This window comes from Periophthalmus magnuspinnatus, chromosome 23, assembly GCF_009829125.3.
Source record: "Periophthalmus magnuspinnatus isolate fPerMag1 chromosome 23, fPerMag1.2.pri, whole genome shotgun sequence".
Lineage (NCBI taxonomy): Eukaryota > Metazoa > Chordata > Actinopteri > Gobiiformes > Gobiidae > Periophthalmus > Periophthalmus magnuspinnatus.
The window spans coordinates 14,617,070-14,871,038 of NC_047148.1; the positions used below are offsets into that span (position 1 = coordinate 14,617,070).

General features: G+C 39.2%; 7 protein-coding genes across 8 annotated transcripts in view; 1 reads left to right on the forward strand and 6 right to left on the reverse strand.

The window, feature by feature from the left end:
• Positions 1 to 4,378: 4,378 nt before the first annotated feature.
• On the reverse strand, positions 4,379 to 135,987 carry LOC117392231 (thyrotropin-releasing hormone-degrading ectoenzyme-like). The gene is made up of 20 exons (XM_033990263.2): positions 135,416 to 135,987; positions 131,784 to 132,028; positions 122,446 to 122,722; positions 95,301 to 95,427; positions 59,569 to 59,723; positions 42,220 to 42,333; positions 37,615 to 37,752; positions 37,436 to 37,501; positions 35,181 to 35,246; positions 34,500 to 34,678; positions 29,418 to 29,506; positions 28,454 to 28,587; positions 27,863 to 27,918; positions 23,408 to 23,555; positions 21,931 to 22,034; positions 21,356 to 21,463; positions 12,713 to 12,880; positions 9,625 to 9,765; positions 9,465 to 9,546; positions 4,379 to 8,142 (listed from the first exon to the last, which is right to left on the reverse strand). The coding sequence occupies exons 1-20, from the start codon at positions 135,893 to 135,895 to the stop codon at positions 7,984 to 7,986; spliced, it is 3,036 nt and encodes a 1,011-aa protein (XP_033846154.1). The 5' UTR covers positions 135,896 to 135,987; the 3' UTR covers positions 4,379 to 7,983.
• A 62,583-nt stretch (positions 135,988 to 198,570) lies between these two features.
• LOC117391839 (leukocyte antigen CD37-like) lies at positions 198,571 to 202,863 on the reverse strand. The gene is made up of 9 exons (XM_033989765.2): positions 202,698 to 202,863; positions 201,423 to 201,479; positions 200,916 to 201,035; positions 200,763 to 200,837; positions 200,590 to 200,685; positions 200,405 to 200,518; positions 199,977 to 200,009; positions 199,789 to 199,872; positions 198,571 to 199,422 (listed from the first exon to the last, which is right to left on the reverse strand). Exons 1-9 carry the CDS (start codon positions 202,755 to 202,757, stop codon positions 199,333 to 199,335), a joined length of 729 nt encoding a protein of 242 aa, XP_033845656.1. The 5' UTR covers positions 202,758 to 202,863; the 3' UTR covers positions 198,571 to 199,332.
• Positions 202,864 to 209,484: 6,621 nt separating this feature from the next.
• LOC117392138 (23 kDa integral membrane protein-like) lies at positions 209,485 to 215,275 on the reverse strand. Its single transcript, XM_033990128.2, has 9 exons — positions 215,028 to 215,275; positions 213,937 to 214,002; positions 213,292 to 213,417; positions 213,145 to 213,219; positions 212,620 to 212,715; positions 212,444 to 212,541; positions 212,028 to 212,121; positions 210,747 to 210,830; positions 209,485 to 209,968 (listed from the first exon to the last, which is right to left on the reverse strand). Exons 1-9 carry the CDS (start codon positions 215,085 to 215,087, stop codon positions 209,831 to 209,833), a joined length of 837 nt encoding a protein of 278 aa, XP_033846019.1. The 5' UTR covers positions 215,088 to 215,275; the 3' UTR covers positions 209,485 to 209,830.
• Positions 215,276 to 216,626: 1,351 nt separating this feature from the next.
• tspan9b (tetraspanin 9b) lies at positions 216,627 to 221,455 on the reverse strand. The gene is made up of 8 exons (XM_033989905.2): positions 221,306 to 221,455; positions 218,569 to 218,631; positions 218,313 to 218,432; positions 217,946 to 218,020; positions 217,767 to 217,862; positions 217,529 to 217,651; positions 217,368 to 217,451; positions 216,627 to 217,263 (listed from the first exon to the last, which is right to left on the reverse strand). The coding sequence occupies exons 1-8, from the start codon at positions 221,360 to 221,362 to the stop codon at positions 217,192 to 217,194; spliced, it is 690 nt and encodes a 229-aa protein (XP_033845796.1). The 5' UTR covers positions 221,363 to 221,455; the 3' UTR covers positions 216,627 to 217,191.
• Positions 221,456 to 221,550: 95 nt separating this feature from the next.
• Positions 221,551 to 225,903, reverse strand: LOC117391514 (F-box only protein 15). Its single transcript, XM_055231697.1, has 10 exons — positions 225,712 to 225,903; positions 225,543 to 225,626; positions 225,345 to 225,449; positions 224,438 to 224,659; positions 223,739 to 223,930; positions 223,546 to 223,666; positions 223,378 to 223,460; positions 222,629 to 222,774; positions 222,384 to 222,502; positions 221,551 to 222,255 (listed from the first exon to the last, which is right to left on the reverse strand). The coding sequence occupies exons 1-10, from the start codon at positions 225,855 to 225,857 to the stop codon at positions 221,989 to 221,991; spliced, it is 1,485 nt and encodes a 494-aa protein (XP_055087672.1). The 5' UTR covers positions 225,858 to 225,903; the 3' UTR covers positions 221,551 to 221,988.
• A 4,157-nt stretch (positions 225,904 to 230,060) lies between these two features.
• dyrk2 (dual-specificity tyrosine-(Y)-phosphorylation regulated kinase 2) lies at positions 230,061 to 239,358 on the forward strand. Of its 2 annotated transcripts, XM_033989556.2 has the most exons (7): positions 230,061 to 230,118; positions 232,772 to 232,875; positions 233,668 to 233,998; positions 234,134 to 234,297; positions 234,381 to 234,770; positions 234,845 to 234,935; positions 235,943 to 239,358. In XM_033989556.2, exons 1-7 carry the CDS (start codon positions 230,079 to 230,081, stop codon positions 236,578 to 236,580), a joined length of 1,758 nt encoding a protein of 585 aa, XP_033845447.1. In that variant the 5' UTR covers positions 230,061 to 230,078; the 3' UTR covers positions 236,581 to 239,358. The 2 variants fall into 2 exon arrangements, with proteins under 2 accessions (XP_033845447.1, XP_033845448.1); XM_033989557.2 differs by lacking the exon at positions 232,772 to 232,875 and having other exon boundaries at positions 230,067 to 230,118.
• A 12,144-nt stretch (positions 239,359 to 251,502) lies between these two features.
• LOC117391974 (uncharacterized) overlaps positions 251,503 to 253,969 on the reverse strand; it is a 7,093-nt gene continuing 4,626 nt past the window's right edge. Inside the window, exons 7-9 of the mRNA XM_033989931.2 lie at positions 253,706 to 253,774; positions 252,752 to 253,000; positions 251,503 to 252,028 (exon numbers count right to left, since the gene is read on the reverse strand). Of these exons, the coding sequence (XP_033845822.2) occupies positions 251,879 to 252,028; positions 252,752 to 253,000; positions 253,706 to 253,774 (468 nt within the window). The 3' untranslated portion in view covers positions 251,503 to 251,878. The remainder of the gene's footprint in view (positions 252,029 to 252,751; positions 253,001 to 253,705; positions 253,775 to 253,969) is intronic.

Here is a 253,969-nt window from a genome sequence, read left to right on the forward strand (position 1 = left end):
GAAGTGAAGCGCTCAGTATACATTGGATGTCCATAGTGTTGTTGTTTTTTTTCTGTACAGCTCCTGACATGTGCATCATTTTGGTTCCTTAAAATCCAATATACCTTTTTATTATGTATAACACATGCTCTTAAACGTTGGACAAGCCCAAATTAATATTTAGTAGAGAGTGTCTCACCTGGAGGGTGATCAGCTCAAGTTTCATTCAAATTGAAATGAACCAGTGGAAGGTTCAAAAAGTGGATTAAAAAACAAAAGCGAATCTGACAAACAGGTTTAGGACAGTCTGTCTTCAAGGCTGCTTTCCAAAATAATAAATAAGGGATTATAATATTATTCTGTTTGGTTCATTCATGTGGACCTCAAACAGGCTCCAAGTAGTTGTTTAGTCCTAATGGCTTGGCATATGACCAAAAGTTGTAATTACAACTTTAAAAACTCTCTCAACTTGAAACAACAACAAAATAGAAAATAGAAATCACAAATGATATGAACCTAATGTTGTGTAGTGTAGGGAGTTCATTTCCTGTAGCTACACTATGAATAATACATCAGTACACACACAGTTTAGTATTTGATATTTATCTTATTGTATTCATGACAGGATCTTGATTATTGTCAAATTAATTTTTATTTTGAAAGTTTCATTTGGTAATCTCATAGATTACTTTATATGTTATGAGTCTGTAGCCTATTGTGCACTGAACACTGTCATGGCAAATCAGGAAACAATTTTGTTTTAATTCACCTCAGGAAAATAAACCAGGTCAGACATTTTCCTATTCATGCTTAAGAAGAACATTAAAAACACAAGTACTGAAAAATTATGTTACTTATTTTATTTAAAGTTAATGCAAAAATGACTCACCCTAAGTACAGATGTATTTTATTTTTCTGTATGCACATTGCACATTATTAGCATCTACTGTGGGTTCTTATATATGTGCTGAGATGACCCTTGACTTCCTTATCCAGTCACACATTGTACATGCAGCCTTACTGAAAAAAGTGAAGCTGCTACTACAGTAAGCCTGGATTATACTTGTTATCAGAAAATTAACGGCCAGTTTTCACTCTCAATGTCGTCCATTAAACTGTAGTGAGTGTGTGTTATCTAAAATGAGATTCTCAGACCGGTGCGAGAATAACTGCTCTGTCCTCCCACTCCTCCTTTAGCCACTCTGCGTTCCCTGAATCTGTCATTTAAGTCTTTTTCCACCACTATTTTAGTACTTAACATTTTCTCATTTTTATACCATGTCAAGTAACACTCGGGTGTACCAGTGTAGCAGGCGTGCAAGTATAGCCTGCAGAACGTACAGCACTAGATAAAGAATGAGAACTTTTTCTGGCTCACTTCTTGAGAAAAACAATTATTTGAAGTACTAACGTTGTGGTTGGATGAACTGGAACAAGTTGCTCTCCTCATGCTGGGTGTTCCCTTCCTTAGCTCACTTTTGACACTGTGGCCATGGGACACGAACTGCTGTTAAATCATTACAATTTTGCTCGTTTTTCTAACTTTCATATTTGCAGCTGCCTTCACTATATTCTTATCAAGACTGCAAAAATTACAATGTTTTTTTTTTTCTTCTTTTTTCCTTTGGCCTTCTTACTTTTAAGTTGTTTGAATGTCTTGTGTGTTGTGTGAGCTGCATCGATGGGGCCAGTCACTAAAATGTCTTAAAGCTGAGCTGGAGGTAATGTTTGAAATAGGCTGTTTAACAATCAAACTAGACATTTCAATCTGTTTTATGGTTTGCATCTATATCACTACTGTCTCGACCTACATCCACGTAAAAAACTAGCACAAAGTCTTGCGTATTCTCTGTAAAAACAAGCAAAAGCAAAAGCATTTTTTCACAATAGCTTCAGAGTGGTGCCATTATTCATCCCTAAAGTTGAAAGGACTTCAAGCCATTGTTGCGATTTTAGTTAGGACCCCAAAGCAGCACACAACTAGTAAGTAAGTAAGTTTGAAGGTTTATTGTCTTGGCTAGTAATCAGGTAAATGTTGTAAGTATCAGGCTGGCGGGGGGACAGGCAGACCGGTAGCGGACAGGCAGGCAGCTTCCAAAAATAACGACAAAGGCACCTGGACACAGAACAAAGCAATTGTCGCGCAAAAAAGTGGAAAAAGTTAACTTGTCTTGTGGAGCCAAACACATCTCCTAACTGGAGTAGTATCAACGGCAAACAGGTGAGGAGCAGAGGAAAAACCAGGCGTCTTTTACTGCAGGTAATGAGGGAAACTGGATCCAGGTGTACCAGCTGCCAGATCACGTAAGCCAACGCCCAGGTGGGAGGAGAGACAGACGACGCAGAAGGGAGGGGGGAGACAACAGGGAAAACAGCAGAATCGAGGATCAGCCATATGATTAGTATTAATAATATGACAAGTTTATGCAGCCTGTCTCTAACAAATAACGATCGGAGGTTGTGGATTATAAAACTGGGCATTTATTTCATCTTTGCATCCTCTTTGGTGGCATTCTTTCCAACACAGATGACTCCTGCATTCACTTGACCTCCAACGCTCACACCTCTGTTGGTTATTCACTAGTAATCGTTTTTTCTCAAATATGAATTTTCGTATTTATTGTGTTATCGGTTTTCCCCAGAGTGCACCTTCTTTTCTTTGGCGAGAACAGATTTAATTTAGTTGTGGGGTAAACTGCCCAGCCTACTCCCCATTCATAAAAACACTCCTCCATCTTCCCACTCTCTGTGTTCAGTTTGGCTCATTTTTCTCTCTGTCACATACTTCCCCAGCTCCATTTATCTCGGGCAAAAGTACACACACGCGCACACACACGCACGCACAAACACAAGTGAGGGAGAAGCGTGGCGTGTGCCGTGATTTCCCATGATACCCCGGGACACACGGTGGAGTTATTCATCACAGGAATGATGTCACACCTGACAGTGACACCAGCTGCAGGTTTATGGAGGGAATCTTTTGTTTCTATGGAGACCGGGCATCATCACTGGCCCCAAGATCGCAGAGGGCAAAAACTATAATGCAGGGGTGGTCAGAAAACATGACGGACAAAATATACAAATTATGTGACATCTTGGGTCGATAGACAGAATAGAGACCTTATGATGACTTAGTATCATTGAAAATTCTCACGACATAATACCCAAAAGTCACTGACTCTTCTAAATCTTCATTAGCTCATGTAATTCTTAAGTTATACTCGCCAAATTTTAGCAGCAGGTAAACTGATCCTTCAGAGATTTTTGGCAATACATACGGTTATAATTGTTCACTTACACTTGAACTTATCACTACTTAAACTAAGGGAAGTAAAAATAACCTAATTGTGTGTCCACCATTTTCGGTTTCGCACTGAATAGCCCGATCCAACACACTTTGCGTAACATTTGAAAGCATTTCCGGGCTTATGGCTCTTATTTGATCCTCGATATTATGTTTTAAGTTGTTTATTGTCTGAGGTTTATTCACAAACGCCTTTTCCTTAAGATCGCCCCACTGGAAGTCATTGTCTCGGGAGATCACGTACTGCCCCTTGTTTTTGAAAACGACTTATTATTCCTTTAATGGCATTTACGCTCAGGGCATCTCTGGTATTAAAATGTTGATGATAACACCGCTGGGTTTCTGAATTTGACCCATGTGACTCAAAGTACCACTGTATATTTGCTCATACTAATGTCAGAAGGGTCATGCTCTGAAAAAATAAAAGATAAAATATTTAGAAACGAAAGGGTTATCAATTTTTTTCAACTGTCATCAAAGTATCAAAGGGTGTGCAGATACTTCCAACAGTACTGATATAGAAATGATTTTTGATATAATGATTTGATGAGTTATTATGTTATTACGTATGGAAAATAACTGTACACTTGTGTTTTGTGTCGTCAAACTATTTTAACTTCACTGCACACAATGCCGGAACAAGTGGAAATCTGATAAAATACCCTCATAATGAACGAGGCTGGAATTCCATTAAGAAAAGTTATTACATAATCATTTACACTGTCGCATTATCTTTATCAGATAACAATTCAGTGACTAGCTTGCTGTAATTTCACTATTTATGAAAAAAGGCTTCTGAAAGGCTTAAAATCGCTTGATGGCAATTATTTGATAAAGTAACATTTTGGTTTCAGCTCAAGTTAAATTTACAGAAATCACTGAATAAGTAATGTAAATTGCCTGGAGCCTTTGATTGATCATTTGGGATGGTTTTGTTGGTAAATATTTAATTTGAACAAATACATTTCCCCTCAGTAAAGTCAAATCTATGTAATTACCACAAATGGGCGTCTATAAAAAACTCTCTTATGTTTAATTTCCTTTGAGTTAGTCGCATCATATTACGGCAGCTATGTAACAAAATGAATGGCACACAAGGTTAACCATTTTAATATCATCTGAAAACACAAGAGATAATCCACAGCAGTGCAGACAGTAAACACCAGGTCATCTGCATTCACATTTGGTCCCACAATTACTTCATCAAGTCACAACCTTTTATGAATAAGCACTTTACCCATAAAATAAAACAATCGCTGACCTTTTGAGAACATTTTTGATTAACATGTTTTGAAAGATGTGTGTTGTGCAGTTTAGAAGCCAAATCCTCCCCCTGGAAGAACTATTCGTATTCATTATCATCACATAATAATATTAATTTGCAGTTTTTTCACATCATTTACAATTACATTTACAACTCGGCCACCGTCATCAAGGCTCATTATAACAATGATTATAATTATCCTCATTCAATCGTTATAACTGGCTTCACTGCTGCTTTCACACACACGTGCACAACACACACACGCGTACGCACACACTCTCTCTTTCACGCACACACGGCACAGGACACACAGTGAAGAGAGAAGCAGGCAGGCCCATTACTTCATATATGGCTCAATTATCAACATCAAAGCCAGAAAAAAACAGAGGAAGAATACCAGAATAAAAAGTCTTTGCGCAATTGGACCGAGATTTGACACAAGGTCTGACTCACAGCACTCACTTAAGAATTATTTTGATTCACGTCCATTTGTAGTTTATTTTGCAAAGTCTCTCTCCATAGAAGTTACAGGGAGCTTTTGTTTTCTGGACCATTATAATATTCCAGTCTGTGTAATTTACATTTTCATCGCTAAAGGGGAAAGCAGACGCCTACACTTTTCCGATCCATCTTCTTTGCAAGACTCTATTTCGTGTCCAGTTCACATTTTTTACGCTGTGTTCTGCCCTCAGTTTATAATTGTATATGGCTGCTATAATGTACATTTGCTGTGTCCACAAATCCAGTGAAGAAGACAGTATGCCAAGCTCTAGGACAATCCCCGCTGAATTATGAATCCATCACTTTTTTCACTCCGCTGCCCGGAAATTTGCCGCTTTGCCGACTTGCAGGTTTTCCATCGCACTGTGGACTTTCATCATGCTAGAAAGAGGGCTGGAGATAGTTTGGAAAAAAAAAAAAAAACTAGTTTCTTCAACCGATCAAGTTCTCCACTCAAGACCCTAATATATAGCCACATCAGTTATGAACGTTTTAAAAGCTCCGTCTCCGTGTTTAATGACACTCACTCACATTTTTCCAACCGCCATAAAACCCATTCTTGTGCCGTCGCCTGGGAACAAACGGCAGGCCACAAATGTCATAGTTAATGTGCTTTTTCTCCCTTCAGTGTGCTTTTACATTAATAGATGGTTTGATAAATCAGGGGTATTTTTTATACAAGAACTTTGATATCCCATATTTCTGCCTAGTAAAAAATAAGATTTACTTTACCTGTAAGATGTATGTAGTGCTGAATCTATGTCTGCGGTTGTGTTGTCAGCTTTAATTTATGTTTGTTGTTGTTTGCCTTTAAATGTTTACTGCGGATGAAAAGTACCTCCCAGCTAAATCTGTACTGGACATGTAAACTGTTCCCTTCAAATCAACAAACTTAAGCCCGCCACACACTACAGGACGTGTTTTTGCTTTTCCCCGGGGAGGCGTGACCTGATTTTGTGTTTTCGTATGCGATTTTGAAGCCACTGAGCTCCTCGTGTGTGGTGTCAGTGTGACTCTGAGCTGCTCTGTCATATCTACAAAACATCACCACCAAAAACAGAGCGTCAGGGGCAGATGGAGTGAAGGACACAGAGGCGCAAGATACACACTCAGGAAATGGTCAAAATGAATAAGCGACTTTCTTATTTACCTCTTGTAAAGATGTAAAGATAAACTGTGTGTGTCTTTTGCAAATAATGACGCCCAGTCCAGCACGGATCTGGGTGAAGCTGCTGTAGATTAGTAAGAGTGAAGTGACTTTCTGTGTATGGATCAGACTGAGGGATTACACAGACGACTTCCTGTGTAATTTATTGCCAACCTTCTGTGCATTAAAAGCATTTATCTGAACTATTACACCACATTTCACAAATAATAACACAGTTTTGACTCGCATCTAAACTAGAAGTGCAAAGTTCTCATCTTTTGAACACTTTAGAGTCTCAAAGTGAGTATTTTAGACAGGAAACAGCTGACGTGAGGTTCAGTACTTTTGTTAACTCGTTGTTTTAGTGTGTGGCGTGAGGTCTCTTCGTTGCAGTCTTTGTGCACGCGGATTTTACATCTCATCCGATTCTCCGATCTACACTTTTTGTTGCATGAAAAATCCTGTAGTGTGTGGCTTAAGTATCAACAGAATATATCTCTACATTGTAAGGAATAAAAAGATTAAATTAAATTAAGTTTATCCAATCTATTACATATCTGTCCCTTAAGTTCAAGGTCTCATTCATGACCTAAATGCACTTCTTGTCCAATTACAATTCAAAGAGCGCACCAATAATCGTGGCTCACAGCTGCGTTCCAGCTCTTCAGCTGTTCTGGAGACAAACAGAAAAATGTGATTCAAACAAAACAAACTGCTCTGGGCTACAACAACTGTTCTGAATATTTCTACTTTTGTCATTTTGGCCAGAGCCGCACAGCATAATTGCCTAAGCCATTTTCCAAAGTTTTGGGGAAAAAAGAAAATAATAACTGGCTCTGTTAATAAGATAACTGTGGAAATTTGTGATTTTTGGATGTAAAAATATTTCTGATTGGCCAAGGACAGAACCAATGACACCAACAGATGCAGCAGGGTCTTTAGAGTAGAATAAGAAAAAGACTAAATATGGCTAAAAAATGACTTAGGCAGTTGTGACATGAGGCCAGCAATATGTTTAATACGTATTATATCACTAAGAGGTGAATTCAACCCATAAAATACTGTATGTAATGTGCTGTTTGTTTGAGACATACTCTTTGTGAGGTTGTCCCTGATTTTCCTGTACATCGTCTATTGGCTCATTACCAACTCATACACAATCAACTCAAGGCCACTTTCACTAAATGGACTTTACATTTCGTGTCTTTTTGTGTGGAGAACTTGCATAAGATTTAGCTCCACATATTACACAGCGTTAAAGCAATAAATGCTGAAAAACTGCCAAAGAGTGTCAACATTTTCAATTATAATATGATAAAATGTGATAAAATGTGTCGTCAGTAACTATCCAAATAATTGCATTTTGTTGGGAGGTAAGTGCTAGTTGTGATTAGGGTCATAAATAATAATTGGCCATGATGTAATCAGTTAATTTAGCCTCTGTACACCATTGTAAATATAATAATGTAATATTTCGACCTTTGTACTCTTTGTTAACTTTTCTATTATACAAACTGGCTGCTGAATTATGCAAGCCAATCTAAAAGACTTCAAACCCTCCAAAAAAGCTTAATATGTAAACTTGCCGCAGTTTGGTTCAGTTCATGTCCATTCATTCAAAACATTTTCAAAACTATAACAAATTCTATAACAAATTCAATTGAACAGATATCTGAAAAAATAGAGTGAAACCGCGTCCTTTGCTCCTCCTCCGCCTTTCGTCTGTATGGCTGCGTCTATTTCACGTCACGTCATTAGATAGCAGTCACGTTTTTTTCCTTGTCTTTGTTATCCGTTAAAGCCGTTAGAGTTTTGAGGTTTTCGAAGCCACTGGTAGAACTGTCGCCGGTGGAGACGATGCCAGCGGACATTTCCCTCAACGATCTCCAGCGCCCGGGGCAACGCTGGTCCTGCCCCAACGCCGCTGTTCTGAATGAACTCTTTTAACTAGGAAAACAAGAGAGGTTTCAATTAATGAGATCTTTTGGACATGAAGCTTAAGACAAATAGTTCAATTAAAGGTGCACTTTGTAAATTGTCTGGTGGTCTGCTTTTATACATAGATACGTTACTGCATTGCCTACAAGTTTTTGTTCAGTTGACAGATTAGACTTTTTCTTTTACTATGGATCATACCTGGAAGACTGAGGGATTACACGACTTCCAAAGTATAACAGATGTATCTGACAGCTCTGACCTGTAAACTGACCTGCAAGTGTCACCTACTTGTCTTTTTGAAGATAGTTAAGTTTAATACCATGCTGTCAAACACTCCAGACAAAGCAATAACATTTCCGTGGAGACGAGCACATGCCCAGGAAACTTGCATCGTGCACCTTTAAGTAAAACTGTATTTAAAAAAAAGTGACTTGAAGTAATGATAGCACATTTTAGGGCTAATATGAAAATGACTACTTGTTTCTACCTATTATCCTGCGATTGCATAACACACAAAATTGACCCCTATTGGCCACTGCTATAATTACAACCCATTTAACCCAAGTCATCCATCTTTGTTAATTTTCCATTGTCCATTTTACACCCCTGTTTTTACACCTTAAGAGAAATGGAGCTATTGAAGTTACATAACAGCACCTTTCTTTTGCAAATAATTCATTGTGAATACTGCCATGTACCTACAGTGGATCACAAGACTCAACATCAATCCTAAAGTTTCCGAGTTTATGTCTGTAAGTTATTAAAGCCAACTTTGTCTTAAATGGCGTCTTTACAGCTGCAGCCGTGTGAGGTGAGGCATTAAAAGAAACTTTGTCGGGCTGGATAAACTTTGTTGGGGAGAATTATGAGGAAACTTCAGCTCCAAGTTTGTCAGCTTCAGTGGAGCGCAAGAGAAAATCCATCTCTTCAACTCACTTTCATACTCTTCATATTGTTATAACTTCACTTTTCTGCAGCCTCGTCGCACTTCCAGTCTCATTCTTTCTGTATAACCATCATATTCATAAAGTAGTTTTGTTTCCATGAAAAATGAACTGAAAATAAGGCTTTTTTTTAATACAGGTCAACAATAAAATTAACCGTAAGCCTGGAAAATAAGGGAATAATGTGTTGGCATCGTTATGAATTTTGTTGTTGTTGTTTCCAACTTTGTCTGAGCCAATAACTGTGATTGCGCAGAATTTAAATGAAATAAAATGTGATGGAACAGTACAGAGAACTGACAAAAAGCAAAATCACTTGGCAAGGAATGAATAAATTTAGCAAATAAGAAAAGTGAAAAACATAATTTGTATTAACCAATTCTTTACCTCATTTAATTCTTTTTCCGTGTTGAGAAACTCTGTGACTCCACCAATCAGCTTTGAGTTCATGAACAATGCTTCTCCGTATCTAAACAAACAGGGTCATAACATTACAATCTTGAGGTGCATTTGACTGACATGTAGTTACAGTAAAGACATGTCTGACCGTGCGTTGAGGATGTCCCACTTTTCCCTGAAGTACTTCCAGGCGAGGTCACGTCCCTGAGGGTTTCTGCCCACGTGGATGATCACATCAATCACATCCTGCTCGGGGACCAGGTCAGAGCTCAGGGACAGGTTCAGTAACCTAGGCAACGGGCAAACTACAGTCACATTTGTGCTGCAGTAATGACTATGTTTACATGCACACCAAAAATCTGATCATTTTCTAGAGTTATTGCATTATTGAAATATCATGTAAACAGTTTCCTCGGATGTGATTTGTTTCTGATTGTTCACACCTGTGCAGAAGGAAATTATACAAAAGGGCAAACAAATGTGGCAAATACAAAAATGAAAGAGAAAGTCCATTACACTTTGTCTTCATTGATAAACTGATACTCATCACCAGGTGTTTATGTAAAGTCACGTAAAAAAGGACATCTATCTTTGAGGTAATCTGATTATTCTAGTTGTCAGATTTAGAAGAGTTAGTATTTTTCCCCTTTCTTTTACTTATTTTATTAATTATTATTATTATTATTATTATTATTATTTATTTTCCCATAATTTACATTCTCTATATCTTCTTTTTCTCACTAACGAATTACGAGTAGCATTCTCCTCTGCTGTCCACACCTTACCCCCTCCAGAATCACACATACACAAATACCACACATATACACACACATGCCACACACAACACAAACTTGTCACATATAACTGTAAATAGCTGTTACAGTTACAAACTGTGTTATACCTTGTGATGTCTTGGTATATCTCAGTGTATGTCTTGGAATGTCTTATTACCACTGTATATAACTGTCTAAATAAATAAATGTATTATTAATATTAATATTAATATTATTATGATTATTATTATTATTAATAATAATAATAATATAGTGGGGCAGGCCTGATAATGCGTAAAATATAAAACTGTTGAATGATTTTTAAGATGTCAGCAAAATAGAAAAACACTTGTAAATTATAAGGAACAGGAACATTCATCCATTTGTGCGCCCTTCTGCTGTGTGCAAAACTGTGCTGTTTGTTGCCCCTGTCTTTTCATTAGACCCCCAAATCAATTTTCTCTCTTTTCCCACAATCCCTCTGTGCTGAAACCATTTCCTGTGTGACCAATCAGTGTTTTGCGGCGTGCTCTTTGATTTGTGTGTGCGTACGTGTGGGTATGCGATAACAGCTATCTGAACATACAGCAGCCCTCACATAGCAGGACAGTTTACTGGGGTTGCAAAATCGATAGCATCTTGCTCTTTTTAGCCGAGGTGCACAGATCAGTCTCACTGTTTGAGCGCAGCAGACATCTATCCCCCACTTTTTGCTCAATAAGAGATAGCGAGCACTTAGCTGGTGATAAAATAGACCCCGATCAAAGCGCATCCTCACCTCACCTGCACCTTAAAGGGCAACAGTGACCAGGTTAATAGATGTTCATATGGATATATCGGGAGACAGTTGCTATGGAGTGTGAAAATGACAGTCCATTTTATGAGGCATATATCTTGTGCATAAATCTGTTGCCTGGTAACACTTTAAAATAACATTTTTATTAGCATGAACAAAACGTCATCCCGTAGACTGTACATATAAATGGACATAGCTAACCTGCTAACTGCCACGTTCCAAATAGGTAGTGATTATGGGTGCACTTCCAGCACTATCGACTCTAGATCCAATTTGCTTTACATTAGAAAACTGTAGCCCCTCGCTCTGTAACTGCTGCTGTCAGGTTTGTCATTAAGTGCTCGTATCGACGCGCTCTACATGATCCTGGTATTCTTATTTCACTACTGTGTCTGTAACTAAAGATATGAACATTAATAACAGGTGCTCTCTTTCCTTGAGGTCGTTCCCACTAGCGTTAGCAACAGATTTGATTGACAGCGTTGCTACGGGGCGTTAACTTCAACAGCTTCGCTCCAGATTGGTTCTTGATTTACTTTGATACTCGCGGTCGGAACTCCAAATTCACCTCTATAACTGCTAGCCTCAATGAGCTTTATTTGACTGGAGCCGAACGCTATGGGAGACGTCCACTTCTTTATACAGTCTATGCTCAATCCTTATGAACAAAAAGTTGATCAAGAATGATTCAGACTTAATAGCTGGATTTCGTCATTGATATTCTAACTCCTAGTCCCTTAATTAAGTCATTACTAAGCCTGAATTTGCTTCTTATGAATAAACTCTTTGTTCATGCTTTATAAAGCTATTAGAAAAGCGGTAGCCTATTGCCCTTCATTCACAGATGCTTGATTGTAGCTTGGGTACACCTAAAAATGACCAGTCAATGTGGATTCTTGTCCTAATTATGTAAGAGTTTAAGTGCTCATTCCACAGTACACACTTGGGGCTGCGGTGATGCCAATGTACAGCCTGGGGCAACATTTTCACTGCAGCTATACTTTAATTTGCAACGAGTTTCAGAGTTAGTGCAGCGCATTTATTATACACACCTGTCACTCATCGACCTACCATTCAAAATTTATATAGTGTTCATCATAGCTATAAGGTTAAAATGAGGATAAGACTTGGAACAAGCCTGACATTATCTGTAGGTATAATGTGGGTATAATGGGGATAATTACAGCATTTTCTAACTATCAAGAACATTAAATTGTGAGGTTATAGTTTTGTAGCAGAAATGTAGATGTAGAAATGGACCAATTTGCCCATATATGGTACATGAAACTGTAGAACGCTTGCTTATAACACAATTATTTTGTATTGTATTAATCCCATTAGGAGTGTCTGTCACAGCTGGAAGAAGCTTTTAAGCTTATCAAAGGTAGACAACAACATCGACTCACCCTCATTTCATTTACAAATATTTAACAATAACTGCGTTTCCATCACTTTCATTTTAATGCACATTTTGAAGTACTGCATAAGTGACAGGGCGTGTAAACACCAAATATCACATTTAGAACACTTCATTTGCATAAAGGTTTATATGCTTGCTTGTCTGTCTTAAATCTTACTAGCTGTAAGAATGTTGTTTTGTCATCTAGAACACACAACACAACACACACTGCAGCCACAACATCTTGCATTAAGCCCATGTTTTGTACCTGTTGAGGAGGAAAGTGTTGTCTGAGCAGGTCAGAGCCTCCAGGAGGATCTTCTTCTCGGACACGGCTCCAGACGAGTGAAACTTCATCCAGATAAACTCCCAAACGTCCTCGTCCATCAGGCTGACCCCTGTACAGTACACTATGTCTCTGATGTTCGGAGGGATCCTGCAAGACAACAAAGAATGCATCAAAACCCCCATATCCCCGCCATGGGAACTATAACTATTATAATTGGCTCTTACAAAGAACAGCATGAACAGTGATTGAGAGTTCGTAAAACAGTCAAGGTAATAAATGTTAAAAGGACACGCTTGGGATTAAAAATCACTCTCTCAATAGTCAGGCCTGTTCGTCTTATAAAGAATACAGTTGTAGCCTGAGGTATCTGATTAGGATGATTTCCATTGTTTGATTAAATTGAGAGGTGAGAACCAAAAGGACACGGGTGACATTTTTTGGCAAAATTTTATGTGTGAAATGGGAGCTTTTGATTACCGCTTCTAACAACTCACGACCTATAGGACCACTTTATTTGTAATAGTTTCACATCCAGCAGCAATCAGACAAGACTTAAACAGCGCCAAAAGAGCATTAAGGGTGGTGTTGTCCCAATCTGAAAATGTCAGACTTGATTTCAATACTAAGCAAAAGGCTCGATACAGATTTCAGTGCTACATTTATAACAAAAAACACAAATAGTTTCATCAATATCATCACGTGGTCTTATAGTAGTTCATATATAGATGAAGCCAACTGTAAACTATTCAGAAAACGCCAAAATGTGTTGTAATTTGTGATTTTTTAAGCGTATCAATATCAATACATTTTTTTTGACAGCCCTAATATTCAGTGATTTCTGTGTTACTAATGCAAACCTTGATAAATAACAGACTTTTAACCTAGCTACAGAAATTATTCCTTAAACTTCAAACAGCAGGATGTGCAAACCACCTGAAACATGCTTCTTGACCCTGAGAACAGCAGCGCAGCACCAGAGAGGCTGCTGCACAGTTTCTCATTGTTAGAATTTCCTCCTCACACTGATTCAACATGTGCTGCCCCAGCTGGTCACTGGCCTGGATCAACAGCAAAGAGAGAGTAAAGCCTTTTTTTTTAAAATTCAGACCTGTGCAGGCGATGGAGGACACATTAACTAACGAATGTCCTTAAAATACACCACATATCTGATCACAATCCGACACTCTCATCCGGAGAAGACATAAACTGAGTAGAAATCGTGTGCGTGTTTGTGTTGAGGGTGAATGAGGCGACGGCCATTACGTCACTTAACAACCTGGGAAATCATTTTAGAGATGCTCCACTTAAGACTGAGCAGTAGCACACATGTAGCACACATGTACAGGCGCTAATGTTGATTCAAGCAGAAACGGCCTTCTTAGAACATCTGGCAAGTGAACTGCGTGTGGATCTGTCGGGCACTTTGTTGTCCAGAGATGAAAACTGAATCTCTTCTGTCAGGGATGATAACAGTGCACGTGGACTGCTCCGGCTGACCCTTTTATTGTGCAGATACATCAATCATAAAATAAATGAATAGTTATGTCATGATAATAAAATTGCAACACACAATTTTGATATTAAAGAAAAGGCTTGACACTCTATACAATACAATGACAATCTGCAAAATGTCATTTTCAACACAGAGAGAGAGAAAAGCTTTCACGTGGCTCATGGTATGCTGTTTGGTGTGAATGACGCCTGATGTACTCTATGTGAACAAGGTCTTTCTTTCTTTCTTCTTTATTTGTAAGGAACCGTGTACAAATCCATTAATATACAAAAGAAGAGATGATTTGTATCAGATTTAGCTACTGCTACTTTCCATCTGCAGTCCTTGGGCAGGTGAACACACATTAAAATACACATTACAAAACGATTACATTATAAGACTAGCAGTTCATCATTTCACAGTGTGCTTCCTTCAGTCCAAACCAATTTATCAATCAATTAACAATCAATTATGTGCAGGTTTTTACAGTGAGACAGAACGATATAAATTAACTAGACTGGAGTGGAGACGACTGATTATCTAAAATGTACTTTTTCAATTTTTTCGACCCAAATGTAAAGCAAACAGGACTAAATCTAACAACATAAAACTGTCCAGAACTAAAACTGGAAAATTACAATAATGCACGGTGTTACTTATTTCAATTCAAACTATTTCAACAAATGTAACTGAAGTATGGTTAAGTAGGGTTAGTGGTATTGCTGCGTCTCTGCTGTCACTCACAAACATGTTGGAGAAGAGTGAATCTATATCTTACCACAACGTAATAGATTCTGGATCGGTTATCATGGGCCCTGAGGACGTCTGAGGACTTATGCATTGAGTGAGCCAAACGTGGTGAAAGAGCATTAACTATTCATGCACAAAAATGTAGCAGTTCAGCCTGAACCACAGTGACCTCAGAAAATACTATATTCTATGGACAGTTTTCCAAGTCCAAGGATTCATTGCATATTGTGCAGCATCTAATTGACCATCATTTACAGATAATAGTAGATCTAAAAATATAGATCTACTAAATCGTCTTATTTCGATTAAGGCCAGAGACTGTAACAACAACTATTGGCCACTGATGACTCATGCTTTATTATGGCCAATACTTGTAATTTCTAAAAACAACCCGAAACTTTGCAATATCCAATATATAAAACTTGCTCAATAGACATAAAACTGATGAAACTGCCTTGCCGTACTGCACTGAAAATCATACTGCTCCTCTCAGCTCTCAGAGATATAGATTAAATTGTTATGACAGACAAAGACAAAATTCCCCGTTTTCCTCTGCAGGTGGCAGTAACCCGCTCCTCACACTTTCCATCTGTGTGTTATCTTTGACTGGACAAAAATAGTTTAAAGAATTGCAGAGTTACATGCTTGCAATTTCTGGCAGCGAGTGTCTTCTCTCCTCTCTCTCCTTCCAATTAGACGCTAGCACCAAAAAGACTGTGAATTTTACCTGTAGAGCTCTTTGTTCAAAATGTAACTGTAGAATCTTATTTGCAGAAGACCCATAATTGCTACATTATTATGTTGTTTCCATTCATAAAATTAATACATAATGACAGCATAAAAACAGATTCGTGTATACACTAGTCCAGATGGCTCTATTTTCATGGAAAGCTTGTATATGCGTTTTTAAGTGTATAATTCACATCATGATGCTTTATTTTCTTTGTAAATTTACTCTCCCTCTCCTCTATCTCCAACAGTAAGCACGTTTTGCTACCATCTGCGTTCTGTCTGGGAGCTGTATAAATGCCACTCATAAAATGTTGTTGTCTCACTGATAAACCACTAAAACCATTTTCACACACAAAATGCCACATGACTCTTCTCCAGACATTATCCTGATGTCCTGTTTGTGTGAATGCTCGGACATCGTACGGTTTAACCTCAGTGTGCACCAGGTGCGTTAATCAGCTCAATGGGCGTGTCAGCACAAGGCGCACATAAGAGAGTCACAGACAACCAAGATGACTCCTGACCAACAAGGGGCCAGATTACAGCCCTGGAGTTTATGGTGCGATACAGAGATCCAGTGAACAGTGCTTAATGCTGTGAATAACCAGGTATTTGAGAGAATGCATGATTCACTTTATTTATTTATTGGTAGACCAGGTACATTTGAGAATATTTAGCCTGTGTAATACGCTACTTCTCAAAACGATTGAAAACATTTTTTTAACCATCCTATCCAGTACTGACTGTGAATGTGTAGGCCCTAGGTATAGCCTATATATAGGTGCACCTCCTCCAGTAATCCATGTGGAGCCCTCGGTCTGTGCTGTCAGGATTTTTAAGGACGTGAGACTGACACGTGGAAGCCCAGTTTGATGGACATTTGCTGCTGTGAAACACTCTGGTTGTGTGAAATATGAGAGTCAGGTCTGCAGGTAAAGTGTGTTTTTACCATCAGTGCTTTGGAAACAATGCATTATTTTATTTGTTTAAACAAGCTCTTATAGGCTAATGAATTTTATATCATGATCAAATGCCATATGTACAAAAAGCAGCCTGTCCCGCACCCAGAGTTTACACCTGTATCTCCAGCGCAGGCCTACTAATTTAACCTATACATTTGCAGGCATTCTCCTTATCATGATAATTAAGAGCGTCATCATTTTCTCTGCCTCATATTCAGTCATTATGGCAAAAATGCGACCGACACCGTTCCTGCCCACGAAATAGGCCTAGAAGAATCCCTTCTTTTTACACAGAATCCTGCGTGTGCGGCGTGTAACAAAATCCTATTCTCTTCTGCTGTCTTCACTGATAGGTTTTTAAGGTTCAGTTTGCGCAATGAATGGCACATCAAACCTCATCCATCCTATGCCTGTATCTATTTTGTATCTGAGGGAGCCGCTTTTGCAGTGCAGAGCTTTTTGCTTACATTTTTGCCTCCACCTCACATGGCTTATTTACTCAGGTGTGTGAATCTGTAAACGCCCAACAGCATGCTATGACGTGTGTGAATGAAAATGTCCGCACATGATCCTGCTAGTTAAGATTCACCATATCTTGTCCAGTGAAGGTGTGTGAAAATGGCTCATGTTTGTCATCAGCTACTTTACCATAATACACCCTTTGTTCAATTTGGCAAAGACCACATCAACATTCTGTAGTGGTGAGTGTGCTCTGTGTGTCTGAATGGTTTGTACACAATGAGAGTAGGACAAGACAATGTAGGTTATGTCCCTATGGGAGCAACAGAGTGTTTACCTGGGATCCAGAATGCACACTTCTTCAATATTTTACAAAGCTGAATCCCCCCTTTTTAACATGGCCATGACTGAAAGGTGGATGAGGCAATCAGGAACAAGCAAGATTTGTTTGTGTTAAAAAAAAAAATAAAGGAAAAAAAAATGTCACAGGGGGCTGGAAAATGTTGTTGATTTTTGCAAATTCAATGAGCGAATAATGAAATCTGAGGTGATTTGATTTGTAAATGAATAATGACACATGAGAGCCTTCATTTCATATGCGTCACTGGAAAAACATATCTTACTGCACAAACATGTTTGACCTTGCATGAGACGCAATGGAAGACCAGGGACCAGACTCAATCGGTATAGACAATACAGAGAGATATTATTCAGGATTTGACAGGCAAATGGAGTGTACCTTCACCTTAAAATTTGAATCTTCTTATTTTCTAATATATTGTAGCGTTCTGGTGTAAGGAAACTTCTTCTGGTTGTTTATTTTCTGAGCACAAGGGCTACTGTAGGCCATAACCCACGCCAAAACAAGAACAAAACAACAGCAGTCTCAACTCCTCCAGCCAGTCTCCAAAACAGACCATTAACTGACAAACAGAATCTTCCCATCATTGTCGGCATAGCAAAGTGTCACATACAAAAGCATTTACATTAAACAAAAACGCAGTTACAAGAACAACAAAAGGTGTCAACTCTGAACTAAACACAAAATATCAGGACATTACAATATAAAAATATAGGGTTGTAATATTCAAAAACTATCGACTAAAACTATGAATTAATGCTCTAAAAATGAGGTGCTGGCAAAAGCTATCCAAACTGGATCTAGTGCAAAAACTATGTACACTATGTACATACTGTAGTACATAGGAGGTATAATAAATCAAATAGGATATTCAGTCATTCCCAAAACACCTGTGTTTACCTTGCTGTGGTTGTTCATTTACAGTAAATCCTTTTAACTTAATAAAATAATTAGTTGACTAATAAAATGTTTGGTCAACTAATTACTAATAATTAATAACTTAATTAAAACACCATCAACTAATTAACAGGCAAAACAACTAAAGGAAATGAATGATTTATTAATTGAAAATCAATATTGCTGTACGTTGTTCCATGAGATTCCAACATTAAGTCAAATGTGTTGACTGGTGACTATAACAAGACTAATGGACAATAGAGGGAAAAATATAAAACTAAAACTATACTATAATATAACTAAAGAAATCATAGCATCATAAATCACCACATGTAAGACTAAAGCTCTCACTGAGATAACTCTCATTTACAGACACAAAAAGTGAACACATTTAGTATTTTGAGCACTTTTTTCAACAACTTAAAAGTTGTAGCTTCAGTTTTGAGTGACTTTGACTTAGAACTAGACTCAATCACAAAGGACTTGAACTGAAAAACTAGAGACTTGACAACAAAGCATCTGGTGCCATATGTTCATTTTCAGTTTCAAAGCTATGAAACAAACACACACTCATCCCTACTCCTTAAGCCTTAGAATTATACAAACAATAGAAATGAAAAGGTCACATATCAAAGAATTTCTATAAGCCATGTGCTAACTGTTTTTAATAATCACTGATAATTACAAAGCCCCATTTTCTGATTGCTCTGGGAAAAAGGAACAAAAGCCATAATTAGCCAAATGTCAGAGTTCTTTTCAGAACCTGGGTTTAGTGGCACCAAGTCTAGGTGTCTGCTTCCACACGTTCTGATTAAAAGGAGATTTTTATTGGACACAAAGCTGCTCAAGTGGGTCCAGTGGGAGAGGGGTCTTTTGTTGCTCAAACCCCCCACTAAGATAATCACAGCTGACCACAATTGTTGAAAAAACAAATCAAAAAGTAATCTTTTGATCCATTCACACATACCACAATGAAATCACAGTTTTATTGTTAAAATGAGCAAATTGCTATGGTGATTATCACAGTCTGCTGAAAGGGAATTTGACCTTCTGTACACTAGGAGGTCTAATACTTTGTCATAGACTCAACCATAGCTCAACCATGAACTGTATTTCACTGCCTGGCCAGAAAAAAAAAGTTCCCACCAAAAAAAAAGAAAGATCACACACTCTAATATTTCGTTGGACTGCATTTACGTTTAGATTTATTTCCATCCAGTTTTGCATTCATTTTTCACTAAGATGTTGCATTGATGATGGTAGAGACTGACCGCTGCACAGAGCCTTCTCCAGCACATCCCAAAGTTTCTCAATGGGTTTAAGGTCTGGACTCTGAAAATTATGCCAGTGTATTTAAGTATGCTCAACTAAAACAACTAAACTGCTAATAATGTTGGAATTTCAGAAATGCATTATCACGCTGTCATGCAAAACTCTAAATGTACCGGACTCAAACGTCACAAAAACAAAGTACCATTTAAATGTCCACAGTTACGTAAGCCCTGCAGCCCCCTCAACATCTGATAATTATTGTAACTGTAGTGAATGCTATACATGAGCGGGGCAGATGGGATTAAATGACTGAATGGAGCATGAAATATTGAAGTGTCACCCCTGGAGACGTCAACTCTGCATGAATGTTAACGTGAGCGCCATTCCCCACAGCAGAAAATGGGACAATTTCAAAGTGCTTCTTACACTTTAAAGGCCTACGTTAGGATGTGAAAGATTGAGAGGGAAACTTGTGCCATATGGTTCTTATGTGAACTGCTCCCATGATGCTTTCTACAAACAACACTCACACTTTGCATGAAAAACAAAGTCAAGAAGAGAATTCGGGGAAGGATATAAAAGTTATTTATGTTCTACTACAAAGCCGCTACTATCATTTGCCATTTGGGTTACGTCCTATGCCAAAAAATGAACCCCAGTTTATAATAGGGTGCAGAATAGGGTGGATTCAAACTTGTCTTGGTTTTGTCTTGATTGGGATCCAGTTTAAAGGCCCTGTACCCTATTTTTCCCATGCGTTTGAGCAAAATGTGTCTTGCACCAGCACAGATATATTGTAAAAGCAGTTCTTGAGGTCAAAATAAGTCTGTTGTGTACTGTCTGCATCTTTTTATTGAGTCTTTTATTGTATGATAATCAGGAACTGCCCATTAGAGTGCTGAAAAGTGCTCGTAAACTAACCAAGGTGACACATTATGAAGTTTTAAATGCATAAGGCCAGTGAGGATTGACTTTGGACCGCTGCGAACAGTTTAAAATGAACTAGCTAAATCAAGTACAGCGCCTTTAAAACATAATGTAGATTTGGTTTGGTCCTAATTTAGTCAAGGTTTAATCCCAGTTTAGTCCAAATTTTGATGTGGGGACAAAACTGTTTGTGAATGCAGCCATAGACTTATGGTAGTGTCAAGCTCATATGCACAAGACGACAGCATGGAGAGCATTTAATGTAAAAACTTGTGACAAAACTCTTCAATACATATAGAATTTCATGAGAAATTGTACCACTGTGATCATACTAATTTAGCTACTATAGTGAACAAACATTTCTATAATAGCTACAATAGTGACAGGCCTACATCTGTCATCACTCCACAATTAATATCTTTTGTTTATTTTTAGAGCTAGTCTTTTTATCTTCTCCCCACTGTCTGATGCAGCATCTGCTTCTATTTAAATTGCTGTTTGAAATCTAATTTAGCAGATCTCATAAAGGACCTCGAGAGGGTGAATGAGCGAGCCCACAGCAGTGCATAAAAGGACCAGTGCTCAACAAAGGGAAAGACAAATCAAACAATGCACCATCTTGATACGTTGAAATGTCTGAGAAGTATGTATTATTAACACTGTATCCAGGCAGCTGCCGAAGTTTCTGAAGTCAGATGTGTAAACTGGTCAGTTTAATAATAAAAAGTGGAATGCGTTTCCTAATAATAAATGCATGTGTATTTTGGCACCTGTTCTTGTTGCTGGAAATCCAGTCGGAGATGTAAGCCACAGCCTGGCGGTGACACTGCTTGTTCCCGAAGCTGCATGCTAACATGATGAGCTCCCTCTGTAGCTCCCTGCAGGTGTTCAAGGGCAACAAGTTAAACAGCAATCAATAAAGCCCATAGAGTGAAGTCAAATAAGGTGACAAAATGAATTCTGGGAAAGAAAAGTGCGGGCAAGGTCTTCACAGCTACATTGATAAATGCATACACTCTACGCTTCACTACACAGGCTTAGACTAATGAATTCATTATTCATAATATTTTGATGAACAAAAACAACAATATTTTGTACATTCAGAACAAGTTGAAATTTGTTATTTCACATTTTTTCTATCAACACATAAAAACAATAACTGTTTTACAGTGTCTAAAATGTTATTTATATTTTAACCATTTAAAAATAGATGTAAAACCACCAAGTATGATAAATATTAGAGAAAAAGTATATTGAAAATAAGTAGATTGTTTAGATAAATGTGTTAAATTGTATCCCACTATCGCATTTGTTTTCTGACTTAGGTGATGTTGAGGATGCATACTCAGTCTGGTATGATGCCTGCAGGATGTTGCCCTCGTTGCCAGGTCCAGGGCTGGGCCACCCCATCTGATGATAGCGGGATGCCACCTGCTTCAGCACATAGTCCTGCATACACACAGCCACCATCACAGAGTGTCAATGTAATGACTTACAAAAGGACAATAACATGGACAAAGTGTGACTAAACCAAACATGGACAATAACATGGACAGTAACATGGACAATAAGATGGGCGATAATGAAGTGTCCCTATTGTCCCTACAGTAGATTGACCAAAACAAAATATCAGCCTATGCTGGAGGTTTAAGGCCGATAGCCGATACACTATATATCAGCCTATCTCCACCTGGAGCTGTCAATGAAATTAAGATTGATAGAGACTTGTTCTGCAAGCAGAGACAATCTCAACTTTTCTTAACCAGGACTCTGCAAAAAGAGCTAAAAGAGTTGTTTCTCCAAGAAAGAAACAACAACTCTTTCAGAAAAGAAATAAACCAATTGACTGAAATTGCCATGACCAAGATACAAATAAAAGACACTAATCTCACAAATCACTTTCTCCATAGAAAAAAAAGAAATGATGTAAATATAGTTCATGCTGTGAATATTGTCAATATTGTTTGTATAAATGATTTGTAAATATCATGTGGATATTTTTATTTGTGGAAAATTGGGTTAATGGTTCATTATGAACACATGAGTGGAAATTCACAGACCTTTCCTCTAAAACACCCATTCAACCCCTAAGTCAGCACTCATGACTTCAGCTCATTGGTTTAGCCTTCCTGCACAAACTTAAGTGGACGGTGGGAGGCTTTCTCAACAGTGGAAGAGAACCTCCGAGCTTGGACTTCTAGACCCTGACCTGCCTCTACCCCATGCAGCTTGACCTCCAGCATCGACCTTCTGAAGGCGTCAGCACACCATGGACCTATTTCAGCTAGAAACATCCTGCTCCTGTTGTATGCGCACACATCACAGACCGACTTAATTGATCCATTTAGACTCAACAAATGACCTTACAAAACTCCTGGGCAGTTTATCTAATCTTTAATCTTTAGGCCCCAGTCTACAGATTCATTCACTGCATATTTCATATTCAAATGCTGTCTGTTTAATGTGCTCAATACATATTCATAAACCATAATTTGCTTTGGTGAAATGTGATGTGTGATAAAATGTGATATGGTGCAATAATTTACACACCTTCACAGCATTGTTAAATTAATTATTAAATAATTAATTCATTTAGATAATTGATTATACTGGATTGATAATGTTTCTCAACTTTTGTTATCAAGTGCCTCAAAACACTCACAAAGGCCACATGAGTCCAGCTTTAACTTAGAACAAAACTAAATCAGATTTATTATATCAATTACCCCTTTTAATATCTCATTCAACAATAACATGGACAATAACATGGACAATAACATAGACAATAACGTGGGCACGACAGTGAGTGTGGTCTCATTTACACTGAACAGGCTGTACTCGTCGGTGCGGTCCAGAAGTTTGTCCAGCTGGTACAGCACTCGGCTGGCAGCGTGCCATGGCAAGAAGGAAGACTCCTCCGGCAGGTAGCCGATGAGCTGCAGTGGAATGTTCTGGGGGATGTACCCTGCCCTGCAAGTCAGAACACAAACACTAGTCGTTATTATAATGTGCGTATTATTATTATAGATATTTCAACAACCAATCCTAATGTACTGTGGAGTTACGTCCATGATGGTCAAACAGACACAAAGATTAAACTGGGACTACAGTTAAATTGAGTCTGGGGCAGACCACTTGGCCTGCAATAAAAAGCAAGTCAATTAATTAAATCCTAAAAGAGTTTGAGAAATACGTGAATATGCAGTACTACAACACTATCACAAAAATAACAATGTTGACAAAAATAGTAAACACAATGGCCACTACAATTTCACTGAAATATATCCAAAAGTCTGAAAATGAATACTGTAAAATGCTTATTGTTCAATGATAACAACACCTAGTAATAAAGAACAATTGCTAAGATGGGACTTTTAGCTGTTAAAATACCAATTACGATAAATAAATATTATAACAATATTTACTGAATAAAATCCCTAGTCTTTCTATGTCTAGACAGTTTAACAGTGTCAATCTGAGCATGAGCCTGCAGAAAGTTAAAAGTGGCCTCTAAATAGCAGCACAGCACCCACAGCTGAGGTGAGACCCACCTGCTCATGAATAATAACCTCTCCTTTGTGCATTCGTTGATATTCATGATGTTTTGGCGGAGCACTATGTTGCTTCCTCATATGACCTTCAGCTCCGCCCACCCATCATGAATATTAAAGGGGTGGGCAGCTGAGGCCGCACTGTCGCTCACACAAAAGTATTCTCAGTTTTTATTAGGTGTCATTATTGTTGAGGTGCAGTTGGGAGTTATGTGATGAAAAGATGATATGACATGATCAGTGCCACAGTGACACACTCTGTGACCTCTTTAGCAGCTGTCCGTCAAACTCTGGAGCTCCCTGACATGAAGAAACTGCCTTATCTCATATTTGGAAACCAACAAGTGAGGGTTGCAGGAGGTCTTAATTAGTATTTTGTTATTTTATTTTCACAGACTAAAGAGCTAAAGTAAAAGCTAAGCCTACTTCTGAAAACTGCTGTGTTTCAGATAAGTCTTTTCGCGGCTGAGGAACCCTGGATTTCCATAATCTGCCTCATGCACAGCTCAACCAACCTCCACACATTCATCTCTATTCCCATCATGCACCTGGCCTATGAGAAATTACCATAATCCATCCAGCCTGCAGAGACTTCCTGTTTACAGCGCTCTGAACTGAGCTCCAAACAGTGTGATCCTGGGACAGTGTTGCTGTAGCAACCTGATCCATTTGTGTCCATCTCTGTTTTCCACTTGTCCACTCCTCATCTATCCTGCGTCTGCTGCTGCAGATGTGGACTGTCACATCACTATTCTCACGTCAGTCTTTGTCATGGAGCCCGCAGTCACAATAAAGAAAAAGCTTTAGGCTGTCAGTCCAAATCTGACAACTTTCTACAAGCCTACTGCAGTTTTCTTCTGTTCTCTTCACAGAGGCGTCACAGTGACTGTGTAGTGAAGGGCGGGCTCTGGAGGACACTGGACAAAGTGTGTGTGAACTCAGCATGTTCCCTATAAAGGCGATTATAGATTATTTCATTTCCTCCACTCTCTGTGGCAGTGTCTCTGTGTCCCTGCCTGAGCCGCCGCCTTAACAAGCTCATTAACTCTTTAACATTGTTAAGGCTCTGTTAATTGTTTGTCCATTAGCCATTAGCAGGGCTCACTAGAGAGCTAATGAGTGACTGCAGCGGCCATAGAGGGGCTTCATCTATCACTGTTTCAGTGCGTACGCGCTTAGATGCACTCATTTATTTACACTAAACTAGCCTCACACTGTGGCACATACACAGAGGACTGTGCTGTCACCAATCAGCATTTACTGCAAAGAGGATTGCTCACGTTTAACTCAATCGAACTGTGCGACTACAAGGGCCCAGGAGATTAGCTGAGATTAAAGATCACTACCATTGTTTTCAATTTAATTAGAGGAATTAGGAAAGTAGAGTAGGTGAGAAATAAGATGGTTAACTGTATTTACAACAAAGTAAAAAAGCAAAGACAGCAACTTCCCCTCCACTGCTAAGCAACTAAGCACATAGCGTTTTCCATCTCACCTTGAATTTACCACAGAAAAACATTAAAAGTAAGCATTTATAAAAAATTTACCAGAGCCCGCAACCAGACAATCATCTGTTAGCATTGTGGCAATGCAGTTAGCACTGCCACAATGCTAACGGCTTTTGCAATGTTGATTTGCTTTACAAGTAAATCAAACATGCAGCCTTTTGCTAGTCGAACTCCACGTCTCATGTTGTTACCATCTGAAGAGCTCACTCCATGGAAGTAATGAGCACACACTGCAACTTTAAGTTCTATACCTGTATGTCAGGACCAACCAATTCTCATTTTATTTTATCGGTGCATAATGGTTTCACTTCACGTCATCAGTGGTATTAATTAAACAATCTAGCAGGTTCGCTGAATCACTGAATGAAACACCTGCTGCTTCAGCTCAAATTTAGCACCTTTATAGATGAATGAACTCATAACTGGCACACATTAATCCACATTAGTGCTGGCTCTAATTAGCAGAATAAATCTACTCCCCTGTGTGAGTGAACAAAACAAACCCAAAAAAGTTTAGCGCGAGTTGCCATGACGACAGATGTAGGGCTGAAGTGCGCACATCTGCCCTCACTACCGATAATGACGAATGTGTAGTTACGTTTCTTTGTTGTGCGAATGGAAGTCTCCTGCTGAGCTTTTAACTGAAACGCACACACACACACTTACTGACAACACATTTGTCTCATTAGACATGACGGAGGACAGATGGCTGCAGAAGAGATGCACAGGCCTCTTCTCTGGGTTGAGTTATCGTGTCCATGTCACAGTAGATTTTGGTTACAGAGCTGAAAAAACCTTGGGGCAGTAAACATCACATATGAGGAATGAGGTGCGCCCGGACCTCTTTGCTTTCTCTGCGGCGGCACACTCACTTAGAGCTCATTCATCAGCCTGTGTTCGCACGTAGAGAGACTGGAGCCATGGGGATGTGAGTATTAAAAACCCGATCCACAGACTTTTAACAGCTAAAGTCTAAAATCTTAATTCTTATTCAAAGCCCTGAATGCTGAAAGGAAAGACAGGGAGAATTTATCAAAAAAAATTTTTTTCCATCTTTAAGACAAATACAATAGTTCTTGTTACTTTGTGGAATTTAAAGATATGACCAACACAACACAGAAAAACTGAACGCAGAACTCAAGACCATTTAGAGCAGGGGCCTCCAAACTCTCCACCCCCTTCCAAGGGATTTCTGAATTATAGGTATTGTGCTGAATAACTCAAATTTAATTAAATGCCCATTACCACTGTAAACGTATCATATTGATGCCTAACTTTGCACGTGAATAAATGGATAATGTTTTAGGTTTTATAGGCATCTAACTGTACCATGTCCAAGAGTATATATCCTCAATTCTTGCAGGTGCTAAAATAAGCTCTCTGGTATATCTGTTTTGTCGGAGGAGACCCCTGATTTAGAGAGAGGCTCAAACCAGAGGCGATTGACCAGATATGAATGTTTGCTCCGTGTGACTGTATCTTTGTTGCAAATACAAGGGTAGAAGTGAAAAAAAAGAAGCAATAAAAAGAAAACAAGTATTAAATCAAAATCTCTAAAGACTCCTGTTTCAATTCACAATCTAATAAAACATGTCCTTTTTTCACTCGCAAGGGCCATTTATTTAAGCGTCATTTCCTAATTAATTTGAGGGCAGAAAAGTGCAAATACCATTTAGTCTAGTAATCAGCCATGAATGCAGCATACCAGAAAGCAATCAGAGGGTACAGCGCAACACCAAACAAACAGGGGCAAATGGATAACAGACAAACTTCAAGTTCAAATGAGATGATTGTAAAAGCTTCAAAATTGTCAATACTAACATCTGTCTGACTGTTTGACAATAACACTTTATTGTCAAAAGAATTTGTCATCTAGGAGAGACCAACATAAAAAAAATTCGAAACCCAAAAAATCACACATTTCTTACTTGTGACAATATCACAGTATAATACTTCTAATTGCAAAGTTTCTTATTTTTGTAGACTTGATAACCTTCCCTGAACTGACAAAAATGACACGAGACAGGCTTCAAAAACAGACAGACCTTATTGGAAATCAATAATGAAGAGAGAAGAGCAGACAGAAACAGTGGGCTGGCCTGGGTAAACAGGCTGTTTTACAAGCTGAAGTATAGACAGAGGAGCTGACAGGATCGCCTGTATAAACATCAAATAAATGAGACGCTAAAGAAGATGTTAGGGCAATGTTAGCACTCACCTGGCCAGATTGAAGGCATCATCGATCAGACCTGCTCGGTTTCCAATGGAGATGATCTGAGAGACAGGACGTGGATGTAAGTTTGACATGTAAATATACACAGGTTACCATCATTAAAAACAAACAAACTAGGTCTCTAGGCCTTCAGTCTTTTAGTTAATTCATCCATCAAAGGTGCATGATTTGTATTGGTCGACAAATCAATGTATTTAGATGGTAAGGGTTTATAATAATAATAATAATAATAATGGCTAACACTTGTAATGCGCTTTTTCAAAGCCTCTCAAAGCGCTACACTATAGTCATTATTCATTCATTTCCACACTTGGTGATGGTAAGCTACTATTGTAGCCACAGCTGCCCTGGGGCAGACTGACGGATTTATATGAGACAACAGCAGAAAGGAGAAAAGAGAGAGTGAGTTAGCTGAAGATTTGATATTTTTTGTATTTATATGTAAAAAGACAGCTTAAACTCGTGATTCACAAGTTTAATCTGCTTTTACATAAATACATTGTTTTCTAATACTTTTACCAGCATAAATAGTTTTTGCCATAATAAAAACACATGTAGACAGAAGTAGTCGCTCACCTGTGGATTGGAGTGTAGCTGCTGAATGAGGAGTTTCCAGTTCTGGAGGTCATAGTTGACTCTGAAATAACCCGTCTGATTGATGTTACCGAGTAACCACGTGTTCTCGTGAACCTCACCTATTCTGTGCATTTCTGCAAACATTAAGCAGACAAATGGCATTGCCATTTTACTTTAAACAGCCTTTATTTGTTTAATTACAATTAATACAATGGGTTTTAATCAGAGAATAAGGAAGCTAACTTGGCATTTTTGTTTGTTTAATTACTTACTTATCCAGCCAACAAACAAGACTTTGGCACAGACTTGGCTGCTCTGTGTGCCCGCAGGGTCAGACAATATCATTGTTATCGAAGTTTATTTATTTTAACCATAAATACAAACCAAAGTTCTTTACTTGGTAATATCACAACTTCAGTAGATCTTCATGTTTTTCTTTGGAGGTTTAGCATAAAGCTACATATAGAGGTAAATTTAGGCCACTCCAATAGAGATAATGGAAGACATTAGCTGAGTGTATCGAACAAGTGAAAGTGGACCCTGTTCTGGCCAACTGAACACAATCACACAGTCTGAAAGGAGCTGAGAGGAGTTTCTGTAAATGAGTATATGTGATGTACCCTACTTTAACACCTGCCGTGTTTTGTTCACTAGTCTAACATCACTTTCCTGCAAAGAAAAGCGCCTTTCTCTTGAGAAAATGAGGTTGTGAGCTTTAGCGGAGCAGCGAGTACAGTTGGTCGCTGCAGAACAACCAACAGAAAAAAAACAAGGAAAATAGCTGTTGACCTGAGATTCGACCTAGTTCCTAAACTTTCTCCCTATTGTTGGAATTAAACTGTGTTCACCTGATGTGGGCTTTTTTGCTCACAAATCGTATGTGTTTCTCTCTATAGTCTTGGACAATATAAAATAAAATACTGTTACGTATTACACACACAGGTGAGTTGTATATGAACTGTACCTGTTTTGTTATTGATCCAGATGAGCTTCTCTGTACTGATCATAGATGCATTTCCCACGGCGACTGTCAACGGCACTTGCCACTGTAAACTAGACAGAAGAGGAAGATGTTGTAAATGGACAGGGAAACTGCACAGACTTTTAGAGCAAATACATTAGCACAAGAAAAGGTGGCCACTGGAGATGTTTAAACTCTAATGTGTGGATGTGAAGAGCTGTTATAGAGACAGACGCAAAGGGAGCGAAGGGCAAATGGAAGTGCAACCACAGCTCTCACAGTCAAAGGGATTTTATTTAAGTAGTAAAAATGTTCTTTGCTAAATTAGGCGTAGCAACTTTTCAAGACAACAGTTGGATAAATAGGCCTACTTTTGTTACGCTATGCTGGTGTTTTTAAATTGTTCAAAGACACATACAGAGTCAATTCTTCAGCTTAACAAAAAAATACCTTTCCTTTATTTTTTTAATTATGTTTCTATTTATATCTGAACCTCTGGAGATGTTTTAAACAACAATACAATCCATTTAATTGGCTTGATGTGTGAATCCAACCCGTGCGAGTCTCAAAGTGATTCTACGCTTAGTTTTAATTCTAACAGTTTCCTATTCCTTGTTTCTGAAGGTGTACTGCAGGTTTTTTGACAGTCAAGAATTATATTTGAGTAAATGCATGTCTTCACTTGAACAATATGTTTCATCGGTGCAAGTAACAAACGACTTTAAAAAGTTAACTCTAAAACAGAGGCCTTTGATGTGTAGTGTTTGGAGCCACAGAGACCCATGACCCACTTTTACAACACAGTACATTATTTATTTGCTTAAACTGTAATAACTAATTATGTTTACAAAGTAACTTCATAGTAGCGATGCAATATTTCTCATTTACCCTGTATCTAAAATGCACAAATAAAGTTTAACACAATCTTGCCGTGTGCTGATTAGATACTTGTAATTAGTGTACAGTGGAATTAATATCTTTCACTCTTTTTTAAAGTTTCTACAGTGTATGAAGCAGTGGACGGAATTACAGTAACATGAGTCCAAAATGAAGGATGAAGGCTGTCATGGGAATACACATTCTATAATTGCTTCCTCTAAAAGCACCATGTTGGCTTTATTTCTCATTAGTTTTTTAATTAAAAGGGGTTTTAATTACAGATAACAAACTTGGAGTAAGTGTTTAAGACTGTGATCAATTTATCCATTTGTGAAGTGCGGAATGAGTGGAAAAATCGGCTTGGGTCAGGTGATACAACCGTCCAAACAAAGTAACATTTAATAATTCAACACCGCTATCTGTCACCGGGGGCAACGGAAAATCAATAAGGCTGCCTGGCAACTGTAATTATTCTGATATTCATGTGTGATTGACACAAAAGGTCAGCACAATCAGCATTGAAATGTTTGAAACGGAGAGGATGTTTGGTGAGAAAATGCCTAAAGAAGTAATGTGTCTAATAGCACGTTTCCAGCTTTAACTGCCCTGGGACATGTTGATGAGACAACAGCTGCCAATCTGTGGCTTGTCTGACGATCACAGTTGCTACCAAAACAATTCTTTTCTGAAAATGTATGAAAATGTATTGCGCTTGCACTCATTACACAAATCTTTTGGTTAGCCTTTTTTTGCATCACCTACAGAAAAATGAGCGCAGATTTGTAGAAGAAATGGCTCCTTTTAATTAAGGCACACTAATAAATCAGCACCTCCTTTCTCATTTTGTTCAAAGACGCTACTGCTCATTTCATGCTGCTTTTTAATTATTTATCTTTGACATTAACTAACTTTACTTCAGAATAAGAGATATAAATAACACCATTTTCCAGAACTAATAATAATGAACGTGGCCTCTAGTAGAAGTATGTTAAATCCGAGTGTTTATCTGTTGCTGTGGCTTCAGTCACAGAGGCTGACTGTGACACAAATCCAGTTTGATTTGTTCTTGTGTCATTACCCCGACCTCGGCGTCCTCGGGTTTGTCCTTGTCTGTGTTCTTGTCAGCTCAGTTCTTTAAAGAGCTTTTATTTCCTTTAGTGTCACGCCTGTTTGATGGGAGAGGGGTGAAGGGGGAGAGGCGGTGTGGTAAGGAATAAAATAGAAAAACAGTGGTCTCTGTAATGTCACCTTAACACTCAAAGAGCAACAATTCTTTAGTTTTTTACCTAAACTGCAAGTTCAGATAGCACCTCTGCAGTCCCATGGGAAAAAGATGTTCAAGTCTACTTAACAAAGGTTACTACACAATGACCAAACAACAGAAAAAAGAATAGCTGTATTATTTCACAGCTTATAAAATATATCAACGGAATATGTGGCAAACTCCAGAGGTTGGCAATAATATCTAGTCTACAAAATATATATTAGATGTGATACTGCAAGATCCTCATTAACTAAAGTTCTATCTTTGTTTACAGCTTACTTTACACTTGAATCACAGTGCCTCCAGTATGTTGTACTTGTACATGGCCTGACCACCTACAATTACTGAGAAAGCTACGACAAACAGAAGAAAAACACGCTTAATTGGTAGTTTTCAGATTCTTGAATGTGATAATGTCATGCAAACAGATGGATAGAAAGAGCCAGTTTTTCTTATGGATTACACTGCACTTTGCCACGCTTATGCCAGGAAAATGCATGAATGCTGAACCTGGTATTTTCAACCATTGACTACACCCAAGAACTCGCTGTATTCCAACATAATTTTACATTTTAACAATATTAATTTAGCTCCCCCCATGTGTATGAATTAATATTGGCCTATAGAATGTTGCGACGTCATCTGAAACCCAGCAATCGGCTTATCTTTCAGCTAAGTATATCAGGAACTTGACTGAAAGAGGAAATGAATGAGTGTCAGCGTGTAAATGAATGCTCTGTATGTATGTAACCACTCTGCCGGTCCAGTGACATTATGCCAAGATTCGTTTGATGCTCTAAAAGTTCACATAGCGATTCTTGATCTGAAACGTACTGTGATACTGTTATACTCCCTATGCCATCTTGTTCTACCTGCCTGCCTATGCTATTCTTTTGTCACACCAGTATCCACAGAGCCCTGATTGTCTGACTAGTGTCCCAACATGTGTCCAGCAGATACGAGAAAGTCTAAATCTAGTAAACAGCATGTAGCACTGCAGGACCACTGTGCTCTTGAATACAGCATTACAGGGTCCACAAGTCCCTTCTGATTTCCCTCAGTGCAACTACAGTGATGAATGCTGAGCTAAAAATCACAGCCGCACATTTTGTTTTTATGAGCACCCCTGAGTGTGTGTCTGAGTGCCTGCTCTACAGATTCAACACAAAGAATAGAGCGCAGTGATAACAATAAACTCAGTTCATCAGATCACCGATACCAGGGGCTGAAGTGTAAGAGGGAAAATACTTCAGATGAGAACGGAAAAAAGTAACGGTGAACTCGGGCATCGCGAAAGAGATAAGAGAGGAAGATATTGTACAAAAATATACAAAAATAAACACAAATTCAACAATTACAAAAATTGTCCGGTGAAAACGAGGAAGGCATGTAATGAACTATTGATGTTGAAAGAGCGGGTCGATAAAGCAGCAAGAGAATAAACTCCAGAGGTTGTGAAAGATGTGAATAAAACATCTCTAAAATCAAATATAAATGAAATATAAATGATGTAAAGGTGGTAAGGAATGTGCAGAAGCGGATTTTTTTCAGAAGAGGCTGCGGTGTGATCAGTGAGAACAAACTAAGCGCTTACTGAGGTGTGAAAGGGTGAAACCAGAGGGGAGGCATGGTTACTCCTGCAGATGGGTAATGTGAAGAAGAGAGTGGAAAAACAGTGACGCAAGGGTTGGAGCTGGCCAGAGAGCTCAGTGAAAGGAAACACTGGGACTATGTGTTTATGGTCAAAACCTCACGTATTTTTATCACTTTGTTTCTTTTTTGAGCCCTTAAAAAAGTTAAAGAAAGCCTACTGTGCTTGTGTCTGCTATATAGCTATAATCTATGACACCCGTGGATCATCATGCTATAATTTTTTAACCTGAATATTAATCTAAAATGACTTAATAAAAGAAACAAGCCAGACTACTTCCGTGTTAGAAAACTCACAACACAACAGTCGGCACCTTTGAGAGAAGCAGGTGCAGATAACACTAGCGAGGAGTGGATTTTTTTTCATTTGTACCAAAATTACTACACTGCGCTGCCTAATCCTACGCGTATCACCGATTAAGAAAATAAAATTGGAGAATGAAGTAAGCAGACAGCATCGGGCGTATGTTGGTGGTGGTGAAAACAGGGATTGATCAGCAATAAGGCTGAAAAAAAGCGATTAAAGATGCTCCGACATGCACAAATCACTCCAGATATAACTTCGGGTGAGTAAACGGTGAGGGAAAACATCTGTAACATGATTAAAAGCTCTAACAATTGATTCTGCATAATAGGCCTAAGTCTCTAGTTACAGCTCTAATTCAATTCTGACAAAATAACAAATTAGTTGATGTAAAGATTGTATATACATGACCTTCTTAAAATGGATGAAGTCTGTGTGTAGAACTAAAAGAAGTGATTTGTGATAAAAAATAATAATAATAAATGAATGAATAAATAAATAAATAAACAAGCAGCAAAAAAAAAAAAAGTCATCATCATCAAAAATCATAAGGACAAAAAAATGTATCCACTATGAGATCAGTTACTTCTAAAGATCTTATCTCTGTGAAATACCAGTAATTTTGATAAAAATGTGATTAGCTAATGAGTCATTAGAAACATTCTAGACCCCTCCAAGGTATTATAAAGTTTAAAGTCATAAAGAACACTTTATAGACAATAAGGTTGCATTTTTCCCAACTCCTTATGAGCATGTGAAACACTGCCATCTACACACTTAAAGTGCAAAATGGAAATAAATCTCAAAACTATCTCCTCTGTTGGTGCAAAGAAGGACTAAACAGTGGTTCTATGCACAGTTCATTACCAAGTTGCTCCTTAATCAGCCCTTAAACTTTATGTAGATTATCCCCAGCATAATCAGGGACAATATAATGTACAAAGAAAAATTAATGTGGCGAAATCTATGGACGGTGTGGGACTCTAACCTGTTATTACTCCTGGGATCCTGTCCGTACAGAAAATGCTCCTGGCTCACTATGATGTAATGCGTCGGGAGCTGCTCTGATTGGTTCTTGCTGATGGTTACGACGGGATATCCCATCTGCAGAGTCCACCTGTCCATCATCTCTCCAATGTCGATGTCCCGCCCCTCGGATCTCATCGCCTGATTGGAAAACACAACATGACATACAGTTCATTTAAATGAGTGACACGTTTAACCCTTTTGGGCGGTGGCTGGGACAAACTTAACAAGAGTTGACTGGCTATAGATAATTAGAGATATGATTGGTTGCCGGATAATCAGCGAGGTGGGTCTCATTATGGTAGAAGTTCATCCCTTGTGTAATCGGCATGGCAACAGAGATGACTGTAATTAGTGCAGTGCTTTTGTGTGTGTGACAAACAACACTGCAACTCTCATCTCCACATGTCAGTCAGGAACACGGGCCTGTTTAATCTCCCACTCATTACATGTCCCTCATTAGAAACACTTGTATTGTCATTAACATCTGCAGGCGTCTGAGGTTTCTGTGTCCCAGCAGAGCGTGGGCAGGTCACAAGTTTGAGTCCTCGCTAATGAGCAAGGCACTGTCACTACTATACACTATAAAAGACAGGTGTTGTGTTTTCATCCAGAGGTAATGAGGAGAGACATACTGTGTTACCTGGGACAGTTTGTTCCATAGATCGTCCCGGGCGGCGTTGCTGTACATATGACTAAGGAGGTAATCCTAAAGACAGACAGAGGGACAGAAAAGCATGTCAACTTTATGTACAGCTACACAACAAAGGTAGTGTGTGTACAGTGTGTTACAAAACTGAAAACTGTTCTGAAAACTTAAAATACTTTCACATTATGTTGGCTTTTTTAATTTGTTTTTTTGCACCTTTTTAAGCATTTATTTATCACAAACTGGAGAAGGGAAAATCGCGCATGCACCACACAAGAGGTATTTTCCTTTTGTGTTGCTAATACCTTGCAGTTTGAAGCCTACATTGTGTGACCAAGTAGCACAATGTACTCCTTTCATTTTAGGAAAATAACTACCACCAAATGAAACAGTAACTATACCGGAATTATTATCCTGAATCCGTATTCTCGGTACAAGTAATTGTACGTCTGAACACAGCATATCAGCCAACAATGTACAATTCACGTACGTGATTATAAAGCTCAGTAAAACTACTTCAATTTTTGGTGGTGTCAGAAGGAAAAGGGTGAAATTGTAAGACCAGTCGAGTGAATAAAGTCTGACTCACACAAGGCTTGTTGAAAAGCACAAAGGTCTTGAGATGTGCAATTATTTTCTGTCAGTTTTAAGCTATAATAGGATTAGCTTAGTTTAAACACTGTTCAGTTTCCTTTGGCTGCTTCCTGTTTAAAATGTGTACATTTGAAACAGCAGCAGATAGGTATGAACTGACAGATGCTGCAGAAATGTATGAAAACCTCCAGCTGTTTTCTGATATGCAGCATCATTTCTGAGGCTGAAAACTAAAAATCCTGCAAAAACTGATTTAAAGAAAACAGAATGGTGGAATTGCAGCCCATTTGTCTTGTAAAATAGGCAATCTGTCATAGAATGGCAACTAGTCATTTGTCCAACAAGTACAACCTCGTCTGTTTTGTGGGGCCAAACTCATTTCCTCTGAAGGGAATTGGGATGTGTTGAAGGACCTTAAGAAGTTGCTTGGCTTTACGATAAAATAATATGAAATATAAAAGGGAAGTAAGAAAGTAGCAGCAAAGTTTGTATAAAAAAATTCAAATTGCCTAAACAGGTTCTATGGTCAGGTTAAACATGTGACACATTTGTTTTAGTGCATGGTGCTAAGTTTCTTGAGAAAGTCAATGCAACGTGGTTCTTCACAACTTGACTGTGCCCATCTGTCATCTTCAATAAACTACTCAAAAAGTAAACTTATTTTCATTTTGTTCCTTCATGGACTTGGAAGAGACAAGGTCATTGGTTAATTAAGAGCAAAATGGTATTACCAGCCGCCATGCTGTAAACTTACGTATTAAATCCTTCGTACATACACAAATTACTCGAAAGGAGAGACTTCTATTGAAAATAATTGTTGTTTTCCAGTTTCGTGGTTGAACTTCCACCTCGCTCTTTTATAAAACTGGGCTCCTCCAGGCAGCTGCAGACTGCAGTTCATTTTAAAGCACAGTTTTCTCTAGGATTAAAGCATTTCAATAAACACAATAAAAACAAAATATTACACAGTTATTTTTCTAAAAGGAATGGAGACTTTGTGAAGCCTTATTATGTAGTGACTTTTACCTGCAAACCCTTGTGTTTTGACTGATAAACACTGCAGGGTGGATGTAAAACAGAATATCTTCTTTTGCAACTGTTCTACACATACAACCAACTTTTTATATTCCTCAGGGTAAATATTGAACCAATGTCAAGACTATAGGCGCACAATAACAGAGTTTTCCAAAATGCCCTTATGATTTAATCATATTATTCATTGCTGTAAATGCTCAGTGCTTACTGCTCACAGAAGAGGTGCATTGTGGGAGAGTGCTGCTGTTTCAGCAGTGTTTTAAATAGAGTCTCAGTGAGTTTCAGGTCAGTGACAGTCTCTGCATAAGAATCAGGGCATGTAATGTGTGGGCGGCTAGCCGTGGGAAATGCTCATCAATACATTTACATGATTATAAAAATCAATATTAAGTGCACATCTACATCAGTAAGAAGAATATTAACGCACTACAGTTATGGAGTACAGCAGCAGCATGTTTAAATAGCTGTAGTGTCGGGCTTAAACCTCCTTCCACAGCCAAAGCCTCACTATAAGCTCTGCATAAAACCTGAGGAAACGTCTTTCTGGAGGAAAATGATTTGAGCAGAATTCCACCGGCCTGGCCACGTCCAGATAAGTCAACTTACACTACACTACTTACATTGAGTCCTTTCTGGAACAGCGGCTGACCCATCACATTGGCCAGCATCCGGATTAAGGCAGCCCCCTGCAAGCACAGTCCGAGTTTACACTAAAGCTTAAAATAAAATCATAATTGACAATCCAGGAGTCAGGAGTTGTGTTAGGAATTTAACATTCTCTATAAAAAGAAACATTTACTTTTTTGTAGGCAATCCAGTCAAAAACTCTGTCAATGTCTGTGGCCTGCTGTACTTCCTGTGAGATGGGATGGGAGGAGCTTAAGCCGTCCAATAGCATTACTTCATGGAGAACATCTGTCAAGAAGCGCTGCTTTTCCTAAAAAACAAAGATGTGAATCATCATTATTGGCTTGTTCCTGGTTGTTTACACAGTGTAATGTAATGTAATCAATAGTGGAATACTTGTTGAGACTTTTTGTTTCATTTATTTGCATTGTTCAACAATAAATGATTGTAAGAGTTATCAATAGATGCTTTTTTGGTTGAGCAGCTGGTTTGATGAAAAATGGATTGGGGACTGTATTCTTACAAGAGCAATTTTTATCTGACTGTTTCAGTGAGCATTTTCATTTGGACTTGTTCCACTGTACTGTATAACTCCACCCATCCATTTTACCAGTTATCTGCAAACATGTTGAGATTCATCAAACTCTCTCTGAATTGCCAGAGGATATGAGAGCTCTGTCGTGTGCGGTGCGGTCTAATTCACGGATTACAGTGTTTACTGAGGAGATTTCGTTTTAATGATGCTCCATCTTGTTAAGCAATATGTTGTCAGCTTATTAAGTTCCAGCCATTAATAAAGAGCATTGATAGTGAGTTCCTTTGAAATGTACACTATCTGCAGGGACCAGGCTAAATGAAGGCGCAATGGATTTTAGAGATTAGTGTGTAGTTTTAATGGCTTAGGATCTTAACAATGTGTTTCTGAGGCACTTCTTTTCATGGATAGTCATCAAATTGAAATTAAAACAGGTGAACAAAATAAGTAGAAGGTCCTGGAGCATAGATGAGGTCCCATCCACACCAAAATGTGAAAGTACTGAAATTTCCAGCGAAGATCAAAAGTTAAGAGAGTGTTAACTGAAATAACCTTTCTACAAATGTACTGTCTAACTTGGGCTTTCACTGCAGAGTAACATGTAGACGGACTGAGTCTGGAGACCACGATAAATGATGCCATTAGTAAACGAGCTAAGTGGCACTGTGGATAGAAGTACGGCGCATTGGTGAGGAGCAGAGCAGAGACTAAATGAGACATCCCCTTTAATTAGCCGACCCTTTAATTCACCTGAAGTTCACACAGACACATATGGCAGCTGTGAACCAGATGGACTCACATGTGGACGAGCAGCTAATATGCAAACAAACACTCAAATACACGCACACATTCACACACGCACACAAATGCACCAATACACAGACTGAAGGACAGCAGCTACTACAAGCCCAGTGCCATTACAGCCATCATTTTCACTTCAACCTTTACAAGTGACACACAAGTGGCTTTGAGTACTACCGTCTCTTTTAATTAGTTTCTGTATTGTGATTTAAGACCATCATTCATTTATTGCATTTGGCTTAAACTCTTTCCATAAACTAACAATTCCAAAGTGCCCTAGACTTAAGTGAACTGAATTGTACTCATCATTGGAGGATGAACAGTCTGAACCCATGCATATTTGAACACACACATTTCAGTCAGCTTTCTTGCACAATATGTTTCCGACAGATTTCTGCTGAGATGTTAGCTGAAGGCAGACTATCCTTTGTTTGATTTTATTTATTTATTACAATTTCTGGCATGAATTTTTATCGTACTTAGTTACTTTTATAACATTATGTATGGGGGCCACGAGTGTCTGAGCCTGTACCAGATTTTTACTGTCCTAAAAACGTGAAAGACTGAACTACTTAATTTTAAATAATTTGCCGTGAGCATTCCAATTATTCACTGTGATGAGTTATAAGTGCATTTCACAACTTTCAGAGGCCGAAGCAGAGTTGTGCAGTCACAGAAATTATAACAACAACTATGCTAAGCGCACCCTTGCTTATTCTCGGACAAAACAACTGTTAGTTTTAGATGCAGAATACATAGAGGACTATTTTAACCTCAAAAGCTGCTTAAACAATATACACTGCCTGGCCAAAAAAAAAAAAAGTCGCCACCAAATAAAAAGGTCATACACTCTAATATTTCGTTGGACCGCCTTTAGCTTTGATTACGGCACTCATTCGCTCTGGCATTGTTTCGATTTCGCTTCTGCAATGTCACAAGATTTATTTCCATCCAGTGTTGCATTAATTTTTCCCCAAGATGTTGCATTGATGATGGTCGAGTCTGACGCTGCACAAAGCCTTCTCTAGCACATCCCAAAGATTCTCAATGGGGTTAAGGTCTGGACTCTGTGGTGAACAATCCATGTGTGAAAATGATGTCTCATGCTCCCTGAACCACTCTTTCACAATTTGAGCCCGATGAATCCTGGCATTGTCATCTCGGAATACGCCCGTGCCATCAGGGAAGAAAAAAATCCATTGAGAGAATAATCTGGTCATTCAGTATATTCAGGTTGTCAGCTGACGTCATTCTTTGAGCACAGACTGTTGCTGAACCTAGACCTGACTCGTACCTATAAGCTCGTACCTATTAGCTTAATTAAATACAGCTCTGTTGTATGAAATGTACTAACACTTATACTATCGATGTTGATTGATTGATCTAATGACAGCTCGTTATTACTTTTAACAATGACAAACCAAATTGTATTGCCTTGTGTGGCTTGAAGGTGGCGCTCTTTTATTGTGCCTGTCGGGGTCTGGCCAGGTATAAAGGTGCGTCTTCTAAAGTTGAAGTCAGGTGTGCGACCCAGTAAGGGCCAATGGTTTTTTATTGCAAAATGTCAATGGAGTTTTGTTTATTTGCCTTCATTAATCCTTGAATATAGTTACCTTTTATGTACATACAAGACATCTTATAGACACAATCGCCATCCTAAGGTCGTTAGCAGAGCACAGCAGCCAGCGCTTGGACACATCTCAGTGGTAGAGGTTCAGTTTACCCACTACACTTGAAATATTTCTAGTGCACTATAAAGAAAAAGTATGAACCTGGGTGCTGGCGCTTTAAAAGCCTTAAGCATATATATTTAATAAACAGTGGAATGAAAACCTGCCTTTTCGTTCACTGCAGTCTTTCTTGTATTGATATTGCAGACTATACTGTATTCCATGCTGCACAGCGACTATGCTGACAGAAACTGCATTTTAAATAAACCTTATATACCTTATTGTAAATTAATAGCTTCATCAGGAATGGACTGCTTTATCATTGTTGTCCTTGCTATTGCAGAACCACTTTGTTTCTATTAACGCACCCAGCCAAGCAGAACAACGGTAACAAGTATTTAAATATGCCATAGTTCACAGACGTGTAGCATGTATGTTCAAGATAAGTGCTGGGGTTAAGCAGGAAGTACACAATCCCTTATGTAAGTGGCATGAGAGAGGAAGGAAGGGTGTATTCTTACAGTAGCAATGCACAGACACGGTGCTAGTGATCATATAAAAATTAAGTGTTTTTAAATCAAAGTTGAAAAAATATGTCATCTTTTGGGCATAGGCATTTGGAACGGCAGGGACAGAGTGCTGGCAAAGAAATGGGAACAAACCAATCTATGTGAGAGTTTAGGGTCATGAGTCAGGGCATCATTCTCCTCCTCTGTAACTGCAACTTTTTAGACAGAGAAAGCAACTTTAGAAATACAACTGAAACATAGTGGACAGTGTGTTTTGTCCATATATATTTATAAAAAAAACAAAACATGCATATTGATTTTGTGGAGTGGAGTTTTCTGTACAGACTTTGATATTTATTTCATTTGATTCATGTGGTAGTCCGTGTAAACCCAAAGGAAACAAACTAAAAAATGCCATTGAACAGTTTGCTGATTCAAAGCAGATGAAGGTCTCTTGGTGCAGATCACTAATTTCTTCCTGGGCAAAGTACACTGTAATGCACTGATAAACTGGTAAAACAAAAAAATTGAATTTAAACCAAGAACAAACCTCTTTTTAATAGTGCTACTGACAAATATTTATTCCCAAAACACCATGTGCTGTTGACTGTGGAGAGATGTTTTAATATGGTGTGATGAACTGTTAAGTGCTGTTTTCAAACAGTTTTTCACTAAACTTTGCAGCAAAACTAGAATTACATAAAAAAAAAAAAAAACATCACAATGTCCTGTCACACAATGAGAGTTGAACAGTGTTTTGTTGGTGCTGAAAACAGCTACTGGACATGTCCCAAAATCACTGACAGCAGTCACAACATTTTTAGATGGGATTTTGGTAGAGCCCACCACCAGTCACATCACATTTGGCATAATAGCATTTTTTTTGTATCTGTTAGTTGTGCATTGTTTTGTTTTTGCAGCCATTGTTGTAAGACTGATGAACTTCCAAACTAGGGTTAGAATCACATGCATTTCAGAAAATGTCTGTCTAAACTACAGGTTAGCAGGTACTTACATTACATAACATAATTGCGACTCAGTCAAATTGCAGTTTAGATTTGATTGCAGTAGCCTATATCTTGCAGCCCTACTTCAAGATGTGCAAATTATCTGACTTTAGGACCTTTAATCTGCACTTTCAGTGCGTTTCAGTATGAGTATTAAGACCTTTGCTGGGGTGAAAATATCCCTGAAGCAAAAGCATTCAGACATGTTTAATTCAAATTGAAGGGTCAAAAACAGAGTGGTAAACTTTGACTCACCATGTTCCATTTTGGGAAGAGAAAATCGGTGCCAACATACTCGAAGAAATGTGCGAATCCTTCCTTGAGCCACACATCCTCCCACCACACTGGGGTCACCAGGTCACCGAACCACTGCGGGCACAACAACATATCAAACTTTACCACAGCAACAAACACTGCAAAACTAATTGGGACTGAAAGGCTAAAAGCTATACTTTTTTGACAGTTGTGTTATTATTGCCATGACATGAGTAGGTGGGTCTAAGGTAAAAAAAACAATGAATAAAACATGCAATAGACAGTGATAGAATATCTTATTTTATCTCTTTATTTAAAGGTGTGCTATGGAATTTTTCTGATGGAGGGTCTGCCACCTGCTTGTTTCCATAGAGACATCTACATCATCTAAAATGTGACTTGGTGTGGTTTTGTGTGGATGCTTCTGTATGAAATTAAGCGTTTATATGATCTGTTTTATACATGTTCTTGTTCATTTGTGATTATCATAAGAAACCATACTATATAATATAACTAGCTATCAAAAGCAGTGTTACAGAGATTAGCGTTGCCACGGGCACAGCCATTACATATAGCCCTCCTCTTGGTTGTGTTATTGTGCATAAAGCTGCCGTTCTCCACAGCAAATGAGTTCTATACGGACTACAAAGCCGTTTACAAGCCAGCCACAGAATGATTGCACTGTTGACTTGTTGGTGCACATAAACACTGAGTATTTTACACAAATCAACCTACTTTAATATTTTAGCTGCAAGACTTTTCTCTACTTCTACAATGAAATGAATAGTATCCCCACTTAACCAGATGAGTCAGTGTGAACAGAAGTAAAATAATAGTGTCAGTAGCAGTAATGGTGGCAAAAGTGGGTGGGGCGGAATAAGTGGAAACCAGGTCTAAAATAGGACTTCACCATGACTAAAGCACCTCTTAACGAGAATTAAAGTGACTCTAAATTAAACAAACAATAGACACAGAATGGAACTCATACCACAGGTCGAGTACACTGTCCTACAGTTTTAAAGCATAATAAAATCAATTTCCAGTAACAGATTTTTTCTCACCCACCCCCCAATACCCTATGTGCTCCATCAAGTTTTAACCAACAACTTCCCACTGACCCTGAGCGTTGGAACACCTCTGCTCTAACTAACACAGACTGATAGCCTGTGATTGGATACCGCCGTGTCCCGGGTTGATCCTTCAGTTAACAAAGCACCGGTGAAGTTGGGAAAGGTGGGGCACATATAGCGCGAGTAGACCTGACTGTGCTGATAATGGCTGCAAGAGTAATGAGTTTGGACCAGAGCTGTTTCCTGGCAACCCAGTGTGAATTACACAGAACAAGCTTTGGGAATAAAACCGTGTCTCTGCCAGGTTTGTTTTAGAGAGAGAGTTTTCCCTGTAAATTTGAGCTGGAGTCTCTAAGCCGAGTGGTATTAAAAGAATAGAAATCCTTTAAATTCACTTGAAACCTTCATTAAAGCTCCTGTCCCTGGAAGTGCAGATGCAGCATGTTTTTTATAAGTGACTCAGAAAAGTGTATGTGTCATTCATTTTATAGACACTGTTGGCTTTGCTCCAGTAGATTGTTTTCACCTTAAATAGTATCCACAATTACAGACCTGCCTTCCATCCATTCCGGCCGACCTTGTTTACCCTTGTTTCATTTGAGATTCTGAAGCTGATCACTGCAGACTGGGAACACCCCTTAAGATCGAAGCAGCTCTGAGCCAATCCAGTTATTACAATTTGGCCTTTGTCAAAGTCACCTGATGGCAAGTACAAACCGCCTTTATTTATCTAGCGCACATTTAGCACAAGATTAGCCCAAAGCGACTTACACTGTGTTATTACTCGTTCACTCAATGGTGACAGGTGTTTTTGTATCCACAGCTGCCATGGGCCTGACTGGCGGAAACATGGCTGCTAATCTGTGACAACTGCCTCTTTAACCCCCAAAATGTTTGATTCATAAACCACATTTACACTGGCAAAGCGGGTAGACTGTGTTGCGCAAGTATACGACAATAGTTTGAACTGCAATGACACTCAAAACTTCACATTTCCAGTTAAAAGATGACCACATGCTCATTTAATACAGAATTTAATGTATTTTATCATAACGAAGGGATAAATCATAAAAAACTATATCACTTTTCTGATACAGGGTCTGCTTGTCTTCATCTAGTCTGTTATTGCTTTGCTTGCTCAAGCCCAAGATACTGGTCAGATCTGTGGAGAGGCTTATTTGGCTTTGACAAAACAAAAACAAATGGATCTGGTTTCCTAGATTTCAGAGGGTGTGATTGACAGGCGGATTAACCAATAGCAGAGACGCATGTTCCGTTCGGGTCAAAACAAACACGGCAGTTTACAAAGAACACAAATTTCTGCTGAATCAACAATCAACTGCCCAAACTCAGATTTATCTCATGAAAGAAGTTATATACTTTGTTTTGAATGATAGGAGCATTTTTGAGAGATGTCTTCCGCATTTGAGAGACACGTGCTACATAGTTAGGATGTAGGATTTTTGCGCGTAAGGTCTTATTCCCGACCCGTCTGGATTCGAACATAATGTAGAAGACACTAGCTGGTCAGGCAATGGAAAGGCAACATGTCTTCACTGTAAGAAAGCGTGTTTTTCAAGGTTTTAATTTACCCGTGACCTGACATTTTAAAGATTCTATACAATAATCTGTCCATAAACACAAACAGATGGCTCTCAATAAAGTTACACACTGCATTTTTATTATTATGAATATTGTGAGCTAAATTGCAATCGAAATTCCTTCCAAAAAATCAAATTAACTTGCCGTGCAGCTAACAGGAGGAGATCTGAGACAGACACATACTCACATGCATACTAACAGTTTCTTGGTAAAGTCTGGTTTGAGCTTGGGCTTAGATTCAAACTGACCACCCTATGGGAGCTGGCAGACTGCTCAGCTGCTGTCTGGCTCAACAAGCACTGGTTCTATTCCCTCTGGCAAGGCTGGAGGGACTGGGAAAAAACGAGCGAAATTCAGATGAAGTTTTGTTCCCCTGTGATCATGAAAATCATCAAAGTTCCTCTATATTTAACATCTGTGATAAAAAATAAGATTAAATTAAAAAAAAAACTTGACAAATATTTCAACTTCAGCTAGATTTACAGATGAACTGCTGACATTACATTTCAAAACAGAGGTCAAAACTACAGGATCTGCAGTTTTACTTTCCCCGTGAACACATATTTTGTTGCTTGCAGGGGATATTTAAAAGCTAAATAGCTGTACCTCTTGTGATTTTATAATTGTGGCATTTGAAATTGCAATTTTGGCTTGATTGCAATAAATAATACAGCCCTAAACTAAACACCTCCACCTAACGAGCGTTTTGAGTCTGGGTTTTTTACAAACTGTGCTGCGCAATTGTTATTTTCATCACAGTTCATTTAAAAGCAGTAAAAATGTTTGTTAAAGATTACAGGAAAATCTTCATACTTCAAGCTGAATAATTCTCATTTATTTTAAACCATTTCACTAAAACAAATCAGCCCCCAAACCCAAAACCTCTTACTTTTAAATCTCTCCTTTTTGTTTCTGGAGCTTTGAAAATGTCTTCTGCTGCTAGGCAAAGTGGGTCTTATTTCCATCCAATTACTTTATGAGATATGTGCGTCATGCTGATACAGTGTACACATGGGAGACTTTTTCAACTATAAAAATGTAATCTCTCTTAGGCGCATGTACCACTAAGTCAATTGAAAGTTTTGGCAATATTTATTTGCTTTTATAATGCAGACTAGTGTAACAACAACGTTTTTTCAGCGCTAAGGGAAAGCCTCAATACTCAGTAGCAGTGGTGGAAGGTAATGCAGTACAAGTAGAATTTTTATGTACTTGTACTTTACTTAAGTACATTTTACACTGAGTACTTTTTCTTTTAAATTCACTACATCTGTACTTTTTCTACTTTTTGAACTGGACTGAAAAATAAAACTTTTCAAATGATAAGAGGAGTTATTTTTTACCATGTTCGTGACTAAAGTTTTTCAAGTTCAAGCTGTGTCTTTGAGCAAACAAATATAAATACGCAAAGTTCATGAGAAAAACTAAGATACTGATTCCTGTTGTTACTGGCGACCAAAATATGTATCATTTTTAATCAATATCACTATATTTAACACTTTAACAATTTAACAACACTTTTACTTTTTACTCTTAAAGTACATTTATAAACAGGTACTTAAATACTTTTACTTAAGTAGATTTTTTCATGTGGTAATTTTACTTTACTTTTTACCTCTGTAACTGTACTTTTGCTTAAGTAACAGGAATGAGTACTTCATCCAACCTCTGCTCTGTTGACATTTTGAAACTACAATGATAATTTGGGCAATAGACTACACAACATACAACACAAAGTAATAGTACTTTATAAAATGACCATTTGATTTTGTGTTAGTTTTGATGTACCTAAAATAATTTATATTCAGGAATGATCACTTTTTTCTATTTGTTTCCTGCATCGATTTTGGGTACTACTTATTACTACTTATTATGCTACTTTGACAACCTCATGCACAATTCATTTTTATAATCTTAAATCAACTTGGATGTGTTTGAGAGAGAAATGTGCCATAACTGTGGTTCTAAAGCTGCAGAGAAGAATCCTGGAGAGCTGAGAGAGGGAAGTTAGATGTGATGAGGAGTGGAGAGTGAGACGGGCCACACAGACAGACGGAGATTTTTAGTAAGCTGCTGTAAAGCCACCAGAATACTGGGATAGAAAACACTCAGAAAAACAGGTCTGCTCACTGACCCCAAGTGAAAACTGAATTCAGATATTTATTCAGAAAAAAGGTAAACTGAGAAGCAATAAAACTGTGTTCTTTTATGGTTTCATTTCTGTGGCTTTCTCCACTTTCACTTCACTGAAGGAGTAACATTAGCAGCAGTACAGGCAGGAATGTATTTTATTAAAACAATTCAATTCAAGTGCAACAAATACGCTCCACCAGAAAAGTTCCATCGTGCACCTTAAAATGCAGATCAAATGCATAGAAATAGTTTGCTGATCACCAGTGTGGAAACTGCTTTGTCAAAACACAATAATGGCATTTTTAGAAGCTACAGCAGACATTAAAGTTATTATTTGTTTTTGAAGCAGTCGGTAAGTCCAAAATAAAACCTAGTCCTTGTTTCTTTGTTGGTTTGGGCCCATGCAGCCCTATAGTCTCTCTTACTCTGTTGTGTTTCCATTCATTTGTCTGTTAGTCCCTAGAACAAAGCCATCTCTGCCTTTGATCATCTTCTTTTCCTCCCTCCCTTTGTCTGACCCTCTCTAATAAATATTCATCCTCTGGTACACACGACTGAATCTGATTTCTAACATGGTTTGAATGGCCGATATGGACTTGGTCTTTGTTCTTATTTGGGCCATAGAATTTTCTATATATTGCAAAAATAAAAATGTCTTTCATGAATTAGGAAATAGAAGATAATAGCAACAGTGGACACAAACTCTCAGACCTCCTGCTTAATTAATTGTGGTGTTTCTGCAGTAGAGGAGGGAGAGAGGGAAATTCACCATGGCCACCAGCCAACTGCTCCAATAGTTTGCAACTTAATTTCGAATACAGAGCAAGGCCTTCTGAATTACACTTATAGGAAGGTTAGGAGAGGATGTACTATGGGACCTGCTTCAGCAAAGGTTTACAGACTGTGGACAAGAAGCAGTCTTAAACTCTGAGTAAATATAAACTGCACTGATAGATGGACAGCAAAACATATCCTGTGGTTTATGGTTACTCTTAGGGCAAGGTTTAGACTTTTGGTGCCAGTATTATAGAGGGAGAAGTGATTGTTAATCTGGGAAATATCAGCTTAGTAACACATGTGCTCACATTTGAACGTTCACCATATTAAAATCAGGACTTAACTAGGACTGAAAATCTGAAACTGAACCTGGATTAAACAGAACTCTCATGACTACAACACCACAAAGTCCACATCAAACTGGGCTCAAATTTGGATCACATAAACTGGCAAGAACGAGTCTTGGAAATCCAAATAATTTTTTAATTAATTTTTAATAGTTTTAGTTTTTTAGCAACTATTTCACATTTATTGACCGAAAATTACATTGTATTTTCTGTCAAACCAAAACAATCTAACTGAAAATTACGCCGTATACGAATGTTAGCATTATTTTGTGGTGTTTAAATTGTACAACAAAGTATGAGACATGAAAAACCGCCTCTTACAGCTGAAAACCTTTGATTTATGCCAGCACAGCTCAGTGTGCACACTTTGAAGCTTTCTGTCAATTAAAAGAAACAAAGGCACCACAATGAGAGAACAGCAGCCCACAGGCTCAGTGGACTGACTGAGACTGAGCAGATACCATAGGTGTTTCCTCTATAATTATGTTACAATAATGTTCTTTAAGATCAAATAACATTTTAAACTCCCAAGTACACATACATTATACACAGAGGTGGGTAGAGTTAGAGTTTTGCCAAAAAAAATGTACTCAAGTAACAGTAACATCACTTCAGTAGTCATTTCTTGGAGGAAACTACTAATCAGGTAAGTGCAATTATAAGAGTAACTGAATGCAACAACTAGTTAATGATTTCAAGTTTCTTATGTAAAGATAAAACCTTAAATAATAAACACACAAGAGAAAAAGTAAAATAAGCAAACCCTACCTGAAAGAGCAGCGGGAGAAGCCTCCATGTTTAAATCATCGTCAACATAAAGATTTGTCAAATATAGACTTGCTCACAGTGGGACGAGTAACCAAACATACTCCTACTTCAAACTAAATATTACTCAAGTAGGAGTAAACGTATGTATCCAAGAAGTACATGTGAGTATTTCCCACATCTGATTATAAGTAACTTGCATAAAAGATGGCAAAAGTGCATTAGACAGACTGCTGTGTACTATGTGTATGATAAATGACATTGTTCAAGTTAAAATGCTGAATATCATGAGTTTCCACAATATGAAACTCTATGCAGCACTGTGATCTCTTCTAACTACAATATATGCGTAAAGATATGAGCTGATTGTATGTCCAGTCTGTGTATTTCTTTAGACAGTTTAAAGTCAGTTATTCAGTACATTTAGAAATACTGATTATAGTCGTTTAAGTGCAAAAGTGAACAAGGTTATGAGAGGAGCGCAGATTACCAAAGCAGGTGTCTCCAGTCTAACTTTGTGCACTAATAAATGGATAATAGTTTATGTTTTGTAGGCATTATACTGTGTCCTTACTATTACATTTGTGCTTTTCGAAGTCTAACGCAATCATTTAAATGCACAGCTCCCCATGATGTTGAAATTAATTTGGTTTTTCGAATAGTACTGGCGATTTGACTCCTACTATACCATGCTGCACGCACGCCCACATGGATTTCTCCTAATTATTTACTATGCTTAGCGAAGGCCAGTTTTCTGTGCGTTTTCATAAATAATGCCAAATGAGTGGTTTTTCATAAATATGGATTCCTGTGCACATTTCACTTATAGGAGAGTTAAACTGCGACATACGGACACAGCGTCACAGTGCCTCCCTTATAGGATTTACATGGTCACTCCTCACTTGATGCTGTTACACCGGAGGAGACACGCAGTAGCTGTTTGTTTATGGCCTTTTAATTAGCCTCAGACACGTACACAGCCAGGCACGCAGCTATTTTAAACTGTATTCTACTCACTCATTCATATCGACCACTCCTCCGTGTCCTTCAGCAGTGCAGCAGAGGAGGAGGAGGAGGAGGAGGAGGAGGCAGCAGGTACAAGCTAACACAAATTTTTCCTCATTTACTTTTTATTAGCGAGTTTAAGAGCTGCGTTTTTCAACTTCCTCTCGCCTCGCGTTTCAGACAGTAAGACTAATAGCAGACATTTGAGCAGACTTTTGAGAGTTCAAATGTCAACGGCAACTGGAAAAAAAGGCTAAATATGAGAAAAATAACTTGAGGCTGTTGGTGGGAGAAAACAGCAGTGCGAGATGTATAAACTACATAAAAGGTGTGGGGGAAAGATGTGCGAAACAGGTGGAGGGAGCCAACAATGAGATGATTAATGATGCCTTGTATTCAAATGAACTCTATGCAAACACTGGCTGCGGTAATAAATTATCCACTTTGAACCAAAAAAGACAGCCCCGCCTCACCCCAGCGTACACACACTGTATATAGGGAGCCTGTCATATATGCATTACTTTATATAAGGCACTAATGGGGTTATTTAGGTAAAAGACACATGAGGGGATTATGTTTCCAAGACTATTGGGTTTTAACATAAGGAATAACTTGAAGAATGGTAGATGTTTTGCAGGCTAGAGCTTGTTGGAACAGTAGTGAATGAAAAATGTTTTACTAGGGTCCCACAGCTGCCTTAGCTCATTAGCTTGTTAGTGGGTAGGTATTTATCACATCGTAGGGACTAAAATCTGTATGCACATTCACATCATCGTGTCTGACATCCTTTATGGAAGTCAGGGTTAAGTTTAGGGTTTAGGGTAAGTTTTACGCAAGTATGGTAAAGGTCAGGATCAAAAAGTTGTGTGTTTCGACAATGCTTTTTCTTTCAGTTTTTGATCGGATTATTCTGTCTCAAATATTGAATCCATTGGACGTATTTCTCAATAAGTGAATGTGGCTTTAATCTCTTTTCTATGTAATAACGCAGTAATTAATTTGATTTTGGGTGCCCTTCCTGATGTATCGCTTTCCAATTTCCCAGGCTTGTAAGTACCTGTGCAAGGATAAAGCTAAATTTACTTCAGAGCTTGAAATGTGGAATTATTTTGAACGTTTGCCCTTTCTGCTCTTATAGGTAAACATGGTCAAAACAAATACTACTTACTTACAAAAACACCAAATTTGTGCACTAATAAATGGATAATGGTTTATGTTTTATAGTCATCTCACTGCACCTCATCTAAGACTTGGCTCTTACTCAGTTTCTTGCGACCGAAGGAAAAAAGGTTGGAGACCCCTGTACTAAACCCCATAGGCATTACCATTTGTGCTCGATGAAGTCTAATGCAATCACTTGAATGCACAACTCCCCATGATGTTGAATTGAATTTGGCTTGAATACTAACCCTTCATACTGTCCACTTGACTCCTACTCTGAGATGCTGCTTGCACAATATCACACATATCCAATTAGAAAAACAGAATGAGCATGAGCACTTGATTGAAAGTACTCTCTGATCTGAATTGTCACTACCTACACCGCGCTCCAAATTATTATGCAAAGTGCCACAAAGGTACATTGTTTTGTTTTCCAGTGAAACTCATGGATGGGATTGTGTCTCAGGGCTCTTTGGGTCAGTGAAATCAATCTCAGACACTTAGTAAGTCCAATTAAAGAAAGACGTTCCACATTAAGCAGACCATCATTTTCGAACAATATGGGAAAGAAAAAGGATCTCTCTAATGTTGAAAACCGTGAAATAGTTGAAGGCATGAAAATCTTAGATATTTCACGAAAACGTACGCGTGATCATCGTACTATTAAGAGATTTGTAGCTGATTCAGAGTACCCATAGATTCGTGCAGATAAAGGCACAATGAGGAAGGTTTCTGCCAGGGAAATATTTCGGATTAAGAGAGCAGCTGCTAAATTGCCTTTCCAAAGCAGCAAACAGGTATTTGAAGCTGCTGGTGTCTCTGGAGCTCCACAAACATCAAGGTGTAGGATCCTCCAGAGTTATGCATAAAACCTCTACTCAGCCACCCTTAACCAATGTTCACAAGCAGAAATGGCTCAAATGGGCCCAGAAATACATAAAGACTAATTTTCAAACAGTCTTGTTGATGAGTGCCATGCAACTCTGGATGCTCCATAGTGGTGGATGGTTGGTGGACGGCCATCATGTCCCAACAAGGCTGCGATGTCAGCAAGGAGGTGGTGGAGTCATGTTTTGGGCCAGAGTCATAGGGAGGGAGATGGTCAGTTAATTTAGGGTCTCTGAGGTGTGAAAATGACCTCTGACCACATTCTTCCATGGTACAAATAGAAGAACCGTGCTTTCCGTAGCAAAATCATCTTCATGCATGACAATCCACCATCTCATGCTGCAAGGAATACCTCTGCATCATTGGCTGTTATGGGCATAAAAGAAGAGTAACTCATGGTGTGGCCCCCATCCTCCCCTGACCTCAACCCTATTGAGAACCTTTGGAGCATCCTCAAGTGAAAGATTTATGAGGACGAGAGGCAGTTCACATCCAAACAGCAGCACTGGGAGACATCCTGCACAGAAATTTAAGCAGAAACTCTCCACAAACTCACAAGTTCAATGGATGCAAGAATTGTGAAGCTCCTATTAAATAAAGGGTCCTATGTTAAAATGTAACTTGACCTGTTTTAATTGAAATAGCTTTTGATTTCAGTAATATGCTAATGCTTAGAATTGAAAAATAAACAAATGCCCATTTTCAGTTCTTTGCAACAGTAACATGGTTTGAAACTCTGCTGTGCATAATAATTTGGAACAGCACATTTTAAGTTTTTATTTTTGAAAAAATACTATTATCATTGGGAGGTTTGTTCAATAACATTCAAATTTTATTCTAAAAGTTGATGACTTGAAAATTATGATGACTGTCATTAAAATCAGAGAAAAATATCATTTGCATAAAAATGTGGAAGTGGAAGTTTGGATTTGAGTGTAAACCCCAGTACTGGGGCAGCCAATCATTAATCAGTGCTAATGCAGCCTCTGCAGCTCAGTGAGTGAATTCTGGGGGTCCTGAGCATTGCAGCATGGCCTGTCCACATACTGAGAAAAACTTTTATGCATGTTCTATATGTAGGTTTATGTAGTGTTCCTTTAAAACAGTAAGAGCACAGGCTACATATATATCCATGTAAGACTAGACCAGTGTATCACTGTAGCATGTGTTGGTGTCACGGTGGCATTACAGCAATAGAGAATAAATGGTGATTATAGACTTTGCAGAGCTGCTGGAGGTAATAAGCAGCTCAGTGTATTCTTGTGAACATATGTGTGCCGGAAGGCCGTGCTCTGGTGCAGCCCTCAGCACACATCACCAACGTCCTCGTGCATATGGTCGAATTAACGTGAACGAGAGAGATCAGCAGACGAACAGCGCAAATCTGCTTGGCTTGAATCTCATCCCAATGTTTTCTTTGTCTCTTTTAATTAACCGACAGCTGATAGGAACAAACTAAAAGCCTTTCCTGGCAGATACGCTCCTCTCCCCCCAGTGTCTGTATGCGTGCAAAGCTAATTTGGGGGGATTTCAGGAGAACAAGATGTACCGCAGCATCAGATTGGGTGAGGTGTATTTTGAATCTAGTTGACCTGCTGACAGGAGGACAGCCGTCATTTCGTTTCACTATAATGGTTTAGGGCTCACAGTGAGAGGTAGTGAGAGGCAGTGAGAGGCAGCGGGGAGACAGTGTACAGATTCAGATTCTGCACATACTCCTCCCACAAAACAAGAGACGCATTCGGAGGACAGAGGGTTAATTGGTAGCTTACTAAATTGCCTCTAGGTGTGAAGGGAGTGCTGTCATCAACTTCCAGCCCGCCGTGCACTCCGCAACCCTGAACAGCAACATGGCCAGACCAATTACCTCTAGCCTTGCCAATTTGGAATATAAAAATGTGAATTAAGTTTAAATAATGCACCATAAGCCAGAAAGAGACTTCAAAAGACAAAACTATACACTTTCTTTTCGAAGAATATTTAGAAAAATCTACTGCAGGGGTTGAAGTGGAAATTGGAAAGTGCAGAACAGATGTAATTTACAGCAGTCTGGAATAGTTTTGATCAACATATATTTCATCAGCTATAAACAGTGAAAATGTGAACAAGTTCTATGCATTATATGTGCATTGTATATTTTTATTTTTCTCTGAGATTGCAAATAGGTCATTGTATTTTCTGTTTTTCCCCTCTAATCTCAACTCTAGTTCTCTGCATCTCCTACAAATAAACATTTACGTGTGCGCTCCCCCCTCGGTGCTGCTCGTCGGTTGCTTGAAGACATGTCTATATCATATTTATTTTTTTTTTTATTTTGTACTCAAAGTGCCAGAAAGCAGTAGTAGACCATTCTGACCCACTTTCTTCTTGGATGTTTAGTCGTGTATTCATCATTGCGACAAACGGTGTATCCAACTAATACAAGTATCTGATTGATAATTTAGCTGGATTCTTGCAAATTCAGCTAAGTAGGTGTGTGAAGTAGTCTGTGGCCTCTCTTGAAACTGCTCTGTTCTGTGCTTGTTGTGAATGGCTGTTGTGCTGAACATCTGTGTTTGTGTCGGCTGATGGGAACACATCAGGTTGTCTGCTGCTGTTTGAGTCCACATGCTCCATCTGTTCCCCGGAGAACAACAACAGCAGCCCAAACCTGCTTATATAACATCGACACGCACATCATGTTTCACTCTTCAAAACTTGTTCAATCACACTTTTGGCAGTGCTGTTTAATGCATAGTTTAATTACAGGAGGAGGAGGTGCTTATTACTTGTCCTAGCTTTGTATGTTATTATGTTGTCTGGGTAATTCACGTTTGCGTTTTACACGTAAACTACTTAATATTAAAATCAATTATATATTGAATTTACTGTGGGCAGTAACCTACTTTAAATTCAAAATGGCAGTGTTTCCTTCCCGTGGGTTTAATCATTGTCACAACATCAGTAAGTAAAATAAGTCAAAATTTGCATTATAGATTTATGTAAAAATAAAGCAATCAATTTAATATGGCAAAAACAAAACACCCATCCATATTTGTTTTCAAACCTGTGACAGAAATGCATGCTTTCAGTACGGCTAAAGGTTGAAATCTTGATTTCACTTGATTTTGTTACAAAGGAAAAAAGTTCAAGTTCGAAAAGCAACTATTGGAGTGTGTCTGTGACAGGTAAATAGCTTTGGGGTGTAATTGAGTGCAAAGTTAAACAAAAAACCTTACTTCATCAATTTCCTTTCTTCTTGGAGCTAAAGAAAAAGAGAGATAAAGCCAAAGAAAATGTGTAGAGACCCAAAACAAGGCAAAAACTTGTATTATTTGTCTTGGCTGGGCAATCTCACTATGAAGCTTGTTATTCAGTGGCTCTTGGCTGTAGAGCTGCTTTGGCCTGAAGACAGCTTAGATCCACAGAGGAGTAAGTGTCTGAGGCCACGTCCTGAAGGAGATGAAACAGAGACGCTGCGCTGTTGCCAATAGCACAAAGATATTTACAATGAACATCCTCTGTTTCATTGGTAATGATCCCAACCAGAGGCATGCATTTCTCACAGCAGCAACAGCTCATTTGCCAAGTTAACGCTGTAGACCGCCTCTCATTATGTAGATAGTGTTGACATACCAACCTCTGAAATGCCAGTGTGCAGATCTGGTGCCTCCAAAGCACACTGTTCCACACTGTACTGATAATCAAGGGCCTACTCATGTTTCTGTAGATATGTTCATGAATGTTTGCTGCTTGCACAATCTTTGGGCGCATTTCTTTTCTTTCGGATTCTGTTTGGAAATATTGGGAAATTTCATTTTGTCTTCCATTATTAAAGGGGATTTGGCCGGGTACATCCTGAACAATTGTAAATCTTCAGATTCATTTCCTCAAGGCAGAAATATCTATAAGCGCCATGTTTTTGGATGGTAGGAGGAAGAACAATCCCAGAGTATTTAGCGGTGCATCATGATCACGCAGTACTTTAATTTACATGTATGACTTTAATTATTATGGTATTTATTTGAGCCATGTTTTACAAATACTTTTACTTTTCAGGCAAAACGTAGTGTAGTAGAAAGTATATGTAACTGTAGTGAAGTGTTTTTCAAGGTATTCTTCAACAGTAAAAACAAATGTAAATACTTATAATTGAACAAATGCATGATAGGTAAGTATAACGGCATACTGTTGAACATTCTGGGAAGAGCGATAACATCTCCATGGTGATGCAGTGTCGGATCCCCACCAAAAAAGCTTTATATAGTTCACCTTTAATCTGAAAGCTAAGCAGGTTTCACCAAATATAATGTGCATATAGGCACATTGTGACTAGTGGTGGAAGGTAATGAAGTAAAGGTTGTAAAGTACTGTACTTAAGCAGAATTTTTAGGTATCTGTGCTTTACTTAAGTACATTTTACAGTTGGTTCTTTTTACTTTGCTTCGCTTCATTTGAGAGCAGTATCTGTACTTTCTCCTCCAGTCCATTTTTGAACTGGACTGAAAGTAAAAACATCTTTTCATATGATTTGAAGGGCTATTTTTAACAGGTCCGTGGTAAAATCCTGACTAAGGTTTTCGAGTTCAAGCTTCGGCTTTGAGCAAACAAAAAACCCCACAAAATTCATAAGAAAAAAATTAAAATTGATTCATATTGGAGTAGTTTACATAAAGCTTGATTAAAATACTGTTTCATTGTACATCACTGTTACTGTGTGAGATGGAGGGTATGGAGGAGATGGAGAAGATAGATTTCCAAAGCCCACATCCCGTCCTAACCCCTTTGGTGAAGATGGATCATACAACAGCAAACTCCAATAACACTGCAGCCAGGGATATCTTGCCTGGTCAGGTGTGCTTTTCCATTTCGTACAAATAAGTAGGGGCACTGAGGGTTTAAAATTGCATCAAGTTCAAGTCACAATGGTTAAAATTGCAATATATTCCACACAATTCACCCCGCTGATAAATTGTTTAACTTGTAGGCACTACTTAACTTAAAGGAGGGTGAAGGAAAAGGAGCAAGAATCAAATTGACACTATCTAATAAAAGTGAAACAAGTTCAAATTGAATCTGGTTAAAATTGGTGCAATTTCAGCATTCTCACCTATTTATCCATTTCCACTCACTTTCCTTGTCAGCGTATCAATCCAAATGTATTTTCAGGCTGTTTTCTTATTCAGTGAACAGCTCCCTCTGCTCTGAATGCCCTTTGTGCTGGCGTAACCTCTAAACTGACTGAGTACTTTACATGTATTTGTGCTGCATTGTGTTTGTCGGCCTGTCACATGCTCAACATGCTATGGTGGGAACAGGATCACGTCTCGGCGTGTTTTCGCAGCTGAGCAGATCTGCGTCACACACACATACGCGGATCACAGACGTTTCCCTCGTAGCTGTTTTGACTGCTATCACATTCATTCAGGTTACAGGGGCAGAATCTGCATTGTTGTTTTTACAGTGTTTGGTCGACTGTCATGTAGCTGATTAAATAGCAAAACGCAGAGAAGTGACACTAAACGGACATTGTGCTTACTGGGTTTCTTGATTAAAGGTGCACTGTGTAACCTGCACTAAGCCACCTGCATATCTCTATGGACGTGTTATTGCTTTGCCTGGAATGTTTCACAGTAACACATTAAATATATGTGTCTATTTACAGGCAGTGGTGGATGAAGCACTCAGTTTTTATACTTAAGCAAAAGTACAGATACCAGGACAAAAAAATATTAAAGTAACCGTTTAAAAATGTGCTAAAGAGTAAAAAGTAAAAATATTCTGTAGAGATTTTGAGGCCTAATAAAGCTTCAAATGTCGTGATTTTAATTAAGATTTGTGCTGAATTTTGGTCAAAACAAACTATTGCTATAACTGTTTTTATTTGTATATTTTTGCTCAAATTCTGAACGTGTTAAAAATAAACCCATTTCAGCAGGTCTCAAACATTAATGAAAAGTAGAAAGTACATATACCTGCTCTCAGAGGTAGTGAAGTGGTATTTTTCAACAGTAAAAACGCACGTAAAGATCTGTAATTAAATAAATGGAAGATAAGTAAGTATAGCGGCATACTGCTGGACATTCTGGGAAAGGCATTAACATCTCCATGGAAACGCAGTAATGGACCCCCCGCTAGAAAACCTTTATACAATAGTTGACCTTCAATCTGAAAGATGGCATATTACAACAGTATATCTATGTATGTGACCAGTGGTGGAAGGTAATGAAGTAAAAGTAGTAAAGTACTTTTTAGGTATCTGTAGTTTACTTAAGTACATTTTACAGTGGATACTTTTTACTTTTACTTTACTACATTTCAGGTATCTGTACTTTCTACTCCACTACATTTTTTAACTGGACTGAAAAATAAAAAGTACTTTTCATATGACGTGAGGGGATATTTTTACCATGCCCGCGGTAACATCCTAACTAGTTTTCGACTTCAAACTTCACCTATAAGCAAAAAAACAACAAAAAAAAAAAAAAACGCAAAATGTATAAGAAAAATTCAGAAATTGAATCGTGTTGTTACTATCGACCAAAATATGTCTAATTTTTAATCAATATTTCTACATTTATCATTTTAATAAATTAACAACACTTGAGTGAAATACTTTTACTTTTTATTCTTAAAGTGCATTTTTAAACGAGTAATTTAATACTTTTACTTAAGTAGATTTTTTCATGTGATACTTTTACTTTTACTTGAGTAACATTTTACCTCTGTATCTGTACTTTTACTTAAGTAACAAAACTGAGATTTCATCAACCACTAATTGTGATTTAATGAACGTTCTTCTCTGTATCCCCAAAGATCTAATCAGGTTCTCAACATACTTTACTTACTTTGCAAAACTAATGATCTTTACTTCATTTTGACATGAATATGGTTTTGGAATTAAGTTGTTAAAACTCTGGAGGTCAATTATTTCCTGCAGTTCTGGGTTGTCACAGCGTGTCTTTTTCCTCAGTTAATTGGCTGATATTTGGCATTAGACCTTTTGATGGGATTATAAAAACAGTACATGAGGTCAGGTCATAACTGTTTTGTGAAATCTTGTGAAACAGCTTAACATCAGTTATCAAAGGAGACAAAAGGTTTAAAAGAAGAGCCCATAGTCAATTATCTGCAATGCTTCCCATGTCAAAAGTCAGAAACAAGAACAACTCCAACTAGAAGGCTTTTCTACTGTCTCATCTGATCGAATTTGGCTTGGATTGGATTGAACCACTACAAGTATTTCAAGTGCATTATTAAAATATACTGCAAAAATGTGCAAAATAACTAACAAAATTAATATATGCCTCAGATAAACCCAATAGCTGAATATAATGATAAGCGAGACATTAAACACAGATCCAAATTTCAGCTTTATCACAATTTATGTATACATGTTCTTGCTTTTAGATAGTAAATAATGTCATTTTCAAAACGTTCACACTCAACATGATTGGTTAAACCCAGCTGTCACTCATCCAGAGCATACGGCTGCTTTAAATAGAGAAATAGCGAATCACTATATGACTAAAATGGCAGATCGTTCCGGTAATGAGATTTCTATCACTGTATTGCCTAATCCTAGTCCATTCTTAACCTCTATTTCTCGTTGGTGTGTGTACCTGATGACAAATCTCATGGACCACCACCATGGTCAGCTCCATCTGATAAGACGACGAAGACACCTCCGCGTCCAGTAAGATCTTCTGCTCCACAAACACGTTCAGGCCCCAGTTCTCCATCGCCGCATAAGGATGTTTGGGCACAGCCAGCAAATCTGACAAGAAAAACAACAGAATTACATTGTAACTTTATAACTCATGTGTCTCATTAACACTCTCACTATGGGCCGTATCCAGCTGGAACTGTGCGTTTTAAATGAGGAGCGGGCAGGCAGACGGGATAGATGCTGGCAACTGAGCACATCCCATTTTGGGCTCAAATTAAACCCATGAGTCATCTTAACAACCTGCCAAAGGATCCTTTTATCCAACAACATGGAAATATGTTTCTGATGTAAATGACCACTGCTGTAGGAGGAGAGAGTGAGCAAAGAAAAACCAAAGGCCAAGTAAGTGCAAGTGTGCGTTACCTGAACATAAAGATCTATTAGAAAAGACAAGGGGTAATTAAAAGCCTGACTAAAGTAATGTCGCTTTGAAAATGGCAAGAAATTAAAGTAATCCATTATAGAAAGAACAATGGTTGTGCTTAAAGCAGTTTAGCGACACTGCAGCAAACTATTTACAGCAACTGGCAGCGAACAAGAAAGTCTGTGATTTGCCGTATTGCTGTAAGACAAACCATATAATATAAAAAATAAATAAATAAATAAAAATAAAAGTGCTAAAGACATTCAGAACTAACGCACTTTACAATGCCATTACAACTTTACATTTTATTTTATTTACTTTATTTGTTTAGTTAAAGGTACATATTCTCCACAAGGACACTTTTTATGCCATGTTGTGGACGACTAACAGCATTTCTTTAAGAGTAATTTTATTTGGGCATGTAAATTCGTTTTTCAGTGCAGTACAAACACGCTTTAACTTTTCTGAGACATATAGTCATCTATAGAATAAGTAGCCATGATTCTATAGGGGGTATAAGACCATATGGGGCGTTTTCCTTATTAAATTGACCGGTTCATGGGGAATGCGTTGAAAAATATATATACGCACAAACACAATAAGAACAGGGCAGTGCAGGTAATAGAGTTCATCAGAGAGAGGAGCTGTGCTGATTAGAGCAGAGGAGCAAATGAAAAGAAGCAGGTAAAGGTGAGAATGAAACCTGATTGTTTTATTGTGAAAAAAGAGCTATTTCCCAGAGTTAACGAGTTCAGAGCCTGATTTAAAATTGAAATTACCAAGTGGCATTTTGGAGACACACATTTTTATCACTGGTACAGCCTGACATAATAGATAATAATGCATTCACTTTTTAATCACCTTCATGGCACATGCTGTAAAAAAACAAAAACAAAAAACAACATAGAACCAAAGCGAGAAACCACAAACATGTAGTTGGAGTCTTTTCTGCTTCTTAAAACAAAGAGAACAAAACGCTGCAGGCACCACTTTAAACCTTTTGTTTCCCTGCAAACATAAAACACATACAAGCAGCTGCCAGTCTTACTTTTATACAGTGTTACAGTCAGACAGGTCCATGTTTGGAAAGTCTACTACAGGGTGAACAGTCTGTCATGCACTAAAACAGCACTGCAAATCAATAATTGGCATTGTCGATTGCATTTTAAATGAAAGGAAAAATACCTCTTTAAAAACCCAGTGACTGACGTTTAGTGGTAGGAGCCAAATGTCTGTATTAATCCAGGCTTTGTTTTGTAAGCACCAGGTCCAGGTCCCGTCATCAAACCAGCCTCCCTCTAAAACAGCTCCCTCCGGCACCTGTCAGTCACTCACGACCGTATGAACTTAATCAGCCTCAAGCAAATGTCAAGCTACGACTCCATTTGACCAGCGCTTAGCCTTTTATAACCGCAATGGGCTGTGCTATCACAAAGGCAGAAGCTGTGAGGATTTGTGCGGGTATTTTTAAGGTTATGTAGATATTTTTGTGCCAAATGGAAGTAGAAAGTGTCAATTATTGGCACAGCTGTTTGAAGTTGCACTTGAATTCAAGTTCACTACAGATGGGTTTCTGCGTTACCCTTATGTTCTTATCTGCACAGGTTAACTTTAACTTATCTTTCTCTTTGACAGCCCTGAGTTCACTAACACAAATCCACAGCTCAGTTGTATTATTGGTCTCTGTGATGTTTTTCTCCAGTCAAAAGCTGCATGTTCACATGGATACTGTGGTCTAGTTTAGATATCACATTATAACTCTTTTCCCAAATCACCTACAGCTTCAAATGGAGACCTGAAATAACTTTGGAGTACTCAAATTATAGTAATTTTAAAATCCAGTTTGCAACAGCCTCTGGCTCACTTGACATACCACTGTATTTGAGAGGTTCACATTTATTCCAGCTCTACTCATTTATTCTTAAGACAGAAACAGATGTTTATCTATGACACATTAGACAAGACAAGTTTATTTGTACAACACATTTCATACACAAAGTAATTCAAAGTGCTGTACAGAATAAGAAATACATTAAAATCACAATACAAACAAATCAAAACATAAAAAAATCATCATAAAATTAACATTAAAAGAGAAGAGTGCAGAATAAAAACCTTTCAGTCATGTGCACACTAAAGAGAACTGTTTTGAGCCTGGATTTAAACATTGACAAAGTAGAGGCCTGTCTCACATCTTCAGGAAGATTGTTCCAAGTTTTAGCTGCATAAAACTGAAACGCTGATTCTCCATGTTTAATCTTGATTGTAGGCAGCAGGAGGCCGGTCCCTGAAGTCCTCAGAGTGTGAGATGGTTCATATGGCACTAACAAATGGGAGATGTTCTTTGGTGCTGGTCCATGGAGAGACTTGTTCACATGCAGAGCTGCTTTAAAGTCTATTCTCTGAGCCACAGGAGCCAGAGACCTGAGTACAGGACTTATGTGCTCGTACTTCCTGGTTCTAGTCAGAACCCAAGCAGCAGTGTTCTGGATGTACTGCAGCTGTGTTAAGGCTCGTTTGGAGAGGCCAGTGAGCAGGCCGTTACAGTCGTCTAACCTACTGGAGACAAATGTATGGATAAGTCTCTCTAAGTCTCGTTTTGACGGTATTCCTTTGATTTTTGCAATGTTTTTAGATGGTAAAAAGCTGCAGATGTTATTGATTTGATGGGGCTGTTAAAGTTCAAGTCTAAGTCCATTATGACTCATAGATTCCTACCCTGATTTGAAGGTTTTAGAGACAGACTGGAGTTGACTAGTGACACTCACTGGAAAACGTTGTTTTGTATCCACACGCTGATCTGTTGGATACAGTGGCAGAGTGAATCCACTGGTCCATATTCTCCTGCTGCCAGTGAGACATAGATCTGAGTGTCATCTGCATAGTTGTGGTTGGACACATTATTGCTATGTATTAACTGGCCTAAAGGCAGCTGACTGACTCCTGTTGCAGCCCACAGGCAAGGGGTGTATGATCTGAGACACAGTTTCCAATTTCAACAAAGTACTTCCTGTCCTCTAGATGTGACTTGAACCAATTTTGGGCAGATGCCCACTCAGTCCTCTAGCCCCATGATCGAAGTGTCAAAAGCAGCACTCGAACCGGATCAAGACAGAGACTCAGTGTTCAGCCAGATGTTATTTGTCACCGTGATAAGAGCAGTCTCAGTGCTGTGGTGGAGTCTAAAACTGGAAAACATCAAAGGAGTTGTTCATTTGAGGGAAGTTAATAAGCTGCTGGTTAACTACTTTTTCAAGAACTTTGCCTAATAACAGCAGATTTGAGAATGGTCGGTAGTTGTTCAGTATTGTGGCATCAAGACTGCTCTGCTTTAAGAGAGGTTTGATAACTGCAGTTTTCAAAGCTCTTGGGAATGTTCTAGATTGAAGTGACATGTTAACGAGCGGTGATACCAAACTGTTGAGCACAGACTTTAGCAATTTAGTGGCAGCATGTAGATGAACTCAGACTGGTGACAATGTCTTAGACAGTTTTGTCAGTTACAGGTGAAAAGTGAGTCAGTTCTAAGTGTGTAGGTGGCTGGAGGGTTGATATTTGCGTTGTGGAATTGATGGTGTTTTTGTCAGCCTGAATCTTGTCATTAAAAAATCTAATTGCAGTTTTCAACATTCAAAACACTTCAAAACACTTAATGTCACAGAGTTCAACAAATCATCAGCATCAAAACATGAGGCATTTTCAAAGTGTATCATTTTCATGAACAGTGCACCTGTGTTATCATTTATGTGTCCCTTCGAACAACTGCAGGACCAGCCGCTGGTTTGGGAATAACAGAAAGGTCAAAGAGACACAAAAATGATCAGACAGACCAACACCCACCGCATTGATTTTTTATATAAATATGTACTCTTTTTGTAATGAGCAGGCCCAGAGTGTGTCCTCTGTGGTGGGTGGGCTCGCTGACATGAGTCACACCAAAGGTTTCAAGGACAGAACTGAGCTCTTTAGCGTTTCTGTCAAACACATTATCCACATGTACATTAAAATCACCTCTAATGACTAAACTCTCAAAGTCTGTGCATACGACTGAAAGCATCTCAGTAAAATCATCAATAAAACTCAGACAGTGCTGGGGAGGTTTGTATATGACTAAGTAGACTATGGAGGGTGATTGTTTTAGCTCAATTTTAAAGGAAACATACTCAAATGATGAAAACACCCCAAGTGACAACCTGTGAGTAACTAAATCATCTCTAAAACTGCACACACACCTCCACCCTTTTTGTTTGCTTGTATTTCAGATTAAAATTTTAAGTTAGATGACGTTCCAGTGCATCACCTGTGTTTTTGTCGAGCCATGTTTTGGTTAAAAATGATTCATAAAAATGATTTGTTACATAATGATCTGACATTGAGCAAAGCAAGTTTAGGTTAGTTTCAGTCGGACTGGATGCTATCTTCTTACAGTGAATGTGAACATGAACATTATGTAGACCTAATTACTCTCGCTTATTCATAATTCCAGATACCCCTTTTGTTATACTTTTGGGGTTTTGTCATTTAGCATTTATCTCATTTGCCCCTCTCTCTGCTTTGCCTTGAGCACTGAATGGCTCGAACACATTTAAAATATACGTAAAATGGTTAGCCACTCCCAGGAGGGGAACTGAATATGGAGGTTACTATGGAAACATAAGTCCAGATAGGAGACAAACACACAACGTCCATAACTGCTGTCCAATCACATCTTAGTGCCCGCTCCTAGGCAGACTGCTATTGGCTGACAGCTCATTCTTCACATGAGTGCAACCCAGACAGCAGAACTGATTGGTCGGCAGAAAGAGAATGCAAAAGCAATGAGTTTGACTTTAGGGGGAAATGCAAACGAAAGCCTTTGGTCTAAGGGAAAATGTAAATGAGACATTATACTCAATAGAAGCTGAAATGAAACAAATTATTTCACACTGCACCAAAGTGACCCTGGAGGTGATATTCCTGAACTGAAACTCGCACATACAAACACTAGATTCATGTAATGCCTAGACATTGCCTTCTCTTCTCTTCAACCAGTTGTATGCACACTTTTAAGTTGATCATTAATTCAGACCATAACACTTAAAGCCGCAGTTTGTAACTTATTAGCCAAAATACATAAAATCATGTTTTTCCATTTTAGTTGTGTTACTTACACTGAAAACATACTGAGCTTGCATCTCCACAAACCTGACTGATTTGGCCTGGGAGAGGGCCCCCTGCTGCTTGTTTCCATGGAAATATTGTTCTTTTGGCTATAATTGTCCATCATATAAAACATATCTGTGGAGAAGGATGGAGGATGTTCCAAAATGGTTTTAACTTTCTATTTCAATGGAATCGTGCAGGCAAGGTCCCACCTACACTGCCTGCACGATTGCATATTGAACCTTTGCATTGCATAAAACACCGTTCATTAAAGTGCAATTGTATTTATTTATGCTATAGCTTTTTCTGGAGTTTCCCACAGTAAGCCATTACAAATATTTATCTCCATGGAGACAGTTACTGGTCAGATCTGTTAAGAGGCAAACCAGCTCACACAGCCAAGCAAACATGTTTTTCAAGATTAACAAAATGTCCCCAGAATAGTAACATAGTACAGCTTTAAAGTATATTACATCTTAACCACTGTGTGCTTGATTTATGAAACACCCATATAGAAAGGATTTGTTCACATGAATACCAAAAGCAGAGATCCTTCCTTCTACCAAAAGATTATTTTATAGCAATAAATCAAACATAGCCATAAGCAATGACAAATATACATGCCCACATTCCCCTCCTGAGGCCAATTTATAGTTATTGATGCATTAAGATCAATATTAACATGTCTTTTATGGATGGAGTCGTGAACCACATAGCACACACATAATAAACATCGCTCTTAAAATGACTTAGAATACTGCACCGTGATAACTGCTGTGTTGTGAACCTTTACCCAATGCACGATAAACACAAAAAGTAGGTTATATTTGCATTTACATAGTAGCAAACATAAAACCACCAGATTGTATCTCTGAAGATGCAGGGAACCATATATTTAGATACATTTAATTCTGCTTTGCTAATTGCAGTAAAAAATATGGTTCAATTTGGTTTGACTTTGCTTTGGGGCTTGGCAAAACCCCAAAGACATAACCATAACCCCCCTCCCTCTCTCCCATAGAGCCCTAAACTTGTCCACCAATTATCTTATGCTTGTTCAGATAAGAGCTGCTCCATATGCAACAGTTACAAGTAGTGGGAAAGCTGAGAATAGCTTTGAATCTTAACATTTTCACGTTCGCTATACACTACAGTCACATAGAAACCAATTTAAAACAAAAAATAAACAGGAAAACAGTTCATTAAATCTCATAATGGAAGGTGCAGCTTAGAATATACAAGATGGCTGCCTGTTATTATTATCTGAGGTGACTGGACAACTGAGTATGTAAACTGGATGCAGTGGGTGGCATTGCAGGAGAGGTCTTTCTAATAGAAAGGGCTCATGAATGTAAATAGTGAATAATGATACGAGCCCCCCTTCAGATATGAAGTCGGGCTTTGAAAATAATGAGGCTATCAGTTTATATTCAGACAACCACACACATAAACACTGCAAAGATGTGCATTCGATACTGACTAAAGCTAATTGGGAAGAAATTCGTATTTTTATCAAGTGAGCGCAGCCAAGTGTGATTTTTACATTGTGTCTAGTTGAACGCGGCGAGGTTGGTACTATAAGCTGCCAAAGAGGTGAGCAGCAGTTATAATATGAAAAGAGGTGTAAAAATATTTAATAAGGACTGGGCAGAGGGAGTGATAGAGCGGGATTTAATGAGCACAAGTACAGACTCAGAAACAGTGTCAAGTGATGGGAAAATGAGGAAAATATCTGCCGGCAACTGAATGAAATGTGCTTCAATTATTTCAACCACTGCCAGCACAGATTGGGTCAGGGCCCATACTCAAGGTGGGTCACAGTGAATTGTAATTGAGCCTCATAATATGGGCAAAACAATCCAAAATAAATATAAAGTGATTCTGGGCCATTGTTTGGAAAGATTAAGGGTGGCTTTAGTAGTGTTGGTAATGGGTGTATATTTTGAGTCCAACATCTAATTGGGTCCTCGCTAAAGTGGATGAGTGACACTCTTATCCCACAGCAACACGGGCCCAAGTTTGACTGTGGGTTGCCACTCGGCGTTCCAGTTAATTTAACTTTCAAGATCTGGAGACAGGCCCCTATCCAGGGGTTTGTATTTTAGATTAGACCTTGCAAGTATATGCCATTTGTGCACCACAGTTAATCCAAATTTACTTCCATTACCACCTAGGAACATCATGTAAGTCCTCTAATTTACTCATATACTTGTGCCTTTTTATTTTTATTGTCTTTAAATGTTGATGCCGAGGATAAAATAGCCCATCGCTTTCTAATTAGATCTATCTTACTCACTTCATTATGTCTCATCTAAAGATAATCTTAATACAGCTCTTCCATAAGTGATCATTCTGTAATTGCTGTTCTGTCTCTATTACAGTGTATAACATTTACAACACTGTTGCACTGACCTTGAAGAGATATGCACAAGTGTATAAAAGAGGATAAAAGCCTACATGCAGTGTCTGTCATATTTACCGCTGGCTGTTCAATCAATGAACTGGATTTCTCAGTAGTTGTATAAACTGAATATAATAATTTTACAGTCGAGAGAGAGAGAGAGAGAGAGAGAGTAGCGTAACAGGAGAACTGCTCAATTAGGATCAGCGGCCTGAGGAGAAGAACAGTCCTCCAGATAAAAGTGTTCTTCCTTGTGTCATCTGCATCCTGCAACTTGGGGCATCACAGAATCCAGGGGGAGCCAGGTGAACAGGAAAGGGTCGAAGTTAAATCTGTCAACTGGACAAATCGTTGTAGGAGTGAAGACGTTTTGCTGCTCATCCAAGCCGCTTCTTCAGTTCTGGTCAGATTGCTGGTGAACACTGCCTTATATCTGTCTGAAGGGAGGAACTAACTACACTGAAAATGTAAACAGTTATTGTCTCCAGTTTCAGCCTTAATGGCCCAATTCAACCTTTAATGTCCCTACTACTCTTTTTTGTTTTTTTGCTCTGGTCTGAGGATGGAATTATAGATTTGTTAGAAATTATGTCTCAGGCCCCCATTCCAGTTTAAGGAAGGATTGTCCTAACAAAAATAGCCTCTTTAACTCCCCTCTCAAACCATTTCTTTTCTCTGGCTGTACCTCACTATCTTCAAAGGAGTGGTTAGTGGCTTTGGAGATGGAGATGTACGACTGACTGGGCTCCAGAGGGGCTCTTGCGACAGTATTGGTACATTCTCTTATGGAGTGGCCTTTTAGTGACATTAGAGAAACTAAACAGTCACTCCATAAGAGAATGTACTGCTATCATCCTACCTTAGTTTTGCTACCATTGTGTGGAGAGGCTATGAGGCTTATTCTGAATCTCCCCCCGCAAAACAAATCCTACTGGACCCACTGGCTTTTATGGTAAAAACACAATGCACAGGGTGTGTCTTTAGAGGCCACCTTGAGAGAGGTGGAAGATGTGCAGAATGGGGGCCAACCGTTTCAAGACTGTGATGGTAAAACTGGTACAGCAGTTGATGAGGGGATAACTGAAGAGGAAGTGTTTATGAGGATTGCACCTATGAATCCAAGATTACTGATCTTTCAAGAGCTCAATAATCTTGCCAGAGAAGCAAAGCAGTTCAGCCACCAGTCAAGACAGAACGAAACCTTCAGTCATGTCCAAACCGTCCTAAACAAGCAACTAAGTGGATCAAGTGAGGTAATGGCACCGGTATTGCCCTGAATCAAGAAGAACAAAGCAAAAGGCTTACTCAGTTAGAATCCATCCCCATTCAATAAATCCAGGAACCAGAAACACAAGCAAAAGAGCCTCAATAGCATGCCATCGTTGTGAGAGACCCGGCAGCTAGCAAGGTCCTGCAGGTCAATGCTGCCCGAAAGTGAGTCCCCATCAGCACTGAATCACATCCTGCTGTTATATCTGATAGTGGTGCTACTGCAGGAGACCAGCCTTTAAACTCCTTAAGCCTGTGGTGACTGTGGCAGTCACAGATATGCATCAAGTCACCCAACACTCACAAGAGCTAGAAACCCCACTTGTAGGACCCTTAAATAAGGGCCCAGTCGAAGTTAATGGCATGTCTGCAGTTCCACTATTAGTGGGTACCAATGTCATACATACCTCTAAATGCCATCTTGAAGCAATATAGGAAGCAGTTTCTGGTTGTGGTACAAGAAAAGCACTCCAAATGGCACACTGCTCTGACGGGGGTGGGTGGCACTGACCCTGCCAAAGAAGTTAATGTGATGTGACAAGTGAAAGGGGTGCCAAGAAAGAAAACTTATACTACTCTGGTTGAAAGTTAAGCCAATCCTTACTTGCCAAAGGGCCTAGCAGTGGGCAGAGTGCTTGCTTATGTGAAGAAGGGTGTCATTCTAGTCACAGTGATAAACACCTCTGCACAACCAGACCTAGTTAGACCACATACTTTTCTGGCAGAAGCTTTTTATTATCTCTAGTCAGCTCTAGTCTTGCTTGTCCTGTGGATCTCAGTGAAGCTGCTGTGGAAGATGAAGTGCAGAGGGAAATCCACAGGCAAATGGTGGTAAATGGTGGCAAGATGTCCGCAGGCTGTTAAAAGACACGGATGAGGCAGATTTCATCCACCCGAGCAAAAGTCCGTATGCCTCGGCCATTGTGATTGCGGTAAAGAAGGACGAGTTGTTGAGAATATATGTCGACTACAGAAAATTTAATTTCTGCAGTATTAGAGATCCATTTCCCCCTCCCCAGAATTTAGGATGCCCTCAAGGCACAGTACTTTTCAACTTTAGACATGACATAGGGGTATAAGCAGGAAGAGGTGTCAGAGCTTAAAAAACTGCTTTCACCACTCCGATGGGACTCCAAGAAGCAAGCCGAATGCCATTCAGCCTACAGAATGCCCCATCAACATTCCAAAGATTGATGGCCTGCTGTTTTGGAGACCTAAACTACTCTCACCTTCTGATTTATCTTGATGATCCCATCAGCTTTTCAAAAGACTTTAGCAAAAACTTGCAACGCCTGTGTGAGCATGGCCTCAAACTAAAGGAAGTCCAGTATTTGAGGCATCTGGTCTGTGCAAAGGGCCTCCACATAGCCCCTGAAAAGATAAGCAGGGTGAAAGATTGTTCACACCCAACTAACTGCAAAGCAGTCCTGCAGTTCTTGGGTTTTGCAGAGTATTATTGGAGGTTTTTGGAGAGTCGCACCCCTGTACCTTCTCACTTCTGGTGATCCCAGTAAGAAAAAAAGTGGAAAGAAAAGGCCCATTGTTCCAGACTCTCCCTTTTCTAGTCTGAAGAGTGTACTGAGGCATTTAAGACACTGAAAGATAAGCTCACATCAGCCCCATTGCTGAGGTACCCTGACTGCTCACTGCTGTTCGTGTTACAAACCAGTGCATCTGTAGAAGGTTTTCAGTGCTGTCCTAGCAGAAGTTCAGAATGGAGTGGAAATAGCTTATGCTATTAGGGGTCTGACCCCTCCTAAAACCCACTACCCAGCCCACAAGCTAGAGTTTTTAGCTCCTAAGTGAGCAGTGACAGACATGTTTCTTTACTGTATGGGCACATGTTTTCTATACTGACTGATAACCCCTTAAAATGTGTCACGTCCACTGCCAAAGTGGACGCCACTAGGCAGTGATGCATTTCGCAGCACCCAACAACTACACCCAACATGACTCGACTAGGGGCTACAGCCCCTATGATGTAATGCATGGCAGGCATTAGATTTTACAGATGAATTCGAATACAGTGATCATGTGCAAGACCTTCAAGACTGCCTTTGTCAGCCGAGAGTAGGCGTACTCCCGGCTAACAAAATCCACAGGCCATGCTGCACCAAAAGAAACACTATGACCACACAGTGAAGAAGAGTCTCACCTTTGAACCAGGAGACTGAATTTCAATAAAAGTCTGTGCTCTGGAAGGTCAACCGAAGTTGGGGGACGGATGGGAATCAAAGCCTTGTGTAGTACTGAAGAAACAGCCAGGAGTCTTAGAGTATGTCATGAGGTCTGAAGATGGGTAAAAGGAAAGAGTGGTCCACGGAAACTTTCTCATACAGTGCATGTTTTTCGTCATGAACCCTGAGCAGTCTGCAGATGAGGCCAGAGGATGGCAATGAGTCGCATAGAGAAGATTCAGAGAAGGGAAAGGAGGAAGGTGATCAGGAAAGGGATCAACTGGAGGACATGGGAAAAAAATCATAGCGATGGACAACAGGCAGAGCCTGAACTCCTGGAATTCATAATTGTGGAACAAGATCCTTCCCTTCACTTAAGGGATACATCACCTGTGGAACAGGATTTTATCAGAAGAAACCACTCCTTAGAAACAAACAACCACCAAAAATAATTTGTTTTCAGTTGAAAGCCATGTACTATCAATCAGTTCAGCAAAAGATTGATCGGGGCCCAAAGATTTGACAGAGAGCCAAGAAAAGACAGAATTTACTAAGCAGAGGCCAACAAACACATATCTCACATAAAGCCCCTCCCTAATTCATTCATAAGTTATTCATCACAACTTGGGTTTATGTTCATTTTTTGTGGTTAGTTGTGGTTGTTTTTATTATGAAGTGTTTATGATGTCTGAGAAACCATCAAAACAAAGGGGGAGGATTAGGGATGTCATTTCTCTGTTCTCTAGCAGGGGGTGCTTTTCTTTACTTTTGTGATGGCCCCAAGCCATATCAGCCCTCCGCAGCTTCTGTAAGCTGCAGTTGTTCTTTGTCTTTTATAAGATAAGGACTCCTGATTGTAACGCAAATGTTAAAAACATTAATAATGCACCAAGCAATTATTTTTGTCAATATTTTGAGAAGCACTTAACCAGATAAATGTGTTTGAAGCTATATTCAATGATCATATCAAGTTCAATCACAGTATTTTATTTTACGTGTAAATGCACTACTTTAAACAGTGCTGTGTGTTCAAAAACGTGAAAAATGTGAAAACTGGTGTGAACTGGTGAATGAAAAATGCATTATTATCATATTTTACATGAGTTATGGAACTTAAAGTAAGTGATAGAGTTGTTCCTTGTCTTTAAAAAAGCCATTAAAAGAGAGCAGTTTGTTCAGCCTTGACCATCATCAAGAGTCCTGTTTTCCCAGTCCGCACTGCTGGCTCCAGACCAGCACAAATCACACAACACAATGCAGAGACATTACTGGGGTCTTCGCCATCACAGAGACAGGGAAAATGTACAATAAAAGTAAAGTATTGAAGTGGGGTAAGATTAAACGCTATATAATCTGGATAATTGTATAAAGTTTTACAGTTTTCACTTGATTTTGCAATTCTGAAACTGATCTAAATCTTGGATAACCAATAATATTTACCATCCAAGCTGTCGTTCAGCCACTGACACCCATTAAGACATAGGCCGGGAGTGCATTTAGGGAACCCATGGCGTCACTTAGTGCTAACTGCTATCTTAAAGCAGAGCTTGGGGGTGGCGCAGATGTTTTGACACGCTTTATCACTGGTGGACAGCTGTCATATCATTTTCTGCTCTCACATTCACAGTAAAATTAACCACTCCATTATTTTCCCAGAGCAGTTACCATGGTCACGCTGTGCCGGAAATGTCATTGTCATCTCATTTACATCAGAACAGTGACAATACCAGCCCAGATGCACCACACTCTGAGTATATCCATCACTGAGGCAAAAATGCAGACAAATAATCCGATTTACATAGGACAATTAATCTATTAATTTTGCTGATTTTTTAATGATCAAAACCAATTGCATTGAGTTACATAATCTGTTGGTTTAGACCGTTATTCTCTTTGGTGCAACTCGACCCACTTCAGATTTCTATTCAAAAGTCTGTCCCTTTACCATTGATACATTCATAACATACTGTGTCCCAGTAAATTCATTTTAAGATAACTTTTGGCTTTTCATAAAGTTTAAATAGAATATTAACCTGCATCCTTGGAATGAAATTTGTCATAGTAATATCGTGCTTGAGTTTAGAGGTCATATTGTGCATTATTCAGATGTAATAATCGTTTTGGATGGAGCCTACTTTGGCCATGGCATTATAACTAACAAAAAAGCAATTTCTTTGAACTGGAAACAAGTAATATTTTTTCAAACACCAATGATCAGATCAGATTGTCTTGTAAATTTAATAATACAATACATTTATTTATTTATTTGATTGAGACAAGGCATGTCAATGAACAGACATGATTCAATATGAATGTAAACACACCAGATTATAGCAGAGGTCACAAAAGAGTCAAAATAAAAATTTCACACTACACTCATTGCACAGTTCCTATAATTGCATCATAGAAAATAATAAATAATAATAAATGAATAAAATGTCTACAATAGTAAGATTTAGCTGCGGTAAATGGACAAATGTAAACTAAATCTTTATGGTATATTGACAGTACCACTTTATAACAATCCGTTTAGACTCTCATTTGCAGGAGAAGTGACTTTACACAGCAGCGCATTTCTTTCATTTCTTTGCTGGAGCATGAAAAACACATCTGCCTTGCGTTGTTATAAGCTGCCCCCGATTGCACCCATTCGAGTTTGGATGGGAGCAGTCACCCAGGTGCGGGGCGTAATGTGGAGTCCACTTGTCTTATAGCGTACATTTTAATGGCCAGTGCAAACAGGGCTCTTGAGGAGATGGATGAGAAGACGTGAGTCCCATTAACCAGCAGATGGGGCATTTATATAACATCTTCATTTTGCTGCCTGTCTTGTTTTTTTCCATCTGCTGCCTTCGTGCGCTTGCTCTCTGTTCTCCGCTACCTGCCTTCTTCTTCTTTGCTTTCGTCTACGCCTCCGTATGTTCCAATCTCTTTACATTTTGTCACACAAACGCCTGCCTCTCTGACCATCTGTTTCTCCCTGTTCCCTTCACTGCGCCTGATGCTTCAGATGACCCAGCATCAGCGGTCGACTTGGTGGATTGTGGCTGTCTGATCATCGCAGTGGGGCATGTCACTGGCAAGGCAAAGCCAAAAGTGTTTTAGCAAGCATAGCCTCCTGTTTTGACTCTGTAAAATGTCTTCATAGCTGGGAAAGATGGTAATGAGGAAAAGGTTACACTAAGTTGCTCTTTAAAAACATCTAATGAACTCTCAAGTGAAGTCTAGCAAAGTTTGAACAAGTTCTGAAAGCTACAAGCATGTGTTTCTGATGTTATACAGCTGTCATTTTACACTAGCAGTTCAACCATGTGTGATGTTGCGAACCCTGGTGTTAACGGCATTTTTAATATGCTAAATAGACCAAGACACACAGAGCAAAGTGTTGCCATTGACGATCTGTGCCAGTAATGTGTTGTCTCATTGAAGAAAGGAGTGCATGGTTTGCGTGCTAATTTTGTTGTGAACCAAATTGGCCTTGATTAAATTAAACAGACACCATTATGGCTCAATCACAATAGCTGATAATTTGATGAGGAAAATTATACAAAATATTATAAATAAACAGCTTTTATTTTCTGTGAACTGACTTGGGCAGAGTGTTTTAAAAGACCTTTCCTAATATTAAAAACAGCTATTTAAGTTACTTAGTACAAAAACACTATGGACAGATTTATGCATAACATTCTCTTCCAGACAGTCACATTATGCACTTGACTTAAATAATTAGCTGGGGAAGCTTAATTAGAAAAAGAGAGGAAAATCCAGCATTAATAAAACAACCATAAAGGATTTATGTCTGGTTATATTCTAATGAAACATTCTCTGTAGTCATAAATGGAGTACTTCAAACACTAACACAGCACAGACAGGACATATATGGGAGATTAATTAGACTGGTTTATAGGATTAGAAACACACACATATACACTCAGTCAATTAATTATTATATGTATTTTTCCCCTCTATTGTTTTAAGGTTTAACAAAGCTGTTGCATTTAAGTAGAGTCAAACTGTGGCAAAAGAGACACCAGAGTATGTGACTATATGACATAGTGAACATAGTGTAAGCCATGTAAACTTAAGGGACAACAATATATAAAGATTTATAATTGCAATAACCTCTTTTCACTTTGAATGCATAAACACAATTATAGATGTAAGATGCAGCAGCCTGAAGGATATACTCGTGCTTTAATACTCAACCAAATCTCCACAACATAAAGCTCTCTACTCGTGACTCTTTAAACCAGAGCTGTCCTCACCGCTTTCCTCACATTTTATTCTGGCTGAAATTATGTTATCGCCATTGCCACGGTTAGTTTTTGAACCCAATACAACCTGCTTAAACGTGTGTCACATATTTGTCTTTGTTCCATGCAGCTTAAAGAAGACATATTGCATTTTTTCAGGTATTTAGAATTTAACTCTAGTACATGTAGATTGTAATTTTACATGTATTCATTGTAAACCGCAATATTGAACTAAAAAAGCCTAATAATAAAAACAGAACCATTGACTTATATTTAAAAACTGCCGAGCTAAGAAGCCTTGTGTCTTCATCGTGCCAGTTCACCGTTTCAAGCTGCAGAATTTGTACCCAAAACAGACAGCACAGGTAAATGCACCAGCTTAGGACGTCCTGATCAAGCTCAAGATCACGGAAATGGGGCCCCAGGTGTGACACTGTGGTGGCCACTGCTCCTGACAGATTGCCTGGGTGGCTATGAAGGATAGGTCAGATGTAGTGGACAAATTTCCCTATGAGGAGAATAAACCTTACTACAATTAACCTTACTCAAACATGCACATATCCGTCAAAATACATCTTTGAGGAGGCTAATGATGATTGGAAACATTTATAACCTGGTTAAAAGCTCATAAAAGTCAATTCTGCATAATATGCCCCTTTACCAGGCAAAAATGCTCCGTTCAAGTCTGTCATGACATGCCCTTATTCCCGAACACTGGGGATATTATAAATCTGCAGCACAAAAGTGTCATCTGTGACGTTTAATTCGGAGATTAAGTGTGATTTAATCCACTTATTAAGGTAATCCTCCATTGTGTGTCCATCCTCAGGGTTAATAATGTGGCTCATTATGAAGATGTCAGCGCAAGGATGAAGTGCTGTCCGGCTGTGTGCACGAGTGTAGCCATGGGCTGAACCAGTTCTGTCATTTTACCAACACACGTGTGAAGCTCAAATAATTCTGTACTATTCACCACTAGCAATGCCTCAATGCACACCTCAGGTCAACCCCCAAACACCTGACAAATATTATGTTAACTGTTATAGTCAATGGAGCTTCAGGAAATAGGCCGAAGTTTGAATACAATGGAAGAAATGGGATGTGAAAGTACAGCAGAAAATGTCCTGTACTGTATATAGTATGGCTCAATGTAATGGCCCTGTTTCACTTTTATCAAAACGTTTTAATGAGACAATTAAATTCCTCATTTGCTCTCACTCCGGTCTTACACTGAATCCACACACATTTCCAAGTCCGTGTCCCAATTTGGTCACATGTCCTAATTCATCCATTTAGCTACGAAATAGGAGTTAATGGGTGACCGCATGGGGCAGCAGCAAACAGGGAAATTGCCCACAATGCCTAATAAAGGGATGTAAGGATCATTTGTATTTGTATTGTACGACTGTAGAATGTGTGCTGTTAAATGGCAGGCCCTGTGCTGTGTTGTAAATGCTCTATCTATTGAGCTCTTATAAATGTGTGTAGATATTAGGTGCTCTATGTATATGGTGGAGGGTTTGTCACCTGCTTGTCTCCATGGAGACAGATAATTTAAATGCACTGATACTGATACTGGGATCGGATATTGGTGTTGATTGAGGAAAATGTGTTTGATCGGGTATGGGTTCATCCTGGTTTGGACTTAAATTTGAAGTAATGAGAATATTTACCGACAGATATAGGGCCTATGTCATAATATTTGAACTTGTATTCATACAAAGCTGTTGTGCAGTTACATGAAGGATAAAACACAGCTACAACACAACTGGATACATTTTGTAATAAGTTCACTGTGTTTTGAGGGGGAAAAAAGCCATTTTTAGTTAATATTGGATATCATCAGATATTTAGAGCCATAGTACCGATATTTACAGTGCATACTCATTTCAATTTCTGACACTTCCCTATTTATCTGTCCAATTACCAGCCATATCTAAAATCATCTATCATCCAGAGACTAACAAACCAACCAACTAAATCATAAATGCATGTAACTGAGCTAAAATATGACTAAATAATTGCATATATTGGTGTAAATCAACACGCCAACCCTGTATTTTTAATTATTTTTATTTATTAAAACAGAAACTGAGCTGAGCTATAAAATTGATACGCAAAGACTGGCAGTAATTAAAGAAGTGTTAACCAAAATGTTGTTTTATATAGTTAGTGGTCGTATATATATATGTATATATATATAAGCATTTGAAATGCCATCTCTGTGTAATGAGTCTCTTTGTGTCAAATTTAAGAAGAAACTACTGATTGCCAAAAGTTTTTCAGTGGCTGCTGTGAAAGAAGCTTAATTAGACCTTTCTGAAACATTTAACCACTTTTTCATCTCCTACACACATCATAATTAAGGATCAACAGCTATGAGAAGACAATTAACTCAAAGACAACTGGCTGCTAGAAGCATAAGATTGGTGCCAATAAAGACAATTTGAATTGAGGAGATGTGGGAGGAGATGCATGCGCGGAGTGAGTGGGATGTTGTTGCCGTGGTAACAGATGCTGGGTCAGTGAGTCGGGGATAGGCCATCGAACTCTAAACTGAATCTTGCGTGTAGGACGGTTCTATATAAGGATTTAGAGTTCTGCAGTATGGAGGAGAGGATCGAGGAGAATCATTTGTTAATCTTGGGAATATTTATGATTTATTCACTTTTAATTATGTAAAATACAATTAGAAGTAATACAAAAATATCTTGAAGGAATTATACCCACATTTTGTTGTGAAGCAATACTTCAACCCACCCTGTATATTATAAAAGCTTTCCTGGCAAGTCCAGAATGATACCTCTGTGTATTTTTACTACAAAGGGATGTCAGTCTGGTCCCCACTGATCCACCGCGTCTAGAGCCAGAATCAAACATGTTCATGCAATCAGAGTTGAAACGAAAGAGCTCACTGATCACCCATCTTTTAGAAACAAAACCAGATTTTTGCAGAAATGTTCTACAACGTTCAACAGTCCTCTGTGATGTTTTATATATATTCATAAGCAACCACATTGGTTTTGATATGAATGGACCATGTGTGTCCCTAACTGGCTAATCTACCTGTCAATCACACCCATCTGAACTGACAAAGATTCACTGGTGACCAGACTTTCACAAAATATTAGTGCATATTTTGGATCCCAGGCAATGTAAAAGCTGCTCACAGTGACTAAATCAGACTGCATCTAATTATAAAGCCATTTTAATGGCTGCAGTTCAACCTAGAGATGTGTTAAAAAGATATTGTACAGATGAAACTTCTGCAAAGGTGATGCGGAGGAGGAGGAGGGTTACGAAAACTGAACATCTGACGGAGTGAAGCGGAGGGCAGGGTTTAGAGCAATCTATGGTTCACAGTCACACTTGCCACCCAGCCACAGCTCAATGACATCATAAGTTGGTGCTGTTTGTTTATATGTTGCACCGAATTGCCTACGCTGTAGCGGAGAAACAAAAAAATAAAAACACTCTAATATAGTGAGGCAGATATGAGTCCTGCTGTGACCCGCACACTTTAAACAACAGCATGGAGCGAAGACAACAGGAGACAAAAGGCTTCAGCTTATTCAAGTTAAACGAGGATCTGCCATGTGTTTTGTAGCAGTGTTTATTCACTATTTTCTGTTACACTTATGAGTAACATCAGTGCACATGACAGAGTCAAAAAATATAAATCGTGTGTGCGAGTGGAACACTCAAGCGTGCCACAACTGGGAACAGATTGTATACACTCACACTGGACAAACCCCTAGCTCACAGCTTTCCACGATTGGGAATGATTCAATTGGCCTAGGATGAGCGCACCCTAAGACAGGTTGGCTGAGCGGCGATAGCCTCAGCAGCCTGTCTAGCTGTACAGGACGGCCTTAGTAGGTAGCTCCCCCAGGTGAGGCAGAAGAGAGATGTGGTCAAGTCTGAACCTTCACTATAGCTCCATGTCCAGATGTAGCACTGATCACTGAACTATCTGGACCATGAAACTCTGATATCCTCTCATATAAATTTGTATTTTCTGAATTGCTGAAGGTGCCAGACAAGCACAGAACTCCATATATAAACATGTTTATATATGGAGTTCTGTGCTTGCGATGCATGTTAGAGTCGACATACTGCCAAGCCACCAGCTGAGCCGCCCCACTCTCCCCTGCCCACAGGTATTAGTATGGTTACTATGACAACACATCTAAGGTCCTGAAGCTGTGATTCAGCCGCCAGTTCAACTCCAATGGACGGGATGAACATGAAGACCGCACAGTCCAGACCAGTGGCTGTGAATTTTAGAGGGTGACAGAAACATACATGCAAAAAAATGCCATGCTGGAGAAGATATGATAATCAAATAAAATGAGTTTGTTGTTTAGAGCAAATGATGAAGTTTAAATCTGTCAACTGGACAAATCGTTGTAGGAGTGAAGATGTTTCGCTGCTCATCCAAGCCGCTTCTTTGTTATTTAGAAGCAAAAAATACTCAGATTACAGTTTATTATTATAGTTTGGTTGTTATCTTTCATATTCTACCTTCTACCTTTGTGCGTAGTCACTTTGAAAATACATTTTTTGCCAGACACCTGCTATCACATTGGTTCCATTGTAACCAATTGTAATCTCCAAAGGAAACGTGCAGCTTTCAGTTCTTAGATTAAAGAAATGGAAAAGCCTTTTGATAGATCCAGTTTGGAGCCGACTGCCCCAATATGTGAGCTGTCAATTGACAAGAAACGATCTGGGATGTGCTAAACCAAAAACTGCCCTTACAACTCTTGACTTTTTACAAATAATTCAAATGTTTTATCAAAAATGTTATATCCTAACCACACTAAAATACCATAACACAAAACAAAAATAAAATAGTGAGGACAAAAACTCAAAAGAAAATATATAAACACAAAGAGCTCAAACCGTTGTGGACAATGTTTTAATGAATCATTCATTGAGCTTGTTTGAAAATATTTGAAATGATAAATAAAATGAAACACTCAAGCACATATCTTTCAGTAAATAAAACATAATATATAGCCCCGCTGGTTCAATAGCTGTTGGTGTGTGGAGGAGCCCCCGTCACAGCTGAAAAGACATCCATTAAAGTGTTTAAAAACTTTGAAACCCCATGCAGCCTCATTACAGCGCAAAGACGGAGGATCAGCCTAAGACCAGTCGATTTGAGCATCGATCCACGTCCTTCAGGTGAACCGTACCTCACTCACCTTGTGCATGCTACAGTACACCTGCCATACACTCTGACTCCCATCAACTGCGAGCTTTTAACCTCCTACGGTTTCTAGCAGGTGAATGCCACACGCACACGACGGGTTTCCAAAGTTACTAGTCCAATGCCTAACCTCCACCTACCTTAACTCATATCTGAAGTATAAACTATGTTCTTGATCTAATAATAAAGGATTTACGCAGGACTGGGCAATTAATTGAAAGATAGAGAGCTCGAGATTCAGTTATGTCTCATCATCAATTATATGAATGGGGTTTTGGAATAGAGCCAATCAGCCAGTCCTCCATCAGTAAAAGCATGTGGTTTGGAACAGACTGAAGACTTTGAAGACTTTATTATTTTTTGTATTAAACGACCCAGATTAAAAAGTTTGTGTTTGAGTTCGTGAATCAATACTAAAGACCATTTTTTATTTATTTATTTTATTATCACCCAGCCCTAGATTTAAATAATAAAAACCAGATTTTTAGTCCCCATAATGTGTCCGTGTGCACATATTTTAGTCCCCACTATGCTATAAATATCAGCTTGCATACACACGAACACTGCATAAATAAACTGCACAGACGCCCGTATATGACTTGCATAATGAGCTTGCTCCTCAACTGGAAGTGACATTAAAATAGCAGCCCCAGATTCACACGCTGTCTACTCTTTGTCTTTAAAAGCACCAATTAGAGACATTTAATCACTGCACTGTCTGTCTGTGTGAGCTATACTCTGTAACTGTGAAGCAGCACGAGATAGAAAGAGTCTGCCATTGCTCAGTTATCTCTGGTGAAATTTCCCTGATGCATAAATCTGAAAATTCTTTTAATAATCCGCAGTTAAACTCTGGTAATCACACACTATTGTCACATGTGGTTCTAGTCTCTGTCATTTTGAGAATAGGGAAAATGTATAACCCAGAGTAGCAATATGTTACATTCAACGAAGAGTACTGTTGCTTCACAATGATATGATATGATATGATTTCTATCTTGTATGAAAAGTACAAAGTAGTGGTCCAAGAAATGATTTAGGAAAGAGTAAAAAGACATATTTGAGGAAACTACTACTCAAGTAAGAGTAACTATAACATCTTATTTAGGTAATGTCATTGGAACAACAAAACAATGAATAATGCAAAGTCTGGTATTATCAAAGGATATACCGCAAAAACATCATCACAGGTATAATACTCCCTACAACTGAAGCATAGTCAGACGGGACTAGAATGGACTAATACTTTCACAATGAGGTTTCGTGTCTCCGGGTGCTGGGGCCTGTACTGATGGTAAATAAACTTATCTTGTGTTAGAACTCGAGCCTCGTGCCTCTTCTTCCTCTTGGGCTACTTCAGTTTATTCTACAACAAATAGAAAATAGTTATAGGTGCTAACTAAGGACACCTTTTTAACAGGCATAGCTGCTGGGGTGAATTTTAGATTTGATTGGAAGCTTCCACTGGGAAAAGTTTGCCTCTTGAAATATATGGGGGGTTCAGAATGAAACACATTACACTTGAATGATTCCCTTAATGTTATTAAGGACAGCAGTATGGGGGGACAGTGGCTGTGGGACGGGACAGTGACAGCTGGTGGTGTTAATGACCTGAATGTTTATGTGAGTTACCGTTCGCAGTGGGAACATTGAAGAGTAAAAAAGGCAGTAATTATGAATGGTCTTGTCTGTATGAGAACTCCTGTTGTTGGATAGGATGGCTGTGCTGGGAGCATTAACTGGAAAAATAGATTTTCTTGTCAAAGTAAAAGAACAAGGGGGCAGTTGGTCGCACCTGTATGAATCGTTTTCTCTACCACAAAACATACAACTGAACATTTTAACTATACAATTCACCTTAAAAATAACAAAATGAAAGGTAATGTTATATTAACATAAAAATGATAACTCACTTTCCCCTCAGGTTACATAAAAAAACACTATCACGAATATTTGGATCATAATATGTATTCTGCAGCAACACAACTAGCTGTAATGAATTCTATAGTAGTCACTTACTTTGTTTGCATTCAGAGAGGGCATAAGTGATTGAGGTGGATTAGATTTGAGTTCTGTCGCAGGAGACTGAACAGGGTAATGGAGATGTTCTCTGGTCAGTTGCCTCATGTGATCTGCTTCACTATCACTTGGCCATCAGAGACGCGGGCAGCGGTGTCACTGTCATCCTCCAGCTCTTTGGTAATAATCCCCTTAAACTCCCTCCTAGGTCTGTGTTGTGCCAGGCTCCTGCTTTAGTTGCAGCTGGATAGAAATTCCTCACCTCTGGCCATTTCCCAAAGAGCTTTGAAACACAGGCAGTGTCCTAAAGAGACCTGCTGCTCATCCATCCCGCCCTCCCAACCCTATTCTAGACCTCCAAATTACCTTCCACTGCGGAGGTCATGGAGCGAAATGGTAGCTAAAACACTTTCAGACTAGATAATAGTGATAAGATCTCCATTCATTTTTGTCTGTGGCTCTGGGGCTGGCGGCACAAAACTGGCCACTGGAACAGGAAGCTCACAGTTAAACAGCACAAAAAGACCAAGAGAAAGCGCTCCACTGAACATAAATGACAGCCAGTGAATGGAGGACCTCAGCTGGAAAACAACATTGATAAATGAATAGTAAAACACCAGCTTATGGGACAAAAGAACAAGACAATCATTTTATCGAAAGAACATTTCAAAGATAAGCTAATAAAGCCATTTCACGGAACATGAAAATACTTCATTTCTTCACAACATTACAGCTTATGGGAGTTTCATCTTGTATGTTTTCCAGTTATATTGCAGAGTGATAACTGCATAGAAGAAGGTAGAGGGCAGGTCATCTGGTTACTTAGGGGGGGTGGGGTAAAAGAAAAGTACTTTATTAAAGGCCATTGATCCTCAAAACAATTAAGCCAAACTGTTAAGATGATACATAAAATGAAATTGAAATACTGAGAAACAGACAGGATCAAGGTGGAAGCTCCGTATTTGTATAAACTAAACACAATAAAAATCTAAGATGTACCAGGTCCACTCTTTATAATGCAAAATTATACACTGTAAAGTTTTATTAAGCACTCAGCAACTCAGAATCTTGTTATATATTAATTTGCTACAACAATATAATGTTTAAAGGCCCTGTGCCCCATTGTCTTCCATGTATTTGAGCAAAATATGACTTCCCTGCTTATATAATGCATATAACCAGCTCTTGAGGTCAAAATAAGTCTGCTGTGTAATATCTGCATCTAATTATATATATATATTTTTTTCTAATAATCAGGAAGTGCACTGTTAGAATGCAAGCTCTCATGCTCTCATGCTCTCAAAATGATTTAGCTGTGGCCTCTGAAAGTGAGGCAAAGTGAGGAATAACTTTGAACCAGTGTCGCTTTTAACAGTGCTAAAACTATTTTGGTTCCAACTCAGTCGCTCATTTTCATCATCGCTTGCTTGTAACTAATTAACTTTAGTCTAGTTAAGATAATGGGAATCATATTATGAAGAATACATTACCAAGATGCTGAAAATAATTCTACAATTTTAAGTATTCTTACTTTTTAAAGTGGCATTACCAAAACCTTAACAACTTGCTCTTGTGCAGAATCAGTAAACAAAAACTGCTATTAAATAAGCGGCGAGCATGAGTATGACATGCTGTGGAGCGAGGCAGCAGCAGGCGGACAGCTGACTGGCCCGTAGCACTGTACGCGTGTCTGCGCCAGCGTGCTCCGACCAGAGGCTTTCACTTTAGTCCATCTGTTGTTATGTGTCGGCCTAAGGCAAGCACATGACAGACAGAGCTAGAGACAAAGAGGGAAAAGGAAAAAAAAGCATAAAAAGATATGCAAGAAGTTGTAGGTGCATGTGTCGTAAGTGTGTGTGTGTATGTGCGTGTGTGTGTGTGCTGGACCTGGGGCGCTGCTGCTGCCTGTGTGTCTCCATGGAGCCCAGATGGAGTCAAAACTGAACAGAACGCATTAGTCCACTTGGCGAGATCGCACACAGAAAAGTTCATACACACTCAGATATTCTGTCCAATTCTCCTGACACTGGCATCACCTGAGCCCCAGCAAGATTTCTGCTCCACTGCTGCAATCTCATTTGAATTCTACGGAAGCCCGAAGGAGGAAGAAGAGGGACGTTATCGTATCTTTAGTTACCGCAAAAATGAAAAAGAAGCTAAAAGATGAACAAGTCCCAAGCTGGGACACAGAAGCTGCTGAGAAGCTCCCAAGGAAGTTCCTATATCACAAAGTTTATCCAGGAAAAGAAGCAGGGGAGACACAGGAGTGAGGAGGACTTTGTATGCTCTGTCGCGTTTGTCATTTATTCTGCCGGAGAATTAAACTTTAGAGAGACAAGTTTAAATATAGCCCCCTGTGCTCCGTCCTCAGGGTCCTTCTCCCTCAAAGCAGAAGGTGTTCTCTTCAGTGCGGATACTTATCTTCTGGTTTAAGAAAATATATTGTATGGATAAATTGCTTCAACACAAAGTAATCTTCAATACACAGTTGATCATAGAAAAATTGCCCCAAAGTAGCACAAATGCTCATTAGTGTCAGTCTAGAACAGTGCCTCTCAAACTCATCACAGCAAGACCAATTAACACAAGATTTGTTTTTCTGAGTACCACAAAATCTCAACCAGGTGGGGCTAAACTAGGGCTAAACAAGGTCTCAAAATTGACTGCATCATTGCTACACTAGTTCTTACCAAGAAATTGCCCAAGGGAAGACCAAAAAGTGGATAAAATTGACTAAGCAAACATTAGAATTGCAGCAGACCTTGCGTGTCACACAAATTAACCACAGTGCTTTATTTAATGGCATTGTTGGTCAAGAACGTCAAATATAGAATAGATTACTTCGCGAGTGTTCAGAATATCAACTATACTCTAACAGGTCTCTTACAGTCTATGTCTCCATATACCTCCAGCCAACCAAACCCTGTAATCATAAACTTTTATAGCAGACATTTTATGAGTTATCTTTTAGCTATTACATTTTATTTGATCAACTGTGCAGTAGAGAATGAGATAGGTGCATATAAGCTTTTAACAAACTTGCTGGGGCCGCAAACCCAACCAGGGCAGCACCTGTGTAATATGGTCTCATAGGTGAGTAAAGGGTGGACATGGATTTTATATGTTTTAAAATGTTTTTGTTGTTAAGTTGATTAAATAAAACTCTAAAATACATCTCTTTGAAGACTTTGAAATACTCCATATTATAAGCAGTATATGACTGATGTATAACAAGTACATGGGGTGTATAATCTTCTTTTAAAGCAATAACCTGCTGTTTTGGGAGAAATGAGCCAGTAGTTATCTCTTAGAGCCCATAATATGCATCACAAAGAGGAAATGTGTTACATTACTATGAAATAAAACTAAGCAGCTCTACACAATGCCTGCTCATAATGTCAGGGATACAGTACGTCCTGCAGTTCAGAGAATCTATTAAGGAAGATGCTCTGCACGCCAAACTACAACACAGCAGAGAAACAGGTTCAGTCATCTTTGCTAACAGTAACACAGCTGATTACAAAGAGCAGCCCCAAACAAGCTGCGAATAAATCATGTTGTGTCTGCATCAAAATGTTATTAGCGCACAAGTTCTTACAATTGAAAAATCTGAGAAGTCACCACTTGATGAGCGTGTGATGAGAGCCAGTGCTTAAAATAGGAACTTAAGCTTACCTATAGCCTACAAACAACACAAACTCCAAACACAGCAATCTTAAACATGTCATCTAGATTTTTGTTTACCCCACATGAAACTGACCACAGTAGAGGTAGAACTTATCCCACTCACCCAAATCACCTCTTTCTTAATTAAAAGTGGAAATGACTTTAAAAACTCGAGGCTGTCTATATAGTGGAGCACACTATGAAAGGTGGATGCATGTGTAATATGACAGTGGAGGAAAATGAGGGGTCAAAGTAAGGCTGCGTTTAACCAAATTTTAAGTTCAAATCAATTTTTTTGGATCAATTTTTATTTTCTTCACTTTCTTGCATTGGAAATTGCATTGAACATACGGTCATCGCTGCATCCTGAGTGACGTTACATTAAATGTTGGAGCTGTATATTTAATGCAATAGTGTGTTTTATCTCATTCATAAAAGATTTCCCCAAAGACCAATAGGTTAAATGTGGTCATTCAATACAATCTTTTCACTTTGGACCATTTTCTGTAGTTTGCAGAACATTTTTAGTGGAGAGGGGAAAAAAATTGAAAATCAAATCGAAAATCTAATTTCTTGAGAAATTTTCAGGCAAAATTGCCCAGCCTTAGGTCAAAGTCATTACCTCTAAATCTGCTTCAGTTGTGTTCAAACTGTGTGCATTTATCTCATTGATGTGGAGGTATTAAGACTCTCAACAGACAAAGGGGAGTCTAAAGAACAGCCTCTGGTCAACTCACAATTCTATTATTCTGTAGTTATGAAGTGTGTGTGTGTGCGTGTGTGTGTGTGTGCATGTATGTGTGTGTGCGCAGCAGTTATAGCATTGTCCTTTAAAATGTGAATCTGCGTTCATCATTTCTCCCTGGGCCTCTCAGGGGAGCCTGATGCCCTGTATGACAACAGATGGAGCCCAGAGCCTGGAGGCTGCGGGACCACACATGCGCGCACACACTCACACACACCTACATATACATACACACACACACACACACACACACACCCCCACACACACCCACACAAACACCCCCACACACACATACAGGCACACACCTCCAGCGAGAGGCTAAAGACTGATGTCAACATCAGTACCACATGCGCACACTCAAATAGACTATCCCATGTTCATGTGGGTATACGCACATAAAAGACTCCAATACACACAGCACATTTATAATGGAAGAATGCATTCAGTCAGTGCGCACACTCGGGCTAGGACTGAGGAGATTTCAGACAAAGTCATAAGAAAATCCTTACTACATGTTCTATGGCTATGGAGTTTATATCATATCATCATTCTTTCATTTAATCACTACAAGTTAAACAGATTTGATGAGATAATAAAGGCAAAAAACCCTATTAAACAACTGCACTAAACTGAAAGGTGCAACACCCTCAGGAGGCTTATATCTCCAGCTTAGACTGTATAGTGGCAAAACAAGGTCATCTTTACACCGGGCTGTCAGACACACTCCACCATCATGACAATTCTAGTAACTGACCTGTTTTTCGTCACTAGATCTTGTGTAGTAGATGGTGAAACAAATGTTATTATTTAAATTTGCGTTAATGTGAGAACCCAAGAATGTATTTTGAAATAAATAAATAAATGTAATCTAAATATATACTGTATTCAGTTTGTGTTTTTGACTGTTTAAAGTGCTATTATCAGCATAACAAAGTTTGAAGTGAAAAGTTAAATCAGCCACTCCCAAAGAATAATAGGGTCTGAGTCCAGTGGACCATGCAGTTTTTCTCTCAGCTCTGTAGTCTATTGATCAGCCTGCCACATAGAGTAATACATAGCTTTTTAAACATTATCTGTTATGTCTGCTGTAAAGATATGGGTAAAATGCTAAGAATATGTAACTACATTTGAAAAGGTCACCTATACATTGGCAGGTTACATCCAATTATGGAGCAGGTGATGACAAGCTCAAATTCTTTTCATATGCACCTGTGTTGTGGTATTATTCCACTGAAAAGAATGAATGTTATCCAATCTATCTCCAATTACTCAAAATAGATGAAATTCTTTTTCTTGCAAGTTGCTGTTGTCAAAAACAGCAAGAGCAATTTCACTCACTAATTTGTTTGAGATGTTCTATAAACACAAAAAACATGTTATTTTACTTTCAAATAATGAGATTTGACAATTGAATTATCATGGGTCATAATAACATTATATATGATGAAAGATACTTGCTGCTGGCAAAAGTTAAAACAATTTTACAATTCAGCACAACAGTTGCGTGCAGTGACTTTTAAGGGCAGGCAGACTTGGGATGGACATTAATATTTAGTCAATAACACGTTTTTATACAAACTGCATTGCAAATTACTATATTTATTTTTACTGACATATTAAATGTATATATGCTGAGCTACTTTGGAGTCAAATTAGAAAGGCCTAGACCTACATAGTTTATTAATATTTCTATATATTGGACTGTGTTTAACACTATGTTTGTACAAAAAGGACTAGTCACATATTTGTGCCCTTCTTACTCCTCTTTCATGCTTCAGGCTTCAGTACGGTTGTTATCTGTTATTATTATGCATCTAGAAGCCATATGAGTGACATATGGCAGCTCTATACATATATAATGTACTAGAGAAAAAGTACATTCATGAAGCGATAAACACAACGACAGTGCACTGGTCAGACAGGTGCATGTAGGCTATAATAAGAGTGTCACAAACATCACCGTGAACACAGCCCTGCGTCAGAACAGCGTGCTCACGCTCACCTCTCACAGATGTAAACCATGTCTTTCTTGAAGAAACGTCCTGTATTTCCCTGAATCCGGGCCTGTCTAGAACAGCCACATGTTCCTCCACATGTGTAATAATCCTGTTATTCCACTAATGCTGTTGCTCCTTCATAAACACACAGGTCACACACCAGACGGGCCCCGCTACAACCGCTGTCACTCATTCAGATCCTCCATTTTACGCAAACTAGCCTTGAATCTATTCCAATATTGGACTGCCTGTGTTACTAACACCTAATCACTAGAAACATCAAGCTTAAATCAAGTTATTTTAGACATGAGTGTTGAAAGAGTCCAATTCCTCCGTGGGTTTATCATGGGATTTATTCAGCGCTGTTTGAGCCTGCTGTGGTCCTCAGTATGGATGAGCAAGCCTTTAAAACAACCTGCCCTGTTCTTCGTTTGTAAAGAGAGTGTGGCGTGGCACGGCCTCCGTAGAAGAAGGCAACAACACAAGTTAAGGACACATGAAGAACCGCGGTTAATGCAGGCTGCTAAGTGACCAGTAGGGTGTACTAAAGGACACCGTGATTTCATAGGCAGGAGTACAGGGAAAATGGGATTATTTGGATATAATTCAAAACAACTTAATTATACTTTTGACACACAATGATTTTAGATTTGGATTGCCCTGACTACAAACCACAGCAACACATATATGTATGAAGCACCTATGAGAATCATAATGTGATCTTGGCAACAGCACACTTGTACACTGATGTATGTAAATAATAAGCTCAAGATATATACTGGAAAAAGTGCATAACATTTGAAACACAATTGTACTTTCTGCCTGTAGCTAGCGTGTTCCAGAGATGTGGTGAGTCTACTGGTCATCTGAGCCCACCTCTGTCTGAGCACAGCCTGGGCCGTGAATGCAGTTAATATTGGTGTAAAGGTCAGTGAAGGTAAGTAAATGTCAGAGCTAATCTAAGATGATGGAACAAACAGGAAGCTGCAACTCAAAGAGAATTCCTAATGTGATGAATGGAGGAGGAAGTGGAGGAAGAGGTTGACAAATGAAATATAAGGAGCTGCACTGATCATATTAGCCCGTTTGGGGCATGAAGAGAGCCGGGCCAGTCCACTACTGTGACATGGGTAATTGATTGTACCAGGACAAATGTACAGCACAGCCAATTAGAACAGAAACAGCCACAGAGCAAAGAGAAGGTGAAGAGAGATGTGTCGTGTGGACTGGATTATGCTTGAGGGGGTTTATGTAATTCCTCTGGGACTGAGGTGGAGTACAGGACAAAAAACAAAAAAAGAAGTAAGTAGTCGAAGATAATTTAGGTATAGATGGGAGGTTGGTGAACACACCTGCAGTAAAAAAATTGAGCTTGCCTGTCCAGATGCATGTGTGATCAACCATTTTATATTGTCTAAACATAATTGTCTAGGATCTATAGAATACTAAAATAAATGGATGAATAAATAGTATTGATCTTGGAATACATATTACTGCCTGCACTAGCAATAAACTTTACTGTAAGCGGTTACAGCTCACATACAGGCTGACTACTGGTGCAGAGTATTTTGTGATTACGTACAAAGAGCTGAGGAACAGAGCGGCTGAAGGCTCTGGTGATGAGGTGGGCAGAGGGAACAGAGAGCTGGACAAAAGAGGTGGAGTGGGCGGGCGGGTGGGGCAACGTGGAGGAGCTCAGACAGGTATGGAGGTACGAGGTTGTGGAGGGCTTTGAATGTGAAGAGACGGGTTTTGTATTGAGTGTGGTGTGTGATGGGGGGCCAGTGGAGCTGTTGTAGGATGGATGTGATGTGGTTGATGGATGGAGCGTGGGTGATGATGCGGGCAGCTGAGTTTTGGACCAGTTTATGGAGAGTTTTTTTTGTGGGGGACCAGCAGTAATCTAGAAGGCAGGTGACAGGGCTGTGAACAAGGACGGCAGTGGACTATGGAGTAAGGGAAAGGCGGAGGCGGTGGATGTTGCAGAGGTGAAAGTGGGCGGAGCGAGTGATGTTGTTGCTATGAGGGGTGAAGGAGATGACACCCAGACTCTTTACCTGAGGGGAGGGAGACATGGAGGAGCCGTCAATGGGAATGGAGAAATGACTGATCTTGTTTAGGATGGATATGGTGTCCACAAGAAGTTTGGTTTTATTGTTGTTGAGTTTCAGGAAGTTTGAGGTGAACCAGTATTTGACTTTGTCAAGACAGTTGATAAGAGAGGAGGGAGGGAGTGTGGAATTTGGTTTGCTGGAGAAGTAGAGCTGGGTGTCATCCGCGTAGCAGTGGAAGTGGATATGGTGTCTGTGTAATCCCTCATTCATCCAGGTATGATTCATAGTAAAAGAAAAAAATATATATAAAATCTGTCAACTGGACAAAAAATTGTAGGATTGAAGACGTTTCGCTGCTCATCCAAACTACTTCTTCAGTTCTGGTCAGATTACTGGGGGACACTGCCTTAAATATATCTAAAGGGAGGAGCTATCTGCACTGGGGGAAAAAAAAGCTATTGTTTTAAGTTTCTGGTTGTAGGCCAGGTCTATTGAGCTACACTAAGTGTGCACTGTGCCTGAGTCATACTCAGCATAATCATTCAAGCCCCTAATGAGTGATTTCATACCTATTAGCATCCTGGCTAGCCCTATAACTCCATCCTACTGAAGATGGACTTATAGATAGGAGATAGATGCTGTCTAAGGCTCCCATTTTTGTTCAAGGAGGGATTGTCTTGCCTAACAAAAAATGTTTATTTAACTCCCCTATCAAGCATTTCTTTTCTTTGGCTAAAATCTGTACCTCACTATCTTCAAAGGAGGGGTTAGTAGCTTTGAAATGGAGATGTACGGCAAACTGGGGTCCAGAGTGACCAAGGGGACCAAGGACAGAACCTTAGGAAACACTGGAGATGATGGAGACTGAAATATTTGAGTTGAATGAATTGGGTGTGGTCGGAGAGATAGATGTGAAAGCAGGAGAGGGCCATGCCAGTGTTGCCAATAGAAGAAGTTGGTCAAGAAGGATGGAGTGAGGGATGGTGTCGATGGCCGCACTTAGGTCAAGCAGGGTGAGGGGGGATAGTTAAACCAGAGTCTGCAGAGAAGGCCTGTTTCAGCGCTATGGAGTGGATGGAAGTCAGATTGGAAATGTTCATACAGATTATGGGAAGACAGATAAGAATGGAGTTGAGCAGAAACTGTTTTTTCAAGGATTTTGGAGATGAATGGAAGGTTAGAGATGGGGCGGAAGTTATTGAGGTGAGTGGAGTCTGAACCAGATTTCTTGAGAATGAGAGTGACAGCAGCAGTTTTAGAAGTGACAGGAGATGTAGAGGCCGATGGAGTAAGAGCAGAGGAGAGGGTTAGCTGCTGGTGAATAAGATGGATTTTTGGTGTTGAAAAATGAGACCATGTTGTTGCAGAAATCAGAAGAATAGAAATGAGAGTCAGGAGGTTTAGTGATGTTAGTGATGAGAGAGAAGAGAAGAGGGCTTTTCGATGAGGGAAATTCCTTCATTTGAGCTGATTAAACTGGAGGAGTAAGTGAATTTGGCTTTGGACATGTTGTCTTTGTCGTGGAGAGTGTGATTTGTGTACATTTCTTTATGAATAGGGAGTCTTTCAGTGGCCTTTTGCTTTTAACTGCCTGAGCATGGGAGTGAACCAGGGTGTGATGTGAGTAAAAACACAACAACATAACAAATTTTAAGGCACATACAGTATGACAAATTATCGCTACAGAGAAATAAATGATTATACTGAAGCTACATTATGCCACTAAGTAAGATTTAAATAATGCAAGATAATCCCAGTAAACCATTTTTAAATAGACTGTTTTATTTAAAGACTTGAGCTGCAACAAATAAACAGCAGAATGTACCAATAATAAGCTGTAAAAAGGACAAATTCAACCCTCTACAGCTCAAATCTTATCATATTACACACATTACGATATTAATATGACAGGTCTATAAGGTTTTGAGTGGAGCAAGAGTGTTGAGAATGTTTTGGAGATGGGTGTTGTAATGAGAGACCAGGTGATCTGGGTAGGCTTCCGACGTAAAGTACCAAGTCAATGTCCTTCATTTTATGGAACATTATGGTACGAGAAAGGTTGGACTTGGAATGAGATAGACTAACATTAAAAGGTAAATGGTAAGAATAGATTGAGAGATATGAAATACATTGGCCTCAAACGACTGATGGACAGGCCGATTCACGGGTGCTGCTCTGCAATTCTTGAGGTACATTACCATGAGCCGCCCCGTTGGCCATTGACATGAGGAGATGTCAACGGAGAGGTAAAGAAACCTAAAGAAATGGAGGAGTAGCATCGTTGAGGGGAGCGTAGTCGTTTTGCTGCTGCCACGTCTCCATCAAAGACAAAATGTCCAACTTACAGTTCGCTAGAAGATCCTGGACAAGATCGCCTTTGTTTGTCAGAGAGTGGATGTTGAGGAGACTGAAGTTGACTGTACTGTGGCTGATGGCCATGTTAGCTGACCTCGGGTTGGGGGTCAGGACATGGTGAGCAGCACGACGACTGGTGTTTCTCTATTGGTGGCGAGCAGTGGACCAGAATGATTTGATGGAACTGGAGCTGCCGTACTGGAAGTTCCAATGTGAGCCCCGGTGAATGGGCGGAGAATGTCCGGGAGTTAAACCAGAGCAGGCACTGACGTATTGTGTGGATGTATAGAGCTTAAACTCAGAGGCAGAGTACTGGAACAGAGCTACCGATGGATGGTGGATAAACGACAGGACAAACCAGAGAACCTGTGTATAAAAGGTGGTGACAGCTAGCCTAGGCTGTTGCTCGGAGATGAACAACACGTAAGATAATGAAGTTCAAACACATGTACAGACACGATAACAGTTAGAATATCATGGTGGGATGATTATCGTGGTTTATGATTCCCATATAGACCACAATTGCAGCACCACAAGCAGTAAAAATGCACGGGGGAGCAGCGGCAGCCAAAAATGTGCCAGCATGTACCCAAAGAGGAATTGGGTCCGAGTCCGGCTTGGACAGACTCAATGTGAGAATATTTGAAATGCAAGTCATGGATCAGTAATCATTAAATGCAACTAAAATGCATTTCTTTTTGTCTTCTTACTTGCATCTATATATTGTAATTTGCCTTTTTATATGTCTTAAAATGGACATTATTCTGATACATAATGTTGTGTTTCAATTGACAAACTAGATAATGACTTATTTCATTGTGCCTTTTCTCCATAGCTTTATTTTAGGACATATTATGGCATTTGATTCTAAATTAACTTTTAGCTGCTCAGTTTTCTTGAGCTGCAGAAATACAATTGTAAAGGGTGTCCAGAAGTTGGCACAATAATAAATCAAGTTGTAAAACAAAGTTAAAGTGACATTTTGGTTCTTTGAGTTTCTGTGTGACTCTTCAAAGCAGTTTCACTTCACAGACACTTCAGCTCAAACTCAGCTCCAGCTCCTTGAACCACTCCCTTTAATGGGCAACTCATTTTAACTCCCCCTGATTGTTTTCTCTTTCCTATTGTGCATAAAACACAATTATAGCTCCCTCAGCGACACTCCATACACTGTATTATTTATATATTTTCTACTATTTAAATTCAAGATCAAGTATAAATAAGATGATTTTATTCATAGCAACGTGTGAGAAAGATCCATCAAAAATGCCCCATCTGTGTATACAACAAGTATAATCCAATATAATAAAATCCACGCTCTTTTTATATTAAAATCACTCTATGAATATGGTGGAAACAAGGCAGACAACAGCAAAGACCAGGGGCTCTTTGGGGTTTTTCCCTGTGTATAAAAAGGAACTTACTTTTCCTATTTACAAAGACTGCCGTTTAAACTAAATATCTGCTCACTGTCTGAAATATATTTTGAAATGCAGTACAATTTCGGTTCCACTTTATTTTAACTACTTTGGTTTGCCTTAATTGGCTTAGTAAGTACTTAATTAAGAAGTTAGGATTAGGAGTTAAGGTGTTAATTAAGTAGTTACTAAGCCTTCATCCCTACTAAACTATTTTTTGTTCTGAAATATATCTAGTTTTTGCTTTATTCAGAGCTAAGATAGTGTAGTTAATATAAAGTGTTCCCCAGTTTTCCAACTACAACACTCTCCTCTGCCTGCCTGCCAGATTAATGAAGCAGATAGTAAATGTTTGGTAGGGGAGTCTTGGCTCTCCTCCCTAAAGTGGTCAGAGAAAAAGTTGTTTTGGGTACAGTGGGCACAAAGTTAATATTTTTGGAATTTTGAGGAAAAATAAAACATCCACCATTTTCTCAATATTACAAACAAAACTTCAACAAACTGCAAAACAGAAAAAGCAGCCAGCTAAGACAGAGGTGAAAGGTCTTACCGAGCTTGGGCAGGGAGTACTGGACCTGGAAGTAGTCCTGGTAGAATCCCAGGAGCCTCTTGGTGATGTGGAGAGCATAGTCCCCCGCTCCACTGGAGATGGCATCGGGCCGGGCGTACAGACGGATCTGCAGGCACACACATTCACAGGACTTTCAATGGGAATAGATCTGACGAGAGGCCAGATTGACTAAGCAAAGAGAAGTGTACAGCCCAATGAATATGAGAATATGGCAGAAACATGCATTTATTTTAGCAATCTGATGCAGTGAGTAGATTATTATTTAAAAGGAGTAGATAAACACCACTACAAGCATTGTAATAGAGATTATTAACCTTCAACAAAGATGTTAATCTGGTAATGAGTGAAGTATATGAAATGAAGTGTTAAAGTGGGTGTAATTTACTAGTAATGAACTGACGACAAATAAAAAAATTTCTGCTTTTTTTATAGGACTATATTTTCAAATGTTATGCCTAAGGAAATGAAATTCGATATCATTCAGAAGAATAACTTTTTTCAACCATGAAAATTTAAAAGCTATATTTTATTACAAGTTGGCTAATTAATCATGAGAGTAATGGACGCTCAGTGCCTTCAGAGAGGCTAAGGAATAATTCAGGGTTGAAAGAAATATTAAGACAAAAGTGAAGACAAAGAGAAATGAAACAAGACCAGAAAGGGCAGGTCAAGTCCACCGAGAGTATCAAAAAGACTTGAGACTGTGTTTCAGTTGAGCACATCAAACAGTGAACTCTTGGCCTGAGATTTCACAGCTGCGGTACTACAGTGGAGTGAATATACAGGTGCAGTCAGTAATGCAATGTCTGTATATACTAAGCGAATCAAAGGAGATAACGGTTTGACCTCGGGCGCTCTATTATTTGTTGCACAATAATCACAACAGTTGGTCTTGTTCTTGCTTTATATAAGAAATAAACATGGTTGTGAAACTAGTGATATGAAGATGGGAAATAGTTATGGATGCACCGATATAACAAGCATGAATACTTAATTTTGACTACTGGCTGATACCCAGTACTGACACTGATACAATTTTTTTCACATTTTTATATAATTTAATTATATGACATATACCCTACTTTCATTGGAATGCTGTTTCCAATTTGTACTAAACTCACTGTACTTATATATATATATATATATATATATATATATATATATATAAATACACAATAATAACAATTATTAATCATAATAAATTAATTATTAATCAATAATAATAATAATTGACAACAAATACATAAAAAGATTAGGGTTAGCAAGGAATGGGCGCGTTGCTAGGGGGTACTGCCCCTTGAGTGCGGGCTCACCAAAACCTTGCCTCTTTTAATGCATTGTACAGGACACGCATGCACACACATTTTACATTTAAATCTAAATAACCAATAGGACCACAAAACTAACATAGAGCAATATTGACCAACACTGAGTATGACAGCAATAATAAAACCTGTTATCATTATCTTTACTTTTATTATTAATATTATTAGTATACACTCATACACCCCCCCCCCCCCCCCCCCACACACACACACACGCATACTTACAAAGAAAACCAACCAAGACAGAATAATGCAGGTACCGTACTGTACTCCCCCCCCCCCCCCCCCCCCCCCCCTAACACTTTTACACATCAACACAACTTTCTCTGTAAATAGTAAGCTGTAAATATTGTATGTGTTTCTATGTCACTGGGTGTTCTTCAAAATAAAATAAAAAAAATAAAAAATAAAAATCACTGTACTTAGGTATAATTCCAATGTAATTTAGAGAAGTACCTTTAATATTTACTATTCAGTCGTTGCAGACTGCGCTCTGCGCTAACTGCTAAGGAGACGCTTTTACCATATCAGTGAGTGTTCTCTCACAAGCACTGTGCTAATATCCTTTGTGAAATATAAAATCTAAATATAAAGTCATAAATATTTTCATAGTTTATGTGACAGTCACATATGATTAAAGCTGAGCTTAATGTGCAGAGCAGTTAATGTGCCTCTTTATGGTCAACTCCACTCGGCTCAGAGTCTTATGGCTCAGAGCCTCACGGCTCGAAGCCTCACTGCTTTGAGTCTCACTGCTCTGAGTCTCACTGCTCTGTGGTGAGCTGTGAGCATCAGATAAGATGCAGCACAGTTACAGTGTTATTGGCTCTTGGTATTGGCAGTACAGTATTGGCGAGTACGAGTATTGGCAGCTGGTATCAGTATTGTTGCATCTCTAGAAATTGTAGAATTAGAATTAAAATTTAGGTTTCAGTAAAAAATTATTAATGCTTTATGGCAGAGTACAAATACTTGGTGTGTGGCCTAGTTTTAAAAGTGGCTGTTACGTGGGTCAGAAATGATATTATGAGCCCAGTATTTGGCAGTTTTACATGTAAAAAGTTGGACTCGGACCAAATTTTGATGGAGGTGACTGGGTCAGAGAAAAGTGTTGTTATTGGTCTGCAGTGGTCAGTCTGCTCAGTTACATTTTACATAACCTTACACAGTGTTGAACTAAATTATTGACCGAGAATTGAGTGGGAAATAGTAGCCACTAGACTGCATACAAAATCTACCAAAGCTGAAGTGCCAGACAACACAAAATAGCACAGATGCTACCCTGTAAAACTCCCCAGGCTTTACCCAATTCTCAACAAATAAACATGACACAAAATAAATACAGAACTATTTGTCTCTTATAGTTTGTAGAAAAAAAACCTCATTCCTAATAATGGCCTTCCTTGACAAATGTACCATCAGTGATGTAATGTAAATGCTATTAGTTCAGTCTTGCTGGAAGATAAACAAACCAACAAAAGTGTAATTGTAGGAGATTGTGGCTCTGCGTATTTCACACTGTTGTATCACATTAACAGCTCTGTTACACCTCGGGTCGCATGTGAACGTGCCACACTGCAGACAGATGTGTGACTTCAGTAGACAGCTGTGCATCAGAGCCGTGTATGATCAATACTCAGTAACATGGGGCTAGCCTGCACTGACCTCCACTCTGACCTCATCGATGAGGGACCGGACGCCACAGAGCCAGCGTGACAGTTCAGTCTTTTATAATGACTGCAGGACACATAACACATGGACCTTACTACTATGGAGATGCGGAGCACAGCCATGTGGGGTCCATTATAGTCTGCTTTATCAAAACCCTACAGTGAATGTTGAGGTTCAGTACAGTCTAGATCAGGAGATTCTGTATTTTTAGATTTAGATACTATAGCATTTGTTAATTCCAAATCTACTTTTATTATATTAATTACACTTCTATAGAGTATTAATTGTTAACACATATCATATTTACATCCTATTTTACCTTTTAATATTTTGAAATTGATATATTCACCAAAAAACAATGTATTAAAATGTGTAACCATTTTCACTTTTTTTTTTTTTTTTTTTTTTTTTTTTTTTTTTTTTTTTTAAACAAAATTTTTGACGAGCCAGCAACATGTCCGCGGGAAGAAACAAAAGGAATTCTTTCTGCGAACGCTGTCGGAACTATCAACAACAAATTATTGAGCTACAAGCACGGATATTTGTTTTAGAATCTGAAAAAGGACTTCACCAAACGCTTCCTGTGACCTCCAGTGGTAAGCAACCCACAGTTACTTTCAGAGAAGAGAGTGAAAAATCTGCTACTTTCAACTTAAACCTGAGTGATACGGTGTCTTTTCCAAAACTTTGTAAAGACAAGAATTTCAAGCCAACGCGACAAGTGATAAGAGACAATGCTAATATAGTTACATCACCCAAAATACAACTTACAAACAGATTTTTACCACTGTCACAGACTGATGTTGATGTTAATATACAAACAGAAAATGGATTTTTGTCGCAAAACAAGAGCAATGAAGTTGGCAAAAGAGCGGCGGCAGACAGGCGGTCTGTGCCAAACGTCAAGGTCAGAGATACGCTGCTGCTAGGTGACGGTGCTATCAGAGATGTGACTCACAGAGGAATCCAAACTTGCTCGTACCCCAGTCACACTGTCTCTGAGATTACAAAACTCCTCCCAAAAGTTTTGTCAACACACCAAGGAGCTAAACAGCTGATTGTGCACGTGGGTGCAGTTGACACCAGAATGAATGAAACTGAAATCTTGAAAAAGCATTTCATTGAATTATTTGAGGAGCTTGATAAAGTGGAGGTTAAGACTTTCATCAGTGGACCTCTTCCTACCATAGACAGAAGGAAGATGAACAAATTTACCCGGCTGCTTCAGCTGAACACATGGCTGTTCAACGAATGTGCAGCCAGAGGACTGCACTACATTGAGAACTTTGATCTTCTCTGGAAACGAGAGGACCTGTTCAAGGGAAATGGCCCGCACCTGAGCAGAGGTGGAGTAAGAGTGTTGACGGATAACCTCCTCCACGCTCTGAGAAACCGGCCTGGACAGGGTCCTGGGCCAGTGAGAGAAAAGAGGAATGAGAGAAGCATTCCTGCTGCACCAACCACAGACCAAGCCAATGTGTCAGCACCACCAGCAGCACCACAACTACAACCACCACCTCCCCCAGCGAAGGAGTCACCACCAGCAGCACAACCATCTCCCCCAGCGAAGGATTCAGCTGCACCACCACCTCCCCAAGAGAACAAGTCACCCCTGCCCACAGACCAACCCTGGGTCCCCTTTGCTACATCCACTCCCTCTAGGGACTCCTCACTCTCCTTTTCCTCCCCACCTTCACCTATGGCCCTTCCCGACCATCTAGAAAGTCTCATCAGATCAGGAATTAAGATGGCTCCTCTCACACCTAATATAGAGCGATCAAGAGTTCTGGCATCAACTATGCTGAACTCTTCCCCGTACCCACCTATCCCCCCTCGTCTTTCACGCAAACTCCCCCCTGCTCCGCCTCCTCGGCCCTCACCTGGTCCCTCACCCAAACTCCCCCCTGCTCATTCACCTGGTCCCTCACCCAAACTCCCCCCTCCTCGCCCTTCCCCCAGAGCTGTTATCAACAAGAGCTAGGACACACAGGGCCTCTGCTGTCTCAGGACATACAGTCATGATAAAGATAATATCATGCTGAGGCCCTGTGATGGAGCTATATCTACAGTTACACCGCGTAGACTGATTAACAGAAGGACAGTTAGACTGTCCAATCAGAGATATTTAGTTCACATTCCCTGTAAGAAGATAACATCCAGTCCTACTGAAACTAATCTGAAACTTGCTGTGCTCAATGTCAGATCTTTATGTAACAAGTCCTTTTTAATTAATGATTTTATTTCTTCTTTTAGTCTTGACTTTATGTTTTTAACTGAAACATGGCTCGACAAAAACACAGGTAATGCAATTCTAGTGGAATCAACTCCACCCAACTTCAAATTTGAATCTGAAACACGAGTAAACAAAAAAGGTGGAGGTGTGTGCGCATTTTTTAGAGATAGTTTAGTTACTCACAGATTGTCATTTGGAGTGTTTTCATCTTTTGAGTATGTTTCATTCAAAATGGAGCTAAAACAATCCCCCTCCATACTCTACTTAGTCATATACAAACCTCCCCAGCACTGTCTGAGTTTTATTGATGATTTTACTGAGATGCTTTCAGTCATATGCACAGACTTTGATGGTTTAGTCATTACAGGTGATTTTAATGTACATGTGGATAATGTGTTTGACAGGAACGCTAAAGAGCTCAGTTCTGTCCTTGAAACCTTTGGCCTGACTCAGCATGTCAGCGAGCCCACCCACAACAGAGGACACACCTTGGACCTGCTCATTACAAAAGGAGTAAATATTTCAAATGTCAATGTGGTGGATGTTGCTCTGTCTGATCATTTCTGTGTCTTCTTTGACCTGTCTGTTATTCCCAAACCAGCGGCTGGTCCTGCAGTTGTTCGAAGGAGACACATAAATGATAACACAGGTGCACTGTTCATGGAAATGATACACTTTGAAAATGCCTCATGTTCTGATGTTGATGATTTGTTGAACTCTGTAACTTCGAGTGTTTTGAATGTTCTGGACACCATTGCCCCGATGAAGGTTAAAATGGTTAAAGATAAGCAGAAAGCGCCATGGAGGAATGATGACTCAGTCAGGGCACAGAAAAGGGAGTGCCGGAGGGCCGAGCGGGAATGGCGCAAGTCAAAGCTCCAGGTTCATTATGAAATTTACAGAGAAAAGATGCACATGTACAACCACAGTTTATGTAGAACAAGGCAAAGGTATTTTTCTGACATTATTGGAAGTTGTAGTAACAACTCTCGTATCCTGTTTGCAACGGTAAACAGATTAACAAACCCCCCAGCTCCACTGCCGTTAGAACTAATTTCCACATCTAAGTGCAATGAGTTTGCAGTATTCTTTAATGACAAGGTTCAGGGTATTAAAAATGCCATAAATTCCACAACACAAATAACAACCCAGCACCCACCTAGACACTTAGAGCTGACTCACTTTACACCTGTAACTGATAAAACTGTCCAAGAGATTGTCACCAGTCTGAGTTCATCTACATGCTGCCTCGATGTGCTACCCACTAAATTTTTAAAGTCTGTGCTCAACAGTTTGCTGTCACCACTCACTCACATAGTTAATATGTCACTTCAATCTGGAACATTCCCAAGTGCTTTGAAAACTGCGGTTATCAAGCCTCTCCTAAAGAAGAGCAGTCTTGATGCCACAATATTGAACAATTATCGACCAATCTCAAATCTGCCATTTTTAGGCAAAGTCCTTGAAAAAGTTGTTTACCAACAGCTTATTAACTTCCTTGAAATGAACAACTCCTTTGATGTTTTCCAATCAGGTTTTAGACCCCACCACAGCACTGAGACTGCTCTTATCAAGGTGACAAATGACATCCGCCTGAACACTGATGCAGGCAAAGTCTCAGTCTTGATCCTGTTAGATCTGAGTGCTGCTTTTGACACTGTTGATCATGGGATCCTCTTACAGAGACTGGAGGACTGGGTGGGCATCTCTGGTACGGCACTAAACTGGTTCAAGTCCTATTTAGAAAACAGGGAGTACTTTGTTGAAATTGGAAAATGTATATCAGATAAAATGTCCCTGACCTGTGGGGTGCCCCAGGGTTCAATCCTGGGACCCCTGCTGTTCAATCTCTACATGCTGCCATTAGGCCAGTTAATACGCAGCAATAATGTGTCTTACCACAACTATGCAGATGACACTCAGATCTATGTCTCACTAGCAGCAGGTGAATATGGACCAGTGGATTCACTCTGCCACTGCATCCAACAGATCAGTGTGTGGATGCAAAACAACTTTCTCCAGCTAAACTCAGACAAGACTGAAGTTATCATCTTTGGCCCACAGAAACATAGAGAAAGTGTCAGCAGTCACCTCCAGTCTCTCTCTCTAAAACCTTCAAATCAGGCTAGAAATCTAGGGGTAATAATGGACTCAGACTTGAACTTTAACAGCCACATCAAATCAATAACATCTGCAGCTTTTTACCACCTAAAAAACATTGCAAAAATCAAAGGTATACTGTCAAAGCCAGACTTAGAGAGACTTATCCATGCATTTGTCTCCAGTAGGTTAGACTACTGTAACGGCCTGCTCACTGGCCTCTCCAAACGAGCCTTAACACAGCTGCAGTACATCCAGAATGCTGCTGCTCGGGTCCTGACTAGAACCAGGAAGTATGAGCACATAAGTCCTGTGCTCAGGTCTCTGCACTGGCTTCCTGTAGCTCAAAGAATAGACTTTAAAGCAGCTCTGCTTGTGTATAAGTCTCTCCATGGCCTAAGTCCAAAGTATATCTCCGACATGTTAGTGCCATATGAACCATCTCGCAATTTGAGGACTTCAGGGATCGGCCTCCTGCTGGTGCCCAGAGTCAGGACTAAACATGGGGAATCAGCGTTTAAATTTTATGCAGCTAAAACTTGGAACAGTCTTCCTGAAGATGTGAGACAGGCCTCTACTTTGACAATGTTTAAATCCAGACTCAAAACAGTTCTGTTTAGCTGTGCATATGACTGACAGGTTTTTATTCTGCACTCTTCTCTTTTAATGTTGATTTTATGATGATTATTTGTGATTATTTATGTTTGATTTGTGTGATTTTAATATCTTTCTTATTCTGTAAAGCACTTTGAATTACCTTGTGTACGAATTGTGCTATACAAATAAACTTGCCTTGCCTTGCCTTGCCTAATTACTTTCAGTTTCATTTTTGACAGTATGCGTCCCCCCATTCCTTTCTCCCCGTCACTTCTCCTTCAGAGCAATGTCATAACACAATCAGCGTGCATTCTGCTAATAAAATAACTACATATTATATCATGTTTGTGAAGTTGTACTATATTGTTTTGTATTCTGCTTTTGTATATTTAGGAGAAATGGCCGTGTGGGTGCATGGTTTACATAGGCCTTGTGTAAGAAACACAAGTCTGCAACTATTTAAAAGACCAAGTTAAATGTTCCTGTTTGTAGGATCCTGTTCAAGAATCAACTATAGATTTATTTTGTGCGACAATATATGTATACTTTTTTATCACAGCAGCCTGTGTTAGGAAAGAGAAACAGCGCGGCACACACAATTTACTCTCATTGATTAACTATTCAAATTTCATGAGCAGACAAATATTTCCTTGTCACTTAATACAGCTGTCTGCACAGATCACTGCAACACTGCTCCAGTTTAGCACAGACACAGTAAGAGCAGTAAAATTAAGTAACTAGAATTCAGCAGAACATTCTAGACCAGAGAAACCAGGTAAATGCAGCGCTTCTGGCCGTCTCCTGTGATTTTGCACTTCTGTCAAAACTGATCCACTTCACTGACTCCCAACTGATTCATTAAAGCCAAGTGATGCTTTCAGGGCCTGCTGAAAGACAGACAAAAAGTCAGCTGTCTGAAAATGACACTTTCCCAGATAAAAAGCAATTTGGTAAGTTTGAAAGAGAAAATGAGCTGCTGCTGTAGGCTGATTCAAGCCTCGGCCCGCGATCGATGTCACTACAGTGCACGTTAAGGGGTTCTTGGTAGTTATTGGCTTGTACTTTGGGGTATTTTTGTAGTGAAAGAGGAGTACTTGTAGTAGTAGAAAGGTGGTCCTTTTGTGTTCAGAGCTGTCAATATCATGCACAGGGCAAAGATTCAGATCAGCGTCAGGGAAGTAGTAATATTCAATAGATTGTATTTGTGATTCTGTTACTGTTTTGTGTTTTTTGGGGGGGGTTTTTTACGTGAAATGTGCTTTATACAGTTTTCTTCCTCATGTTGGTCTTTGTTTCAGCTTGTTTACACTGCACTAAACTACACAAAATACAAAACTAACTAACAAAAGCAAAAATCTGTTCTGTTCTGTTCCATTTAGTGCATGTGCAAAAGCAGGTCTAGAAAGTTCAAGACGTTTAGACAGTATTGCTCCAATTAATCACAGGCACACCTAACTTTTTCTAACACCCTTCAAGTCAATAACTCCATTTCTTTTCCCTTACAAAACTGGTAGACAGATCACCTTGCTGAGAGCAGCCTTCTTTATTAGGCCAGAGCTGTCATAAATAGTGGGCCTGTCTGAAAGTGTGTGATGTGCTGAGTGACAGAGTCCTTGTGTGAGGAGGTCAGGATGGATCGAGCAAACAGCAGTACACAGCAGACAGATGCTTGTGTATTGGCTCTCCATCTCCTCAGACATGTCACAACAGTCCGCCATGTTTCCTCCACTCGCTCATGACAAATAGAGACGTTCATCTGTCTCGCTCTGACAGTAATTACACCCAAACAAGACACACGTAATGCAGTGTGTTTACCATGGCGACAAAGAGAGTGACATCACAGATCCAACAAACAACCTAAACACTTTTTAAAAACCCATTATAAACAAGCTACTTTGAAAGCAAGACGTTTTACTGTTTATATCCCACTTCTATACAGTCAACTTGTATCATAGCTTTGACTGGAAGGCTGCATAGTATGGCATTAAACTTCTACATCGATTTGCAGTTATTAATTCACAGGTATTTTTATTGCTAAAAACGTACCTTGAAAAGACACAGTGGAGCAAGGTCCTCTGTCTACAGATCTGATTTGTAACTTGGCCTGATGGTCACAACTGTTTGTCTCATAGAGGTAAGTGTAATGCCATACTTTGGAATATTCTAGGCAAAGCAATGGCATATCCATATTGCACAGGATAGGTACATTGCAGTGTGAACCTGGCACTGCTGTTAAAAATGTAAATAAATAAATAAATGTACTCTGCTCTATAGTCAAAAGAGTAGATGTAGGTATGTGTTATGTCATGAAAGAAGACTTTCATTTAGTTTGAAAAACTTTCTAATAAAATGTTGCATCCAGAAAAAAGGTTTTCAAGACACAAAGACAAACAACTGTCTGTCATGTGAAGGACGACTGAGACGGAGCCATCAAAGTCAATGCAGCTTCACTGAAGCCTTATAAAGACATAAAGACTACGGCAGGTTCACACATACACGCATGCACACACACACACACACACAAATACAAGTGTACACACAGACACACACACCCCCACACACGGGCACACACACACACACACACCCACACACACAGTATTCTGATGTAAGGCTGCTGTATCACAACAATCACAAAACTCACTTCATTGTCCCAGAAATGTCACTCTCAAAGTCCACCAATAAATCCACTTTTCATAATATTGGTAACAACACCATCGCCATTGAGTGTCGGCTCATGCAAATGATCTCAAACTGAACAAAAGATGATTACATTAAAATGGTCTTTTTTTCTATTACACCTGCATTTCATCAGCAAATATGACCTGAAAAGGACTTTAAATAACCACCTCTCTTCCCTAATGAGTCAGCTCTGCCAACAATATATGAACTGAGTCTGAACTATATACAAGTGAGTGTTTGACAGTTTGATATTATTTCAAGTGAAAGAAATGGTGATGAGACACTGATGGACAGAGAAAGCAATGCATTTTTCCTACTGCAGTAACAAAATGATTCTTGAAATACAGCAGTTAGCCAAGTTTTACATCACTGGGCTCGCCAGACACAAATCTTTATCCACGCTTGGGAGCGGTACAGCATCTACTTTGGATTGTAACTGCTGTGTGCCACGGCTCTGTCCATTGGTGCACTTAAATCCTACATGCAGAAATGTAAGATGGTGGCCTACTGCAAAATTGAAAAATATTCGAATCAAATACAGTTATACATCTAAGTTCTTCTAAAATGGCAGTGTCTGTAAAAGAGAATATATTATATGCATGTACAGTTTGGTTACTGATTTGGAAAATGTTTTATAACAGATGCTCTTCCCTTTACAACCCTGTATCATTCCAGGCAAACAATCAAAACAGTAAATTGATTCTCTTGTGGCCAAAAATACAACAGCAAATGAGACTAACATACTAATATCATGTAATGTACTTATTGATCCTGAGTATTGGTGCCGATACAAGGTTTATTTAACAGAAGCAGCTCCATCATTTAAATTGATATATGATAACAGCTGCTCCCATATTATTACAGTGTCCTATTGTAAAAGGAATCAATGTTGTAACTGTGTCTGACAGTGTCTGGATCCATTATACTCCTCATCTGCAATTACTGTCAATCAGAACCTCACAGCCATAAAAGGATTTTCATAATATTAAACTGAAACACTGTCGTCTCCAGTTACACACAAACAGTAACACTCAACTCTCTCTCTCACACACACACACACGCCTGTAGGAGCATGTTTGCAATGAAATTCAAACTTTTTAAAAAGTGCCGTTATTCCCACAATTTAGTCTCTGTAACTGAACTCATCTTGCAGCCAGCTGAGTGAATATATGTGCTCAGAAAGTGGAGCCTTTATTCGAACCGCTGCTCACTTTTCCAGCCGCAAGTGGTGAATTGAAAATGATCTCGGGAGGATTCCTCAAACGCCTGCACCCATGTTCTCCCAGGGGAGGAGAAACCAGAACTGTGACTGTTTGAAAAAGAGAGGGGGGTTACATAGAAATGCCCACACAAAAACTCCACGTGGTTCTGGGCGCTGTGCATCTGCAGCTTTTGAACGAGATTTCAGCCAGAGCCTACAGAGTTACATATGTGCATGTAATTCACCAGATTTTCTCTCAAAGTTCAAAAACATGAAGGTTTGCTCAAGTGGAAATTTTAAATTGCCTCGAGGTGTTGAGTGTTAAAATGCTTGTTGGCCACGTCAGTCATGTTTCTGAGTGCTGACAAACTGAACACAAACCGGAGCTAAGTATTTTAGACAGCCTGTCCTCCAATGAGATGCTTTAACACATTTTGATGTTTGACTTATTGCTACAGAAAAATATCACAATAAACGCTAATATTGAAAGTACTTTATACCACAGAAATAATAATCCTTAAACAGGATAATCGCAGTGAACCCTTTTCTAAGTGAGCCATATTGTAAAAGATGTGTCCAGCCATAAAGAAATAGCACAATTAAACCCTCAAGCAGCTAGTTAATGTATTTAAAATGTGCCGCAGTTGTTATTTATTCGACCCGCTTCAGTTTCAGCGTTAAAATATAGGCTTAATACTACAAAAAACAAGACTGCAATGGAAAGGTACACGCAATAATTGTTGAGCGCCTGAAACAATATTGTTCTTTCTATCGTTTATTGAAGGATAAGTCGATATAGTAATTATTGCAGCAGACCTAGACACACATCAGTGAAATAACAGATGGACACAATATAAATGCATGAATAAACTCTCGGTGACCGCATGATCCAGTTCCGGAAGTTCATTTTTCCCATAGACCATCCGAAAAATTCTAATATTAAGAGTGTGAACTAATATCCATAACACCGTCGTTTTAAGCCCAAAAGGCTCATTTAAAACGCAAGATTCTGCAAAATGTTTTAATAACGTAACGTTTCAGAAACAGATTTTGAATAAGATTATAAGTCTTGCGGTCATTAGGTACCACATAGCTGATTAGCCCAGAGCAAGATTTCAAAGTTTTAATATAGATTTTTTTCAGAAAGTCTGTGGGGAAAAATGAATGAGAAATTTAGTTCTGGAACAGGAAGTGGGCGGTCACTGTTGAGCTCCATTACCGTCTGAAGTCTAAAAGCGTAGTGTCATTAGTAACCAGCCTCACAAGTTGCATCAGTGCAGAATTTGTGACTTTCTCCTTTGTTGTGCAGGAAAGTCACCCAGCTCAACAGCATTTTTAAATAATCCATTTCAGCGGTGTGTTTACAATCCCAGATCTAATCAAAAGCAACATGAAGGACAGCAAACAGTCTTCTTTATAAATATCTAAACATCCCAGGGACATGCTGATCCATGGGCACAGATTACACAGCTGCACTGAAGTCTTGCCAAGCCAAATATGTGCAGAAATAAACCCAGACAAATACAATTACCTTCAGACTAACAGAATAAACAAAGGAACCACTATCTCACTCATAGATTGTCATGAAATATTACCCAATGTTTAACGCATATTTTTATTTTATTTGCTTATAATAAAGTAATGAATGATCTCATTACACAAAGGTGCAGGAGTTCTCTTCAAACAAAAACACAATTTATTAATAATACTGAAATATCAACTACACAGACAAAATGAGTTTTTATTATTAGCATCTATTCGTTTATTTTAGATTTTCATGGGGCTTTTTTGTTTATGTTCTCTAAAACTTCATAGATTCAAGGTTCTTTGACATTCAGATCTGAGACTCGGTGCCATGGCCTGTCAGACAGGGGTTTGGGAAAAGGTCAGAGGAGTTTGTTGGTCCTATTCTTTATGAAACATGTCAGTGAAATACCACAGTGATGGCTGAACAGGCAGCCTCAAACTCTCCACACACTCTTACAGTACGGCAAGGGAGAGCAAGCAAGCCTCAGGAAGGAAAACTGCAATGCTACTGGACAGTTATGTAAGTTTAGTCTAACTCATGTTACTGTAATGAATAGCCTGAGGCGTTACAGTATTCAGATGTTCATATTTGGTATTCAAATTTTGAAGATAGTGAGGTACAGATATTAGCCAGAGAAAATAAATGCTTTGAGAGGGGAGTTAAAGAAGCAGTTTTTGTAAGGAAAGACAATCCTTCCTTGAACAGGACTGGGGGCTCTATATATCCTCAGACCCAAAGCAAACAAAGGAAACAAAGAGAACAATAGGGTGAGCAGGTAGGCCAATTAAGGCTGCATGAGTATGCCAAGAAGGAATCAGACACAGTGCATACTTAGTATAGCCCAATAGACTTTTATATAGATACAAGGCATTGTCCACCAACAATGTGACCAGAACTGAAGAAACGGCTTGGATGAGCCGTGAAATACCTTCATTCCTACAACTTTTTGTCCAGTTGACAAATTTAACTTTGACTTTTACTATGGATCAGACCTGGACGACTGATGGATTACACATGAAATTTGAAAATGTTGAGGTAAAATGTAAACATGTCATGAATTCTGGAAATTCCAGTTGTATTTTTCCCATGAAGTCGACTCAAACAAAAAGTATTTTAAGAACACACATCTGATTTTTTTCCTATTCATTTTTGTAGTCACTATTTACATTGTTTATGCGTTTAGGGACTGAACAAAAGACAGGTTTGTTCAGGATGTGTGTTTGAATTAGAGCTGTTGATTTTTATTGCCAGGACAGGTAAGGTCAGAGAATGACAGCTACACAGGATTACTATGAAAGCTATCTGTAATCCAAGCCAAACACTGTTCAGTATTAATCATTTATGTCTATAACCCTCACCAAGGCATGCATCCTGTACCCCATATCTCCTCTTTCCTTCCTCTCTTTTATTGTGGCTCCTTCTCTCCCTTGTTATCTGTCCTCTGGTCCGTGACATCTCTGGCAGCGCAGTGTCGCTCTGTCTGTCGCCCTTGGATGATGGATGGGGTGATGGACGCTCGGTTGCCACGGTAATTTGATGGATGGTTTAGCAACTGATACAGGCGTGGAGAGAGCGCCAAGCAACACACACAGGCACGCCCCTCTCTCTGCGCGCCTTATCGCATCTGCGCTCCTTGACTTCTCGCGATCAGTGGGAACCCAGACAGTGGCAGTGTCTCCATAACAAACAGCACTGACCCGTGGCTGTGCGGAGCGCCACATCTGTCCAATCATATCATCAGATGTGCTGACGCCGCCGCACAGATGAAGAGAGGCAGGGCCCTGTGTGTCTGTGTGAGGGTGATAGTCTCTTTATCAATGTCAATGGGGACAGAGGAGAAGAAGACAGTTGACTTTAAAACAAGCCAAACATCTGTACCAATGCTCAGGTCTGGTTAGCAATCGTGCAACAACAACAACACAACAACATGGTCACTTGTGCCAAGACCTCATCATATTCTCTTAGCAATGAAATGATTTTGTGAATTCAAATCCTCAAAAATAAACTCAAATACAAATATATAAGCTTTATTACAGCGTGGGCCAGCCGAGTGCTTCCTACCATAGAAACATTTGACCTTTCGTCTGCATACATAAAAATGAACTCATGCTTGGCCTCCAGAAACAAACTATGTACAAACAATTAGTCATTGCAGTATTTCATTAAATTCTGTTATAGTTGAAAGAACAAAATGGTTCTGATAGAATCATTCTGAAACTGCATTTTGAAACACTGAATTTGGCTCCAGACCAACTTTCACTGTAAGACTTTAATTCAAACAACACTTCAAAGACCTCTTACTGCTATATGCAGTAAACAGCTCAGGGCTGTACCAAAATCTATCTGTCACCAAGAGGCAGCCAGAGCCTATCCCTGAAACTATGGTCTGAAGATGGAGTCTGCTCCTGTAACCCTGGTGTGTGGCAATGCACCAGAGCAAGGAGACAAGCCTCAAATATTCTGCACATGGGCAAGATGGAGTAGACTTTCCACAACAGTTGCCACCAATATAGTAAACTCTGGATTTCTAATAGTAAATCCAACAAAGCAATGCTGAGATACAGACTGGCAGATGTGATGTCAACACAAAACTGCCTGACCAGACCACATGCTCGGTTATCAGCATGATGGGAATTCACTTTAGACGTGCCAGACTTTAGACAGTGGACAGACAGTATGAAATGACTACAGAGCATTTACCAGCTCAGGGTGCTATGATAGTACTTTGAATGTCCCTATGCGTACACATAAAAATGACTGTCACATACAAATCAAATGCTGTGGTGACCTTTAAATCTAAATATAATTTGAACCATAACATCGTTAAAGCATAGAACCATGACCTTTATTATCATTATGAGATGTTAATGTGACATTTACCGTCTCTGGCATTACTGCAGAGATTCTAGATACATTTTTTAACTGCTACCAAAATTTAAAGCTTTTTATTGCACCCATTATGTTCAGCCTTACCCATTTTTCAATTGGGTGTTGCCACTATAAAGATGTTTTTTCAGTTTTTTTTCCTCAAATACCCTGTTCGACTATAGTTATATTGAGATTACTCCATACTCGGTGTGGTACCATCGGCCTCTCTGACCACCAATCACTCACACACCACATTCACACAGGTGTCTTGCCTAAGGATACAACCGCAGTATGCACCAGACCTTTTACTTCTAATACAACTCCTACAAGTTCTACTTTGTGAGTTTCTTCAACGTACCTGCAATAACATTCAAAATAAAAAGGCAAAATTCATAAAGGTTTCTTGCAATAGTAATACAAACTGAATATAGAAAGTGAAATCATTTGTCGCTTCTGACCTAAACTTACAAAGCAATTCAAACAAGGTAATTTCATTTTCAAGCCAGATGCTTGTCCCCCCCAAAAGGGTCATATTGTGTTATTAAGAGCATTAACCATTTTTGATCTCTGTAATGTCTTTTCTATTCATGTTTTATGGGTTTTTGGGGACTGCGGGTCCTCTGTGAGACATTAGAGGCAGATGTCATGTCCCATTCACATCCACACAGCTATCAGCTCCCACATCAGCTCCAGCAGCGATCACTCGGTGACTCAGAGAGACAGGAAAATGACAAAAGACGAAGAAATAATGAGCTAAATGGCTGAAAGATAGATGTCTTATTGAACGAAAGCTGCTGACTGGACCATCATGCACTTTGTTTGTTTGTTTGATTGTTGTCTTGTGGCACACTGTAATCCCATCTGAAAGGAAAGAGGATCATTACAAAAAGTCAGATTCAAACGCATTATGCACAATACAAAGACATGACAAAGCACCATTTGAAGAAAGAAAAGATGTTTTCAGTGAACAGCACGAGAGGAGATGGGAGACAGTGACACCTCAAAGAAAATAGGTTTGTACATTTCACATCTGAGTAGTGACTGTTGCCTTTAATGTGTCCAACAACACTTTGTACATTAGTTTGTTGTTCTATAGTTGTTCTATTTGCCATGTTTTGCTTGCTTCCGAACTCTGAGGGAGAAATTGATTGTTTTACAAGTATATGTGTAATCCAAACAGAAAAAAAAAAAGCTGTATTTGTAACTACAACCAATTCCTTTTCTTATTTCCACGGTCAAATCGTATATCCAGCCTGATCCACCCTGGCAATGTGAAGGAGAGGTTACACAGGTTTTTCCTTCCTGCTGCGGTCTGACTGTGCAGTGCTAGCCCTGTACACGTGTTACCCTCCTGTAGTAATCATGTGCAATACTGTATATGAATCATCTCCTGTACAATATACTGGAAGCACTGTACACAGTAATAGAGCCAGTAATGGATGAAGTACTCAATTTTGTTCCTTAAAAGTACAGATACAGAGACAAAAAGTAAAAAGTAACAATAAAAAGTATTTCACACAGGTGTTGTTGCTTTGTCAAAGTGTAAATGTAGCAGTATTGATTAAAAATGATTCAAATTTTGGTCAACAATAACAATACAAATCAATTTCTTAACCCTTTAATGACTGAGCACATTATAGACCTGTAGCTTGCCTAGACCTTTATTCTTCTTAGCCATAAAAATCATGTTAAAGGAAGTATCAGAATGTACTGCATTTTTTCACACAACTACCTCCATTTTACACATCCATCCGTATTTTTCCTTTGACGCATCGAATAACTGACTGGGAAAATCCCCGCTGCACCTGCGCTCTGATTGGTCATCTTCGAGGGATGACGTAAGCACATCACAGTAATGACAGTAACATATTTAAAGAGCCCCATGCCTCTGGTTTGAGATGCTGTTTGAATTTACGTGACAGCACAATTGGTTGCGGAGTTACGGTAATGGAAAGTCCGCAACCGCGCTCTATCAGTGACGATAGTATCCGACACTATAGGGTTAATTTTCCTTATGCATTTTGTTGACTATAACATAAAATCTCTGTGTAATCCTTCAGTCGTCCAGGTGTAATCCATAGTAAAAGAAGAAAAACAAGGGTTGACATGGCCATTTATCCCTTGATTTTATTACACTTGCACAGTGTTGTGTTTATGTTTATTTTCTAATATTTTTTTATCTTGTTCTTTGAGAGCCTATTTCTATTCTTTTGCTTTTCTTAAACTGCGTGTTGCAACGCTGTAATTGTAGGGCGTTGTGGGGCAAATAAAAGTTCTCTTACCTTATCTTATCTTATCCAAATACGGTATAATGTTAACACTTCCTCTAGGCTACATGGTGACATAGCGGTGAACAAGAACAGCTACACCGAATGAATGATGAGGGATTTAAATATGGAGTTTACATTTTGTTCCCTTGGACTTTCCTGTTTAAATAAAAGTTCCATTAATAAAATAACATATATATCTTCCCTTCTTTTACATTTCTACATGTATTTGCACCGGTAACAAAGCCCTCTTATATGTACCCCCACAAACTATTGCTAACAAATCCCCAGTCTGTATCACCCTGAGTTTGGATTGAATCATTTTTTACAAAGAAACTGATTTGGCAGGTCCTCTCAGCTCCTGACACCTGGATGCGAGGTGCTGATGAGCAGAGATCACATGGCCGTCAGCACCTCCAGATCACAGTGTTCAGAAATGATCCAAATGTGGAGGAGAAGTTTTATTCAAAATCTACTTTTGAGCTTTCAACCATGTGTGTGTGTGTATGTGTGTGTCGGGGTGTGTGTGTGTCTGTGTGTCTGTGAGGGATTAAGTTGACAGTGAAGTTTACTTTAGCCTTAACACAGTTTGATCTGGCACTAGTATTGGTTTAGTTCTGGTCTAGTCCAGGTTTATTTATATATCTATGTTTTCATTTACTTCTGCCCTAAACAAACACACCAAATATAATATTTAGACATTTTACCCCCATTTTTAACTAATATTATATGTATGAAAAAAGATACATTTTGATTATTTCTACAGCTCAGGTCTCTGCACTGGCTCCTGTGGCTCAGAGAATAGACTTTAAAGCAGCTCTGCTTGTGAACAAGTCTCTCCATGGACCAGCACCAAAGTACATCTCCAGCATGTTAGTGCCATATGAACCATCTCACACTCTGAGGACTTCAGGGACCGGCCTCCTGCTGGTGCCCAGAGTCAGGACTAAACATGAAGAATCGGAGTTTCAGTTTTATGCAGCTAATACCTGGAACAATCTTCCTGAAGATGTGAGACAGGACTCTACTTGACAATGTTTAAATCCAGGCTCAACACAGATCTCTTAAACACAAATGTCTTGACTCTTATAACCTACAGGCATGTATATGTATGAATGAATTCATGTTTTAAAAGTTTTGAGGGGTTTTTTCATTCCTTATTCCTAAAACAGTCACACATCTTTGCCTCATATTAGTTCTTATTATACTAGATTCAAACCGAAGCAAACTTCTTAAGTGACTACTTCTTAATTTAAAGAAGGACTGAATTCCTACAGGAATATCCTTGTTCACAACACAAAAGAGAATCAAAAGTTTTAACTTAACTATGTCCGTAAATACGAATATGCTCAATCTTATAAATTAGTCCATTAGTAGGATCACAGAATCCTGCTTAATAATCATTCTTATTGCCCTTTTCTGTAGTTTGATTATAGGATCTACATATGTTTTACAGGCATTTCTGCAAACAGGTAGATAGATAGGGAAGCACAAATGATGAATTTAATATATGCAGGCATTTCTTATTCAATACAGATGTGGTTTTATAAAGTTTTTGATATTTTACTCCTGATGCACTGTATATGTGGTTTCCAACACATCTGATGATGATCACTCCCAAGAACCTTGTCTCATAAACCCGTTCTATTTCAATTCCATTGCAAAACAATTTTATATTAGAATTTGCCTTTCTGGATCCAAAAATCATGAATTTTGTCTTCTTCTTGTTCTTGTTTTCTCTCTTATGCCCCGTTGACTTCCATTACAACCGCACACTGTCATAACATAAACAACAAAACCTAAATTGTGGATTTTTACAGGTTATTCTCATTAGTCAACTCACCCCATTACACCTTACATAGACCTATATCCCTCGTTTATCACAGGGGTTACGTTCTAAAAATAATAGGTGAAGTAGTCAGCTTTATTTTTCACAATTATTATATATGTTTTAAAGCTGTAAAACGCCTCACCACACACTATATACACTTTTCTCAGACAGGCATTAACATTTTCTCACATTTCTCTCTTGATGAATGAATTACCGTAATAGTGACTCACTCTTTGTTGCTGTAGTGTCGATTGAACATTTATGTAAATTTTTGGACTGTACAGGAGACACGGCACAGAGGAGACAATGCATGATCATACGCTGTAAAAAAGCATGTAAAATTGCAATTAAAAAAATCTGCGAAACAGCGAGACCACGAAAGGTGAACCACGTTATAGCGGCTTATCCTTTAATATAGGAGAGCTGGAAATATATTTTGGGGCACAGTATTTATCTTGTGTATAGTTTTATTGTGAAAGTGGGTAGATTTGGGGGATTTCAGTTGCGGGAGGAGTTATAAGGTTGAATAACTAACTTCTATGGGTAATTATTGTTTCATTCTGCTATTTATTTGTTGCAACTCAGGTGTTTTGAGGGACTGTATTTGAATATGGTTTACTGGGATTATTTTGCATAATTGTTACTGTATCAGGGGCATAAAGTAGTTTCATTATTATCAGTGACAGGCCTAGTTCTATGGGATTTACAGTGATAGTGCATATATGTATTTAGGAGGGTTCTAGCTGCGTAAAGTTGCATGAGGTGGGGTGTGGGTGTGTACTGGGGGGGCATTGGGTGGTTATATATGTGTGTATGTTAAAATGCATGGGTCTGTGTGGGACTGTGAAGGAGGGTAATATTTACATTGTGTTAAAATGTGTGAAAATGTAAATATTTGGATGATGCTTGAAATGGTAGATCTAAAACATAGAAAGAAATCTCCAAAAATGTAAAACTCTGAACACATTTTAAAACACTGACAGGAGAAAATAAAATAACATGTGAAATCATATTGATAGCAGCATAAATAATGAAAGATGTAAGATGTATGCACTTGAAAATGTACATGCCATATGGTCTCCTCTAGAACACACCCACATCATTTAACCTGCTATATTTATGTCACTGGCCTTCAGTGTTGATTAATATGTACAAATGTCTTTCTGTTGATGTTCCTTTGTAATGGTAGCTACACAGTTAAAAGAAAAAATGTCAAAAAAAATTCAAAAAGACATCAAAACATACAATTTTCAAGTCAAAAAGTAAAAATATATTGGCAAAATATAAGGATTACAAGTGTGAGTATTTTGTTTATAGTTGTTGGAACAGAACTTCATATGGAAAAAAGCCACAGAAATTAAAAATACATCACAAAATGCACAAAGTGGCCAATTTGCAGGCTATTTGGTGCAATACAGTAAAAGTAAAGTAAAGTAGTAAAAGAAAAGTTATGATGTGCAAAAATGTACGTAGGGGTGTAAAAGGTGTAAATATATATCATCTTTGTTTAGAATATAACGTATAAAACAGTAGTTCTTGCATATGTAAGAGTAACGCCTTATATATGTTAAAATATCCCATAATTCCAACCAGTTAAAGTTTGCAGTGAGTGTCTGTTCCTCCGATGTTGACAGTCACCGGAGTTTGGCTGAAAGTTCAAAGTCACAAGCCTCATTATGACATATTTTAGGATTTCTTTTGATTAGACATGGCTGTTCACTCACAAACCAAGTAAAGTAATAGCAAGTTAAAATAGTAACACGGTATTAATTACACAGCTAAGGATTATGACATCACCTGCACGATGATGACAGACTGCTGTTTCTGCGGTTTGGCTTTGAGCACATGGGGAATCGTTTGCTTCCCCTGTAGTTTAATCGCTCAGTCGTCCAGGTGCAGTCCTTAACAAAAGATGGCTGAATTATGTAAACTGGACAAAGTTTTAAGAATGAATGTGTTTTGACTCTCATCCAAGTATCTTTAGTTCTGACGCAGTTCTACTAAGGGACCATCTGTGGCTAACCGTAGTGAAAATAACACTCGCTAGTTGTTTCAAGTAAAGAGGACTCATTATTAGTAGAGACAGACCTTAGAGATAGCACGTTTTAGCACGTCGACTATCTTAAAATCTCAAACGTGAGCCGATATGTTGTTTTAGCTGACCACCTGACTAAAAGAGAGACGCTTAGCTTTATTTGGACGTTTTAATGTGGAGACGGCACTGCTCAAAATGTGGCTACGCTGCAGAGAAATGAGGCCGTGGATAAGTTTGTTGCCATTTCAAATCATAGAACTTGGGTAGAAATGATCAAAACCGCACCGTTTATCAGCCCAAACATACCGGACATTGAACTACCCTAAGGTGTGAACTGGTGTGAGTCACATTGATGAAGAAGCGACTGACTAGTGCAAATCATCAACGCAAACAGAGCTCTTATAGTACAGCGTTCTGGCGAGGAGCTCATCTACGTAACGCTCATCAAATGTCAGTGGAGAAATGGTGTATATAACTTACATAGCAAAGCAGCTGAATAAAAATAGCAATAGATTGTTTATTAGCCTCTATGTTGCATCATGAACATGCCAGGCTGATTTTTCCCTGGTACCTCTGCTGTTTGAGAGTAGACTGATATAATAATGTTTGTGTCAGATGAATCAAATTTAGCCACTGTGAAGAGGGTGGAAAGATGTTTTTGCAGCATAAAAAGCTGTTGTTGGAGGTTCGGAGGGGGATGGAGGCATGTGAGGATTAATGTTTTGTCAGTGAAGGCAGCTCCACAAACCAACAGCAGCGTTTCCAGTGCCTTCAGGCTCAAACAAGAATTTGAATATGAGAGCGATGCTGTTACAGAGACAGAGCAGATATTGAGCAACTGTTGGTAAATGTGAAAATATGCAAAGGGCCACTAACTGGGTCTGAAGCACTGAGCACATTATTATCTGTTTATTATGGCAATTTTTCATTTGAATGTATCTTCTGACAATTCACTTGAATAGAGAAAACAAATAACCACTTTATCAGATTTGATTTAAATGCACCAGTGACATGGATAACCAGCAAAAGCATTAGATTTTAATAACGCCAAAGAGGTGTAAGTGTATGTATTTTTTTATCTACAATTGAACAGGTCGGTACGTACAGATGGTGACACTTTATAAGAACTACACTTTTAGCCTTAATGAAGCTTGAACAAACACTGAACTCATAAAGAACAAATGTATAATTAAGATTTCAGGCTTAACTACTTATAAAACTCAAACCAAACCCAAACTCCTAACCCTATCTCCTTTATTGAACGAAGTAGTTAATAAGGTGCAAGTCTTTGTTCAGGATTTATTAATGGTAGTCAAGGTGTTGTTATTATAAAGTCATATTCACTTATTTATCCTGTTTTAATTTGAGTGTGTCGATATTTGCCAACCTACGATTACAAAATGGGAAAATAAAACATATCTTCAGAAGTGCATCAGCTCATTGGTGCACTATTTACTGGAGAGTTGTAATCAGTTTTGGCTGTCAGGACGCTGGAGACATTCCCAGGTACACTGAGCCAAAAGGTGGTCTCTGATCTCATTTGATACAAACATTAGAGCGAAAGTTTAACTGATAAATTTAGTAAAAGCTGATTGTGAAGTCGGGGGTACAGAGGCATCGATCCACACCGACATGGGTCATAGCCAATCTGCTGCTGTAGAGATAAGCAAGCACTTAAGCACAGCCCTGCAAGACCTCTCCAAGCCAGACACAAACTTACATATTCATTAGGCTCCTCTCAGGCATGAGTCACACGATAATGCACTATGGCCATTAGACCGGTAATGTGGGCTCTAATTAATAAGTGTTTATGACAGTACTTGGGGGGAAAAACACGGCGCAAAGTCTTTCGGGCCTTAAAAAAGATGCAGATAGTACAGATCGTATTTTGTTATTGAAATAGATTAAAAGTAAAAGTTTAAAAGTAAAACAAGTTCAGGTGAGGGTAGCGTTTAGTAAGTTCAAACTTTCTGTTGTAGATTTAATGAAATAGTCATGAAAACTGTAAAAACTTTGATTGTCATAAATGTATTGCTACATTTCTCATAAAACCAAAGCTAAACATGTTGCTACGTTTGCTGCTGTGAGGGAAAGAGCTCATTTTCTATGGCAAAAAAATAAAAAATTGAGTCTGGCATGCAATATGTTGTGCCAAATGTCATGTAAGGGAATTATCCAGTTCTTATTGCATGCTTTTATATTCACTTTCCATGTCTTCATCTAAGAGAATACTCAGTTTGTGGTATGAATAAGTTATAAATTGGACAATGGATAGAATTTTAAAAGTTTATTGTAATAGGAAAACACATACTGATTTATTCATTAGCGGGACCAAAATACCCAAGCCAGGCTGATTAGTGGTTAATATTCCTAAGCATGCACAATCAAGTTAGAAGCTGGTGATGGTTACAAATGACCAAGATATGATTTGTCATTAAAAACTGGATTTTGTCAAAATGAACAATCAGTAGCAAGGCATCGTGGACCAGGGATGTGTGTACGTGTGAGTGCTGCCCTTGAGTTGCTGGCAGTGGAGATGGATGAGCTGTAATTACGCTGATAGAGAGATGATCGGAGGAGGGGAAGAAGAATACCGCGAGGAGGAGGAACAAGGTTGTGTATGTGTTTGTCCTTGGAGAAGTACACATCATGTCAGCAAACTTCTGCTTTTGAATGTTGGCAAAAGGAGCACAATATCAAAAAACAAATCAGAAGTGGTTTAACATCGCTCCAACAGAGGCACATCGCCAACAAAACATAGATGCTTCTAGAGAGAAAGAGACACTTTATGTTTAGTGTTTTTTTCATTCATTCTCCTTCTGTTTTTGAAGAATATGAGATTAGATAAAAGTCTATTTCATGGGTAAGATCAACAGCCCAGATTGTTGTCAAGCTAAAGTTAGTGAGTCTATTGTCCAACTGGCAGCAATAATCTCTCGATTCCACAATTAAACTTTGCAACTCCACCTGCCCTAAACAGCCTCTCCAGCACATGTGGGCATAATTGATAATATAACCAAATATAAGAAGAGAGTCTGGGGGGTCTCTTAAATGCCTGCAATCTGTAGCCATAAAAAAACAACATTAAACATTTATTTTTTGCCATAGAATAAATAGAAAATAGCCAGAGAATAGGAAGAAGAAGCATGAGGCTGGTGACCTCTGATGACACAGGCCAAGATTACAAGGACTGAGCTGGCAGTGTGGGGCTGGCACAGCACAGAAATACAAGTTCTGTATGAATATAAAACAGCCTAAATGATTCAAATTAATTCCAATGTGCATACAACATAAGCGAAAAGCAGGGTCCATCCTTCCAGTCAGTCTTATATCGTTTTTGCAGAGTTAGTGTCGCGTCATTTTTGAACCTTTTCACAGTATGTTACTTTCTACAGTGGGTAAATTCAGATGATGTTTTGTAAGGGCCACAGGCAGTAGCTGCTCTACGTGGCTTGTGATGGATCAAAGGGAAGGGATTAAAAGGTAGAAATAAACACAGTCATTTGGAAAACATTGCCATTAAATTCAATTCATGTTAGTAATATTTGTAACATTGCCAGCAGTGCCAATTCAGTACTGTGAAGTTGTAACTCTATTTTGTGTTTCACTGTTATCTGTGCCAGTTTTTCCTAGCAACATGATAGATGTAGACTAAACCTAATACAGTTAAAGTCTTTAAAACATAATAGATATGTGGATAAAATAAGACCCTTACCATGTTTATGTGTTTTTTCTGAATATGGTGATCTGAGGATCTGTGCGTGTACAGCCCCACAGTAACTGGAAGCAGTGCTCTGTAGAGCTTGTGATATGTTACGCAAAAGCTGGGAAGAATCTAGAGATGTAAAGCAAATCTAAAAGATTTGGATGTGGAGCAGTTCCATAAAACAGAACAGGGAAAAGGCAAAACTGAAAACATCCTTACAAAAACAGTGTCTGTGGCCAAAACCAACCCATCCAATCATCAAACAGAATACAGCACAGTAGGGAGCACGTACATGTGAGTAAGATGTGAGTTGAGGAGCCGCTGCCTATGCAACACTGAGTTACTCCAATCCAAAGCTATATTTGGTTTTACAGTATTTAGCATATTGTCCCAACAGAGTTATAAAAGTACAGTTTATAATTTACATCAGCTGCAAAAATAGCAGCACAAAAAATAGCTATGCTCCAGATGTGAAAGTGCAGCATCACTCTCTGCAGCTTTTGTCCCACAGCTAAAATAAACCACGGCTGCCCTCAGCTGCGTTAAGAGCCATTTTCACACAAATACCATCTATTAGCTTCACTTATCTCCACATGCCTCCAGTGCAGCTTTTCAGGCACAAATCAAACTTCCATCCGTCTGTCACACTGGGGCTCTCACTTCTGCCTCAGGAGCCTCTCAGGGATCACACAACTGACCTGTTTTGCAATAGCCACTTAAAGCAGCACAATATTTTTAAAACCAAATCTAGATCACAATTTCAAACCACTAAAGCTGAAAGTAATACATGGTTGGCTACACCTCTAGTCACACCTGCCCTGTGGCAGACTGACAGAAGCAAGACTGATAATCTGTGCCACTGGCCTCTCAGATCACCACCAATCATTCACATTCACACACACACACACACACACACACACACCCACACCCACACCCCCCCCCACACACACACACACACCCACACACACCCACACACACTTTGTCAGAGTTTTCCAGTAAGAAATAACCCATTGTAATAGTTTTGTTGTTAAGTTCTAAAATGTAATGATCACAGAAACCAGCTGCAGCTTGACATGTCCTCACCGTCACTCCGCTGTCGGTCTGCGTCTCTCTGTAGGTGAAGTTGCACACGGCCCAGGCCAGGTAGTAGGTGGACATGCGAGGGGTGCGACTGAAGCGGTCAGTGACCCAGCCGTCCTCCTCGGTCAGAACACTGCTCTCCACCGGCATGTTGGACAGAGACAGGTACTGCGGGTCGTGGCGCAGCGTCAGGGAGAAGGTGGCCTTGTAGATGGGCTCGTCAAAGCAGGGGAAGGCCTTTCGAGCGTGGATCGGGCTGAACTGGGTCACAGCCAGGTATCTGTCACACACAAAAGATTTACTCACTTTATAAAGTAACAGTTGAGTTTGACATGTGACATAAATATGGTTCTCACATTTAATTTAATTACAAGTTAAAAAGTTTGAATGAATAAACATGAGCATGTAGTCAAACTTTGAGACTGTGTTTCAGGAACAAAGTAACAACTGCAATCATTTTCAATTTGAATTATCTCACACGACACTCTGTTAATATATTAATAACACTCTGAAGATCTGCCTCTCTGGCCAGGGGGCCATTAGTGTGAAGTTATAAGGGTAAGTTTCAAATTCAAGTCTGTTTTCAGTATAGTGGTTTCTGGAGGAGTAAAAAAATATATATATTTTTTTAATAACAAAAAAAAAACCCTAAAAATACCCAGAGTTTCCTGAGACCCCAGGAAGGAAGCAATGCTGGTATTGTTTATACAGTGTAGGGAGCCTGAACTATTACAGAGCGAGAATTAATTTTCTCCATTTGCATCCTCAGAAATGGCAGGTCAGCATGTTTGTGAAGAGTTGGCAAAAGCAAAGTATGAATCACAGAAGAACAAACAGTAAGTGTATGCAGCAAAAGAGAGGCATTACGCTTGTGAGAGCCAGGTCCAGTCATAATGCATTTGTAACCATGACAACAGCCTTGCATGAATACAATCCTTATCAAAGACCAAGTATTATTAGAATAAATCAAAGCAGGCTGAAAAAAGTTAGTCAGTGCTCACCCAGAAAACATCAAGGGCAAAACAACAGGGAAGTATCAATAAAAACAAATAGAAACCATTTTGTCCACACACAAGGAAACATTCTGGGAAAGCAAAATATTCCTTGTTTGCCAGTGTTGAATAACCATTTACTCTAAACTGCCTTGATAGGAGAAAATAAGACATATAGCAACACCAGAATTTTCTTTACTATACCCTTTGCTGTAAAACAAAAAAATGCATATCATTATAACCTAAACATAACACAGAATTTTAAACATTGCTATATAACACAAAAATAATAAATTGCCTGAACCACATGCTGCTCCAAACCACATGCTTTTAATGATAAAGGTTGGCTGTAGACCCAAGCTGACCATTAGAAATCAATCTCAGTTAAAATTCCATTAATAGCACATCCCTATTCAAGTGCATCCATTACTTACAAGGCATATAGAGAATAAACAATTACATATTTATGGGGTCTGTAAAGAAGAGGATTGTCCACAGAAAGAGGAGTTAGCCCTGCTTGAGCGGGTGAAGGTGGTGAAGATTTTAGAGATGGTTTTAGGTCAGGGGTGTCAAACTCAATTTCACCGAGGGTCGCATCAGCAAAATGGTTGCCCTCGAATTTGCATAGATGTAAAAATTTGATGGTGTAACTGCGTATCTCCTGATAAACTGACATTTTTAGACAGTCATACATTTTAATTTAACTTGTCACGGGCCACATAAAATGACGTAGCGAGCCACATTTTGCCCCAGAGCCTTGAGTTTGACCCATGTGTTTTAGGTGGTCTTGGGCTGAGGAAAGTGCGGTGGTCTTGCTGGCCTCGCGTAAAGGAGCCAAAGGTACGTAAAAATTACCTGTACGCAATAAATCAAGTTGCTACAGTAAAAGAATTATCCGAAAACCAAAATATTATCAGCCTCATATTGCAACTGCCTAAAGCCCGCCACACACTACAGGATCATTTGCCCGATTTAGGACCCCATTTGCTTCCCCTCAACTTCTATTTGCCATTTTTAATCCGCTGCTCTTCTCGTGTGTGGTGCTGCTCTTTCATATCGTAACCACAAAACAACACCACAGAGGCGCAAGATACACACTCAGGAAATGGCAAAAATAATTAGGTGACTTTATTACTCACCTCTCGCAAAGTTGTAAAGTTAAACTGCAGCATTCTCATCCATATTATCCATTAGAATTTATCCTCTGCAAATAATGACACCCAGTCCACCAAACAGCGCTATTAACCCAGTTTGAAGCGTTCTTTAAAAGTAAAAGGGCAAGAGTAGTTCCTCATGTGTGTCTGTTTACATAAATCCACGCAGTGAGGCTCCGGCTGCTGCAGATTAGCAACAGTCATATGAGCAACAGTAAACACGACTTTGCTTCCTGTGTAGTTTATCGCCAGCGTTCTGTGCGTTTATCACAAATAATAATAATCATAATAACACAGGTTTGACTTGCAATGCTCTCATATTTGGGACATTTTAGAGTCTCAAAGCGGATGGGTTTACTGTAGACAGGGAACAGCTGACATGAGGTGCGCTCGGAGATTTCAAATTTCATCCGATTCTCCTCGTGTCTGATCTATGCTTTTGTGACATATTTAAAAATTGTTCAAGACTGAAAAATCCTGTAATGTGTGGCGGGCTTAAGTCATTTTTAGTCCAAATTGAGTTTTCTCATTCTACTCTCCAGACCTTGCTGCATCTGTAGGTTTCAACCAATGAGAAAGATGTGTACAGCCAAAAAACAAAAACGGCACAAGTCGACTTATTGACATTGGCAGTTTTTTTTTGTTTTTTTTTTTGTTTTTTTCTCTCAAAACCCTTGGCAAATGACTTTGGCTAACAGTAATGCTATGAAGCTAATGTAAAGTAGAAGTTTTGCATCATTAACACATAAATATGCTGTATTAAGTCCAAAAAAAGGCCATAAACAACAGTAAGATAGCAGCCTTTATATGGGGCAAGTCGTGCGCACTTAAACAACAATCTTGCTTACTATGCCGCCATGTATTTCAAAGCTGAATGGAAGAACTCCAGACAGAATATGTGATGGGATGAATGTGTGTTGTACAAGGAGGGCTCGGTCGCTGTCTTTGAACCAAGCAAACTTATCAAAGAGCAAATTTACAGAACTCAGGAAGTTAAAGGATAATCCTCTAGAGACTGAGTTGGCAGGTCAGCTCGCAGAAAACTTTTGACAGTAGTTTGAATTTTCATAAAAGAGTCTTCAGTTGTGAGATAATCCACAATAAACAGACTCCCTGTTCCACTGTGATTCCCTTAAGCTGTGCCGATTATTCCCATATCACAGCTTCGTTACGTTCATCTGTCTGTCACCTGACACGCAACACAGAAAAAGTTGACTCTGGGAAATAATCCTACTGAAAACTTTTGTTATCATTTTACACCGGGTTTGGAGTGAGGAAAACATGAAAGAAAGAAGGGATGGTGCAAGAAGGGGTAACGTAAAAGGTGTGCTGTCGGGATAAAGGCCCCATAGAAAAGAGGAACACTATGTAAAGAAATAGAGAGATGAAACCTGTCATAGTTGAGTAAGAATGAATAGGCAGGACGTAGCAGGGGAGGAAGATAGAGAAAGGTACAAGCTCAGTATAGAGACAGAAACCAGCACCAAAGACCAGGATGAAAGCAGTAAGTAAGTATCCATCAAAAAGAGGAAGAATGGGAGATAAAGCAGAGGAGAAACAGACAAAAGTGAACACACAAGAGGAGTGAGAGAGATGGAGAGAAGGAGGGAGGGAGAGAGAGGAAGAGAGGGGGCAGGCGGAGGGAGTGGTATAGGGATTAGAGTCAGACAATGTTGACAGAGGGGAATGCAAATAAGAGCATTTAAATTAGGAGATCATCTCAATGACACAAGAAGAAAACTTTTGGAGGCAAAACAAAATGCAATAAAACAACTTAATAATTGTAAAAAGTCTATGTGTATATTATGTATGTCTGTAAGTCAAAGTGTCGTATTTGAGCTTTTCAGACTCCTATTCTACAGGAAACTAATTTTATAATCAAAAGTTGTACTAAAAAGGGAACACACAAAGCAAATCCATGACTGAACCGCTTCAACTAATGATGAATGAAAATGAATATGTCCTCAATCCTGACTGATAAGCAACAAGCTCCATCACAGTAATAAGGTCCTGGCTGAGCAAACCAATTTTCACTATTTTTGTATTTTTATATTGTCAGTCTGGGTTAATGCTGCCATAACAACGTGGGAATTATAAGTAAAAAACTAATTTCGTTGGATGGGAAGGCAGCCCATAACCTTGTACTTCATCTTACATTAAAATATGTAATCGCTTTTAATGATTGCAGTACACAAAGAATTTAAACAGTTAAACGTAGAGTGTGAAAAAAGGTAGAGTATTAGAGTATTAAAAGGTAGGGTGTGGTGGCCAGTGAAGGTGTTGCAGTTAGAATGTGTATTGAGATGATGATGAGGTGTAGAAGGTAGAGGGTGATAAACAGCAGCCGCCCGAGACACTGCACTGCAAAGAATAAAAGAGAAAGCCTGAGAGGGAGCAGATAAAGGGAGAATCTATTAAGGCCACAGGATGAGTCTGTCACACACACCACATCATCCCAGCTCTACACAGCCCCATATTAACACACGGGACGACACGACATCCAGCACGCTGTCAACACTCACTACAGCCGCGTAACGCCTGTAGTCACCCAAATCCTGATTGACAACCAAGCCCCCAGTGTCGCCCATGACAACCATGCCTCATGTGCACCAGTGAGGGAGGGATGGAAGGTCCAAGGCTGAAGCACTTAATTGTTTTAATAATAAAAGCTGAACTCTGAAAAGTAACAGCTTCATAATAGGTTTTGTAGGATCTAAACTATTGTTAATTCACATGCGAAAATAAAAGTTCTAACTATAAGGTTTGTTAAACCTTTAAGATGGAATATTTCGTTATTTTTTAATGAAATAATATTGACCTTAGAGATAAGATTTGTCAGGGGATGGCAATATAGCACAAAGATCTTGATCTTGAACTAGGTCTGTATTTTTACACTGAATCTGTTTACACACGGGAAACACATTCAGGCCTCATTATAATGTGCAGTGTGCATTCAGTAAGACAGACAGGAACCTCTAACCCCCTGTGCCATGCACTGAAACATACCTGCACACATGAACAGTATTAAGAAGTGTGAGAGAGAAAGAGTGCACAAAGATCCAGATGCCCTTCCTGACAGAGGTCTTTCCTTTTATATGGGTTTGGTGCAGCATAAAGGATATACTGGCCAGATATTTTCTCATCAATAGTATTTCAAGAACATGAATAAATCTCAGATTGCCCACAATTCGTGTCCTCAAAGTGGTTTGATCAAAAAGTGTCTGAACTTCCATTATAAAGCTGTGGCACGGCCCTCATGCATGGATTCATGGCCTGGTCATTCACATCTCGGCAGAGCCCAGAGAGAAATGGAAATGACATCATTTCGTGGTGTAATGTTTGCCATTATCTCATCTTGAGATGCACAGAAGAAGAGAGAAACACATGAATGACAAGGCCCACACATCTGCTCCGGCACAGGGACAGAATCACTGCTCATTTAGATTCAAAGATGCGACTGGTGCAGAAACTGTCGAGTCAGGCGCTTCACAAAGCATTTGTGTAAGCGCCAAGAAGAAGAAGAGGAGCTTTTTATGATGACACAAACACATGAGACTGAACTCACAGGGCCCTTATGAGTGAGATAGAGATTGCATTGCGATATGCATCTCATTGTAACACTGTGGCGCATTAGCTTCTACAGCTATAGTTTTACACAGGAAGCGCTAAACAGGCTGATTCATCATCTCTGCCACAGCATATGGATGTGATGAGGCGGGAGGAGGGGACCTGCTCTGTTCAGATTTCAATCCTCCTTTATTTAGAGGAAGGATAAAAATAAATATGATAAGGGCAAGCTATAAACACAACAGGAGTCACTTTACTTCCTGACTGCATGTCTCTAGTGAGATCTTTAAATAAGATCATAGTGCATTATCAACCTGCTAATTATAAATATTAAAAAGCCAATGCCATTTGATTTGTCAAAACTACTATTTCCAAATAGAAAACATTAAGAGGCTTTAAATGCAATGATCCACCAATCTGTGTAGAAGCAACCTGGCCCCTCTCCATCCCTCCAAACAAACTAGTGTCATTTGGAAACGCATTCATTCAGGCTGCCAGATAAGAGCCGAGCCTCGAAATTAACAGGTCGATTTGGGGCTCATCTGACCCGCAAGTATCAGGTCTTTCTCTTGTCAGCGACGACATCTTTGATCTATAAAGACCTCCATTACACAGCAGTCATTGCTGCTCAATAAATACCTGTCTGCTAGCACCATATGCACGGAGCCAGAGCTTAGAGAACCACTGCATTTATTAAGTGGCTTGAGCTGGCTGCCATGTTTGATAGGTTACCCTTTGACACACATGCTGCACAGAGCTGTATTGATTTGAAACCTCTCATCTGTACACTAGATTAGTCTATCAGAATGTGAAAGTGCTAGTGGTGAATCTGCTCACCTTCATTAAGCATCTGTCAGAGTCATTAAAGCTCCTGTCTCTGTTGCTTGTTGCGTTGTGGGTCGTTAGCTGCACTAGCGCTCATTAACTATCATGGCATTGCTTGTTATGGGAAGAGGGAAGACTTCAGCCCCTCAAGGCTATGGGGAAAAAGCTATAGAAAGATCTGTTACACCGGCCAGAAATAGCCACTAGAGACAGCAATGAGTGGAGACCAGGGAAGACTTGAGGACATCAGGTGGAGAATGGATTGTGATTTCCTCCGATTTTTGCAGCAACAATAGCTACACCTATGTGCACCTTTTGTCGGCTGGGGATATTTCCGCTACTTTTTGATCCCTCTAATATTGATTTGATGGTTTAACCTCGCCTCGTTTTATTTTAAGAAACTAGAATCATTGGAAGGCTTTTCGTAATTCGTCTCAAATGAGCTTTTCGTAATAACGACATTGACATTTACAAGTTCACACAGGAGGTTTGACTTATCAATATCTACCAGCAAATAATAAAAGCTAGTCCTCCAGAGCTGAACCATCCTGTACGATCATTTGCCAAACAACCTATTAGAGCAGCATAGTTATTCGCAAAAATTTGAATGAACAAAATTAGCAAATCACAAAGGCTGCAAATTTTGAAGTACCATCATTTTTTGAAGTAGCATCATTTCCTCTTCAAACAACAAAATTTTGCTTGTTTATTCTGAAATGAGATTTTTGTATTTGTTTATGAGTACACGTTTAACATGTGATCCTATTATTAAAACAGATCACCAAATCGTTTAGCCCTACTACTGTAAATAACTGAAAAAATACATGTGACAACCTTCGATGAAAGATGTGATCAACAAGATGTGAACATTTGTAAGCTTTTTTAAGTGGAAATTCAAATGTCCTAACCTAAGTAACAAAATGAGAAGACCGCTGACCCTTTAGACTGACAGATTATGACATATGAGTTTCTGCATCCTTACAATGAAATGGTACACTCTGGACTGTGGTCACTTTCCTATACATTAGCGGCATATTGATGTTCCTTTTTATATCCCGCTGTATGATGTCACAGGAGCAGGTCTGGGTAGAAAGCAGGTCAGTGGACTTTATGATGGATCGTGTCGAGTGTCTGCCTCGACTGGGAGATCTCTCCACTCAGCTCAATGTTACATCATGGGCATTAATTGAAGCGATACTGACAGCAGCTATTTATTTATAGGGCACAGGGGTGTCAATACCCTGCATGTGCTACCAAAACACTCCTGACTTGATACAAAGAAAACAAGCACAAGCCCTATGCATAAATCATTGCTTTTTTACATAGTTTGAATATTAATGTGTGACATGTTGGGTCCATAATGTCAATGTAATGTATTGTTAATACACAGGAACTTTGTGTGTTTATGTGCGCTGGGTAATTAATTCAGCCTGTAGTGTTTAAACGCTTAAGCTGAGCCTGGGGTTTAGTCACTTTGGATATTAAGTCAATCTCACCATGAGACGGGTGTATGTTTTAGTATTAACTGCACTGCTGCATCCAGCTAATCCTTGAGCTAACACTGCACTCTCACTCTTGCACACAGTGTTTAATATGGACAGTAGACATCCCCAAAGAGTCTGAATTTGAATTTGATTACAATTTATTAGAGTGATCAGCAGTGAGCTTTGTCTTTGCTTCAGCGAGTAGCCTGCTCCAAATATTCTCATTTCAATATTCAATACTCAACCTATTTCATACCAGTTTTTAGGACTGTTTCCAGTGTAAATTAATTCCAACATTTGTTTTATTTGGGAGATTATTGTTACAATAAACCTGGATTTGAACAAATTTGTATCAAAGTACTGTGGTGGTGAAACTAGTAAAATGCTACAAGTATTGAGTACAATAGCTACAAAGAACAGTGTTCAGACCACTTTGAATAATAATTAGATTGAACTGTACAAAATGCACCGTGTTCCAAAGTGAGAAAGAATGAAATTTTAATGAAAAGGTTCTTTTGTTGTGATCGAGTGCTGCTGGTGCATCAGCTGCTGTATTGATCCAGGATTGATTTGCAGCACAGCAACAGAATGGAGCTTGGTGGCACTGGCACGCTCACACTAAAGCCAATTACTCACTACGGGACAAAAGAAAACTACTTTCTGTCATAAGTAAACGCTTAGGGCTGGTGAACACAGCATTGTCCTTCAACTGCCTAAATATTAAAATATTTAAACATACTGAGATTTCATTAAACATCTTAAACTCTTTCTTACATTCAAGTTCATTCAATGCTCTGAGCCGAAAGTTATTTGGAACAAGTAAAACACATTTCAAGTAGATTGTGCCTAAGTAGCTTCATCACATCGGTCTATTGAGGTCCTCATCCTAAATGATCCTTTCTCATCAATTAACTTAAGTTTTGTGTTGCTGCCGTCAGAGGAACAGACGCTGATAAGATGTCACTGTGGGAACACACACAAAGCCATGGATGAAATAATGAATGTATCTGCAGCAGGCTGTTCCCTTTAGCACCACAGGGAAGGAATGTGACGTGGAGAGGCTTGTCGCAAAGGATTGTGGGAATTTATAAAGAGGGGTTTCAAGGTGTGTGGCTTCTCTAAGTAGAGCACACAGAGCAAGAGGAGTGCCTCAGTTAATCGATGTTGAGGATGCGAAGCTCTGACCTTTGGAGCGAGACCACCTGCTGCTACTGAAGAGTCAGGGGGAGGAGCTGGGTGGCAGTGAGTGCAGCGTGAAAGTGGTGAGATAGGTGAGAGGTGTGTGTTCAGTGTTTGATGACAGTTGTGTGTTTGGTTACCTTTTTTCTCTGTGTAAAGTGTATGAGCTCCTGAAGAACCCCAACAGCTCGTCCTCGATGGCTGCGTCAAAGCTGATGTTGAGTCGGTACAGTCTCATTGGCTTGAGCTCCCGGTGCAGGACCACCACATACATCTGATTGAGTGGGAAAGCAAAGTGGCGATGGATGCGCATAACTCCACCCCCTGGTCTATTTGTGAGGCGCCCACCACCGCTGCCCTCTGCAGTCACTGAGACCCGGTCCACCTGCACAAAATACATCATTATACTTTTGTAAAGATACAATATGAGGCTGATTAAATACATGGTACGGACTTTTCAATTACATATCAGCTGAAGATTCTCTTCCAACACTACTTTATGAACCAGAAAAACTTCTTGAGAGAGCCAGGGGTCTGTGATGCAGGCTTATTCATGGACAGGATTTGAAAGCATGTCTTAAGCCCTGTTTTCACCAGCCCACGCAGCTCTACTCTTCTCAGCCCTACTTGGTCTGGTTGTTTCCATTACTCTGTAGATTCTGGTACCGTATCCATGGAAACTGCCTTCAACAAATCAAAGTGATAACTGTGGTACGGAAAAGTATCTGGTACCGATTAGGAACTGGGATAGAGTGAAGGGCTAGAGTCTTTTTTTTAGGTTAGTGTGCTTTGGATATCCCTACAAGCGAGCTAAATGTGTGTACACATGAAAACAAATCAACATTTTTATTTTGAAAAATATGGACTAACGAGCCTATAGACAAACATCAAATACACCAAGAAATGTGTGATTCATAACAATTCAATGTTTTAAATGCCTAAATATTGAACTACCAGTGCACAACCTTTTGGCCAGCACTCAATAAATCTAAATGAACCATGTACATGCCAGTTATAGGGTCTATTGGAATCATTCTATGGCACTATTTTCTCTGAGACCTAACAATGCAGCATTGTAAAGATGATGACAAAGACGCTGCCTAGCCTCTCTGCTGTCCCCTGTATCCAGCCTCAGCACCCACAGTAAGCCCTGTGTCTAATTCCCTGGGGAGAGGTTGTCAACAGGCTGGCCACTTTCTGCTGTGCTCACTTTAATGCAGACCCCTGGGAAGAGACAAGGTCAAAGCCCCAATCCAAATAAGCACATATCCACATCTCCTCACACATAAAATTGACTTACACTTGAGAGGGCAACATAGTAAATTTACTGACCCAACAGGAAAAGCAAACCTTACACTACAGGAGCAGAAAACTTTTGAGGGACGTGCCTTTCACATGAGCCCCACACACTGCTCCCAACAATCAACAAAATAAATCAAACTCTACTCGGGTTGACTGATTTGCAGCAGTTTTGATGCTTCTGATTAAAGCAGTTGCTAAGCAACACCTGACTTTCTTCCAGATCCAGGACGTGGGACCTGTCGCCAAGTTGATGTGACAGAAACCAAATGCAGAAACCAATGCCGACTTGTTTGTGGTTATGTAAAAGTATAATGAAATGACAGTAATCAGGGCAGATCTGTAGTAACTTATAAACAAAATCTTGTGTCACCTTGCTATAATCTTGGACCATGATTAAAAACACATAGTGATTTAGTTTTGTGTAATAGTATTCTGGATATAATGAGCAGATGTAGGTGACAAAAGTGAGAAAATCAAAGAAGACAAAGTGAATGTAGTAATTACAATCACTGAAACGTGATCTCTCTATAACAGCAGTGACAAGCGGCTAACAGAATAAAGGAAATGTCACTCACGCATCAAATCACATGTTGCATGGCAAACTCTAATGTGGATAAGTACAGGAGGAGACTGGGGTTCATTTTTGTTGAGCATTTGAACAAAAATTTGTGAAGAAAGAACAGAGTAAGTTGAATACATTTATCACAGCCTACATGGAGAAATCAGCTATAGTCCATCAGTGCATTTGTGTACAAAGAAAAGGTCACAATAACACCGCAGCTTCCTTCTATGACTGTAAGCGCTCTTTACAAAAGCCACCTGCTGCATGGCAGGTGTTCAAAACAAAAGCCCTTTTCAAATAAAACCACCATTTATGTTTTATTTGTCCCATATAATCTACTGTAACTGCTTGTTTATGCAAATGTCTGTGGCCACTCAATTCAATTTTGAATTCTATTCCCTCTGATGCATAAACAAAATCATATTTATAGTAAAGACTTTGTCTGTAGACGGTAAACAGTCTCATTATTTCTATTTTAGACTAAGAATGGTTTAAAAAGATAATTACAGTGTGCTGTAGGGCTAGTTATTATTTTGGAGTACAGGTACATAATCAGTTGCACTGGTTGTAAATGTTTTGAGGTTGTGTATCCTTATCCTCGCTCTGTCAAACAGTACAGACTGTTAAACGTGGAAACGTGGTTTGTTCTTTGATGAATGAACTGATCAATATAAAGAGAGAGCCTGCTGACACACAGGAAACCAAGGGATTAGAACAATGTTTTTTCTGGAGTTCCTGGTGTGTCAGCAAGTGCAATATAAGGCTCAAAGTTTATTAAATACACTGTACACTTATTTGATTATACTACACTGAAAAACTTCCACTGAAAAACTCTATGGTGTAAAACGTATCCATCTCCATGCAGAATATTCCAAAGTATGGTTTTAACTTTCTATTTCGATACCAACCCCACAAAGTTATGAGTCTCACGAGTTTGTTTAGTACATTTACGCCTTTAAATGTAATTTATGGTATTGCTAATTATGCTCTATAGACACGAAATGTTAGTGGGGGAAAAAAAAAACTCTGCCAGAACAAAATTCAGAGCTCATGTGTTTGTGGGGCTTGCTTTGGTACGGAAAAGGCGATCTAAGTTTTTATAGCTCCTTTCCTGGTTACAGGGTATATTTTATACTCCTGTTTGGCCTTTTAGTGTTTTTAATTGGCTTCTGACCAAATTAGAGAGATATATTCTGCCCTCACATTAGCCAAGATGACCGGCCTGAAAAATCAGGGTGCTCAGGCATTTCTCGGAGGCTTTTCCCTCAACACGCGCTTGTCTTGAAAATTGAGCTGAAACAGCGACTTTGGCGGTTAATTAGCCTCGTCAAGAAATTCTCTGAGGGTAAATCTGAAAATAAACACCCTTTGTTAGAGACTGTTGTTTTCAACATCACAAAGTAAAGATGCACACTTCATATATGAAGGTGAGTAATATGTGTGCAATGATCTCTCTATTGACTTAATACTTTTTTTTTATTGAATTTTGTGGGTTGAAAAATGAAGATGCTTATTATTTAGGGTTGTTAAGATTATATACAAAATACAAAAAATAAAGACATTTTTTTGGAATTAGATAAAAATTGTGTTTAATTTTAGATGATTATCTTATACAGTTATGATTCTTGACATGTTCAGTGTCACATTTCCAGGTGTGTTCACGTGTGCATATGAGTTTGTTGTATATATGTGTTTTGCCTAGCTTGGTGCGGAGGTAGTGTTGTCATTTCCACTTTCATTAAGCCCTCCTCTGAGATATAATCACCAGAGCACAGTTGTGTCACCAAACAATCAGCGGCTGCTGCTGATTTGGTGTGAAGCTCGCCACACTCTAATTAACATCAGAGTGATTATCCTGTGAATGTCACCAGTAAAAAAGGCATGCAGTTTGATAATGGTGCTTAGTACCTCCAGGCGGTCAGTGTGCAGCACAATGAAGCGGGTGGCATTGACACACTCTATCTCGATGCTGACGTCTCCGGAGAAGGTGAAGTTGTCCATGCACACGGCCAGTCGCAGCTCGTAGTGCCGGGGCCGGAGCGTTCCAGGCAGACGGGAGGTCCTCCAGGGCTGCACCTCCTCCTCCCCCCTGTCTGTGGCTCTGTCTCTGCTTCCATTCAGTCGAGCTGAGCCTCCGGCAGCCCGAGAGCCCACCTCAGGAGGGCCATCTCGAGTACCGCACTCCTCATAGCGGACGCTGAGCACCACAGCCACTGCAGTGACGATGATGAGGGTGAGGATGGACAGGGCAAAGCCCAGCACCAGTTTCTTGTGCACCGTGATGTGGCGCTCCGTTGTGCGGGGCCGAACCACCACCGACTCAGCCCACTGGTCTGAGAGGCCTCTGCCATTGCGCATGGCCCCTGGGCTACTGTCGTTTAGTCCCATTTAGTCAAAGTCAAAATGTCACTTGATGTATATGATGAGATAATCGTTTTCACAATTTCTTTCTTCTTCATTCATTGGGTTGAGTTCATTGAGTCTCCCGTTGATGTTACTGACAGTTTTATTTCTAGTGTTGACCTTTGACCTGCAGCATTATGAATGTCCTTCAGCACAGATTCGAGATGGGAAATCCACACAAGTGCACATCTTATACCATGGGCAACAGAACTGACAAGGGAGAAAGAATGAGATAGTTGCGTGCATTTTGGCTTTATAGTGAGTAGGAAAAAAATCAATTGTGCATGGCTCAGTTTCAAGTGTAGAGGTGGAGAAGGGCAGGAGAGGAGAGGGGGGGTGGAATACTGTTAAGGATGTGGCTATACAGTGAAAGTACCATCCATAGACTTTCAGTGGAAGCTGCTAGCCAAGTTAAAGAAAACTCTTGCAACCAGACACAAGTAACAGGCAGATTAAACAGGGGGCCACACACTATTTGCTACAGTCTGCTGACTCTCATCTGCCCAAGATTCACTTAATTGTTTAAGTTAACCCCCCAAAAAATCATGCTCATTATCAAAAAGGCAAATTCTCTGAAAATTTAGTCTAATGATGTTGATTTAGCTAGGAAGATGTCCCTGAAGTTAAACTATTTAGTTCTATAACTTCTATATTAACAAATCTTCAAAGACAGCAATCTGCTATTTTCTCCAAAAATAATGGAAAGACTGCATTAAAAAAAATTACCACGAAGGACAGAATTTAGCAGGATAAGATCTAAATGTGACAGAGCGGTAACAAAGCCGCTGCAGGGTGCGGGGGATTTGACTTGCCGTTATGCCCTTAATATAGACGCTGAGTGGCTCTCTGTGTGTGCCCATGTATCTGTCTCAGCCCCTCTCCGTCTCTTGAGGGGGTTAAGTGGATAATTTACAAGCAGCATGTGGGTTTATTTCAGCGTGCAGCAGATAATTCATTCCGGATATTCCGTGGGGCATAAACGATCCCTGCTTTACAGCTAAGCGGGCTGATGGATGAAAAGGATCGCAAGTGATTGAAAGAAGATACAGGCAAAGGAAAAACAATTCTTGTGCGGAGGAACGGAGGATGTTGGAGCGACCCAACAAGATATCAGATCTGTTAATGAGATCAGGCTCACGGCTATGACTCGGCTCTCATCATCGACGTTCTGGGACAAAGTCCGATCCTCTTGATGCGTAACAGCGGAACTTCTCCCGGTCTATGCCCCCTGGGGAAAGGCACGCGCCCGGAGCCCGTCTGCACCTGCGGACGTGTACGCCTGACTTTGACAGCGCTCCTCTTGTAATTGTCACAGTTCACAACTATGTGGATGCAGAGAAGAGGCTACTGTCAGTCCATGACAGGTCCACGAGGAACTGATGAGGATCAAACAGCGCAGTGCCTATAAAGCACAAACCGCATCATATGCACCGCTAAACACTGAGTAGGCTGAGTGACCGGAATTGCGCGCAGAAAAGGCAGAAGTGCTGCAGAAGTGGTCTGTGGGTCCGTGCAAAAATAACCCGGGGATCCCTGCGCAACGTCAAACCTGGCGTTGAACACCGACCGTTCACCAAAGACAACCCTGTGATTCCAGAAATCCCTCAGGCATCAGGACATCCACACGGTCCACGGTGCAAATAGTCTGTGCTGCTGCAGCCTCCATCATTCAGATGCTCCAGAACTTTTCAGCCTGCGAACAGCTCCAGTCCCGCAGCGAGGAAGAGCGCGGTGACAGTGCGTGGCGTCGGAGAGGAACAAGTACTTCTCTTGACAGCGCTCCTTTTCTTCTGGGATGAAGTAGGAGGCGCACTGCTCACCAAGCCGCGTGCGGTTTGAGTCTGAGCACGAGCTGTTTCTACTGCTCATACCAAGTGGCACGCGCTGTCAGAGAGGAGCGCGCGACAGAAGAGGGGAGGGGAGAGAGGCAGGGAACGCCCACCGCGCGCCACGAACTCTCACAGTTGTACGGAAAATGAAATACATCTTTGAAAAATGAGCAGCTTAAATAATCAACCTATAAGCTGCGTTCACATGTCATCAGAACATTCTAGACTGTGCAAGTCCAACCTGAGCTGGAAGGGAAGTCATAGAATGTGCCTTTTAAGTATAAAAATCCAGATGTTAATTGTTAATAGATCTGTAATTACTGGGCCTCTACACATGAAACAAAAACTGACACGAAGCTCAATATCAACAGGCTGATTTGAAAGGCGTCAGGGGTTAAGTTTACATACATACCAAAATCTGATTATTATATGGTTTGTGGAACTTTAAAATTACTTAAATTACATGCAAACTACAAAATCTGATGTGAGTAATCAGAGGGACAATGATCAGAAAGAAATGATGATGGAATTTAAGAGAGGAGTCATCACTTTAAAGGTATCAGAGGTTGACTTTAGTGTTTACTGATGTCACAATGTCAGATGGAGGGCTGGGGTTGTTATAACTCTATGAAAGAGGCAATGTTTTTTGAAAGACACAGAGGAAGCTGGAATTTGGACCCTGGTTGGAAATCATGTTTGATGGCCCACACTTTACGGTCCTTTGGGAGGCCTCATTTTGCATTAGGAAAATTAATGGGATGACAGGTTCTTTCTCTTGATCATACTGTTGATAAAACTTTTGTTCCAAGATGGTCTTCACACGTGTGAAACAAACATTCATTTTTCATCTAGCATTCAGCATTAAGAGCAACAGTATTTGGCGATTCCTCAGTATTTAGTTATTTGTTTTGTATGTTTCATTCTTCCTCATAAACAGCCATGTTTTTTATCCAGACTGACTGTGCATTTCTCTGACTGACTACACTGCCTATGAATCATGGCCATGTGAACTATAGAAGATAAGACCGCAGGGCCCAGACAACAAGTCTTTGTATAGTGTTTGGAAAATGTATAGTGTACCACAAAGACACATTAGGTCGAAAGACATTACATTACATCTGCTGATATTAGACCTGTGATTGTTATTCTTTCTATTCTTTTTGTTGCCGTAGTGTGCAGTCTAATCTAGAGAGTGCCATTAACTCAGAGTCCAGTGTCTGCCGCTCTGTGTCTGTGTCGTCAGCCCTTTCTCTCATACTTAATAAACACTTAAGTTCTCCTCCCGACTCTTCACAGCTACTCTGCTCATTTGTATTCATGGTCACTACACCACCAAGTGTGATGAATATATTACCCTTTTCTGGATTAGAATTGTGTTTTCAAAGTAAAAAATAATTTGTTCCAAATTATTTAGTTGTTTCTCTTAGTTAAACTAGATAAATCTTAATTTTATTCCATTACATACAGTAGGCCAGTAGATAAAATCCAAATATTGCAATAGGTTTTTGGCCACATACACAGCAAATTTAAAAGTGTTAAAACTCGGGGCTTCAGCTTTTTTCAGCAAGTGTAAAGTTGATTTTACTCCATATATATATATATATATATATATATATATATATATATATATATATATATATATATATATATATATATATATATATATATATATATATAGTCACTAACTCTCAGTGAGTGATGATTTTGAGTAAAGAAACTTTTAAGCCTTGATTCCAGAGGGCCCTATAACCTCACAGAGTTACTATGGTAACCCCCTCGGTAAAAAGGTGCACATGGGCACATGGCTGTGGACATGTTAGACAGGCAGACAGTGACTCTGGTGGTGTCAGGACTTGGAGACATTTGTGGAACCAGATTTTCGTTCTTAAATTGGTAAATTAATATAGACATACCTTCATTGCCTTTTATTTATTTTACTAAGAAAAAATAAAAGACAATTTGAATTCCAATAAAAGATAATTCCATTTATTTTGACGTTAGCTTAACAACTTACGCAGTCGACCTGAAGCCACTTTGCTCCAGTGGGACATAAATGACAGGACATTTGGTTGGTTTTAACCACATATTTCTGTTTGTGTTTGGACACGTAGGTTAAATTTGTTTAAAAAATCTAACATTGGCGAAAGCTGTTAACTTCATGTTATCATGTTAACATAAGTGTGGAGAAAACCTTTACATAAAAATGATAAAACATCAACATCGTTATTTCTCAAAATGCTCAGTAGTAGTATCAATATAGTTCAACACATCAGACTATGTCCCTCTTACTCTCAGTCCAAGCTGCAATTCATTTATTTAGGCCTATACATTTTTTACACAACAATACAATGCAGCAAGTTTATATTTTACAAATTGCCTAAATCTATTCATGTATAACTCCACACTAGTATATAGCTATTATAATAGTCCGTGTGGCAGCACAAATGACATTTAACATTTTATTTTGTTGATGTTTATGTTGATTTTGTTGAGGGTGTAATGAGTTGTGGCTTTTGACTTGTGTGATTGAACATTCTGGTCAGGGTGGAATGAGAAGGAGCCAAACACTGAGAAAAGATTGTAAAAGCCAAAAGTTATATCTGTCAACTTGACATTAAGAACCAAAAGTTAAATATGTCAACTGTCCAGTTGACACATTTAACTTTTGGTTCTTACTCTGGATCAGACCTGGACCACTGAGGGATTACACGGACAGGGAAGATTTGATCTCTCTGCTCTAAACTTCTTTGATACACCTGGATTAGTAAATACTTAAATAATATTATTACATTAGCAATATTTATATATATATATATATATATATATATATATATATATATATATATAATTTGTGGCCTGTCTACTTCAATCCCACAGTGATTACAAAGAGCCAGAGGATATCTACATCAGTGAGCTGTTGTTCACCTTGGATTCCAGGACTGAGCAGGGTACGTTTACCGGTAGCTTTTTTTCCCAGATTGAAGTGTATGCAGTACTTTTGTGCGTGAAACAGGCTCGCTTCACTGACCATTGCTGTGCATTTTGTATTGTAGTAGGCTGGGACATTGATGTTACTTCCCTACTTTTACTGCTCCACCTTCTACCACCAACATCAAGAGGAGCAAAGAAGCTGGCCAAGATTAGCCCAACTCAGTCTCTTCAAATTTAGAGTCAACTTTTACATTTTATCACTGGTGTAACCAAATTCATGTTTAAAAGTTAATTTTGACACTGTTATGTTTGGTAGTAGCTGTAGTACTGAAAATCCTAGTTTTACTGCTGAAATTTCAATTTGTGAAGAAAATTTAAGTAAAAAATAAAATATCAGTTCTAACAGCACTGTGTCCTGGAGCACTGCTGTGAGCAGAGCTGTGAGGGGAAAGTCTCACACATCCTGACAAAAGGAGGACATAGGACCACCGTTTCTGCTTTGCACTGAACAGCAAAAGGCCGAGGACTTCTTCATTGTTATGGACCACGTGCCCTGTGCCCCGCGGATGACCGTGGCTGTCTTCTGCGTTTCCTACAATGAAGCTCTTGCTCAATATTTCATCACTCAAAACACTGTTTATAACATGGACATTACAGGAAGAATATCTGTACATATTCAACTATATCATTTTAAATGTAAAACAAAATGTCCTGTACATTATTTCAGCATTTAATAGTCATAGTCATCATGCTTGATTCCAACATGTCTTGAATGAGGTTGCAAACATCTCTGAATTAATTAATCTTGTTTCTAATCCAACTGGTCATATCCACATGAAGTCACAACAATTGAGTCAAATGTTGGATCCAGATGAAACTTTATGTTCTTGTATGTTTTTGACTTCATGAAAGCCCAGTCCCCTGTCCGTTGTTAACTAAACGTGTCAGATGAGACTGTGCTGATGGCATCGTTCTGACACTGTACATTTCAGGCCTGTTACATAGATGACCAAAGTGTCACGTTTTCACTGATATTGATAAAATAGTATACTTTTTTAATTACATGTATAACATAGTAAAATGTCTTTATAATATTAAGATGAACATTTAATGAATGAATGTCTATTTTTGTCTAAATCAATGAGCGTTAAAGCTACAAAAACTGTGACACTAAAAGGGATTTTTTTAATTTAACTATAATAATATAATACTATTATAATTAAGAACTATAATAATTCGAAGTTACTCAGAAAAAAAATCAAAATTAACTCATAAAAATAGTTAATGCTAACATATTTTGAAAGTTAATAATTAAGCCCCAAAAAGTGTCACTTTAACACTGTCCTGACCATGTAGACACTGACAAAGAGCTCATATTAAATCCCCAGCAGTTGATTTGACGATTGTGAGTTTGCTCTGTGGATTATTTACAGTTTACAGTTAAATTCTGGACATTTCTATGTATTTATTTTTCCTGATTTGAGATTCCTCACACAGCCTTGTCATAGCCGGGAGCCACTGCTAACAGTGAGAAGCTTTGCACTCTAATCTTCCAATGCCATTCACGCACATGCTCCTCAGATTTACTGTACATCTCTGTTACCTTCTGTCCACTTATCTATATGTATGTCCAGCAGGTTGTCTAGGAGAAAAAAAAGGTATTGACACATTTTATGCAGAAATAAATCAGGCAAAAAATGTTTATGAATGCATAAGAGATTAGTAGTCCTAAACACTCGCAAAACACAGAAACATGAAAGAGCTACAGGATTCACTTCAATTTTTTATTTGGACCACATATTTAACAGCACAAAGATATTTTTAAATTATTCTCATTATCAGTAAAGAAGTGAGTGTTTGACATAATTGTGGAAAAGGATATGACACAAACACTGTAATAAATGTAGAAACATTGCCCTAACTCACATGTGTCAAACTCAAGGCCCGGGGGCCAAATGCGGCCCTCCATGTCATTTTATGTGGCCCACGAGAAGACCAAACACGGAGCTAAGTATGCAAAAGTTAGTCTGCAAGAAAAACAACAAATTGTCCAATAATTAACAGGCTGTAAAAGGCCGTATTTGAAGCAGAGCTGAAGGTCTGTGAGCAGCTGTGTCCCGACCAGAAACACACTTTTAAAAATGTCAGTTTATCACAGAAACCATTATTTAACAAGTTAAAAGTAATTACATTTATTTTACATGACATTCGGTTACAGTGACATTTACACTGCCGCACAGTCACATCTGGCCCATTTTGCTGAGGTGGCCCTCGGCGAAAATGAGTTTGACGCCCCTGCCCTAACTTATAAAATATTCAGTACTTTTGTTGACATACAAATATCTGTGTGATATACAGTTCTTGGTGGTGGTCAGAGCTGGGAGCTACAACTCATGCCAAAGGTCAAGTGTGTTGAAACAGATGTAGACTATCAGGGTGGATGTTCAAAACTTTGGATTTCTTAAAATAACTTTTATAACTCCCATCACCAAAGATGTGATGTTTCAATATTTTAGAATTTTCTTGTAAATATACTGGTCTGAAAAAACGGAGCTACAGCTGGTTGAGTCCAGTCTGTGGTTGAAGGTCAGACATCTCTATAGGTGACAATAACAATCCTCTTCCTCATCACCACTCAAATGACCAGCTGTTGGCCGGCTACTGACCCAACCTACTCACCGTCTGATTGCCTATCACATGATCCATTAATTTCACAGTGTCGACCCAGCTGTGGTTCCTTTGCTCTGTGATACATTTAGACATGTGTCAATGCGTGTTCATGTCTACATAATGTTAAAAGCATATATGTTTTGTCAGCTTTCAATCGTGTTCACTGGATCTAAAAGGGTTATCTCCATCTGTCAGCAGCTATAGTGTCCAGAGAAAAAGGCTTAAATATTAGCCAGAATACCCATAATTCACTCTGGTAAATGAAAAACATTTCATTTGAAGGAAGTAACTGCATGTGCTCTTTTGGTTTCAGATCTTATTCTCAAGTGTGTAGTTATTGCAATTCAATTTGCAAATTAGCAGACACAAAAAATCTAATTATTGAATCTAATTAAAAGGAAGTGAGTGAAGCTTTTGACTTATCGCTCACAAATGTTCTTGGTATAAATGAACTGTTTGAATGCACTCTAACCGGTGGAATATAAATAAATCAAATATAAACAAATATAAGGGAAACTCTCTAAGGCATTGTATGAAGAAGTGTTATATAGATGCAGAGGCTGGAAAATCACACATGTACAATTGAAACTAACAGTTTCTTAAAGCCATGCACAGTGTGATGGAAATTAAAAAGCATTTATGTTGTGAAGAAGAGATTCAGTCTGGCTGTCTTAGTCTGTCTTAGTGTAAATGAATGTTTTTTCTACCCGAGACCCAGACCAGTCATTAGGAAAAGTAACGCTCAGCAGACGCAACTGTCTCCACCCTCCAGGAAACTCTGTTGTTTTACCTGTGTTCTGTGATAAGTACATAGCTTTGTGATGCTGATATAACTACTTGCTAGGTGCGCTGGAAGGCTTCTGTTCATATCCGCTGTAACAAAGAATAAACCTTTTTGTATTTCATAACTTAACAAGGCTTCGCAAATGATTATTATCAATCACAACACACAGCTTTGATTAAGTGATGCACACTAATATCCACACATTCATTTTGCTTAAATCAACCTACAGGCCCTGTACATGTTCTTTTAATGTACAAGGAAGGAGATATTCTTCAGAAATCCAGACAGAGCAAATGGTAATATGGTCCAGGATTTCATAACACATTTTACACAATATCATCAGGACAAGGCAAGTATTTCTGTCTCCAAAAATAAGTGTGTGGGTCATTGTGCCCAGCACTTTTCATAGTCAGGTTTACAGACTCTGGGGGCCACTCCAGGGGCTTTAGAATATTAGTCTGTGTTTTATTGGACAAAGTCAATACGCACTTTCTTCTCAGCCACACACATGCGGTCTCCCTGACATTGCACGGCCAATTAGAGTCCTATTTCAGCCAAGTGGATCAAGGTGGAAGGCAGTGGAGAGATGGAGAGAGAGTGGGAGAGAGGGAAGGAGAGAGAGGGATGAAGGGAGAAAGAGAGAGAGGGTGGGTGCCTAAGTGGGCGGCACAGTTTCCTGCCTCAGGGTGGATTGGTGTCAAGTGTGGAGTACACACACAGCGGGCAGAAAATGTAATGAATGTGTATTAGTTGGTAGGGAAAATGCCAGTGTGTGTGGTCAGTGCACTTGACACCAATCTAGCAATGGAGCATCAGCCAAAGAAAAATAAAAAAGAGGCATGTCAGACTAAAGCCTAACACACAGATACAAACATCAATATTTCATATTCCTTGAAAGCACAAATCCATCCATGATTTATAATGGGCCTGCAGTAGAAGTGTGTGCTTGATGTAAACACAAGCTGATGAGGTCTGTGGGCTTTGTGTAGTAGAGTTTGGGCTGTGTCAGGCTACCATCAGGGAAATTCTCTATGTCCATGATGGATACTGTGTTCATTGCTACGTCTACTTCATAATGCATCCACATGTCCTGAAAATACATACACGGCCACTCAAGTAGCACGTTTCCATGACTGCAGCCAAAGACAGTGCTTTGAGAAGACTTTGAAGACTGAAACTTCTCAAACAATGAAAACAAACACATGTCAAAGCTACAACTGAAATAAAGGATGGTAAAATAATGCACTTTAAAGTTAACAAAGTCATTCCTCATGGGTTTATTATATCATGTCAGGACAATATTAGCACCACAATGATTTTTTTTGTTAATTTATTTATCTATTTATCTTTTTCTGAACACTATTTTATCTCATCACTTCAAGTCCAGTGATTACATAACCATCTAATGCTGAAACCATCCACACACTACAGAACTTCTGAGCATGCCCAGAAAAGGATACGTTCAATAAAGTTATGGACATCTATCTGATCTTAGAACTCAAGCCTCACATCTCTTTCTCTCTGTAGAAAAAAAATCCATACAAGTAAAAAGTAAGAGATTTTAGGAGGTGAGCAGTGAGAAGGCTTTTGTGTTTGGTTGGGTCCTTTGATACTAGTGCTGCTACCTTAATTCAGCTCAGATCTGACTCTAAGAAGAGATTCTTCATGGTGGACTAGAACTTAGAAAAGCCGATTCCCATGAGATAAGAACCGAATCTTCAGCTGTCCCTGTTCAGAGCTGCTAAAACTCACACTCTCGGAGCAGAAATATGGTTTAAAAGACATCAATCACATTTGAGGACAAACCATTATCTCATGTCATCTATACTATTAATGAGTCATCTTGTCTCTATAGAGCCAGTGTGAAAGAGGCAGGAGAACAAATGAGAAAATGAATGTAAGAATACGACCATCAGCTGTCTACATTCAGTGCTCTTGCTGTGGGCGACTTGATAAGGAGATGTGTGAAAGTCTACTCAGTGTGTTGCCGCGGTGACAGTGTGTGGCGGGGCATCCCTAAAGCTCTTGTTGGATCGATGCTGAGTGTTGATGGAGCCACAGATTCAGCAGGACCACACACACAGCAGCACAATCTATGAATGGCACAAATCGACCAAGAGATGCAGCAACTTAGACTGAACTTCTCAGTGCCTGTCCTTCCTTTTGTGAGAGGGATTTTATCTCTGCTTTTATTGCTTGTCAGTGTGTTGGCATGTTGTTTCTAACTAACCATAGTCTGGAGAAGCAATCTATTCAAGCAAGGGAATTCAATGGATAACAAAGGTTCAATAGTAGAAATATGATTTTGACAGAGGATAAAACGTTAGTGTCGTCTAAAGTATTTTACATTGCACACTTAAAACTGTAAACATTGCTTTGTCAACCTGTCAGTGTATGGTTTTAGTCACATGTTGTTTTGGTCGGAAAAAAGTCTGTTGGGCCAAGCTAGTCAATCGTTTAGCTATGGTCCAATCATTACTGTAATTTGAGCTGAACTTTGATAAAGGCTGTTAGGTGCTCACATATGAGTGTTTCAATTCAATTCATCTTTATCCTTGACTCATGGTCTATTTTTAAAACAGAAAAGGACAGTGACAAACAAACACACAACAAGAACCAGACCAGTGTCTCCAAATCTTTGACTGAAGAGGATTGCACTGAATCTTATATCTGTGAGTGACATTATGATTTAATTTTCTGACTTATTCAGCTTGCAAATAAAACTGTACATTACATTTCTGTCGCACTAGTCCATCACTGCCTCCTCAAGAGCACCCACAAAGAGCAGCCGTAAAGCATCATTATAAGCCACCTGCAGCCTCGAGAAATTGGCTTTTTTGTAGTGAGGCAGTGTACAACAGTGTACAGTGTGATTTAAACAATATCAGCTTTACATCATCAGTACAAGAACCAAACTTATGCATAAGAGTATTTACCTGAGCATACAACATCCTGCGTTGTCTATAAATATCATCATCAACCCAAGATATTTCATTTTAGTAGTAACACTCAGCACAACATTAGACAGGCAAAAATCAGGATATCTCACGTGTTTGTCCTCTTTGGCCCTACAGATCATCATCATCATACTCTTAGGTACATTATACTTAACACCAAGCTCCACACCATAAGCTGAACAGATGTGGAGTAGCCGCTGTAGACCAGTGGTACACAGACTCAAAACTATCAGTCGTGTGCATATATTAAATGATTCGGGACAAGATTTCCAGCCACACAAGAGTTTGACACATTTTGAGCTTTGTTGACAGTTCATTTAGATACAAACTGAATACAACCGAGGACAAACCTTCCCCTGTCTGACCCCATAGCTGACTCTAAATGGGACAGACGAGCTGCTTTTCCATTTAATCTGCATCTGTATGTCTAACCTCAGGCCTTGTTAGGTAGAGCACAATGCCACACCCTATAAACAGTTTGAAAAAATAATATTGAGCATCTTCTTTCTGTACAGATACCACACTAAACCCATATTTAAAGAGGGGGGATTATGCAAAATTACGTTTTTGGACTGTTATACCATGTTATAAATTTGTATAAGAGTGTTTTATATATCATCCATGCATGTTTGAGGAATCTTGTGATCTCTCTCAGGCACTATTTAAAGCCTCCTTATGATGAGCAGTACTGTGCAGTAGTTTCATCAGCGGAATGCATACTGATTGTGTTATTGTGATAGCACCGTTTTTCCCCAACTATAACATTTCCAAAACAATAAAAGGTATCACGGCGGCGGTCTAAATATCTAATGTGTTAACAAAGAACGCTCCATAGAAATATAATATTCTCTCTTTAAGACAGAGAGTAGAGGAAAACAAACAGCTGATGTCATTTATGTTCTCATTAAGCAGCATATGTGTGTGTGCTTTAAATATGCATATATACGTTTGTTGTGACATGTAACTCCTCCTCATCCTGCGCGGGGACCCATTTCTCTTTCTAATTTGTCAGGTGTGTGTTACAGCCGCCATACTGGAGTTGTCAAACTGGTTTACAGTGAGAGTGCATGGCGCTGTGTGACGCTGATTAAAAGTGAGAGCTTTTTGATTGCTTCGACCCTCCGTGGGTTTATTAGCATAGCACACGTAGGCTGACACACACACACACGAGTAATTGAGCATTTCTCTTCTACATTACATCTAACAGGATCCAATCCAGGAGCTCAATGCCTCGCTAACAAACTAACACTTGGCTGTTTACCCTGCTTATTTAAATTTATGCAGATGAGTTGAGGGAAAGATGAATGAGGTTGTTTGTGCTTGAAGGCCAGTGTCCTGCTCGCGGTCATGTCAGAGCAACACTTGTGCCTTAAGACTGCACAACATCCCTTTAAGGATAGATAAAACACTTGCCTTTAAGTCTCAAATAATAGAAATGTCTAAACAACACATTAAGGTGTCCATTTCTCATTTTTTAATGGTTTTTCCCTCCGTGGAAGGCGCGGCACATACTAGCAGTAATTATTCACAAAAATACACATAGTGGGAGAAAAAGAAGAGTAAGAAAAACACTCCCACTGGCCTGGATCTATTTATGCATCAGTATTCTGTGGTGTACAAAAAGAAAAATGAATTACCTCCATATTAAAATGAAAAATAGTATTTGTGCTGATGCTTTTTGACTGTAATGTTTATTTTGTGTTTCGTTTATTTATGTAGGAAATTGAAAAGAGGATTACAAATATCTGGCAAGAAAATGAGCAACCTTTAACGGAGTACTCGAGGGCAGTTGGTTAAACTAATGTATGGACAACATAAATGTTAGCCAATAATAGATGAGGTGGGTACAAGCTCACCGTCACATTGCACCCATACAAACACAAAACAACTCTCCAAAACTGTTTTTATATCAGGTTTATTTTCATCATGTTGCAGTGTATCCCCTTAAATTGATTTGAAGCTAAATTTGTACTGACTGATCTTATGACATCACAAACATTAAAGACCTGTGTCTGCTTTATAATTATAATCTACGACACCCGTGGATCATTACATTATTATTTGGACATTTTAAATCACAATATTGATCTAAAACGACTTAATAAAAGAAACAAGTCCAAGTGGCCAATGGGAGCTGACGTTTTCGTAAACACAATCACAACAAGGAGCCGTGCAGTTGACAGCACCTCCTATGGATAGCTGCACATCATTAATTTGTGCAAAAATGGCTACATGACGCTGTCAAATCCTACGTGTTAGGGAAAATAAGTGTTGTCCTAACAAGTCAACAAGTTGTGCAGAGAGGCAGAGACTGATGGGAAGGACTGTGGAAGGAGAAGTTTATTTACCATCAGTCAGTGACCCGGTGACTTCAACACTCAACACTGCACATTAGTATTGGCTATTCGAGTGTGACTATGCTTTCACACAAGGAGGTTTAAATAGGAGCTAAGAACAGTGGTGGAATTAGCAGTCTTTTTTATTAAGGTTTCTTTTACCCAATGTTCTTCACACGCACTCATCTCTATTTATTTTATTTCGTCGATTACAGTTTACAGTAACAGGTCAACTCATGGAAATCAGTCTGGTAAAATGAATAGTATAATTATTTAAAAATGTCTTATTACTTTTTCAGTGGAAGCCTGATGGATAAAGGACACTGTTGCCCTGCCTTGCCGTGTTCAGATCATGTTTTAATCCAGGCCTATTTAAGGATTTTTTTCATGCTAAATCAAAAAAGACAAAGAGGACAAATTTGCTGCAGACAATTTAAATTTACTAAAGAATGTGGACTCTGAGACAAAACAAGAAACACTTCGGCTATGAGGACTCTTCTCCTATGAAATCAACTCTCAGTCAGTGGCTATTAGGTTTTCACGCTGCAGTTTTCATCCTTTAGTGTGGAAGGAGATTCTGTGCGCATCTGAGCACATAACACCTCCTTCCAGATTTGCATATCAATATACACAAGAACTGAATTTGCACTAAACGTTTCAAAGGTGCTTTTCCATTCATCCCCCCTTCAGTCTCACTTGTGCAAAAGACAGAGGAGTCTGAGGAGAGAGCATGTGCGTCTGTGTCTGCCCCGTGCTGCTCACGGAGCGGCTCACGGAGCGGCTCACGGAGCGGCTCACGGAGCGGCTCACGGAGCGGCTCACGGAGCGGCTCACGGAGCGGCTCACGGAGCGGCTCACGGAGCTGCCACTGCACATAAAGACCCCCATACAGAGAGAGAGAGAGGGGTGAGTCAGGGCCAAATGTACTAGCTCAAATGTGTGTGTGAAGTGCTGAAAGTCCAGGGAAGGACAGATTAAACAGCAAATAGTACACAGCCTGACTAGTGATGGGACTTTCTGCCCCTTTATGGGATCTAAATTTTTTGGATCTGTTCCTTTCAAAGAGCCGTTCAAAAGACTGGCTCTTTTATTTTTTTATTTATATGACAGAAGCCAGCGTGAGAACTCATTTTATCTGCAAACTAAAATCACAGAGAGAAAGGACTTGGATGTGTTTAAAATGCTTCAAACTGAAAGTGGAATGATGCAGAATCTAAATAAAGCGTTGCACTACAATATTAATAATTTAAAAACAAACTGTTATTATGATGCCACATCTGTTTTTTTGTGCACAGAGCTCTCTCTTTGCCTGCTGCTTCTGTGCTGCTTCTTGTGTTGATTTGGCATTAATCAGTATAAAAATGCATAAACATTACAAAGAAAAAGGTTAGGTTCTTTTAAAAGCTGAGATCTAGTTCCAACCATTCACACTAAGGAACCGTTCCAAAGAGTTGACTTGTTCACGAACATCACATCACGAAGCCTGACCCAGACTTAGTGATATTAAGCGGCTTAAGTGATGGTTTGAGTCTAGTGGGACTACTTTTCTGTGCGTAGTTTTCGGCAGCTTGTCGTCTCCCTGCCTCAGGTTATACGGACAATTAATATGCACAAACAACAATATTTTGAGGGTGCAGCATGTGAATACACACAGTTAATATGCAGGTAATTAATATGCATTCACTGCTCATTCACGCATCATGTTTATCTAAAAGTGCACCAGAACAATGATTCTGTGAACAGACTTTTTGATGAGTAGCTTTGTCTTATGTGAAAATAAAGCTAGAAAAGTACAATGAAGAGAGATACCTTTGCCCACCTCATCCCCCCGACATCCTCAAGCCTCTCCAAAGAGTAAGAAAAAGTCCAATTGGAAATACTGAATAGTTTGATGTCTGTCCATTTTGTGGGCCCCAGCAGGGCCCCTCCCTCTCAGTGCACATTGTTGTACTAGTACATTCTAACCTGAGACGGGGGAATGCTTTGACACATAAAATGTATTTGACAATAACATACTATTTTCATGGCGATTTCTTGTTTAAAAGTAAACTACTCTTATTTATTGTGAGAGAATATCAAATGTGTCTGAGGCCTGGGCCAGTGGTGACCCTGTAGGGCAATTGACTGGGGCCGTCCAAGGTAGAGGGCCCTATGTGGCCGTCTGCTTTTGTCTGATGGTAGCGCCGCAAGTGCAAAGCATAACGCTTCTGTTGACCATGGAAAAGTAAAAGTAGATACTGGGAAAAAAAAAAAAAAACTCAAGTAAAAGTATCACATGAAAAAATCTACTTAAGTAAAAGTAATTAAAGTACTTTTACTTTTTAATTAAAGAGTAAAAAGTACAAGTATTACAGGCAGATTTTGAGGTCTTATAAAGCTTCAAATGTAATGATTTTGATAAAGGTTTGTGCAGAATTTTGTTCAACAGAAACAATTGAATCAATAGTTTTTCTTAGCCTTTTTATTTGTATATTTTTGTTTGCTCAAACTATGAACGTGCTAAAAATAAACCCCACAGCTTTTTCAGCAAGTCTCAAATTAAAAGAAAAAATACTTTAGTTTTCAGTCCTGTTCAAAATGCAGTGTAGTAGAAAGTACAGTTACCTGTTCTGTAGTGGAGTAAAAGTACAGTACTACTTTTACTTTGTTACGTTCCACCAGAGGATGATTCCATAACTAACCACAGGGAAATGTCAACAATGAACTATGCAGGGGATGCAACATGTCACAGCACATGTATCACCAATTAAGAGAATAAAATTGGAGAATGAAATAATTACAGAACAGTGTAGAGGTGCAAACGTGTTGATCGAAGCAATGATGTCTTGAATAGAGGAGTATAGATGAAAGATCAACCAGGATCAAACAGGTATGAATCACGTTAAATACAACTTTGAGAAGGTAGAAGAGACAGGAAACAATTATAAAAGCTCTAAAATGTTGATTTTGCATAACTTGTCTGCTTTAACAGTGTCTAAGCGAGAGCTGATCAAGTTTGGAGAGAGTGCCATTGTAAGTTGACCACCTGCTCCACTTTGAACTCTCATGTACTTACATCAAACTAAAGTCAAGTATTTATGCCCGTGGGAGGAAGACATATAAGCTTTTATCCAGCTGCTATCTATGAGAGTTACAGCACATATTGCATCTGTCGCTCTCACAATGATTTACAAGGAGAGCACTACCGTTCTGACACTCAAAATAACAGCCTATAGAGTCTCATCACTATTTACCTTCCTGTTTAAAGTACCGTTACCGAGTCAATAATGACTGCATAAAAGATACTTGAAGCTCAGAATACAATGCTGTGCAAGATACTATCCCTAAGTGGTCACACAGGTTGGGGTTCATGCAATATCACAACATTTAAGAATACACATAGTTTAAAACAGAGCTGAAGGTCAGAATTCGATTGTGGAAATTGATGTTTAACTGTCAGATGGCAGATGTGTTGATCTGGTTTATGATTAATGTCTCTGAAATTACAGGGCCTGTATCCACATGAAACGAAAACTAGAAAAAACTGTCTTTTCTGTCATCAATAAATAAATAAAATGTAAATCCTTTTTTCACAAAAGCTTCAGAAAGAGGTGCCAATATTCAACACCAAAGTTGTGGCTCTTGTCAGTTGAAAGGTCTTTCAGTCATAAAAAAATAAAAAAATAAAAAAATAAAAAAATTTGTGGAACCAGTCTCTGAAATACTGGAATGTGAAAGCACGCTATTAAATAAATAAACACGTGTAGTTCAGAGCATGTAAGTGTCACCACAGAGAATGATCAGTCTTGTTGCATGCAGAGTTTGGCCTTTGACTTGGATGCAGAGATTGGCCTTTGACTTGGCTGACGATACAAAACACTTCCAGCCCGGTGTGACCTTTTGGGCTGGGTCCACCTGCTCCAGGGTTTACTTTAGCAGTTTGGAAATGCTTGACTCCTCAAAACAAACAGTGTGCTCTGGGTTTCCTCTAGAGATGCTTTTTTCTGACATAAATTATTAAATTATTTTACCTTTGTAAATCTTGCCTGGAATATAAAAATGTTTCAATTATACATTTTGTTGGAAAAATAAACACACTTTATATTATTTAGCATGAAAGATGGTCTGTCCCCTGATCTGTCATTAATTCATAAGGCCGATCGGACACTGTCTTAGGAGCCCACAAGGTTTAGACCCAAATAGGCTGTGATAAATTATGAAGCATTGACACACTTGCCAGTGGTCTGCAGAATGCTATGAGCTCATTACATGTATTTGTACTGAAAAAGATTGTTAGACAATGTTGATATTTGTGTTCTTATAGCTGAAGGGAGTTAAGGCCACATCACAGCCTGTTCATTTTTCTAATTTCCTCCTAATGATCTCATGGCTGGCACATCACCATCTGCTACACACACTACTGCGATACAGCACCAATTCAGTCTCATGATAACACACCACTTGTCATAATGACCACGCTGTTTAAACAAATCTGCAGGAAAGCATGATGGGTAAACAGACCCTGCCATGGTGTAGCTTGTTGTTGCTGTAGTGATAGTTCAAGTGTTTGTCCTACAAGCCCTTTAGCCCAGAGGATGAATGGTGAGAAATAAGCAGCGGTGAAGCATTGTCCGTGGGCCACATTCAAAATGGATGTGACGTTGGGCTGCCAGATAGTAAATAAAGTACGCCTTGGGTTGCCAGGTCATCAGTGGGACTCTCTCCGCAAATTGGGTTGTAACTCAGCACAGTGAATCACGTCCATTGCGCCAGTGTATGTTTGTGTGTCCATGTTGTGCTCAGATGAAGGCACTTGAACTAAATTGCCCTCCCGGTACCCACAATGCATCTGGAAGCTGGCAGGAGTGGCTGAGTGGCTGCCTGTGTTTAAACCTCACGATGCCTCGGTGTAACGTACGGCTGCTTCAGTGTGACCCCTCTACCCACGTTTCCATGGCAACCCTCCGAGGGCTGTTTGGATTCTGAATGTGACTTTTTTATACTTAACTTTTTTCTGAGTGGCTTTGAGTGTTTAAACTCTGCAGCTGTTTAGATCATCCACAAATCCATGGACTTCATCTTGTTCCTGAAAGTTGTCGTATGAAAACTGAATTTGTATCATTCGTTATGTGAGTGACTTGTGTTATTACATAAAAACAGTACAATTCTGTATATTGAAACGCATCACATTTATTAAAAACAGCTTATTATTTTCTGTCAATTTTCTGCAAGTACTTCTGAAACATGCAACTTTACTTATAACACAGTTTTCAAACAAACAGACTGACCAAAGTGCTATAAGACTAAAACAAAGTAAATAAAGCTGACAGAACACAGCACAGTGACTGAGTGGCTGTCACTCAGGCCTCACAGCAAGATGGCTGCTGCCCGAGCGTTTCTGTGCAGAGTTTGTTTGTTTCTCCCTGTGAAACAGGCCAAGCTGACAAATAAACAAGCTCTAATAGACCAGAAAGTCAAAAATAAGATAATCATTTATTTATCCCACAATTGGGAAATTAAAGTGTTGCAACACAAAGTTCAAGAACAGCAGGGAAATAAGAACAAAGAATGAAAGTCAAGATAAAGTCCAAGGCCTGTACCCAAATACAAAAATGTGAAGTTCCCAGGACAGATGACGGTAGCTGCTCTAGAGGCACCCTGCTAGCGCACACTCATTTGGCCTGGAGACAGTAGAGCAGAGGAGATGAAGAAGGGCTGCAGATGGGCTGGTGGCACAGTGCGCTGGAAGGAAACGCGGCAGGTAAATGTCTGGAAAGATGCTCTGAGTTAGAGGCCAGCAACAAACAGATGACAGCCGTTCTGCATGGTTTAATCTGCTCTAATCTCTCAAGTGAAAAATTGAATACTCATAAAATGAGCACATGCCTTTGCCATTATTGTTGTACAGCTCCAAGGCTTGAACGAGACATTTGAGGAGACAGTGATTAATAGCCTCCAACTGTTTTATTGATCCATCAACACAAGAATTTCAGGAGTGCAGGGGATGCTAAAACACACACATTTAAAAATATGTAGTTTGCACATGTTTTTTACATTTTACATTAAAAGTGAGTGGATGAACTGTCAAAAAAAAAATACTTCATCAAAAGTTGATGTCAAATATGTCAATACATTGTGCTCTGCGAATTTCTATTTTTGCCAACTTGGGTAAAGTATTGATCCAAAAGTAGCTTTTTGATGACTTGGGCTTTAAGAAAACACAAAAAATGGCACAAGTTCTGTTTTGTTTTTTTGTTTCTTTCAGATAATTCTTGTTTAGAGATCACTCCTGAGCTGTAGGGGGCTAAGGTAAACTTGCATGCATATCATTTATTCAGCATATTCTCAATTTTACGTCTTAAATGTTTTGGTGAATAGAAGCCAGAGCCAGGGCAGGCCTTTTTTTTACTTTTACTGGTTATACTGCAATTTTATTTTTTATGTCACAGCACACTGTCATTTCAGAAAGTACACATTGGTTTTTGACAATTATTTGCAAAAAGTAGAACTTGTTATAACTTCACAGACGGCAGACAAAAGCTCTTGCGACGCAATACTCTAATCCAGGTTTTTGCAGAGTTTATCGTAGCAAACAATAAGACCATTAGCCTGAGTGAGGCCATGTGTTTGGTAAGTGTAGTGAGTCTCCGCTCACCATCTGCCTGTGGGTTAGCTGACTATACTACATTGTTATCATTTATGACTTGTGTGTCTCACTAATTAGACTGTGGCAAGGGGCGAGGGGGTCTCGCTTGTGCCTCGAGAGAGAAAGGACTTTCCAAGCATTCATTTTTGAGGCTGAACACATCACTTCCACAGGCTTTGTCCTGAGTCAGCGATTGCCATTTCCGTCCTATAAACAATCCTAGCGAGGAGAGACGGGCACGGTCCTACAATAATGAGGACACAGAACATGGCGGAAAATGTGCACTAATTAAAACAAGAGTTTTGGGGATATTTTGATCTATTTTAAACACTTTCTTTGAACCAGCTAGAAAGAACAATCTTTAATGTTTGACATGATTTGTATTGAACTGAATCATGTTTTCTCAAAGAGAGATAAGCAATTCTCCACATTGACTTGTAATTCAGGTCTTTGATCATAATCAGGCATACAGAGGTAATCCCTCGTTATTCCATGTTCAGCCCAATATAGAAGAGAGTGAAACAAGATTTGTTCCTTGTTTTGTTTGAAGTTGCTATCAACACTTTTTATGGTTCCACTTCACTTATTGTTGATTTTATACTGTATATTTTTGCAATATAGAAATGTACATTCATCAACTGAAACTTGATCCTTGAATGTTTCAAAATCATTATAATGGCTGACTTTTGAACCACACATGTACATTTACAAATACGATTTTTCCTCAGCATTTGACCGATTCATTCCTGTCCTTCATTGGAGAATTTGTTAAAAAATTAAGTTAATCTTTTAGATTTAGAGGAGATTTCTTCTTTATTTAGTTTTTAATGTTATTTGTTTATTTATTCAGAAAACATTGAGGCCAATCTCGCTGTGAGCCAAGGGTGAAAATCTCTTCTGTTTTAGGTTTAGTTAGAAACACATTTGAACTACACTTTGATCTACAGCAGTAGTCTCAAAAAGAATGCAGTGAGGCAGTGGCATTATCAGACCAAGAGTGTGTCAGGGCGCTGTCAGAAGTCCAAGCCTTTGAATGTATTAATACTCAGGGTCAGTTTGAACACAGAGGTGACACATTACTTCACTCTTTACCATAGGCAGCCAAAGTCACATTGCCTTTATGCTGAACCTCTATTATACTGATATGTTTGTGCGTGCTTTCTCAAGCACACACACACATACACACGCACATACATACACACACACAGGGACTCAGGGGCAATGGCGTGGGTGTTTCTTCCGGTTACATCTGTGAGAAACGATGATGGATGGAGGATATAAAAACCATCTCTGCAAACCATTTAGAAATGAGTGAAATGGAAACGGTATGTGAAAAAGTGACAGCAGGACTATAGATGGATACTTTAGTCCAGGAGATAATGACCATGGTGGCAGCAATATGTTTGATGTGGTCAAAAATAACATCAGGCGGAAAATTGAACCTTTCAGACAGCTCTCTTTATTACACACTGCTTATGATGGAGAAGTTATGCTTTACACAATGTAGGGATATGTGTCATCTGCATTTGACCCATCTTTCAATGCCTCTGAGGCAGACTGCCAGGAGCAGTGGTTGACCACAGTGCGTACCCTTGATCTTGAACTCATCATGTAAGTTTATAGCTGAAGGACTGGCTGTTTATCAGCGGATAAGGAAACTGAAACGACCCCAAATTATTTAACTATTTATTTCACTTCTGCAATTGAACCAACAAAATGGATACAGATCGGGAAGATTGCTCACGCTCCTACTTAGTGAAATGAAGACATGACATTTCAAGGTCAAGATCAGTTCCCAAAAATATTCCCAGCTATTACAAGTAAAACAATACATAAATCCCATTTTCTAGGAAGTTACACAAGGCCATATGTGCTCTATGTCTTTATGATCTGTCATATTGCAGAGGCCAAAGTGCCAACTGTTAATGCAGCAAAAAAAAAAAATACTTCAGACAGTGAAGGCCCAGTCACTGCTGTAGAAATCACTATTGGATTTTGAGTCATTTATATTCAGCCTGGGTGCACAGACACATGCGGCTACAGTGCAACGCACATGCATATACAAGGTCTCTTAAGTCTCTTTACAATGATATGTATATATGGATATATGTATGTATGTGTGTATGTATATATATATATATATATATATACATATACATACACATATATATATGTATCCGATTTTATCTCAATAAACCATGATACATACTGTGCTTTCTCTTAAGGAGTAGTTCATTCAAAAGGAAGCCTCTTTAATCAACAGGATGCCTGAAATACAAAAATGAAATGTAATTAAAAACTTTTATAACTACTGAGTACAATAGAACAAATCTAATTAATATCTTATCAATTGCATTTTTGATTACATGTTAAAACTGTAAAGAGACTGTATGGACACACTGTATACAGGGTTATACCTGTATGTGCCCATTCCAGAATACACATTTATTATGAGTTACTGTCCAATGGTCTGTTTTTGAGGCGCCCATTTCAGAATAAAAACCTTTGATTGAATTGAAAGCTCTATTGTCCTGTGAGAAAGATTTGGTTTGCAGAAAAGCACCTCTGATGAAAAGACAATAAAAGCACATAAAACGGTCCGCAGCAGATGCACGGCAGCGTGATGTGATCAGATGAAAGGAGGGGAGTGCAATGCGCCCAGGGAAAATCAACTTTAATACTGTTACGGTGCGGAGAGGAAACCTGCTGAAATAACATTTAAGGAGATGATTTTGTGTGCTGAAGCCCCTCTGGATCCCTCTAGGGACCACTGAGGTCATTACACTACAAAATGAGGGAAGATGAAGTGCATAGTGATGTGCGTATTAGGGCAGGAGTTACTGAGACGCACAGCGAAGAGAGAAGGTACAAATTCGAAAATGCACAGTTTATAGATATGTTTTTGTATCTTTAACCCTTATAAGATTGCTTTTGGGACAGTGAAATATCTTTAGCGTGCGCGCGTGTGTACAAGTCGCCGTCCTGATTAAGCGGTCCAGTTGGCATCAGTCAGCTAAATGCTAATCATGTGTCCAAACCATACCAGCTTTCATCACTCCTGCTCTTGTTCTCTCTCTCAGTTCTTTCCCTTTGTCACGCAGTCTTTTTTTTTCTTTTTTGCCTTGTAAGTATCCCGTCAATAGCTTGTGGTTGCAGCTGATGCCCCAACCACCTGCAACTTATATCATTTACCTTTGTAGGAAACCATTTTGCTATTCTAAGAGGTTCTTGTTGTCGACTGTCAGCCATTTTTGGTTGAACATTGCACACAGCTGGTGCCACAACAATACAGAAGCCTCCTCAGCACGATTTTTCTGGGAGAGTAGAAATGGCCTCATGTAAACTGTTCACCAGAAACAACTGTAGTACCATTCCTTTGCTCATTTCGTTTTCCATTTCCTCTCCCAGCTTTGTAATAATTTCTCTTTCTCCTGGAGGTTCTATCTCTCTCTGCTCTTGTCCCCCTCACAAGCAAGAAATTGATTTCAACACTAATTGTGCTGAAACAAACAGAAGTTGATTAATTCATGTTTGTGTTCACTCGCACTGATAAATGAAGCAGCTGAGAGAGTGAAAAAATGTGTTAATATGAGGAGAGGTACAGGAAATAAGGCGGAATATGGGCCCGAGCTGTTTTAGAGTTTCAGCAATTTCACATCCAGATCTCCCCATATAATTGTCACGCTGCACAGTTTTGGAACTTGTACTAATGATGTAAAACTTAGATTGCACATGTTTGATGCTTTCTGACTAAAACTGCAGCTGTTTGTGTGTTGGACATAGCTCAACCATTAATGACAACAATGTCTCACAGCAGGCTGTCTTTACTAACATAAAGGAACTGTTTTAGCCTGCGCTCTTACAGCTTTAATAAGGGAACTATAGTAACACAGAGGACACAAACAAGTTTTTCTCATTCTCAGTTTTTGTACAGACCATGCCTCATGTGAAAGACTGCTCTAGCACTGATTAAGAGAGTCTGTTTAGGTTTAAACTAACTGGATTTCAGCTTTGAAACCGGCAATCCAAGAGAGACTCATGAGGCTCATTTTGTTTTCTGACTGGATAATCGTCTTGCGAACCAAAACATCAACATAAATAACTTGGCCATCATGTCATCATATCATATCTGGGCACACAGTTACGTCATGTTTATGAAAAAACAATCAAAATCAATCAAAAACAAACCGTTTCTAGGAACAAAAGGAAGTAACACAACCCAAATGGTAAAAGGGACAATAATAAGCGGCTTTTTAATAATAAGTAAAATGTGAGGGATACAAATGATATAAAACTAGAATTATACAGTAGAACTAAATTAGAACAAAAGGAGGCTCAACGAGTTCAAAACGGTACAAAACTAATTTACAAAGCCAATCAAAGCATTCAATTACAATCAACACAAAAGTTAGATCGTTAGTGACCTCTAGCAAACTCGGAATTAGTCAAAGAACTATGAGAGTGTCAATTTATTAAGTCACAATAGTCACACAGAGACACAGAACAAAGAACATGCGCTTCACATATATGGCTGTTGGAAGAGCTGGAGGCCTGGGGCTGTAAGACACACGGTTCACTTAAAAGAGAACACTTACTCACACCCATCTCCTGAGCAGCAGCAAAACCGTCAGCCATCATTACACCCATACTCATTCATTTGTTTCTGTTTAATGTAGGTCTTCTTGATTGAACCAAATAAAAAGTCTGTCTACGTGTGTGTGCAACTCATTCCCCAGTGGATCAGCAGCTCACTAAAACAATTTTTTATTTTTTTAAATGTTCCAAGAAATTGACAATTCATTGAGGTCTATCATGGCCGTAGCTCGTGACCTGAGCTGAGGATAATGAATATAGATTAACTGATAAATCCAGAAGTACATGGTTCAGTTCTTCGTTCAGCACAGCAGAGAAATCGACCACATGGACACCTCATCCATCTCTCAATCTAGTCCTCACTTTATTTACAGTGAACAAAAGTCTATTTGAGGTAAAGGGGACTTCACTTACAAGAGCATACATCTACTAAATGATCTCTTCCAGATTTTACCATGAACATGTGTTCGCTGTCTAGTTTCTGAGTTTTGTGGACAAAATTAATTCGATTTACACACAGGTTAAGGCAGGAGAACACTCAAAGTCAATTTACAATACATTAATTTAATATATTATTCATTCCACACTCAGTAGTGGTAAACTGCCATAGTAGCCACAGCTGTCCTGGGATGGACTGACAGAAGTAAGGCTGCCACTGTGTGTCATCAACTCCTTCAACCACCAATTACTCACGCACGACTTTCATATTAGGCAATGTGGGTAAAGTGTCTTGCCTAAAGACACAACAACAGTATGCACTAGCACTGCTGCCCCAATTGGACACACGGTTTTTCCCAGTGGTCTCTCATCCCAGTACTAACAAGGCCCAGCCCGGCTTAGCTTCCAACATCACATGAGGCTGACAAGGAGGTTTGGCAGATTTTTCTTTGGCTTTTTTTCCCTGTGAGGTTTTCACAGTACCAGCGGGTTGTTGATGTGAAATATATTTACTCTGGAGTAGCTCATAAAATGCCAAATGACATGCTTACGATGTGAATATTAGCAATCACAGACTAATACTAGAAACGAACAAACACTGAGCACAGCGGTACCATCTGAAGTTAACTAGGCCAGCTCGTCACTTAGCGTCTGAGGTGCTGGATAATTAGCATTCAGCACCAGAGCATTGGTTAGTATTCTCTGGGCTGTGTTTATTTCCACAGTAAGTGTGTAGTCATTGATCAGACTGACAAAGACTTATTATGGTGTCACTGTGCATGACCCCGCTTGATCCCGCTCACTGGTTAAAGTGTGTTTATGTGTGCCACTCTGCCTGTGTGTGTCCTGCTAATGACTTGTCAGCCTCAACCACAAGAGCTAAAGGTGACAGTTCCCCTCCCGAGACCCACACACTAAAGTACCCTACACCCACCCTATGTCGGAATGTAGAAGTACGGATTATTTATTCTGCCACCGCTGCCTCGAACGCAAACACAAATATCAACAAATGCCAGAGCTGCAGGCGGAATTCATATGAGAGCAAACATGTTGTTGAGTTAGCTTATGCTCCAATCAGGACTGTAACACTTCTGAATCATTTCTAGGGAGCAAGTTTTACCTTCAAGTTCAGCTCTTTTCAAAATACAGTAGATATAAAAGTAGTGAATGGGACCCAGGTGTGTTTATTACAGCTAAATAGTTTGGTTATTTTATTTTGAAGTAAAAGGAGTAAGGCTAGAGCCAGTTTATCAATACCTATATGGCCAAAGTGACCACCGCACCAGTCCCAAGTCTGGTAGAATATATGTCAGGAGGGGTTTCTGTATTCAAAAATGTAAAAATGAAATAAAATGTAAAAATTCCGGAGAAGTTATTTGCAAGAGCATCACTCAGAGATCTATAACATCATCAACACATGTGATTAACTTGACTATACGCAGCCAATAGGGGGATCAAATAAAGAACTCAAATCCGCAAATCCTTATGCTTGGAGACCTGAACTAAACTGTCCCTGATCCTGTCTGTGTCTGTCCAGCTGCTTTAGAGTCCAGACAGTCAGTGCTGCGCGACGACCTTTGACCTTCAGACAGCGGACCGTTTCTTCTGCCTTTGACTGCCAGTCCTGTGGGGATGACCTTGTTAAATAAAGCGTCATCTAAAATAACTCCATCTTGCTTTTCTCCGCACTCCTCTCTAAATCCTCCATCAAACACACAGGCACAGACGATCAATATCACACCAAAAGCAGGAAAATCTCCCGCCGTATGCGCCAGTGTGTGTCCCCGGATCTAGTACGGCTGTAATGACTTTGGAGTATCAGGCAAAGAAAGCTCTGTACCAAAGTAAAGTTCAATCTGGCAAACATATGTTCATTTTCTGACCACATGTATCAAGACAAAGAAAAAGATTTGTATTAAATATTTGAACATTCTGAGAAGATAATGTCATGGAGAATGGATCTTTGACTTTATTCTATGCATATGACATTTTAAAGGGGACATACATTGTAAAACTGACCCTGATGTGCTTTTATCCATGTTATAATGGTGTTCCCTGATTATTAGCTTAGTCAAAGTTATATTTTTGATTGATTCATGTACGTTTGAGTAATCCTGCATTGTTCAAGCTTGAATTATCTGAAAATGTCCATCTCTATCATACACATAGGGCTCAGTAATATCACTTAGACATTTTCCAACAGTAAAATATGTAAATTAAACCCACTTCTTGCTAATCAATACCACTATGAAGAGGCAGAGGACCTCAGTTCTGTAGTCAATAAACCAATTTCTATGATTGTTCTATTTTCGATCAATATTGCGAAAAATAATGTTCAGGCATGTTCAAACTGTGGCCCAGGGGCCAAATGTGGCCCTCAGACCAATGTTTCTTGGCCCTCAACCTTCCAGGTGAATTGGCCGATATTACCTTAAACAATACTTTTTTACTGTACATTTCTGAAAAATCTACTTTAACAAACCCATATCAAGTATTTAATATGTCCCACTGAGGATATAAGCATGAATAAAGGTCTAGTGGTTCAGTCTAACGTGTAATAATAACACAGATTTGAAGTATTCTCTCTAACAGCAACCAATCTATGGCCCTCAATCGGCCCTCCACTGTGTCTGTGATTTTATATGTGGTCCTTAATGAGAAAAGTTTGGACACCCCTGATACTGATAATGTATAATTTAATACAAAATACCTGAAAGAAGATCCCAGGTGTAAATCTTGAGGCCTGTTTGCTCTGAAACTGAAAACTAAAGGTGTTTTTTTTAGTTTCAGTGCGGTTAACTTCTCTCTTCAGATAGATATAAGACAGTGTCCACCAGTAATTTGACCAGAACTGAAGTAGCAGCTTGGATGAGCAGAGAAACGTCTTCACTCCTACAACTTTCTGTTCAGTTGACAGATTTAATATTACTCTTTTACTTCACTGTGATTGGTTAAATCCACCTGTGTCACTCACTGAGAACATGAAGGAAACAGACCAATAGGAAGAGCGAAAAGGGTCTGATTCATGAAACGACACTGACATATTGCTCTAATATTACACACTAGAATGCCTGATGGGAAGCAATATGTTCACCAAATGACAGAATTTCTCACAGTACGGCAAATGTGACTCAAGTTTTAGTCATATAAAAAGACGTGCTTGAGATGAAAAAATCATTACATAACACCTTCATATATATTACTGGTCAAATGTGGAAAACGAGCATATGGATGAGGCGAATGCCAAAATTAAAAAAAAAAAATGGATGGCATGACCTAGAGAAGCACAGTGAGGAGAATATGGCCTTTAATAAAGCCGTGGTGCAGGAGATGGGAGCTCTGCAGGGAATATCTGCACTCTTCTTTTGCAGGCAGAGCAGCAATCACTCACAGGAGACCTACAACTTCAAGGTATCGATTCATGGGAGATCCAGAAGGACTCTTCACCAGGGACATGATTAGATGTGTGAAGGTAGGCCAGAGACACACGTGGAAGTCATAAAGGTCCAATTACATGTTAGTGGTGCAGAACTAATCAGCTGGAGGTACAGGGAACAACAAGTCTGCAGATATATGTTAATTAGACAACTTCAACTACTCAAGACTACGCCTATACACCTGGGGTTTTGTGCCCATACTAGATATTCATGGGTTTCAGCATCCTGTTATAGGCAACATGCATTTTGAGGACATTTCACCATTCGAAAGAAAAAAAAGTAAAAAATGTTCAGTGCTATGGCAACCGTCCTAATTTGTCATCTTTTTTAAAACTCATGGATATGTTCTCTCAGGTATATACATTTAGTTATTCATATAGACTCTATTTGAAATAACATGGCGAGCTATCAGTGTAGTTATAGCACGAAAGAGAACTTCATTTTGTCAACTGGACAAAGGTTTTGGAGGGAAAATGTTTCTCTTTTATAATGAACCTACCTGGATGACTGACGGACTACACAGAAAATGTAGTTATAGCTTTTGTTGAACAATTGGTATAAACACGTCAAAACTGGAATAGTATAAAGTGATCTGGTCTGATCATATTGCTATCTGTGCCTATAGGGGAAACTGTACTCTGTGATTTACCTCTGAAATAGGTTTGAAGCTGCAGTCGTGATCTCAGGAAGGAACATTGTTGGTCTGAAATATCCTCTTCGCTACTCGGTGTACGCTTAGGATTTGGACTGGATAAATTATGGTCCAAAATATGTTTATGTTTTAATTATATAACGATGTTCTAATTAATCATTTAGGTATAGAGAAATTTAAAGAACTTTTCAGTGTCAAATGAGAACTGTATTTCTCCAACACGTTTGGTGAAGTATCGTGAGCATGAAGCAGACTCGTCCATGTTATGGGATGTTCCAGTCTAAATGGACCCGGAGCAGCTCTCCCCCGGCACAAGACGGGCTCAACCAACCTCCACTCATAATGGGATTTAATGCCAACTTCTACAAGTGCCTCTTTCAAGTGCACACACAAACTGATGCAAAATGAGGAAAGTTGGGTTAAGGTGAGTGTGGTAATATTTACAGTCAATATTTACACGTGAATATTAACCAGGCTTTTCTTGTCAGATTGTTATTCATCTACAGAAACTATGTTGAATAATGTGACGAGCCCAGGTCTTTATCTTTGAGGTGTTAGATTGAATTGTATGTGCAGCCGTAGAAACAAGAGCATTTCAGCAGTTGTCTTATCTCAAAAGTGTTTGCGAATCATTTAATTTCAGTCTGCAGCTTTATTTTAAACAGAATTTAAATGTGTTCTGAGCATGGATTACTGACTCAGCAATATTGTAATGCTTTGTTTTGTATAAATCTATATGTCGTCTAAAAGCTACTGGCAACATCCGAAGGCAAAGATGAAATGATCAGGGGTAGAAAGTAACTGTGGCCATGCTGCATCGCATCCATCCAAGTTAAATGGTTTATTAAAAGGAATCAAATTACCGCATTTACATTTCTGTTATAAGACTTTTAATTAAGTGCTTTAGCCACTTATACAATGAAAATGACAAAAATCTTGCTCATGACCTGTGTAGTATGTTAATGCTATTGGAAGTATAAATATTTCATTTTAACTATGGTAAAACATGATCTTCCAACCAAACCAAGACAACTGTAAACTCCAATGTTGAAAACACACTTAACAATTTTATGATAAAGCTCTGACTTGTATTATGAGTATAAGCCATTGTGTGAAGCTTTTGCTGTGACTGAGTGAGATTGTCCTACTGTGTCTGGGAGACAGTCCGTTAACTCTTTTACAGTATATGACACGATCATTTGATTTTTACAACTCATAAACTAGTGACAGTCAATGACCAACACACACTGAGAGGAATCTGTATCTGCACAGCTGCTCTATTACTGTACATTTACATATCATATCAAAACACAATATAAAATGTATATTTGTAAATAAAATATAGTCAAAACAAGTGGTATGGGTCAAAATAAATATATATTTACAAACCACACACTGCAAACAGTGAACAAACACAAACACACTTCAAAATGTAAACAAACACACTGGAAACTAAAAACACACTGTACATGTGACAGTGAGACAGTCATTCTGTGACAGTGGCTCAGTGGTCAGAGGTTGGAGGATCGAGTCCCGCTCGGACCAACTCGGACCCGCTCGGCGCAGATTGGCATTAGCTAACGCTAATGATTACGCATGATATATTTGACCCACAATTAAGTCAATAGCAGAATAAACCACGCTTACCGATCAGGAACAGCATCCAGTCCATCAGCACATAAGGTCCTCTGCTCCTGAGTCCATCATGAGATCTTCACTCGGTTCCATGAACCGCTCCGGGTCCAGATGCCTCTAGTTTAACTTGTACAAACATCCAGTGTCCTCGGTCGCGTACTTCCTTTGTTTTGTCCGTTTCGTCATGTTTAAAACGCAAAACTGCTACAAAACATTGCGTAACAGTGCGCCCGAGGGCGGGCCGTCAGAACGTTAAGGGGTTAAACACTTAGCATCATTAGCATCATTAGCAACATTAGCATCATTAGCGAGTCTTCACTCCACATCGGCCACATCGGCTAAACCTCTAGGAGCGGGACATGAGGAGCCTGTCAATGACGTGGATAAACTGCGCAAATACGTATGTGAATCATATAATTGTCTGGAGCAGCTCGTCCCCGGTCACACTCACTGACTCACACTGAAAAATAGCGCAGAATGAATTTTGTGTGTTTATTTCATTTTCAATTCCGGTTCCGGTTTTTGTGCGCGGAGACCGTGTCAGCAGTGCTCAATTGCGCACGCGCGCAGCTTGGAGGGAACAGTGACTACCGGTATTTAAAAGTACTCACGCTACTGCAACTGAGTAAATGTTTGGGGTTAATGTACTTTTTAAGTCGATTTTTAAACCTGTACTTGTACTTGTAATTGAGTATAATTCTAGCCATGTAATTGTAATTAGACATCACCCGCAAAGACACATAACACCACTGTATGGACCAGAGCGCAGAGAAACTGCTACTGTTACTGATCGAAAATGCTGCTAAAAAACAAAAAGTAGCCAGTAACTAGTACTAGAGTAGTATTTTCCATGTGTACCTTTTACTTTTTACTTTAATTTTAGAAGCAGTATTTGTACTTGTAATTAAGTACACTTTCAACCTTGTAACTGTACTTTTTCTTGCATATAAATATGCAGTACTTAAATGTGAACCCCCATGGAAGCCCCAAAGTTGCAGTAGGTTCAATCCCTTGTCACCTCAGAAGTGGAACATGTACAAGAGGTTAAATATTTAAATTCGATTAACTGGAGTAAATGTGTTATTGAAAAGACAAACTGCTTAGAAGAGGAAATATATGACCCACATTGTTCAGTTCTCCTGGGATGGATCTATAACATGACAAAAAAGTCATGATGTAAAGAAAAAGAAGAAACACAACCAAAAATGGAAAGAGGAAAAAAAACAGTTTGACAGGAGAACTTGAGGGATGTACCCCAAGGAACTGAGTCAGCACACACACACACACACACACACGCACACACGCACGCACACACAGACAGTCCCGGATCACCACAGGAGGCTGTCATGACACACCCATTGACTCCAAATGGGCTTTGAAGCAGAACCATGCTGCCTGAGTCCCCTCACACACCCAGTGAAAGAGGAGGGTGACTGCCTCTCTTCTGCTGCCATAAGTTTATATCCACACAGAAACTTCACAGGGGGAGCAGGGGAAGCAGGGAGAGGACATAAAACACAGGAAGGAGCAATGGGGGTCTGTACAGCAGAGCCTATAGTCCCATACAGTACTGTAGAGGGCAATAGAAGTACACTGTGGTGATGCCTTTGCCTGCAGGAGGACATGGTACACACTCTATTATTCACATGGACAAACATACACATCCTACCCTTTTCCCACGCTTATTACACAGTATGTTAAAGGTTTAAAGGTGCACTGTGTAACTTTTTGGGTGGAGGGTCTGTTATCTGCTCGATTCCTTAAATTTTGTAATTGCTTCGCCAAGAAAGTTCCACAGTATGACATTAAAACTATCTGTCTACGATTTATTCAAATCACAAAGTGTGTAAGAGTGTAAGTAGGGGTGTGTGTGGGGGTGTGTATGTGTGTGTAAGTGTGTAAATGTAATGAAGTATGTAAGTAACAAAGTATGTAAGACTGTGTGCGTGTGTGTGTATGCAAATGTAAGTCTCAAAGTGTGTAAGTATGTAAGTGTGTGTAAGTCTAACAAAATGTGTAAGTATGTAAGTGTCTAAGTATCAAAGTGTGTATGTGTGTGTGTGTGTGTGTGTGTAAGTATGTAAGTGTTACTATGTGTGTAAACGTGTAAGTATCAAAGTATGTAAGTGTGTAAGTATATAGGTGTGTGTAAGTATGTACAGTATTTTCCAGACTATAGGTCACACTTTTTTCATATTTTGGCCGGGGGTACGACTTATACTCAGATGCGACTTATATGTGAAATTATGCACATCTTTGTTATTGTCACACTGACAATCGTACAAGGGCACTATAGGCTTGTACCAGTATGACAGGAAGTGGCGCTTCATCTGGAGTTGGTGAAGTTCAGAAGCGACACCGAGGATGAAGAATTCAATGGATTTAGTGATTTTGAGTGAGACTGAGAGTAAACTTGTTATCTTGATTTTTATGCTTTAGTTATTTGATTAACTGTTAATATCTTATGTTAATATACCAGACATTAATTCAGTTTCTGTCTATGCTTCATGTAGCTGAATACATATAAATATGTTATGTTAGCACGCTGTACTGCGGTTCGGCCTGTTGTTCTCTATTTTATTGTTATTATTATAACTTTCCTTTAAAGATAAAATATCTGTTCTTGGTCTCGGATTTTGTAAAATATTTTTTTCAAAAAATGCAACTTATAGTCCAATGAAACATATATATGTTTTTTCTTCATTGTTATGCATTTTTCCGCTGGTGCGACTTATACTCCGAAGTGTCTGTAAGTGAAACAAAATGTGTAAGTATGTACCGGTAAGTGTGCAAGTATCAAAAAGCACCCTGAATTTGTGTAAAAAACATGGTGCTATAAGTAAAGTGTAAAGTGTGTGCTGAGGAGGTGCTGTCCCATATGTTTCTGTATATGTATCTCCCATGTATCTGTAAAAATGTCTGCTCTAAAGTGATCTGGTAAGACTATAGTAACTACACATGCTTTATTAAAAACAATACAGCAATACAGGTGTACCAGTAGTTGTTATGAAGTTGTTACTGGTTATATCATGTTATGTTGCACTGAACAGTCTTATAAAAGGATGCTCTGGTGAATAGACTACAAATGACTTACAAGTGCTTTCAGCTGATTAATAAAACCTCATAATTACATCAGGCATAGGGTAGTGCTGTGTTAACAAGCAAGGGAAGAGACGAGAGGAAGCCTTGAGGCCCTGGTGCTTGGATATAATGAATACTTTAATATTTATGTGCAGTCCTGCGTGGTGCATGTAGGTGGCAGGAGGAGCACTTACGACTGAAGGGCTTATGTGAGAGTTTTTGTCCTGTGGCCCTTCACTCATATGAAAACCACTAACAGGCAGTGACATCCAACAATATATTTGTGCTTTTATCCTCATTTGAACCAAAACATATGCATCTTAAGAACACAAAAGGCTATTATTTCTCAAGGACAAGGATTTACATCATTTGAGTGCAATAAGAGACAGAAAAGTGTTTTAACTTCAAGGGCTGGCTCTCTCATTGAGAAGTTCAGGTGTAATCAGTATTTTCTGCCATCTATCTAACAAAGGATCTACCTAACACTGAAACAAATACTGTACTTGAAATTGAAACTATTGGCAAATTATTTAACTGAATTTATTGACAGATCATATTTTGATTAATCACATATTACAGAAATGAAAGCAGGATATTTACTCTTTCAACTCACAATAAAACTTCAATAAATTCAATAAATCTGTTTCTTGTGCTGTAGCATATACTCTGAATCATGCGAGTAGTTACAGACTCTGATAATATAACCAGATGACTGTTTAAGGCCTGTTTAAGGGCTCGCAGCTCTTTTTACTTTACACTTACAAAACAGAACATTGCTAATAACAATAATTAAAATCTGTCATTAAGATAAATTATAGAAATATGCAATTTAATGTGCATATGTACCGGTAATTTAATGTGCATATGTAATTTAATGCACATAGCCTAAACCCTGCACAAATTGTCAGTTTCCATGGTAACGTGTAACTTAATTAGACCCGTGGTTGGACAGATTATTATTATATGAGTACGAGTCATTAATGTACACACACCGGATACAGAAACATATAAACTTGGAGAACACATCCAAGCTCCGAGGAAGGCTGGAATACTGATGAATTAATGAGTACATTTTATGATGATGAAAAATTCCAGGGCTATCACATCATAGTCTCTACCTGCTTTTATTTTCAGTTTTCAGTTGCACTTTTGGTTGCTTTGTGGAAACCGCTCTCTTTTTCTTGAGGTCGCGACCGCAGCTGTCACGCTGCAGTGAGAAGCGCCGTGTGTGAAAGTGTGCTGGCATGAGCTTGTGTGCATTTGTGTGTGTTTGTGTGCGTCGCAATAAAAAGGAAAGTAAGTTTGGGGTCAGAAAGGTTGCTGAAATATTAAACTCCATTTACAGTGCTGTTGTACTGTCATGGAGAGTAGGATTGGTAAACACCCACATGCACACCTTTTAGCTGCTGTCGCTGCAAACACCAGATATTAGGGATGACAGCTTAAAAAGGTTTCAGTGTCACAGCCAATAGCCCTTTAAGCTGCACCTCCAAACACACACACACGCACATACGCACACGCACATTCACATGTGTAATTCTGAGGACATAATCGCTTTTTCCTTAACGTAACACAACCCTTCTCCAGGCCAGATACACACAGGGACACATGCAGTGTCTGTGTTTTGGACTGTAAACCAAGTGAAATGTTCTAGTGTTGGTTTGAGATGAGGGTAAAACATGTTCTTTTAGTTTGTCATTTAAGAGCAACAAGTCATACGCCAGTTAGTCAAGTGTGAGACATTAAAAGTATTACAGTACAGTACAAGTGGCTGTCTACAGACCTTCAACTCATAATAAGACAAAAAAAAACAAACAAAACATGTATTGTTTTGTGAGGTAGAAAATGAAATCATTATGTACTGAGAGAGTGGAGAAATAGAATGAACTGCAAGATTAATAGCAATAGCTGTTTTCATGAAATATGTGTTTGTTATAATCTATTCCACTGGTCGGTTATTGTTTTACAGCCTATTAAGTGCATCAGTGTTTGAAAAGGCCCAGGGGAAGACCCAGGACACACTGGAGGGACACCAGCCTTGGGGTCCCACCGGAGGAGCTGGAGGACATGTCTGAGGTGAGGGAAGTCTGGGAGTCCCTGCTTAGACTGCTGCCCTCATGACCTGGCCCCAGATAAGCAGAAGAAAATGGATGGATGATGTTTGAAAAGCACTGAGTCAAAAGTACAGATGGAGCAGTGGAGATCACATAACCTGACCATAACTTGACCAGTAACTTTGTATTCTAATATATTGTTTGCCAATGAAACATTCATCTCATTATTTTTATGGCCAAAGATATTTTTTCTTACCATACATCTACATAACAGATTTCATCAAATTTGTGTTCAAATAGACTGAGTTGATTCTTTAAATCTTTGACAAATCTGTGCATTACTGAAAACAAGCCCTGTACCCCTCCATGCTGTATTTTTAAAGGCGTGAAGAAGACAGCAGACAGGGGGCAGTGGTGGCAGCTGCTCATTCTGCTCATGTCTTCAGACTGACACATGGTTTGATCAGGACTCATGTTGTTTTGTAACACTGTCCAACACATTTCATCAGCCAACAGCCGTAGTGTAACCCCACCAGCAGCAAGAGTCCACAGACATGTCATAATCATGACTGACAGTTTTAGATCCTAATATTCTGGATATATGGATTTAAAGAGGCACTATGTGCATTTTCTGGTGCAGGGTCAGAAAAAAATGAGGCACATTATCAGATAAATAAGCCCATTATCAAATACATTTTGAAAATATAGAGACATATAAAAGATTGGCATTTGGAGAGACTCAGATCAGAACTGAATTAGAATGTTCTAGCAAAAAAAAAGGACAGGTTTGGAGATGTGGAAGATCACATTTGAGGCAGATGTTGTACAGAGGGCATCAAGCTTAAGTCCTTCAAAGGATATACCAAAATAATGCCAGAACTTTGTAGCCCTAATACTTAGAAGGCAGATTAATGCAGTAAATGCAGGAATAATTGAAGTATTTTCCATATTGTAGAAATGTCATCATTACTACAGTTTGGCTCTGAACATCGGGCATGACGAGTCACCACCATTTTTTAACCTGCTACTGTATGTTCAAGTTGTTTCGCTCTTGAGTACTAGAGTTTCTGACACCTGCTTTTGACTTGACAAACAAGTGTGATTGCCGAAAACACCTGACTCCTTCGCCACAATCTTGCACAAAAGTGAAAAGCTAATTCACAGTCCTTGCTTTCTTTAAGGGAATAGTCAAAATCTACTCTAGTGAATGATTGAATAGATTTCACGGTTGAGAGGCAGAAGAAATGAATGGAAAGGGAAAGGGTGGTGAAGGAAGGAGATGAGTGTGCAGGTGTGTGTGTGTGCGTGTGCATGTGTGTGTGCAATGAGGCCTGACTTGGTTAATACCTCAAGGCGACGTTTGCTTTCTGAAGGAAAATACACAACACACACCCATCCAAGGCAATGTGATTTTTAAAAATGGCTCTGGTGAAATACAATTACCGAGATGAATGAGCAGTGTCAGTCAAGCTCTGACAGCTTTTGTTTACTGTCTGGGGAGCCCATAATAACTGTAATGGCCGTAATGACCGGCTTGGGCCATAAAGATCTCTTAAGATGTCATTAAGCTGCTGTATTCATCATGATGCAAACCACCACCTCCAGGACTAAAGAGGGGGTAAATGAGTGTCCTATATAAGCAGTTTGTACCTATTTTGTGCTCCATTGATTAATTGTTTTCAAAAATGTAAGATGTGCAACATTTGACAGCAGAAAAAAGCCAGTCTGGTGAAATCTTCTGTGAAATGTGCTCTTTCCTCAGCCAACAGAGAGTAAACATCTTGTCACAAGTTAGAGAGAAAGTGATGACAAATTTCACCAGTTAACAGCCTGCATCTCTGTGTCTCATTTACTCATGTTGTTGACTGCAAGAACAAAGTGTGAGACAAACCAGGTGGGCGTCAGTTTAGCCGCAGTGTGGAGAGTCAGCCTTTGACAGTTACACAGTTGGGCTAATGGTGTTACTTTGTGTGCAGAGGCAGGGTGATTCTGTGCTACTGGTAACATTTACTGATGACCTCTACAAAACTGAGAACAACTTTTTAAGACATTACAAGAAACAACCCTAATCTAAGTCAGAATACTTTCCTCAAAAAGCATGGAAACCCAACGTGTGTTTAGAAAGTTATTGGACTATCTGGACAACACTGCACGGACACTAGCTGTTGAATAAAAATGAGTTCTTAGAATACATTTTCTGCTAGGCCTTATGGTTCTTAAAATGCACTGGAGCATTATATAAGGAGGTCCACTGCCTGGATACACTGGATGACTGAGAAGGTGATCAGCTTTTTTTTTCTATGAATTGTAGGAGTATGCGTATAAAAACACGATTTTGTACTACAATGTCTGAACTCTAATTGGACATAAACCTCTAGAAAAGTAAGTCTTGCGTCTCATTAATTTGCTCTTAGACAGTGCGTAAATGAATGTGACTGTCCCAGCAGTACAATAAAGAGAGTAATGTGCAGTGAAGTAACCATGAATTACTTTGAGGGGGTGTGTGGCAAAGGTACAGGGGTCTTGGAAGGTCCTTTAATTAGCTATCGGGACTAAGTTAAAGCTCCTTTCTCCAAGTCCCTTTAAACTAAGCTTGATTCATTTCCTGTTTGGGGATAAACTTGGTCCAATCAGGAATCCAATCTGATCTTATCGATGCTGAATCATTAGGGCCCCTAATGAAACAAGACGCAATTTATAGAAACACACAATTTATTTTCTCGCCTTTGGTTAACATGGGCTGTATTTTCTCAAAGTTATAAGTTCACTTAAAATAATAAATGGCGGACAAATGGAAATGTAAAAAAACAGTTTATCGAATACATCCTTCATGTCCAATAACACTACAGTTTGTTTAGTCTTCACATAGAAGTCCATTTGTTCAGTCTCAACAATTAAAGAGGATTGTAGGAATACATCCAGCATAAAAAAATACAATTATTAAATAAAATAAATCACTGGATAATGTGAACTGCAGGGAAAAGTCGTAGACCTTTCTGGTACCTCTGCTATATCGATAATAAGCATCTTAAGCTTGCAATAAAAAGTAAAACTGTTTTTGAAAATGAAACTGCTAAAAGGCAATCAAACATAGATTCTGGCCATTATTCTATAGCAAACTTAGTGCAATGACATTGAACACCCAAAATAAACTTCAAATGGCCGTCCCATGTTTATCTGAACAACATTACCCTTGATGTAGGACACAGGCTGTACAGGCTTGTTTATTCTGCTAACACCTGTAACCTTGTACATGCAGCTCGGCAGATCTGTGCTCTGATTTTCATTCTCTCATTATTAATATAGAAATTGGAGCACCCTTTGCAATACAAAAGTGGAGTTACTTGAAGATATTAAAAGTTATTGTGAGTTATGAATTGGTGTTGCGGAGATGTAGGAACACTTTCAAGTCAGCTGTTTACAGCCCGACGGAGGGTATAATGAAAACAAATGAAAAATAACGTTTTAATTTCAGCATTGCACTAAATGAAATTTCAGTGAGATATTAAACTAGTATCTCATATGCCGCTCTTTCTGTAGCACTTTCTCCGTAATGTTGCTCACGACACGCTGGTCTCCGTCTTGTTGCCTTAGCCGAACACAAGCACAAATGAATATGTTAATTCAGTGCGCCTCTAGCTCGTGGCTCACTGATCAATCAGGCTGCCGGCTGTTGGTTCACTAGCAACACTCGATCTATAGAGACTGAATCTTTAAAACACCGGGGAACCTGTCGGACCACTCGCATGAAAAATGATATCTTTCATTATGCTTTGCAATGGGAATATTACATTTATCTTCATCTAAATTGCATTGCCATTCGTTTTCGCTCAGCCCCCAAAACAAGGATGTGTCGTTTCCCTCTTGCCTTCCAGGAAACCAAAGCTTGTCAACAAGATGAAAAAGTGGAGAAGGAAGAAGGTGGCAGGGGAGACATGAGGAACAGGGGATCAATATTTGATGTTGCTCTTGTCATTTCTGCTGAGGACCAGTCAGACGTGTGCAGAAAATACTTATTCAAAAACAAAGTCATTTTTTATCAGACCGAGAAGAACTCCTGAAACTCCAGTGTAAACATATAATACATCAAAACTACGCAGATATTATAGATTACATCAGTCTTTTCTTGCATGTAGCCCCCGGCCTCTGCAAAAACAAAACTAAACTAAAGAATCTGGAAGAATTAAGGAAACTATTAGTTGTCCATTACACTAAGACAAGCCTTTAGTAAATACTGTAGTGTTCTGGTGTAAGGAACCACTCCAAATTTCTTCTGGTTCTTTATTTTCTAAACACAAGGGCTTCTGTAGGCCATAACCCATGCCAAAAAACAAGAGCAAAACATCAGCAGTCTCAACTCACTAGAGCCAGTCTCCAAAACAGACCGGCAACTGATAGAACTGAACCTTCTAATCAATTTGCCGGCATAGCAACCAAGTGTCACATACAAAAGCAGTTACATTAAGAACATAAACAGTAACAACAAAAACTGTCAACTCTGAACTAAACACAAAATATCAGATCATTACACCCCCCACCCCACCCCACCCCTCGCCCACAGGGGCACAGAAAAGTCCTTGGCCACTGCCTCGCAGGGGATGGAGCAGAGACAATGGACAAGGACTGTCCTTGTGAGGTTCTCACACCCTTGTATGGAGCCAGTCGATCATGCTACAGCGCCCTCTAGGTGGCAACTGTACCCTGAACACAACCTCATACAGGTGGCACTCACACTAGGACTTTTGAACCCTGCCCTGCTCAAGCATGATTGCATAGGGTTCTATGGCCCACGCTCACACCTGCACAACCAAACTAAGCCATGGCCTGGTTATGTCATCACAATGTGCTGTTTGTTTACATGTCCCACAGCAGCGCTAACGCATTAGTGGAAAAATTAAGTTTAGCAGCATTAAATATTTGTTAAATACCAAAGGCCCTCCCAGCTATCCCCCCACCCATTTTTCACCCGAAATCCCCCTTGTACCACCTCCTCGGCCCTCACCTAGTCCGTAACCCAAATTCCCCTCTTCTTGCCCTCTCCTGCCTTCCCCCAGAGCTGTTATCTTCAAGAGCTAGGACACACAGGGCCTCTGCTGTTCCAGGACATACGTTCATGATAAAGATAATATCAGGCTGAGGTCCTGTGTTGGAGCTATATCTGAAGGCACCACGTAAACTGATTAACAGATAATGTGGATAATGTATTAGACTGTCCAATCAGAGAAATTTAGGCCACATTCACTCCATTGACTTTATGTGTTTAAAAGAAACATGGCTTGACAAAAACACAGGTAATGCAATTCTAGTGGAATCAACTTCACCCAACTCCAAATTTGAATCTGAAATGTGAGGGAACAAAAAGGGTGGAGGTGTGTGTGCAGTTTTTACAGATGATTTAGCTACTCACAGGTTGTCACTTGGGGTGTTTTCATCATTTGAGTATGTTTCCTTTAAAATGGAGCTAAAACAATCCCCCTCCATAGTCTACTTAGTCATATACAAACCTCCCCAGCACTGTCTGAGTTTTATTGATGATTTTACTGAGATGCTTTCGGTCGTATGCACAGACTTTGATGGTTTAGTCATTACAGGTGATTTTAATGTACATGTGGATAATGTGTTTGACAGAAAGGCTAAAGAGCTCAGTGCTGTCTTTGAAACCTTTGGTCTGACTCATGTCAGCGAGCCCACCCACACACTCTGGGCCTGCTCATTAGAAAAAAAAAAGTTAAGATTCCAGGAAAAAAAACCCAAATCAATGTGGTGGATGTTGCTCATTTCTGTGTCTTTTTGACCTGTCTGTTATTCCCAAACCAGCGACAGTTGTTCGAAGGGACACATAAATGATAACACAGGTTCATGAAAATGATACACTTTGAAAATGCCTCATGTTCTGATGTTAATGATTTGTTGAACTCTGTGACTTCGAGTATCTTGAGTTTTCTGGACACCATTGCCCTGATGAAGGTTGAAATGGTTAAAGATAAGCAGCATGGAGGAATGATGACTTGGTCAGGGCACAGAAAAGGGAGTGCCAGAGAGTTACAGAGAAAAGATGTACGTGTATAACTACAGTTTATGCAGAATAAGAGAGAGGTATTTTTCGGGCATTATTGGAAATTGCCGTAACAACTCTCACGTTGTGTTTGCAAAAGTAAATAGATTAACAAACCCTCCAGCTCCGCTGCCAATAGAACTAATTTCCTCATCTAATTTCCACATGCAATGAGTTTACAGTATTCTTAATCACAAGGTTGAGTGCATTAATTATACTATCAATTCCACAAAGGAAATAACAACCCAGTACCCACCTAGACACTTAGAGCTGACTCACTTTGCACCTGTAACTGACAAAACTGTCCAAGACATTGTCACCAGTCTGAGTTCATCTACATGCTGCCTTGATGTGTTACTCACTAAATTTCTAAAGTCTGTGCTCAATAGTTTGCTATCACCACTCGTTTGCATAGTCAACATCAATCTGGAACATTCCCAAGTGCTTTGAAAACTGCTGTTATCAAGCCTCTCCTACAGAAGAGCAGTCTTGATGCCACAATACTGAACATTTACCAACCCACAGCAAATCTGCAGTTTTTAGGCAAAATCCTTGAAAAAGTAGTTAACCAACAGCTTATTAACTTTCTCCAAATGAACAACTCCTTTGATGTTTTCCAGTTTTAGACCCCACCACAGCACTGAGACTGCTCTTATCAAGGTGACAAGTGACATCTGCCTAAACACTGATGCAGGCAAAGTCTCAGTCTTGATCCTGTTAGATCTGAGTGCTGCCTTTGACACTGTGGATCATGAGATCCTCTTACAGAGACTAGAGGATTGGGAGGGCATCTCTGGTGCGGCACTAAACTGGTTCAAGTATTATCTAGAAGACTTTCTTGGCCAGTTAATACGCAGCAATAATGTGTCCTACCACAACTATGCAGACGGCACTCAGATCAATGTCTCACTGATAGCAAAAGAAAACGGGCCAGTGGATTCACTCTGCCACTGCATCCAACAGATTAGTGTGTGGATGCAAAACAACATTCTCCAGCTAAACTCAGACAAGACTGAAGTCAGAGTTTTTGGCCCACAGAAACATAGAGAAAGTGTTAGCGGTCACCTCCAGCCTCTCAAACCTTCAACCTTGAACTTTAACAGCCACATCCACAGCTTTTTACCATCTAAACATATTGTTAAAATCAAAGGTATACTGTCAGAACCAGACTTGGAAAAACTTATTCATGCATTTGTCTCCAGTAGGTTGGACTACAATAACGGTCTTCTCACTGGCCTCGCCAAACAAGCACTAAGACAGCTGTAGTACATCCAGAGCGCTGCTGCTCGGGTTCTAACTAGAACCAGGAAGTACGAATACATAAGATATAAGTCCTGTGCTCAGGTCTCTGCACTGGCTCCTGTGGCTCAGAGAATAGACTTTAAAGCAGCTCTGCATGTGAACAAGTCTCTCCATGGACCAGCACCAAAGTACATCTCCCACATGTTAGTGCCATTTGAACCATCTCACACTCTGAGGACTTCAGGGACCGGCCTCCTGCTGGTGCCCAGAGTCAGGACTAAACATGGGGAGTCAGTGTTTCAGTTTTATGCAGCTAAAACCTGGAACAATCTTCCTGAAGATGTGAGACAGGCTCAAAACAGTTCACTTTAGTTTGCATATGACTGAAAGGTTTTTATTCTGCACTCTTCTCTTTTAATGGTAATTTTATGGTGATTATTTATGTTTTGATTTGTTTGTATTGTGATTGTAATGTCTTTCTTATTCAATAAAACACTTCAAATTACTTATGAGTTGTGCTACACAGACAAACTTCTCTTCCCATAAATAACGAGGCAGATATCAGTCCTGCTATAGTGCGCTTCTTTCTGAGTTTATGGATTAAACAAAAGTGTGGTGCACAGAGGCTTAAACAAGAGACAAGCCTTCAAAACTTCTGTCTGTCCACAGCCCTTATTGACAGTAAGCCCAGGTTCCACATGAGTTTTGGAGCAGAGCACATCCTTTGGAGTGAACACACATAGCTGTAAAAATGCGAGACTCAAGGTTTCGCCCTTGGTCCGTGTGCTTCTGGGACCCTACACCTACCTGCCTTCCAAGGCTTCTAAGGCATTCACTATAGTCTCTGCTTCCTGATCTGGAAGGCTGTACACTTCAGACCACTTAGTAAGTTAATCGCAGTAAGGACATAGCAGTTACCCTTTACCGTAGAACAGGGGTGTCAAACTCAATTTCACCAAGGGCCACATCAGCAAAATGCCATCAAATTTGCATAGGTGTAAAAAAATACAACTGTCTAACTGTGTATCTCCTGATAAACTAATATTTTAAGACATATGTTTTAATTTACCTTGTCGAGGGCCACATAAAATGATGTGGCTGGCCGCATTTGGCCCCCGGGCCTTGAGTTTGACACATGTGCCGTAGAACCTTATGAACACATCCTACAGAAGCCCCCTACAAAAAAAACCTACAGATTTTTTGTTCTTTGCTAATATTCATTTCGTGTATATGCTCATTATGCATTAAAATGCTTGAGTTCAGTTATTCAAATTTATTTAAGACACATAAGGCACCACCAACCAAAGATTAGTAACCATGTAATATTTATTATTACATCTAAAATTAAGGTCTTTGAGTTCTGTTCAAATTTTAAGAAAGATCTCTACTAGTATCTCAGACAAGGCACATAGTTTTGTGTTTGTCATGTGCAGAGAGAGCAGTGATAGGGGAAAATGTTTTGTAATGATGACAGCAGTACCATATCCACAAATTCACCTGTATTTTCATGTCCAGCTCTTTCATCTCTTGCCCTGGTTGTCCTTCACCTGCTCCTCTCTCTCCCTGTGTGCCAGAGCTCAGACTGTTGGAACCACCTCAGAGTCGAAATCAACCAAAACCAATCAATCAGTATGGCATTATAGAAAACTGGGCAACATTTATGACTTTAATTTGAGCAAAGTGGGTCAAGTGCAAGAGTGTGCTTCAAAGCTATGTATGTTTTTATATTTTGTATCCACACAGTGTAAGTGTTTTATCCACTTTGAGTCACAGAGGCAGCGCTGCAGTTTGAAAGAAATTTTAAGCAGCTATTAGCCAGATAGCTGACAGCAATAGACAGTAACAATACACTTTGATGGGCCGCACTGCACATATACCCAAATGTAATGCTTGGTTTGAAGAGAAAGCTGCACATTGATATTAAAATCTCTTCTCAAGCCTCATTTTCACTGAGGTTCAAGTCAGTCAATGATTGAAGTGTTGCCAGATGCTGATTCATGCAATATGCACAATTTGGTTTTGGTCATGCATAATTTCTGTTTGTGGCAAATCGACAATGGCATTGATTTCTAACTTTCTCTTTTTCCTTTTGTTTCCTGTTCTCCTCGTCCAACACTCTGCGCCCTTTTCACAAACACATAAGTCAATCCTCTTTCAGTACATCCATAGCATAGTCTCTGGTTCTGTGGGTGCTGAGGGGCCAGAGCGCCCACGCAAATCTCTAAGCAGCCAGGTGAACTCCCCCCCTTTAAGTTGTACATTAGGATCAACACATAATAAATTATTGAGTTTCTTTCAGAACATTTCCCCATGGCAACCTCTTCCATAGGATTGAAATACAGCCCTGTACAAACAAAGAAACGTTCAAAATGAGAAGCACAGAAATGACATGACGACATGTCCTGAGCAGTGAGCGTTGTTGCTGAACCCTTCAGGCTCTAAGTGGTTGACGATTATCTGTATGTACTCATGTTTAATTCATGTGTGATATGTACATGCTGCTGGGACTGTCACTGTGTTTTAATGTGCCCATGATGTTCTAGACACATGTTCTGTTACCTGCAGATCGGCATGTTATGAGGGTCAGTGTGAGCCAACTGCACTTTGTGGTATAGTATGTGATTTGACAGTACAATACTGTCTTCAGTGTAGCTTGTGTGGTTGGTTGCTGTGGATGACAACTTTAATTTAGAATTTTGCGTATGCATTTTTGTACAGCTGTTTAATGCTATGCCTGTGTGTTCAACACCATATTCATGGTAAAAAGGTGGATAATAGCTAAAATGTTCATTATGATTATCACTATATGATTATTAACAATCACAGACGTCCTTTGAATGAGACAACATTAAACGTCCATGCATTTTTGCCAGTATTTATAAATGTTTTTAATTGTTTATTTATTTAGCAAATTATTTATTTATATTGGTGAAGCAGGAAATATATATTATATGAGAGTTATGATCTCCAATCACAAGTACTTAATTTAGCAGTCCATACTGTCTGTATCATGTAGCTGAATGTACTGAAAAGAACCGAAATCACATTAATATGGCATGGGACACAAAATCTGCCAATTATTTTCTGTGGTGATCCCTGAATGGTTAACAGCATTTTTATTATTCATACAGATGCTTTTGTGGAGGGGAAAAATGGGAGCGTCATGCTGCTGTGTTTCATGAGCTAGTCTAATTTCAGTTCATTGACGCCGCACAAAGATGGACCTCCTCCACCAATCTGGCCAATCAATGCATGGCACACATGTCAGCTGACCAGAGAGGCCTGATCAATGTAGCATTCATCAATAGGCTCACGGAGGCTCATCCTGGGGGACAGCTAACCAATGAGCACAATCACCACCGTGGAGAGAGCCAATCACAAGACTGGATCCATCAACCATGGATCCAGTCAGTCAATGTCTGCGTAACAATTGAACACTTTCACTTAACCCAAATTAGCTTATTTTCTTTTGCCTTTTGCTTTTTACAACCTGCTCCTTGAGAGAAATGGTGCCAAATAATAGTAATAAACAGTGACATGTTCCTCCTGTCTCTTCCTGTCTGTTGTCAAACTTTTTTTGTTTGGGCAATTGTTTTCTCATCCATCACAATAAGCTTTTACTGAAAATGTGCTATCGGTTGCAAATCACTAACATATCTCTGACATGCTTCAAATATTCACCTGTCTCACATTTGGGATAGTGGTTGTAAATGTTGAGTGTTCATTTGGTTAAGTACAGTCATATTATTTCTATTATTTGTCTTTGTTGCTCCATTGACTGTGCTATACTGTAGATTATACGTAAATTCTAGCTTTTGCAATGAAAATTTAAACGTTGACCCAACTTTTCCCCGATAGGGTAGCAAAAATCTTCCTTTTCTGATTTCTTTGAAGTATCCCCCTTTGTCATAAACCACATCATAAACTACATTTAATCATTGTTTTCATCTCAGTGAACAACTCCTGAATTGACCCTCACCTCCACTAGTACTCGCTCTCTCTTACCTTATCCTCCCCTCTCTATTAGCCCTCTGCCCCTCTTCCTCTCTCTTACCTGCTGTCTCTTTTTATCTTTCACTCTCCTTCTCCTTTATCCCTTGTTCTTTCTCTCCACCCCACCCCCCTCCACCCTCTCTTTACCTCTCTCCAACTCTCTCTCTTTTGTCTCTATGCCTTCCTCCTTCTCCAATGACTCCCACTGACAGTGATGAAGAGTGCTGTTTCTGCCGCAGACAGACGTTTGTCCTCCAGACACACACTCCTTCGGCTCCTTTTAATTACTTTTCCACAGCTGTTTGTTTTGCCGATCACAGAAACAATATGGACTCTCACATTTACTTAAAGTGCTCGTATACCTCTGTAGCTGTGGGGCGGAAACCCAATATATCCGCAGTCTGTTCCCATTCTTGTCACAGTCCATCAGCCAATGAAAATGGGGCAATGGTGGCTCATGTCTCATCAATAACAGTTACTTTATGAGCAGCCTTGGATGAAGCGCTGCCTCTACCCTGCGCGCAATCACAAACTTTTGTGAGCATAGAAACTCTTTTTCAGTTTTAATACACCATCTTTACTAACTATAAAATGTGTGGCGTCTCAATTAGTTGCTCATATTACCTCCCACAATCGGGTTATAGACTACTCTAATGTTGTTTTAAAGGGCATTTGAAAAGGTTTGTGAAGATATTAATTCATTGCCTGTGCAGTACATCTGTTTCTCATTTGCCATTCAAATGTGCTCATTGGAGTTATGTCTCTTATTATTGAATTTTAAATGTTACAGTTTGCGTTTGAGGAAAAAAAAACATCTTAGAACCAGCACTAGAGAGGGGATGTCACTATATCAAACTTCAGTGTTATAGTTATTGTGGTAATGGTAAATGGTCACATTTTTATACAGCGCTTTTCCACCTTCAAGGCACTCAAAGCACTTTTACAACAAGGAACCACTCACCCATTCACACACACATTCATACACGAGTGTACACAGGCACTGAGGGTAGGTTAAGTGTCTTGCCCAAGGACATAACGACAGCATTCATCTGTGTGAGCTAGAATCACACCGCCAACCTATGGATCAGTGGATCTGACCACTCAACCAATGATGTTTATGTCGAGAGCGGGATTTGAACCGCCAATCAGTGGACAAACACTCTACCCACTGAGCGTTGCCCTTGTGAGGCCCAATCTTGTCTGATGCTGGAAGCTAAGCAGGGCTAGGCCTGGTTAGCACTTGGATGGGACACCACTGGGCATACTCAGAACCACAGTGGCTCTGGTCGAGCGCCTAATGATGTTGTATCCTTAGGCAAGACCCTTCACCCACGTTGCTTAGAAAGAATGAGGCGTGTGTGTGAATGAGTGATTTGTGTTGGTCGAAGGACCTGGCTGAAGGCGCACATTGGCAGCTTTGCTTCCATCACTCTTTCTCAGATATTAAATTGTACGGTGAACCTTTTATGTCACATTAAAATAGCACAAGAACAAACATTGGGGTCCTGGAAAGAATTAGGAAGTACGAGCACATACATCCTGTGCTCAGGTCTCTGCACTGGCTCCTGTGGCTCAGAGAATAGACTTTAAGGCAGCTCTGCTTGTGAACAAGTCTCTCCATGGACCAGCACCAAACTACATCTCTGACATGTTAGTGCCATATGAACCATCTCACACACTGAGGACTTCAGGGACCGGCCTCCTGCTGGTGCTCAGAGTCAGGACTAAACATGGGGAATCGGCGTTTCAATTTTATGCTGGTAAAATCTGGAACAGTCTTCCTGAAGATGTGAGACAGGCCTCTACTTTGTCAATGTTTAAATCCAGGCTCAAAACAGTTATCTTTAGTTTGCATATGACTGAAAGGTTTTTATTCTGAACTCTTCTCTTTTAATGCAAATTTTATGATGATTATTTATGATTATTTATGTTTTGATTTGTTGTATTGTGATTTTAATGTCTTTCTTATTCTGTAAGGCACTTTGAATTACTTTGTATATGAATTGTACTATACAAATAAACTTACCTTGCCTGTTTTTACGAAGCTTTTACTCATGTGCTAAATGCATGGACATGTTCAAAATCAGACACAGTTGAGATGAACGTCTCCTATAGCTGCTTTACGGATGCAGAGCAGATTTTGCTCCTGGGACCACACGAATAGGCAAAATGGAACCAAACATGTTGGTCAAAATGTGCAAAAAACAGAAGGATTTCCCAACACGTCTCTTGTGCACGTCCATCAGCTGTTTCTCCTTTACGGATGTTTGGATTTGGTTGTGGGTAAGGCTGGGTGTGCCTATAGGCATATCTACAATGAGCACAGGGTAAAGCTGATAAGCAAATAAGTCAAAGTCATTGTATTCTGTAGGGTACAGAGCAGAAACAGCACAGTCCTTTTGTTCAGATGCTAAACGCTCATTTACATATTAGAATTGCAGTAGGAATAAGAGGTGTTGTCTGTAATGTAATTTTTCACCTTGCACTTGTAATTTAGCACCTGGCTTGGTAAACATGTCCCATTTTGTGCAGATTTGTAATTGTGTTAATTCTCTTTCTGGGACAAATAGGCCTCACGCTGAAAGCAAGAGTCGAACATAACAACTCAATCTTAAATTTACTCCAGAAAATTGTTGGTGCAGCTACTCCTTGGAGGAAAAGTTAAAAAAGCGATCAAACTCAAATGTAGAGCATAAACAACAGACAACAGAGACATGAGACTGTCAGACCCCCACTGTGCTTTCTTGTGCAGTATCTGCTCCCCCCCCCACATGTGACGACTCAGTCATGGTGGTGCGGCGCTGTGTGCCCCTGACAGCTCTGTATTAGCAATAAATGACAATATTCTTTCTCCATGACCCCATGTCCCAGGAGCCTCTTTGTTGTTTGCTAGCTCCGAAACAGTCACCTTACAAGTCCAAAGGGATCAGTTCAGGGTAGAAAGGATCTGTTAGATTGAGTTTATTTATGTTTGGGGTTTTGGGAGTTTTTTTGGTTTTATTTTTACCTTAACACTCACTTTAAACCTTATTCAAAAGGAGGATTTTAAGCCTTTAATTGCAGATTACATTTGATGAAAAATATGACTATATATTGTGTGAGTAAATAGTAAAACTGGAATGGTAACTTGTAATTACGGAGGCTGGGTTGGGTTGTGTCTACAGTGTGTCCGCTGACCCTCAAACTGATTATACATGGATTTATGACAGTGGAGCAATGGGACCTTTGCACTGACCTTTAGGCTGCATTCAGGTTGATGATGGGAGAGATCATTTATATCACCATTAATTCCGTTCAGATACTGTAAACATTGAAATCTAGCACTGGGAGTCTTATCTCATTAGTGTAAATAAATCCTATCTAGTGTTAATCCTGCTTAAGAATTAATCCTGCTAAACCCATCCCCAGTCCCTATACACAGTACAGATCAAATGATAACATAGACGTGGAAATGATGATGAATTTATGCTATTGTTTAGTCTTGGTTTAAGTAAAATACATGTTTCTTCTATCATTCTGGGAAGGCATGATGTCAAACTGAAATTAGATTAGGAATATTTTAGCAATAATACACTCATTGTATTAAATAAACTTTCACAATGCCAAAAATTGAGACGTGTTTGTTCACTTTTAGAGGAATATGAATGTAAACAGTAAATACAAATATTGCCTCAAAGACGATAGCACTAACAGGTGAAGCAAGAAATGATTTTTTTTTTGGGGTTTGAATGCAGATGAGATGAAAAATGAAAAGAACTATTTCCACCTGTAGGATTTTAATCCAACAAAGGTGTGTGTTTGTGGTTTTATTGCTAAACTGATACCCCCAGACCATAAAATCCATGTTTGTCTACAGCTTCAGATAAAGCCAGTGCCTCCAGAGATCTCTAATAAAAACAAGCAGTCAGTGTATTGGGATATAACAATACCAGTACTGGGTATCAGCTCCAATCTGGAAAAAGGAGCTGGATCAGGTACAAGTTGAACTACACTGGTCGGGGCTGGTTGATTAATAGTCGATATTAATTAATGGTCGCACATTATTCTGAAAGCCATGTATAGGCAGGTACTTGTAAAAAATATTGATATCTGTATCCACATTTATAAAGGTGGATCAGTGCATAAATAAAGAGTATGGTTTGCATTTTATTTATTGGAGAAATGATCTGAAAATGTGCTCGTTGTGACTTGCCATGTGACCGTGGATTGGAAAATGTCGCAGACGTTTTTTAAAATGTAAATCATCCTCAGCACGCCACTGCAGCTGTAAAAGTTCTGCATAATGTTCAAGCGAGACGTCTCCTAATCAATGTTTAAACTGCTTTTCAGGTCAAAAAAGAGCTCTCAACTTTTGCCTCCAACTTCAACTCGGTGCATAGAGGCACACAGAAGCATCATCACACAGCATCACATTAAGAGTTACAATTCATATTTGAGAAATGTACATGACAGGATGATCAAGGCTGAGTTTTAGGACAAGAAAAGTCAGTGTCTCAACAGAGCAGAACTGACACCAATCTGTCAGACTAGAAGCGCACACACGCGCACGCACACACACAACCACACTCACACCCACAAACTAATGCAGAGTAATGAAGATGAAATTAAAGTGATGAGGAGGAGCAGACAAAGAGACAGTCTGTCACTCATCCCGCCGATGCTTCAGGCAATTGAGTTTTCAGCTGCTTCGCTTGTTGGTTGTATTGTTATGGAAACTTCCTAAACCAATTACACAGCATGTGAGTGTCAGCTCTCACTAGTCTAAGTGAGCATCTTATGGCTGATGTACACTTTGTTAGCAAACAGAAGTGCCAGACATGTGCTTGGTGAAATATGTAACACTGAAAGGAAGGACACAAGATGAAGATCAGCTCCATTAAAGTTTTTTTTTTTTTTGCTTTTTATTCACAACAGGTGTTTCAATGGACCCATTTAGTTGTAAGAGGCCATATACGCAAATGGCATTTGTAAAAAGCTTTTAACTATGTTATAATGTTGCCTGGAAGGCTGCATGTCCCCAAAAGTTCCTTCAAAGGTGCACTATGTACCCTGTCTCCCTGGAAATGATATCGCTTTGCCTGGAACCTTTCACAGTATGGCATTAAATGTATCTATTTTGAATAACTCAATTACAAATTTTTTATTACAAAAAATATCTTGAAAGCATTCTGCATTCTGCAGATCTAGTATGTCTGGAGGCATCACCTGTTTGGCTCCATGAAAACTTTAGTGCCATTCAGACATGTTAGTGCCCAGAATCAGGACTAAACGTGGGGAATCATTGTTTTAGTCGTATGCAGCTAACTCCTGGAACAGTTTTCCTGAAGATGTGAGACAGGCCTTTGACAATGTTTAAATCCAGGCTCAAAATGGTTCTGTTTAGCTGTGGTTATGACTGAGAGGTTTTTATGCTGCACTCTTCTCTTTTAAAGTAAATTTTATGATGATTATTTAGGTTTTGTATTGTGATTGTAGTGTCTTTCTTATTCTGTAAAGCACTTTGAATTAGTCTGTGTATGAATTGTGCTTTACAAATAAACTTGCCTTGCCATACTGTGAAATATTCCTGACAAATCTATAAGTGAAAGCATTATGACAAAGACACACACGTGTTTGAACATGATACATTCATTACATGCACATTACTGTAATCATTATTTACATTTATCCCATGTCATTGTAAAAATCATTGCACTACAAAGTAGATGATTTATTATTGATCCAACAAAGACAAACCACAAGCATTTTAGAGCAGTGGTCCCCAACCACCGGGCCGTGGACCGGTACCGGTCCGTGGATCAATTGGTACCGGGCCACCGGCCGTCCAAGAAATAATTAATTATTTCCGTTGTATTTATTATCTGAGTCTGAACAATCGTTTAGTTTGAAAAATCTTTTATTTTGAAAAATGACCGGATTCTCTCGGTTACATTTCCGTCACTTGAGCGCCGACAACTTAACCACTTAGCGTTCCGACGGCCCGCGCGCGTATTGCGTAATTTTACGCAGCAGTTTTGCGTTTTAAACACGACGAAACGGACAAAACAAAGGAAGTACGCGACCGAGGACACTGTGGATGTTTGTACAAGTTAAACTAGAGGCATCTCGGACCCGGAGCGGTTCATGGAACCGAGTGAAGATCTCATGATGGACTCAGGAGCAGAGGACCTTATGTTTTGATGGACTGGATGCTGTTCCTGATCGGTAAGCGTGGTTTATTCTGCTATTGTAGGTCAAATGTGTATCATGTGTAATCATTAGCATTAGCTAATGCCAATCTGCGCCCCAAAGTGTATAAATGCTCAGCAGACAAACTTACAGTGATTCTGACACCTGTGGGTAAAACTATAGGGTGTTACCTTTACAAAGACCCCAAACTTGTGCATTTACTACTGAGGGTTCAATAGTGGGGATTATTTTAATTTGGAGAGGTCAGAACAAAGGCCAAAATGACCCGGAATGCTAAGGGGTTAACCCACAAATTAGCAAAATGAGTTTAAAAAAAAAACGGTCCACAGTAAAATTTTCAAGCGTTGGCCGGTCCGCGGTGATAAAAAGGTTGGGGACCACTGTTTACAATGCACTTTGTACGTCATGCTACTTTTTAAAATGACAGTATGTAACTTTCTGGAGGTGAAAATTGTATGATTCTATGGAAGTATAAAGTTAAAACCATACTTGGGAACATTGTCCATACTGTGGAAGATTATAGCCAAAGGGTCAACATTTCCATGAAAACTAGCAGGAAGAAGCCCTCCTCCAGGCCAAATGAGAGTCAGGTTTGTGGAGATACGAGCCTGCTCACAGTAAGGTTTGTTTTTTCAGTGCAATAAATACATCAATTATTGTATTCTTCTTCTTATAGTTTTCTTTAATATACGTATTTTTCAAGTTACAAATGGCAAATGCTACTGTATATTTTTTGTGATGGATAAGAAAAAAATGCATTGCTGTACATTGTATTCGAAAGTATTGCAGATTTGAACACGGTACTCCCGACGGTGAATATGCACATGTAAAGTGGAGACTGTCACTCCTCAGAAATCTGTCAAAGAGATACAGGATCCACTCCACTGCTCCTCATTCGCATTCACAAGAGTTTCCTCAAAGTGCTTTAGGGCTGCAGGGATTTTAATATCAACTCAGAGACATCCATCTAATCTAATAGTCGTCCTTAATAAAAGACTTCCAGGGCACTTCAGGAAACATGGGTGCGTCCTGACACTCCATATTTCTGATGTGGCTTTTATTTAGATTAAAATGATGTTATGCACAAGTCGCTGTAATGTGGCATGGAAACTGAGCAGCTCTCTCAAAGTGATGAATTCTGTGAGCACCATTACACCCAACAATCCTTTGGCACTTCATGAGAAAGTACTACATTACTTTTACTGCACTAATGGTCTTCTTTGTGGCATTGCTTCGATTCATTTGTCAGTTGTTCAATGTTTTCATTATTTATTTATTTTTCAGAACTATTACAACAATCGTAGATGGTGTGTATGACTATTTTTTACCCATAGATGTCTGGGTTTCACATTACGTTTGCCAATGGTTTACTAATGTTTCTCTCGCTGCTAATGTCTTGTATTTGTGGTTAAACTTGTAGCTGCACGTGTACGCAAAAACGACGACACTGTACATCACCAGGCCGACAAAGCCCAACGCAGGGATTAGGTTCAACGTGGTGCCAACAAATTGAGAATGAACTATTGACTTTTTTATGTTTTAGCAGAGCAAGCCATATTAGCATCCAAAGTGTCTATCACTGTCTTGATAGTCTCTAGGCTCTTTCAGTTTTCAGCACATATAGTTAGCCTATACCACAACAGTAACTGTACCAAAAACTGTATTTACAAGCATACAATTCAGCGTGGAGTAGAGCAACAACCTCCCAAACTATTTATGGTACGGTAAATGGTCAAATTTTTGTACTGCTTTTCTGTCTTCAAGTAACCCCTCACCTGTGTATATATCAGTACACAGGCACTGAGGGCTAAGCAGGTTAAGTGTCTTGCCCAAGGACACAGCTGTATTGATAAGAGGGAGCTGGGATTGAACCGTTAATACTTTCACATAAAAATACACTTAAACTATGCCCCAAAAACATCATTTGGTATTAGACCCAATGACAACCTTTACAAACATTACAAACACATTCTTTTCACAATGTTTCGTCAAAGTAACCTGTGGAAAAAGTCACAGTTGCGTTCAGCAGCTCCTGGTTGGTAGGTGTGGTGTGATGATGAAGTGCTCTCGTGGCTGTGTTGTAATCAGACGTAACGCAGCTCAGAGAGACACAGAGGCTTGACATAGCCAGACTCCCCACTGATGTGACACAGCTCCACTGTATTTCAGTGAGAAATAACTACAACAAAAGCTTCTGAAATAACACCCAGCCATGCAGCGGCCTGACTGACAGCGACAACAGCGAGGCTCACGATCAAACTAGAACAAATCAACAACAGGCAGAAAGACACAAATATTAGCCCCAAACCTTGGATGACTCACACAAGATTTCAAATCTCCTTTTGTCTCCGGATATGTCCCTGGCTATTTTATTTCTCTCTTTTTCACGTTTCTATGCAGGTTTTGGAGAAGCAAAAGCCAAGAAAATCATTTTTATAACCACAGGAAGGAGGATGTTTTTATCCAATTTATGTAAACTCTAAAAGTGACTTTGGTGAAATTGGACAGCGGTGATAAAGTTGCACAAGTGTAAACATATAGGAGCAACGAACTTCAAGTTTCTCACACAAACACATACTGACATGTCCCTGAGCATGACACTTCACCTTTATGTGTCATGTGAATGTGTTGGTGACTGTATGACACTGACTGCAGAACTTTAAAGCTACTTTGAGTGAAGCTACACATTCAAGTGACACCTTTATGTGTCATGTGAAGTGTTTATCATGCACATCTTTAAAAGGCAGTTGACTTTATTGAATGAGACAGATGTAAGCATGAACTGGGGACAGAAAGCGGGACATACAGCAAATTGTCGAAACGGGAACGCAAACTCAAAGCTACCACCCAGAGTAGATTGAGTGTGAAGTGTATCATGTGTATATTTTTCCTATAATCACATCTGTTAGACCAATGAGTACAAACCAACGGAAAGCGTGTGCTCTGGTTTACGAACATAAGAGAGGACATCTTTTTATATCGAGAAACACAGGGAGATCTTGCACTGTCATGGCCAACTTTGACAGACAGACACATCCAGCCTTCATGTAAGACCTGAAGTGATGCAACCAGGCGAAATCCCATCAAACACACTCTTATTTCCATATACGTCTCAATGTACCAAAGACAAGAAGAAATGAGGATGTTAGCTGGTTAAGGCATTGCCATAGTAACCACAATAAAGACCACCGCAGTTAATTTGGAGTATGAACAGAGCAAAAAAGAGGAGGAGAAATTCATGTACGGTTTGTTGTTGTTTGACATGGGTGTTTGAAGAACAGATGATTGACAGAAGAGACGGGGGCGAGAGTCAAGCGCTGTCTATCAGAGCACGCAGTCAAAGTGGACTATAATGGGAAATGTGTCAAGGGATATTTGCGGAGCGCCAATTATTAAACAAAAGACAGCAAACTACAGGAGCGTGTGTTTATGGAGTTAAAATGCAAAGTTCATCCAGGAATTTTAGATATGTGAGGCGTTAGAACATAGGAAATACTCTTTATTCTTCAAGGGTGATTGTGATAATGATTCATCTGTGATAAATGTTCGAAAACGTACAGTCAGAGAGTGAATAGTGTGCAACTGGTGCGTAACAAAAATCACACCAGTTCTACACTATTCCTTCTAGACTAGTTTAGTATTAGTATCCAGTGTATCAAATAGACTGTACCACCCATAGACTGTGTAAAGAAGTGGCCTAAGTGAGTTGTGATGTCACCCACAGCGTTCGGCTCCAGTCAAATGAAGCTCATCCAGGCTAGAGAAGTTACGGGGGGTATTCCAGTCGGGAGTATCGTAGCAACCGAAGAGCCAATCTAGGGTGAAGCTGTTGAAGGTAATGCTCTTTTCTTGCCTGCACCACTGGTTTAGCAGGGGGCAGGCACTTAGCAACGCTGTCAATCAAACCTGTTGCTAACGGGAGCAACCTTGGGGAAAGAAGCTACCTGGTTTGTCTGTTATTAATGTTCATATCTAAAAAAAACAAAAACAGAATCATGTAGAGCGGGTTAATGCAAACAGTTTAAGACCAAAATGACGAGCCTGGCAGCAGCAGTTACAGAGAGAGGAACCACAGTTTTCTAATGTAAAGGGAATTGGAGCCAGAGTCGATGGAGCTGGAAGTGCGCCCATGCTCACTTCCTATTTGGAGCACGGCAGCTTGCAGGTTAGCTATGTCCGTTTATATATACAGTCTATGGTTACCACCACACCAGGCGGTACAAGCTCCTGGGCCAGTTCACAGCGAGAAGGCACACACTGTTCAGACAAAATGAGAATGCTTGCCCCTCATGGTGGTGAATTAAGGGGCTAAAACATGCCCTCTGGTGTTTAAAAGTAGAATTCATTTAGAACTTTTTTTTCACATATTGCCCCTTTAATAAGACATTTAAGGGCTGTTCCTCAAAACAAATGTAATGATGTGATAAGAGTTAAATACTGGAAACATGTGGCATTAACACTACAAGGGAATTTGTTGATTTGTTTTGTTGTTTTGTTTTTTTTCGGTACCATAGAAGTTAACTTTAAGGGGACACTGAGAGCTTACTGCACTTGTGTAACTTCCACTGACTGTTTGATGTGTGGTGTTTTCTTCATGCAAATGCTGTGAATGTGAGAGAGTGTGTCCGTGCGTGAGTGTGACAGACAGGAAATGTTCCAGTGTGTTCTCCCTGCAGGCTGTTCCTATTTAACTGTTTCAGCCCACAACATGCATATGGTATAAATTATTCATCACATCCACACTTTGCTCAGATGTGTCTGTGCTGCTTTTGAACACCACTTATTCACTTTATATCGTCATAGCTACAAATGTAAAAAATGTACTGAAATATGTAGGCTACTGACAAAAGTATCCACATAACCCACATAATGCGTAGGGTTGAACAATATGAAAGCATTTGTAACCATCACAATATATTTCAGCCAAACCACTGTGCTGAATGTATTAGTTTTCCATCTGCCTGACATTGAGAGTTTTCTTTTTTCACCTACATGTCCTTGAAGTTGAAAGGAAATCTTGCCATTACTAGTCATACAATTTCTCTACAGTATGTGAATCCTGGCTTGTTCACAGTAACTTCTTTACTTTGCCTGTACATTTGTAATTTTGAGCTGAATTCTTCATTCAGTTTAAGTTTTGTTTTATTTATATATATTTTCTGATCAAGTGCACAGTAAGGCATTCTCCTGCAAACCCACATCTGTACTTTTTAATGAGCTACTTGAGACGTTGCTTTACATAGCTCCCACTGAAATGCTTATTGTTATGGCTGATTGTTTGGTTGGACTGTGCTGTGTTGGCGTTCACATTTGAATAATTTTAGTGAAGCATAATAACTGTCAGTTGTAACTCTTGCAGAGAAGCAGTTACGATAAATGTAAGATGGCAGAGAATACTGTTAGCGCCAGAGTTGGCTCTAAAAATTAGACTCCACACAAACAACTGTTGACCAGCTTCAGCAGATAAACTGCATATTATTTCCTCAGTTTTATTTCTTGAATTTTCAGAACTTTAATTAAAAGATTACTTTTGTTTCTGTGGGCTATTTTAAAATTAAACCCTGACACCATTTTTTTCCTATAACTGCTTGTGGAGGGCCTGTCACATTTGTTTACACAGTGGTCATGTTACTGATTTGCTTGTAATGTTCCACAGTATGGCATTAAACTTTTCTCCATGACAAGGTGACACCACCAGGAAATGTTACAGGTTAGAACTGTGGAGAGGTGACCCAGCTTACAGTAAGAATGCATGATCAAGGTACTGAGCAAAACAAACACCTGTAATCAAGCATATGTTAGATAGATGTTTAATGCCATACTGCAGAACATTTCTGGAATAGCAATAACATTTCTATGCGTGACAATCGAGGGCTTAACAATGTGGGATATTAATGAAAAACATCCCAAAATCTAGTTTGGGAAACAGAACCTAAGTATAAGGCGCAGGTAGAACATCAGAATGAAAGAGCCACTTAATCTACATGTTGACTTTACATATTAAAGAAAACTACAATATATAAAATCTGGATCCACTCATACACTTCAGTTTTAAAACCCAGCATAAACCCACCGCGTGTCAGACCAGGTACAGGACAAAACAGCTGGACGCACAGAGCTCAGGTGCACAAGTCCGAGCCCAGTCCAGAAAACAACAAACAACAAAACAAAGTGAAGCAAAGCGAAACAAAACAAGGCAAAACAAAACAGCAGAGGTGGTGCGCCCTGTGCCGCTGCAGACACTGATGACACTTAAAAGCATGAATGGGGAGTTACTATTAGTCCTACAGCGCAATGGAAATTAACCCAACTGAAGAGGAGCACATGCCTCTGATGAGGTGAGCACACGATCCCAGGGCTGACGGCTGAGAATCCGCTTTACGCAGCTCACTCTCTGGAGTTTGAGTGGCTCGCGTCGCCCGTGGCACAACGCCAAATACACAACCAGAATAATATTTAGAGCGCTCATACTTGGAGTTGAAATTACATTTGGGATGCGTTTCCCTTTTTTCTATTGATGAAAGCACCACTGTGCGCAATGGGCCTGGTACAGCGAGTACAGCAGAGCAGCGGGAATACACGGAACAGATGCGTAAGAATTTGGAAATTTTATGAATGAGGAGGTTACACGGGGCATTACCTGTCACTGCAGATGGAGGCGCACAGCGACGCGCACTTGGCTCAAGGCGTAATGTTTCGGCCAAGCAGAGAAAGTACACGAACCATGAACTTTGAGAATTTGGACATTTTTGTGAATGGGCAGGAGTAGTGGACATTAATTACCTGTCACCACAGACGAGAGCGCACAAGAACCGTGAAGCTCAGCGCGTTGAGAAGGTGAAGCGGCGCCGAGCTCGCACTCAGACAGCGGCACTAAAAGGAACAATGGTTAAGGAATTTTAATATTTTAATGAATAAGGGCTAAAGGACTAGAACTTTACCTGGGCATGGATAAGAGAGCTGCCTACACATAGCCAAACCTTAACTGTATACGCTGAATTCTTTAGGCGGTGTAATTTGCCACGTTTAAAATGACTGTCCAGCTCTAGGATTTGTTTGGACACAAGGCTGGAGTCAGTGAGGTTATTTCCTAAAAGGGCTCACTCATCTCATCTCATCTCACCTCACACTAGTCCTTGTGGAGGCTCACTGTGTGTCTACTGTCAGGAAAGTGCCCTGTCAGTTTCCTAGCTGCTTTGACCTTTGACCTGTGTGCTGTCTTGTGTCTGGAGGCTGTGTGGACCACTCTGATGAAAACTGAGTGAGCTGCTTTGTGTTCTCAGCACCTGTCCGCTCTGTTAGCCCCAGATTTTTGTGATTCTCTGAAGTGGTGTCTTTACTCAGCCCTCGGGCGCCTGCATGTCCCCCTGCAGCCACACTCTGATCAGTTAGACTCTGCAGAGCAAAAAGCAAACTAATGTCTTATTTGGTCATGTACATCACAACTCACTTACTAAAATGTTTAAATGTTTTATTTTAAATGGAGGGTAGGATCTGGTTTAATTCTCCAAGTGTTTTGTTTTGTCAAGACGATTATCCAATCAGAGAGGAGAATGAGCCTCACATTTCTCATTTGGGCTGCCGGTTCCTACAGTTAAAAGCGATCAATACTTTATGAAGATGTGAGGTCACCATTGCTTCCATCAAGTTGAAATGGACATGATTGACAGATGTATTAGTCACACAAATGGTGCATCGGTATCAAAAGAAAAATGGCTGCTTACAAGGAAAAAAGAAAGGAAAAAAATATCACAGGGGACTGAAAAACATCACATATTTCTGAAGAATCGGTGAACAAAACATTAAACTCTGTTAATCTGAGGTGACATAAAGTTGATTTTGTGATGAGTGACCAATGACCTTTGTCTCACATGCCTCACTGAAAACAAAAAAAAATCTGATTGCACAAAATCTGATTGCACAAATTCTGGATCAAGATGTGACAGAGAGCATGAGGACCAGACTCATATCCCTCTGTATACAAAATAAGGAGAGATATTCTGAATTTGAAAGGAAAACCTCTCCAAATGTGTTCTCTGTATGCAGGTTAAGTCACTGGTAACCCAGGTTTAGTTATGATCAATAAGAGCTCAAATGACTTGAGGGACTCAACCATCTCCCACGTGTTGTATGTAAAGTGTGTATTTTATATTCGTACAATAAATTAACCAAACCATCATAAAGCTAGCAACAAATCTCCTGTGATTACCTTGTTCTGATCATGTTTGCTGCACATCTGCAGTGGACACATTCTGCATTCAGTGAACTCACTGCTGTGTTGCAGTGGGTGGACTCTACCAGTCAATACACAGCCAGAGAAAATGCTCTAATCTCTCATTCTCAGGCAGTAAATTAAATTATGAAAATAATAGAGGAGTAATTTCATCCAACACTAAGTCACTGTTAGAGATTAAGCATGTTCTGTAAACATCACATTTGTGCACACTGACAAACATATCCACAGTTTTAATGTTACAAAGGCAACACACAAACAAAAGGCACACACAAACAAATACAGAGAGACTTAACATGAGCTTGCCATACAGAAAGACTATAAAATGTTATATTTTGATGTTAAAACATGGAACACATATCTACAGAGAGGCCCTATCTGTGGATGGTTTTCTAACAGTTACATAGAACTGACCAAAGTGGGTTGATTCTTACAGTTGTACAGGTCGGTGTGCCTGTGTGTCACTCTGTGATATTGTCCAGGGTTGAATTACATATCTTAAAATAAATAAATAGCTTCTACAATAAGAAAAAGACAGGAGCATTATCAGGATGTCTCCAGGTTTGAGCCACAATGACTTAGTTGAATATTACAGTGTAGAATATTATTAGGATATAATAAATGTATTAACTATGACATCTGATGTGTGACTCTCCATACTTACATTTTAAATGAATTGATAGCAATTGAAGTGATATATAACGTGTTCAGTCACTGGACTAGTCTTTACTATGTGTGGGTTGGTTTATTCCTGGGTTTGTCATTCGTGTTCAGGAGTGACATTGGTTTATACTGTGTTTTGCTGCCACCTATGGAGGGTTTAAGTGCAGCACAAGTGGTGAATTGTCTCAATATTGATTGATCCACTGTAGCAAACTAAAACGTGCCTAAATGTAGACCAGAACTTGTTTTTTTCACTTCTCAGTTTTTTTATTAAACATTTTGAATATTACTGGTCCATTTGGGAAATTGAAACAGAAGCATCATAAGAATATTTCCATTCCTTCATTTACAGATCATTGTTGTAATCATTGAGCTACTAGAATATAATCTAGACAAAAGGTTCATATAACTACAAAACTAACCATATAAGTGCTATTCTTCCAATGATAACAGGGTGATCATTGTTCATATATAAAACAAATACACTTCTATAATAGCATACTCATAATATCAATATAAAAACACACTTTTGGTTATCAAAGCATTAACAAAGTACAAAAAAGTGGAGAAGACCACACTTCTAATCCCAAACACAATAAAATTCAAAAGTGACAATTACATTTACAAATACATTTCCCATTTGCTTACTCCATCAACTCAAATTTAAAATCTCAAGAACAATCAGATATCATACATTCCTGAAAGTAACATTTAATTTTGTTCAATGTATATTTTGAAAAAAGCATACTGCATTACTTGTATTGTGTATCTGTGCATTTTAGGTATCACAATCAGGATGGAGGGATATCCACATCTCCATTAGACTGCCCCAGGGCAGTCATGACAACAGAAGCAGCTAACCACCACAGTGGGAGGGTGAATTCATGCAATGCAAAGTGTCAAAAATACATATTCTTATAATTCTTTGGAGTTATTTTTAACTCCATGCTGATCAAGCATTTGCTGTCACGGTTGAGCTTCACAGCACACATGCAGGGTCAGAGGTCAAGGGACGGGGGCAGACTTCAGTAGTTCTTCATGGACATGGTTGGTCCATCTCCATCATGTTGTTTGACCTGGTGCAACATCAGCAGTGTCACCAAAAGTCCCAGCAACTGCAGATTCAAAGACACAAAGGTCAAAACTCAAAATGCACATACAAAAATATACAAAATATTATACAAAAGTCACAAATGAAAGGTAGAATAGCAAAAAACACATAATTTGTTTTGTAAAAATACAAAAGATACAGAATCAGAAAATTTGGCTATTCCAAGCAAACAAAACAACAATAGAACAATGTTTAAATCAATTCAGAATCAAAATCCGAATCTTTGTCATAACATAAAATCAATATGTGCAGGAACTATATATTTGTAAGTACATAAGTCAATTGTAATACTACAATGTAATTTGCATTCATAAGTTAGGAAAGTCATCAGGTAAACATCATTTAAGCATTGGCTGAAATAAACACTTACTGCTGTGACTGCAAAACCAAAGCAGAAGCCCATTAACACCTTCATAACAATGTCAATGACGTCGAAGAGATATTTTCCACAGGACTAAGGAAGGACAACATCAGTTATGTTACTTAAGTTGGTTATTACACCGCGCAATCAATACATAAATAACATAACATTTCAAAAGAATAAATAAGTTGACTTACTGTAGCATATATCTGATCTGGTCCAGAGGTGCCCTGCAAACAAAAGCAATACATCGTCAATGTACCAGAGAACTTTATGGTTCAATAGAAAAGCATTTACCCCTTAACTAGAGGACTCCCATGTCAGGTATTGCATTTTTCAATATCAACAGGGGAGTCAAAAGGGAGGGACAAAGGGGTCCGTCATTCTGGGCCCTGGGGTCTTGGGGGCCCAGAATTGGACCCTCTTTCTAATAATGTATGTTAGAGGGGACCCATGTCAGAATCGGAATCAGGGTTACTTTTATTCATCCCCAAGGAGAAATTCTTTAGGCTTATTGCCCGGGGTCCTGAATATCAATACCTATGAATAATATAAGCACTTTTTAAATAATTCTTTTGATTCATATTTTTTGCTTGATCTAACAAAAAGTTGCCATAAAACCAACCTGCGGTCTGGATTTACATCCATATCCTCCATAAGTACTGGGCCCAGAGCAGGAGCAGGAGTCTGGGATTGTGGAGCCCCAGTCCTCAGGCTTGCTCAGCCCACAGCACTCAGCCTGAAATAGCATGAACTCAATCAACTCCAAACAGTTCAAAACTAAATGGTCTTAGTGCAGTTGACACTCACACTAGACTGGAGCCCATCCAGCATCGCTCTGAACTCAGGATGCTCCATGTAGGTCTTAGAAATTTCAGATGTAACATTTGTAAATCCGTCTTTGAGCTGCAACCACAGATGGATACGTATGAGAACCATGCCAATTTTTAAAATGAATATAAATATGACAATAAACATTTGACCTTGTTTCTTGTGACAGCGACATAGATGCCAAAGATCAGCATAACAACCATTCCAGCCACCATGAAACCTGCAAACTAAGAGACAAAACAATATGAATATGAATGACATCACATACACTTTTCTATAAGGATGTTAAGAGATGTTGCACTTACGATTTTAAGCGCCAGTGGTTTCTCTGAGCATCCGGCATAGATGCCCAGGCAGGAGATACCGAGGACTCCAATGGCAAAGACCCATCCCCACCCTATGCCTGGAGTTCCCACGGTGGAAAACTGTGAAAAGAAAAACCTCTTATGTTACTTAAATAAATCTGAGAATACATCAGAGTGTTTCATATGGATATGTAACTTCAACTTGTCAATAGATGGCGCTCATACAGTTGATTGAATTAGGCTTCCAGATGTAAGGCCTCGAATAGCTCACATCTTGATTTAATTGTGTAGTGCAGTTTTATATTACAACTGTCAGTGCCATCCAACAACATCCTGTCTTGGAAAAGCTGTTTACAATCTGAGGACATGAAAATATTAAAAGCAGCTACATATGTGCAGGCAAAATCTTTGTTTACATTAGACAGATGTGCTAACCATGGAAACTCATAAAATAAACTTAAAAACTAAAACAAAAAATGTATTAAAATGAGTGAATGTGCATTGTACCTGGCCACTGACAGCACTGGCCTTGACTATTCCAAAAATCAGCAGACATCCGATGATCTATGGAGAAATAACAACAATATGGAAAGGTATAAGTAAAAACACAGGGAGAAAAAAGTCCTGACTGTCTCCTCAAACCTGGAGGATTGTTCTGTGATCACATGGGGTTAGAATAAACTCCACAAATTACGTCAAGATGTGTGGAAAATTTCTGTCTTGAAGGCCTGGCTTTAGATTAAAGTGGGCTGGGCCTGTTTTGTTTTGTTTTTTTCTTTTTCTTTTTTTTTTTTTTTTTTTGTATTCTATGGCCACTGGGAGGAGACAGAGAATGGAAAAAAATATCTCTTGTTTGTCTCAAGCATGGTATCTATTGACCCTCTTGAGTGTGCATCTACACTTCCTGCTCCATACTGTGCGCATTGCCAATGAGTAAAAGTCTTAACATGAGTCGTGATCATCCATGTCCTGTCTGATGTTTAACAGCTGATTTATTTTAACACGACTCTGCTACATCCTCAAAAAGAGTGAATGGTGCAGGAAGAGCGGCTCCGCACTTGTTGAGAGAACCAGATCCTGCCTTTTTTTGACTATATTTTGGCTCCGCACTTGAAGAACCAGATGTAGCCTTTTTTTTCCCATTATATTCTGTTTTAAATTGTATCTTTAGTATTTTTTTAATTCAATTTTATTATTTGTCTGAAAATTACCATAAAATACAACATCTTTAATACTGAAAGTTTTTTTTTTTTTTTTTTTTACTTATTTTTTAATCTTTTATTTTCTTTAACTTTCTTTTAGAGCGTTTTTTGAGTGTGTTTCCCACCCTTTCTGACAAATGCTCTTCTGTGAGTAGGGGTCGCAAATTGGGGTGGGGCCTTAAACTGAAATTTGAGCACTCTCTCTCTCTCTTTCTCTCTCTCTCCCTCTCCCTCTCTATACCCTCTTTTTTCTTCTCTTTACTGGAAATGACTTATGCAACATAGATAATCACATAATCACGCAAGTTTGTACTCTCCAAAAGCATACCTATGTATTTCAAACATTTTTCAATCTTTTCAACAACACATTACACAACTTATTATTTTCTGCACATTTTGATGAGGAAAAAACACATATACCACCTACTTATGCTGCTTTATTTATTTCCCCTGAGAAATACAGATAAGGGATTTTAACAAAGTAGAAAAACTGACCACTGATGATTTATGATGCATTTAGACAAAGAATAAAACGATAAACTAGATTTCTTTAAAAAGTTATTTAAAAATGATTACTTACCGCAAATAAAACATTGAAGAAGATAAAAAGGCATTTGAGACATCCGTTAATTTTGCCCATTTTGAGATGTTAGTCCTTGGCGTTGGAGATGAAGTGGTTCCACCTTCACTAAGTCTGCGTGAGAGGATGCAGTGGCCGCTCTAATGAAAGGCAGGAGCTGTAACAACACATTTGAGCTCTGCAGCCCAATGAGACCAGCCCCCTGCACCTCCTGTCAGCATAACATGCAATGTGTGGACATAATCAACAATTACAACTACTGAATGATGTTTGTGTTACTGACTGTCATAATTCATGTTTTTGTTTTGATTTGGGTTCTTTTTTGTTTGTTTTTTGGGTTTTTTTATATGCATTTGTGTATATTCCTCACAGTGATACGCTCATTGATATTGTTTAACTACAATTACTAACACGAATTAAAAGGGTTTTTGTGTTAATCTATATTTTTACTAATGGGCTTGGGCTGGGGCCATTTGCAATAGGAACATGTCAGTCAAAGCACCTCAGACACATAGGAGCAAATCCAAACAAAACTTGTCTTCACCTTAATGGAAAAGAATGCATTTTATTTGATCACCTGCTGAAACATTAAATTGCAAAGAAAGGCAGCAAATCTACTCAAGAGTGACAGTTATTACATTCAGGGCTGTTATTGTTCCTTATGTTGTTTTACGATCAATAACCATCAAACATCTAGGCCCTCTATGCTTTAATCCATACTTTTTTCTGCTGTCCATCGGATTGGATTGTTAAATGTTGTTGAAATATACGGGAGCGCCCTTTGACCTTGACTTTTGTCTTCAGATCACATTGTTTAAATTCCAACCAAAGTCGCGTCCGCTGTGTGATTTTAGGAGACGCTCACTGCCACTGCCACTTTCTGTAAAGCTACCTCCAATATAAACGCATTGCCTAACCATATTTCCTCTGGTTTGTTTCTTCATCCTGTGTCATCATCACGTCTCTATAGAGTAAAAAGGTGTAAAAGTCCAATGATTTTACACCGGATGCACGTTCTGATGCAACCATTTCAAGCTTGGGACTGACATGATGAGAACACTTTTATAAAACTTTAATAAAACAAACCTGGACATACTGTATGATAGTTTTGCGACAGTTTTGTATCTCTTTGAGTCCACAGAGTCCATGCAGCAGCACTTGTGTTTATCAGAAGCAGCACCACCCCCACAGCTGGCCCCTTCTGTCAAGGCCTCCCTCTCAGATTTACAAGAGAAAACACTGAGCGACCGATGTGCATCTAAAAAAAAAAAGGGCAAACGTTAGATAGTACACTTTTTCCTTTGTTTATATTAATGAGGCTGAACTTTACGAGAGAAGGAAATTGTGTAACGTAACTTCTTCGTCTGTTACAACACCAAGAAAGAATTGTGTAGGCATGACAGATGCTTCCAATACTTAAAGGTGCACTGTGTTACTTTTCTTGTGTAATGTCTGACTCGATTGTCACCATGGAGATGTTACTGCTGTGTCTGCAATGTTCCTCGGTATGGTTCCACAGATCTGACCTGTAACCTGGTCTTATGGCGACACTTTCTTTTTCACAGAGATAAATACAGTTCCCTGCATTATCAGAAAACCAGTAACATCTTCATGGAAACTATAGCTGGTGACCCTACACCAGAAAAGCTACATAGTGTTTCTTTAAAGGTATAGTATGTATTTGGAGGTGGCATGTCACCAGCATGATAGAAAGGTTCATGCTATACTGTGGAAGATCCCTCCAGGGTAAATAAGAGTCATATTTGTCTGCATGTTTTTCAGAGAAATAAACACAACCAAATTGAGGGGTCTGTGTAATACCTCAGCCATCCAGGTATGATCCATAGTAAAAAAAAGCACTTCTAATCTCCCAACTGGACAAAAAGTTGTAGGAGTGAAGACGTTTTGCTGTTCATCCGAGCCGTTTCTTCAGTTCTCGTCAGACTATTGCTGAACCGTGTCTTATGTCTATCTGAAGGAATGAGCTAACGCACCTATTGTTTATAGTTTCTGTTGGTTAGCGAGGTCTGCTGAATGGTTATGCTAAATATGGGACATGCACAGTTCATACTTACTGTAGCTCAGTAGATTTATGCAAAGTCTATGTCGTGTAACGCAACTCTGCTTTCAAAGCCTGACAATAAACATCAAAATAATGTGATCCTAAAAACCTCTTCTTGTGGTCTGTTCTTTGCAGTTCCCAGTTATTTTGAGCATTATTTAATGTTCAGTCCTTCCAAATGATCTGATGATTATAAATCTGATGTTATGCTCTCTTATGCTTCTCTAACTTGTATCACTACTTTGTACTTCTTAAGTAATATGATTTTGAAGTAAGTGTACCCTTGTTTAAGTACATCTTTTGGCTACTATATCCAATTCAGCATATAATATAAAGAACTGATAAATGTAAGCCCACTTTAGCCAACTGAAACACATTAAAATGCACTAGAAATCATGAAAAAACCTTAAACATTTTCTTTGTGGGAAGGCCCCCAGATCCCTCTTTCATACATGTTTTTGTACTGTTATACTTGGGGCTGTTGCTGTTGTGAGCCTCTAGAATTTTCAGTCTTTTGTACAACTAACTAAGATGACATTTTCATTTTGTCAAATATGAATATATGGCACTGAAGTGGCGAGGACCCCAAAGGCAAATTCTGACAGGTAACTACAATTTTAACGTATGAGAGCACTGGAGCAGATGCCGTGAGGCGCAGATGAACATGGAAGTGGAATGCCGGTGGGCGGGTACTTATGTGAAGCCAAAGGGAAATCAGCAAAGAGGCAAGCACTTTTATTGTTTGACAGCTAGTGCAACCAGCCAATGACAACCTGGGCCTTCAATTAACAAAGCCATTACTTTTCAGAACAATACAGAATATGAAGTGTTTACTATAAATATAAATGGACATAGCTAACCTGCTAGCTGCCGCTTTCTAAGCAGGAATTGAACATAGGCGCAATTCTCTCTCTATTCACTTTGTGTTTAAAAACTGTCACCCCTCTCTCTGTAACTGTCGGCTCGTATTTTGGGCTTAAAATGTTCGTATTAACCCGCTCTACGTGATCTACATGATTTATATTTCCCTATTGTGTACATAATTCAAGATATGAACATTAATAACAGATAAATCAGGCACCTTGTTTCCTTGAGGTCACTCCTGCTAGTGTTAGAAACAGGTTTGATTGATTGTGCGGGCGGGAAGGGATGTTACTTTCAATAGCCTCGTTCTGGATTGGGTCCACTTTTTTATACAGTCTGTAGTGGAAAAATACTATAAACAATAATCCATTTGCAAAGCGCGGTGAGTTACGAAATACAAAAAAAAGGTTTATTTTTTGTTACAGCTGATATGGACAGGTCCCAGGCCTGCTCTGGCCACAGATTCATAGCCTTCCGGCGTCACAAGTCTCTCTGAGTTTCTCCCCTAGAGTGTTTCTCCCCCCCTGGACTTTTGTTTCACATTCATGGGATAATGAACTTTTACACCAGAGGAGAACAAAGGGCTTTCTGGAGGATGGGACAGAGCCTTCACACATGTTAATGTCCAGCCTGGGTCTCTGCATTTACACAAAGACATATGGTTATGGTTATTATTAGCTTGCCGTGTGACAAGCTAATTACAAGAAATACATCATTTTTTGGCATATTGTTCCTTTCACCTCCAGACAATTGAGGGCAATAGGGAAAAAATCATAGAGACATCAGTTTGAAACTTCTTCTGTAGTCTACTTACACAAACACAATAAAATATATATATATATATATATATGAGTTATGTCTTCATATAAAAATATAGCACGCACTTTATGTGTAAACTGCCAAAAATGATTTAAAACAGAAACATGGAGAGAGCCGGGGTTAAATTTTGCTGTCATATTGGATACCAAATATTTACAGAAGGGAGTTTGGATATTTTATTTAGTATTTGATAAAAAAAAATAAATAAATACAAAATCTTACTGAAAATGTGTCTTAAAATCCAAATTCAATGTCCAAAAGTCAAATCATCAAATCAATGGCTGCACATTGATTAAACAAGATAATAAAACATCTTTCAGTGCACATTAGACAGTTTGTGTGTTTACACATGTGAGGTTGTATGTTCAGAGACTGAACTGACCAAAAAACAAAAAATAAAATGGATGAGTTTTGCCTGTAGTGTCTCCCCTAAAATATGTCATTTTTAATATGTAACAAGTGTCTTTATCAATGGCACAAGTTGACATCAGAGTTGTGTAAACATCTAGAGTCTGAGGACTGTGAAAGTCTGTGGCCCTGGCAGTTTACTTTATGACTGTTATTGTTAAAGGTTTTACAGGAAAAGGCTTTTATTGCTGCTGTCCTGTTTTACAAAAGAAGCACAACATGACTGCGACAGTCATTTTGGTACTGACCGTTACTGACGACGTTTTCAGTGCCATTCTGTAACTAAATACTTTTTAATACTGGTATTCAGTATTTTGTAACTAAATACATTTTCAAAGTATTCTTCCCAACACTCACCACTGAATAGAGCAAGTCCTTGACAGTTTGCCACTTTGATCTGATCTTTCTCTTCTTTTGGAGTAGCACGCTGGATACGAGCGTGGAGTAAAGTATATGACACATATAACTCAGAGGTTTTTATTCTGCACTCATCTCTTTAATGTTCATTTTATGATGATTATTTGTAATTATTTGTGTTTTGATTTTTTATATTGTATTTTATGTCTTTGTTATTCTGTAAAGCACTTTGAATTATTTGTCTTGAAGCCCCATTTCCCCCGTTTTAGTGTTATCACTTTCATGTATTCTGAAATCCTTAGGTGCTTTTGTTCTTCATCTACTTTCTGTAAATACCACAAAAACAAATGCCCACAAACTTCTTTCCAAGTTTCATTTTGAGTGAAACATATTCAAAATGTGGTCAAAGTGTGGTCAAAGTGAAGTTATCTGCAGTCTTCATAAAACACATTTGAAATCACTTTAAAACAAATGTACATAGAACCATTTTAATTGAATTATTTTATTTAATTTTTTTTTCACAAAATTGTAAAACATTTTTACAAAAGTCAAAAACATTTTACTTAATTTTACTTGATCTTCCCTTTTTCTTTCTTCTTTTTATTTTATTTTATTTTATTTTTTTTTAAATACAAATGCACAGTACATAGTGTAAAAGGATTGTCCATGTGTTTTTCTTGCTGTTTTCTACAACCATTGGCAGCTTTATGTCCACAACACTGCAACAACAAAACAGAAACAAACTGTCCTCCTGGAATAAACTTGTTATAATTTTATTATTTGATTTCATTCACATCTTTTGCCGATCAACTACTGAAAAATTTTGCAGATGAAAAAACATAATTCAGATTCTGTTATAGTGTTTAGTGTATCTATTATACACCAGTGGTGGACGCTAATGAAATACAAGTAGTAATGTACTGTACTTAAGTAGAATTTTTAGGTATCTGTACTTTACTTAAGTAAATTTTACAGTGGATACTTTTTACTCTCACTACACTTGACAACAGTATCTCTACTTTCTGCTGTACTACATTTTTGAACTGAAATGAAAGTGAAGTATTTTTCATATGATTTGAGGGGTTATTTTTACCATATTTGTGGTAACACCTGATGAAGGTTTTCTAGTTTAAGCTTCAGCTTTGAGCAAACAAAAATAAATACACAAAATTCATGTGAAAAATTCAGAAATTGTATTGTGACTGTTGCCCAAAATATGTATCATCAATATCACTAACTTACACTTTCAAAAATTACACTTGTGTGAAATACTTTGACTTTTTACTGTTTATGTACATTTTTAAACTAACTAAAAGTATTACTTTTACTTAAGTAGATTTTTTCATGCGATACTTTTATTAATTATTCCTCTATCTACCTTCAGTAGAAACAGTGCTGCTGCAAGAAGAGCGCACTTATGTCAGTGTGCAGCCGCTGATGCCACAGGATGCATTATGACTGTCATTGGTCAATGTTCAAGCCATTACTTATGATGTGATCCCCAGTGTTACCACAATAGCTGTGATTATGACGTGGGAAATGGCACCGTACACTGACTCTCTAATACTAAAATTCTGTATTCATCCTGAGCTGATCCAGGATTGGTTCAAATTGTACCCGTTTTTATTAATCCATTTTGTTTTATCATGTTATTGTGTTGTGGCAAAATAGATCAGAGTTGAAATTAACTGTGAGACAGTTTTTGCAAAAGGCAGACACACAGCAGCAGCAGGAGGAATATTTATCTGTTACTTCTGAAGAAACAAAACATGATTAAAGGTCATGTGGACTTGAATGAACTTCTAATAGAACTAAACTCTTACTTTACTCTAAAACATCAACAGACCAACAGTATCATGGGATTTATTTCTTTTACATAAATCCCTGTCTATATCCAGTAGTGTCAAAACTGAACTGAAAGTAACTTATTCTGCAGGTGTCCTGATTACAATGCACAGGTTTTACTGACGGAAACCGGAGGAGTGGATGTGGTAAATTCACTTCACTTTTTCAGTTCACTTTTTTGAATAATAAAACACAGTTATAGAGTGTATGTTTCCCACTATAGTAGATACTAATATGTACGAATCAAAGCTGGTTATTGTAAAATCACAACAGCGTGTTCTAGTGGCCACATAGTGGAACTACACAAGTCTCTGACAAAAAGATACAAAACAGTATTACTGATGTGTGTTTGTGCCTTTGTAAACTGAGAATGTAGTCTTTACTGACCTACCTAATATTTATTATTTATAAAAAATATATAAAATACTGTAATTTATCAACAAAAGTCAACATTTATTATGAGCATTTAATTACATTTTTTACACTCCTCACTACAATCAATGCATTTCCTATTTACAAAACAAAACAATCTGGAACATCACTGAGGTGAAGTAATCTACTTCCTGGAACTCCAATGTCCCATCCACTTTCATGTCTAAAATAGAGCCAATAATGACCAGCTCCCAAACTCCCTGAACAGACCCCTCAGAAATGTCAACAGTCTTAACAGCCACTGATGTGTGAGGCATGTTGAAAATGCCACATAAAACATTCACTAATACAGGACAACATATAACTGGAAATATTTGAAGCAGCGGCTGCGTAGGGTTGTGTAGGCTTAGGAGAGGTAGGGCCAGGTGAGGTAGGGTTGAAGTTGGTATTTCACTCTGTTGGAGTCGTCCACTGTGCTCTCCACTGCAGGCCTCCTCCAATACCTCTCCAAACCCAGGGCAAGAGACAAGGCTATTGCTGCAATCTGCAACGCACAAAACATCATACAGCTGTGTCATGGTAGATCAGAGTTAGAAAAAAGTGTATGGACACCAAGATACTAAACAATACTAAAACCAGTAACAGATCAAACAGTGGAAAACTGCTGTTGTATCCTTAGGAAAGACACCACTCACGTTGCTCCCAGTGTCTGAGTATTGAGTGAGTGGTTCCTTGATATAAAGAGCTTTGAGTGACTTGAAGGTGAGTGCTCTATAAACGTGACCATTCATTCTGTAATAAACAAACTAGATACCAATTTCAAGCATCAAAACAAAAACAAAAAAGACATAAATACAAGAAATGAGGACACTTCCTGAAGTACAGAAAAGTCTTAATCTATGTGGTAATATTGGAGGAAGACCATGTGGTAATATTGCGACGGTACAAGGCCAAGAGACACTTGTAGACGCATGTAGATAAGCTTAGCATGCCAACAAGATAAATAGAATCTTTACATCAAACACCTGTTTGCATGTTTAAAGCACATGACTGTCAATGCATTTACTTATCACTGAGTTCCAACGTCCCAAGCCTAGAGCATCAAATCAAACTCAAAGTTGCATTGAAGTCCCTGCACCAGCTATGGGCCGGCAGTGTGTTAGTCTACATTCGATGCTGTGGTTTTGAGAGCAATGTCATTTTATCTCTACTTTGCTTGTCTGTGGGTACAGGGTGTATATGGTTTGAAGCTACTGCAATACAGCTTTAAAATCACATAACCTTAAGGTTTCAAAGTCACATTTAGTACATGAGTTACATACTGTGATGGTGGTAACAGCAGAAATTATTCCTATTCGAAGTTTGATGGGGAAACTCAGATAGCTCTTTAGAATGGGGCCACAGGGCTGAGAAGAAAAAAAAAAAAGTTAAAAATTGTACAGTATGGCATTAAATTATTGATGTATGATTGTATTGTCATACTGTAAAACGGCACATTTAATACCAGATCACATGACTGCAGAAGCCTAAGGGCTAGCTGCAACAAAACTGAGATGAGAAAGAGGCTTTTAGCTGTTTTGCCTCACAAAAATGGAATACACTCCAAGCACAAGCGAAACTGGATACTTTGGTGACACTATTTAATAATCTGGCAACAAACCTTTGTACACACCTGCTTTTGTTTTTAATGTTTTAAATGGACTAGTATATATAATTGTTTGTTTTGTTTGTTTTTCTGTTTGTATTGTATTTTAAACAGGGTGGTCATGAAAATTGGGTTCCCCTGTATAAATAAAGATAAAGAAAAAAAAAGAAAAGAAAAAAGAACATTTCAGACAAAGCAATAACATATCCGTGGAGACAGTGAAGGGTATGTTCAGTAATAAAGCTTCTTAGTTGCATTACATATACATATATCAAAATACTGAATGCATATTAGTTCAAATAAAGCTTTTTAGGTGCATTATATATATACATATATATCAAAGCACGGAATTCATGTATCCTTTGAATGTTGTCATATAAGCACCATTTTTATACTGAATTCATGTATCCTTTGAATGTTGTATCCTTTTGAAGGTTGTTTAACGAGCACTATTTTTATACAAAAGTTTGAGCACTGGTTTAATACTCTAACACTGAAACTATTCATTCATTAATGTTGTATCCTTTTGAAGATAGTCTAATGAGCACTATACTGTAACACTGAAACTATTCACTCATTATAATAGTCCTCCTTTAAAGACAACATTGTGTGTTCTGGAGACTCAAGGCCGAAAAACTGACCGGTGCAGTCGGGGAGGTTCGAGAGAGGTGAACGAGGCCGGAAGGAGGAAACAAGGCATCAACCTGCTCAACATAATATTTGCATATTCATGCTGCATTTTTATCCTCTGGGGCAAGGGAAAGGCAGACAGACCGCCTGCTGCACACACGAGGGATAGATCATTTGACCCCGGGTACTGTATTAGATTGTAACTGTCAGGGGAATAAACTTTTGAGATTTGAACTGATTGAATCCAGTCGTCATTTTGATAGAACACGCCTAACAACAGGCATGTGACCTTAAAAGTAAAATATATTAATATAAATAACCTGCTTACCTTGGAATGAACCCAAGTTTTATGTGGTACCCTCAAGGTCTCACTTACAGCTAGCATACAGTCCACCGAGCTGGTATTATGGACATCTGTGCCGCTAAACAGAAAGAAAAATCATAATATAAGAAATTTACACATATGCTTCTTGGGGAAACTGGTCCTAACTTGACTGGTGTTGTATGTTGTTGACTAATAACAAATTAACATCATGGGGATCTGATTTTTGTCCTCTTTTGTCCTCTTTTTTAAATTTTTGAAGTTAGTTTGTATACAGATTTTAGTCTCTCTCTCTCTCTCTCTTCAACTTGTCATAAGCTACACACAGTACCTTATGACTTAAGTCGAAACATGTTAAGTTATCCCACCAGTTACAACAATGCATTTTCACGCTTATTTTATAACGTTTAGAAACACTTTACCTTACATTTGATGGGAAAGGAGTGGGAGGTGCGCAAAGACAGGAAGCAGGGAGTTGATCTTCCCAGTCCTCAAAACTCCTGAGCCCACAGCAAGATTCCTGTGAACAAACCCTCTCACCTTTCACCACTTTAAAGCATCGGTACTGTATAGAATCATTTTTATATGTGTAACTCACCGACGCCTGCAGTTTGCTTAGCTCCTGTTTGATGTATGTTTCTGTCTTGTGGAGCGGGGTCACGCTCAAAAACACCTCCTCCACTGCACTGTCCATCTGCACAAAGACATGATTTAACTCATAACTTAAAGGGCTACTTTGGAGATTTGTTGGTCATGTGCTGTTTATCAGAATCAATTAATATAAGTGAAATTAATAATATAGAAACAAACTGATCCAATATTGTGGCTTTGACTACATTCACACTGGTTATTTTCATAATTTGCAGATTAGGTATTTGTCGTCCTCTGCTGGTAAAACTGGGTAGTAGTCCTAAAGAAAGAGATACACTGGAGGTAAAGTAAAATCGAAATCAGAACAAATTTGGTGATACCGCTTCCTGGTTTCATATCTCACAATGTACGTGTGCTTTAAAATACTAAGTGCTGCCAGCTGCTACATAACAATGATTAAACCAATGTCAAAAGTCTAATAAAGTGCAATAATGTTGGCTGATTAATAACCTTAAGTTGTATGAACATTTACCTGGGCTTGTATTTGTATGAGAGGTGAGGCGACCACGATCAGCGCCACAAACTCCACAAAGGTGAGAGCAGAGAACTGGAGAGCAGACTCTGGTTATTTGAAGTGCATTTCACTCTTTCCTCTGAGCTATGTGCGTATATGCGTTACCAGAAGGAGCAGAGGTTTGATGTCCAAAGAGGCGGCGCACAGACCCAGGAGGGACAGGACCACCGTGATGGGGCCCAGCACCTGCAGCACCAGGAGACCGTCACTGCTCGACAACTCGTCCAACAGCTGCGCAGAGACACACATAATCAGAATCATATTAAGTAAACACTGGGAAAGTAGCAACATAAACGTTACATCAATTTAAGGTGGAGAGTCTGCCACGTTTTTGTCTCCATGAAGATGTGCTTTGCCTGAAATGTTTCACAGTATGACATTAAACTTAACCATCTCCATGAACGCAAGCAGGAGATTCTACAGGGGCAAGTTACAGGTCAGATCTATGGAGCTGGAGCCTGCTCACAGTAACAGTAACAACATAATAAGCAGATAGTGGAAGTAAATAGTGCAGTTTTAACAAAAGCCTGAAATGCATCTGTTTTGTTTTGGGTTTTGTTTTGTTTTTTTTCTGCTTAAAGACATTGAGCTCATGAAATTATCAGTTTGAAAATTGCGTGTTTTACTAAAAAGGATTTTGCTGAGACAATTTTGTAATGTCAATGCCAACACTTCAGACTTTTTAATGAAAATATAGTATCATAGTGTATTTTTGGAGTTATTTTGTTTAATCTTGTGCATGAGATTTACCTTTTCGACAGGTTTGTTACCATCAAAGGAGATAAAGCCCACTACGATCATCAGCATTCCAGACACCTGAAGAAGAGAGTGTAAAAAGCAGTTCATTGGCAAAAGATAGTACTTCAGCAAATGATTCTGTAGTATTATTGTTGTCGGTCTTTTTGGTTGACCATACCTTGTTATAGAAGTACATACATATTGCATAATTCCCAAATATACTGTATATTTACATTCCTCCTCCCCTGTTGTCATTTTCCAGAGAAGTGTCCATGGTCCGAATGACATATTGTTCCACAAATAGGTTAAGGTATGCACACACACTCCTGACATTGTCATCGTGTAACTCCTGACAGAAGAATTGAACTACCTTTGTCAAGCTTCAGCCATACTCTGGTGAGATGTCAGTGAGAAAAAAAAAAAAAAAAAAAATCAGTGACCATCTGTTTTTATTGCTGAAATGTTATAACTTTAATGAAGCCTACATTTAACACATCACTGGTAAAATGTATGAAAAAGTTTGAATAATTTGACAGCAATTCACAGAGCTGACTTGCAATTAAAGGTGCACCATGTCACTTTTCTGGTGGACGGTCTGCCACCTGATGTCATTGCTTTGCCTTTAATGTTTTGGAATTACACGTATCTGTATCAGTGGAATTATATGTATCTGTCTAAGGGAAGTAAGAAATGGCAACTAGGCTATATTATAAGTCTGATCTGTGGAGAGGAGAGCCAACTTGTAGCAAGAATGTATGTTTTTGAGCAATAGAAAAACAAATAAAAGAAAGTTAAATGGCATGCAGATAAAGTAACAATATCCCCATGGTGATCTGCAAACCTTATAACAGAAAAGCGTATGAAAAATGAAAACAAAAATGCATCTCGGAATAAAAAAAAAAAAAAAAAAGATGAAAATTAAAATAACAACAACACAAAAGAATAAAAAAACCCCCAAAACACTGAAAATTGTTGTGGCTGTAAAAAATAGTAAACTGAATAATAATAATAAAATAATAATAAATAAAACAATAATATTTCATAACATTTTGACCTTTCCCACAGCTGTCAACAAAAACATGCAATCTGTGTAGTATGCTCACCAGCAGTAAAACAGTGACGCAGATATCCAGTCCCCGTAAGTAGCTCCTGCACTGAGCCATGACTGGTGCCTGAGAGAGTCGGCCTGAAATAAAAACACACAGCCCAGCCCAGCCTCTGCGTGCATGTGTGTGAGTGATGCTGTTTAAAGCGCTATGTTTGCCTAAGAACCAAGAACATGACCAAGTTTGGAGAATCAGCTGAGGAGAGAGCGCAGAGGAGCAGAGATGTGAGGATGGCGGAAGACATAGGGAGAAAGAGAGAGGGATGAGAATGAAGGAGTAGGGGTCTCTTAGGGTTAGATGTGATTATCGGGAGGAAGGGAGGGCAGCAAAAACAACAGGAAGAAGAGGAAATGTGTTTGAGGAAAAAATGCTAAGTAGTAATCGAATAATATCTAATAGGTCATTCGCAAAAAAAAAAAAGTCTTTGATTTCAAAAGCAATTTCCTATTCCTCTAACGAGTTTAACTGAGACAGGTGTCATGTCAGAAAAAATGTATTTGTTAATATATTTCCATCATCAAGCCACATGATTCCATAACCCATCATGTCTTTGTCTGTTCCCGTTTCTTTTACAATATTTTCATAATGGGGAACTTATGTAGGGATTGAGACGGTAAACTTGGATCAATAATAATCAATTTCATGTGGACTGGAAAGAATGATCCCCATATATGAAAATGAACATTACAGACTTTGTGAGGGTCCGTTCCGCTCTGGACCTCAGTAAACAAGTACTCTTTACTTTTTATAATATAATATCAGTACAGAAAGTAGGCCCACAGAAAATGAGCCTGTCCACTTAGCCCCACACATAGATATTCATTTATATGGCATCACCCATTTAACCAGTTTGTACTTAAGAGTGAATATTAGCTAAAATTGGACAGTGGTTTGAAAACGTCACTGATCACTAGTCATGACAGGGACTTGACTTAAACATGACCTTTTGGCTTCACTTCACGTCATGTGCTGTTAAATGTTGGTCTATAAATAGCGCAGACTTTCAGTGGACACTTGAAAATGTTTCTGCTGCTTATAAATAACTGTAGAGCGCACAATAACAGTGATGATGAACAGTGACAGACAGACACAGGGCAGCTGCTGCAGTGTGAGCTCCTGGTACATTTTATCCTCCCATTGTTTAGAGAAATATCCATGCCCGGCTGTAAGAGAGTGAACCTGGTTGATAAAACAATATAGGAATAAGCTGTTGTCTCATTGGCTCATCTTCAGATAGTTGGCTCCGCTTGATTGGGACTACGTTAACTTGAGGATTTTTTTTCCTGTTATGCATGTTTTGGGTTGATTGGGGAAACAGGAGTACCCGGACATGGGGAGAAACCTGCAAACCCCACACAAAAAAGACCAATGTCAACTGAATGGACTGTACTTTTAAACATCTTATCCCAGGGTCCATGTCTACTACCTTTGCTCCAACGCCTCACTTTGTTTTTAAAGATAATAAACCATTCAAAGAAACATGGAATGATTCTAATGGGTTAATAATGTCAGTTGTTAACAAAGTCCACTGCATACATCCACTTCCGTTGTAAAAAAAAAGGACGTTTTTACATGTAGAGTAAACACAGGTGGTAGTAGCAGCCAACTTTCCCTTCATCTTTTATTATATTTGGACAGTTGGAAAAGTGACAAAACTCAAACCAAAAGCATCGCACAATCTTTTGCTCTAGCACAATTCAGTAACATAGGTCACATCACTTTATACATAACATACTCCTGAGTTGTAAATTTAAACCTTTCGAGAGAAAGTACACGTTTTCAGAAAATAAAAATATACAGTAGTCAATGCAACAATATGACATTAGTTACAAATACATAACATCTAACTATCTGCATTTACAGCAATGTACGTCTCTCCTTTTATTGTTTTTATTATTATTATAACCTATTACCATACAATAAAATACATTCAATAGTTTCCATAAGATGCTGGGCACATTGTGGGAGTGTTGCAAATTGTTCAAGTAAGTTTTTCCCAAAGTAATTCATATGCAATATATATATATATATATATATATATATATATATATATATATATATATATATATATATATATATATATATATATATATATTTGAGCTTAATTAACAGGTTTTCAATGTATTCATTCTGAAAAAATAATGCTCTGAGTAAGAAGAGTTTACGCAGTGGAGGTGCTGTCTTTCCTTCCAATCTGGCAGTAGAGGATCATGGATATGACCATACCAAAGATCTGAAAGCACACAAATGCCAATATGCATTAAGTTTGATATAAAACTGTAAAAAAAAAAAAAAAACATATCCATCCAAAGCTATAGTAGTATAATGTTTACTGACCAGGATAATGGCAATGGCAAATGCAACTCCCAACACGATTTCCATGCTTTTCTCCATCTCCTCTATGAGTCGGTCAGTGCATGTCTAAACAGAACCATTCAATAACACATCTGTTTTATCATAATAATCATAATTTTATCTCAGTAATTCCATTCTGTTACCGTCTGGTAGACACCACTGGACCCACAGGCGGGGTCGGACGTGGTGCCAGTGGAGGTACATTTGCAAGATGGGGGAATGCTGGTCCAGTCAGCAGGGCCTTTGAGCAGACCACAGCACTTGAGCTGAGGAAACAGAAATTATACAGGATTTATAACTCACACAGATATTCAGCGAGTTTTTGAGCAATTTTGTGTTTATTCCTGTTGCAATTGTTTTAAAAGTAAAGGCCAACATTACCTTCTCCTGCAATTTATAGAGGTCGTTTTTAACATTATCTGGTTGGTCAGACAGAGGAAGGAACTTATTCATGCGCTCTTTAATCCAGTCCTTGACCTGAACAAATAACAATTACACATTAGAATACAACTCACGCATATTTTATAAAACTATAACTGTAATACTGTGTCGCACTTCACCTTGTTTTCGCCGACAGCTCCCAGGATGCCAGCTGCCACCAAAAGGATGAAGATCAGGAGGAGGAAAATGAAGAACTGAGGAAGAACATGAAGAGTAAGTATCTCTCAAAGGAAGGTGAAAATCCTATATAGTTGTGTTGTCTACATAACTAATAACGAAATATTATTAATGTTAGATAAATATATCAAATGGATTTTTTACATATAGAAGTAATGTTGCACTCTCCTTTTATAGGATACAACTGAGGCATGACTATTGTTTGAAGAATGTACTGAATACATTTGTAGTATAAATAGTATACATACCAAATACAAATTAATGTAATGTTAAACAAATGTCATTTAAAAGAAGGAGGCAGGCACAAACCAGGAGGAGCATGCAGCGGTTCTCTTTGACGGCACCACAGCAGCCCAGGAAGCCCAGTACCATGATGATGACCCCCACAGCGATGAGGATGTCCACACCAGGAAGGGATTCATCTGAAATCTGTGAAGAGTGAAGTGACAACCATGACCAACAACCACGAGCAACATACGTGAGCGAGAAATGTGAGCGACAAACATGAGTGATATACAACAATGACAGAGTATTCAAAGCTTAACAAGTTTTTAGTAAGTCTCACCGAGTTATTGTCCTTATTGACCTTTAGGTAGATGGAAATACCCAAGATGATACAGCCACAGATCTGGAGAGAGATTCACAAACTTTGAATAGTGTCAAATTGGCACCATCTTCAGGTTAAACAAAAGAATTGCAGTCAAATTGGAATATATAAAATAATTCAATCTTCTTTAGAAAAAGTAGTGCTTTCTGTAATGGAAATTTAAATATTGTGTCATTATTTTACCTTTTAGAAATCACATGGTCTCATAACTAAAACTCATTTGGTTTGGTCGTCAAAGACAGTGTTAGAAAAACCTTTCATGTCAACCCTTTTGTTCCCTCTTGGTGGCTAGACTTGTTAAGATGTGTTGTAATGCAAGTGAAAGTAGATGCAACCAGACCATACAGTCGGCCTTCAATCCCTCCCTATTGACCCCCTGAGGGGACCCAGCTCTCTCCAGGAGCTGGCCTGACCACACCTCAGCAGAAGTACCACACTCCCTCCCCTGAAGTGTTTCACATCTAGTATTGTTTCTACTCCACATGCTACTTCACAACTTGTATTGTCTCTACTCCAAATGTTACCTCCTGAGGGGAACCGGCTCCTAAATGTCTACAGGAGCTGGACTGACCACCCCTCAATGGGAGTGTCACATGCTTACTTTGAAATGTATGTCCTCTGGTCATCTCAACCTATATAAACTGGGTGCTTTCCAGCATTCGGGGTCTGACATAAGGGGGAGATGCTGTCGGACCTATTTCTTGCAAGAAATAAACTCTTGTCAATGCTTCAACATTCACCAGAGCCTGCAAAAGGAGTCTTATTTCCACGACAATTTCTATCCACCGTTACAGATATTTATTCATTTAGTTCTAAATAAGTCACACTGATTCCTCCCATGTATAGAAATGTGAAAGACTAACATGCTTCCCTACCTGCCAAACCTGTAGAGCCTGTCATGTGCAAAACATTATTTAATGGAATACTTGCATCCAGATTTTCCCTAAAGGAACAATAGTTAATAATTAACCTACCTTAACTTTATGAATTTTTGATATGTTGTGGAGGTGAATTCCCTTCAAATTAAAAAGTGTCTGGACTACAGATTGGCCTATGTTAGAGCTAATAGTTGATTTTCTAAAAGGTACACACCTTGAGTTATTCATCAGTATTTCTGAATGGCATTTGCTATGTGCATATATAAAAATATTGTTTCATACTGCTTGCATTTGAAGTGTGTGGCATTTGCTCTTATAAACAAATGAATCTGGCCAACAGGGTTTCCAAAACCAAAGTCAAACAAAGTAAACGTAAAGTAAAATCGCCTTTGAAAACATTTTAATTTGAATGATAAACTGTCTCAGTCTTACATTTCCTCAAGCTCAAACTTACAGAGCAGCAAAGCCTAACACACCTTCCATCGTTATAAGCAGTATTACGATTACAGCTTTACTGGTAAAGAAAACCACTCTACTGTGGCTTAAACAAAACTTTGATGCATTAGGTAAGACTTAACATATAGGTAGTCACACCCACTCATAGGATTACAACAAACAACACACATCACTAGAAATAATGACCAGTTTTTGATTTGTATTACAAAACAGGTAAAAAATGTAGTGGTCAGCCCTTGCCTGTAAAGCCAGATGACTCATAGGCCTACTGGCTTGAGCAACAAATATAAGCCCTATTATTATCATAACCTTTACCTGTCATTCACGCATTTGTCAACAGTCTTAATCTGTCGTCTTTTGAATATTTGTGTAACTCAGATTCGTCCAACAAAAAGGGACTTTGCTGTAAATACACAAAGAGGCTATTCAGACAGCGTCCACAATATGGTTAACATTGATTGAATTTTATTTTGGGACAAAACCGCACCAGACAGCTTCTTCCTTCCTCTTGGCTTCATGACATATTGAGGTTATTACAGTACACAATCATTATTCTAAACTGATTTCCAACATGGATTTGACACTAGCAGAGCCATTTTTTCCATGCTTAGAACTGGCACAAAGAATACCTCAGTCTGTAACAAATCAGAGGTAGAATCCTGTTTTTTCCTGTTCATTGTGCTTGCTTAAGAGTTGAGATACGCTTGACAAGATCAGAGTTGCAGCATTATATTTTGCATGTTCCACTGCATACCTACGGCACTAAAGAAATCATGTATTTGTTTATGCGTGATATGCAAAATTCATAACTGCCATGTTTTTAAAGACTTTCTTTCAGTAGCAAAAAAACACATGAGAAGCAATCCTAAGGCATGACTCAAACTTTCCACTAGACAAATATTTCAACATTTAAACAAAGACTGAGATTGAGATATAACCACTCCAAAGACGGCTATCGTAATGTATGGGTAGAGAAGGAGACACGCCCTGAAACTGCCGACTAATGTTTACTTTCGGGAGGGAGAAGGGAGCCAGTATAACCGGTTCTCTGTCTATGATAAGACAGGGGAACAATAACGCAAGTATATCCTCACTGCAAAAAGTAGGCTTTGAAACTGATCCCCATGTGCCACAATACCTCATGAGTTAGAAGTGCCATTAAAGTACATTTATCAGAGGTAGTGACTGCAGTAAGTGGAAATCTAAAATAAAATTCTCTAAATGAAAAGTTGTGTACAGCATATACTTCCGCAATGCAAGAAAAAAAAACATTTCAAGCATGTACTCAGTCACTGGAGTCTATTGAATGTCGTAGGAGATAAGAGTCAAAACATGTTCAATATAATGTGAAGTTAACTCACCCAGAAAAGAAGATTGAACAAAAAGAAGAGATATTTCAAACATTTGTTCACTGCCATTGTCTCGTGATTGTCAAAAGACTCTTGGGACTTCTTGTTGGAACTCTCCTGCGTAGATCTGCAGAAAGACAGGAGGCAAACAGACAGACCAAGCCCTACTTCTAACACTAACACTAGGTCCGCCTCCGGATACTACCTTTTCATTGTTGGGCTGGGCTTTACAATAGGCAAAATAGTAACTGAATCCACCTTACATTTGGTTATTGTGAAGGATAAATACAGAATCTCTAGAGTGTTTCAAATTAGAAAAATGTGAGCCAAATCTGAAAATAAATAAATACGCAGAACATTTAAGATGATTTAGTGTTTCAGATCACTTGAGAATGTCATGTATATCAGCAACCCACAATATTAAACAACTACTAAAGTCTTACACAAAAAGTAACACAAGCATTTATTGTATATACATAGCCGAGTCAGAAATCAGTGCTTAAGCAAATGAACTAAATCAACAATAAACAAAGCTCCTTACTAAGTACTACAAATGCAAATACACTGAAACAATATTGCATAAAATTATGTTCTTTTATAGTTATAGCACTCATCCTGATATTCAAAATCCTTTGTGTGTATACTGACCACCATCCAAACCCTTCACACAACTTAAATACATTTACGCATTTGGCTTAGTAATTCGTGCAAAAATATTTGTTAACCTTATGAATGGTGACCAAAAGGGTCAGATCGATGAGAAAGAACTGCTTCTCCTCGTGCAGCCACACCAGCTTCATCTTGACTTGGCCTTCTGGGTGGTGAAAGTTCATAAAGAAGTGGTCCCCGCTGTAGTTGAAGGACAGGGGTCTTTTGGACCTGGTGATGGTGATAGGAGCGCTCACACACCAGAACGGCTTTTGAAACTCATCCAGGAGAGTCAGTGTCATGATGCAGCAGTTCTGAACATCACAAACCAAATCCAACAAAACTATCAACAAAGGTAAGGTTATATACCTAAACGCATTCTATACAAGGTACAATTACAGTGACTAAAGAGACCATGTGTGTTTAGGCTTATAAACTGTACCTCTATGGACCCCTCTAGCTCATCAATTTTCCAGGGAAGTCGAATGTTTCCAGACAATGACTGATGTCGAGAAAGGTGGTTCTTGTAGATCACACCAAGTACCATGGAACCTTTTGCAACTATAAACAGGAGAACGTTATGATAATTGCAAATGCCTAATGTGGACTGTGAAATAAAAGGGGCACATAGCATATAAACTCTTGCTAAAAAGCAAAAAGATTTAACAAAAAGACCCAAAAAATTACCCGAGTGACAGGAGATGTCAGGAAAGTATTCAGACATGATCTCTGCCCCAGTGTTGTGTAGAACAAAGTGCAAACTGTAGCCATGAAGCCCAAACTGAGGGTCAGAGCTGTCCGCAGGCCACCTCACTGTTGGCTCAAAATATGGGCTGTGTATTCAAAACACAAATAAAGAAATATATAGAAGGTTAGAAATAAAAAAAAATAAAAAAAAGCAATTACATTTTGTGCGTTCAAAAGACTTTTTTGCCATCCTCAATGGACGGGGGCTGGGTTATAGATAACAAGTTTAGATTACATTTTATTTTGTCTAATAAAAAAATAAAAAATAATACAATTACTTTCAATACAAATTTTCAGAACATAAAAAAACAGGGTTTTTTTGTAACAAAGGTTAGGGTTATTATTGTATAGGAATAAAAATATTTTACAATAAAATACAGACTATTAATCATTGTCCTTTCCCTCACAAGAGTCAAATTTCCTCTTCCAATGTGTGGATTCTGCTCCAAACCACATGCTTTTCTGATTCACTAAATACATTCTATGGGTTTCACTAGACTAGACTAAATTTAACTGAAAAGGCCCAAGCTTATAATTTAATTGTAATTTGTACAAATAAAACATATAATCTGCACAAATTTCATTTGCATTGTTTTTAGAAGTTCGTGGTTAGCAGATTCACCAGCAGAGGGTGCCAAATCACTAGTGGGCCGAGACTACCAAACCATTTGTAGTCAGTTTGCACATACCTCACAGGGGATCCAAAGAGGCTCCGTTCTACCAACTTGTGAAAGTGCAAGCAGACCATGATGAAGACAATGACCTTCTGTCCCTGCAAACAAAAATCACAGAGGTGTACAAAATGTTGGAATTCATAACAATTCATGCAAAACCTAGTAAAAAGTAGTGTAATTTACCCTCAAGATGCCAACAATGAAGCCTGGTGATATGAACAGAACTTTGATTAGTCTGTCCTTGCCAATCATTTTAGGATGGTCCATTCTATCCTGCCTCAACATTAGAGAGTGCCACTGGGGTCTGTAAAAAGACAAAATCAAACAAATATGAAAATAAATAATAACTTTGAGACAGTAAAGCTTCATCTCTTACTTCCTATCAGGGTGTGTCTCCTTCTTCAGGCCGTGAAGCTCCAAGCGGCTGATTTGGTTGAAAAAAGGCAAACGCTCATTGCTCCATCGCACAATGATGGAGGTTTCAAAAAAGTAGACTTTGCTTGGCTCCAGCGTGACCTCTTGGCCATAATAATCTTGAACTCTTAAATGCCAGGTCACGTTTAGATTTCTACAAAAACAAAAAGGTACATTAATGGGGTTACTGAATTACTATGTAAAATAAACACAGGTTTCTTTATTATTCAATAGATTAGAGAATTAATACATGAGGAGGAAAGTGTATATGACAGGATTTCATAGGTTTCTAATTATTACTTGGTTTGAAGGGGTAGTACCTGTGGTCAACATTATTATTATTATCATAGTTTTACATTTGTCAAGTGGCAGTTTGGGAAAAAAAAATGTAAGCATAAAGGAAGCAGCATTTGCACATTGTGACACATAACAAATATTAATTTAAGAAGTGTATTTTTAGTTGTCAAATAATAACTATTGTGTAAATTAGGCAAACTTTGGAATTACGTATGGAATTACCTCCTTGTAACTGTCCATGTCCAACCATCAAAAACCTCAAACTAGTCAAGACTTTCTGTTAAATCTTACATATAATCACATTTACTTGGTTGTAGTAGTAGTCTAACCTGCCATATGCAAATATACTTTAAAAATTGGTTACCTCAGCACCCGCTCAGTCTGCTTAGGTAGACCAGTGTGTGGGTTAACGTCTTTACGTGCGAGTCTCCAGTAGTTGAGCTCTTGTTCTACAAGAGCTTTGAAATACTTCTGTTTCCAGAAACCAGTGGAGCTGTGACCTGGTATGACCCTAGGCTTGGGGTAGTCCATCCACCATGGCCGGGTCACCCCAAACCGTGTCATGTAAATCTTATGCCATAGTAGACTGAGGGGTAAAACAATTACGTTAGATGGTAGAGGTGGGCAGATTGTAAAAAAATATATATCGTTATATATATATATATATATATATATATATATATATATAGAGAGAGAGAGAGAGAGAGAGAGAGAGAGAGAGAGAGAGAGAGAGAGAGAGAGAGAGAGAGAGAGAGAGAGAGAGAGAGAGAGAGAGAGAGAGAGAGAGAGTGTGTTAATATTGTTTTGAAGATAAGCAAAATCTGCATATTGAGTTTGTTTGCTTTTTAATAGAAATTGCTGTAAAAAGATCTGGTTAAAATGATAAAGGAAAAAAAACTGTATTATAAACTTATAAATAAGGACATAAAGATATATTGCTGCATTTTTGTGGGTTATATTACAGTAATTGACATTTATCTGACACTTAAACATCAAATTATACATTTAAAGACATACGTTTTACTGGATTGGCATAATATTGTCTGAATATTGTGGCTGGGTACAAATTTTTGGCAACATCACCCACCCCTATAGACAGTTTATCAAACAAACTGCATTGACTGAAACTGAAACACTAAACACGAGGTTTCACTGCTGAATTTTCCACTTCTAATATCTGACTAATATCTGACATTAATAATTTATATGCGCATCAAAAAAAAATGTGTTCACTTAATAAATACAGACTTAACAATTTAGTCATAACTTACTCATCATTTGCTAGATGACAAAATTGTTTGTTTACACGACTGAGGTAGTACAGGGAGGTAGCATCAAGATATGACACAATCTTCAGTAAAATCTCATATGGAAGCCTTCAAAAATAACACAGAGTTAGCCACATGTGATAAATAACATCATTTCATCATTTAGGTGATAAAAAATAAACAGGAATGGACTGGGCTTACATTTCTAGTATGTTTCTCTCTGGTTGTGGGTGTTTCAGAATATCTTTGGGAAGCTTTTTGGAGTACTCATGTTTAGCTGCAGCGCTGCTAACAAATATTAGATGAACACAGAAGCTCAATGATGTGGATTTCCTGCTAAATTAGTGTAGTATAGTAGTGTGGATGTCACCTGCGTCTATGGGAGGCCCTAGCTGTATATTTTACTTTTTCTTCAGGGCCAGGCTTTCCCCGCTCCGTGCTCTGCGGCAGCGGGGTCTCCGTCTTCCACAAAGCACTCGCAAGGTTTCGATAAAACTCGCCTCGTCCAGCTGCCATGACGAGTTCATTTGGACCTGCCTCGTGAATCTGACCTTTCTCCTCCAAGGTCATCACTTCCGCCCGCGTGCCAGTCGCTCCAGGTTTAATTCCGTGTCATTTCAAAATTTCGCTTTTAAATGTAGATTATCTTTGTTCATTCTGTCATAGTAGTGAAGTACGACGGAGTATAAGGGTCACATAAATAAAAATAAAAAAATATGCGGGCGCTACCAGAAAAAAAAGTCGTATTTTTATGAGAGTATCGGCTGCTGCGTGAATGAGTGACCAGTGCGTTGTGTGTTATGGAGAATTTGGAGCATTTTGTTCAGATAAACTTTCAATTTGGGTTTATGCACGATGAAATACTGTGTCTTTTAGCCCACCATCACCACACTATCATTAGTATAAGTACTTTGAAGCGACACTGCAAGCATTTGAGTTTGTTTAGTCGGGGGAACCATACAGATTTAGAAGAAACTGCTATATCTGAACAAAATACTCCAAATTCTTCATAACGCACTGGTCACTTATTCACGCACAAACTCAAATGCTCCAAAAAAAACAAAAAAACAAAAACAAAACAAAACAAAAACCTAAAAAAACCCCCCTTCAATGCCGTTTTCAATCATTTTTGCTTCTGTGCTCTAAAAATCAAGAACCTGACAATCATTGATCACGACCTACTGTATGAAAAAAACATTTTGTTTTTATGTTCCTTAGATGTTGTTGTTGGGAACAGGTATGACACAAAGTCTGTAATAAATACTGCTCATTTTTGGGGGTCCAAAATGGTGGGGAACAGGGGGATCCAGAGAAAAAGGTGAGGAATTCACTGTAAAAGGTTCGTGTCTCAATTGGGGAAAACAAAGTGGCAATTAGGCGACACTGATTTTATTTTATATTTATCATTACATCAAATAACACCAAAGAGGACAGAATGAGAGGAGAAGCTGTGGATCATTATTTTGCTGCATGACAATTTGGTTAAGTTTAGTTACTGCCAGCAAATTTGCACTTTGTTGGTTATCTGTGAGGAATTTGTGGGGCATTTCTGTTTTTGCTTGTCTAGCTCCAGTAGCCTTCTGGTTATGTCTTCTGCATCAGGGGGCGACAAGGATAGAGCTAGTAGAAAACGGGATACGTGTGATACTTTCCTGGAGATGGAAGTAGCAGAGACATTAAGACGGTGAAATCTGTGTCAGAATATAAGGCTGTCTTCAAATTAAAAGATCAAACAGGTGAGGGCTTTAGGGGTATGAATCTAGTCCTTAAAGAATGAGAGTGACAACCAAAGCTCAGGTAGTTCCAAAGCAGCTCTTTTTGTTTTTGTTTTTGGTTTTTTTTTGTACAGGGGTGAGCATCTAGCAAAAGCCCAAAAAATAAATGAAATATGTGGAAAAAGGTAGAAGTCACAGTGGCAGAACAGGTGGAGGTGGTGATTCATGGGGTATGTTCTGATGTCTGAGAACGAGATAAGTATAATATGGTAGGTGAAGAAGTGGAGGTTAAGCTTTTAAAGCCCGAGAGGGTGGTAATGTCCTGGGAATATTTAAAGGAAACACTCTTCCTTGGCTGTTTATGATACCAGGTTAGGGTCTACGTTAGGTCTCCATTAAACTGTTTCAAATGTCAAAGATTTGGTCACATGGCTGTAGTGTGCAGGGGCACTAGAAGATGTGCCAAATGTGGGAGAGATCTCTGAGTGTGATGCAACTGCAGCCAAGCTCATATGTCATTGTGTGGCCTTTTTGTGAAAGCCAAGAAGGTACAGTCAGTAAAAGAGCAGCACAAAATTACATATGCTGAAGCCCTGAAGAGAGTGGAAGGAGTCACTTTCCCTGATGTAGCACCTGCTGCAGCCGGACAGTGACTCCCTGTGCAGCCTGGACTCCTGCTGCAATTGGAGATCAAAGTACTTAAGTAATTCAGAGAGAGTCATTATTTGCTTTTATTGTTGATGTTATTTATGAGGCCCATGAAAAGAAATCCAGATCAGATATTATTGAATTTGTAGCTGAATCTGCAAATAGATTCTTGGGGCCCAAGAAATCCTCTCCACAGAGCCTGTTCCAGTTTATGAGGTCAAGTGAGTCAAATAGATATTGATGACTTTGATGATAACGATGCCTTTTATAGACAGGCTCGAATGTACTTGACCCATTATCATGGTTTACATCTTGCAATGGAATACAAGAAGTTTAATTGCAAATGAGCAGGAAATGCAAAAAGTAATCACAGAATCTGTCCCAAAACCAGACCTCATATGTGTTCAAGAAAACGTGGCTGAGGCCAAACCTTGATTTTATTGTTGCATGAGTACAAGTCCTTGATTACTCAGGTTTGGTGTCATAAGGGTAGGTTTAACTTGGTTAATTGCTATAATGCATGTAAGCCATGAATTTTAGCTGAATTTGAAAATATTGTTAGTAGAATGGGAATGCCAATGATTTGGATGGGAGATTGTAACGCTCATAATCCTCTGTGGGGTAGTTTAGAAAATTCTAATGATGGTATAATTGAGGATTTTTTAGATATTGCAAACATACTTGTTTTAAATACTGGTGTGCCAACATGATGGAGGAAAAGGCGTTCTGCTTACAGATATGCACGCAAGTTTCCTTCTTTGGATAATGTTATTGAGTATAAGAAGTGCAGAGCAGCAGCAAAGAAAATCATTAAGGCTGAAATGAAAAAAAAAATGGAGGAACTTCTGTGGCGCCTTAGGACCACATACTCCTTCTTCTCAGCTCTTGAGAAGAATACGTCGGATGATTGGGAAAAGGGTCAGCTCTATGATGCTTGTGTTGTCTGATGGTCAAAGGGCGGCTATTAACAGCAAAGAAAAAGCTGACATGTGTATAGGTTATTAAGGACGTCCATAACTCAAAGCATTTGAGTGAGGACATTTTAAGGTTAAGATATGATACCCTAAATGAAAGTAGGTCAAAGTTGGATAGAGGGATGGATGCTAATAGGTCATATAACTTGTTCTTCTCTTTAAAAGGATGAGGCAAAACAGGCTGGAGTGAACACGACTCCAGGGCAAGATGGGATAAGTTAGAAGCTGTTGCAGCATCTAGGTGAGGATGTTTTATATGAAATTTTGGCCTTGTTCAATTATGTGTGGGAATCTGGAAACCTACCAAAATCATGGAAGCATGCAATTGGGGCACCAGTCTTAAAGCCAGCAAAGAACCCGTCCTCTCCATCATCTTATAGGCCTATAGCCTTAATGTCTGTGCTCTGTAAGGTAATGGAGAGGATGGTTGCCAACAGGTTGGAGTTTTCTCTTGAATCCAGTGTTTTTTTGTGAATTATCAAATGGCTTTCAAATGGTAGAAGTACTATGGATTCGCCAGTGGTATTGGACAGAGATGAGAGAAAGGCAATAATTAATAAAGAAGCTGTTTTAGTAGACTTTTTAGACATTAAAATGGTTTATGACAGTTTCGTGGAGGGAAGGGCTTCTTCTTAAGCTTGATGATGTGGGTGTTAATGGTAGGGTATTCTGTTGGATAAAGTTTTTTTTTTTTTTTTAAGTTTTTTTTAAAATGTAATGTCTACTCTTAGTCACAGGGAAGATGAGGCTAGTCCTAATTTAATCGTTGAGATTTTGTGCAGTCTTAATCTAATTCATAATATGGGGTCAGGTGTTTTGTTTGTCTAGATCCCGGGACATGCTGGGATTATGGGAAACGAAGAAGCTAAAGAGTCACTTCAGAAAGAGTGCGTAGATCTGGTTCTGTCATTGCCAAAGCAGGAATCCTACAGTGTAAACAACTTACTAATATATGGCAAAAAGAATGGGAGGGGGACTGGCGTGGCAGGCACTATTTCTCCTGCCAGCCATTGACATGAAACAACAGGCACTGTGGGACCACCTGTCAAAGAGATGAAGTTGTCTTAACCAGGTTGCGCCTTAAACATTGTGGTTTGGCTGTTTGTTTATTTAAAATTGGGATGCACTCTAGTGGCTTCTGTGACTGTGGTAACCTGGAAACTGTTAGCCATGTATTGTTTTCATGCAGCATTTACAGTAGAGAAGAGGCAGCTGTGTTTTCTCCGCTGCTCTGCCATCTATGTGAGAATGTAATACCTTCTAAGGACGTTGGGGGGCAGCATTGCGCATCATAGCGTATAGCCTGCCGGAATTCATTAGAAGAAGAAGAAGCAGCAGCTGTGGATGGAGGAAGAGGAGGAGTCTCATCGTACGGTGTTCAGAGGAGAGGAGCGGCCGCCATGTTAACCAAGAAGCCCGGAGCCTCGGTCCTCCACACGGGTGAGCACAGCCTCTGTACCCGTTCGCTGGCCTCCTGACCCGTGGCATTGCGTTATAAACCTTTAACTGTTTGTCTTTTTCCGCTTGCCGTGGTTTAATCTCACGGAAATATTTGTTCTCCGTCTCGCAGTCGACGGAAAACTGGCTAGTGCTCATTGCTGTGCTAGCTATTTTGTCCTATTTAGAATGTAAACTAAAAAAAATGCATACTCAGATAACCAGTTGCTTGCAGAAATGATTTTAAAGTATGGGACAAATGCATAGATGAAATCCATACGCTCACATGCACGAGTACAAGTGCTCCCTTCCCCGGCTGTTGGGTTTATTTTTAGCCAGTTAACCAACAGATGATTAGTGACAACAGCTCCTCAGACTCTGCCCTCTCGTCTTCAGCCGTCTATTTCTGCTCATGTCGCATTTAATCGTTGTCAAGCATGTTTGTCTCGCCTATGTTTGTGCCCGTATAGAGTGAAGCTTTTCTAATGTAAGCGCAGGAGTTCGCTTTGTTGGTTTCGTGTGTACGTATGTTTTCGGGTTGCTGGGCAATTCCTGGCCTCCACCTCAGCAGACAGAAATAAAGCCTCGGATCAGCTCCGTCTCAAGTCCTTACTTTCTGCTGCTCTATCGTGTCTTGCGCAGTGGCTTTCCTTTATCAGCTACTCATTTTAGTGCTGTATAAAGGCCCATTATCTACTGCTGTTCTGGTCATCTGATAACCCTTTTCAGTCCACAGTAGGTGATAAACATTGAGGATAGCGCCGCTCCTGTTGCTTAGTTTAATGTATGAATTCTATTTTAGCCTTTCTATGGATGCTATAATTATAATGATGATTTTTTTAAATGGCCAAAACATTGAATGAGCCATCATTCACTCTGTCTCAACTCATGTGTTAATTCTCAGACACCGCAGTCCTGCGGCTGACTGACCAAAACATTACACTACCTTCATTCACACTGAAGATGATGGGTGTCTTGGGATTGAACAACTAACCTTTATCTTTGTTGCCTATTTTTTAGGAACAAAACATAAATAATTTATATTTATTTTGTTTCAGATTGTTTGTGTTGTCTGTTGTACCATGACAGCATTGATATGCATATGAGATCCTAGTGGGTATAGTTGTAAACAATTACAGTACCACATACATTTCACAGCATGCACTACGTTTTCAGCCAGAATTGCTTAAATGTGGAATTATTCTTGTCACGTTGTGTACCACAGTGTAATTCCTGGAGGGATCCATAAAAGCATTCATAGAGCCTTAGTTTAGTGTAATTTTCTCTTGTTGTCCCCCTTCCTGTGCATCCTGCACATGTGTGATCACATTGAAGTGCTTTTTCCCACCCGTCCTGTCTAGCAGCATGCCGGGTGCACTCGCTGGCACTCTGGCATTTCCAGCCTGGTGTCAAGTTCACTTTGAGCTTGCGGTTGCTCCACTCTCTGAGCATGATTCAAACTCAGAGGGAATGACTGCATGTAAAACTCGCGCAAGATTCCTTTGACATAATGAGCCAGTAGTGCATAGGCAGAGAACACTATGGTCATGTTCCCGTGAGGGCCACTTAGCTGATTTGGAAAGAAGATACAGACAAGGAATACATAGCTAGATTTTAAGATGACTAAAGATGCATTAAATTATCATTCAAATTCAGATCACAATTTGAGTTGACACACTCATCATATCACAAAAGCTGCATTGCAATTACTTAGATTGCAAAGAACAAAATTCTTTGTTAGAAAATCTTGTTCCACCTGTAGTTTAGGTCTCTACAAAACATGTTGTGAAATTCAAGGCACTTTTGTATTAGTGTATGTGTTCTTTTTGTAGGTGCCACTCTAATGGTAACGTTTCTTGATGTGTTTACAATGCCTACTCTGTATTGCAATTGTCAGAAAAATCATAATTTGTTTTTTTTGTTTGTTTTTTTGCATGCAGCCCTGTTAAATACTACATGCTTTTTGTCATGTTAATGAACACAACACCACTGCTCTATTTTCACACCATTAAAACTCATTAGTATATTATGAAGAACTGTTGAAAGATTTCTGAATTGGTGCTTGCTTCATTTCGTATGTTCATGTATGTGGGATTTCCTCACTTAGTGTGTGCCTGTGCCATTGTTAGCCTTATCACAGCCTTATTAGCAGGATTACTGCAAATTCGGATTAAGGAGAGAGGAAGTGAGCAATGGCCATCTGTCTGGCTGCAACCATATATAAGACACTAGGACTCTACAATGTTTTACATTTTTAAATGCTACATTTGATCATTATTGGCCTAATTATTAAAATTATTATTATTTTCCCATCCCTTAACCCTAAAATGTCTTTGGCTTTTGGTATTTTATTTTTTATTTTTTTATAAATTGAACACTTGTTACAGTTCATTATTTGGGTACACCAGTCTCTAATATAGAGTCTTGTGTGTGTTGAAATTTAATTATTAATTGCACGGGAAACAAGGTAGTGATGGGCCTTTTATGACCTTTGACATCCACAGCAGGGTCAAGATAGAGTAGAAAGTGCTAAATTTGTCAATTGTAGTCCCATACTTAAATGCTTCAATTGCAATGAGGTTGTTAAAACAAAATGTTGATAAACAGCAAGAAGTCTTAAGTTCTTATGTTAATTTAAAATCTTTTTGTGTGTCAGGCAAAGTGGGCGAGCCGATCTATTCTCCAAGTCACAGTGGACCCCAGACATCTCCCCCTGGCACCCTGCCTCCTCTACGCAGCAGCAACCTCAACCCTTTGACGGTATAATGCTGCATCTATATTATGACATTTTTAGTCAGCATTTAGATTTATCACTTTTGTGCCAAATAATTCAGCTGGGTCACTTATATCTCTGACACAATATTTGTGAAGCTCCCCTTTCTAACTTGTCAGCTGTGGCTGACTGTGGCTAATAATAGCATTCTGCTGCAAGTCACTTATAAACAGCTGATTGGTTTATAGGTTGGAGTTAAGGACACAGTGTGGGACAGTGTTTTTGTAATTAAGAATAAATCAGCAAAATCTTACATATGGTTCAACTCAGCTGTAATTGACATATATGTGACGCTTTAATAGTAAAGATTAACCATTTTAGATGACGATTAACATTATCATTAAATCAAACACTGGAAACATGTTTTCTTTATAACAGAGACGCATAGGTAATATTTATGAAATATTCAAGAGGAAAAAAATCCACCTAACATCTTTAGCTAAGGATCCAGTGTATTCCTGCTTAGCCTGCAGTCTTACATGCACTTCAAATTCTCTTGATTATTTTGTGGTAGCCAGCTGCTGTTTGAGCTCAAACACCATTTGTCATGCCCGACACCTAATGCTCCTTTGTTCAGTAGAATGATGGTGTGTTATTTCTACAGTAACTGACAAAGATACAGGAAATCTTTGCCCATCTCTATTTTTGAAATATTTTATTGACGTGACCTCAACATAGTTGTATTTTACAAAACCTATTTTAGCTAAATCTTTTCACATAAAGCTGTTGTTTTTCTGTCTTTTTATTCTTTACATTCAATGTTTTATTTGTCTCTTCAGGGGGGTTCTAAAGCCAGCATGTCAGACACTGTGCAGCTCTCTCCACCGTCACATCATCCGCTGTATGAGGAGAACTCCAACAAGCGCCCCGTTCTCACCTCACAACCCAATGGCCTGGCTCCTCTTGGTTCCACACGGCCAGGCCTGCCTTCTTCTGAGAGGCAGAACCCTAGTTCAGAACCCCTTCACCACCGCCTGGGCAGTGCCATGTCCAACAAATCAGGGGACAGCAAGCTTAAACCCCTGTCCATGACCCCAGACCAGGCTATGAAGCAGTTTATGTCCAAAATGTCGTCATTTGAACACCATGAGATTTTCAGCTACCCAGAAGGTCAGTTATTTGAATATATTTTGATTTGATTTTAATAATGTTTTTGCCATACTAATTCTAATATGTAATACATATTATGTAAATTATATCTGCATAGACAGCAACACAGTTTTATGTGTACATTTCTATCCTCAGTGTTTTTTGTTGGTCCAAATGCCAAAAAGAGATCAGGAGTGATGGGGGGCGCTAACAACGGAGGATATGATGATGATCAAGGGTCATACATTCAAGTTCCACATGACCAAGTTGCTTACCGTTATGAGGTTTTGAAAGTAATTGGAAAAGGAAGCTTCGGACAGGTACAGGTTTTTATTCTGATTCATACACTGTACTGTTAAAATGTTAATGAATGGTAAGGGTTGTCATTGTACTCTTTCTGCAGGTGGTTAAAGCCTTTGATCACAAAACCCAGTCCCACGTGGCCTTAAAAATGGTCCGCAATGAAAAGCGGTTTCACCGACAGGCGGCCGAGGAAATCCGCATCTTGGAACACCTGAGAAAGCAAGATAAAGACTCCACTATGAATGTGATCCATATGCTGGAGAATTTTACCTTCAGAAATCACATTTGTATGACATTTGAGCTGCTCAGCATGAACCTTTATGAGCTTATAAAGAAAAATAAGTTCCAAGGATTTAGCCTGCCACTGGTCAGGAAGTTTGCCCACTCCATCCTGCAATGTCTGGATGCACTGCACAAGAACCGCATCATCCATTGTGATCTAAAGCCTGAGAACATACTTCTCAAGCAGCAAGGGCGAAGCGGCATCAAGGTAAGCTACATTTGACATGAAGCAATCACCAAAGCAATGCATTAAATATTTTAAAAACATTTTTTACTATACAGGTCATAGATTTTGGATCCAGTTGTTATGAACATCAAAGAGTTTACACCTACATCCAGTCACGATTCTACAGAGCACCAGAGGTTATTCTAGGTAAGTATAACGATATCTAATGTACTTCTTCTGCCGTAACATTATTCTTTCACAATAAATTGGATGTTGTACTGTCACCTCATTTTTGACCAGTGAGTTTTCCTAGTCTACAGAGGTCCAAAATGGTAACCCTGGGATGAAATGGAAATATTTCTAGCTATAAACAGATCTCTAAGACTAGCTGATGCATATGAGCTCCAGAACCCGACATAGCCACCAACATTTTAAACATGGACAGAATTTCACGTGTTAGTAATTATGGTTATGAGTTGCATTATTTATTGGTTCATATTGTACAAAAAACCATGACCAGAAATCGGGGATGCACCGATGCCCGAAGCCAGTACTCGCACTCATCAATGTGCTGCCAATACCAAAAACCACTATACCTGAGCTGCGTCTTATTTGACTCACCTCTCAGCTGAGCTGTGAGCTCTGAGCAGAGTGGAGGTGACCATAAAGAGGCACATTAATTGTTCTGCAAATTAAGCTCAGCTTTAATCTTATCTGACTGTCAGATGAACTGTGAATATATTTAGGACTCTTAAAGGGTTTTATACTTCACAAAGGATTGTGAAGTAGTTTTGTGCAGTGCTTGCATTTTTTGCAAAACTACAAAAAAATGGTCAAACCTGAAAGATTTTATTCATAATTGATTGCATTTAATGCGTTACCTTTGGAGAAATCTTTTATGACTGAGATAAAACATTTCATTGAAAGTCACTGTTTTCAAAGCAGTCAGCGCTGCTGTGCTAAACTCTTCTCCCTGTGACTGCAGTGAGCGTCCTTTCATGCATGTTCAATGCAATTTCCAATGCAAGAAAGTGAACTTGATATGTGATTTATCGATTTAATCAGTTTTTGACTCAGCGTCATGCCAAAAGTGGTTTCTTAGTGCTCAGCATCGGCAAGTACTCGTTTTGGAAAAAGTGGTATTGGTGCATCCTCACCAGAAATGGTAAATAATGCAAAATTGCAATGAATTTATGTTGACTTTTGGTCTCCAGGATCTAGGTATGGAATGCCAATCGACATGTGGTCTCTGGGTTGTATCCTAGCTGAGCTCCTGACTGGTTACCCACTGTTGCCAGGTGAGGATGAAGCGGACCAGCTGGCCTGCATTATTGAACTTCTGGGTATGCCCAGTCAAAAACTTCTTGATGCCTCTAAAAGGGCCAAGAATTTTGTTTCGTCCAAAGGCTACCCTCGGTACTGCACTGTCACAACATTGCCTGATGGCACAGCTGTGCTTAATGGTGGGCGCTCACGCCGGGGTAAAGTGCGTGGCCCACCCGCTAGCAAAGACTGGAGTGTAGCATTAAAGGGCTGTGATGATCAGCTGTTTCTGGACTTCCTGAAACAGTGTTTGGAGTGGGACCCGGCTCTCAGGATGACACCTAGCCAAGCACTTCGCCACCCATGGCTTAGACGACGACTCCCCAAACCCCCCACAGGGGGTACTACCATCGTGGACAAGACCTCATCTTCTTCCAAAAGGACAACGACCACTGATGGGGGCATCACCTCCGTCTCCAAACCCACCACCACAACCACATCCTCCAAAACCAGGACTAACCTAGCAGCCATTACAGATGCTAATGGGAACATCCAAACAAGGACCGTTTTGCCTAAGTTAGTCAGCTGAGAATGATTGCACCCCACTTGCTGTGGTGGGATCTAGTTTTATGATTGGCTGTGAGCAACTAGATTGAACTAAATAAATCTGGTCTGGTCATTTTAAAGAGCATTTTAGGCAGGTTTGCACAGCATTGGGGTGCATTCTTAGAAACTTTTTAATAATGTTTGTATTCCTGAAATCATGGGGTCCACACAGACTACCAAAAGTTTGAATCAGGTGTAATGAAGATGAGCAGCAAAAGATGTGATGACAACTGTGGAGCTGCTCTAACAATCACTTCTGCATAGTTACAGGTCACAAAGACACTACTACATGGTGCTTATAGTTTAAAGAATTTTTATCTTTTAACAAGATATTATTAGAATTAGAGAAAAAACTAAAAAGGCTTTTCTACCTTTCATCAGGTATCACATAATAGACCATAATATGATTCAATAATGAAGGTAATAAATGACAAATTTAGTTCAATATTGCCTCCTGCACATGCCTCTGAACATTTGTGCAGAGGCAATGGAAAATTAACAATGTAGCATAAAGGATGGGTTTGTAAGACATACCTCGCTTGCTCCTATCATGTTCCTTGTAAGGCCGGGCTTTGCATTTTTATTAGTCAAATATCATCACTTTGTGTTACCAGTACACTGGTAGCCACAATACCCCATTATAGCTGTGTGCCTGTCTAGCTGACTAACTAGCTACCATGCGGTACCCAATTCATGTTTCTTCTCTGACAATATTTTGTCTATTACAGTAAGAAATGGCTGACTGTTAGCCTTTTGGCAAATTAAGCCTCAGTCATTAACATCATGTTGTGCCACTAAGTCTTAGAAAGAGAAGACACCATGAAAATTCACAATGCTACATAAATGTATAATTAGGGTATTTTTGGAATTTTTATTAGGTTATTCTGTAAAATTGTTATAGTAAAACCAAATTCAACATATTTAAATGTAAATGAAGGTAGTTGTTTCACATGGATCTAAAAGTCAAGTCAAACTTTTTTATCCAAATATTTCGAAGTAGCAACACTCACTATAATACCATAAGTATATATGCAAATATGGAGCAGTAGCTGTTAAAACAAGCCCATAGACTTTCAATTGGTGAACTGGTGGACAAGCAATTATCATAAGGTATTTCCATATTTCTTTATGGAAGTGTAGTACTATATCCACAGCCATAAGCATGATTAAAGAACGTTAAGGTTTTTGGTTCAAAGAACACATTAGGTTGTGTTGGCACTTTACTTTTTCAAGATTCCTCTTCTGCACAAAGCAGATGCCTGATGTCCCCACGATATTGACAAACAGAAATCACAGCTTCATTTTGTGCCGCAAAATCGAAATAAAAGTTATAAAACTGTCTTAAAAGGACCTGCTTCTATCAGCTGGACCTAAACCTCAAGATGGGAGCAGTGGAGCTAAGACAAAGTAAATTATTATTCTGAACATTTAAACCCTGAATGAAATGTCATGAGAAGTACAATGAATGAAGCAAAATGATCTGGGGATGGGTCAATTTTATTTATTTGCTACATGTTAGTATTTATTAATAATCTAATATAGGCATTTACTATGATGTGCAGTTCATAGTATATACTTGAATGTGTGTGGTCACACGCTGCCACACAAAGCTGTGTCTCTTACTTTGGCCTCAACCACATCAAAATAAAGAGGAGATAAGTGTCTTTGGCCAACTACAATGTAATGTAGCAGTCAGGAGATACACCAACACTACCTGCTCCACCCAACTCAGGGGAAGCTCCGCCCTGTTCTGGAGGAGGACTTTTCTCTTTTTGCTTGTATGTTTTCTAAGGAAGTGATTGATTTTATCTTTTTTTTTTTTTTTTTTTTTTTTTTTTTTTTTTTTACTTTTATATTTTTTAGTGAATCGGAGTGCTGAGTTGTAAATTTGTGCCTTCAGTATCTTGTCGCCATGGCACACTTGACCTTCTCTTACACACAATTCTAAATATCAGTTTTAAAAATGTTCCAGTAAATGGGGCAATAACTGAAGACTTCAACATCTGGTTGTCCCAAGATGTCCTGTGAGTACATAGTGATAATTCCCCATGATGCTCATTTTATGCAAAACTGGTTGAGATTACCTTTAGTAATTCTGATATTTGGGTCATATTATAAAGTCTTCAGAATCTTTCATCCTCAATTATATTAAAATTGTTAACATTTTCCCTTATCACAAAGGCCACCTACAGTGTTTACAAACCTAAAAGTGGAAATCAAGTGAAAGGCCTTTCCTTGAATAGCAGGCATCTCTTAATGGTGTGTATTGAGAAAGGTTGTGTCACATGGCTGCACAATGTATAGACAACATATCAGCCAAGTCACCACTAGTCCCTTGGAGATGGGAGGTGGATTTACATGACGACAGGGCTTAGCTTACACTAGCCAATTGACCACTGGCGTTAAGGCGCTAGCTGCTGCACTGATGTCTGTCCTGTCCACAGTAAACCTAGCAGTAGCTGCTGATTGACTCTACAGAAGTGCTCTACTAGTTGTTAGCTTAAATGTAAATGTTGATTTTCATGTCTGTACCTCAGATTAAAGTTAGCTTTTTTTCCACTGCAATTTTGTTGTGACCGAACAGCAAGGGCATTTGGTTGACACTACCAAAGTGCATTCCTATAGTATACACAGCTAGCTCACAGCTAGCTGCTCAAACTAGAAGTAGGCTTAACTAGATTTTTCACACAAGGAAGCATAACCTGTTTTTGAAAAGTACAAACCATTAATGTGTCAATTCTTTAAAGTGATTTTTTTTTTTTTTAAACAAAACATAGCTGCTGCGCTGTATTTTTGTGACATTTGCCAGTTGTTTTTATTGTGAATTTTAGTTGTACATAATGTGGAAAAGTCAAATGTATAATTTGGGGGGGGGGGGCTAAATGCGCCAGTTTTTACTTTGTACTGTATCTACTGTACAGAACACAAGTTGACACTTTTATAGTGAGCCTTTGTTAAATTTTATTGTGGTGGAAAATCTTATTAATAAAACTGTTTTATTATTCAACTAGTATGTTTTACAGTTTGGTAGATTTTGTGCAAATTGAAATTGTGCTGATTGCTTGCCATGTGGTCTCTCACAGCCAAGCTTGGTTGTTTTGTTGTATTGTACGGCACCTGCACACATACAAAAATGGACACATGTACAAAGGATTATCATAGAATTACTGGTTTAGATGTGCTAATAACTTGATACAACATTGAGTTGAATGCACTATCCAGATAAAAGTGGTGTGATGTAAACAGCTGTGAATGAGTGGATGCAGCAGATGTCCTAATTTTCCCATGATTTTATAATTTATCCTAATTTCTGATTTATTTTCACATTTGTAATTTCACTCTGTGCATGTTTTGTAGACTTATATCAACATCTCTGTCACAAACATCTTGTCTATCAGAGCATAGTTTTTTCAAGAGATTAATTTTAAAAAAGTAGATTCCTGTGGTCGCACAAAATTGCCTTGTAATTGGATCAGATGGTTTCCATATTAGGCTTTAGTCAGATTAGCTACAGGGACAGGTCTGCTAATTATAGAGCTAGCTCGCAGGCTAACTGGGAGCGGCTGCTCCTTTGAAAGAGTGTGAGTGATCAAGGTGGGATTTTGTGTTTAATATTTTTTGATGGAATACCAGTAAACATGAATGATGGAGCAGCAGAAGTAGTGTTTTGGTTGGTCTGAGTGTACTAAATCCATAATGTATTAGAGTATATTATCTGTATAGTAGTAGGCTAGTCGTAGTAAATCTTGGTCTCTAAACACAAAGTGCTGTCAGACCACACTGTAATGTAATAGTGTGTGTCATGTTGCACTTTAGTCAGTGTGGACACAGAACCACTGATGGTGCTTGCTGCTGATCTGAAAAGTTTATAAGAGCAGGGTTTTTGGATAATGTTTTTTCTTCCTTTGTGTCACTAAATATAGTCGTCTTAAGCATGTTTTACATCTGGAAAGGCTTATATCATGAACCAATTGAGTGAAGTTTTAACGGAGGATGGCTAAGGTTAAAAAAGTAAATACTCTGTCAAGATGTAACACATCGCTGGTTCGCAGTGGGCCACTAGGTGTAGAATGTCAGAGGCCCATGCACAGATGAGATGGGCTGTGGACCACCTGTAGCTTCACCTGAACAGGTGGAGCCAGCCTCTGACCTACAGACCCACATTACAGGCACCAGTGCTTCACCAGAGCCAGAGTGAGTTAATGTGTCAGAGCAGATAGAGTAACAACAGGTGGCACGCTAGACGCTGTCATGTTAGGGCTATCACTATGGCAACTGCAGCTTTTGTATGGTTCTAGTTTGTTTGTAACTGACAAACTTTATTGATCCACAATGACTTGGACACAGTAGCTCACATGATACAATATAAAAACAAAGGGCGCTGGTCACCACAGGAGATCTCCACTAATTTGCTGCACACATTAAAATACTTGAGGTTTCTCAGGAAGTAGAGTCTACTCATGCCACTATTGTACACAGCATTACTATTGTCCCTCCAGTCCATCCTGTTGGTCACCTGGACTCCCAGGTATTTCCACCTCTTGACTCAGTGGTGATGGACACCACCATTGTCCTCTTCTGTCTCTTCTGAAGTCAGTGATCAGTGGTTTGGTCTTTTCCACAGTCAAAGCCAGGGACCACTCCACAAAATTTGCAATCCGTGTCCTGTACTCCTGCTTCTGTCCATCTCTACATCCCACTGCAAAGTTATCAGAACTTCTGCAGCTGTCACGACCCGAAGCTTTACAGGAAATGAGATGTACAGAGGGAACAGAAACGGAGGCAGGGATGTACCCTGAGGAGCTCGTACATTACTGACCACAGCATCAGACAGTGTGCTCCCTTGGTGCATGTGATGAGACGTCAGTAATTCAGGAGACAGGAGAGGGGCTGACACCCATCCTGAGCAGCATCTTCCTCATCAAAAAGGGCTGGATTGTATTAAAGGCACTGGAAAAATCAGAGTAAGAGTGAGCACACTGCAGATGGGTCTATATTATGATATTTTCTGATCTTTGTTATGTAGTTTCCTCATCAAAAACATACCTAGAGTTTTGTTTCATTCACAAATGTTTAACACACAAACCTTCCATATTTAGGCTGAGTTCTTCTCTCAAACAGAAAGCACTCTGTTCCACCTCATGATGTCATGTGTAATACATGAAGTACTCCATAGTGTTTTTAAACTCCATACACCTTCACTGTAAGCATTTGGATGATTTCAGTCCTGGAATTGCTGATTTCTACTGAACTAAAGGTTAAGGATAGGTGTTAACTTGAAAATTACCGCTACATGACGCCACAAGGTGGAACAGAGCATGTGTGAATGAAACAAAACACAACTCTGAGTATGTTTTTGATAAGGTAACAGTATTGTAATATGGCTTAAAGCTCAGAAGAATGCATTTTGTGTAATATAAAAATTGTACCTTTCCCTTTAAGAGAAAAGTACAATTTATTGTCCCAGTTGGGAAATCCTATGCCTTTGACACAACCTTCAAAGCCATTTTGGCAATCTGTCAGTAGAAGTGGGCCTACTATAGCTGGAGCATTTTACCTATTGTGCATGATTTGGGTTGATGTGGAAACCAGAGTGCCCTCAGTCATCCAGGTAAGATCCATAGCAAAAGAAAAAATTAATTCTGTCAACTGCAAAAAAGTTCTAGAGTGAAGATGTTTTGCTATTCATCCAAGCGACTTCTTCAGTTCTGGTCAGATTGCTGGTGGACATTGCCTTATCTGAAGGGAGGAGCTAATTACACTGAAACTAACACCTATTTGTATACAGTTTCTGTTTATTGGCCAGGTATATTGAACTATACAGTGTGAACTGTGCCTGAGTCATATTTGCATAATCATCCAGTCTCCTAATAGGAGCTCTCACACCTATTAGAATACTGGCTATCACTATTGTTTTACCTGTTTTGATTTAGGTCTGACGATATAAATAGGAGATAAATGTTGTCTAAACGCCCCCATTCCTGGTCTTGGTACATTCTACTCTGGTTTTATTTCTCCAATAAAACACTGACTATTGTCTTCACTACACTGAATGGAGTAGGCCACATCGCTTTGTTTGTGGTGTCAGGGTTTAGTCTTTTGGGTGAACCAGTTTCTCTCTTAACATATTTGTAAGTTTCTTAAAGCCACTAACCACTTCTTTGAAGATAGTGAGGTACAGATCTTAGCCAAAGAAAAGAAATGGTTTGAGAAGGGAGTTAAAGAGACCATTTTTGTCAGGAAAGACAATCCATCTTTGATCAGGAATGGTGGCCTTAGACATCATTTATCTCCTATTTATAACACCATCCTCAGACCTAAATTAAAATGGGGAGAATAATACTGAGAGCCAGTGTGCTAATAGATGTGAGAGCACCCATTAGGGGCCTGAATGATTATGCAAATATGACTCGGGCACAGTTCACATTTAGTGTAGTTCAGTAGACCTGGCCAACAAACAGAACCTGCATACAAATAGGTGTATTAGTTTCAATGTAGTTCGCTCCTTTTGCTATGGACCTTGATTCCTCGACTGTAAATGCTGCCCCTCGAGGAGAGGTGAATACAAAAATACTCCTCTCCTGCTCTGCCACAGTGGATCACTGCAAATGCATGATAATATTCTTGTGTGTGGTTATAGTTCTCAAAGAAATTAAAGGATGGATACTTTCTGTGGACTTTTCAGTCCTACTGGATTAAACAGTTAGAATGTCCAAAGAAGTAGGCATAATTAAGAGTAGCACTGGAGACCCATACTTTATGATTGTAACAGCTGAATTGGAGACAGTACCCCCTCAAGAAGCAGTGAAAGGATTCAACAGTAGAGGTATTAGAATTATTTATTTCACTTTTGCATTTAACAAACAAAGAAACTCTAAACCACATAAGTCACTCTGACAAAGGTTAGCCTAGTTGTCTGTTTCAGTCTGAGCTCCTTCCCAAGACCCCTTTGTGAGCCATTGGAGAGAGTGCTGTATATTAAATATAGTTTGAAGCTGGGGTCTGGGTCTTTGGGTTCAGGGCAAGTGGAAAAGTGTGTGTGTTCAGATGGTGTCAGATTTGGCAGGCCAGAGGTCAGTTTATTTCCAGCGTCGCTCTTCATCATGCAACAGTGTTTCTCACGCACTCACAGCAATCTGTCTGTCATTTATGCCTGGCACAAATGTCCCCGAACAAGATGCAAGAAGATATTAATATCAAGGTAAACTTCTATTTGTGGCTTCAAAGCTTTGATAATAATAGTCCTACTTAAAGGAACTGTAGGCCTATGTAAGATTTTGATTTTAAATTCCATAGGTATGTACAGAACAAATATAGCTTTTACTGATTAAAAAATCTCCCCTCCCCGAACCGCCACCTTAACGTGGTGGAGGGTTCTGGGCATGTCCCACCGGGAGGAGGCCCCGGAGAAGACCCAGGACACGCTGGAGGGACTATGTCTCCCGGCTGGCCTGGGAATGCCTTGGGATCCCACTGGAGGAGCTGGAGGACGTGTCCAGGGTGAGGGAAGTCTGGGAGTCCCTGCTTAGACTGCTGCCCTTGTGACCTGGCCCCGGAGAAGCGGAAGAAAATGGATGGATGGATGATAAAAAATCTGATGTTGATTCTTAATTACAAAAACACTGGACATATTGTCCTGTTATTGATGTCATCATCTAATTCTAAATGAGAGTCTCTCATTTGGGTTTGCTGTTTCAATTCTGAAATCCAGTTGGTTTAAGCCTAAAGTGCCTCTCTTCGATCTGATTCCTTGTGCTTAGTGCTAGTGCAGCCTCTGATTAAAGCATGGTCTTTCCATGAGATTAAGAACTATGACTTAAGTGTCCTCCATATCCAGGTATCCAGGCAGCCACAGGTTCAGTTGTGACCTTTTCTAAGAGTGCAGGCTAACAAATTGCTGTAGTTTCTATATAGCAAACAACGAAGTTTAAATCTGTCAACTGGACAAATTGTAGTGAAGACGTGTCGCTGCTCATCCAAGCCGCTTCTTCAGTTCTGGTCAGATTGCTGGTGGCCACTGTCTTATATCTGTCTGAAGGGAGGAGCGAACTAAAATGAAACTGTAAACGGCTATTGTCTCCAGTTTCAGCTGAAACTGCCCTATTCAACCTTTAACGACCCTGCTATTGTTGTCTTTGTCTGGGTCTGAGGATGGAGTTATAGATGGAGGATAGATTATGTCTAAGGCCCCCACTCCTGTGTAAGAAAGGATTGTCTTTCCCAACAAAAATATCTTTATCTCCTCTCGCAAACCATGTCTTTTCTCTGGCTAAGATCTGAACCTCACTTTCTTCAAAGCAGTGGTTAGTGGCTTTGAGATGGAGAAGCACGGCAGACTGGGGTCCAGAGGAGCTCTCACGCCGGTGTTGGTACATCCTCTTATGGAATGGCTGTTTAGTTTCTCCAGTGTAACACTCGCTGCACTCTTCACTGTACTGAATGGAGTAGACTACATTACTTTGTTTGTGGCTCGGGGTTTTATCCTTAGAGTGGACCAGTTTTTGTAGGTAGTAGTTTCTACAGTATTTTTCACAGTCTTGCTTTTACATATTACAGGTCATACCTGTAGATTGCAATACATTGTGGGACAGAAATTCATTACAGTTAGTAAAAACTTTTTCTACAACAGCAAGTTGGAAGTTACAGTTAGTTTGTGGTTTACTGTAGATGGGGGGATTTTACATGTACCGGTAAATATATTTTCATACGTTTGCATATTGTACACATTCAGTGAAAAAGAGGAGCTGCACTGGTCCACACTCCAGAGTAAGTAACCCATTTTTTAAAACTCAGACTTATTATTTTTTCCACTTTTGTAATAAAGTTTGTAGGGTAGTCTATGTGTTCTGCTGCGTAAGTAGCACTTGGATGTAAACGTAGCCTATATTAAACCCCAATAAGCCACAGATGCATATTTAGAGCAGTGGACCCATGTCGGCCCTGCACCAGTGGACACTGAGACTGAAGACCAAACATCTCATAATTGTAGCTGACGCCTTCTTCACTAAAAGCTTACTGTGACTTGGATTTCAGTTAAAGGCAAGTGTGTGATTAATGTAAAGATTTAGTGGTGGGATGTGATGTCAGTGTAATAACATTGAGCACAATTGTTGTTTTGTTCTGCCATTTCTGTCTGTGAGAATATTAAAGGTGTATTATTTCAGTTTCTGTTTTTAGGTCACCAGGTGTAAACTGAGTGCTGATCAATAACGACCAGGGCAAATTCCACCACTGTGGCTGAGGTGAACTCACTTCTGCATCCACTGCATTTTACAGGTAAGCATTTCATGTCATGTGTTTAACGTTTGTGTGACAGCTAAAATATATGGCATTAGAATAGCACAGAATACTGTTACCTTCTTTGATTCTTCTGTGTGTTTGTGATGGCAGATGTTTCATGAGGCCAACACATCAGTACTGGACTACACATGTAGCCTAAAGGACTCCAGCGTCTGAGGCAAGGTAAGTTTATTTGTACAGCACAATTCGTACACAAGGTAATTCAAAGTGCTTTACAGAATAAGAAAGACATTAAAATCACACAAATCAAAACATAAATAATCACAAATAATCATCATAAAATTAACATTAAAAGAGAAGAGTGCAGAATAAAAACATTTCGGTCATATGCACAGCTAAACAGAACCATTTTGAGCCTGGATTTAAACATAGTCAGAGGCCTGTCTCACGTCTTCAGGAAGATTGTTCCACATGTAGAAGAAGCCTAAAGGACAGCTCACATGAAGCTGAATAATCCTCATGTCTCTTCAGGCTGTTTTTAGACTTTATACATCAGCTCATGTTCAAACAAAAATCAGTTACAGTCTTTAACTTTCTAAGTAGTTTCTTACACTATTTATTTACATATTTTAATGTATATTTTTGTTAACTATTTTTAAATAAATGTTTGAATCCATTTTAGCCCTGAGTCTTACCCAGTAAATTGGGTAACTGTATTATAAATTACAGGTGATTGCTGTCAAAACTGGACATGGACTCGTCCATCGCCCTGGCTGAAGTCACTGAGGTGGTTGGCAAGCTCCTCGGTGGCAAGGCTCCGGGGGTGGATGAGATCCGTCCTGAGTACCTCAAGTCTCTGGATGTTGTGGGACTGTCTTGGCTGACACGTCTCTGCAACATCGCGTGGCGGTCGGGGACAGTACCTGTGGAATGGCAGACCGGGGTGGTGGTCCCTCTGTATAAGAAGGGGGACCGGAGGGTGTGTTCCAATTACAGGGGAATCACACTCCTCAGCCTTCCCGGTAAGGTCTATTCCAGGGTGCTGGAGAGGAGAATCCGACCGATAGTCGAACCTCGGATTCAGGAGGAGCAGTGTGGTTTTCGCCCTGGTCGTGGAACACTGGACCAGCTCTATACTCTCCATCGGGTCCTCGAGGGCTCATGGGAGTATGCCCAACCAGTCCACATGTGTTTTGTGGATCTGGAGAAGGCATTCGACCGTGTCCCTCGTGGTGTCCTTTGGGGGGTGCTCTGGGAGTATGGGGTCCGGGGCTCTTTGCTAAGGGCTGTCCGGTCCCTGTATGACCGGAGCAGGAGCTGTGTTCGCATTGCCGGCAGTAAGTCAGACCTGTTCCCGGTGCATGTTGGACTCCGCCAGGGCTGCCCTTTGTCACCGGTTCTGTTCATTATATTTATGGACAGAATTTCTAGGCGCAGCCAGGGGCCGGAGGGGGCCTGGTTTGGGAACCACAGGATTTCATCTCTGCTGTTTGCAGATGATGTTGTCCTGATGGCTTCTTCGAGACAGGACCTGCAACAGGCACTGGGGCGGTTTGCAGCCGAGTGTGAAGCGGTTGGGATGACAATCAGCTCCTCCAAATCCGAGGCCATGGTTCTCGACCGGAAAAAGGTGGTTTGCTCTCTCCGGGTGGGTGGTGAGTCTCTGCCCCAAGTGGAGGAGTTCAAGTATCTCGGGGTCTTGTTCACGAGTGAGGGAAGGATGGAGCGTGAGATTGACAGGCGGATCGGTGCAGCGTCTGCAGTGATGCGGTCGCTGTATCGGTCCGTTGTGGTAAAGAAGGAGCTGAGCCGGAAGGCGAAGCTCTCGATTTACCGGTCAATCTACGTTCCTACCCTCACCTATGGTCATGAGCTTTGGGTAATGACCGAAAGGACAAGATCGCGGATACAAGCGGCTGAAATGGGCTTCCTCCGCAGAGTGGCCGGGCGCACCCTTAGGGATAGGGTGAGGAGCTCGGTCACACGGGAGGAGCTCGGAGTAGAGCTGCTGCTCCTACACGTTGAGAGGAACCAGCTGAGGTGGCTCGGGCATCTGCTCAGGATGCCTCCTGGACGCCTCCCTAGGGAGGTGTTCTGGGCATGTCCCACCGGGAGGAGGCCCCGGGGAAGACCCAGGACACGCTGGAGGGACTATGTCTCTCGGCTGGCCTGGGAACGCCTTGGGGTCCCACCGGAGGAGCTGGAGGACGTGTCCGGGGTGAGGGAAGTCTGGGAGTCCCTGCTTAGACTGCTGCCCCCACGACCCGGCCCCGGATAAGCGGAAGAAAATGGATGGATGGATGGATACTGTCAAAAAATTGCAATGTAATAAATGTAACGTATGTGATATACAAGGTTTTGCTGTAACCTGCAGGTGGTTATTTATGCTTCAAACCAAAGAATAACTGTAAAAAATAACCCAACAAAAAACCCTAAGTGTATCCAGCTCTCACCTGTAAATATGATTTACAGTGTGTGTGCATGTGTGTGCGTGCGTGTGTGCGCGCGCGTGTGAAATGTGCAAAATATGATTATTTTAATGCTCAGAATTGGTACTTGATAAGTGATCCCATCCAGGCTTTAACCCTGAGCCTGGCATGTCCTCCCTGATCTGGGCCAGAGCATCGGAGTTGCTGGACACGTGACCTAAAAGACCAAAATGAGTGTCCCAGAGCACTTCCATTAAATGTAGTTTACTTCCTCATGTCGAGCCAGTTTTGGACAACCTCACTCACTGATTCCCCATCACTATTTATTCATTTCTTCATTTATGTATTTTTTATTTATTTTTTTGTCCACCAGATGTCAGCAGAGATATAATTGTGATGTACATTTAACCTAGTCCTATATCAATTAACATCCATCATATGAAAACGATTGGTATCATATCATATTAAATTATAGTATTATATTTACATTCAATAATAAAATGATAAAACAGAAGTAAGTTATCCTCCAAGTAACACATCCAATGAAACTGGTGTTGAAATAAAAAAAATTCTGTTTGAGTAAAACTGTTACAGATATAGTAAACAAAATGAGACATTGTTGTTGACCAAAACTATCAGCTAAAACTAAAACAGAATTATTTAACAAAATCATACATCATTTCAGTCAAATGACAAAACCTAAGATTTTCTCTCTGTCCCTGTTGCTTGGTTCTTTTGTAGTGAAATTCTACAGTTTACAGATAATATTCTACATATAGAGGAGCCTAATACATAGACTGCATTTAATGCACACTGTGAGCCATGATTGTTTTGATAAACATTAATCAATTAAAAATTCCACTTTTCAATGACAGAACCTCAAACCAGATCATAAACAAACTCAATGTTAAAGGAACAAGTGTTTACATGTCCCAAGAAACAATACAAATAAGATTTCCCGTTTGACCAAAACTCTTTGATTAAATGACCATGACGGTTCTGTTGTAATTACTTTTATATTTAATGATCTCAATGTAAAGTATAAAGTTGGTTTAAAACAACAGAGATGATTCACGTGTGTATAGGTCCTCATTTCCTCTTGCAGTCTGCATCATGCTGACTCAGTCTGAAACCTGAGCAGGAGGTGGTGGGCAACAGAGCTGCTCTCTGCACAAGTGCAACTGCTGCAGGGCCTGTATCAGGAGGACACACTTTCAGTGTCTTATGCAGCACCACTGCTTTTCACCACACTATCAGAATTCTTTTTATTCATACTCATTATTTTTGTAAAAGACATGCATTTACAACCAGATGGAATAGGGTTCTCACATGTCACAGAAACATAAATATCAACATTAAATACAGCAGCTTCCGAGGCAGGGCAAGTTTATTTGTATAGCACAAATCATACACAAGGTAATTCAAAGTGCTTTACAGAACAAGAAATACATTAAAATCACAATACAAATAAAAACATTAATAATCACAAATAATCATCATGAAATTAAGATTAAGAGAGAAAAGTGCAGAATAAAAACCTTTCAGTCGTATGCACAGTTAAACAGAACTGTTTTGAGCCTGGATTTAAACATGGTCAAAGTAGAGGCCTGTCTCACATCTTCAAGATTGTTCCAGGTTTTAGCTGCATAAAACTGAAACTCTGATTCCTCATGTTTAGTCCTGACTCTGGGCACCAGCAGGAGGCCGGTCCCTGAAGTCCTCAGAGTGTGAGATGGTTCATATGGCACTAACATGTTGGAGATGTTCTTTGGTGCTGGTCCATGGAGAGACTTGTTCACAAGCAGAGCTGCTTTAAAGTCTATTCTCTGAGCCACAGGAGCCAGTGCAGAGACCTGAGCACAGGACGTATGTGCTTGTATTTCCTGGTTCTAGTCAGGACCCGAGCAGCAGTGTTCTGGATGTACTGCAGCTGTGTTAAGGCTCATTTGGAGAGGCCTATGAGCAGGCCGTTACATTAGTCTAACCTACTGGAGACAAATGCATAGATAAGTCTCTCTTCCTCAACCCTCTCTCCAGTTAATATAATTCTGTGTCTCCAATATTTATAAACTTCCTTTTTAAAAGGAATAACATTTTAAAATAAAATTCCTTTTTAGCCTGCTCTCCAATAAGCTGTGAACTGCCCTGTCTGTTGGAAAGCACAGAGATGCACTTTCTTAGAAGTTGGGCTGCTTTACAAAGTACAAGCTCAGAGGCTTGGGGTGTGGGTAAGCCTTTTACTGTAAAGAGAGATCTGTAGCATTTACCAGAAGACACGACAGGATGTTTCGTCACGGCTGCGGTTGGGCGGGGTAAGGGTCTTGGGTTGCTGTATGTGTATATAGATATTTACCTCAGATGTCACATAAATAACTGCATTAACGAGACGTATGCGATTATGAGATGTGCAAAAACTCCATGGCACTGCAAACTCTATGGTCAGGTAGAGAACTGTGCAGTTCAGTTAGAAGTTTGTGTGAAACTGGAACAGAAAACTTTGAAGAGAATGACACCACACCCGTCTGAAGAGAATGATCCCACCCCAGTGTGGTTGATGATTAGCATTTGACTTTTAAAGTAAATTTGTAATAGTGAGCATGGCGCATACTTCCTAAAACTAAGAGGAAGTATTTTGTCATTCTGTGTACTTTAAATGTAAAGAGTATGGGCTTAATTTTTGCTTCCATCTTTGCCTTTCACACACAAATAAAATGATCCATCTCAATTGTGAATATTTAAAGGTCCACTTTGTAACTTTTCTGGTGGAGTGTACCGCACCTACTTGTCTCCATACTCCATACATACCAAATGTATCTATCTCCATGAAGACAAGCAGGCCAAGTTACAGGTCAGAAGATTTGTAATTGAATAGATGCTCGATAAATAACTTTAATGCCATGTTATATAATAATCAAGGCAAACCAATAATATCTCCGTGGAGATGAGAAGGCGGTGGACCCCTACCAGGTTACATAGTTCACCTTTAATAAGAACAATAAAATATGTTTCTTTATGTTATCATTATCTGCTGATCTTTGTTGGGTTCAAATTAGGTTGCAGTGTTATCGTCAAATTTTATCTGAAGCCACAAAAAAAAAACAAAGGCAGAAAAACTTAGTGGTTTTAAGATAAAAAATGAAGACAGCTATTTACACAGACCATGTAAAGCATAATTCTTTATTTGTCAACTTAAATAAAAGTAAATCAATAAATATAGCCATTCAACATAAATTTATAAATTAAATAAAAATTGAGGAACATAGGAAGAAATAAATAAAATTTTAAATTACAATATGTCAGTATAAAAACCCTTCTGCCAAGAAAGGCCTCTGCGTGTAGTTCACTTCTCGCACCCGTATTCAGTTTTATTATTGCACTGTAAACATCCACGGGTGATCAACAAATAGCAGATTTGAACAACATGGTTAGCTCAGGTTAAATGTGTTTCATCACTTCAGTATTTCATCAATATATCTAATATTTACTATAGTTATAAATTGCTGGTTCATTATTGACATAGTAAAACAATCTTCTGTAAAACAATCTGTAGGCAATTGGGTTTGTTCTAATATAGTGATGTTTTTGTTGCTTTTTGCTGGAGGAAATCTGAATTTACCCCTTTCTAACTTTAGATTGTTTCTGAGCTCTTTCAGTTTGTCTTCGTCTGCGTCTCCTCTTGTCATTGTTCACCAGAGAGCTGGCCTCTTCATACAGCCACGGCAGTTCCGCCAATGCTTTGCTCTGGACCACCAAGTCATCAGTCTGGGAACAAGAGAGAGGATGTTTAAAGAAACACCTTAAACAGCTCAAATAAAACTGTGTGCTGTTCTTTGATTGCACGGTTAGAAACACGGGTGTACTTCTTCTTAATTAGGCTCCATTAACTAACCAATTGTTTCAAACAGTGTTTCTCGTAGGTGGAGCATAATCTCAGCTGTGGTGGTAAACTTAGCTGCCCTGTGACATTCTATTAGAAGTGGCAGACGTTCTGTGCCTATGCCACCTACGACCATCACCTGGCCCAATACATTCATAAAAATAAGGAGGAAAAATGTTTTGCTTATGGACCTAACAAAGATATCTATAAACTGAGAAGAGCGGGATTAGAACAGATGATATTGATATTTTAAAGCCACACTTTTTAGCCCCCCAAAATATATACTAAAATAAAAGCATGTTTTTTTCCATTTTGGTTGAGTTTATCACACAGTAAAATGTAGTAAAAATGTGTTCTTACTGTGAGTAGGTGTACGTCTCCACAAACCTGAGTAGGCTTGCATCTCCACCGGCCTCCACCGGCATATTTCCATGGAAATGTTGTTCCTTTTCACTATAATCTTCCACAATATGGCATAAATCTATCTCCTTGGAGAATGTTCCATATGGTTTTAATTTCTTATTTCCATGGAAGCATGCGGGTGACGTGCCACCTCTAGAATGTTGTGTGCTGTACCTTTAATATAATCAATGATAATGTGGACACACCGTAATGTTTCGTAGAGACTGCAGTTTGGTCAGAAGTTTCTCCTGCTCCTGGTAATGTTTGTCCTTCAGAGTGTTGACCTTATCGAGAATGTAGCTCAAGCCGTTTCTGACAGTGTCACTGGAGCCAGTGTTAGAGTTTGCATTAGCAGGACTGTCCATATTGGGCCCTGGGGTCGGGAGCTTCTCCAACATTTTCTTTAACAGTGTGTCGTAGGTTTCCAAAATGCCTCCCAAGAACACTTTCCTAACCTGAACAAAGACATTCAAAATAGTGGTTAGCTACAGTTGACTGCTGAACCCTGATATCGGTGTAAAACATGTGTTATAAGTTCATTTCACAATGGAAAACTTTGTGATTTCCCCCCCAGTTGAGTGGGCTTGAATGATAAGGTACAAATCTTTCAGACTCACTTCAAATAACAGGATCTAGAAACACGCGGAAAATACTGAGTAACAGGAGCTATTTTTAGATGTGACCGATGTGAGAGTGATAATAGTGAAAATGTCAAAATCAAATTGGGTTAAAAGGCTGAATACTAGACTATAAATAGCCTGCTATAGTCTGTGCTCACATGTCAGATAAAGCTAAGTTTAAATAATCAGTGGTTATTTTTAAGGCAGTTTTGAGAAAAGCAAATTGTTGCCCAGAATGTCTAAACATTTGTTAAAGAGAGAAATGTACTTAAATACAAGCTCAAGTTCTGTAACATAATATTACATTACATTTTGAGGAGAGGAAGTCTAGACTAGATTTCATTTTCGCGTGTGAGATGCAGAAAAACCACAAAACCTCAGGAAGCCCGAGCTCATAGATAGGAGTCAGCTGTAGAGGACCTAAATACTATAAGATATCTCACAGTAGCTGGCAGCGCTACACAGATGATAACTGCACATCAAAATTATGCTATATGTTCACTGTAGAGAGAGAGAGAGAGAGAGAATTTTTTTTTTTACCTCCTTCACTTTAAAGGTCTCTCTGGGGAAAACTGGTTCGCCATTATATCTTTCTTTTTTTGGAATTTTCTGTGAGGAAAAAAACAACTGATTAAAAGTACATCGTGTTAAGAGTGAGTCTAGAAGTGTGTGTATGTGGTCATTGGCCTCTGAGCATATAGGGGGACTCCAGATGTGTGTGTGTGTGTGTGTGGTCATAGTTGTCTAAGCATATATCTGAGCATATGTCTGAGCATACAGGGGGCTGTTTGCACCATCACAACT

Excerpts from the sequence above, each read along its gene's own strand:
- LOC117392231 (XM_033990263.2), bottom strand. The coding sequence starts at position 135,895 with ATGGGACTAAACGACAGTAGCCCAGGGGCCATGCGCAATGGCAGAGGC. Across the intron at positions 34,679-35,180 it reads TATGGAACAAACTGTCCCAG|GCGATGAGATCCGAGGGGCG; the intron begins GTAACACAGTAT and ends TTTTCCAATCAG. Across the intron at positions 9,547-9,624 it reads TGGGACATCCTCAACGCACG|ATACGGAGAAGCATTGTTCA; the intron begins GTCAGACATGTC and ends CTGTTTGTTTAG.
- LOC117391839 (XM_033989765.2), bottom strand. The coding sequence starts at position 202,757 with ATGGGCAAAATTAACGGATGTCTCAAATGCCTTTTTATCTTCTTCAAT. Across the intron at positions 200,838-200,915 it reads AACCACTGGCGCTTAAAATC|TTTGCAGGTTTCATGGTGGC; the intron begins GTAAGTGCAACA and ends TTTGTCTCTTAG. Across the intron at positions 200,686-200,762 it reads TCGCTGTCACAAGAAACAAG|CTCAAAGACGGATTTACAAA; the intron begins GTCAAATGTTTA and ends CTGTGGTTGCAG.
- LOC117392138 (XM_033990128.2), bottom strand. The coding sequence starts at position 215,087 with ATGGCTCAGTGCAGGAGCTACTTACGGGGACTGGATATCTGCGTCACT. Across the intron at positions 212,716-213,144 it reads TCATACAAATACAAGCCCAG|ATGGACAGTGCAGTGGAGGA; the intron begins GTAAATGTTCAT and ends GTCTTTGTGCAG. Across the intron at positions 212,122-212,443 it reads CCTTTCCCATCAAATGTAAG|CGGCACAGATGTCCATAATA; the intron begins GTAAAGTGTTTC and ends CTTTCTGTTTAG.
- tspan9b (XM_033989905.2), bottom strand. The coding sequence starts at position 221,362 with ATGGCAGTGAACAAATGTTTGAAATATCTCTTCTTTTTGTTCAATCTT. Across the intron at positions 217,452-217,528 it reads CCAGTGGTGTCTACCAGACG|ACATGCACTGACCGACTCAT; the intron begins GTAACAGAATGG and ends GGTTCTGTTTAG. Across the intron at positions 217,264-217,367 it reads TTGCCATTGCCATTATCCTG|ATCTTTGGTATGGTCATATC; the intron begins GTCAGTAAACAT and ends GTGTGCTTTCAG.
- LOC117391514 (XM_055231697.1), bottom strand. The coding sequence starts at position 225,857 with ATGGCAGCTGGACGAGGCGAGTTTTATCGAAACCTTGCGAGTGCTTTG. Across the intron at positions 225,450-225,542 it reads GAGAGAAACATACTAGAAAT|GCTTCCATATGAGATTTTAC; the intron begins GTAAGCCCAGTC and ends TTATTTTTGAAG. Across the intron at positions 223,461-223,545 it reads TCATTGTTGGCATCTTGAGG|GGACAGAAGGTCATTGTCTT; the intron begins GTAAATTACACT and ends TTTTGTTTGCAG.
- dyrk2 (XM_033989556.2), top strand. The coding sequence starts at position 230,079 with ATGTTAACCAAGAAGCCCGGAGCCTCGGTCCTCCACACGG. Across the intron at positions 234,298-234,380 it reads GAAAAGGAAGCTTCGGACAG|GTGGTTAAAGCCTTTGATCA; the intron begins GTACAGGTTTTT and ends CTCTTTCTGCAG. Across the intron at positions 234,771-234,844 it reads AAGGGCGAAGCGGCATCAAG|GTCATAGATTTTGGATCCAG; the intron begins GTAAGCTACATT and ends TTTACTATACAG.